This window comes from Opisthocomus hoazin, chromosome 27 (assembly GCF_030867145.1).
Source record: "Opisthocomus hoazin isolate bOpiHoa1 chromosome 27, bOpiHoa1.hap1, whole genome shotgun sequence".
Taxonomy (NCBI): Eukaryota; Metazoa; Chordata; class Aves; order Opisthocomiformes; family Opisthocomidae; genus Opisthocomus; species Opisthocomus hoazin.
This window is the reverse complement of record NC_134440.1, coordinates 1428522-1703394: the sequence shown is the minus strand read 5'-3', so window position 1 is coordinate 1703394 and position 274873 is coordinate 1428522. Positions and strand designations below refer to the sequence as shown.

The 274873-nt window shown below is 52.1% G+C and overlaps 16 protein-coding genes across 43 annotated transcripts in view; 6 read left to right on the top strand and 10 right to left on the bottom strand.

The window, feature by feature from the left end:
- Window positions 1–16547, bottom strand: part of LOC104335040 (scaffold attachment factor B1-like) — a 17622-nt gene extending 1075 nt beyond the window's left edge. The window contains exons 1-18 of one of the 3 annotated variants that reach the window (XR_012766277.1): window positions 16236–16547; window positions 15255–15342; window positions 13485–13549; window positions 13118–13396; window positions 11849–11911; window positions 11010–11037; window positions 9521–10019; window positions 9045–9094; window positions 8180–8280; window positions 6821–6970; window positions 6622–6722; window positions 5488–5633; window positions 4623–4711; window positions 3942–4078; window positions 3040–3333; window positions 2367–2504; window positions 1564–1603; window positions 685–797 (exon numbers count right to left, since the gene is read on the bottom strand). Coding sequence is in view for 2 of the 3 variants with exons in the window: in XM_009940724.2 (XP_009939026.2) it covers window positions 685–797; window positions 1564–1603; window positions 2367–2504; window positions 3040–3333; window positions 3942–4078; window positions 4623–4711; window positions 5488–5633; window positions 6622–6722; window positions 6821–6970; window positions 8180–8280; window positions 9045–9094; window positions 9521–10019; window positions 11010–11037; window positions 11849–11911; window positions 13118–13396; window positions 13485–13549; window positions 15255–15342; window positions 16236–16427 (2573 nt within the window). In the remaining variant the exon portion in view is untranslated. The remainder of the gene's footprint in view (window positions 1–684; window positions 798–1563; window positions 1604–2366; window positions 2505–3039; window positions 3334–3941; window positions 4079–4622; window positions 4712–5487; window positions 5634–6621; window positions 6723–6820; window positions 6971–8179; window positions 8281–9044; window positions 9095–9520; window positions 10020–11009; window positions 11038–11848; window positions 11912–13117; window positions 13397–13484; window positions 13550–15254; window positions 15343–16235) is intronic. The other 2 variants (XM_009940724.2, XM_075443969.1) reach the window with 2 other exon arrangements.
- A 309-nt stretch (window positions 16548–16856) lies between these two features.
- On the top strand, window positions 16857–38167 carry LOC104335031 (scaffold attachment factor B1-like). The gene is made up of 21 exons (XM_009940715.2): window positions 16857–17185; window positions 20017–20104; window positions 21418–21482; window positions 21568–21774; window positions 23102–23164; window positions 23734–23761; window positions 24666–25164; window positions 25597–25646; window positions 28684–28784; window positions 30557–30706; window positions 30802–30878; window positions 31822–31961; window positions 32311–32402; window positions 32798–32904; window positions 34084–34377; window positions 34740–34877; window positions 35383–35425; window positions 36522–36643; window positions 37387–37499; window positions 37625–37676; window positions 37800–38167. The coding sequence occupies exons 1-21, from the start codon at window positions 16997–16999 to the stop codon at window positions 37927–37929; spliced, it is 2748 nt and encodes a 915-aa protein (XP_009939017.2). The 5' UTR covers window positions 16857–16996; the 3' UTR covers window positions 37930–38167.
- Window positions 38168–45217: 7050 nt separating this feature from the next.
- MICOS13 (mitochondrial contact site and cristae organizing system subunit 13) lies at window positions 45218–50048 on the bottom strand. Of its 3 annotated transcripts, none has more exons than XM_075444455.1 (4): window positions 49806–50048; window positions 47888–48044; window positions 47048–47099; window positions 45218–45438 (listed from the first exon to the last, which is right to left on the bottom strand). In XM_075444455.1, the coding sequence occupies exons 1-4, from the start codon at window positions 49832–49834 to the stop codon at window positions 45341–45343; spliced, it is 336 nt and encodes a 111-aa protein (XP_075300570.1). In that variant the 5' UTR covers window positions 49835–50048; the 3' UTR covers window positions 45218–45340. The 3 variants fall into 3 exon arrangements, with proteins under 3 accessions (XP_075300570.1, XP_075300569.1, XP_075300571.1); XM_075444454.1 differs by lacking the exon at window positions 49806–50048 and adding an exon at window positions 49282–49441; XM_075444456.1 differs by lacking the exon at window positions 49806–50048 and adding an exon at window positions 49024–49047.
- A 578-nt stretch (window positions 50049–50626) lies between these two features.
- Window positions 50627–61324, top strand: LOC104335037 (hydroxysteroid 11-beta-dehydrogenase 1-like protein). The gene is given in 10 exon segments (XM_075444099.1): window positions 50627–50710; window positions 52183–52239; window positions 53086–53177; window positions 54379–54472; window positions 55320–55485; window positions 55785–55967; window positions 58958–59072; window positions 59513–59586; window positions 60791–60892; window positions 61099–61324. Coding segments are annotated over 9 exon segments (1107 nt in total). The 5' UTR covers window positions 50627–50710; window positions 52183–52184.
- CELF5 (CUGBP Elav-like family member 5) lies at window positions 58205–100374 on the bottom strand. 4 transcript variants are annotated; one of them, XM_075444448.1, is made up of 13 exons: window positions 100095–100374; window positions 92554–92636; window positions 79180–79231; window positions 71704–71832; window positions 71026–71105; window positions 69877–70023; window positions 64556–64700; window positions 63746–63892; window positions 63477–63539; window positions 63306–63389; window positions 61678–61821; window positions 61402–61566; window positions 58205–60345 (listed from the first exon to the last, which is right to left on the bottom strand). In XM_075444448.1, the coding sequence occupies exons 1-12, from the start codon at window positions 100372–100374 to the stop codon at window positions 61439–61441; spliced, it is 1482 nt and encodes a 493-aa protein (XP_075300563.1). In that variant the 3' UTR covers window positions 58205–60345; window positions 61402–61438. The 4 variants fall into 4 exon arrangements, with proteins under 4 accessions (XP_075300563.1, XP_075300564.1, XP_075300565.1 ...); XM_075444449.1 differs by having other exon boundaries at window positions 58205–59855; XM_075444450.1 differs by having other exon boundaries at window positions 79183–79231.
- Window positions 100375–106476: 6102 nt separating this feature from the next.
- LOC104335036 (activated RNA polymerase II transcriptional coactivator p15-like) lies at window positions 106477–109987 on the bottom strand. 2 transcript variants are annotated; one of them, XR_012766309.1, is made up of 6 exons: window positions 109913–109987; window positions 109743–109809; window positions 109340–109456; window positions 109014–109122; window positions 108274–108476; window positions 107081–107150 (listed from the first exon to the last, which is right to left on the bottom strand). XR_012766309.1 is itself a non-coding variant. In XM_075444453.1 (4 exons), the coding sequence occupies exons 1-4, from the start codon at window positions 109806–109808 to the stop codon at window positions 107071–107073; spliced, it is 372 nt and encodes a 123-aa protein (XP_075300568.1). In that variant the 5' UTR covers window positions 109809–109960; the 3' UTR covers window positions 106477–107070. The 2 variants fall into 2 exon arrangements, 1 of the variants encoding a protein (XP_075300568.1); XM_075444453.1 differs by lacking the exon at window positions 108274–108476 and having other exon boundaries at window positions 106477–107150; window positions 109743–109960.
- A 693-nt stretch (window positions 109988–110680) lies between these two features.
- On the bottom strand, window positions 110681–125124 carry NCLN (nicalin). Of its 3 annotated transcripts, none has more exons than XM_075444447.1 (16): window positions 124891–125124; window positions 121518–121708; window positions 121153–121297; window positions 120474–120568; window positions 119874–119954; window positions 119580–119683; window positions 119092–119180; window positions 118775–118914; window positions 118163–118341; window positions 117881–117968; window positions 117745–117783; window positions 117464–117627; window positions 116803–116856; window positions 116634–116712; window positions 115396–115495; window positions 110681–114399 (listed from the first exon to the last, which is right to left on the bottom strand). In XM_075444447.1, the coding sequence occupies exons 1-15, from the start codon at window positions 125069–125071 to the stop codon at window positions 115436–115438; spliced, it is 1689 nt and encodes a 562-aa protein (XP_075300562.1). In that variant the 5' UTR covers window positions 125072–125124; the 3' UTR covers window positions 110681–114399; window positions 115396–115435. The 3 variants fall into 3 exon arrangements, with proteins under 3 accessions (XP_075300562.1, XP_075300561.1, XP_075300560.1); XM_075444446.1 differs by having other exon boundaries at window positions 110681–112064; XM_075444445.1 differs by having other exon boundaries at window positions 110681–115495.
- A 2358-nt stretch (window positions 125125–127482) lies between these two features.
- On the bottom strand, window positions 127483–129272 carry S1PR4 (sphingosine-1-phosphate receptor 4). Its single transcript, XM_009940711.2, has one exon. It carries the CDS (start codon window positions 129117–129119, stop codon window positions 127893–127895), a length of 1227 nt encoding a protein of 408 aa, XP_009939013.1. The 5' UTR covers window positions 129120–129272; the 3' UTR covers window positions 127483–127892.
- A 7274-nt stretch (window positions 129273–136546) lies between these two features.
- LOC104335035 (mast cell protease 1A-like) lies at window positions 136547–138744 on the top strand. The gene is made up of 5 exons (XM_075444186.1): window positions 136547–136640; window positions 136738–136882; window positions 137075–137210; window positions 137531–137782; window positions 138139–138744. The coding sequence occupies exons 1-5, from the start codon at window positions 136571–136573 to the stop codon at window positions 138271–138273; spliced, it is 738 nt and encodes a 245-aa protein (XP_075300301.1). The 5' UTR covers window positions 136547–136570; the 3' UTR covers window positions 138274–138744.
- A 2941-nt stretch (window positions 138745–141685) lies between these two features.
- Window positions 141686–144890, top strand: LOC104335026 (granzyme E). The gene is made up of 5 exons (XM_009940710.2): window positions 141686–141769; window positions 141876–142023; window positions 143132–143273; window positions 143421–143654; window positions 144317–144890. The coding sequence occupies exons 1-5, from the start codon at window positions 141703–141705 to the stop codon at window positions 144452–144454; spliced, it is 729 nt and encodes a 242-aa protein (XP_009939012.2). The 5' UTR covers window positions 141686–141702; the 3' UTR covers window positions 144455–144890.
- A 7210-nt stretch (window positions 144891–152100) lies between these two features.
- Window positions 152101–168117, bottom strand: GNA11 (G protein subunit alpha 11). The gene is made up of 7 exons (XM_075443984.1): window positions 167959–168117; window positions 163422–163606; window positions 161572–161726; window positions 160430–160558; window positions 158889–159018; window positions 157975–158128; window positions 152101–156315 (listed from the first exon to the last, which is right to left on the bottom strand). Exons 1-7 carry the CDS (start codon window positions 168092–168094, stop codon window positions 156125–156127), a joined length of 1080 nt encoding a protein of 359 aa, XP_075300099.1. The 5' UTR covers window positions 168095–168117; the 3' UTR covers window positions 152101–156124.
- Window positions 168118–185782: 17665 nt separating this feature from the next.
- TLE5 (TLE family member 5, transcriptional modulator) lies at window positions 185783–196698 on the top strand. 2 transcript variants are annotated; one of them, XM_075444415.1, is made up of 7 exons: window positions 185783–185901; window positions 186271–186368; window positions 187831–187894; window positions 190504–190548; window positions 192054–192116; window positions 194335–194409; window positions 195437–196698. In XM_075444415.1, the coding sequence occupies exons 1-7, from the start codon at window positions 185875–185877 to the stop codon at window positions 195653–195655; spliced, it is 591 nt and encodes a 196-aa protein (XP_075300530.1). In that variant the 5' UTR covers window positions 185783–185874; the 3' UTR covers window positions 195656–196698. The 2 variants fall into 2 exon arrangements, with proteins under 2 accessions (XP_075300530.1, XP_075300529.1); XM_075444414.1 differs by having other exon boundaries at window positions 185784–185901; window positions 195434–196698.
- Window positions 196699–205064: 8366 nt separating this feature from the next.
- Window positions 205065–225124, top strand: TLE2 (TLE family member 2, transcriptional corepressor). 10 transcript variants are annotated; one of them, XM_075444408.1, is made up of 20 exons: window positions 205065–205207; window positions 205299–205396; window positions 205981–206044; window positions 208324–208368; window positions 210252–210314; window positions 211087–211161; window positions 211644–211833; window positions 214076–214092; window positions 217616–217717; window positions 218015–218059; window positions 219260–219400; window positions 220792–220933; window positions 222442–222602; window positions 223012–223088; window positions 223420–223669; window positions 223857–224104; window positions 224209–224356; window positions 224437–224587; window positions 224750–224826; window positions 224931–225124. In XM_075444408.1, exons 1-20 carry the CDS (start codon window positions 205184–205186, stop codon window positions 225036–225038), a joined length of 2226 nt encoding a protein of 741 aa, XP_075300523.1. In that variant the 5' UTR covers window positions 205065–205183; the 3' UTR covers window positions 225039–225124. The 10 variants fall into 10 exon arrangements, 6 of the variants coding, with proteins under 6 accessions (XP_075300523.1, XP_075300522.1, XP_075300526.1 ...); XM_075444407.1 differs by having other exon boundaries at window positions 211641–211833; XM_075444411.1 differs by having other exon boundaries at window positions 211641–211833; window positions 224437–224591; window positions 224931–225017.
- A 1151-nt stretch (window positions 225125–226275) lies between these two features.
- On the bottom strand, window positions 226276–240893 carry LOC104335033 (transducin-like enhancer protein 1). 6 transcript variants are annotated; one of them, XM_075444034.1, is made up of 20 exons: window positions 240792–240893; window positions 240312–240434; window positions 239555–239703; window positions 238794–238857; window positions 238263–238307; window positions 233722–233784; window positions 233445–233519; window positions 232608–232797; window positions 232139–232155; window positions 231672–231776; window positions 231477–231521; window positions 230604–230759; window positions 229902–230303; window positions 229754–229830; window positions 229233–229482; window positions 227806–228053; window positions 227554–227701; window positions 227323–227473; window positions 226865–226941; window positions 226276–226650 (listed from the first exon to the last, which is right to left on the bottom strand). In XM_075444034.1, the coding sequence occupies exons 2-20, from the start codon at window positions 240333–240335 to the stop codon at window positions 226543–226545; spliced, it is 2394 nt and encodes a 797-aa protein (XP_075300149.1). In that variant the 5' UTR covers window positions 240336–240434; window positions 240792–240893; the 3' UTR covers window positions 226276–226542. The 6 variants fall into 6 exon arrangements, with proteins under 6 accessions (XP_075300149.1, XP_075300147.1, XP_075300148.1 ...); XM_075444032.1 differs by lacking the exon at window positions 240792–240893 and having other exon boundaries at window positions 229902–230086; window positions 230174–230303; window positions 240312–240415; XM_075444033.1 differs by lacking the exon at window positions 240792–240893 and having other exon boundaries at window positions 229902–230086; window positions 230174–230303; window positions 233478–233519; window positions 240312–240415.
- Window positions 240894–248648: 7755 nt separating this feature from the next.
- PLPP2 (phospholipid phosphatase 2) lies at window positions 248649–253190 on the bottom strand. Its single transcript, XM_075444393.1, has 6 exons — window positions 253043–253190; window positions 251095–251246; window positions 250469–250746; window positions 250209–250266; window positions 249889–250065; window positions 248649–249783 (listed from the first exon to the last, which is right to left on the bottom strand). Exons 1-6 carry the CDS (start codon window positions 253092–253094, stop codon window positions 249646–249648), a joined length of 855 nt encoding a protein of 284 aa, XP_075300508.1. The 5' UTR covers window positions 253095–253190; the 3' UTR covers window positions 248649–249645.
- Window positions 253191–256950: 3760 nt separating this feature from the next.
- Window positions 256951–274451, bottom strand: MIER2 (MIER family member 2). 3 transcript variants are annotated; one of them, XM_075444013.1, is made up of 13 exons: window positions 274400–274451; window positions 269792–269879; window positions 269082–269233; window positions 268416–268541; window positions 267610–267733; window positions 266245–266354; window positions 265495–265564; window positions 263714–263865; window positions 262877–262958; window positions 262687–262781; window positions 261760–261887; window positions 260602–260738; window positions 256951–259759 (listed from the first exon to the last, which is right to left on the bottom strand). In XM_075444013.1, exons 1-13 carry the CDS (start codon window positions 274406–274408, stop codon window positions 259284–259286), a joined length of 1749 nt encoding a protein of 582 aa, XP_075300128.1. In that variant the 5' UTR covers window positions 274409–274451; the 3' UTR covers window positions 256951–259283. The 3 variants fall into 3 exon arrangements, with proteins under 3 accessions (XP_075300128.1, XP_075300130.1, XP_075300129.1); XM_075444015.1 differs by having other exon boundaries at window positions 256951–259648; XM_075444014.1 differs by having other exon boundaries at window positions 261784–261887.
- Window positions 274452–274873: the final 422 nt, after the last annotated feature.

Here is a 274873-nt window from a genome sequence, read left to right as displayed (position 1 = left end):
TCAAATTGTTAATCAAGCTGTATCTATAGCCACCCAATCATTGCAATAAAAACTGGTCAAAGAGAAATGACAAGAAACTTGCTGAACAAGCTGCGTCCTTCGCACAACAAAGCTCGTCTTTTTCCGATGTACAGAGAAGTAAGTAGTATCGCAATGAACCAAAATACTTACACATAGAACAATTCACTGACCACCATTCCTCTGTCTAGTGTATTTATGCAGAACTGAACTTTATGCATCTGGAATATGCCTAGCTCAACTAGCTGATTTAAAGAGAAACTGCTAGAATTTCAGATGAGTCTCAGTTCTCCACCCTATCTCTCTCCATCGGAGATTCTGATTCCATTTCCTTAAAACCTGACCCTAGCCACAAGTGAGGCATTACTGGAGCATCCGGTACAGGACTGAATCTCATCTGTAGGAAAGAAAGTTATTTACAAGAGAAACACAGTTATGAGCTGAGCTAACTGAGCAGTACTTCTCTACTCACTACAACGCTCCATTCTCTTGATGCACGGGGGAGCTACATGTGTGACTTCCTTGCTTCTCCAGATGCTCGAAGAAAGTATCTGGAGAGAGGATTCACACTTGTCAAACTGCTTCCGCTGTCACCCTTCAAGGGTTCACCCAGCACTAAAATTTTAAGAACCAACAACTCACTTCCCTTATTTCATATGCACTAACCGGGTTTGTGGAGGTATCCCTCTCCCTTCACTCATTCTTCTGTCAGACCCATAGCCACCCCAACTATCCCGGGAGTGACGATCAGGCCCTCCGTGGCGTTCATCTGGGTAATGCTGGAAGGCAAAGGGTACAGAGTTATGCTAAGAATCAATACAGGTTTTCATTCATCTCCTCAGAAGCTGCATTTCTGTAAGCTGTCAGAAAATAAAAGTGGCTCTTGTTGTTTACTGGTTCCATTGTTGCTAACTCTGCACAGTTCACTCTAGGCATTTATTTTGTTTCGCAGCAGAGATTCCACTCCACCTGTTGGTGGGAGAAGGCCTTTTTCGTTTGGTAGAGTGTTTTTAAGGCTTACATTCTGGCTACAAATTTTTAATTTTTACATAGAGTATCTGTCTATTTCCTACCTCTCTTCAAAAATCAAAGGTTTTTGTATACCATTCTGGTACTGGTTTTCACACCTGTCCTTTTACAGTCATCTGCCTTGTTTCATTATGACACCATTTAGACAAACATCAGAGAAGGGATCCCTCACCAGCTAAGGATAAGACACTACAGTAACTACTTCTTAACGCAATACAGACATCTAAGATGGTTAACCAGAAAACTTTTATTGCCACGTATCAGCCTGAAAAAATGCCGTACTGCAGCTCCCATCGCTTGTGTTTCCGCACGCCCCAATCTACCACCTTAGTGAGCGGTAACTTAATAAGTTCCACACATTAACATGCAAAAATCAGTTGCTGCTTGAACATCTGCTCAGTTTAAACCCAGCAATGGTTGCATTTCAGAGCTAGGTACATGCGCACTGTGTTCTTTCTGCTTTGGGGTCAGTTTGCTCGGCTTTTTAACTGAAGCGGTTATTCAGGTATAACCCACCTGCCCATCTCGATCTGGTATTCCTCTTGAACCATCTCTTCTGGAAGGAAAAAAGAGAAGCTTCAGTTGAATCAGCACAGTAATCATAATTCTGATGTCTGTATGAAATAGTGCACAAAAATTTATCTTCGTTAGGCTGTAAATATGAACGCCAATGTTGGTTCAGTGCTAAGATACTCAAATGAGTTCTTGTTTCACACCATAGAAGGAGATCAAAGTCACATCTATTACTGTAATATGGGTAAGCAAGGCATTACTGAGGCATGGTCAGGTACTCCGTGGTAGCAAGGGAGAATAATGAGTGAACCTACCAGTATCAGAAATGAGTTAAAGCAAAAGCAGAGCAGTATGGTTTTTGCCAAAGATCCTTTGAGGGCAAGACAGCAGTCTCAACAGCACTATGGAGAAAGTATTTTTGCATTCTGTGGAACTAAAAATCTGCATTAGCTGGGCTGCAAAGATGAAAGTACAGAGAGTTTTAAAGTAAAAGGAAACGGCCAGAACTTAGGGTAATGAACAGGGATTCGTGAACCAGATTTCCGTGCATCTCAAAAGAAGCTGTAGGATCTCCCTTGGCATCACGGCAGACTACATTATGACTTCACTCTTTATACAGCCTCTTTCCCGTACATCCATAAACGATGGAAACAGAGGACTGCAAGCACATATAAAATTAGATACAAGACACGCACAAAAGCGATTTGTTTTGCTCTTCTCTTTAGGTAATCTTCAAAGCATTAGTAAGCCACAGAGACACCTAATTTCCATAAAGGTATAGGAAGAAAAGATACCGCCTTGCTGACCTGTCCAAACAATGATCTTGGTATCGGCCACGATCCCTGTGGTCAAAGTCATGGAAGCGGTCTTGACGACTAAATTCAGAATGATACCTATCATCCATTGCCATTCGCTTTGCCTCTGGCCAGTACGGGTCATCTCGCCTGCAAAACAGGTCACAAATAGTAGTTATCTCAAAACAATCTTCCTTTCCTGCTCTCTTGGTATCAAACCTTATTTAATCCAACTATCCAAAGAATTATTTTTGATTTATAATTAAAACCCCTAGTGTTTTAAGCAGGCATCACATTTCTGTTCCAGAAGAACCTAAGTGTATGGACACTACACAAAAAGTTTAAGTCTCAGCATGTGCTGATGTGAGAAGAGAATGAGTATCTGTTCCTGCTAGCAATCCAGCTTTAGAGTCAATATGCAGAGTTTCTATTCTCGGTCACTCCTCTTTGGGAAATAAGAATTTTAAACCTGCTGTAATAAAATTATCCTTACAGGTATACAACTGACATTTGCTCCTTCTCAAGATTGATACTGAAGTGTTAAAAGCAACATGTAAATAGTCTTTCAGTTGTGAGCTCCCATGACTGCTTTAGCAAGAGTACTCACAATTAACATAGGCTTTAGAATGCTCTATCTGTAACGATGTGGCTGAAGCGTTCGGAATCTCATCGTGGTTATTGTTACCTGCCATCAGGATCATAAGGCCTTCTCATGGCAGATCGCCGTTCTTGTTCGTAGCGTAGCTGCTCCTGCTGACGTCGCAGCTCTTCCCTCTCTCGCTGGATTCGCTCCTGTTCTCGTCTCCTTTCCTGCTCTATGTGCATTCTCTCTCTCTCCAATCTCTCCCTCTCCAAGCGCTCTCTGTCAAGACGCTGCCTTTGAAATTCAAGTCGTTCTCGCTCTCTCTGGAGCCTCTGTCTTTCATCCCGCTCATGAATAGCTTGAAGACGTTGTTCTCGTTCTCGCCTCTCTCTCTCTCTAATTGAAAAAGAGGTATTTCATTTTCACTTGAGAATCTGAAGTCTAAGCTTTATTGCTTCTTTGTTTCAGGTGGGGTTTCTTGTTTGCTTTTTCTTTATTTTTTTAAGTTTCTATGTTCTTCCCACTACCTTCTTACATGTGAATGATCTCAACTAAATTGCAGCTGCTTAGTTGGGGGGGGGGGGGGGGGGGGGGGGGCGGGGGGCGGAAGTAACACGGGATCTACTCTAAGACAGCTCTGAAAAAGCTTTCATCGAGCACAGCACGTCCTAAGACTGAAGTCTGACAAGAAGTATTTACGAACTTTCAGGGAAAAATTAAGTATGGAAATTCAAATCTGATCGAATGGAATGCAAGACCTAAACGCACCTACATTTATTATTCAACAAGAGTCTCCCAAAAAGCACAGGCTTAGAAAGGATCGATTTCAGTAGTAAAAAGCTTCATAATTTGGCATTATGCCCTGTTCTATTAACAGATTAGTATCAATTTGATACTAGCATTGGAGGGTCAGCAGGACACCACTTTGCAGCCTGTTGAAAACACAGATAAGAGAAGTAAAACCAAATCCCACTCGAAGTTTAGAGTGGAACTGGGAAACTCACCGGCGTCTTTCTGTTTCCCTGATTTCTCGCTCCCTCTGTCTCTGACGTTCACGTTCTCGCTGTTCTTTGATCTTATCAAACGATAAAATATCTTGCTTTTCTTTGCTCTCGGATTTGCGATCCTGGCTTTTTGTACTCTGAATTAAATCAAAACACTACATTAGCTGAACACAGTGCATTTTTAGCTAAAATTCCCAGGCAAAAGGCCTACCTTATACCAACCTGAACAAAACAGACTATTGTACCCTCCCAGAGGTAAATAATACTGGAATTCCGTGGAAAAGTAGGTCAGGGAAAAGTACTCTGAATTTGGCTAGAACTTCTAAAGAATAATATATATAAATACAAGGGGTACACGATCTGACTTGCACCGATGGCAAACAACACACTGCTTTGAAGGCCACCCGTCACCACACTCCATGCTCAGGGAAACAGATAATCTTAACACCATTTTCATATTGCAACTCTACTTCTTCAACTAGAGAGCAGCAACAAAAACTGTAAAGAAGGTGAAGCATAACCACTTACCTTTGCAGCATCATTAACATCCTAATGCATTCACAAAGTGATAACAGGGTAACTGTTCCCAATATGTAAGGTGAAAAAAGCCTTCAAGTATATGCATATAAAGCTGTTTGACACCTATATTTACACAAAGGCTTCTCTGAAAGTTGTACTTACCCTCTCTTTTGATGTAGAAGTTTTCACACTTATAACTGGTTCTCCTTTAGATTTATCCATTACCACTGTCCTTTCAGTTCCTCGACTCGCTAGAGGACAAAATACATCCAAGAATAAGTACTATGCAAGACATTCAAAAATTCTTGTGAGATGTAAAACCATCGAGATACTAAGCAGTAAAAAGTTATTTTATTCAGGTTTTAAATAACTTATGGAAGAATACATTTATGATTTATATAGCTTACCAGTAACTGGCCAAGCTAGGGATGGGGGCAGTAAAGCCATTAAAAAATTATAGTAGTTTTCCAGCAGGGAAGACAGTTAAAAGAAAGCAAATTTCCTTCTTCTGTCTGCAAAACACATCCCTTTGCCACAGTTTAAAAAAAAAAAAAAGCATATAGAACCACACACCGTGTCAGGTCTAAACCCAGTGATAGTTCCATTAAATTCACAGTTTACCATTTTGAGTGTTTAAAGCCCAGTAACTATGAAAAAATTTGTTGCTAAGATACTAGTGTTCCAAGACAGAAAAAAAAGGTTTTCAAGATATTTTGTGGTGTTGTTTTTTGTTCACCAGAAAAAAACTCAGTATTACTAAGTATGCTTTATGGTCCTTTTTACTGAATTACGAATCACTTCTAGCAAGAACACTGAGGTTTGCAGAAGCTGAAGTCTTCTAATTGGTCACGACTCAAAATGTTCACACTTGTTCTTCCACTTCCTACTTAGCTGATAAAGGAAATTGTTCTGGGTGCCAAGAAGCAGCTTTGTCACAGCCGCTTATATTCTTTGTACCAATTTTTTTTAAAATCGTTTTTTAAAACAAGGATCCTTGAAAACATTTCTGAAAGGCAACTACAATTACCTGATTTGCTTGCCCTAGATCTATCAGAGGATCCGGTCTTTTGTTCATCTTTCTCTTTGCCTTCTTTTTCATCTTTTCCATCTTTTTCTGATTTCTTAGCATCATCTTTTTTGTCGGTCTTCTCCTCCTTCTTAATACCAACAGACCTACAGGTAAAATTTTCTTTAATACAAAACCTAACAAGAAGTGCTAGTCAATCACTCTGATCAAGCCAACTATGTGTAAAAAAAAAAAAAAAAAAAAAACACCAAAAAAAAAACCTCAAAACAAAACCCAAACCCCAGAAACAACTCAACACAAAGACCCTCCAAAAAATGTTCTCAAAAAACCCACTCCCAATACCTTCATGCTGCTGTGCTGAAGCCAATGCATACTTGTACGCACAATTAAGAATAGCAACCAATACTAAGCTAAAGCTGACCAAAAGTGAGAACCAACAGATAATCCTTCTGAATATTTGGAGACTTCGAGTGCTAGAAGTAAAGTCTTCTGTTCTGCCAACAAGTAAAGTTCATGCTTAGCACAGGGGGAAGAGCACCCATCCAGGCAGAGGTCAGGCTCCACCACAAGAGCTTTTGTAAACAAATATTTTACACACCCGATGCAAACATGTCAGCCTGCCAAAGCATCTCCTTTGCCAAATCTTCTACAATTTTATGAGAACAAAAAGCGGTAAAGTAGAATGCCTCTTTCAAAAGCAACAGACCATTTCAGAAACAAATATTGAAGTATCACTCGCTAAGCATTCAAACAGTCTATCAAAAACACAGACTAAACCCTGGAAATACCTGTCACTTAAAAGAGCAGACAAAGCCAGAGTCAGATCAGAGGATGAACAATTCTGATAAAAATAATGGTTTATCTAGAAATGAACCAATTTGGTATCTCCTGACATAACTGACAATTATTGATACTAAACCCTGAAGAGCTTCTCATTTCTGAACAGAGGGCCAATTAAGATGCGCTTACTGCTGTAGAACACAAATTTCAACTTTTCAAGTGTTCCGCCTATTTCAGATGCAGTATGAAGCAGCAAATCCAAATTTATTACAGTTACTGTTCACTTTGGTCACATAGCTGCATTTCAAATGACCGGCCTTTAAACATAGAAAAATACAAAAAAAAACACTTTACTTCTCAGACTTGGACTCTGTAGAATGGTGCTTGTCTTTCTCCTTCCTTGTTTCACCTTCCTTTTTGTCTGAAGGTTTTTTCCCAGATGGTTCATTTTTTGCCTAGAATTTTAGCCAGAGATATTTTCAGAATAAGAGACAGATATTAAACTTGCACAGTTTTATTTTCATTAGACTGTCATGGAATAGCTACCACTTGCCTTTTCCACAGAAATCATTTTCCCATGCAGCTCTGTTCTGTGGAGATGATTAATACACTTAGTGGCTTCTTCAGATGTTGCCATTGTAACAAAGCCGTAACAGCGAGCACCAGGACTGCGAGCATTTGTCACTACTTTTGCACCAACCACCTTCGGGGAAAAAAATTATTCCAGTTTGCAGACCAGTCACTGAATAAATTCTAACATAATCACCATTTGAGCTGCTGTCTACCAGTGCCACAGGATAGCACCTATTCACTGTTAACAGGGAGAAAAAATGTTCAGCACACAACATTCCACCAGCACTCTCAGAAGACAACATTGCTAGGCTCATTTGCCAGGCACGAAAGGCTATCGTTTTAACTTGACCTGTATACTGTTGGGCCACCTGTGTTCTAGGTCCTCATAAAAGACTACTTCACAGAATACGACGTGAACAGCATTTACACCCAAGTAAACAGCAACACAAATACAGCTGAAAAGGTTCAAATTTAAAATTATTCCACATGTGTTCTGAAAAAATTGTAAAACACACACAAAATTCTATGAAACAGATAAAGCTGATTGCGGAACAGACTGTTGATACAGCTGTGCTGAAGAAGAGATCACCATAATAAACAGCTCAGAAACCTGATCTTCAAGTTGCTGAGCAGCTCAATAACTTAAGGAAGACATATATATGCAGGGGAGAGTGGGGGTGCAATAATAAACAAAAGAAAGAAAGAAAAAACAAACCACAAAAACAACCTACCACCACTTTGTCTTTTCTTACAGGACACCTCTGCTAGTTTCTATCCACAGATGACAACCTCTGGATGACAGCGCAGAGGCACGCGCTTAGTGACACAAACATTTAATATTGCATTCAGAAATGTATTAGGAGGAAAGGGAGACGGTCACGGGAAGAGTCCCCTTCCACAACTTCTGTTCTCATATCCTAACTGGCACTGAAGAACAAATGGAAGCCTCCCCACAAAGACTAGATTTCTCAAAGGAATATCCCTTGAAATGGAACAGTTTAAAACAGCATTTACTATCACTGGACATCCAAGAGGCCTAAGTACACTATAGTGCAGTAGATGATGACCCACCAGTCTCTTCTGTCAAGAATCGCCTCATTTTTTACAGGTATCTGCACAGAGATTCTCTGAAACCTGGATTTCTGCCCACCCCTCCCGCTGCAGTTCAGATAATCTTCTTTACAAAGTATGCTACTTCCAAATACAGAGTTTCAAAAGAACACATGCACATTAGGTGCTTAGCCCACCCAGTTATTCATCAGGAAAAATAAGAACTAAATTTAATGTCATCCTTTCAAATTGATAAAATAGCTTGTTAATTTACATACCCACTACATACCTTTCCATACTTGCTGAAAAGATTCTTCAAGTCTGTAGCTCTAGTAGAGGACGAAAGCCCACTAACCCACAAATTTCTGCCAGAACCACTACCCGTACGGCCTAAAGTACAAAAAAGCCAAACATAAAAGACTACGTAGCAGAAGAACGTAACAGTGAAAAAGTTATCGCCCTATAAACCCCACTTAATTTCTTCATAGAACTCTTCAAATGCAATTTTACTTCTAACTCTTCTAATCCATCTTAAAATCCATAGACACATTGCAGCCTGCAAAAATAAACTTCTGAACTCCGTACCTGATGTGCATTTGAATAGTCTGAGTTTTCATCTACGCATTCTCTTCCTACACCTCAATCACTTTTATGAGAATTACAAAGTATTAGATATCAATCCACAAGAGACTTCTTTTTTAAAAAAACTAAACCAAACTTGGTTAATAAGGTTACAGAAGTTACATGAACTGAAATTTAAAATTCATGCTTTGAAGGCCTATGTTACAATTGCATTGGGGTTCGCTGAATTAACAGTCCTCAACAAAATTGCCACACAGAGTATAAACCTATAGATTTAGGCATCTGTTCACATTATTCAGACAAATTCTGGTCTTGCCGGTACCTATCACCACTCATGAAACTGGTGGGACTCCAATATAACTGTTACAGCGAATGGGAATTCGGAAGACACAAAATACGCAGTGTAGTAAGGGCACGTCAAAAAGCAAGTAGAACTACTACTCCGTTTGCTCCTTTGAATGTTTATTTAGTACTATTGACTCACAAGGCAAGGTTAGCTTTGACCTCGTAACATTTTTTTTTCCAAGTCATTTGTACATTTAAAAATAAAAAAAAAAAAACCAACAACATACCTTTCTCATCCTTTGAGATTATCTTTGTATCTCTCTCCTCCTCATCAGGGCTAAAGACAAAACACCACATTATTCAAGCGATCATATGCAAAAGAACATTAATTCTAGATTGTGCGCTAAAATTGGATACCTACCAGTAAATTAGTTCTGAAATAAACACTATCTTTGCAAATTTATAGAAGAGTGACAGGAGATACAGGATTTGCATCCTTAAATGGACAATTCTGTTTTGCAGATGACAGAAATACAAGTAATTTAAGAAAACAACCTTTGAAGGTTGAGGAAGGAAAGAAATCAAACCCTCTCTGTTTAGAAAAAAAAAAAAATCTGCACAAGGAGAAATAAAACAGACTCTTTAGGAATAGGCTACAATTTCATCAGTCTCGGTGGCCAATTGAAGGAAACAGCTTATTCGCATCACTTAATGACCAATGAAAAAAAGATAGCATCTGGTCTATAACGGAGAAAAAACAAACCTCTTTTTCTGATCACCGCCCTCACTGGTTGAGGACTCTTTAGTAGCAGGGGATTCCTCAGAATTAGCTTTGTCTTCTGCTTTCTTGGCATCTTCTGTGCTATCTTTGGCTTCGGCACCTGCGCCTTTTTCCGCTGTTTCCCCACTAGAGGCTTCCAGGCCTTGGGAGCGTTTGCTACTCTGATCGCTTAAGGTCTCTACTACTAAAGATTCAGAGTCCGGTTTCTCTTCCTCTATTGTCTGTTCACTTGTCTCCCCTTTTGCTACAACTAAACGCTTTGCTTCCTTCCTTGCCATAGCTTGTGCCGATTTGCTGTCCAAATCTAAAGCATCTTCCTCCAACTGAGCGGCAGCAAGAGCGTCCTCTTCTTCTGCTAGCCTCTTGCCTGGCACCACGTTACTTGCTTCCTGTGCATGTGGCCGCTCCGCTTCGGAAGTTTCTTCGTTAAGTAGTTCAGATTTACAAGTTTCCCCCAAAATGTCGAGTATTTTCTCATTTTCTACGGATTTAACAGGAATAGAATGGCACAAGATTTAATCACCAGGGAAATACAGCAATCACAAATGTGGAACTGGCATGGCTGCCACACTAACACCAAGAGAACTTCTAAGCTACACAGAGATTGGAAAACCCTAGTGTACACAGTGTTAAAAGTACTACGCTAACTGCTGTCTGACAAACTACCAAATCAGCCCTAAATGTTAACACGGAAGAAAAACGCCCCCACTGATTTAACAAAAACCTTCTGGCTGGTCCTTGATATTCTTCGTGAAATCGTTCAGCTCTGTTTCTTCTCTAGTTAGCTTCCAGAGTCCGAGACGCTTAACTGAACGTATCAAGGCACTGAGGGTTCCACTTCCAAGTTTCTGTGAAATTCTTTTAGCAGACAGTCCAACATGAGTACCAGGCATCTTCTGATGGCGCATGAGTGTGTTTGCAGTCCAGAAAGCGAATAGGATCTGTAGAAAATTCCTGTGATGTCAGTGTATTCCTTCTTCTGAAATCCAGTCACTCTTTAATTTCTGTTCTGTATCAAAGCTTTGTATTACCTACGCTCCTCTATTCATATTCATAGAACTACAATGCACTGTGATATCACAAGATCTGTTTTCAGAACCTTTACATCTTTAAGGCTCATTCCTTAATTCCACTGTAGGTAACAGCTCTATAGAACCATTTTATCACATTAAATACATGTTTTCAAAAAGCTATTATTCACAGATCTGGTGATATGACCGGTTTTCCAATCTCTATGACCCTGCATGACCTGGATTGTCCACCATAATAACGTACACTACAGTAATGCATTAAAAAAAAAAAAAAAAACAAACCAACAAAGTACCGGGGACACAAAAAGAATGAAGAATGAAACTGTTTCAATGTCCAGGACTTTTTTTTTTTTTTTAATTTAAGCAAACAAACAAACCCAGAAAACCAAACAAACAAACAAAAACCAACAAAAACACAAAACCAAAAAAAATACCAGTACCTGGCTCCAAAGGTAACTCTTCAAGCTCCTGCAGTGAAAAAGATAAAAAAGGAGAAATATCACTATCTCGTAAGAAGCCAAGATGTTACTCCAAATGACACCTCTAGACCCACCCCATCCCCCCCAAGACAGAAGAGAATTTAGGTAAAGAGTTAGTCTAATTTAGCCTACTTCAGCTTTGAAAATGTTGACTTTCAAATAAATTTCTCAAAAGAAGGTTTAACGTTACTTTTTAACGTCTTCAAATTTTATGAAATGTGTAAAAACTTCAGTATTTCTCAAATTCAGACACCTGTTGAATACACAGTACACATTCCCCTGGATAAATGCATCAAACAAATCCAAGCATCACAGAGCAGAGCTGATCTTCGTGTCACCCCTTCTCAAGTCTTACTTTATGAAGCTTGCTTTCTGAAAACAGGATCAACAGAGACATCAGCTTCACCTGAGGCTACAAGTGTCCTTAACCTACCATGAGTGATTTGCAAACAAGGCCGTTATTTCAGGAATAGATCAGTCTCAGCTTTCATGTTGATGTGGGATACGTACACTTTTAATGGAGGTTAAATGTCATATAAGGCACTGAGTTGGGTTACACAACGAATAAATAGAATCCAATCTACCACCCAGACTCAGTATGATAGATACATCACATATATCAGACCTGATGGGATGTATTTTTGTCCATATAATTAAATTTGAAAGATATTAGTTCCTATTCTTTGCAGAGTAAGAATGCACCCACTGTGTACTACCTGTACATTCACTATTTCAGCACACAGTTTATATGGCATATATTATGTCTTTTTGTTTGTAAAGAAATATTGGTTTCCATTTACCTTTATTACAGTTAAATCAGATGAAGAATCACCTAAACTGTTTCCAACATCTTCAACCTCTACCTTTAAAAAGTAAACAGAAGACATTTTGTTATCTATGAAAGAATGGTATTGTGAACAAAACCTGAATAAGAAATCGAAGATTTTATTTTCACTGACAACTGATATTAAGCAAATATAGCTAGCATCCAAACAACCAATATGGGTAAAAACTGACCAATGACCCCCCCACCTCTTCCCAATTCCCACTGACTGAATAAGCTTTCTCATTACCTCTTAAATACGTTGGTCAGCTCACAAAAATCTTTTAAGAACAGGGATTCCAACAGCAAACTTTCTCTGACTCTTTCTCTCTTGTTTACAGCAACAACACAGAGCCAGAAAGTCTATGGGACTCGATAACTGTTTTCTTTACTGGTAAAAGATGACCACAGGAGCTAACTTGGACGCTGGTAGTTCAGTCACTGAAAAAAACTACTTTCTGGGGATTTCTATTTGACTTGTGTAGGGCATGTATATGCTGGGGGATAGGGCATTAAGCTTATTTCTGCAACTTTCAGACTTGGGGGGGGGGGGGGGGGGGGGAGACCTCACCCAACTTTAGAATCTTGTAGTCCAGACTGATGACACTATGTGCACACAGAACAGAGCGCTATACTTTCTATTAGACGGGGCAGAAGTAGCTTTCTTCAAATGCTTTGTTGTACATTTCAGGAGATAAACACTTGACTTTGTGGAAAAAAAATTATCTTCTAGCCCAGATGGACAATGTCACATACACAGTGCAACAGCCAGACGAACACAGAAACCCAACATAAAAATACATTCAACAACTGAGTAACTGTGAGACCCAATCTTAATAGAAAACAAATCTAGAATATAGTTCCCAGAATGTTGCTGTTCAGCTGAAGTAAATAAGGCTACAGCATTTGTATGCCTCACACGTCCTCCTAAATAAAGATATGAAAATGGGAATGTAAACATAAGGCAAAGCAGAGAGTCCAACGCACAAGTAAAACAAACGCTTTCTAGATTACTATTAATTTGTACAGTCATATGTGTACAAACAACATCTAAGCATTTTAAAATCAAGAATGCTATTTCCACAAATACGTAAAAGAAGAAAAAGCAATGACCATGAGAACTGGTAGAGCACTAAACTGTTTCAAATACTCTTTAGCTACTGTTTTGCTACTTTATTTATATTTTAAAAAATTAAAAAAAAAAGGAAAAAAATAATCTGATTCCACACACATAAGAGATCCATACCATCACTACTGGTATTTCTCTTGATTCTTCTTTAATTTCTGAAAATTGTGGGGATGCCTCCAAGTTACCTACAGCATATTCTGTAGGCTGATCTGGAAGTTCTTTCACTTCTGCATCAGCATTCTCTTTACTATCAGACAGTGTGTCAAGAATATGATCAGCACTGTAATCCTCTCCGCAATCTACTGCATTGCCATTATCTATTTCAGCTTCATCTAACACACTAATATCCATCATGTCAATATCCTGCAAGTTATCCAAACTTGCTTCAATATCCTCCTGTAAAAAGAAAAAAAGTATATATAATAGTCATTGTAATTTGAAAGCAATGCTGTCACTACTTTGCTTTAAACATAGCCTCACATACCTGTCCATCTCCCGAATCCTCTTCCAAGCCATTATCTTCTACTCCCTCTTCATCTGGTCTACGTCCTAACAACATTACGATTGTTAGAATGAAAAGAAGGTAACGATATGTATCCTTCAAGTTCTATTTTTTCATCAGAGTTGGTATGCCATTCATTTTAGTTATCTGCTTCTTCCTTATTTTCCACAACTGAGTGTTCATGTACCATCCCAGTTCAGTAACTGACAAACATGCTACAGTCCGAAGTCTGTCATGAGTTCAAGCAGCACTGCTGTGCACTCCCCAGAACGTCTGGCTCTGCTACACCAGCTAAGATTGCAGTAATTTATTATCTCAACCTATCATTTCTTTACAAACATTTACTAGAAGGAAAAAAGAAAAAAAGCAACCAAACGAAAAACCCAACATCAAAGAACAAGAAAAACACTCTACATGTAAGCATTACTGTAGTGCTCCATTCGCCAGCTGGACACATCATATTGGAACTGACATTACTGAAAACCGTACGCCAGTTTCAGCACCAAATAAAAACTCCTTAAACTCAGAGCTAAGTAGTCGTTTCATCTTTCATGAATTCTATTTTCCTCAAAAACTACCAACACATCACAATAAAAAGCAGAAAGATGTTTTTATACCCAAGAGGAACATCTCATTTATTTCCATCCCAACAACAGAAGTGCTATAACAGACATTAGGTGTTTTTCTGACACTTGAAACTGGATGTGATTACCAAAGATCTCTCTCCTTTTACCCACTGTTCACACTTATTTTGCAAGCAAATACATCACCCCTCCAAATTGGACATAACGACAAAAATCTGGGTGAAACAAATTAGTTGGCAAAACATTTGAGCTGCATCTCACAAATTTACATTGTGTGTAAATTAAAATTACTAATTTAAATCCATCATCTAAACTAGTTATTCTACTCAGCTCTAACACAAAAGTACATTTCAACATTGATTATAAAATAAGATCAAACCATGCTAATTAACTAATTCTAGAAAGAGAGATTATTTTTGAAAAACATGGATTATGTAAGACTCTCACCATTATAAAAATAATGCATAGAGAAAGCCTTAAAACATATCAAATTTCAGATATTGATTAAAAACTAGTCTTCTGGGGAGAAAAAAAAGAGACAGCTACTAGTCACGAAGCATAAGCATAAGACACTACAGAGGTTATTTTCAATCTTCTAGAAACTCTGCATATCTATCTCAAAAAAATCCCTTGTATTTCTCAAAAGTAAAGGTACAGTCACGTAGAAAAACAATTACCTATTTTAAAAACACTGACCCTGCTTCGGTGTCATTTAGTAATTCCTGCTACAAATTTCACGGAACTCTCAGAACAAACCGACAGATCCTTCAAGTGGACCGATTCCTGCCTTATTAAATCACATCAAGTTTTCTGAATAAACGAACAGTAAATTTAATACCATACTAACCATACCTAGAAACCTGAGCACAAATGTGGGAAAGAGTAGCAGTAACGTACGGCATTAAAGGTCAGACCCACGGAACAGGAGATTCTAGTGCGCTTAATTTCTTCCAGAGAACCAGTTTTACCCAAATCTGGCTAAGGCAAGTACTGTTAGCTATTAACTTTGGGACTGCAACACATTCAGCAACAGTGCCAAAATTAAACCAAACACTTTCTCCCAAAACGAAGAGCAGATTTCAGAAAAAAAGATTAGCAAAGTTCCATTTCACAAGTTGCTAGAAAACCCAAGGGGATGGGGTGGAGATCCTGTCTAACTGCCCTGTACCTTTGCTGCTTCTTTTTGGAGTTTTCTTCATGATATTTTCTGAAACCACAGGAATTTCATCAGGATTCCCCCCTTCCTCCTCAATAGCCTATTAAGGGGAAAAGATAAAGACAGATATCAAGACAGACATAAAAATTCATTTGTGAATTTCTGTTAAGAGCTGGACACCAGAGGCAGAAAAATCCCGAAACAAGAATCTAGTGCTTTGAAATGGACAGCAGCAACTTGGATATGCAAAGCAAAGACCACCAGATCAAAGCAACGAGCACACAGGAAACATTAACACATTGGTGTAAAGTTTCTGGTAAGCAGAGAGCAGCATAACCTATAGACAAAGATCATTCCTACAGCATTTGAAATAGTGCATAGATACCCGGGGCGTTGCAACAGAATAAGAACCTCGGCTCTACAAGATAGTAAGCATCAGTTCATTGAAGACAGGCCGCATGCTACAAACATACCAAACATTCTAGTAAGGATACAGTGTACAGGCTACCAGCTAGAAAGCCAGGAAAAAATCAGTACACAGCAAAAAGCCCAGTAGACAGCGTATAGAACTGTAAATTCAGGACCTCAACGCATGGCAGAAAACCCAGTGATGCATACGGCTAGAAACACTTGGGCCGAGTGCCACGGCAGACACGCTGAGCTGTGTAAGTCTAGGAAATAGGAGGGGGGCTCGCTGCGTAGGCGGAAACGTCAGACTCACGCACGTACACCCCACCGCTACTATACGAGACGGGCGGTCTCAGGAGCGAGCCCGGGACGGCCAAGTACGGGGCCACGCTCACCACGCACGGAACGCTCACGTTGGGCCTCGCAGGCTCCACGGAACCACCCCATGAGCCCGCCGCACGCCCCCTGCTCCCCGCAGCCCCATTCCCTCCACTCTATGACTGTTTGGCGCCATTTTCCTCAGCAGCGCCTGGCGGGTTAGCGTCATCTCCCCCTCAGGCAGCCCTGGGGCGTCTCCCTGCTCACCTTCCTGAGTCGCTCCATGAGGACGCTCTTGTTTCCACCGCTGTCCAAATTGCGGCGCTTGAGTTCAGCCCGCAAGTCTATCACGCGCAGCTCGCTCAGCCGCCGCCGGTGTTCAAATTCCGAAATGGAGATTCCAGACACACCTAGGGACGCGGATTCTCCCTGCCCGGCCGCTGACTGACTCTCCGCCATGAGGCCGTTGTTTCGATTCGCACGCACGAGCAAGACACGATAAAAACAACGGCCAAAAGCCGCAGTTGCAGCACAAAATGGTGGCAAAAGCGAGACGCACTGACGAGAAAGGGGGAGGGAAGGAAAAGAACTCCAAGGCCGCACGCGCGTTGACCCGAAGACCCGGGCGGCCTGCGCGCATGCGCAGAGGAGCCTCCCCGCGCTGGAGCGTGGTTGCAAGTGCGCATGCGCACTAGTTCTTTTAGCCACCTCACCGCAGTAAGGCGCAACCGCAGCCTCTATCGGCCCTCAGACGCATGCGCGAGAGCTGGCGAGCTGTTCTTAGACGCGGGTAATGCCGTTTGCGCCTGTGCAAGAGTTGTCGTTCAAGTTTTCTTCCAGGCCCCGCCTTTCCCCCTCCCCCATGCTCATCGTCCTCTCCGAGCCTGCGCGTAGCGGGCTCTTTCCCCCTCCCCTCGGTGCGTCTTGGCCTCCCCACCATTTTGTGCTGTGATCGCAAGGTTAGCTGCTTGGTTGTGCTGTATTCTCCCGTGCGTTCGGGCTTGAGGCGGAATATCGAAGGGGCCTTGATGGCGGAGAGTCAATCAGCGGCCGGGCTGGGGGACTTCACATCCCTTGGTGGGGCCGCGGCTCTCGGTTCAGAACCCGAAACCCGGCGGCTGAGCGAGCTGCGAGTCATCGACCTGCGGGCTGAGCTCAAACGCCGTAACTTAGACAGCGGCGGCAACAAGAGCGTTCTCATGGAGCGGCTGCGGAAGGTGAGGCACGAGCCCGGCGGGGGAGGGGGAGGTGTCATCCGGGTTCTTTGTCCAAGGCCCGAGGGCGCGTGGCGCATGCGCACTCGGGGTCTAGCCCAGAGTCGTGAGCCGACGTGCTGAGGAGCACCCTGAGGGCGGTGCGTCTCTTCGGTGCTTCCGAGCGCTGGTCCCGGGGAGCTGCGGGGTGTCCTTTAGCACCAGCGTGTTCGTTTCCTCGGGCCGGTGTAGAGCCGTTGCCCTTGTGGGGACCGCCAGCAGCCCCGCCGCTGCGCTGCTTCTTGCCACCGCCCCGAATCCCCTAGCGGAGACCTGCGCCGCCCGCCCGCGCTTCAGCCGTTCATTTGGAGTGCTCTTCTGATTTCACTCTGCCATGGCGCCGGTCTTTCCCCTATTCCCTTCACCTTATGTACACGCGTGCTTCCCCGACTTCCTTTCCCGTTCCGCCAGCATGTACACACGCTCCCCTTTCCCGTATCTCTTCTCTTGCTTCCTTTACACTCTTCACCTGACTCCACCTCTCCCACCTCTCCAGAATGTATTTTCGCAGACTTCTATGAGGCCAGAGCAGCGTAGTCGGTCCTGACCCTTTTATCGATTCTGGTAGGCCTGCACATTGAGAAAAAAATACTGTTGGATGCACTTGAGTTCCTATGGTCATCACTCTCGGCTTCATATGGTTAAAGCGCTGATCTGATGAGCAGGGAGCCTTTTTTACAGACGAGAGGAACTTTTCTCTTCAATCATAGCTTGATTTGGCTGTGGGGCTGTGTTACAATACCTTAGTATTCAGCGTTTGTAACAGCCGGTGTGGCTGCCTGGCAGTATGACTTGGACTAGAGAGAGACACTAATGTTTCCATCTGACAAATCCTTAAAAATGATGTCATCGTTTAACCCTAGTGGGCAGCTAAGCACCACATGGCTGCTCACTCGCCCCTGTTGCTCCAGCAGTGTGGGAGGGAGAATTGGAAGGGTAGAAGTGAGAGAAAACTTGTGACTTGAGATAAAGATGGTGTAATAATTTTTAAAAATGGAAGCGCAAAAAAACCAACAAGAGGAAATAGAAAAAATGACCCAAGGAAAGCAAGTGCTGTAAAAGAAAACAATTGCTCACTGTCAACCAACCGATGCCAAGCCACTCCCCAGATAACTGACAACCCCACCAACTTCCACCCTGTCCTGGTTTTGGCTGGGGTAGCATTAATTTTCTTTCTGGTAGCTGGTGTAGTGCTGTGTTTTGGATTTGAGATGAAAATAATGTTGATAACAGACTGATGGTTGTAGTTGTTGCTAGGCTGTCAGGGATTTCTCAGCTTCTCACGCTGGCCTGGCCTGTCAGGTGCATGAGAAGCTGGGAGGGGACACAGCTAGGACAGCTAACCAAACTGCCAAAGGGGTATTCTGTACCATATAATGTCATGCACAGTATATAAGCTGGGGGAGTTCGCTGCGGGGAAGAGGGCAGTGATCACTCACTGCTCAGGGACAGACTGGGTATCATTCATTGAGTGGTGAGCAGTTGCATTTGTGTGTCACCTGTTTTGTATATATATTCTTATTAGTATTGTTATCTTTGCCTTCCTGTTAAACTGTCTTTATCTCAACCAATGAGTTTTTACTTTTTCCCATTCTTCTCTCCATCTGACGGGGTGGGGAGAGTGAACAAGTGGCTGTCTGGTGCTCAGTTGCTGGCTGGGGTTAAACCATGACACACCCCCACCAGTTTTATTGCTGAGCACAGCATCATATGGCATGTAATATCCCTTTGGTCAGTTGGGGTGAGCTGTCTCAGCTGTATCCACTCCCAACTTAGAATCATAGAATCATTAAGGTTGGAAAAGGCCTCGATCATCAAGTCCAACTGTCAACCCAACACCACGATACCTACTAAACCATGTCCCAAAGTGCAATATCTACATGTTTTTTGAGCACCTCCAGGGATGGTGACTCTACCGCTTCCCTGGGCAGCCTACTGCAATGCCTGACCGCGCTTTCAGTAAAGAAATTTTTCCTAATATCCAATCTAAACCTCCACTGATACAGCTTGAGGCCATTTCCTCTCATCGCTAGTTACTTGGGAGAAGAGACCGACACCCACCTCACTATAACCTCCTTTCAAGTAGTTGTAGAGAGCGATAAGGTCCCCCCTCAGCCTCTTTTTCTCCAGACTACACAGCCTCAATTCCCTCAGCCGCTCCTCACAAGACTTGTTCTTCAGACCCTTCACAAGCCTCATTGCTCTTCTCTGGACACGCTCCAGCAACTCAGGGCCCTTCTTGTAGTGAGGGGCCCAAAACAGAACACAGTACTCAAGGTGCGGCCGCCTCACCAGTGCTGAGTACAGGGGCACGATCACTTCCCTAGTCCTGCTAGCCACACTGTTCCTGATACAAGCCAGGATGTTGTTGGTCTTCTCGGCCACCTGGGCACACTGCTGGCTCATGTTCAGCCAGCTGTTGACCAACACCCCCAGGTTCTTTGCCACCGGGCAGCTCTCCAGCCACTCCTCCCCAAGCCTGTAGCGTTGCATGGGGTTGTTGTGACCAAAGCACAGGACCCGGCACTTGGCCTTGTTGAATCTCATATAATTGTGCACCCCCAGTCTGCTCGTGGGTGGGATGGGGTGAGGAGCAGAAAAGGCCTTGACGCTATGTGGGCACTGCTCAGCAATAATTAAAACATTCCTGTATTACTAACACTGTTCTCAGCACAAATCCAAAACATAGCCCCATACAAGCTACTGTGAAGAAATTTAACTCTGTCCTATCCAAAACCGGTATGAATGAACACCAACAAAAAAGACAATGAATGTCATGCTGCTGTCCCCAATAGGCTATTGAGGATGAAGGAGGAGATCCTGATGAAGTTCCTGTGGCCTCAGAACTGACCAGCAAGAGAATGCCAAAAAGAACTAGCAAAGGTACGGAGTCTAGACAAATACAGTTCCTTTGTTTCCATGTAGTTAGAACTTGGCATATGATGTTGTTTTCTTCTATTTCATTAGCTTAATTTTTTTTTAAAAAAGTGCTTTTTACCATATGGAAAACAGTAAAACTCTGTTGCATTAGTGAATAAGAACATATTTAAATGATAATATGACACCTAACTGTACTTCCGTTAGCAAGTCTTGAAACCTGTAGGTGAGACCATAAGTTGCAGGTATTTCTGTACTTGTGACCATGAGTGTAGAATTGTGTCAGATACAGAGCAAGCAGCTGCAGCATAAGCTACTGTGGAAAGCTCTGCCAATGTATATTAAGGTGGCTCCACAGCACCCCAGCTACTAATTTCCTTGCCATAACTATATACATTTTCATTTTTTTGTAGAAGCCCTCAAACCTCCGTTGTCATTGGGATACATTTTTAGATGTGAGAAATTACAGTGGGAATAATTAGAACCATTGTTGCACAAACAAACGTTACTTTTATTAGTGTCATATTTGACTTTACAACTGTCTGTTGTTTTGAAAATAAATTGTTCTGAAGTAGCTCATTAGTGGCTTAAGTGTATTTTGCTTCAAAAACATTAAATGTTGTGTGGACCATGTTATGAGTGGTTTATTTGAATTGCTCATAGCCAGTCCTTGAAAGTTACAGTCTGAAATCACAGAATCACAGAATGGTAGGGGTTGGAAGGGACCTCTGTGGGTCGTCTAGTCCAACCCCCCTGCAGGGTCGCCTACAATAGGCTGCACAGGACCTTGTCCAGGTGGGTAAAAAAAGCTGCTTCTAAGCTGCTGCTTTTAAGATAATGAGGTAAAATAAAGAACAAGCAGTTGTTCTTGAATAGCGATACGTGTTTGCCGGTGATAGATGTGCCTAAATGTGGTGTGTGTCCAAGATCTTAAAAGTGAAGGCTAATTCTGCGTTAGTGTAATTATTTATATTGTAAGAGGGAGTATTTTTGTGACAATGATAGGGTGTTCCTTTTAAATGGAAAAATTAAAAAATTTAAATAAATTTAAATTCTTTTTGGGTATTGGAGTGTTGTGGAATGAGAGGAGTGTAGCTGTTGAAAAATGTAGCTGTGGTACTTCTGGGTCATGCTCATGCTGTTTGCTTGTATCAGGTGGCAAGTCATCCTTCATTAAATCCAGACAGACCTGGACTGCTGAGTCAGGGTCTTAATGATTATGTGTTGAAACAAACTCAGTGTCGAGTAGATAATTCAGCAGCGAATAGGTGTGTTATGATATTCAGTGCAGTATCTCACTTCAGTGATACTATTTTCAGGAAGAAAATCAGAAGAAGAAGGTGTTGAAGACAATGGACTAGAAGAAAACTCTAGAGATGGGCAGGTAAGTGAAATCAGGATTGCTGTTACTAAGAATATTCATCATTTAATCCGCTATAAATGCACATCTACCCTTTTTCTTTCTGTAGGAGGATATTGAAGCAAGTCTGGATACTTTGCAAGATATTGACATGATGGATATTAGTGTGTTAGATGAAGCTGAAATAGATAATGGCAGTGCTGTAGACTGTGGAGAAGACTATAGTCCTGATAATATTCTCGATTCTCTGTCCGATAATAAAGACAATGTCGAAGCAGAAATGAAAGAACTTCCAGATCAGCTAACAGAAAATGAGGTGAGTAGAGGTCTTTGTATATTTTCAGAAGGCATTTAATAAGTATATGGGCACACGAACGAGTTATTTCGGTGTAACGGAATATAGGACATGAATGTCATATGGATACTATTTCACATTAGCACCTCCCATGTCCTACCCTTTAAGCGGTAAATGTTCTTGGACCTATCAGAGGCTTGAAATGTTCACAGTAGACGGGTCACAACCTTCTTTGCCTTAGAGTAACATCTTTGCTTGCCATGAAAGAAGCCTGGAATTGAAAGTAATGTATTTGTTTCCGTGTTCCCTCTGCATTTATATGTATTTAAGTGTATATATGCATATACCCAGTCATCTATGTGTTTAAATATATGAGGGGAGAGAGAGAGAGAAATACGTTTTCAACTCACAGATAGTTTGGAAATATTTTCTGCAGAAATAACGCTGTGGCTTAAAGAAGTTATGTTGCACAGTTTTCTCATAAAGTTTTTCTTGTTTTATTAATCTCTATGTATTGTGTATTGCCCTGTTCTGACATTGCCGGGCTTTTGACTTAGTTTTGAGACCAACTTGCAGTGTCTTTTACAGACAGCACAGTTTCCTGCTACTGAGTGCACAGAGTAATCTATACGTTACGTTCACTCCCCAAATACTACCGTTCCTTGGATCCTTGTGGGTTGCTTTATTTTAGGCTGTTTGCTCCCCAAACTCTACGTATTATCCTTCCTTCCCTTCTTACAGTTTTGGGGTTCTTTTATTTTAGACCTGGGGTGTCTGTCTCAATTTTTTATCATTTGCCTTCTGAAAACAGAGTCATTGTGACAACATCCAGTTAACATGAAAGGCAAATTTCTGGTGTTCTGTAAGTTAGAGCTCTTGTGAATCATGTAACCGATGAGCTTTGGTTGAGTCTTACCATCAGCTCTTAAGGAAGGGAGAGTTTGGGGATGTGTTTAGTTTTCAGAAAAGTAGAAACCTAAGTCAGCTTAATTTCTAACTTCTTTATTCCAGTTAGAAACTAAAGAAGTAAAAAAAATGGAAAAGTCTAAAAACGTGTTACGTACAGTAACCACAGAAATGTGAAATAAATTTCATCTCTAAATAAGAGGAACTTTGAAGTAGACAATGTCATGTTGAAATTAAAATGAAAAGTAACTGGAGAAAGGTATTTAATCATCAAGAGTATTTATATGTTGCTTCTAATTCTTGGGTCACAATCTGAAGTAGCAATTGAGATCTGGCAAATACTGGAAAATACTCCTCCTAAAAATTGAATACAGCAGTATTTTTCCATAAGCTAACATTAGTTTTTGTAAGAAATGCTGTAATTAATTTTTTACTCTTTCAGGAAGATTATGAGGAAATTGAAAACGATTTAGAGGCCTGTTCTTCTGGCTTAATTGATATAAAGGTAAATTGAAAATGTAGCTGTATTTCAAGTTGTTGTTATCACCATTCACTCTGTGCTTATACTGAAAAAAAGAAAACATGACCATAATATGAAATTGTAACAGAATCCAAGACATACGTGATCTTGCTCCAAATATAGTCTGTAAAATGAGAGCACCCTCTGTTTTATCCCTACTTTTCAGTCGGCTATGAATACTTTCGCCACTTTTGTGGCAAATAAAAATGGTCTCGTACTGTTTATTTGTTCTTTCTCCTGCTGATTATATCAAGTAGTAGCTAGGTAAGTTCTTCACTCTGCAGTTGATGTGTTACATAAAGGTACTTCGTTGGTCTCTTTAACGTTCCAAGTTAGATATGAGAACACAGTTGTGGCTTATCTTTTGATATGCCTTTACTGTGCCAGAAAAATGACCTATATAAAGTAATCTGTTCCAATGGATGGCGAAAAACGTGCTAAATGTAGTAGGTGATTTTGCATAGTTTTCAGTCTTTGAGTACGGGGTTGCTATTATTCTGTGTTACAAAATACATTTTATAAAATCCTCATTCTGTGTTTATTTTCCCAAACAGAAAATGGAGAAGCTACACTTGGAGCCAGGTACTGTTAAAGAAAAACATATTCCTGTCTTTTCAACTAATACTTTTTAAACCATTAACTATTAAAAAAAAACAAGCAAGCAAACATAATTTGCGTTATTTTTATGATGGACAATCCAGATCATGCAGGGTCATAGAGATTGGAAACCCAATCATATCCCCAGATCTGTGAAGTGATGCTTGTCATCTTTGAAATATTTCCAGTGAAATGAAATGGTTTAAAAACCTGTTAAACTACATAAATGGATTTAGAGAAGTTAATCACAGTTTAAAAGCTAATGATTCTACTTTTAAACAGATCTTGTGATATCGCACACACCTTAACTCTGTTACTAAGTAGAGAGCAGTGAAAGGAGTAAAAAGATATTGTAGGGCATTAAAATGTAAAGATTAGTTACTGGATACAGAAGAAAGAAGAGAGTTTCTTCATGGAAATTTCACACAGATACTTTTCACTTTCTGGACTGCAAACACACTCATGCACCATCAGAAGATGCCCAGTTCTCATGTTGGACTGTCTGCTAAAAGAATTTCACAGAAATTTAAAAATTGAACCCTCAGTGCCTTGATACGTTCAGTTAAGCGTCTCGGACTCTGGAAGCTAACTAGAGAAGAAACAGAGCTGAACGATTTCACGAAGAATATCAAGGACCAGCCAGAAGGTTTTTGTTAAATCAGTGGGGGCGTTTTTCTTCCGTGTTAACATTTAGGGCTGATTTGGTAGTTTGTCAGACAGCAGTTAGCGTAGTACTTTTAACACTGTGTACACTAGGGTTTTCCAATCTCTGTGTAGCTTAGAAGTTCTCTTGGTGTTAGTGTGGCAGCCATGCCAGTTCCACATTTGTGATTGCTGTATTTCCCTGGTGATTAAATCTTGTGCCATTCTATTCCTGTTAAATCCGTAGAAAATGAGAAAATACTCGACATTTTGGGGGAAACTTGTAAATCTGAACTACTTAACGAAGAAACTTCCGAAGCGGAGCGGCCACATGCACAGGAAGCAAGTAACGTGGTGCCAGGCAAGAGGCTAGCAGAAGAAGAGGACGCTCTTGCTGCCGCTCAGTTGGAGGAAGATGCTTTAGATTTGGACAGCAAATCGGCACAAGCTATGGCAAGGAAGGAAGCAAAGCGTTTAGTTGTAGCAAAAGGGGAGACAAGTGAACAGACAATAGAGGAAGAGAAACCGGACTCTGAATCTTTAGTAGTAGAGACCTTAAGCGATCAGAGTAGCAAACGCTCCCAAGGCCTGGAAGCCTCTAGTGGGGAAACAGCGGAAAAAGGCGCAGGTGCCGAAGCCAAAGATAGCACAGAAGATGCCAAGAAAGCAGAAGACAAAGCTAATTCTGAGGAATCCCCTGCTACTAAAGAGTCCTCAACCAGTGAGGGTGGTGATCAGAAAAAGAGGTTTGTTTTTTCTCCGTTATAGACCAGATGCTATCTTTTTTTCATTGGTCGTTAAGTGATGCGAATAAGCTGTTTCCTTCAATTGGCCACCGAGACTGATGAAATTGTAGCCTATTCCTAAAGAGTCTGTTTTATTTCTCCTTGTGCAGATTTTTTTTTTTTTTCCTAAACAGAGAGGGTTTGATTTCTTTCCTTCCTCAACCTTCAAAGGTTGTTTTCTTAAATTACTCTTATTTGTAAACATCTTCTTAATATAAGTCTGTTTAAGAATCTGACTTCAGTATTTCGTGTCAGATTTCTTAAATCAAGTATACAAAGGTGTGTTTATGTTTACAACGTATTTTCTGGTAGGTATTTAATTTTAGCATTTTTCACTATTTATAGTTAGTAATTTTTTTTTCCGACTTGAATAATGTGGTGTTTTGTCTTTAGCCCCGATGAGGAGGACAGAGATACAAAGATAATCTCAAAGGATGAGAAAGGTATGTTTCTTTTCAGCAATCGATCTGTAGTAATTGCTTGGAGAAACTGTTTTTGTTTTGGATGGGCTATTTCAGCAGAAAAGCATTGGAATCTGTGCCGTTGTTCAGTATCGTAAATTATTTACCTCTTTCTGAATTTTTAAAAATCTGTTTATGCCAAAAAAACTATTTGCTTTTTATGCATTTTCTAAGGATATCCTTGTTGCACCCTTTTGCTTGTACCTTGATCTTCAAAGGTAGATGTTAATACGTGGCAAATATGTCCTTCATGGCACTGAAGATGCTTACCAACAGCTGTTAGTGAGTCAAGAGCCTTTCGCAGTTGTGTTTGCTTTACTATATGCTTGTGATTCTTTATACCATCTTCTGTTTTGGTGAAAGAATTTGGAATCTAGTATTCATTTATTTAAATGCCACAGAAACTTAACAGTTTAATGTTGTCTTCAAATTAGATTGACGTTATTAAATCTTTGTCCATGCAGATCCTATTTACGGTGCAAATATTCATTATAAGGAAGATGAAAATTTCTTGATCAACAGTGTCACGTGCCTGCTCCTTCTTTTCATTATGCTTCCTCCTTTTAATACATCAGGCTGCTGAGTCTTTGCAGCTCACCCCACCTCTCTTTTGTCCTACCTGAGCAGGGCAGAAAATTTAGAACTGAATGTTAACATTCTTCTCTCCTGCTGCAGGCAGGTAGTTCAGCACTTAGCATGGAAGTTCCAGCAATTCATATGATAAGCAAGAAACTCGTTAGGAGGACAGGAAGAATTTGTTTGGCTTTAATAGGGTTTTAATAGGGTTTTACAACACAGACTGAACTCGTCAGCTGCTTTTTCCAAGATCCTGTCTGTGCAAGCTACTGGACCTCACCGTCAGCTTCATTAGAGTCTGTTTACCACTTGCTTACAGTCTGTAATGTTGTGTTCTCTTATTTCAGAATATTTAAAGGAGTGTTTTCGTGCATGCTGTCATTTACCCAAGGACTTAAGTGTATTTTTTTGTGGACTGGGAAAACTCTTCTTGAGGTTTGCATTCAAAACAGCCTTCAGGAACTTGGGTGTCTTGATAACAACCTTGCCTCTGTATACCTTTCTCCAAAGGATGTGCTGTGTTCCATAACATTTGTCTAAATAATTTTCTGGCTTAGTAAACAGCACTGGGGAGAGTTAGCTACTTGATGATGTAACTCTTTGCATGCAGGGCAAAGAGATTGAGCCAGAAGAAAGGTACAGAGCTATATACAAGTCAGTTCTGATACATATGTTGCTAATTCTACATCTGTATGAAAGGATTTTATCTAAGGTGAGGAGTTTTCCATGTTCCATGCATTTATTATGAGACCTGTATTAATAAGACCGTAGAAAAATAAATTTAGGAGTTCGTAAGTGTGGTGGATTTGGCAGTCAATGTACACATATCTGAAAGATGTCTCCAGGGTTGAAGGTTGGCTCCCAATACCTATGTTGTTGTAGTTCCTAAGTTAGAGAAGATTTTATAGTTCCAGTCTTTCTTTGTCTTGGAAGTGCAGTACCATTGCAGGAGCACCTCTTTAATTCTTATGGGAGGGCAAAAACTGAAGATGTTAAGACTGATCGAAGCTTATTCAAAAAGGACATTAAAGGAGTTTAAATAATCTAAAAAATTGTCAGTAAAATAGAAGAAGGAAGAAAGTGCTTATTTTTCTCTTTCTCCAGGATGCCGGTGCCAGGGTAACTGCAGGTGGCTGTCTTAAAATTCTAGAGGAAGCGTGTGGAGTGAAAGTATCAAAGCCTACTGCTGAGCTTTTTGAAACACTAAGACAGTGTATCTCCCATGTGTTTGCACTCATGACACACCTGTGTCCGTGTGGTTCTTGAGACTAGAAGATGACAGGTGTAGACTTAGACTCCTTTATACAAAAGACCTCTTTTTTCAAAGAGATTGGCACAAATGATGGCATGCTTCTGTAGGCAACTTGTGTAAATATTAACAACAGTGTTCTCAGTGCTAAGCTCATGTTTGACACAATGACAAAAATTGTCAGGAAGTAAGAGATGGAGGGACACACAAATAAAATAGCATTTTTAGAAAGGTTCTGCAAGAAATGTCTCTCCTCAATGAAAGCAGTTTTGAGAAATTCCATGTATCGCACACAAAAAAAAAAAAGGCAGATGGTGTGTAAGTAGTTGGACTGAAACCTGCTTCACTCCATTGATTGAAGCCTTGGAACTGAAAGCTACCAAGACATAAAAGAACAGTAAAGACATCTCAAAGGAGACTGGAAACTGTATCCCTGCATAAGTGCTTCACACTGAAATGCAAATGCTAAAACTTGGAGTTCAGCTTGAACACGTTTTAATCACTAGATACTGGGTTTTCAGACTTTACAAGTACGTAAGTATTTGTAAAATTATCTGTCTAGTTTAGATGCCAAATTGGACGGGTGTTCCTGTAGTTCTTCCATAGTTAAAAAAAGCTAGGTCTTTTGTGACTACTGTAACTGAAGTCACAGGCTTCATACCCCCACTGTGGAATCTGTGTGGGCAAAAATAGGAGAGAAATTTTCTTGCTTGCTTTATGGTGAATGTCCTTCCTGGAGAGGTAAGGTATCCCATCGTCATTCCTTTTGAGTTGACATAAGGAGAGCAAGACATGAGTATACATGGGTACTAACACAGTTCCTGCAACTCTGGCAGGTGGTCTGTCTTTTCCTGTGAGTGCAGAGTTACTGGGATCTATCCAGGCATGCTCTGAAGAGCCACAGTGACTTCAGAGATGCCTTAGTCCAGCTTCTTTCTTGAAGAATGACGTGACACACTTCTGTTGCATGTATCAAAGCTTGTAGTTCAATCCTAAAGTTTTTGGACTTGTGATACTACTTGCAGTAAGGAATGTGAATCATGGGGAGATAATATTAGGTGTTGCATTTCATTTGCTCTGTGATTTTAAAATAAATAAAAGATTTGTGGAACTGCTCCATTTTAATTCAGAAGTAGTTGCTGAAATAATGAGGATTTGGGGTATGTTTTTGGTTTTGTTTGTTTTTCTATTTAGGTCGCACTGCTAGCAGTTCTGGTAGAAACTTTTGGGTGAGTGGACTGGCTTCCACTACCAGAGCTACAGATTTGAAGAACCTCTTTAGCAAATATGGGAAGGTAAGGGTTTTTTTGGTTTGGTTTCATTTGGTTTTTTTTGTTCACTTGAAACTGTCTTACTAAGACTCTTAAGCTCCTGTCACTGAAAATACTAGTGAAAGGAATCAAATTATCAAAAATACTGTGGGAAATCAAGGAAAAAATTGCTGAAGTGCACGCTGAATGACTGCTTTTTTAGTTTGTCGCTCACTTCCAAACAAATACAAAATTCCATTTATGGTGCTTTATTTGAAACAGTCAATGACTGTTTATGTATACTTCTGTCTCCTGTGCTGTAGTATAGTACCTTCACCCATTGGAAACTCAGTCAACAGTGAAGTTAACATTGCTTATTAAAGACTTCCTTAGGGCTAAGTGAAACAGGCAGTAAGTGTTGAAACATAATTATTGAGGAATATCTTAAGAATTGTCCGGGTACCTGTTTTTTCTTTTTGTCTAGAGTTGCCAGTTGCTTTAAAAAGCACTTGTTTGGGTAGTTGGCGGGGGGGGGGGGTGGGGGGGGTGGTTTGATTTGTTTTGGGGGGCTGGGGTGTCCTGCAGTTGTTACTACTGATAGACAAAATGGCAAGTTAAATCTCTTTGCCAGTCGAGAAATGGAAAGAGCTAGTTTAATAGAAGACTGATATTAGAGACACCAGTAAGGATTTTTGTTAAACCTTTGAAGCTTATTTAAAGATGTCTGTCAGCAGATTGTAGTAAAAGCAAACTGTGTGTGCTAGCAATGTGCCATTGAACATTCAACAAGTGAAAATACTCTAGAACTTCAATGTGGCTTGACAATAGATATAAAAATGGATGAAGTGTAACATGGCTTTGAGTTTCAGAAAGTCATGAGACTAGTAAAACCTTTTTAACGTTACTTGTAGTGATAAAAGTGCAATACTGTCCTTCCATTTTTTGTTCAGAATTCCATCTGGTAACTTAGAATATTAATCATAGAGACATACCACAAAATTGTAAATGTAATTAAAAACTGTGCGACAGCCAGCCCAGTATTTGGCTCTGCTTAGATGCCATGGTAACATTTAGTTTTGTAAATAAAAGTACTGTGATTTTCTTCGGAGTATTAGCAGAGGCAGACCTTCCTAGAAGTAGATGTACATCCGCAATAAATCAAATGCTCAAAAGTATGTTCTTTATTCAGCTGTACTTTAAAATATGATACCTCTGTGGAATCCTGATTTCTGTAATATTAAAGTGAGCTGTATTGAATGTATGGGCATAAGTATGCACCATTTATGAAAACAGGTGTTTTATGTGGGCTTTTTCAAGTTACACTTTTTGAGGAACCTTCCTGTTTCTTAAATAAGATTGTAGGTAGCGTGGGTCTGCCTCTCAGCAGTGACATGAAAACATTTTTCGAGGGGAGATGCGACTTAGCGGTTGAGCTAGCATTAGCATGTGCATGGAAATTGGCTTACAAATTTTGACTCCTTTATACTTAAGCAAAATGATGATGTTGATATAAAGGGTAAAGTTAGCTTTTTTTCCTTTTTTTTTTTTTCCCCTAAACGGGCTTTCTTCAGAAGAAAATTCAGTCTTTGGCTCCCGTCTATTGATTCAGCTTTTGCAGCATTGCATTGGCAACAGAAGCATGATTGACTCCAAGCAGTGCTCCTTTTGTACTTTTGTGTTTGCTAATCTCTTAAAAAAGAGAAGTTTCCTGAATGATCATGGACAGGAATAAAACAGTGAAAATGGAGCTTGTACTGTTTGATGTTAAATGACAAGCACTTGTAAGTGAGTGTGTAATACCTCTTTGTTTTGGAAAGGTGGTGGGTGCAAAAGTGGTCACCAATGCTCGCAGTCCTGGTGCTCGCTGTTACGGCTTTGTTACGATGTCTACAGCTGAGGAAGCAACAACGTGTATTACGCACCTCCACAAAACAGAGTTACATGGGAAGATAATTTCAGTAGAAAAAGTGAGTAGTGATCCTCAAAGATAACCCGTTACTATCAGATTGTACAAATGATCAAGACCACATTCTCAGCTGATGATGTGCAATATAAATTTCAGGCAAAAAATGAACCTGCTGGGAAGAAGCCAAGTGAAAAGAAAGAAAATGAAGCAAAGAAAGAAACAGTCAGTGACAGGTACTGTTTTAAATATTGTCTGTCCAAAGGTATTTTGCTGTTCCTCAGTCTATGTTGATTTGTCAGGAAAAACAAAGTTACAGGAAGAATTTCTGTGGGAAATGGTCAAGAAGAGCGATAGGTGTGTTTTTCCAGCTTTTACTACAAGATAAATGTCTGTTGATGTTCAGTGCCTAACTTAACACATTTCTGCTAGGTGCTTTAAGATAGGCATTGAAAAATTGTATTTTCAAGCATACCTTTTAATGTAGCTGTATTTGGTTTTTAGTAAAGATTGTGGTACTTTCATGTCATAAATGTACAGAAAAGGCCATCTGAGAATTTTGATTGGTATGTCACTGTTTCTTTGTTAAATTTTTCTCTCATTGGAATAGGGCTTTCTCATGTGGTTTGGGATCACAAGCAGTTGAAGATCGGTTGTCCAAGATCCGGTTTCCAGAACATGGTCCTCTTCAGCACTTTTTTCTCTCTAGCGTTATTCAAAGTAGCTGAAAAGGACACTAAGAGGGTGAATAGGACACGAAGTCCTTTGCTGTAATTATCTTCTTGAGGCATAACTCCTATTAAATGCTATTTGCTGAGCAGTTTTTGCCTTTATTTCACCTAGTTGCCCAACAACTAGGTTCACATTGGTGTTTCATAGTTGTCATGTTGCATAAGAAACTTTGTGGGCATTAAGCACATGGTTGGGTGAATTTTTCCTTTTGCCTCCAGTTCATATACCTGAATCATGGCCAAGGTTTTATGACAAGTGCACAGCATGGTCTGATTGTCTTATTTTATGGTGTAGGAACTTGCAGAAGTAAATATTTAGAAATCTAATTATGACTGTTTTACCACATCAGAATTCTACTTTGTTGCTGTGTTGCTAGCATTCTCCTTTAATTTTCCTTTCTTTTTCTTACTCTCTATTAGTCTAATCTATACCAATATCTATCTATAGACCTGGCAGTGTTAAAAGGGATGAGAAATCTGACGAAAAAGATGATCCTAAAAAGACAGAAGACAAAGACGAAAAGGAAAAAAAAGATAAAGATGAAATGAAGTCTAGTTCATCAGATCAACCTAAAACTATGAAGTCAGGTAATTTGGCTATTCTTTTCTTCATAGAGTAAAAGATATGGTGAAGTATGAATAACTAATTGTTGGTACTTCTATCCAGACAACTGCCAATACTCTAGAATTATAATGTCCAGTTCTTAGTTGGAAATCCAGAAGGTATAAAGAAGCCAAGGGGAGGGTGTTTGACATTGTGTCATCCATAACAGAACCACCTGCAATAGGTATAGTGAAAAAAAAGATTTTTGAAGAGTGTTAAATGCCCATTTTCACATTTTAGAGAATATAACTTATGGCATAGCAATGAGTGGTCTAGGTTATGTAGTTTGATTTGTTTTTCCATCTCTTTCCCCTCAACCTCTGATTTATTTAGGAAGTAAAGGAACAGAAAGAACGGTAGTAATGGATAAATCCAAAGGAGAACCTGTTATTAGTGTGAAAACATCAACTGCATCAAAAGACAGAGTAAGTAATGTTTCTGCATGGGAAACACTATGCATCAGTTTTCCTCGGAAACAAATACTGAATCCTGCCAAAATACCTGTAGCTTACGCTTGTCTGTCCAATTAGAGTTTCTAAAACGTGGGTTTAGATCTTAATTAGTAAAATACATTTCATATGGCTGGTACCATATTCAGCAATGAAATCCTGCCAAACAAATGTGAGGAGGTAAGTATTATTGTGATAATATAATGTGTGTCTGTAGTGTTGAAAATCCAACAGCTTTTTTTAAAAATGCAGGGACCAAGCTTTGAGACATGATATGTATGAATGGAAACAGAGTTTAGAATATCGTCTGGGATATTTGGCCTTTAATAAATGTACTGCATTAAGTTTCTCTATTTCAATATTAAATACAGAGCATTAAGAGCCAGGATCGCAAATCAGAGAGCAGAGAGAGACAAGGCATTGTGCCATTTGACAAAATTAAAGCACAGCGAAAGATGAGAGAGGCAGAGCAGCGCCGGTAAGACCAACAGTGAAATTGTTTGAATTTTTTTTTTTTCTAGAATTAATATGATATTTTTTTTAATTAAAATGGCTAAGAGGTAAAGAGAGGTTTGATTTATTTTTTACTTGTGTTTTTTTATATATTTGTGCGTCACATATCTATTGGAATAGGGAAAGCTCCAATTATTGACTCTGTTAAGTTTGAAATTGTTTTTTGGGGGAAAAAAATGCAATTTGTTTTTTGTTCTTTTTCCACTTTATAGATTTTGTGGTTTAGATTGATTTAAGTATGCTGCTCTCGTTAGCTGAGCATGCATTAAAGTTGAGGTGAAATGATAATTCTAAACTCGCTACACTCAAATATACAGGGAAAGACCAGGAGAAAAGTTGTCTTTCTCAGAATCAGACCTTGTCATTCTTGTAACAGCATTCGGTCTCCATAGTACTTGAAATAAAACTAGATTAATATTTTTGTATTTAAATACATTGTGCCTATAGAGAAACTGGGGGGTTTTTCAGCAAGCCTTCAAAGTTGCCACATTGTATCTTTTTAGTTAAGAACCTAATTCAGGTATTTCATTTTTTTTGGTGGGGTTTTATTTCTGTATTCGTGATACAGGATAAAGGTGGTAATGGTCATCCTTCGCATTCCTTGCTAAAACTGTTCCCTGAATTCCATGTTAAAACATTTTCCACTCATTAGAAAACTTCATTAATAACTGGAATTAAGTTGAATTGGACAGGCAGAAAATGCTTTCATCATTCTTACTGTAGGGGAAAAAGTTTCTCTCTCTTAGGTAGATTTCTTAGCCTTAGTGGAGTCGTATTATGTAGCATACCATTCTGGCTTCTTAAGAGTTGGATATTTTATTTGAGTAGACAGAATGAGCTTGGGGCATTTGGATTCAAATTCTTCGGACCATATAGGATTATTTGACCCCACAGGTGGGTTTTGTGGAAGTAGTACAATAAATCTCTAAATACGAGTAATTCACGTGTACGCTGAGTGTCTTCCCTCTGTGTCCTCCCTCCCACCTCCACCCCCAGGTATAATTTCAAGGATCTGACACAAGTTTGCAGTCACTGTGGTTTTGGTTTTTAATTCTTCTTTTTTCTTTTTTTTCTTTTTGCCTTTTTAACTTCCTTTATTTGTTGAAATATTAGATCTGTAACTTTTTTATTTCTGTTAAAATAGCACACGTGAGCGTCGGGAGAGACAGCAGCACCTGCAGACTATCCGGGAACGAGAAGAAAGGGAGAGGCTTGAGATTGCTCGTGAGAGACTGGAAATTGAAAGGCAGCGTCTTGAACGCGAGCGGATGGAAAGAGAAAGACTGGAAAGAGAACGAATGCACATAGAGCATGAAAGGAGAAGAGAACAAGATCGCATTCAGCGAGAAAGAGAAGAGCTGCGACGCCAGCATGAGCAACTGCGCTATGAACAGGAACGTCGGTCTGCAATGAGAAGACCGTATGACATAGATGGCAGGTAAAGCCAGCAAGTACAAATGATACAAGTGGAAAACGCTGCCAGGTTCTGTCTCATCAGCCTGTGCTATAAAAAGCTATCCGTATGCTCTCGGCTTCCATTAATCAGCAGTTGTTGATTGCGTTGAGATCATCATGTTTAACAGCCCCAGTCAAACTATCCTCTCTAAAGTTTTTCAGCTCCCTCTGAACATTCTTCTCATACCAAATCCAAAACACAGCAGCTACTGGGAAGAAAATTAACTCTATCCCAGCTGAAACCAGGAAACTTAATTACCCTTCTTCTGGTTTGCACAGTTTGGAAGGAGGGAACAATATCGAAAGCCGTTATCTTGACTAAAATGAAAATTTTCTTTTGTTCAGGAGAGATGATCCATACTGGCCAGAGGCAAAACGAATGGCAATGAATGATAGGTACCATTCAGATTTCAGTCGCCAGGATCGCTTCCATGACTTTGATCACAGGGATCGTGGCCGTTATCAAGACCATTCAATAGACAGGTTGGTGTCTTACCTCCACTATGTTGGCTGAAATCAAAAGACAAAAATGTATTTAATGTCACATTTTGCTGCCTTTACTGTGTTGTGTTTGGTTTGCATTTTAAACCACATGTAAGGGTAGCTTAGTGGCTGTGGACTTTTTCTTACATAACCATGAAGAGACCTGTACTATACTGTGAGTTAAGCCTTCTGGCAGGCTTCTTCAGAGTGTTCTGCTTGCAATACTGTTTTGCATATTTGTAGGATTCTGAAAAGTTACTAAATAATATTGTAGGCACCTAGCATATTAACAAGAATATTCTGGTTTATACCTTAGGACTAACTCGGTTTTCCAGGAATCCAGAATGTGTCATGGTTTCCATAAGTTCCAGCTGTTTGTGCCTTTGTAGATAATATTGGCACTGCATGGAAGCAGGATTTTTCATCTGTGTTGCTACATAGATGGAATTTTATAGACTGCTGTATGTTTTATTACCACAATCTGATTTTAATTGTCTGTTTGTAGGAGAGATGGATCAAGGACAATGATGGGAGATAGGGATGGACAAGTAAGTTGCTTTATAAAGCTACAGAAACATCTTAACTTCTTATAACCTGATTTTCTACAGTGTGTGTCAGATTAAATTTCAGTAGTTAAGTGATATCTCCCAAAATATATATCAATAACCAGATTGTCTTGTTTTCTTTAATGAGATGAAAATTATTTCAGAATCCTCAAACGCTTTTTACGGATAGCTAAGCTGTGAGACTCAGAGGGACATGGATAGGCTCAAGAGTTGGGCAGAGGGGAATATCCTTAAGTTCAACAACAGGAAATGCCAAGTCCTGCTCCTGGGGAGGAATAACCCTGTGCAGCAGTACATGCTTGGGACCAACCGGATGAAAAGCAGTTTTGCAGAGAAGGACCTTGGAGTTGTGGTGCACAATAAGCTGACCATGAGTCAGCATTGCACCCTCCTGGCAAAGAAGGTCAATAGCATCCTGGGCTGCATGAGAAAGAGTGTTGCCAGAAGGCTAAGAGGGGTGATCCTTCTTTACTCGGCACCCATCTGGTGCACTGTGTCCGGTGCTGGGCTCCCCAGTACAAGAAAGATGAGAGCTTACTGGAGTAAATGCAGCCCAGCACCACAAATGATGAAGGGCGTGGAGCTGCTTTTGCCTGAGGAGAGGCTGACAGAGCTGGGACTATTCAGCCTGGAGAAGAGAAGGCTCAGGAGTTATCAGTATGCATTAATACCTCACAGGAGGGAGGGTATGGAGAAGATGGACCCAGCTTCTACTCAGTAGTGGCCACTGACAGGACAAAAGTCAATGAGCACAAACTGAAACATTAAATTCCATCTGAAGGCAGAACAAATGACTTTTTTTTCTTCTTTTTAAACTGTGAAGGTGGTCAAACACTGGAACAGGTTGCATGGGGAAGCTGTGAAGTCTCTAGCTGTGAGGATACTCAAAATCTGATGGGAGACTGTTCTGGACAGCCTGCCCTGCCTGACCCTGTTATAGCAGTGGGGTTGAACGAGATGATCTCAGGAGGTCCCTTCCAACCTAAATGATTCTGAGATTGAGTAACTACAGCTGGGCAGCTTTAAACAATTAAAGAGTCTGTTTCTGGTACTCCTGTGAGTGTTCTTTGCCTTTTAGCATTATCCAGATGAGCGCCATGGAGGACCAGACCGTCATTCACGAGACTCTCGGGAAAGTTGGGGTAGCTATGGATCTGACAGAAGAATGAGTGAAAGTAGAGGGATACCCCCCCAGTCACGGTTAGTATGCTTAACTGAAAATAGTTTTTAAGGAGTATATCTAAGGAATATTTCTGTATGTGAAAGTGGGACTCAGTTTTTGGAAGTATGATTCTTTTTTTCCAACTTTCATCCAAGTATGTGGTCTGTTGGATGGACTACAAATGATTAGCTCTTTCAGCTTGCCTTGTGCATCAAAGCATGCATCTTGGCATGATGGTTTGTTTTTGTTAAATAACTTCACATCCAAAAGTCTTCATGTTTTCAATAAATTTTACTTAACATTACTATCAGAGCTTGATATTTTCAGGGTGGTGGTTCTTCCCTGGTTTGTAGTTGTTGGAAGCACCATCCGGTCAGCCCTTTGAAAGGAAAACAAGTTAATAAAATGTTTACAGATTGGGGGCGGTGGTGTTTTGAGGTTGTGTCGTGTTTTTAGTAAGTCCTGTGAGTAAGCCATCCTACAGAAAACACTGAAAATAAATTGACTGGTCAAAACAACAAGCTAGGATGTCCGGAGTAAACTGGGACATCACTGTGGCATAACCCAGATTAAGAAAATCTTACTTTTTTATTCGTCGTATTAGTTGGATTGAACAGAAGGCTTATTACTGAGACTTGATTTAACAGATAGCAATATAAATGCAAGATTTGCATGTACCTTGGTAAAGTATTTGAGTAAGCTTGTGACTTAGTTGTTTTACCTGAATCTGTTTTGTGTGATCTGGATAATGTGAGAAGGTACAAATTTCATACTTTTGCAGGGATGGACGTGACTGGGGTGATCATGGTCGAAAGTTTGAAGGACATCAAGATCGTTCATGGCAGAGCAGCGTGGATGGAGGAATGATAGGACGGGATCATGAGAGATGGCAAGGTATGCTTCTTGCACAACGGCTCATTAGTTGTGCTACATAAAGCAGAAAATACAAGCATTATTATCCTTGGAGATAAAGTAAAACCATTACTGTGGATATAAAGGAAGCATTTAAACTTTTTTAGGTGGAGGTAGAGGCAGACCTGGCCATGTGATGCATCGTGGAGGCATGTCAGGGTAAGAACTGTAAAAAGAGCAAAGAACGAAAAATCACACAAAATGTTTTAAAAGAACATCCATTATATAAACCTGACTATCAGAGTCACAAGAAAAAATTAAAATGTCTGAATCACTTTATAGGCGTGGAGGTTTCATGCAAGGTGGCAACCAAAGTCAGATGATGCATGGAGGAGGAATGCAAGGAGAAGGATTTGCTGGTCAGGACAGAGCAAACAGACCTAATGATCCTCGTTTCAGCCGTCGCTACTGAATGTGTTTTAATTTTTAATGCAAGGTGGCAACTGAAATGAATCTGTTACCCAGGGTTACCATTAATTGTAACTTATGGGCTACTGTAAGTGTAATTTGTTTTTTTAAGCTGCTGCCATATTATGTCACTCAATCCAATGTGAACTCATTTGTTTTGTAACGTGTTGTTCATATCCCATTTAAAATGTTTGTTAATGAAGCATTCCATTTTCCATAAATAAAAGCCAGTTTACAGTTAATTGCTTTGTTTCAGCAGTCCCTGAAAAACTAATTTATGCAGCTATATGTTAAACCATGTAACTTTCTTTCAAAGATGAAGTATCAAAATGCCTTACACATGTCCCTTTGCACTTTTAGTAGCATACAGCTCCCAGAAATACACTGAAATATTGTGTTACTTTGGACGTGTCAGAATTAACTAGCAAATGGGCCAGCATGAGAGAATGTTAGTAGATTGCAGCTGTCAAAGTTTGAACACCCTGCCGCTGCAAAATTGACTTAGAGTCCTCTACAAGTGGTGAAGAATTTTTTTCATCTTGTCTCATGTTGGTAGGTACTGTGCAACACAATACTCTTCACTTTCTGAAAAAGGCTACATGCTGACTTACCACCAGTTTCTGTAAGAGCAAATGCACAGGTAGTTGTGAAAGTAATGACTTCCAAGTGCAAGTCAGAATAATTTTTGTTTAGCTTCTGATAGGTTGGCCTCACCAATTTCAGAACAGTAATTTTACCTATAAATCCATAATTTCCTTGAAGAAGTAGATTAGAAACAGCCATTGACTGTGCTTTGGCATAATCTTAAGAATGTGTTGAGAACTAACGTGCTCAAGATTGGTGCAAATGATCTGTCACTTTGTGATATCCAAAAGGGGTTGTAAGATTTCCCCGCCGGCCAGGGAAGGCTCTATTTACAGACCACACATTTGTAAGCATGAGGAACGCCACCCTCTCCTGGCCTACTATTTAAGGAGTTTGGAGAGGTCAAAAAAGTCATGCCTATGGCCCAGACCATTGCATCAACAACCTATGTAGAGGTTGATGCCAAAGGGATATCATCTTATCATTTGGGGAGACAATTCTAATAAAAGAACGTTTTTGACCACCATGGGGGGGGAGGGGGGAGGGACAGGACAACAAACAGCCAATCAAACTGGACCCTCTTATCTCATTATGGTGTTTACTGCATCTGAAAATCATACTTCAGGATGAAGACTCTTTTCCCACCAGGATTTTAACCGAGCTGCATTTCTCTCTAATTCTGCCAGATGGCCGTGCTGACTGCACGCATGTTTCTGACATGGTGGCAGCTGATCACTCAAACCTTGGCACCTGGGCAGTGGCTATGATACCTGTCCAGTCTTTATTAAATCCAGTGCACAGAAATGATGGGACAGATTCTGGTTTTGGGGTTGGTTTTGGGGTTGGGTTTTGCCCAGTGCAAAGATTTCTATGGGCTATCAAAAAAAAAAAAACAACCACGCATGGCATCACAGAATCACTAAGGTTGGAAAAGACCTCTAAGATCATCGAGTCCAACCATCAGCCCATCACCACCATGCCTACATCGCTGAGACAAAGCTAAACAGCTGCCTTCTATTTCCCAATTCCAAATAAACTCAGAGACAATGTGACCCTACTGTAGCAGACCCTCAGAATGTCTACTACTGGTGTGCCCTGGGTTCGGCTGGGATACGGTTGATTTCCATAAGAAGCCAGGAAGAGACACAGCTGGGACAGCTTACCCAAATTGGCCACACAGAGCAGGTATTCAATACCATGTGATGTCATGCTCGGTTCTGAGCAGTGGGGCTGGCCCCGGGCAGGGAGGTTAATTGCTGCTGGGGAGCACGCTGGGCATTGGTCGGCGAGAGAGTTGCTCTGTGTATTCCCTTGTTCTCATCAGTACTGTTGTTACTGTTCGCTTCCTTTGCTGTCTGTTAAGCTGTCCTTATGCCAACTCATGAGTTACGCCTTTTTCTTCTGACTCTCCTCCCCACCCCGCTGCAGAGAGGGACAATAGAGCAGCCACGTGGTTCTTTGTTGCTGGCCAGGGCTAAACCACGACATCGTGTAAGCAGGTTGCGTCTCTCCAGTTAATTACTGCTGTAATCAACTGCTGTAATATGTGAAGCACACAGTAAAACATACACTGAATAACTCAGGTTTGCATAGGACAGAGATTGGGTTTGCATAGGGCATTTTTTTTCCAAACAGTAAATGTGAGTTCCCTGATTTTAAGAAATCCTCATTCATTGAACCTTTGCACGCTGGAGTCCCCAAGATAGTTCTAATGAATGTTACCAAAATCATTCATGTGTTTAAAAAAAAAAAAAAGTCTGTTAAATGAATCAAAACCAAAGTGATTTTAATACTGCTGTACTCATTAAGCTTACTGACTCTGCAAACCTGTTGGGAGTCTCAGCAATGCAAAGACAACTTCCAGTCCCAACCTTTCTGGTCCTTAAAAAGAAACCAAGTGAAGCATGCAAGCTTCAAAGGAGGTGGAATAATCCTACTGGCTGAGAAGCAAAAGCCAGCTGTCTTTTAGCATACAAGGCACTATGGCCAACGGTAATCTCCCAGCAACTTCTAGCTCACACATGAAACCTATACCTGGCCTGCAGATGGAGAATGTTTGATGCTAACAATGCTGATGCTTAAGTCACTGGGTCAGTGTCTCTGTCTGAGAAATGCCTTGTGCAGTTGCTTTTTCTCAAAAACCATTCCCTGGAGGTTGCAGCTTCCTCTCAGCAACACCTGTTCAAAAAGAACCCCCTGACTTCTCAGATACTAATTACTGTAACTGTAGTGTGTAATACCTAATTCATTTGTGTTGAAAATAGTTCCAGTCAGCACCTGTTCTGCAAGCACGGTTTTCAAACCTTAGGGGGAACTCTGCCAAGAGAAGATAGATTGGGCCTTTGAGAACACCAACTGGTCAAGTTGAAGTACTCTGCACCAGCTCCCAAGGCCAATTATCCTTTCTGCAGCATGGAGAAACAAATCTGGTTAAATAAGGTTAGTAAAAGCTGCTTGAGCTTTCTTCTTCTTCTCCCCCCCACCCTTTACAGCCCCCTTTCCTTCCCCCTGCCTCCTCTTTCCCCTATGTGTAGCTGGAGATACTAAGATATCAGTAAGTTTGGAGGTGGGATGGGAGCATCCCATAATCCTGCTTAGTGCCACAATGCTGGCAGATGTAAACTTTTTGTCTTTCTGTAGGACAGGTCCACTAGAGACAGCCAGAGTGCTTGATAACTGATGATAGAAAAAGGTAGCCTGTGAAAGTCACTACTACAGAACATCTGAGGCAAAAAGCTAAAAACGGGAAAGGAGGACTGGGTATTTATGCAAAAATAGAGTACACAACTATGAAATGCACTGGGCAATTTTTAGACCTATGTGCTAATGCCAACTCTTTGTGAGGAAAATATGCCAGAACTGTTTGGTATAGTGGTGCCAGGCCATTTTGGCAGTACCCAGTGTCACTGTGTTCAGAAAGAGCAAAGATGTTGGGGTGAGCTGAACAAAAGACAACACTTTTTTTACTGTGAGGGCAGTCAAACATTGGTATAGGTTGTCCAGAGAGGTTGTGGAGTCTGCATCTGTTGAGATGTTCAAAACCTGGCTGGACATGGTCCTGGGAACCTGGTCTAGTTAACCTTGCTTGAGCACGGAGGTTGAACAAGATTATCTTGACAGGTCCCTTCCAAGCTCAATAATTCTGTGAGTTGCAGCACAGGTATTATTTTAACAAGTCAATTTCTACACTGTCACTTTTTCTGCTCAGCAAAGGAATCTGATTAGCACCCGGTCTTACCTACAGTTTCTACACAAACTAGACTTGGCAAAACATTTGACTTAAATCCAGAAATTGTATGAAAGGATCAGTCCCTTATTGAATGTACACACTGTCATCGAGATGTAATAAGAGTAGAACAGATGTACTGGGTCAGATGAAAAAGTCCTTCCAATTCAGTATTCTTTCTCTTTTAGAGACAGGTGCATAAAGAAAAATATGTTGGAACAGGGTGCATGCAGAGCAATACTTCATCAGGTGATAAACTCCCAGTGTTTGGCACTCCAAGGTTTACTGAGCTGTAGCATCCATCTAGACCATTAGGCTTAAGGGCCACTGATGGGCGCATCCTCCAGGAATTAAGTGCTTTTTAAAACTATTTATACCTCAGCCAAATCCACTGAAATCTCTTGGCCATAAGTTTCATCATACAACTACTTGTTTAAGAAAGGAAACAAAGCTCCTGCAAATCCTTCTTCTTGTGTTTTAAAGGTCCCTTCCAACCCCTACTATTCTGTGATTCTGTGATTCTGTGAAATCTGCTTCCTAATCTGAGTACGCATTCATCCTACTCTCCCTGCCTATTTGCCGTCCTGTAGCTGTGTCTTGGCTCCTGTAACTAGCACAGACTGGAACAACGCGACCATATCAACACATCAGTGTGGGAGAAATGCCATCTCTGCTGCTAGCAGCCAGGACAATCTCTGTCCCTAGTTTTGGAAGGATGAGCAGCAGCTCTGGGACAAACAGAGACCTGAGGACAAAGAGGTTACAAGCTGTGTATTTGTAACAGCCCATCCAATACATGCACAGATGTTTCCTGTGAAGAGGGAACAGATTCCTACTGGTGCTATGCCATATCATAATGAATTCAGCAACCTCATGACACAATCCCATTGCAAAGGGTTAAAAATATAGAATAAATCTGTAACTCCATCTTACAATACTGATGCTCTCTAGGCCATCAGTGCTCCTTATATATGCCTTGGTTGTGACTGAAAACTGACCTTGGGAAGTTTTCATCAACATTAAAGTTAAAATATGCAAAGTCCACAAACTGGAGCATATTGCAAGCTAGCAAAATGTTTCATGCAGATACACTTTTTTCAGTACTCTCCCTGGGTTCATATGATTGTCCTAGGCCTTGCATGCACACATACCAGGCCACCCATTTCTCTACTGGCATGTTACTACAATGTGACAGAGTTCCTGCCAACACCAGCTTCCTCATGCAGAAGTAAGACTGCCTGCTGTGAAAAGTTTCACATCTGCCAGCATGTGGATGAAGATGGACTCAGAGCAAGTGTGAGCAACTCCATTTTAGACCTTACTGAGTTGGGTCACTCAGTAAGGTCTAAAATGGAGGTCTTCACTTTGCAGGTGAGCATCAGTGAAGGATTCGGCTTCTCCACCTCAGACCAGCTTCAAAAGTGCCAGCAGGAAGGAGAGACTAAAGCACAGTGAAGGTGCTGAGATTCACAACTTCTTGTATACAATGCTGCTGCTGAACTGCATGAGTCTGGCAAACCACCTCTCTATTTGGTATAATTCCTCTTGCTTAAACTTATTAGATACCTAATCATCCAGATGTGTTCCACCATCAGTGGGAATGCACAAAAGGACAGCTCCAATGGTCTATGATAAAGTATGCATCACTTCAAAGGCATTTGATTATCCTTGTTCTCCATCCCTAGAAACACCACTTTGATAAAACATCTCTTTAGCTTTTACAGCAACCCTCATCCCTGCTTGCATGTGCCCACTAGTATTTCCACTATGAGAACAAAATGTTAGTACCTAACCCATCAAGATATGGACATTTTGCTCAAATGAAAAAAAAAATCCTCAGAAAACTGATGGCAGCAATGATGTGCCAGGAATCCACTTTCTGCCCAGGTCTTAACTGTACGTTGCACACGTCTGTTTTACCAAAACAGTTTTGCCTGCCTCTTCTAAGAGGTCTACCACCAACAAACAATTTTCTCCATGTTAACTCTGGTTCTTCTCCATACGTTCCTGATACACGGTTACATGTCCACGACAGTCCCTCCCAGAGTGAAATTTACCCTGTTTCTCATGTTGATTTGATGGCTAGTTGTTACTTCCAGCATTTTCTGGACCTACTTATATTTTGGCAGGGAACTGAGAAGTGCACTGCAATCTTTGGTCCTCCTCATCCTCTTCAGAGGAGCTATCCGTCTCCTGTGGAAGAAGAGATGGATAGGAAGAGAATAATCTCGCTTTCTGGGAACCTCCCTTCCTGTCTCCCATATTGTATTGCTTATCAGCAAACAAGGTTTCTGTTTGGTTTTTGTTGTTGTGTTTGGTTGGTTTTTTTTAAATCACATTTCTGGTTTTATTCATGCAAAAACTAGGAGAAAGTCTGGTAAGAAAACACAGCTTGAAGTCTCTAGACATTCAAAATATAAAGAAATGAAAAAATGTCCATGCAGATTGCAGAGTTATTCAGTGGCCAGCTCCGAGTTTAGTTCGTGTTCACGTATTTCTTCATAGCGAAGCTGCAGAATAGCATTGTTTCTTTGAAAAAAAAACTTAGAATACACAAAACCATAGTTGCAGTCAATGGGCTCTGTTATTGAGGTACCTCTGCCTAATTCTTCATGGCGGCACTAGATTTAGATGAAGTAGGAAATCCCTCAGCCTCATTCTCCCTTCCATGGGGACTCCGCTATGATTGGAGATCCTTCCCATTTTCTCTCTTGCTCTGTTGCCAAAAAGCTTTTCACACAGAGCTGCGAGTATCTTAAAGGTACTTCCCGCTCTATTTTACAGGCATTTAAAGCCAGCAGACCGAATACTTGACAAGTCAAGAGACAAAAAGAAACCACTCAGTTTCAGCCAACCATTGGTAAAATTTAAAATTTAAACCCTTGCCTCTAAATAACCTATGACGTGGAACTCAGAATTCAGATACAGGTGTAAATTTGACAGTGCTACTGGTCATTGACTATGCATCCAAGGGCATATTTGGATCAGTTGCTGGAAAAGTTACAGGTAAATGGTACTGAGATTTCGCTGTTCAAGCTCAGGTACGAGGAACACTGGCAATGCCCACAGGCAGAATAGACTGGGCAGGTCTATGACTTGCTAGAGTTTTGCATCACAGACTTATAAACTCCCTTCTATTGCACACTGTCATCAAGTATTGCAACTAGTACTGGCTAGTCCGAGCTGTGTGACAAGTCACAGACCATCTGGAAACAGCTTTCACATCAATAACATGCCCTTTGTCTGACAGAGGCACTCCTTCCTCAGCCAGCTTGAAGACAAGTGCTTTGTCTTCAAACAATCAGCCTCAGAATAATCTGTTTAGTTAGCAAGCTTGGAAGCTTTAGAACAGGGGCTATACCTCAGCATATGACCATCACTTCATTACAATTGATCCATGATCTCTGCTGAAGCCTCTGACCGCTGGTAAGACAGAAAGCAATTATTGCCATCTATATGCTAAAAGCAACCCAAATACAAGTGGAAGTTCAAAAGTCTTTTATTGTAGCCCTTGCATGGCTGAGCTGCCCTCCAGAGGGATGGACTGTGCATCATCCCAAAGACAACAGAGCATGGAAAGAATCGTGAACCCTGGAGAACTTGTTCATTTGACAAGATCCTTCACATACTTCCAGCCTTCCACAGTGTATTCACAGGCCCTGGTGGGAGCTACAGACAAGGCAGACATGACTGTCTGTACTCCTGCAAGGAAAGCAGACAAGAATTATCCCAAGAAAAGCATCATTCAAGCCAAATTTCCTAATGTTATTACAGCATTGTAGATCTCTTCAAACACAGAGAAAAAAAAAAAACCAGCTATATCCCAGAAGCTTTCAAACACACTGAAGCCTGAATGATCCCTGGTTCAAGTACAGCTTTATTGTCTCAGTAGCGTTTGTGACAAAGAAATTCCAACTGCATGACCAGTATAAGGAACAGACAATTACAAGATTGAAACAAAGAACTGAGCTAAGTTCCATTTTATTTCTGGTCTTGCCACAGACTCCGTGGGTGATGCTGGACATGTCACAGTATTTGTGGACTGTGTTTCCCCACAATGACATGAAGACTTTTTGCTTCACCATAAAAACTATAAATTAACTTACGAGGTATTTATAACATGCCTTGGCCTTCAAAGAGGATCTCTAAAATTCTACCAATAATGGGAATACTCAACACTTCTGAAAAGTCAGAGACTGAGTTCAGACATATTAGCATCTGAAAAGTTTATAAACTCTCAGGGAGGTGATTGTGCCACTGTACTCGGTACTGGTGAGGCCGCGAGTACTGTGTTCAGTTTTGGGCCCCTCACTAGAAGACAGACATTGAGTTGCTGGAGCGTGTCCAGAGAAGGGCAACGAGGCTGGTGAGGGGTCTGGAGAACAAGTCTTACGAGGAGCGGCTGAGGGAGCTGGGGCTGTTTAGTCTGGAGAAGAGGAGGCTGAGGGGGGACCTTATCGTTCTCTACAACTACCTGAAAGGAGGTTGTAGTGAGGCAGGTCTTGGTCTTCACCCAACTAATTAGAGATAGGACGAGAGGAAATGGCCTCAAGTTGCATCAGGGGAGGTTTACATTAGATATTAGGAAAAATTTCTTTACTGAAAGAGTGATCAGGCATTGGAATAGACTGCCCAGGGAGGTGGTTAAGTCACCATCCCTGGAGGTGTTCAAAAAACGTGTAAATGTGGCACTTCGGGATATTGTTTAGTAGGCATCAATGGTGTTGGGTTAATGGTTGGACTTGATTATCTTGGAGGTCTCTTCCAACCTATGATTCTTCAATCTTTAAACAAAGGTTCACCTTTCTAAAGAATAAGTCATCATTTATTTTTATGCTCTAGTTTCCCTGATCACTACCAGTGCTGATGAACTCACTGGTGCATAACCTCTGTTTATTGTGGAGGCCACAGGCCTCCCCAGACACTCCACTGAAATGTTCAGTCTTAGATTCTAGGATAGCATAGGCATGCCTGTCTTGGGGCACAGGTGGGCAGCAAGCTTTGTAGGTAAAAGAAACATCAGGTCCTCTGGTTAGAAAAGGCAGGCAGGTTTATGGGCACATATCCTCCTCCTTATTTCACAGTTGGAACAATAACAAATCAAGTCCAAAGTCATTCAGTGAGCTAGTAGTAAAACTAGATAATATACTTCCTTTGTCCCAGTCCCGATGCTCCTTCCACCAGACTGTAACATCTACCATTTCCTTCTCCATCATTCAATTTAGGAGGACAGTATTTAAACAAGACTGATATAAGCTACATCACTCTTGGCCTCTTGCTTCTTTCACAGTTTGGTGAGAAGCTATTTTACCTTTATTCCAAGAATCAGAGGGGGAAAAGTCAAATTTTGGAGTGGGTGGGAGCTAGAAAGCAAAAGAGAGACAAAATATCAGCACTTGAGGGGTTTCACTTGTAACAGGATTCACATCACCTTGGAGAAGCCTCTTGACCTCAGATCTCAAAGATATTTAGGTGCCTACTCTCCATAAGTCTCAAAAGGGACCAGACAGGAGGCTTAACACCTGGACTTTGGTCTTTCCCTCAGTATAAAGTAGGGGCAGAAGGCAGTACGTATCATTCAGGTGCTCCTGAAAAATCAACTCCAAAGCAGTCTCCTTACAGTTATCTATTAGTTTAGAACAATCTCTAATACGAAAAATGCTTTTCAAACTTTTAGCAAGGCTTCTCCTGATCTGAGGATTTTAGAAACTAAGAATTACTCAAAGAGAAGGGCCTCTTCAGGCAATTTAAATTCAACTTCACAAACTGTTAGCAACTTGAGAAATTGGAAGGAGAATCTTTTCATTAGTTTCTTATAAGCATGTAGGATCCTTCAAAAGAAGCTTAGAAATACCACTACATAGTGAAATATCTCCCAGAGTATGCTTGCAATCCCCTCCTTGACCCTACATAGGCTAGTTACCCCTTCTTCCTTGAAATAACATCTGTGAGCAATGTCTCTCCCCTAAATTTAAAATTTTATCTAACTTCCATTTCAATCCTCTTCAAAATGTTCTCAGTGTGAAACCCAGTTTCAACAGCAAAACTCCTACCAGCATCACTGGAACCAGAATATTACCCAAATGTTTTCTCCTCCTCATTCAGAATATGTGTTTGTTTTGCTGACTGTGTTCATCTGCACGGTCCTTACCTCCCAGCCTATGTAACTCGTCCACTCTTGGACAGCTGGAGGCAGTGCTGCTTGAGCTTTTTTGAGGGCTTCAGCACCTTGTGTGCCACTGCCCAGCAGCCCCTGATCATATGCCACATATACAGCAGCTCCAGCCAGGCTTCCTTTGATGACAAACCTGAAAGAAACAAAAGCAGCAACAGTTCATATTATGACTATCAATGCACCTCTCTCCATAGGCTGTGACTGTCAAATTGATAAAGAAATATGAGGGTCACAAATACTCACAGAATCATGGAATGGTTTGGGCTGAAAGGGACCTTAGAGATCAACATCCCTGCCATGGGCAGGGACACCTTCCACTAGCCCAGGTTGCTCAAAGCCCCGTCCAACCTGGCCTTGAACACTTCCAGGGAGGGAACATCCACAACTTCTCTGGGCAACCTGTGCCAGTGCCTCACCACCCTCAGAGTGAAGAATTTCTTCCTTTTCTGTAATCTAAATCTCCCCTCTTTCAGTCTAAAGCCATTATCCCTTGTCCTACCACTCCAGCCCTTGTAAAAAGTCCCTCTCCAGCTTTCTTGTAGGCCCCTTCAGGTACTGGAAGGCTGCTCTAAGGTCTCCCCAGCACCTTCTCCTCTCCAGGCTAAACAGCCCCAACGCTCTCAGCCTGTCTTCACAGGAAAAGTGCTTCAGCCCTCTGATCATCTCTGTGGCCCTCATCTGGCCCCACTGCAACAGGTCCATGTCCTCCTCTTTTTTTTTTTTTTCACTCTACTGTAAAATTTACTCTACTGTTATTTTTTTTTACCCTACTGTGATGTCTTATTACCGACAAAAAGCAGCAGAAAAATATCTAGCTACCTTCCTTTTCTTCCTAGGCCAACTATTCCCTGTCAGCCCCTTGAAACCATACCCATCCACATTTTATCAGTGACAGAAGAAATGATTAAAGTGTCAAAACACTTCAGAGTATGTGCTGCTTTTTAAAGTCAGAGAATCACTGGCATACACCTTCGATAAAAGGAACTGAAGGATTTTGCAGTGGGTAAGACATCCATCTTAATGATGTGGTTCTTGCTGTTTTGTTAATACGTAATCTGATTAATCTGACAGACACCAATACATTATTGAGCTCATTTCAGTCCAGTCCACACCTGGCCATGCCTGTTCCTGCATTGCCTAGGCTTTCAAAGCTTCCCGGTAGACCACATGGTGTGCAAACACTAGTTTTACAGCCACAGTGGCAATCTGCAAAATGGAAGACAGGAACAGAATATTTGACCTGTATTGACTTTTTCATTACAGATAAGAGATCTTGAGAGACAGACTTTTTCAAATTCACAGGGCAGAGAGTTGTTTCCCCTTTAAAAAAAACACAAAGCTACTACACACCTAGGAAAAAAACAACTAACCAAAAACTTGCCAGACAGCAGTACTGCAGTAGTAGAACATATGATAGATACATCCGTTGAGAAGCAAGAGAGAATCAATATTTAAATCCACGTATTCACGAGCATTTTGGGGAAAAGGGATTTTTCTGTTAATTTACTACTTGTTCCCAAAAGCACGCTTCCACACCTTCTCCCTTCGAGTGGGCTGTATGTCCAGATCTGAAAGTGTTCCCTCAGCAAAGGAAGAGCCGTTGGGCAGCATTCCCCGGTTTTATTTTACGTATTCAAGCTCGCCACGAGCAAACCGCCAGACTTCTGCCAGGCATTCGGAGACACGAAAGGAAGCCGCCGGATGGAGGCCTGAGGGGGTCAAGGGCGCAGCGCTCAAGGCCAGGCGCCGGCAGGCCCGGCCGGGGTCCTGGAAACAAGCCCAGGAGAGCCGGCAGGAACCCTCGGCGCGGGGAGGCACGGGCCGGGCGGTGCCTGCGGGGGCGAAAGCGAGCCCTCGGGCCGAGCTGTCCGGGCCGCGGAGCGCGGGGACTCACTTGACAGCGGGGAACAGCCTGGCGGCCATGGCTGCAGCGGGGCCCGCGCGCCGCGGCGACCTTCGGGAGCCGGTCACGTGGCCAAGGGAGCGCGGCAGCGCCGGCTACCCCCGCCTCCTGCTTGGCGCGGAGCGGCGAGCACGGGAAGGCGCGGCCGCCACGACGGTCGCCGCGGCAGCCGGGCCGGAGACGGCTCAGTGTGGCAGTGCCGCCCCGCCTCCGCCGCCGCGGTGCGCTAGGGCCAGCCGCGCGCACGAGTCGGGCGGGGCCTGGGCGGCCGGACCAGCAGGGGGCGGGCCGGGCCGCGCTGTAGCCCGCGCTCATGGCAGCCGCGCGCATGCGCGTGATGCGGTGCCCGGTGCCAGAGCCGCGCTGCGGTCCTGTGGGCACCTCTGGCTGCCGTTCGTGGTAACCGGCACCAGCGCTGCGGGCTGTGTCGTGACGTGCCCGGTGAACGATATCTTGCTCTCTTCGCATCTCGACGGAAGCTTGGCCAGGGCTTCAGCCCCGTTGCGCATCGCAGTGCTCCGTGCTAGCAGCTCTGTCTGCTGCTTTGTTGCTGTGGTGTTGCCGGAAAACAACCGAAGATCGGTGAGGAGGATTGTAAACACGCTGAAGTGACTTGCAGCTGGGATGGAGAAAAACACAAATATCATACTAATCGGCGTTTAGTCTCGAGTGCTTGACAAGTAGAACATCTGTGTTCCGCTAACCTGGTGGTGGCCTCAGAGGCACCCTGTTGAATATGCTTGAGGTTCTTGCCCTGCTGTGGGACAGATCCCTGACAAATGGGTAAAAGCAGCAGGTGTGGTAATTCTCTAGCAAGGACCAACCTCTGTGGTGCATCTGTCCACACTTGTGTGCCTCTGCCCGGGTGCTGCTTCGGAGATCCCTCTACTTGCGAGGTAATGAAAATAAATTTACTCTTTGCGTTTCATCCATGATTTTGTGGTTGTTCCTGTGTGCTGCCCATGTCGGCTAACATAGTTGTGCAGTAAGAAGTGCCAGTTATCCTGACATACAGCTTTTTGTGGTTAATGTTATCAGCTATGCGCATAATAAATCTGTAATGAATTAAACGTTCTGTAAGATTAGACATAAGGTTTTTTCTGCTGAAGACTAGGGAGAAATAATGTTATACAGAGGCTGAGTTCAGAGAGCAGTGGGAATTGCTAGTGAAAGATTTTTTCTTAGAATCAGATGTATTCTCTTTGTCTCTTTTATTTTTTTTTCCTGGTTAATAGAGCTGCTAACCTTTTGGTCTTTGTACATGCTTATCTAAAATTTAGTGAAAACAAGGCCAGCTCTTGCTGTGAGTGCCTGTTGTGTTCAGAAACCATCACAATTCTCAGTGCAAGCATCTGTTTCTCACTTTTTTATTAATCCTAAGAAAATCCAGACCCATTCAAAACAGAACATATTGGTGGTCATGGCACCAAGCCACGTCAGAGTTTAAGGAGCATCTGGACAATGCTTAGTCATAGGGTTTAGTTTTAAGTAGTCCTGCAAGGAGCAGAGAATTGGACTTGATGATCCTTATGGGTCTCTTCCAACTAGAGATATTCTGTGATTCTATGAACGACAATTCCTGTGCAATATTGTGCAGCTTTTCAGAGTCCAAACAGTTCTATTTGTAGCTGTTTTGTTAAAGACTTAAACCATTTTGTAGGTTAAATAATTTTTGACCAGCTCAAACAGATGAGACTCCTTTATCTGTAGTTTCTAAAACGGGACAATATTTAGAGAAGGTATCTCTTAAGCTGTGGGGATAGGTGACTTGCAAGGAAAGTTCTTGACTATGATATGGTGCAAAAGGAGAGTTGGGGACAGTGAGCGTAAGAATAGTTCCTAGAGCCTGGAAGGCATTATTTCAGCAAATAGCTCAGCTGCGTGTCATTACTGGGTACCTTTACATCCTCAAAATAGCAAAGGAACTATGAAAGATTAACACCGCTAAAGCCTTACCAAGTATTTTGGAACAAAAAGAAGAACTTAAGCATAACCCTTATTCCAGAAGAGTTCTCCTGAAGAAGACTGTCTTTTTTTGCGCGAATCTTGATTCTTTCCAAGGTAGATTGAATCTGCATCCTGCTAAGAGTCACCTCTATTTAACTGTCTGGTTAAACAAAACCTGGATGGAAAATGAACTCTCCGTGGGCTGAATTGCGGTAGATTTAAAATTAAAGTGTGTCTTTGTCCAGAATTGACTCTCACTGACTGGTATACGAGGAAAAAACAGTGCCTTACAGTGCCCTTACTTCTTTCTATTCTATTCCCTCCAGTCCATATTGTTTAATCTTTGAGTGGGTGTTCTTTTTCAAGGTGGTGGAGAAATGCCTGACACTTGGAGCAAAGAAAATATTTTATATCCCTACAGATATGCCTTCTCCTGCAGAGCCTGAAAAGGTGGATCAGTTTGCTATCCAAAAGCTGGGTAAGCATCTTGAGCATCTCTTTGGCTTTCAGGTATACAGACAGTTCTCATTCCAGCAGGAGCGTCCTGCTTCAGCTTCCCCGTGTTCCTCTCTGAGGGGTATGTTTAGGACAGGAGGCTGTGGGGTTTGTAAATGCCAGTCTGGATGTGGCCATCTTTTTAGCTGCCTTTCATGGGGAGGGCATGTGTTTTGCTAGAGGAGAAAAGTATGCAGAAAGTACTTACTTGCAGTGCTTCATTAAAACCACACCTTGTAGCAACAGCTGCAGTACTTCACCTGTAACAGGGTACCACATGGACACGCATTTGCCATATGTGAGCAGGTGCCTGCTGCACACACCCAACCCTGAACATAGTGCCTTGTGTTGAGAGAGACAGAAGCTGGGAGGTCTGAAAGCAGTGACCTGTCCCTGTAGCAAAGCTCAGTCCAAGACTGTATAGAAGGGGAAGGTGGTCATCAGTTCATACCTTTCTTTTCAACCTTCTGCCATTTCTGCTGATGCATTCCCATACCAATCATAATTTCTCTGTTTACAAACTTGTATTCTTATAACCTTGAAAACAGAGTGTACCACCAGAACTAAGTTCCAAGTCTGCATTAACGTGAAACATAATTCGGAGCGCTGCTATCAAAGCAGAACAGCTTTCCTTCCAATTCTACCCCCAAGAAGCAGGCAGAGCTGCCTCCCAATGGACATATTTAATGTATCTTCATGGTAAAGCACTTTCTAACCTTCTGAGGGAGCAGCTGGTTGGTTCAGCCCTCCTGCTGGCATTTCTGAGTTCCTTGGTTACCGGTTAGGGGATATAGCCCCTTGGTTTGATTGCTTTTTCTCCTGTCCACAGGGGAACTGGATTACCTGGTATTGAACCACATTGGCATGACCCGTTTCCAGATGTGAGCTGGAGAGGTAGAATACATGCGCTGGCTCATGCAGGTGAGGTTTCCTAGCAGGAAGAGCTCACCTGGAATTGTGTGAGTCTGGCTTCTCCTGGGAGAGCTTTGGGAAGCTCAAAGGCAAATTGAAGTCTATGGCAATGGTTGAGAACAAACCTTTTATTTAATTAATGTTTCAAGTCAAATGGCTTGGAGGCTTTCTTACTAGACAGGTATTTTGCTCAGTTGTTGTATATGTGTGCAGAGGAATGTCTGGGAGGAACTTAACTTCTCTCCTTCCTTCTATCCTTCTTATTTCCCATTAGCCCCAGGACTGTTAGGGATTGATGGGTAGTTACAGGCAATTGTGCAGTGTATGTCTAGTTTAGGAGCACCAACGGGTGAGGAGCAAGCGCTTCCTACTAATCCGTAGCAAGTGCACATGTCATTGCAGAACACAATGCATTTGTTTGAAATGGTGTTTGCCATTTGAGTCTCTGCTTACAAATTCAGAGTTTTCCTATACCATCCCTGGAAGTGTTCAAAAAACCTGTAGATATTGCACTTCGGGATGTGGTTTAGCAGGCGTGGTAGTGTTAGGTTGATGGTTGGAATTGATGATCTTAGAGGTCTTTTCCAACCTTGATGATTCTATGGAATCACCTTGGTACCAGGTTTTGGGACCATGGAGATGAAGAGCTGTTTTCTTGATTCAGTCTTCTTAGGTCAGGTGGGTCATATTAGTTCTATTTCATGTTGGAAGGAGCCTGTTTGCTGGAGAGTACAGAACTTGTGATCACAGGTAAGAAATTTCTTGCAAGCTAGAGAACAGTTAAGCTCAGAAAAGATGCTGAATTTGAGGTTTCGTTGTAGTCTGAGCTCAGCCAAGAGAAACTTAAAATGGGAGCAAATTGAGAGACAGTACTGGTGTCCTTCTTGCTGGATAGAGATTGCAGAGTAAAGAATGGCATATAGAGAAATCGGGGACAGCTAATTGTCTCTTGTAAAGCAATCTGTATGTTAAAGCCCAGTAATAACCTTTGCTCTGACTCTTTTCCATTGCTTTTTCTGGAATCTGAAAGACGCATGGATGCAGTGTTTGTCCCCATCTTCGCAGAGATGATTCTTTTTGCTTGATGTTTGAAAAAGCAAATCCAAGCCATGCTGCTTTCCATTTCTGACCACTGTATTGGCTTTCTGTCTCATGCTGACCTTCCCTCCAAACCATCTTGCTTCTTCCATGTCTACTTTTATCATTCCAGGTGAATTTATTCAGTTATGTGGCACTCACAACAGCACCTTTTCCCACCCTGGAGAAGAGTAAAGGCTCTCTGGTGGTTGTTTCTTCCCTCACAGGTTAGTGTCTTTAACTGACATAAGTGTTGGTCTTGTGGAACCAGTAGTTCCCAGCACATCGTGTTTCTCTGTGTCCTTCAACCCCTCAACGCATTTTCAAGCTGTGCATTTTATACTAGCAAGCACGATGGTGGCTGGCTGGCCTTCTTGTTTTCTGGAAGACGTTCTTTGTGTTGCACCATTTTGCATTCCTTTGGAACTTTGCTCTTCACTCACCATGTGCCCAGATCTGCTTGTTCGGCTCCTGTCCCTCACAGTCAGGCCCATCTCTCCTGCATTTCTGACACAGCATTAAGACCATCCTGCTGGCTTTGGCCAGCCTGAATGACAGGCTGCTGAGTAGCTGAACCTACTGTGCGGGATGGAAAGGCAGAAGAAAGTCTTCAGTGTGTGCTCAAGGGAGCTGCATCACCATACACAAGTTCACACTATGGCTCATCCCTGCCTTGTGACGTAATGTGCCTTGGTGTCAAGGAAATGTCATAGCCAGATGCACCAGCGTGTGACTCAGTACGTGTGTTTGCATGTGACCGGGGAGGGGAAGGCTGCATGTAGAGCACCACACTGGGCTTTTTAGCCCACTATGTGACCTGGTTACTGTGTGAGTTAAATTTGCTCCCCTTATCCACATATGTGGTGGCGCTCATGCTGGGATGTGTTGACACAAAGTGGTATAATTTTCTAAGTGCCTGCATGTGACTAGAAATAGAGGGAAACTCACCTGAACAGAATATGGTTTGATGCAGGATGGCAAAGCCTCTGTCATTGCCCAGATTCCCTCTTTGTGGCACCACGCTCCTTACAGCCACTTCCCTGGTGTTTTCCATTCTCTCCTTTTCCTTGCCAGAGAAGATACCAACTCTCTTCACCACTTCTTAATCTGCCACCAAGTTTGCACTGGATGGATTCTTCAGCTCCCTGTGCCATGAACTCATCATGCAGAAGAGAAACATCTGTATCACACTGTGCATCCTGGGCCTGATTGATACTGATACGGCATTAGAGAATATCAGGTGTGTATTTGGAGGAGGATGTAGGAGTCTGGGAGGGAGTGTGTCTGCAGGAACATGTCGCTTCTTGAAAGCATGCAAAAAATGCACAACAACTGTGTTTAAAATGCCGTGCACATCTGTTTGGATGTGCAAGAAAACTAATGGGAAGAGTGCATCTGCTTGGTACATCATGGAGGGTGTGTACGTCCACCTCACTATGGAACATGAGCATGCAGAACCCTGTGGTAGTCAGTCTGCACAGTTAAAACCACACCAAGGATAGACTGGCTTTGAGTGATCCTCTCACTGTTTCCTTCCAGGGGCAAAGTGCATCTAACTGCTTCTCCTCCTCCTGAAGCTGCACTCGCCATCATCCAGGGGGGTGCTACACAGGTGCAGGAGGTTTTCTACCTGTGGTGGCTGCAGTACATGTGCCACCCCTGGGTTTTGTTCCCCAGTGACCAGGACCAGGTTTTACAGAGTTACTAGAACTACAGCAGTCTGTAAGGGATGCCCAGTCTCCTCTCCCATTCTACATCCCTTATAATCACATTCTCCCTGTCCCACTAAGCATCCCCTTTATCCTTTGGTGTCAAGCAGGAGCAGGGCAGCAGTGGTGGCAAAGCAACCTTAGCTCTTTTCATCAGATGCTGATTGGTGTCTCTCTCTCTCTCTCATCCTGCTTCAGCACAGTTCTGCTATTTCTAGCCATCAGTCAGAGATCTTGCCCACTCTTCACTCTCTTAGCCTTCCACCCATCTCCTCTCCTTCAGCCTCACCTGTCTCCTTTTACTGCCTCCAGTCTTCTCTCAGCTCCAGCTTTAACCTCTGTCAGTACAGAATGTCCTGGAATGTGTGTGCATTCCTGGCAAATCCTGCTCCACTGCTTCATTGTTTTATGGATTCTGTGGACCTTCTTGCTTCCTATAAATAGAATTTTAATCTCTATTTTAATTAGACTGGGGGGTGTTTATGTGATGGTGTTACATGTTGATGCTTCCTCTGTGAAGGAAGGCTGGTGACCTGGCTTTTGGTGCGCACAGACCTGTTGGTAGACGTTTGCTGACTGCATAGGACCTGTTAAATCAGCTCTTCCTTGCTGTAAACGCCAAGTTGATGATTCCTGCACTGAACAGGAGAAAGAATTTAGAGGGAATTCTTCCCTAACACATTATTTCTATGGATATGTGTCATGGCTTTTAAGGTGTAGCAGCTAAGAAAAAGCAGTCTGCTTGAATCCTTCTGGGCTGGGGATGGACAAAAGGTCCTATATGGGCTCCCTTGGTGTCTGAAAGGATGGTTATTTTGTGTGTTGTTGCCCTCTGCAATGCATGACTCCTGAAGGAATTTTTAAGTAGCTTTGAAAGCAGAACATTTTTTAGAAACTGGTTAACTGGTTTGGAATTTATTGGAACAACCAAGTATTGCTTAAAAACCATGCTTGTCTAGGGAATATAGAACTAAAATGGCATGTGCAGAGCCTTGCCAGTCACGATCTTTCTTCAGTCATAGCTGGTCTTCTCCAAGGAGAAAAAAAGCATGTTGAGAGGTGCATTCTAGCTGGTGAGAGGTGGCTTCCTGGGAAAGGATCACTGCATGCCCCCCGCCTTCTTTGCTCTGTTGACAGCTAGGTGCTAGACTAAGTGCACTCTTGTTCTGAGCTAAATATAAAAAACTTGTGCGCCTGCAAGAGATGTCACTGAAGCTTGAGTTCTTACTCTTGTTACTGGGAATGGTGTGTGGCACTTCTAGTCATAAGTGCGTTTTATTCACATCATAGGAACAGGCACCAGCTGAGTGTTTTCCTCCCTCTCCCCTTGCCATTGACTGGACTTTGACATGACAAAGCTTTCTTCCAAGCTGTGTGGAAATAAGAACTCACTGCAACTCACAAATTCTGGAGTTTGAATTCACCTCTTTTAAAACACACACCTGCTTGCTTCTCAGAACAGATTGCAGTATACTCCTTGTCTCAGTCACTGCAGAATTGTTGTCAAAAATTGTGGTAGTCCTAGATTTCATTCTCTGCTCGCATTCTGCTTTTCTCCAGCACTAGTAAATAGCGGTTTCAAAGCATAAGAAAGTTTCAGGGAAGTGGTGCTTTTATAGAAGGGGGGAGCTGAACCATGGGCATGGCAAATGGAGTTGGTTCTCTACCCGTGCCAAGTGTGTTCCTCGCCTGCACGGCAGAGATGAGGAGTCTGTGCGTTTGCTTTCCCTTTTCTTGGTTCTGTGCATAGCACCAGATGGGCTAGGTTTTGGTTCTTGTTTGATTGATTTCCATCAAGGTGCTGTTGAGAGAACCAGTTTTGTTCTCTCAGGTGAGAGCAGAGTATACAGGAGCTCTTAAAAGATGTCTGGTATCTGCATACAAGAGCTGTGACTGCTTTGTGTTTAGTTCTGCTAGAGCTTGGCTGCTGAATTCATTCATTGCAAGTGGGCTAATACAACAAACTTTAATTTTGGGGATCATATGCTGAAGACTGGAATAAAAATCCAGAGACAGCTTTCTTAAGGACACAGGGACACTGTGGTGTTCAGATTAAGGCAGGGTTGTATTCTGTAGGACTCAGGCTCTGTCATCCATCTCCCTGTGAAATGCTTTTTAACTGACTGCACAGATGATTTGCTGAATGGAAGCCGATTTTCCTCATCCCAGGCCTTTAGTGATTGTCTTCAAGTGTAAACATTATATGAAAGCAGGTACAACTAACACATAAAGTAAAACCCCAGTTTACTTAGCAAGTAAAACTTTTATTAAATAAATTTAAGGTTTTTTTTGACCAGAGTGAGGAATTTGACATTGACAAAGCTTGTATCGCACCTGTAACATTGTACAGTCACATCAGTAACTGTGATGGAAGAAACTGTAAATCCTTGTTTTAAACCAGCTTGATGTAGAATTTCCAAAGTCCTTTTCTTTCGCATTTTGCATTTGTTGGTCTGGTTTTTGTGTTTTGTTCTGGTTTTTTTTTTTTTTTTTTTGTTCAAAATTAGATTAAGTTTAAAGTTCATGAAATTACTTGTAGCAGAAATAAAGTACATTATACAAATCACATACATAATAGATGTTAAGTATAAAAATGGTATTTACAATAAGTAAACATGGACTATAGAAACACACAACTCACACACCTTCATCCATCTCTCATAAACGCTCAGCATCAGATACAGAGGGCTGGTTGAGGAGATGTGAAGGTACTTAAAGAACTGTGCCACAAACATCTGAACAAAAGGAAAGTGGAAGAGGATGAGAATTGGCTCAGGTTCTCTGAAATCCCCATTATCTCGCTTCAGTATAAATTCCATCAACCTTTCTTCACCAACCCTCTGTTCATGTTTGAATGCAGACACACGCACACAGACACGCACGCACACAGACACACACATATATGCACGCAAATGTTCTTGGTACCTTATCAAATGCTGGAATATTGAAACTAATCATTCAGAAGGTTTGTGGTGTTTTGTTTTTCTTTCCTTATTTTGGCAGAAACTTAGAGATTGTTTCAAGTTGTCAAAGGGATATGCCTTGTCAGTATGGCACAACCCACACCCCCAGAGGATCTTTGTTAAATCAAGCTTTGAACTATGTTCTGTGCTTAAGTGTATGTGCATATAGCTGTATCTATATATATGCTGCATAATGTATAATCTGTCCCTTGGAGTGGGGTGGTGGAGAAAAAAACAGCATGGTAACCCTCTTTCATCACACTATCCTTGTGTCTGCTTGGGAGAGCTTTGCAGAGGGTGTAAGAGGTGAGTCCCCTTGCTAAATTCAGATGGAGAAAATGTCCTGTTTTGTCTGGGAATCGTAACTGCCCGCTAACCGTTAGGTTAATTCTGACAAGGGGAGGCAGTGTGTAGCCCCTGGGAGGCTTCTGTCACTGGTTTGGAGACTGCATCTGTTCAGACTCTCTCATCTTCTCTTGCCTTGATCAAGAAAATGCTCCGTTACCATGGAGAGCCATGAAATACGAATCTGTGCCATGTGTAGGGAGGAAGTACAGTTCCTGTAGGTAAAGGGACTGGTTTCCTCTGCTTTCAGCCTAATCGAGGAGTGCTCAGATTAGGCTTTGGCACCAAATTCCAGGAGCTTTGTCTGCAGAAGCCCTTGGAAAGGTAAGCTCTTGAGATCCGTAACCAGGCTGGTGCTAAGGTTGGTGGATGAGTGACTCGAGCTGAGCAGCTGGCTGTGCCCTAATCCTGGAGGTATGTAGTTCTCTTTCTTCTTGCTAATGTTGAGCAGAGATGCGCTCACTCGCTCTCTTGCTCTCTGTCCATCCAAGCGTCCTCTCAAAATGTTCAGGCCTATCTGCAGTGCTTGCTGAGAAGACACTGTTGCAAAGGTAAACCCTTAACTTCCACTCCCTCTTGCAAGGAGTCAGTCTCTGAATGGAAAAATTTGGTCCTGTGAGCCACTTTAAAAAAAAATAGAGACTGTATATATATATATATATATTTATATTTGTCTATGAAAGGGCCAGGAGACGGGCAGGAAGGAGGGATGGGTGGAGCTAAGTTTCCATACATCACTGCAGTAACCTAGAGACACACCAGTGGGTTTTCTTGGTCCATGTACTCCAGGCATACCCCAACAGGAAGAGCTTTGGGTCCCCAGGGGCTGCTGGTTTTCTGGTCCCTTTGCTATGCACATTAGCAGCAAATATGCGAGTCCGTTGTGGCAAGAATCTTCCTGCTGGGCGGATACTGAGCCTTCTCTTTAATTGTATGCTTTTGGGAGGAGGGCAGAAGGAGGATGGGGTAGGTAGGTGGGGAGCAGAGGAAGGAAAGGGGTGGTGTCAAAAGAGTTGATAAATTTACTGGCCTCTCTGTAAATCAACCTGAAGCAGAAATTCTTCCTCTGGACTTTCCCTTCACCTGAATAGAAAGGGAGGAGGGAGGGAGTTGGGAGATTAGAAGGACATCTATGCAAACCTCAGGCTTTCAGTTGCTGTTGCTTAAATGTGGACGAAGACGACCCCAATTAGCAGGGACCAAGATCAGCCCTCCCTTGCTCCCAGTCTGTTGACTGGTAGGAGCTAGCTCTTTGACAGCCAGCTCTCATGTCAGGCAGCCCTTCTGTGGCCTTCAGGGTCTCACCTTCTCTCTGCTTTTCTGGGATCCTTGTGAATCATGGGATTGTCCCTTCTTACCCTGGAAGGCATTCTCTGCAGACTAATTTTGGGGCACATGTAACAACTGAAAACAGAACTTGGGTTTTAAAACCTTTTCAGGAAGATGTTTTTTGGGAGCAGACAGAAAGTAGACTGAAAGCTTGCTTAGACCACAGGCAGGTAATCTGAACCACCCATCTACCCGTCAGGGCCCTGAGTACACTAACGGGCCTTAATGGCCCTGACCAGCCTCGCCTGCACCTTCTGTCACACCCTCTGCGCATGTGCCTGGGAGTCTCATTACACCTCAGGCCTGTGCCTTCAGTCCTTGTCTGATCTACATTGCAGAAATGTCAGTCTCCACCTGTCCATGGACTTGTCCTGTCCATGGATCTTCTTATCTGGTCTCCAACCCTTGCATTGTCTTTCCATCTTGATGTCAGAGCTGTTTATTATTCTCATTATAGATCTGCTTGGCAATCACTGGACTATGTCTGACCCCGTTTACCTTCACCAGACCTGATCCTGATCTTGACCTACAGATTGACTCTCTGGCTTGGCCTTGGGCCTGCCTCATTGCCCCAAACTTGCCTGATGATCTAGACTCCTGGTTGAACCTGACCCATCATCTCCAGGCCTGCCTTGGTCACCTTGCTCAGGTGCTGGGGCTGGACCCTGGCAGGCAAGGCCTCTGCCTTGCTAGCTGTGTTACTGCATTCAGCTCCTGGCTTCCCACCCTGTAGGGAGCAGCCAGACCTTGCTGCCCCCTGGCACTGGCCAGCACTGTGTAGGAACTGTGCATTGATGGTGCCAGCTTTACCTGTGCTGCAGAAGTGACTCCTGCTTGCTTGCTGCTGTCAGTAGGGATGATTAGCATCCTTGGGTCGTTTTAACTGGACCTTCAAACGTTTCATGCCAATCTGGAAGCCATTCATGGCCTGGATAGCAGTCTGTGCACTGGATGGGTTGTCAAAGCTTACAAAACCTGAAGGACAGGACAGACATGGATAATAATGGCACTGTTGGTGCCATGCCCAATGCATGAGTGTCCTCATTATCCATCATGCTTCCCTTGCCTGCTGGCATCAGCACTCACCAAAACACTTGCTCTGGTTGGTGGCACGATCCATGAATACCTTGGAGGAAATTATATTGCCAAAGGGCAGGAACATCTGCATCAACTCATTGTCTCCAAACTCCTGAGGGAGATGGTAGATGAAGAGATTGCAGCCTTCAGGACCTGCAGGCATGGGGACAATGGGGAGGGACAAAACAGAGAGCCCCCAAAGGGAAGGGGAAGAAAAACAGGCTCAACTCAGAGCACAGCACTGGAGGAGAACCCCAGCACTGCCTCCTTCTTTCTGGAGCTCCCCTTGCTTCTCTCTCTCAGTCACTGGTCCACAAAGGGTTCTGAGGACTCTCTAAGAGCAGCTGGGAGGCAATACGCAGAGCTAGAGTTTCTGGAGAGCAGATTCACTTTCACAGCTTGCCCAGTTCCCATGTGGTGTGCTGGACACAACAACTCTGTGAGTGGGTGCTGTTTTGCTGGAAGGAAATTAGCCGACACTGCTATGTGAAAGCTGCTGCTCTAGTGTTCCTTGCCCACAGCTATGCAGTGGTTGCCCTCAGCCCACAAGCCACAGCCCCATCTGGAAATCTCCTGGATTGCCACACATCCAATTTACAGGCTGACCTGGTCCTGCCCACTCCTTCACTTGCTCCCTGTTGGTCTGATGAGCACAAGGCGCTGTTCCCTCACTGACACCTGCTGTACAAAGCAGGAGCAAACAGAGAATGCCTTTGCCTCCAAATTCTGTCTAGACCAGTTTCAAAACAAGCTGAAAAACAAACTCATGAAACTAGGAAAGCTGAAGAGAGAGGACAGTAGTTTGGAGAGGCTGGTTTGACTGGTACCAGTGTGGTTCTGGCATCAGTAAAGATGGCGAGGAAGTGCTTTTTTACCCCCTGCCTGCATAGGGAAGGTGCTGACTATACTCTTTGATGTCAAGGCTTGGAGTTCTAATGCTTGCTGACCCCTTTGTACTTGGCAGCATCTGGCCAAGGATGAGCTCAGAAAGTCTGCATGACAAGCATCCTCTGAACTCTTCAGTCTACTCACTGCAGAGACATGGTTGGTTCCATAACCCCGCTCCAATATTAAAGATTAGAGTGGACAAAGATTAGTACTGTCTCCTCTCCATTGTTCTGTGGTCCAGAAGACAAGCTACACAAAAATGACCAGAGGGATGGAACACCTCTCCTGTGAAGAAAGGCTGAGAGAGTTGGGGTTGAGAGCTGGGGAGAGAAGGCTCTGCGGAGACTTTAGTGCAGCCTTTCAGTACTTAACGGGAGCTTATAAGAAAGATGGGGACAAACTTTTTAGCAGGGCTTGTTGCGATAGGATAAGGGGTAATGGTTTTAAACTAAAAGAGGGTAGATTTAGACTAGATGTAAGGAAGAAATTTTTTAGAGTGAGGGTGGTGAAACACTGGAACAGGTTGCCCAGAGAGGTTGGAGATGCCCCATCCCTAGAAACATTCAAGGTCAGGTTGGACGGAGGTCAGAGCAACCTGATCTAGTTGAAAATGTCCGCTCTCATGGCGGGGGGGGTGAGGGTGGTGATGCTGGACTAGACGACCTTTAAAGGTCCCTTCCAACCCAAACAATCCCACACAATCCCCTCCCCCCGCCACTGGACACACACATTCCCACCCTGATCCTCACCTTCTCGTTGCTGCTGCTGCAGGATGGGAGGTGGCTGAGGGATGCTCTGAGCAATGGGGGTGATGGTGTTGTTTGGATACACCGCTGTATTCCAAGAAGACGGAACAAACTGTTTACCTGAGGATCTGGTCAGCCACACAAGGGCCTGAGGGAGACAAGGGAAGCTGGTACCTGCATACTGCTGAACTCCTGTGAAGGCTGGGTGCAAAGTCTCTGCTACTGAAGGATTCTGGGCTGCAGAAAAGAACATAATCAGAAGCACGCCAAATGGAATCACTCGTGTTCTCTCTCTCTCTCTCCCCCCACCCCCCTGCTAAGTGAGTCCCAGTGCCTGGCTGGTAGGGAGCTAGAAAAAGTGTTTTGTGGGGGGAACTCAAAAAAGAGGAGCTAACTGCAGTTCCTGAGGTCTCTCGATGTTTTTTTTTTCCTATTCTCCATACCTGAGTATGGCACAAGGCCATTGGTGTAAACTGTTTCCAAGGCTGGATGCCCATTTGGGAATGGTATCACTCCAGTGAATCCATTTGAAATGGGTGCCACCAGTCCTGGCATGGCTGCTGTTCCCAGGAGAGGCGGTGAATGTAGCCCTGTAGAGCAAGAAGAGAGGACATCTCATGAAAGTTGAGGTCATGCAAGGCCCACGCTCCCTCCTACCATCTGCCTGGCAAGACTGCCATGTATGAACCTATTCTCTCTTCCTAGTTGGCATGTGAAGGTGACAGACACTAGTGCTGGAGCCTTCACAAAATTAGAGGCAGCGCTAGTGAGAAGAGCATGCACAGCATTGCTAGGCCTGCCTGCTGTCAGAGCTTTGGGATGGAACATTTTTAATTCAGGTTTGTACAGCACGTAGCATGATACAGCCCTGTTCTTGACAGGTGTTCAAACCCAATATGCATTATTGCTGATATTATTACTGTGGGATGGTGATAATGAATAATAGCACTACTGTACTTGGAGTGAGGTGCAATCCTGGGAACCTGGTCTTTACTACATCAAAGGGGAAAACTGCAGCAGAGAGGAACAGCAGTAGGGCAACAGAATGTGTGTTCAACGGGTAAGGGTGTCAAGGATGTTGCTGAAATTTGCGCAGAACTAGGGCCTGCTGTCCTCAGAGGCTGCACGGTTAGAAAAGAGTGGCCTAATCCTGATGCCGTGCCCAGAGGGAACTGTTTTACCTGTATGGGCACCGTGCTGAGTGCTGGGGTAGTGAAGGACTTGCTGCATCCTGGCCCACACCAGGCCCTCACCTGATGTTGGTGCAATAGGAGTGGCTGGCAGCCCGTTGAGACTGACGGCACCGATCTGTTGGATGTGGCAAGGGGAAAAGGCGACGCCTGGGCTCAGGTAGCTGCCGTGGGAGGTTGAGAGAACCGTCGTCTGCTGCTGCATCAGCTGCAAGGCAGGACCATGCAGTCAGGGCCCCATGCTGCCCAGGGCTTCGTGCCACCTGGGGGCTTGCGCTGCCCAGGAGGTCTCACTCCACTCAGGGCCTCGCAGTGCTGGGGGCCTTCGGCCATCAGGGCCCCACCGCAGCCGCGGGCAGAGCTCCGGGAGGCCGCGCAGGCCAGCTCGGCCTCCACCTTCCCCCGCCGCTGCCTGTGGCCGGGGACGGGCTGGAGCTGCGGCCTCGCCCTCTCCCGCAGCCGCCACGGGGGGTCGCCGGGCTCTCGCTGCCCGCCCCAGAGCTTCCCGCGACTCGGCGGGACCTGCCGGGGCGGGCGGCCTCGACGGGGGCCTCTGAAGCCCCGCGCCCGGGGGCCCCCGAGGTGGACCTGGAGCTCCCTGTGGTCACATCCTCACGCAGGGGCTGCCCCCGCCGAGGCAGGTCGGCGGCCTGGACCAAGCCATGCGTGGAAGCCATTAGCTGAGCACAGCTTCCTGCCCCGTAGCCGTGGCACACGGCTAGGCGGGTGTGCTCTGCAAAGCCAGGGCCATAGGCGGGCAGCCCTCCGCCCACCCTCACCGTCTCTGCATGCCACCAGCCTTGAGGGGTCTTCACTCACCCAGTCATGTGCCAGGCCATCGGGATGGGCCCTTCCTGCTCAGAGAGCTGCTGCAGCTGGGGAAGGCGGGGGGGAGCAGGGAAAGGGGTGTGCTCCTGGCACCCAGCAGCATCACTACAGGCCCCACAGCTCCATCCGGCACACCAACCACGTCTCCTCCCAGCCACAGCCCCTTCTCTGAGCACCGCCACTAATCTTGGGACAGTGGCAGGTATTCCATAACACAGCTTTGCCTTGAGGAATGGGGTCCAAATCCCTCTCCTTTTGCCCTGCCTGAACAAGCAGACTGTAATGCTGGGAGACATGTGGAGCTCGTTCTGGCACATGCACCCTGCCATACAACCAGGTGTTCATCCAGGCGCAGCTCTCATGGCATGCTTTGCTGCCTGATGTCTGCCCCACCACCCACCGAGCTCAGTCCTTCCTTTGGCAGAGGCCTGTGCCCTGGGGTTCAGAGAATCACAGAATCACAGAATAGTAGGGGTTGGAAGGGACCTCTGTGTGTCATCTAGTCCAACCCTCCTGCTGAAGCAGGGTCACCTACAGCAGGCTGCACAGGACCTTGTCCAGGCGGGTCATGAATATCTCCAGAGAAGGAGACTCCACAACCTCCCTGGGCAGCCTGGGCCAGGGCTCCGTCACCCTCAGAGGGAAGAAGTTCTTCCTCATGTTCAGATGGAACTTCCTGTGCCTCAGTTTGTGCCCATTGCCCCTTGTCCTGTCACTGGGCACCACTGAAAAGAGTTGGGCGATAGCAACTCCTTGTGATCCTGTAACACACCTGACTAGGCAGAGATGCACAATGAAAGAAGAAGAGGGGGGTGAGGAAGTGCAGGACACTGGGAGGAGGGTTAGGAGGAAGAACAAAAAAAAAATCCTTCTAGTCCTGTTTGGCCATCAGTTGGTGCTCTGGAGCATAAGATTAAATCCGACTGCACTCTGAGTGCAGTGGCAACAAAGACTTAGTTCTGGATGCAAAATTATCTAACCCCTTCATAAGCCTTGTCTCCACCGTCAAAGCAAGAAGAGCAGAGTAGGCACAGGCACAGCTCTCTGCAAACTGTACAGTTCCACAGGAGGAGACGGGGGGTGGCACATGGCAAAACCCAAGAAAAACACAAATCCTTACATTAACTACAACCGTATCCCACTGTCTGCTCTGCAGCACAAATACACACCACTCAAGTAACCTGCCTTGTACACAAATGGCTGAGTCAGTAAGCCAGTTTGGCCCAGGTCTCAGCTGGAGAATCTGAGAACTCTGAAAAGTTCATGCCTAGCTAAACCTTCTCTTAGTTTTCTCCACAAAAAAGCTGATTATTGCTGTTGCATAAAAGAGGAATTGCCTAATTTCATGGCATTCCTGGTCCTGTCTTCACCCTGTCCCCATTTAAAGATGCAGGAACCAATGCATTTCTTTACTAAGTGAATATTGATTTTCTTTTTTCTCATTAATACCTGTTCTGTGCCAGGCTCTGGCTGGAACAAGGCCTGCATCCGGCTGCACATGCACCAAACTAGCATTCTGAAATTGTTTTAATTACTTAAATAAAATTAACATAATGAACCGTAAGAGCAGAAAGAAAGGGGGGGGGCAGTGAACAAACTATGTTCTATGTTTAGAACTAACTGGTTTATGAAATACAAGAAATATTCAAGCAATATAAGTGGTTAGTAAATTGCACTGGCTGCTTTTTTTAAGCCTTGAGGCCTCTTCTGTATTGATAAATTTTTTTTTTCAGCTCCCAATCAGTTCCCTGATTCCATCTGAACCAATCACTGAATTCAACTATTCAGCTGAATAAGCTGAAATGAAGCAAAAACTCACTTTTCACTTGCAGAAGAGGCACTTGGGATCAAAACCTGGTTTAAGCACTGAAATAAACTGCTTCTAGATGCTTATCCAGTCATATTTCCTAGCTAAGTATGAGAATTTTTCTTACAAACTGTATCAGCTAACATGTACTATTTGACTATTTTTAATATCTTATTTTGTATATTTGAACAGATCAGAGTAACTTTAGACCTAACATAGTTTGTGATTATTTCATGTTTAATTTGAGATAGTTTTTAAAGGAAAATGCAACTAATATAAATTTAAAATATCCAACTGGGAAAAAAAAAAAACACAAACCCAAACAACCCAGGCTCCAAACTTCTTCTTCCTAGGCCATGGACTGCTTTGACTTGGTGAGGCAACAAATCCCATGGGGACAGGGAGAGAAAGTTTTTGGCATGTTAAATTGTGAATGTAAGAGACAATGTCTACGATGCACCAGTTCACCCCAGCAGCACTCGCTCTTCTCAGTCTGATTCAACCACATACATAATTGTTAGCTGCATCTCCTGGGCCTGCGAGTGACCTTGGATGCAGCATCTACTACTACGAGCCCCACACCATCAAGCGTGAACTATGTTGGAGTTCCCTTGAGCCCTGGCTTACCAGAGGTCCCAGCTCCCAAGAGCTGCCCATGGCATGACATTTGAAGGTGCTGTAAGGAGATTCAGCAGGGAAATCCCTCCCTTCTGTCCGCACTTCCAGAGATACTAGATGGCATTTCAAAGGGCTGATACCCTCTCCCTCCGATGGGGACACTGTATGTATAGAAGAACTGGCTAGGATCTCTCCACCAGGAGAAGGGAGTCCAAAGACTGGGATGACACAAGGTAAGAAACAATCAGGGTGAGGTCAGTGCCTCAGAAAGAAGGAGGAGAGAGAACCAAAACCAGTGGAAAGGAAAAGGAGGAAAAAAGCTAAAAGAGTGGGAGACAAACTGAGTCTTGAGTCAAGGGGAAAGCCAAAATAAAGTCACAGAGCAGGAAGGCCAGGGCAGAATCAGAGACAAAGCAACAAATATACAGACACAACTGAGGAGAAAGAAGATGCAGATAAGCAAGAAGCACAGCCTAGGCCTGACGGGTTCTTGTCATCAGCAGGAGTTTCTGAAGATTGGAGGGCACTTAAAGACCGAGTCTAGAAGGTCTCGCTGCTCTCCTTCCTTACATATCCTGGACCATAAGCTAATAAAGTACTTTCTGCCATCATAACCTCACTGTGTGGCCCATTCCTGCCTCCTTCACCATCACACTGTGCCCAAGTTAGTGCCACCTCCATGACAGCAGAAGATACACCAGAATGACCATCTCATAGCTGATCCATAGCTGAGCTAAGCTACTACAACCACAGACATCAGGTCTAGCTGCCTTGTGGATTACACAGCTGGATAGAAAAGATTGGTCCTGGCAAGAGATACTGGTGTCTGGTCAGAAAGGGTTTCCCCCTCTAAACTGTTCTGCTGGAAGCCTTGGTGCTTGGAATGGTATAGCTGTCCACAGCCTCATTACATGAGAAGGATCAAATAACCTGTACTGAACAAATTCTACATTTGGTTCTCAAAATTCCCCAACGGTATGGAGCCTCGTATGTATCACCTCTTTTCATTTGCTACTCCATGCTCTTGCCACACACTTAAATGGCATTTGGCAGTTTCTGGGGATTCTTTTGAGAGGAAACAGTCAACAGCTGAGAAACAGTTCCTTCTCTGTCATGTAGCTGGGAGACAGACATACCAAGTACCCACTAAAGCCAGAGGTGAAAGAGGTGTCCACATATATCATAAGAACAGGTTGGTTTGCACTCTGCCCCCCCCACCCCCCCCCCACAGCAAAATTACTTTCAGTAACAGTATCTATTTTTTAGTTCTTAGACACAAGCATCTCTCATGCCTTGAGCAATTTCTGAGCCTCCTTCCATGGGCTTTATACTTGGTAGTAGAGACCCGAAAGTGACAGGCACCAAGAAGACTCAAAAGATTCTCCACCACAGCTGATCAGGGACTTGCTGAGTTTGGGACCTACCTGAAACATCAGTGGCAATCACCACCATCGCTCCAAGGCAATGAGGTTCTCTCACTAAGATTCAAGGCACAGCCAGTCTTGCCAGAGGAGGCCAGACTGCTGAAACACCTCTGACCCTCTGCTACCCACTGCTCTCTCTCCAGCATCCTACATACCCCATAGCCACACTAGCCAAGAGAGAAAACCCTGGAAACCAAGGACAGCACTGGAGGTATTAGGGCTCTCCTGAGAATTTCAGCAGAGGGATAAACACATGAAGCTGGGCCCAGGGGTCTCATGGTGCTCCATGAACAAAGAGAGACACACATTTGTGCTACAGACCCAGAAGAAGAGTTCACAAGTTGGCAGACTGCCATGTCTGGCAGACATCAACCAGGAATCATAGCTCTGAGCTGTCCTCAAGACAGAAAGACACTGGGTCGTGCTTGACCTGTTCCCAGACACCTCCGCCAGTCTACACCACATCAGAGAAACCCAGACTCACTTTGAGAAAGTCCCAGCTCTCTCCTGTCACCCCCTCCAGGAGAGAAATGCACAAAGACTAGGCTGCTGACTGGAGAAACTGAAGCTAGAACAGCTCCCAGGTGCCGGGAAGCTTTCATGCATTTGTCACAGAGACCTGTTTGTGGTCTCCTAGCCCAGGTACGGTGTTGCCCCATAGCCAAGAGGGCAGTCTTTCCCCCCCCCCACACACGCGTGATACTCACAGCCTGCGCATATGCGCTGTATGGGCTGAACGGCAAGGTGAGAGATGGAGTGAATATCCCCAGCTGCCCCACCATTTGCTGCATACGACGGAGGGTCCTCTCCTTATCTGTGTCAGCAAACTTCACCACTAGACTGGAGGAGGCACCCTAGGCACAGAGAGAGGAGACAGAGAGAGGAGGCAGGGGGAGAAGAGGCCGCGGGACAGCCGGAGAGTCAGCAGTCAGGCAAGGTGGGATGGGGCAGAAGAGGCAGCAGAGAGGAGTGGAAGAGGAGCAGAAGAGCAAATATTGGCATGAAAGTGCGTGGGAGCTGCCTGGAACCTGGGCTGAGCCCTTCCCCACCCATCCGTGCATCCAACCCGTCCCTATCCCACCCTTCCCCTCGCACCCTGGGCCTTGCACAGCTGCACAATTGGGTGCACACATCCCTGCTGCATTCACCAGGTGATGGTACAGCCAGGAACACCAAGGACATTGTTAGCCACAAGCACCATCTTTCCACCACTATGAGCTTGGCTGGATAGGCAGAGCAGTTCCCAGCAGCTGGCAATAGCCCTGCTGCAGCACTCCACTCGCCGGCCCACAAGGTGCCCCAATCCAGATTAGAGGCTGTGAGAGACAAGATCACAACTGCAGCTCCACTTGCACAAGAAGGCACAGCTGCAGCTAGACAACCCCACACAATGCACAAAGCGTTCCCATCCACACCCAGTCTGCCCCAGAAACCTCCTCTGCTGCCTAAATAACAGAAGGTGGGGAGTGTGCTCAGACATTGGAGTCCTGACTGCTCATGCTGCTGAATTGTTAGCTTGCACCCCAATCAGTTTTGAACTACTCCAGGTAGCTGTCTCCAAGACAAATTCATGGCCTGGTTCTTGGCTCTCTCTTATTTAGCCTTTATAGCTGTAAGTGCTGTCACTACCAGTCTGGACAAACATAGATACACGCACCAACCCGGGAGACAGGGTGATTCCTAAAGACAAGAGCACAGATGTGCAGACACATACACCAACCCCCTCCCCCCACAACCACACCAGCTGGAAACTGGAGTTGAACCTGTCATAGTTTTGGACAGTGAGGGGAGGTTCCTGCAACAGGGTGATGGGAAGAGGATTAGGAAGAGAGTAGGTACCCTGGCCTCATACTCACGGGCATTGTCTGGCTGCCATGGAGCGCGTGGATTGCTGCCTGAGCCTCTGTATGAGATGAGAACTTTACAAAAGCACAGCCTGGAAAGGGACAGAAAGAGCACAGGAGACTGCAGTGACAGGACTGCTGTGAAAGTGCCCCTTGCATCATCATGCAAGAGACACTATCCGGATTTCAGCAAAGGCAAAGGAAAGCCACCCCAAGAAAGCAGGGAACAAAAAGGATGACTCATCCCATGTCCCCTATCCTGGAAAAAAACAAGAAGGGTCTCAAATTGTTAGTTCAATGATATACTCTATAGATGATGTCACCATCTCCACCCTTGCCCCTAATTACCTCTTCCCCAAATTCTCTGTGCACTCCTAGTTGTGGGTACAAACAATTCAAAGTGCAGATCCAGACTGAGCCAGCAGGCTCACTAGTGATGCTGGGAACTCAGCTACTCATCGTGCTCTGCTTCTGCTCTTTTCACCTTGGTCTCTGTCCATCTTCCCCAATCTTTCCTTGCAGCAGGCAACTCTTCCTGCCCTGCTCCCTATGCCTGGATGTGATATGAGTTCCCACAAAGATGGGGTGCGGGAGTAAGTGCCCCAGAGGAAAGGAGACACAGGTGAAGAGGCAGGTGAGCGCTACCTGAAGAGCAAGGAGAAAGGGCATGACAGACAGAGGGGTTCACACCTTTGCTGTTACCATCAGGTCCACGGAGCACCGTACATTCATCAATGACCCCAAATGGTTCAAAGAGCCGGAGCACGTCATCCTCAGACTGCTGCTTATTTAACATGCCCACAAAGAGCTTCCTGTCCCCTAAGAGCAAACACAGAAACATCAAACTTCTATGAGGCTTACAGTCCAAAGCAGGATGATAGGAACACTTAAGCACAAAACAGCCTAGAGTTGAAAATATGCCTAGTGTGGAAATTATTTGCTGTTGGCTTAAATGCTTCCAGGGGTGAGTATGTATGCAACATCCTCCCAAGCTCCTCACACCTGCAAAGGTTTCTGTTGGCTTCCCCTGTCCTATCATCCCCAAAGGAAAACAAAAAATTAATAATTCCCTTCTGTTCATTAGCCCTCTCCTTTGAATGATCCAACACTAATGGAATAAGAAAAACTGCCTCGGCAATTATATCCTTACTGAACAATACGTGAAATCCAAGAGGTACCTTACGAAATATAGCAGACCAGGCCAGGCAGGGTGAATAAATTGCAGGACCCTTGGCTTCTGTTTCCTTTTCCTTCTCTCTAAGATCACTGTTTCCACAGCTGCTATGTAACCAAGCATCTTAGCTTCAGTTTGTTCTTCCCTACCCCAGTTTAAGCAGTACATCTACCAAGCTGTCCTCTAAGGCCTGGAATAAACCCTGGCATCCTGGGTCCCAATTTGCCTCACCATAGGATCAGTCAAATGCAAGACAGTTGGGTGAGGGCCAACAAACAGCTCCATGGTCCCCACTCCCCCCTCTCCAAGGGCATTTTGTACCCATGTCACACTGGCAGGGGGCTGGAAAGCTGGCCAAAACATCCAGGACTTTGAGCTCAGAGTCCTTCCGGGTTCCTCCATCAAAAGTGAGAAGTAAGGGTTATGGTTTTGTAGGGATGGCCAAGTGTGGAGGTGGTAAGAAAGGTGCACAGTGCTTTCTCCCCCTGTCTACTCCCATCAGTATACACAGGGGCCCATCACACAGCCAGATGCCATCCAGTTAAGCACAAATACAGCAGTGGTTGGGCAACATCCTCCACAGATTGCTGTGAACAGCTGTTAAAATAGCACAACATTAAGATCCCAGCCTAAATGCCAGCCCAATCTCCATTTTTCCAAAGAGATAGCTGTGCCAACTACAGTTAATCCTCCCCCACTGCCCCAAAAGTGCATGGGGAGACATGACCCATAGGAGCAAATGTGTCAGGATACGGCTTGGGAAGAGCAGCGAGAGAAGATTCCTTATTGTTAGTGACAGAATGAGAGGGGCTGGCTTCAAACAAAACCCATGTAATGTGACACAAGTCAGGGAAAATAGCAAGGAAGCTGCTATCTGTTTGAGAGTGCAGTGACCTGAAAAACAACAGGTCTTGGAGCTACAGCAGCAGAGCAGGCTGCAGGGGTGGTGGTGTGTATGTATGGCAGGAATGGACGACACATTATACATTCACACTGTTGGCAAAGCCCCCCTCTCCCAGCCTCTTCCTTGCTCCCCTTGGCTCAGAGAATGGTTCCCACCCAGGTAAGTAAGCAAGCTGCCTCCCCCCCACTGCTCTGTCACATACAGACACACTTGGGAACACATGCAGGAAGTATCTACACGTGTCATTGGTCCCCTGCAGAAAAGCAGATGCACACACACATTAATGGACAAGCACACAGGCTCATGCATGCCTATGCAGGAACACACTTGCACATTGACCCAGCGCCAGCAAGTGCCTTCAGAAACAAACTTCCTCAGAGAGCAAGAGCGATGCGCAGACAGATGCACCCTTCTGCCATGCTGACTCCACAGGGAGCCACTTTGTATGGCTGCACCACCCCACAGAGCCCAAGCACAAGATCATGCACGCACAGCTCGCCACTAGGCACTACATGCACATGCAACACAGATGCAACACTTTTAACCCTTCATCTGTGGTGGATCAAAGTGTTGCATCTAAGGCTCTTACCCAGTCCCAAACAGATATTCCTGATTTATATCACTGGAAGCAGCTGAAATACATGGCCTTGTGTATTTTTGAAAGGCCAAATTTCCCGGCTTCCCCATGTTCATGATTCCCTGGAAAACTAAACCTGTGGGAATTTCATCCCCTTCCATTTTCTTTGTGATTCTTTCCACATTTCTCCCTACACCTGCATGACAATGGTTTCATTTTGGAAATACTATCTCAGCTGACTGAGTCCATCCAAAATTTAGTGCTCTGACAACGCCAAATAATCCCCAGCCAAGGCACAGAAGCTGTACAGCTTCCTTCTTAGCAGCACCCAAGGGCCAGCTCAGAAATGCTGGTGGGCAAACCAGCTGAAAAATAGCACATAGCAAAGGTGAAAAATCTCACTGGAAGGTGAGTGAAAAAAAGTGGGACTGGTTGGGAACATATTTATTGGCAGGTGGAGAAGAGAATGGAAATTAAAGGAGCAGCAGCTCTGTGCTCCCGTTAACATCACCTGGTGCCATACGTGATCCCAGTTTGGCTATGGGAGGAACGCTTGAGCTCTGCAGTGCTCCCTGGTCCTCTACCCTGAATCTATATTGCAGCTGCAGCCAGGCCTTTCAGATATGTGCACCATGCTGCAGCCCTTGGATCACAAACACGGCAGGAGTTCCACAAAAAACACATCAACAAAGGGGAGAAACACACCAGGAAATCTTTGTACTGACTTTAGATGCTGTAAAATAATCCTCTGTTCTTTGAACTAACAAGCAAATAGTTGTGGACTAAGACTTAAGAGCCAGAAAGGCACTTGATGGTCTTGCCTTGCTCTTTAAGGTCCCCAGCAGGCTGTCTGGGCCAGGGTGGCAAGCGGAGTGTCAACAACTGTGAAAGTCAGTTATAGTAGACATTAAAAAAGCTGGAACTCTAGGTGGGGGGAACACACAGCTACACAGATGCAATGTTACTTTTATAACATTGACCTTTTGCTTTTGGATCTGATTTTGTGTAAACTGAGGTTTTCACAGAAGAATAGTGGGTAACCAGCGGTGAGTTAGCTAAGTGGTTCCAGTTTTGTCTGCTAACTAATTCAGTGCAAAGACTTGATGGTTACTACAGCCAGCCAAAGCTTGTCTCTGCCAAGCAACAGTCTAAGGGATGCAAGAGGCCACAACTTTGCAATGGAGGCACTGAACAAAAAGGAACCTTGTCAACTTGCAATCAAATCAACATTAAACTATGAGTTACTAGTTGTTGTCTGCTTGAGAGGGCTCTGAAATTTCCTGGATAATGCTTGTGGTTTCATCCTCATACCATTCCTGTTGGATGAAAAGCATTTTTCTTTACCTTGCACTTTGGGAAATGTGAATTGAAACAGTGAATGCTAGTTACCATTGCTGCAGCTTTACTGCAGGTCTGTGGTCTGACAGGGCTCACTAATGGAACATTTTGTAAGTCCTGTGTTTATGTGGGAATTTTGGCTTTTCTTTTCTGAATTTGGATGAAAACAATGCCAATCTTCCTGGCTATGCACAACAGATTAAAACTGTGCTATCTTAGGGACTCCAGCTGTAAAGGCAAATATAAAGAAATGCTCCAATTGGTTTTGAATCTTTTCTGAATGCCCAGAATGGCCATATTAGAAGGGGGTTAAGTCACTGACAGCATTAGAGAAAGATTTTTTCACAGTTATTTTCATTTCATACCGCCCAGTTCCCAAGATTGCATACAGGAAAAGGATCCAGGCTTCTTGCCCTAGGATGCCTCTTTGCAGCAACTGGGGACCTTTGAAAGGGCTCCTCTGCTGCTGACATCTCTCCCTCTCCATGTGTTGGAGCCCTTCCAAATAAGGGCATTCCCCTACCAACAACCAAACTGCCTCATCTCTCCACAACCGAGACAAATCCCTGCAAGCCCTTTCACCTGATGTCTGCTGTCACCACTCTTAAAGTGGTCAATCTCAAATCAGCTGGCATTCCCGAGCCACTGCTGCGGGTCACAGGCTCCTCCGGCTCCCGAGCAGGGACTCCTGCAGTGCTGGAAGATCTTCTCTCCCCAACTTGTAACAGCACACTCTCCTCATGCCATTTTTCCTTCATTTTCTCTCCAGCGCTTGTTTTTCACTTTCTGATTGGCGATTTCCCATGCTGTCCAGCAACCAGGAAAATTGTCTCTGATCTCTGACTGTGGAGTTCCCATGGAAACATGCTCTGGGCACAGCTGGTCACCCAGGCAGCAGGACGAGGGCAGTGCAGAGCAGGTCACTTATGAAGATATCACGGGAACAAGCAAGGGGTTAAGGCTGAATGCTTCTGCCACAAGAGAGAGCAGAGAACACATAAGCACTGGACACTGCTCCTCTTTAAACCCAGTGGATTTAGGTTATCTGGCCAACAGCTCTCAGCAGCAAGGATCAGGGAGAAGGAGGAAGCCCGGTCAAGCAGTTGGCTATGGATGGGACACAGCAAACCTCTTTGGGTGTGCAGAGCTTCCTTGTCTCTAAGGCAGTGCTAATGGACTTGGGCTAGCTGTCATATCACACCAGTGCACCAGAGTGCTCCAGGTCTCACAAGAAGCATAGACAAGCTCCTCTGCCTCCTCACTCCATCTCCTTCTGGCACTCCTAGGCTCACATCAGAGACATGAGGGAAAGAAGGAAATAGCTGACAAAGCCTGTGCCGGAACTACAGGTCCCCCTCCTGAACTACTACTGCAGGCAGTACCTTCTCAGTAATGAATTCCTCCTGCAGGGTGCAGTAACGCTGAGCATCCAGATATCCCCATACAGCCCCTGCAGGGCTTGGCCCAAACTGCCCCTTTGGTACAAAAAACCAGCATCTTTTAGACCAGGAGACAAATCGTGATGCTCTAACTTCATGTACTTAATTCAGGGTGCTTAACTTGAGAGATGTCATTCCCTGAAGGGGAGAAAAGAGGTTCGCTTCAAGGATAATGCAGAGTGGAGCTTCACTGATGCATGCAGCTGTTCCCTTGACAAATTCCTAGTCCAAGCAGTTCTGACCTGCCCCAAATCTTTCTTTTACCTCCTGCCAGTGTGGGGCTGTTGCTGTAGGGATAACCCCATGGACTTCCTCCATGAGAAACAGAGCTGATGCCCCGACATTTGCAGTCATTAGAGATTGTGGCAATTTTCATAAACTTCGAGATTACAGTCCGGTGCCTTGACCAAAAGCTTGCCTCCAAATCAACATCCTGTTTTTGAACCTGTTGGCCTATTTCAGCTTGATTTGACAGAGGATCTGAGGCATCAGAGATGTTAAGTCCCAACACATTTTGTGATACCAGGTGGCTGTGTATCAGACAAGAGGGCCCCACCAGCAAAAAAAAAAAAGACTGCAGAAATGACCTCAGCCTAGTATTAGACACCAGAGATTCGAGTGGCACTCATCAGAGAGACACAAATTGTTAAGAAAACAAAGCTGCAGTGGTCGGTCTGTTCACAGCCTGAATTGTCTGTTTGGTCTGGTTTTATTGCTGTTGTGTGAGGTTAATGCAGGGGTGTCAGCTGCACGTGAGTGGTATGAACGCGTGTGTCAAGTGGGCACATGTATGTATGTGCAAAGCAGTGCACGCATGGGGCATCCATCTGCAGGTACATCTGCTTGTGTCTCTGTGCTGGCTGTGAGGATTGCTAAGCAGCTATGTCTTACAGGTTGAGAGTGCATGTGATCTGCTAGTGTGTACATGTAATGGTTTTGGGATGTTGAGTTATTGGTACAACTGACAAAGGCTTTCCTAGTCTCCTATGCTGCCTTTTTTTTTTTTTTTTTTTTTTTTTGAGAGACCCGTTAGGAATAACCTCAGATACAATTACACAATTTCTGAATTAAATAGAAATCTGGGGTGCAAATTTTTAAAATCAGCGTGGTGGGAGAATGATTGACCGCCTAATGGTTGTATCTAGAGGCGATATGAGGTGTCAGTGAGCAGTCAGTTTCCTCTATCCCCACTGCAGGCATCTCTAAAGGACAGCTCATCCACTCCTAATTTCAGTCTCGAGAGTGAATCACCCTGAAGGCACTGGTCTCTTTTTACTGTCTATAGCATGGACAAGGACCTTAAACTCAACCCTGAACCCAGGGACTGAAGAAAGGTGAGATGAATCCAGTTCTATGTGTTTTAGGCATGCTAGTTTCTTTGGAGGCTTAAGCCACAGTCCTTTTCAAAAGGAGCATGTCTATAGGTGGCATGTCTGGGATTCTCAGTATAGCCCAAGGGAATAAAAATGTCCAGACTTCAGTAAAAGTCAGTTGTCTTATCCATCAAGTAAATAACAAAAAGGCACAGATTCTATCTGGAAAAATGATCTGACTTAAACACATAAACTTTTTTTTTTTTAAGGAGGCTCATACAACCATAAATGCACACATTCATATAAAATATTATAAAATGTATCTCATGTTCCTGCCAGTGCAATAATTGAAAGTCACTACAAACTGCTTGGAAGTGACCCCTTAAAATTCAAAACAAAAGCCAAATCTAAACACAGCATGCAGGATATGCTGCCCTACAGGACAAACTGTCTCACACAAATTCTCCCCTCCCCATTACTAAATTGCTTTCAGAGGCAGCACCAACAGCACAAGGCATGGAGAGGCAGATGCAGGAATGAGAAGAGGAAAAGAAATGTATCGGTAAGACAAGAAAAAGCAGCAAAACAAGTTCATAAATTTGGAAAGGGATGGAATTGCAAACCTTCTCCACCTGGAGGAGGCATCTGAGCTGCTGTGAGCTCCCCATTAAATCAACAGATTGTCCTGTTCCCAGTCTTCCAGCTCTGAACTACTCACTATATGCTGCTCTAACCAAGCTGGTCCCCTGCAGGCTGACAGCACTTCTATCTCAGGCCTAAACTCAGGATCCTTTCCCTTCAGACACTATTTCCCCATTGCATGCCATTTTCTGCAACAGCACTTGGACCCTGACTGTGTGATGGGGGCTGCTGCAGGACTGAGAGTAGAGAGGGTGAGACAGTCCAACAGTGATGGGGGAGACAGAGGAGTGACCTGCAGACAGGAGAATCAGCTACAGAGCAGCGAGCTGAACAGGTTAAAAAGCCAGTGCTGCTGCAGGGAGCTGGCTTTTATTGGGCTGATCAGGTAAAAGAATGACGAATAAACCTTTTCCCAGCTGCTCACACCCTCCAGGACCCCTGGTGCCATACACCAAAGTGCATGCCTGCTTCAGTAACCTCCTGGGGCAGACACTGTCAGTCTAATAGTACCCTCAAAGGGCTGGGAAAGAGAGTGGAGTGTGCAGCCACGTAATTACCCTTAGGACTTGGGGTGCTCTCAGCTGCCTGCTGTGCCAAGCTGAAGGCTCCCCATCAAAGTCTATCTCTAGACTCTCCTCCTGACCCCGAAATCCCTGCCACATGCAAACACCCCTTCATATAGACTGCAGATAGAGGAAGGCCAGGTCAGGACCCTGTCTCTGCTTGGACCCCCCCACAAACCCAAAGCCGCCAAAGGGGAAACAAGGAGAGATGACAACTACCTCCACGGCTCTCGCTGTCCGCAGGTTTCACTTGAATCGGGCGCGCCATCTGCAATGAAAAGAGAAATGCAGAGGGTTAGAGCTTGGCCCATCTGCCTGGCACACAGTGCTGATGGCAGTGGCACCAGGGTGCCCCTTTCAGCCTGCTGTGCAGAGTAAAAGAATGGCAGAAGAGAACCAAGACATCATGATCACAACCAGAATCCTTGGAGAAGGGACCATATGGATTTCAAACATCTCAAAAGGAAACCTGACACTTTTCCCTGCTCAGCTACTTGCCTGCAGATTAAAGCTCTCCTGTAAATGCCCACCATGCATAAACCTCAGCCTTCTCAGATACAGCAAGTGGCAAAGAAAGGACTCCAAGGAAGCAGCTCATCACCATCAGACTGGAGCCTGAACAGAGGTCAGGGTGGCCTAAGTTGAGACTACGCCTGGAAGCTCTTCATGTGCCCGCCCTGACTCAGCACAGGCATGGTCACCTCACCTAACTAAGCCCCTTACTTTCCTTGCAGGAGGGAGGAAAGACTGCCTCTGAACTTGGCTAGGAGCAGTACTGAAAGCAGGCACGTTACGTTTCCCCTTCCCCAGCCCTTACACAGTCAGAGCTCTGTGCACTAGAGTGGCTCTGAAGAAGGGCAGTGCTGCTCTCCAGCAACATCTCCTGTCTGCAAGGGGAATGCTCAGGTTGGAAGTGACAAAACTCCTCTCTCTCGGTGGTGGTGAAGAGCCATTTATCTCTCTTGCACCTGTGAGCATCAGCAGCAGTAATCAACCACAAGCAACAAGCCTGAGTGGTAGCTTAGCCTACATGATACGCAGACTCCCCAGGTAAGACAGAAGAACACTTCTACCCAGGAGCAGCTGCATTAAGTAACCCACACCTTTAACTGTCTCATTTGCAAAGCAGGGCAAAACTCTTATCTGCTGGAAGATGTGTGTGTCCTGTGCTGCCCAGAAAAGCAATTGGCAAGCTGTGGCCTCCTTCCCAGGCTAGCAGGATCCAGCTGAGCCAGAATCTCCTCCAACGAATGGTGTACAATGCAGATCTCCACATTCACAGCACACCTCACTCCATGCCTCAGCATCATTCACAGAAGCTGACAGTGACTTGAAACAGTGACATTCATGATAAAAAGCAATCAGAATGTTGCAGGTAAGAGCTGCACACAAGTTGCAAGTCCAGGCGTAGTCTGCCCCCTCTCTTAGGAAACATCACAGAATCACAGAATCACAGAATAGTAGGGGTTGGAAGGGACCTCTGTGGGTCATCTAGTCCAACCCTCCTGCCGAAGCAGGGTCACCTACAGCAGGCTGCACAGGATCTTGTCCAGGCGGGGCTGGAATATCTCCAGAGAAGGAGACTCCACCACCTCCCTGGGCAGCCTGGGCCAGGGCTCCGTCACCCTCAGAGGGAAGAAGTTCTTCCTCATGTTCAGACGGAACTTCCTGTGCCTCAGTTTGTGCCCATTGCCCCTTGTCCTGTCACTGGGTACCACTGAAAAGAGCTTGGCCCCATCCTCCTGACACCCACCCTGCAGATATTTGTAAGCATTTATTAGGTCCCCTTGCAGCCTTCTCTTCTTCAGGCTGAACAAGCCCAGCTCCCTCAGCCTCTCCTCGTAGGGGAGATGTTCCAGTCCCCTCATCATCCTCGTAGCCCTCCGCTGGACTCTCTCCAGTAGCTCGTCATCTTTCTTGAACTGGGGAGCCCAGAACTGGACACAGTACTCCAGATGAGGCCTCACCAGGGCAGTGTAGAGGGGAAGGAGAACCTCCCTCGTCCTGCTGGCCACACTCTTCTTGATGCACCCCAGGATCCCATTGGCTTTCTTGGCAGCCAGGGCACGCTGCTGGCTCACGGTTAACCTGTTGTCCACCAGGACACCCAGGTCCCTCTCCGCAGAGCTGCTCTCCAGCAGGTCCACCCCAAGCCTGTACTGGTGCATGGGGTTGTTCCTCCCCAGGTGCAGGACCCTGCATTTGCCTTTGTTGAACCTCATCAGGTTCCTCTCTGCCCAACTTTCCAGCCTATCCAGGTCACGCTGAATGGCAGCACAGCCTTCCGGTGTGTCTACCACTCCTCCCAGTTTGGTGTCATCAGCAAACTTGCTGAGGGTACATTCTAACATCCTCAGGAAAAACAGCAGCAACAACAAAAGAGAAAATGAAATCAAGCCATAAAAGTCACCAAATGAAATGTGTTTAGAAGCATGCAAAACATGGACTGCTGTCAGTCTCCAAGTGATGCCTGAGCCAGACTGGCCAGAATCCAGAGGCAGAGCCCACATTCACAACAGCTGGAGGAAACCTGTGAGGTAACTTTGCAGCTCACAGGACAGAGATGCCAACCAGAAGATGACAGGCTGCTGTGGCATGGCACACCACTGCTGAAGCCTGACCGCTGGGCATGGGAGAGCGCTTGTGGCAGCTGGGGGCTTCCACTGACTGGTGGGTCTCAGGCAAGATGAGCAGAAGCTGGGACCAGCCCCAAGTGATACCATCCCTGCCTCAAGGAGCGATACAACGCTGCTCGGCAGGGCCAGACACTGGCTGGCAGATCGCCAAAGGAAGGCCAAGCTGCTGTCATGCTGCACCTTGGTAGGCAGCAGGGCCAACTCCAACTCCATCTCCCAGGACCTGCTGTGACATTTGGGTGAGAGGAAAAGGTCGAGGGGTCCCTCTCCCGCTCTCGATCAGCTGCATGGATTTGAAGAGCTCCTAACATCCCACTGTGTTGCCACATGGCCCCAGCATCTGCAGCACTGGCACTTGCCAGCATCTGGGCTGCTGCTCCCCCCAGGAGCTGCCAAGGACTGGGCATCTCTCTCAGTCCATGAGCTGAGTGGGGTGTGGGGCAGGGGTTCAGAAGGAAGTGGTCAGACATTGCTCCAGAAAGCCTCAGATTTCCTCACTGAGAGGCAGTAACTCCTATTGGTGCTCACAGCTTCTGGCAGCATGTCTGTGCAAGCCAAGGCTGGGAAAATTTCGGCAGCAGGCTGGGTGGGAGAGGGCAAGCAGGCCAGATGTGTGCTCAGAACAGAGGGCTTGGTGCAGAGCTAAGAGGGGCAGCTGGGCACCTCACTCCCCACTGCTCCCACAGCACTGAGAAATAGCTTTGTTTCTACCCAGGATGCAAAACCAGGATTAAGCTAAACAGATGGGGAGGGAGATGGAGGGACAGACTCGGATCTCAGCTTCTATGAGGAGCAAATCCATCTGGGGGAAGGGAGGGAGGAAGGGATGCCGCAGAAGCCAAGAGCATCACACCCCCACGTGAGCACGGACCCACCCAAGGGATGCTGCAACTGAGGGCTTGGGGCAAGGAGTTGCAACGGATGGGGGGAGGTGAGGGAGAGGGTTAAGTACCTGGGGACATCTCCCTGTCCCCTCCCCCGACAGGGCTGTCACTCCAGCTCCCAGCACCTAGGGTAAAGGAGGTGTTGTCATGGAAACGGTTATTCACCACATGGAACCTGACATTTGTGGTTGCCATGGAAACCAGCTCTTGGGGGCATTCCTTCTGCTTTGCACAAAAGAGACATTTTGATATGATCTCTGGGGAGGGGGGCCTTCTACCCATCTGTCCACCCCTTTCCTTCCCCCCATCCCAGGGAACGCTATGCAGCTGATGGTGCACTGCAGGGCCTGCCCCTGGGACAGTGAGCCATGGCTGCCCTACCGACCCTGCCTGCCATGGGGAAGTGCAGCCCACAGGGTCACACATCCACAGCGGGTTGACATGCCCACAGCAGGGCCATGGCACGACGCCTGCAAGACAGCACTGCCAGTAGAGATGCCAGCACTGATGTCAGCACAGTGACGTGGCTTAGCACTGGTGCAAGTCTGGAAGCCACGTCTGGCTGCAGTGACAAGAGGAAGCCAGGCTGCCTAGGGTGACATCAAGCATGTGGGCTGCTCTGCACCCCACAGCTGTGGCCACAGCTTCTTTCTTGCCTACTTGACACAGCACCTCAGTAGGGCACAGGAAGACTCACCCTCTGCCAGTGTCAGGCCAAGCCCTTGGTCAAGGGCTACTCATTTTCAGAGACCTTGCAAGCTCCAATGACTTTGAGAGCCACCCACTGAACTGAGGTCTAGTGTCTGGGCTGGTCTCCATCTGTTCTGGAACATGTGGGTAAAGAGGAGAATACAAGACACGAGAAATTTGTCCAGAAGCTGAGGCTTGGAGAAGAGCAGCAGGATTCTCTGCCTGCTGCTTCCTGAAATGGGAGGTCTCCCAAATGAGGCAGAGGCAGGTACGGTCCTCCTTGCAGAGAACTGGACACCCCGAGGCTTCCACAAACAGGACAACACCACTTTAACCCTTTCAAGTCCCATGTTGCCATTAAAGATGAACAAAATATCAAAGGTCTCTCAAGCAGACCTGTGAGCCTACAAATGCAAACAGAGTCCACAGCTGCTTTAACTCAACAACACAGGTCACAAGACCTGAACTTTGTATACAGGTCTCGGACAACAAGCTCTGTCCCCTGCAAGAACCCAACGCATAGAAAGGAGGGTCAAGCTTTACCCATTCAATCTGAGGGAGAAAGAGGGTAAGAGGACAGCAGGGAGGACATGCTTCTGGCTTGTGCAGCAGACTCTGGAAGTACAAACTCTTTTGGCCTTCAGTCATCATCTCAAGCTGCACAGTAATCAGAGAATACACTTCACTCTAAGAAAGTCATATTTGTACATGTCCAGCTGGGCCCACAATCCAACAGAGGCAGGATGTGCCTGCCTTAAATTCCAAGTGCCAAGTAGATGCACATGCACAGACTTGCATGTCTTTACCACACAAACATATGCGAACACACATGTGGCACGGAGAACTTCAGCAAATGATTTATGAGCCTGTCCCTGCCTCACTAGCTGAGCTTTATTTTTCTCATTACATTATTCAGCTGAGCATTACAATTCCTCTTCTCTGAAGAATACCATGTTAACATTAGTGCATGCTGTCAGGCCACCACAGGCCAAATGTCCCCCACTCCATGTCCCTCACACCTGCACTTCATGGTCCTTCCTACTGTCTGCTAATGACAGGCTAAGAGCTATCAGCTCCACGACCCACTGGACTCAAGAAACCTTCTGGAGCTATATGCATCAATGGATGCCAGATGGGCAGCACACGGGAGGGGGCAAAGCTCCCACTGACCCCCTTCAGCTTCTCCCTCGCATTTGTCCTCCTGGCTGGATGCACATCTTCCCCTTCCAAACACAACCATGCTTATCCTCCGCTGCCCACCGCTCTCACTGACAACGTTTCTCTGTCTGCATCGCTCTCCCTTTCACACGCAGCCTTTGTTAGCTTGCTTCTTTGGGGTTACTGGTGGGAAGCAACCAGCCAACCTGACGAGGGCACAAAGCTGTACTGACCATCGGTGCACTACACGCTTCAAAGCACAGCAGCCACATTTCCTGCATAGCCCTCAGGGAGCAGGGAGGAGACACTCGGTGGTAAGAGAGTCACCACTGCCCAGAGGAGCCTAGAGGTTTCTGCGGAAGAGGAAGGGGTGAGGGGCTTTGCTGGCGAGTGTCTAGATTACATCCCACCCCACCCCCAGCATTTGGGCAGCATATAAAAATGGGGAACTGTGCTCTGTTTGTATGCTCACCACTGTAGCACTCTTGGGATCAAGTATCTAAGTAAAATTCCTGGCCTTGCTAAAGTCAGAGGAAGCTTTGCTATTGGTTTCACCAAGGCCAAAATGCACCATTCCTCTCACCATGACCCCTGGCTCTCACTTCCTCCGCTTTCAAACTGCAAAAGATGGATAGAGGGAGGAAGCCCCCTGGGACAGCAGGGCAAGCCTCTCTATTAATTAGGAGTAAGTGATGTAAAATAGCCCCTCAGGTGCAATGCAGGGGAACCTCATAGTGTTAAGTGGGTCAGACACAGACAGCATGAAACACACAATGCAGACGGGCTCCTCTGGGACATCAGGAACCAAAAGGCATCCAAGGCCATTGGCAGAATTAGGTCCTGGGCTCTTCTGCTTTGCAAATTGTGTGCTGGTCCTCTCCTGGCCAGTTAAAAATGCACTTCTAGCTGTTCAGAGTACGTATATCTAAATGCCGATTTGCTCATTGGGATTCTGTTTCTGGTCGGGAATGCAAGTAGTGATGGATTGGTGCCAGTCTCAGTGCTTGAGTCTCCTTGCTTGCATCTTTCCACTGATGCCTTGGCATACCTCGGTCCTATGTAGAAGAACCATTCTTCCCTGAGAAAGGGGAGTTGTCTCACGCAGAAACATGAGCAATATTAGCACCAAGCACCATTCCAGCATAGCTCTAGAGGCTGCTTACGAATTCACCCCATCCAATCCCATTATAAAGGAGACAAGGATAATTATGAGTATTCTGTTGCAGGTCGAGGAATCGAGGCACGTGACAACGAAGGTCACGCAGTAAGCCTGTGGCAGAAGCAGAATGTGAAGTCCAGAGCCCAAACCACACAGCTCCTTCCTGCATGGATAAGGCCGCCTCTTTTTGCATGACCAAGGAAGATTGTTGAAGGATTTCACCCAACTGCTTTGTGTCACCAAGAAGAGGACTCAAACGCCAACTCCTCTCACAAGTTTCTTTGGGAGGTATTTTCCCTACACCCAGCACAGAGGGCAAATCAGGCTGAGCAGGAAAGTTATCCCCCATTCCCCACCAAAGCTGAGCGCATGCAGGAATCAACAAGCAGATGTCCGAGCAGGGTGCAGGCTACAACACACATGGACTGGCTGCTTTGCCTCTTGGATTCTCTGCTGCGCTGTGTTCCTTCTCCCTTAAGATGGTCAGACATCCTTGTCCCCACTATAGCTAGTGCTGCTCTGTGAGGAAGGCAAGCAACTTATTGCCATGACTCAGAAAGCCTTTGGATCTCCCTGGTATCTCTATGGAAGTGACAGCACCATTATAGTGCGGGGAGGCCAGTCCAACACAGCAATTACGGCCCCTATCACATAGGTGACTGGCAGACACATTGAAGTGCAACCTCTCAGGACTCCATGGTCAGTCTGTCCTCACAGGGCTCCTTCCTTGATGTTTCAGTGCACCGTATAGCACTGCATCAAGGAGGACATTAGATGATCTCCCCTGTTGCCCTGATCTCTTCTTGTCACTTGTAATTAGTGCCACTGAAGGTCAAAGGAGCTTTTAGGGGAGAAGAGGAAAGTGCCACCTTTCTCAAATCATTTTCTACAAGTGCTAGGACAACAAGTTTCTCCCAGAGTCAACAGGAAGAAAAATCCTGGGCCAAAACCAGGTGAGTACATTTCTGGTTTCAAGGGGTATTTTCAGCAGTGCAAAGAGCAGCAGTATCTGGCCCCAAACTTCCTCCCGCTCCTCCCCACTCTTGCAAGTCAGGGCTGAAGGAACCAAAAACCCCAAAAGCTCCTCTAGCACATTCGTCAAGACCACAAGAGATCATTCTGGCCACCAGAAACCCATAGGCCTGAGGACCCACGCAGAGCTTGGGGCCATAGTCTTGTGTCAGCTGCAGGATCTTGCTTTAGCAGAGACAGGGTCTTACTGTCCCCAGCCTGCCCAAGGAGGGCCTAATCACAGAAGCCACTCCCAGCTCAAAGTAAGGCGGAAAGTGCTTAGCAGACCTACAGAAAGCACAAGTAAGATGCTATGAGATAGGTCATGAACTTACTCTGAGCAAGTGCAAGAAAGCTGCAGAGGGGAAAGACGAAAGCACTGCCACACTCACCTAGCTTTCATCTTTCTGTCAGACCATTTGGAGAAGAAATTCAACACCCATCTTTCCCTGCTCCACTGGGCACCTGGTCCAGTGAACATGCTCAGGTGCTTCTCCATGCACAAGTGGGAGCCCCCAGGGACCTCAGCAAACTGGAAAAGTGCAGAGTGAGAGACCACACAGAGCCGGAGCCGACAGACACAGCCAGGTCTGCAGAGCTTGCACAGGCTGCTCATGGATGTGCTGAAAGGTTAACACACTACAGTTGATCTGGGCCTGACAGCAGGCAATAAAAGCTTGCACGTGTGCATTTGGTCAGCATGTGGGAGTGGCTGCTGGTCTTTAATTCCATTATCCTTCCAATTCTGTAGGCAGCAGGAGCCAATGTTTACCTTGGCAGCTTGCTCTTCCCCCTGTCTCTTCAGGGTATGTGCTTCACAGGGCCACTGCCTTGACTCACTGCTAGTTCTCAGCCCCTTAAGCCAAACCCCCACCAGCAAAAGCATTTGCAATTCTCTCTGCAGTGAATAGGCACTTCGGTTGCTCCTTGCCCAGGGGCTGCTTTAGCTCAGTACCTTCATGTCCTAGTGCTGCTATTTCAATGAGACAGTCTCCACATGCTCTCTGTATCACTACCTTCTGCTGATAATGTTGCATAGCTCTCACGAATTTGCTGATATTGTCTATCAAACCTGCAGGATGGACACAGCAAAAACTTCTTCACCCTACCCTGACCAAAGGTTCAAACTGCTCAACGATTAACAACCAGAGTCCAGCTTCAGCCCCCAACCAAACATTCAGGTCCCCTACTCCACTCCTCAGCATGCCTCCCAGCTTTGCCAGCTGCAATATCCTGTAGTGTTCACACAAAGAAACTTTCAGAAATACTGGTCCAGGCTGGCTTCACACCAGCACTTGTACAAAAGAGAGTGGAAGGGAGAATGAGATGCTTTGACCTCCGTACCAAAACCCCTTCAGTCACTCGTGTTCCCTTATATCATTACGGGCTGAGGATCCTCACAGACAGCCCACACCAAGCCCGTGCTCCTGGCAGCAAAGGAGACAACCTGCCCACAGCGGTGCCCTGTGCTCAAGCTCTGCTGTGTCTCTGTATTAATCCTTGTGCCCAACTATCTGAGTTAGTGCTGCAGCATCTCAACCCCTGGTGCATTCCCAGCATCTCTCTCTGCCCTAATGCTGCTGTACTCGCTGTAATTTTCCATTCCTGTGTCCCTGCATTCCCAGTCCATCATTGCATCCAGGGGATCTCCCCCTGATGTAGTCACATTTCTGCTCTTAAACTGTCCATATTCCCAGCTTGGATCAATACCAATTTCTGCCACTTACTTGCCTACCTTTCAGCAAGCCCTTCTTTGTCCTGCATAGACATAAAACTGTAACCGTACCTTGCTAGAAGAATTATTTTTTTAAACCTCCCCCCCTCCACTTCCTCCCTCTATTCTTCTTCCCCTTCTTCTTCAGGAGTAATTTTATGTAATTTGCAACTGTCTGGCTGCAAATGAAAAGAGACACAAAGCGTTTCTGCGAAATATTGAAAAGCTAGCTGCTTTTCCCTCAAATTTCACTTAGCGAGAGGCTTTAACTTGGTATGTGATCACTGCATGTCATTAATAACCACTCCAATTCCTTTCAGAACTCAGCAAAGTGAAGGCACAATCACGATTCAAAGGCATGGGTTATTGAGATATAATATTGTTTCACGAGCCAGGGAGAAGTGTGCTAGGGAGTGAGGAGAAGGTGAAACACTGCACTGCTAGGCTGGCTGGCAGCTGAAGAGGACACTAGATTTAGGAAGAAGCTTGATTCCCTCTCTGCTTTTCAGACCCAAAGATTTTGCCTCTGTTCAACCTCCATGGGTTGTGCGTCTTTCCCCAAGCCCTGAGGACTCAGGCCGCAAAGGGAGCTGATTTCTGTTTTGTTCCTCAGCAGATCTGTCTCCATCTCTGTTGAGTCTTTGGAGCCCATCAAACTGCTTGCTTGGACGGAGTCAGATTTCACTGTGCAGTTCCCCAGCCTGTTGTCAGCGAGCAAAATTGGGCAACATGAAACAGGGTCTTTGCCCATGCAGGAAGCAGAAAGTACTGTGAAGGGCCGGGAGCAGGAGTGCATCAGGCTGGCTAGGAAGCGGTGCTGGGCACAAGTCGCTGTGAGCAAGATGTGACGTGCTACCTGCTTGTCACGTGTACTGACCAGCACGACGGGCAAACCTGTCTCGCTGCCTGCCAGCCCTTTGGCTGTGCTGAGATTCACAGGTTGCTGTCCAGACCCGAGGGCCCATATCGCAGTGTGTGGAAGCAGGTTCCCTGCCCGCACAGCCACAAGGCAGGGCATTCCTCCTGCCTACCCCAGCTGACAGCAAGGGCATAGACACCTGGCATCATTTCACACTCCTTAGCAAGCCTGGGTGATCAGATACTTCTGCTAATTCACCAAGGATGCACTTTACCTCTCTGTTCCAAGAAGCTCCATCCTTCCTTCCCCAACAAAAGTTTCACACATTTGTTACTTCCAGACTGCACGGATAGCAATTCACCAGCTCTGAAGGCAACACAGGTGTTTTAGATAATACAATATATATATAAGCTGACAGTCTTCTTGCTTTACATCCTGAGCACACTAGCCCTTACAAAAGGGGGTGAAAGCAAAAAATCTGTCTACCTTCGGAAAACTATGCTAAGCTTTATTGTAAAAAAATATGCTTTTATTAGTTTAAATTCTATTTAGCTACCATACATCCACCAGCCCTCAATTTGAAAAGAAGAATTTTGATCTCCAAAAAGAAGAACCTGCCAGAAACGCCACCAAAGCAAGTAGAGACCATGGTGATTCCTAATGACTTATGAGGAAAACCTACAACACAAATATAAAACCTCAGGAAAGCTACACTGCAGCTATAGCCCTGCAGGAACAACGTGGCAGCATTCTTAGATGGGCTGACATAGTTGGCATCAGACCCAGAGGGCCTAAGCAATACCTCTGTGGGCACAGGCCTAGTCAGTGACAGACTTCGAAGAAAACCCAGAAGTCCTGCTCCAGCTGCCTGATCACAGCCTAAAGACCTATCATAAACCATATCAAAGCATTTCCATAAGTCTGTCTTACCAAATCCCCAGTCTAGACTAAGAAAGCCACTTGCCTCTGATCAGGCTCATGAACTGTTGAGATCAACCACTGGTCTCTCCATTGAGACCAATAAAGGAAGGTACTTGGGTACTTTTGGCATCTATGGTTACTTTGCAATACAGTGGCAAGTGCAGGATTACCAGCAAGATCCTTTCTATGCCAGTTTGATCCCTTGCTGTCTTTAAACGTGCTGATGCATTCAGATGACAGTTTGTGTCACCCTACGCTGATGTCACACTCTTAAACTTTCTTCCTGCTATTGCTATGTGCAATAAAGAGATAGTAAGTGGGTAAAATGAACAAGAACTTGCTTGTTTACCAGCCTATGACCCATTTATTGAAACCGCAGCAGTGTGGTCCAGTACGTTCTGTTCTCTGTCCTATGCTAGGGTCGTCACTGTATTTCTGTTGAGAGGCTTTGCCACAGAGTTCATCAGATGATGATCTAGATGTGAACGTACAGAGACGACATTTCACAGTCCTGTTCCCAAAATAGGGAAACAATCAGTTACCTAGCACTCCTGCCTGGGACTCATTTCCAGAGTATTCTCTGTGATCAGTTGGAGGGATGGGTGATACTATACAGACATAAGCAAACCAGACTAATAAAACAGGGTTGAAAGCCACCTCAGGTCACACAGCCCATGTCCATGCCAAGACCAACTCTGTGGACACGAGGATGGAGGTCTGTTCTGTTCTGATAGTGAGTATCTCTAAGTGACCACTAAAATGACCACAGAATCCCTCCTTCTTGGTCATTGAGGTACTTTCCAAAAGATAAACTAAATGTGCTGAAGCAGTACACTGCCAGCCTGACAACTGACAGCTCAAACTACAGCACAGCTCATCTTCATCTTGATCCTGAAGCTTAATTACACCACATGGCTCATTAACTGTCTCCAGACAAACATATTTTAAAGTACTCAGCTAGCATAGACTTCTTACTATTCCCAAGCAGTTTCTTACATCTCCCTTAACACAAAAAGCCTTTAGAACACCACATCACAGATAAATTGCTCCTTTAAACACTACTCCATGCAGCACTCTAACCACTAAGAGCACAAACAGTAGAGGTACTAGGTATAGATATGTCTGTCTTCTCCACTGTGTTACAGCACTGTACCATGACTCACCATGATTGCTCCTCCATCCTTTAACTTGTTCTTACAGACTCTGCCTATTCTGCCCTGGACCAACACACACAGAAGATTACATTGCTTTAGCCTGAAAGGCTGATCTTTTCCCCTCACACAAAACAGTACTTGAGCACCTGGTTATCTGCACTCTTCCCTCTTGCTGCCCTGAGATAACCTGAAACAGTGAAGATCCTATTCAGTGGTAATTAAGTTACATGCATTTTCCAGCGCTCAAATGCCAACACAGGCCCATGCAAAAAGGGAGCACGGGTAACCAAATGTGGAAAAGGATGTGTGCATGTGGAGATCCTAAGGGGAGCTGGGAGAGGTGAGGGAAGCTATTTGGACCTGTATGGGTTAAAGAGGAAATGTTATGGTTCAGCATTCCTAAACCCTCTCAAGAGACCCGTTTTACATTAATTATTCTGTTGCCTTGAGCACTCAGGGCCTCTTGTGAGCTTCTGTCTACAGCTTCTGTCTCTAAGTACCCAATTCCTCTGGCTACTCACCTCCAGATGAATCCTTCCAATATGCTCGATCAACTCCCTCAGCACAGCCAGGGAACTTCCCAGTGAAGCTCTCAAGTCATACCAAAATGGAAACAGCAACAATTCAGAACTCGTTTCAGCTCATCAGCAGGTGCCAGGGAGGCAGAGAACTTTCCTGCGAGAAGGGACCTGTTCCACAGTGCCTGATCTCCTGCAATCCCTACTGCACTTTGCTCCCACCACCAGCTGTGGAATGAGCAGGACCCAGGAACAGACCACAGCTAGTTCAGCAGTCTTGGTCTCATCTATATAACCTATTTCTCTTCCAGACAATGGGATGTGGAAAGTGTATTTTTTTTTTTCCTCTGAGAAGCTGATCCAACTCTGCCAGTGCACCAGAAGTCATTTTGTGTCCTGCACAGAGCCACCCAAAAAATTGTCCAGGCATCCTGGAGGGCAATGGCAGACTAGGAGCGGATGCACCAAGAAATTCTGCACACCTGGAGGAAAAGGGTCTGGCACCTTCTCTTGTCTCCTGTCAGCTTTCAGCATGCCCACTGTGCAGGCTGGGGCCATGCACTTCACTCCAAAGCCAGAGCTCCCTAGTGACAGTGATAGATAGCTGAAGATGTCATGTCTCACCACAGAGACCAGAGCAGCACAGAAACAGGCTTGGCTGGAGTTACATGTGGCAGCCTTGGCAAGTTGGAGAAAAGAGCAGCAGATCTGTGCAGGGCAGCACTGTGCTTTGGCTCCCATAACCATGTTCTAACCCCCAAACCACACTTCTCTTTCACAAGTAGGACAATTAATCTAAGCCACTTCTTGCCCTCACTCCCTCCCCTGACATTCCCCATTCACCTGCCCATGGCATGAGCTCCAGGCACAATTCACTAGGACTTACCCCTGGCAAAGTCTTTTGTTCATGCAGTGCTGTCTGGGCTTTGATGGCAGAGTCTCTGGCACAGTATGTGAGGAACGCACAACCTGCAGTGGATACAGCAAGTGTCAAGTTAGATATGCAATTGCAGATGCACATTGACACAACGTTCCTCTTTGGCAACAGCAGGCGACTGAAGTACAAGAACTACAGATGCTGGCCAGTTCCCGTAGACCTCTGTCCCAATGTTTCTGCTCAGGTACAGAGGAAGTGCCTAGCACGGTCCTTGAGCAAGACCTGACTTTTTTATGGCGGGGGAGAGGCTTGCTAATTAAAGGTGCAAATGTTACGGAATTTGGATGTGTCAAAGACTCTAGGGAAAGACAATGAAACGACATTAAAGGACTTGCAGGCCCCATCCAAGATCTGTTGACATCATGGAAAAGGGTCCCAGTGAATCAACTAGGTTTGAAACAGGTATTGAACAAGGTGAGAAACAACAGGAGAGTAAAACACAAGCTAACGTTGCCTGTGAGAAAAACACCCCAAAACACAAGGATCAGAGGGGATACAAGGACCAGTACGATTATCGATTAAAAAAAAAAAAAAAAAAAAAACAGGCAAGGAAAGAGGTAAAGAGCCTGGGATTTTAGGCTCATATGAAAGCTCCATGACCTAGATTCATGGAATCCTGGGAAGCTACAGAAGGAGACGCCTGGCTTTCTGTGCCATACATACACGGATACCACGTGCACAAACACTTACAAATATATATATGCATGACAAGGGAAATACAGAGAACTGCAAAGCATAATGCCTTCTGCAAGGGCTAACTGAAGAAGCAAGATGAAAAGCACACAGAAAAGGACAGATCCTGACATTCTTACTCAAGATTTGACTCAACATCTTAGCCTGACACTGGAGCTAAGGGAGGAGGGGACAAATTGTAGCCCCACCAGGAAGAAGAGGAATCATCTTTGGTTGCTCTGATGCTAAGAATAATCAAATGAAACTAAGCAAAGGAAAAAGTTGGCTGGTTATCAAGAAACATTTCCTAGCAGAGAAAGATTTATTAGACTGTGGAATGATCTCCCCAGGGAAGTGCCTGGAGCTCTGTCATTTGAGTTGTTTCAGATAAGGATGGGCAAAGCACTGGAGAATAGACTCAAACGCTAGAATGCATCTGATTCCATCACTCATCTCCCTCCAATTCACAGTGGCATTTCACATCCTAAGCAAAGGCAGGACATGTCCCGTCAGCTTGTTGATAAATGTCCAAGTCTATATTGTGCTGGGACTGCAGATGCATTGTTATGGCCCAAACAGAGATGTCTGTTCTTTTGCCCCCACCTTCCTGTGTCTGGCTTGGGGTACTCCAAAACCGCTTCAGCTCTCAATGGATCCAAAGGTGGATGCAGAACAGGGGCTGTCTGGATCCCCTTTGGCCCAGAGCGACTCCATGGTACACAACACTTTAAGGCCATGCGGAAGCCAGCTGCTCAGGACAGCTCCAACCTACAGCAACAAGATTATGCTGTTCTTCCATTCCAACTCCAATACATTGCTGCAGCTAAGCAAGTCACATCTGTCCTTGCAGCTCTTGCTATGGAAAAAACCCCTCCATAAACAGCACACAAGTATTAGATATCCCTAACAGGTAAAGTTCCTTATTTCCCACGTTTTGAACCAAGAATGCTGCACCAAGGCCAGACATGGGACCACTGGATAATTTAACAAATGCAGTGAGGCCAGGAAGCATGCAGGTAACCATTTCTCATGGCAAAGGCAGCTAGCTCTATTGTGGGAGGGAAGTACCCCTTTGCTTTCCCTCTTCCCTCGCAGACTGCTATGATGTCAAGCATCAGGAAAAGTCTTAAAAGCATCTGTATAACCAGAGACCCCAAACTCTATTTCTAACAGAGCTGAAGGCCTAGTTACCAAAGTCCCAAATACAGATGTTTCTCTGATTCCACCTGCTGCTCCAGTCTGCTATTTTGCAAGTCACACAAGACCCATTCTAAGATAATCAGAGTCCGGTTTAGCACTCAAAACTCTGAAGTCAGGATTGGGAATAATCAATTTATTCCACTGAGAGCTTCAGTGCATTGGTACCATGTCCACATGCATCCTTGCCTCAGGAAAATCAGCCACCAAACCTAAGAAAACTAAGGACAGGAGAGGAATAAGTCTACATGAAGCTACCTGCTGAGTTAAGCACTCAAACCCAGTGCCCGAGTCCCAATTCCAGTGCTTTGGAACATCAAAACTGAGGTAATGCACATCGGCGGGCTCAAAAATCTCAGCCCATGGGAGAACAAGGATAAAGTGAGGACTGGACAAAGGTGCACCATTCAGTGGGGATAAAAGAGAGACACTTCTCACACAGGGATAGAGAGTTATTTTGCAAGGTACTGTCATCATGCCAGATGAGGAATTTGTAAAACTCAGCAACACCTACATCCAAAAAGCCCCAATCCAAAAAAGTGCCATGAATCCCCTCCCTAGAAACCTCCGGTCCTTCTCTTCCCTACATCAAAGGCTGCCTAAAATAGCGTTCATCTCTTAGGTGCTCAGGTATCTGTACCAAGAGGTAGCAGCATCTGGAGACAGAAGCATCATGCAGCTACGGAGCCTGAAGATGCCTCACTTAAACCTCCTGCTTCACACCCAGGGCAATCCTTGCTGCTGCTCTGCTTTTCAAGGATGTAGATATTTGCTCAACAGGAAGCAGCTCCCACCCTTCACTCAAGCATGAAACAGCACTCGGGCAGCCTCTAACAACAGGCTGTGTCTTGGGCTGGACTGGGACAAACAAACCTACGGCCACAGGACAGCCCTGTCCACTGCTCTGCCCCTGAGCTCTCCGCGTCTCTAACCTTTCAGGACATTCAGCTCATTCATTTCATCTCATTCCTGCTCCCCAAATGGCAAGAATCTGGGAGGCTGTGCTGGCTGTGGAAAGGAGGGAGCTAAAGAGGTCAGCTACGTCCTTTGGAAAACATAATTACTGTCCTCCACAGGAAGATGTTTTGGAGGTAGGATGCAGGAGTCAATTCTATTCTGTCTGCAAAGTCCTTGTCAGAAATACAGAAAGAGGTTTTGCAGAAACACTACTCTCTAAGCCTAATCAGGTAAACAGATAATTGGTAAAAAGAATCTTCCTTCCTGAAGAGACATTATCCCCTGCAAACTAACTCTTCAGCTGCTCCTTAGGATGCAGCAAGTAAGTGAAGCACCAGGTATTTTCCACAACTTCCCCTTGTCCCCTGCCTTTGCCCAGGTGCCTGAAGCTTACAGAATTACGAGGCTGAAGGAAAGCCACATTTTCCCAGCTCGCAAGAGTCTCCATTCTGTGACCATGTCTTTCATGGGTTCTTCATGCTCCTAAAACTTTGAGCCTGACAGAGTTACCCAGGGATCCACTCAACAGCAAGATGTCCACAGAGGTGCAAAGGGGCCCATCACTCTCACCAGGTTTTTTCACTTCCACATTTCCTGCTTTCATTGACAGCAAGCTCAAGTTGACAGACTTACACCCCTTTGGGCACTTCGAACACCAAGTCATCTAAGTCTGTTGGGACATGGTGTTAAACAGTGCTCAGGGTGTTAAAAAGTGCTGGCCTTGAAGGCCCCAGGCCAGCCAGGTGGTGGTGATGATCCAGTCACAGAACAGGGAAGCATAACAGCACCCAGAGCACTGTCCACAAAATCAAGCCATTACAAGTCCTAAACAGGGGAACTTGGACCAGAGCTGCTGCTGGACAGTGAGAGCCGTGACCCCCGGGGACCAGGGACACCCCACCATCATATGCTTCCTCCGACGACTGAGTGACTTGTCTTCTTCTATGTGATTTTTGAGTCTAGATTATGATTGTTATATTGATAGAGTAAACCACGTATTAAAATCTGACCCGATCTGCAGGGGGTCCAGGTGATTAGACATCATACTTTGTGTTACAAATTCTGTATTACAGAATTTACAGTACATGTACATTGTACTATAGTGATTCTGCTTGTAGAAATCCTGTGCCATTCTAATAACAAAATCTGTGCTGTACTTATCATAAAAATCTGTTAAGAAAATAAAGCTTTAACTATGACACAGTGCCACCATCATTCTGCCAAGGATCCCTAAAAGAACCTGTATGTCCCCTTAGTGTTGGGTGACACCACCCTCCTCCCACTGGCTCCAGGAGGATTACCAGCTCCCTACGAGCAGAACCCAGCCTACTTCCACTTACAAGAGACTGCAGCAGTGCCTGGTCCTCCCTACAAACCACACATTGACCCTGGGATTTCAGTCCCTTTAGATCCTACACTTTCTCCATACAGCAGTTTAAAACCTTGAGCAAGAAAAGGCTGTCAGTCTGCAGAAGAGAGGGGTCTCCAAATTCAGCTTATCATTAGAAATCACATCAAATACTTCAGCAGCGGAAGCATGGAGTCAACGGGTAGCTTATCTACAAGCCTGCAGAAGCTGAGTCAAAACTCAGAAGCCAGTGAAGCAAGTTAGGCTGAGGTTGTTATCGCCTCCTTGCCCTTTGGAAAAGCCACCCATGTGTCTACACACTGTATGCTTCTCCACACACCCTGCAACAGAGCTGCTCCTGTCCCTGCCATTCCCATGCAGTTTAGTTTTGTATCTCACACTCCAGAATCTCTCCACTTTCCCTACCACTGGCACTGCTAGGAAACCCATCCAGGGGAGCACAGTTGACACTCATGGAGAAACTACCTTCTACCCAATCCTGGAACACAAGGCCAAAAAATTCCACTTGATTCTCCCTGCTCAGCCTCCTCTGACCCATTCCAAAAGCCTGTTCAAATGCCTCCCTGCTCTTCCCATGAAAATATTAGCTTTAAGACAAATGCTGCCATTAACATGCAAATGTATCTGTGATTAACATAAATAAACTGCCTCATGAATAATTTTAGGAGGCTGGAACAGTCTCAGCTACCAGTAGTCAGGTTGCTAGGACATGAATATTCAGGCACTAACAAAACCACTTAATAACAGTGCTCATGTTTCTAGCAGGCCTGTAGGAACCTACTCTGCCTCCAATGAACTGATCAGTTCTCAGCACCTGTACAGGACAGTCCTAGCTAGCTCTTGGGCTCCCAGACCCTGCAGCCCAATTCACATCCTCCTGCCCCTGGCAGGCCTTTTCCACCCTTCCTTCCTCCCTGGGGGCAGAGGCAGCTGCTTAGCTCCGTAGCAAGCTGTAAGGGATTGCAAGAGGAGCTGCTGGGCTTTACCAGCAATGCTTGCTTCTCACAAAACTGCTTCTCCCTATTTAGGGAAAGAAAGGGAAAAAGCAGATGGAAGCCACATGTGAGCTGTCAATTGGATCTCGCTGCAAATTAGGGAACATGGGGAGAGAAAACTGAATCTGCTGTTATAACTGCCTCAGAAAGATTATGGCTTCTGCATGGCACAGGAATGAGTGCGTAGTTATCCAGATTTGCCAAAGCCTTCCCCTGCTCAGAGGCTGTGAAGCCCTGGCCAGCTCCTGTGATGGTGCTTCAGGCTGCTGCTGGGTCAGGTCTGGCACCCTCCAGGCCTACTGATGTTAACGGGAGCAGCAGCTCCTCACCAGGTTGGCCTTCCTGCATGAAGCCTAAGCCAATGCAGCCAGACCTGAAAAGATGGGAGGGCAAGGCTGGGGTCAGACTTGGCTGGATCGTCAGTCTAATTTCTTCGCTGCATGCTAACCCCCCCACATCCTTGTGGAGGAACGACTTCTCTAGAGAGGTTTATTGCCTATTCCCAAACGAGGTTGAGGTTCTGCATGGAAACCCTTGCCACCAGGAAAGGAATCCCAACCTTTTACTTTGTACTAAACAGGGGGGAAGGACAGGACACGGGGACGCAGAGCAAACTGAAGGTGTGTGGAAATGACTGTATAATAGCCACCAGAAGAACCTACACATCCCAACAGCCTTTTCTTGACAGAACAGAGCACCAACAACCCCTGACCAATACCTGCATCCGCTCAAAAATGTCAAAATCAAAGGAATATATTTATTTTGCTGCAGGAATCCTGCATTTAGCAGCAAGTTAATGTCACACAGATCTGACTAATACCAGTGCTGCCTCCTCCAATTTCCGTATCTAAGTGGCAGATCCCTAGAATCTGTCTCCTGCCTGGAACCTGACCTCAGACCACACAGTCTATATTTAATATGTCAACTGAAATGAAATGTGCAATTGCCTCTTGCCTCGGGCCCATTCTCCTCCTCATTGGGTTTGAAACCTGGCAACTCACTGTCAGATGGTAGCAGGTGTGGACTCAGTCCGTTGCACACATAGACACACAAGCACATGGCATTTTGGTTCTGAAGTCCCAACCAGATATACTTCTTCAGCTAAATTCAAGCCAGCCCAGTTCCCATAGACTTCAATAAGGAAGTGTTTTCCGTTTGTGTTGGGGTTAGATTTGGCCTTTTGTTGGAAAATAAGTTTATTTTTCCTTTGCCCCTTTCCTTCTCTGTTCAGTCTAGAACAGTTTGAGTTGCCGTGGCACTTGCAGTTTTCTCAACCTTTCCTCCTAAATCCAAAACCAGAGGCACGAGGACCAAATACAACTCACACTCCCTCCAGCGTGCGCCAAAAAATGACCTCATCACAAACGGTTGTAGGGTACGGAGGCCCAGGCTGAGCACCGACAGCTTTCAAGGCACTTACTGTAGGTTCCCTGCAGGCTTGCTCTACCCGTGCCAGGGAGCGGTGCTGCGATCACTCGCTCGGATCGCACCGCAAACGGGCTCCGCCAATTCCCGTTCATGGCTGGAGCTGCGGCGATCACCAGATCCCGAACACCTGCTGGGGGTGGGCTAGAACTGCTCCCCAGAAGGGAGTCGACATACTGAACGCGACAGCTTTTCAAAATACAGCTTTCAGATACAACAATAAGTGCAGCTAAACAAGGCTCCTCAAACTTTTTAGCACCCGCTAAAGGTCTTTCAGCGAAGAAAGACCCCTCATTTATCCCAATCTCTCATCAAGAAGGCCCCTCATCTACCGCAAACGCCACTGGCAACAGCAGACCCGCGGCCGATGTTCTTTGTCACGCGGATTTTAAAACCGTAGCCCTGCCTGGGAGGAGGTCTGAGACCACCGGGATGACAGCTGGCCGCCCACCGAGGGCTCCCGTTTCAGCCCCAGCTGCCGCGACCCGCAGCAGCCTCAGTCGGCCCCCGCTCTGCACATCGGCACCTTTGTCACAACACCCCACACACCGGCGCCAGGCCCCGGGCTACCGGCGGGGTGCTGGCACCGGGGCAGCAGGGCTGCACGGGCACGGCCGGGCTCCGCGGGGCGCCGGCGCAGAGACCGACCCCCCCCCCCCCCCCAGGGCCGCGGTGCCGCCGCCCGCCCGCCCGCGGGTGTCGGGGATGGAGACCCCCTCCCGGGCAGCGGATCAAGGGGCGCGAGCTCCCGCCGGGGAGGCGGCGGCGGCCGCACGTCGCGGTGCCTCGCGCGTGGACCGACCCGAGGGCGGGCGGGGGCCGGAGGGACGCGCCGCCCTTTGTGCGCGCCCCGGGCGGCGCGGGGCCAGGCTCACCCTTGTGCATGCCGGTGTAGCGGTCCTTGAGCACGGTGAGCTCGTAGATCTTGCCGAACTGCTCGAAGAGCGGCTTGAGGTCCTTCTCCTCCAGATTGCGCGGGATCTGCCCCACGAAGAGCTTGATGGCATCCAGGTCCTTCATGCTGTCGGGCTGCGCGGGGGGCTCCGCGCCGCCGCCGCTGCTGCTGCTCATGGGGGAGGCTCGGCGCGGCGGCTGCGGCGCTGGCGGGAGCGGCGGCGGCTGCCTCCTCGCCTCGCCCGCGGTGAGTCTGGCCATGCCCCGCGCCCGGCGCTGCGGGCGGGGGAGGCAGCACGCCCGGGAACGGCCCCGCCGCCGGCGCCGCCGCCGCCGCCACAAAGAGCCGCGCCGCAGCGCCCCCTGCGGGCCCGCCGGCGGCTGCGCGGGGCCGAGGCGGGGCCCCCAGAAGAGGGGCGCAGGCACGGGGGGCGCCGAGGGAGGCCCGGCTCGGCGAGGAGAGCCGGGGAAGCGCTTGCAGGCGTGGACGAGGAGGCAAGGCAGCTTTGGCTGCATCCTGAGGGCCGAGGAGGAGACACAACGCCTGTCCTTTTCAGGCAAAAGAAGAGGCACATTTTGAGGGCCTAAGTTCTGGAAACGTTGAGGCCCTGGGAGGAAGGGGGAGAGCTCTAAGCACCCACGAATAGGCCTTGTGTGCTCAGCAGGGGCAGGAGGTATTATTTGTAGGACCTGGTACTTATCTCAGAAGGACAAATTGTCATCAGCTGTCAGGAAATTAGGCATTAGAGCTTCTTCCAAAATAAGAGCTTGCTCTTGTACTGCTAACAAAAGACAAGGCAGAGTGCCCTTCCACATCCGTATCAAATCAGTGTTTGGCCCCTTTTTCTGAGTGTTTCAGCACCAGGGTCTGGAGGAAAAGAAAATCTTTAAAGCAGAAAAGTCTCTAACACAACCCTCCCCCAAAGTGGAGTGAGCACAGCCACACGCACGGGTCCTGGAGGGGGCTTAGCTGCAATGGGGAGCGATACGTGGCCCCACATCTACAACTCTAGCCAGGGGTCTCTGCCTCAGGCCCCTGTGGGCAAAGGCCCCTGTTGAGAAGCTCAGCTCCCTCCTGACTGTGGCTTGGCAGAGGCATTTCCAGCTAGGTCCTATTAAGACTGTGCCAGACAGTCAGAAGCTGGTCATACATCCACGTCGAAGCAGCCATTATTGCTACCAGGGTCACATCTGACTCCTGATATGAGGATGTCGATTGCTCTCCCACTAGCTTCTCCAGTTCCGACAGACGGCGTGAGGCAGCGGGGGATGTCAGTGCTCTGAGCAGCACAGTCCTGGTGGCCCAGGCTGTCTCATCTCTCTGCTCCATCGCTGTCATGCCAGGGTGATGCTGAGCCACAGCACACTCAAAGCTCAGACTCCACAAGGAGCAGCTGCCCTCGGCAGTGCAGCTGCAGGGATGCAGCCCAACCCAGCTGTGCCGCCCACAGCCACGCATCGCCCACATATCCCACAGGGCATTTCCTCAGCAGCATACACAGCTCTTGTCGTCATGCCATACATTTTAGCCTGTCATCCTGCCCCAGTGTCCCTGAGGATGAATGGACTTCTGCACCTTAGTGCTGGGAGGAGTGAGGGGGGGTGTTCGCTGGATTGTTTGCAGAGAGAGCTTTGGCAAAGCCAGGTACTCAGCTCTGCTGAGCATGCCAGGCCTGAGGCTTTACAAAGCACTGCGGTGCAGGTAGGACCTGCCCTCTCTTGCCCTTGCTTAGTCTCTCTGCTAGGAGCTTTCTGCCATCTCCCACTACTATTGCCCTGGATCCTGCAGACAGATGGAGGCAGTGAGTGGAGGAGGAGACCCTGCTATTCAGCACACATACCCAATGCAACAACAGCTCCACGCTCCCACACAGCAGCCCAGTTCAGCACACTGCCCTCTTGCCTGCTCCCCAAGCCCCATCCTCTTTCACAGAATCACAGCATAGTAGGGGTTGGAAGGGACCTCTGTGGGTCATCTAGTCCAACCCCCCTGCTGAAGCAGGGTCACCCACAGCAGGCTGCACAGGACCTTGTCCAGGCGGGTCGTGAATATCTCCAGAGAAGGAGACTCCACAACCTCCCTGGGCAGCCTGGGCCAGGGCTCCGTCACCCTCAGAGGGAAGAAGTTCTTCCTCATGTTCAGACGGAACTTCCTGTGCCTCAATTTGTGCCCATTGCCCCTTGTCCTGTCACTGGGCACCACTGAAAAGAGCTTGGCCCCATCCTCCTGACACCCACCCTGCAGATATTTGTAGGCATTTATAAGGTCCCCTCGCAGCCTTCTCTTCTTCAGGCTGAACAAGCCCAGTTCCCTCAACCTCTACCTCGTAGGGGAGATGCTCCAGTCCCCTCACCATCCTTGTAGCCCTCCGCTGGACTCTCTCCAGTAGCTCTTCATCTTTCTTGAACTGGGGAGCCCAGAACTGGACACAGTACTCCAGATGAGGCCTCACCAGGGCAGTGTAGAGGGGAAGGAGAACCTCCCTCGTCCTGCTGGCCACACTCTTCTTGATGCACCCCAGGATCCCATTGGCTTTCTTGGCAGCCAGGGCACACTGCTGGCTCATGGTTAACCTGTCGTCCACCAGGACACCCAGGTCCCTCTCCACAGAGCTGCTCTCCAGCAGGTCCACCCCAAGCCTGTACTTCCTCCCTCTCCCCACTGCCCCACATACTAGCTCACACAGCTCACCTCCCAGAGCACTGGCTCAAATACTACACAGATCTGTTATGCTTGATTTTACCCAAAAAGGTAGAGGGCTGACTCTAGGCCTCTGCAACAGGAAATACTTGCAGCAGGTTTCAGTGCCGATATCTCTGCAGGAAAGGTTAGGGAAAAGGGGGTGGATTATCAGAGAAAGAAGAGGGGTCCCAATCCTAGGAAGCAGAAATAGGAACTGAGAGTACTGTTCACTGTTCAGGTATGAGCACCCACCTGGCTCCCAGGCTGAAGTCATGGCTAGAATGACAGATGCCTCTGCAGAGGCACATGCTGGCCCTCAGTAGGAAAGCACTGTGGATTCATTTCTCTCCTCTTGTGCTCAGCAGAGAACCTCAACTCTTCTCCAAGCTACAGTTCTGTACCCTTCTTTCTCCAACCCTGGCAATTGTCCCCACCTGTGTGCGGAGCTGCCAGAACACTTATTCAGGGCCAGCAGGTGCAAAAGCCTGGAATTTGCATCCAGGCTTTTCACTGAAATGGACTCCAAAGCCCTCAGCTTTTTGCAGCCTGGCCTGAACCCAGGGGCCATTGCAAGGTGTATCAAGACTCTTGCTGTAGAGCTGCCTAGTGTTTGAGGGTGGTACCACTCCTAAAATTCACCCTAAAAAAAAAAAAAAGAAAAAAAAAAAACAGAACTCCCCACACTGGTCAAACTTTCTGTTTACATCTCTTGCAGAAGCTGCCAGGGTTCTGCCAACTATTCAGAAGCCACAGATGCATCAGCCAGGAAGCCTATGACAAGTCAAACTGTTCTCATTTTTAACTGCAAACAGACAAGACAATCTTAAAAACAGAAGACCTTTATCACAACTGCAGCAAACCTCACCTCAGATGAATCGTGGCTAAGCAAGTAATATTTTCAAGCACCTTTCTATGCCCAGCCTGCTTTTTCATGTCAGCTGCTGCAGCACAATCTACTCTAGGCTTATGTTACAGCTTGAGGGACCCAGTGCCTCAGGCAGAAAATGCCTATTTAGAAGGAAAGCTATATCCAGAATCTTTTGGAGTCCATGAATGGACATATTATAATCACCCTGACTGCAGTAGAGAAAAACAGACATGAAAATACTGCTAGTAAATGAAAAACAGAACGGCTGTCAATCAGCACCTGGAAAGAGTTTACAGAGCCAGAGAATTATATACCACAGTAACAGGATTAAGGGGTAGTTAGAAGACAGTCATAGCACCAAGAGAGTAAAAAAGGGAAAGGACAGGTCATCTGCACAGATGAAGGAGAAGCATGTTGCATCTGTCACTGAGGAGGCTGTGAGAGTTAGAAGGGGCACAGCAGAGCTCAGGTGCACGATTCCCAGAGGATGAAGGAACAGGTTCTGCCCAAACCTCAGACACTGCTTCAAAAAGTAAGTGTTAAAAAGAAAGCCACATTGTGTGCCCAAGAAGTTTCTCTTCTGCATAGAGACATTTGCTAGTGGAAAAAACCGAGGTGTTTGTCTTCAAACACATCTATACTTTCCTGGTTTCTTGTGACATAGAAGTGTTTGGATTTAGACAGGGGCAGCTTAAGATAAAAGGTGAAGAGATCCAGTCGCCCAAATTTGAGAAAGGCTCAAACAAAGGACACAGGAACACCAAGGCACACTTTGCATTATGAGTGCCTGCCTTTTCGTTCCAGCTCCTAAAGGCAGCAAGGAATGGACAAAATACAAGCTGGAGCTCTGAATTTCCACATCACCTAGGAGACAGCACTTGAGGCAGGAAATGCTCACAACAGCCCAGAAAAAAGGGGAAGGAGGGAGGATCTTTCAAGGATCCTTCAAAACAATCTGCTTTCCCTTACCTATTTGCTCCCCAGGTAGAAAAGCCAAAACACTAGTTAAGACAGTCCTGGCAGAAAATATCCAAGCAACAATATAATGTCTCAAGAAGATAAAAGTACATTCCTGTAATGTGATTGTTTCTGATCTGGAGCAAAAGGTTTTCTACAAAGAAAACTGCTCCTAAACAGCCAGATTAACAGTTTAAGCCAGATCACAGTTCAGTAAAAGAGTATAAATTGCTATTAGCTTTCATCCTCTCTTGTTTACCAAGACTCTGCTGCTTACCTTTCATTGGATATCTGTAATCCTAACCAATTTAAGATCAGGTTTTTTTAATATTTTAACTTTGCAACAAATCAAAAATTAACTAAGTTTTAATGCTTGTTGATTTTATGACCAGAAGTTGTCTGTAACAGTGGGTAGATTGGAAATGAACATCAAAGATTCAGATATCTTTCTGATCAACAGCAGCTGTTCTTTGAGGATTAAAAAAGAAAAAAAAAACCCGCCTTGTTGTCTGTTACACAAAAAGCTTGGGTTGTTTTCAAACTGTTTTTTCCAACACTTGAAAGAAAGCTAGTCAGAAAAACAATGGAACATGGCCCTCCTTTCCCAATTAAGGGGAGGCCACTCATCAGCTCTAGAACCATGCAATATTCAATTGAGCTGATCAAGTTCAGTTTGGACCTGTTTTTAATCAGCAAAGAGTATGTCATGCACAGAGATAGCTGCTTCTGTCACGTGCTTTAGCCTGGGTACCCCAGAGCTGGGTCAAAACAAAGACTGAGCGTCCCTAGCATCTTGGGTACATACCTACACCATCTGCTTCTCTTTCATATCTTTGTTTTTTGTGAAGTTCTTTATCTTCCCATTACCTTTGGTGTGTGAACACTGTATTAAGACATTATGTTATAAATATTCCCCGGGAATAAGCTTATAGCATGAGCAACCTGGCTTCAGGACATAGTCTAGTACCCTCATGCTCTCTCTCACTTGAAAGAAATGTAACACTAAAATAGAGAACAGCTGAACAGAGGATTAGAGGCAAATGCCTCAGTCATCAAGCCTATCCATCTCCACCCCTGCTACAAGCAGCTACAGCACTGAGCCCTTCGAAATTTTTTTCAGGGACAGTTTTATGAAGATTTTTTTATTTTCCTCTTGCTATGCCTAGCAAAAGATTAATCCAGCAGTTATAAATTCGGCATTTAGGAAAGCCTAGTTTCAGTTCACTGCTCCACCCCACATCTTCCACACAACCCTGAGCTGTTACAGCCCCAGCACCTCTACAGAGCAAGGGCCTTAGTACCTCCTACTTCACCAAGGTGCTGCAAGTGTCAGATATATTTAAAAGCATGAAACATTCAGATACTATGGAAACCAGGGCAAGAGAAAAACCAAAAATAGATGGAAGACACAAGCTGTTGAAAAGTCTGGATAAGGCTTGTTAAGGAAGGCTGTGCTTGCTGCAGCTGATCCCAGAGTAGGATCCATTTAGAGCTCAAGCATAAAATATCCTCTCTCCACTCTTTCAATAGCTTGTCATTTTTCTCTGCCACAGGGAAAGGAATATTCTTTTTCCTCCTCAGGCCTTTAATTTTCCCTCTATTTAATAAGCCTCCTAATTACCAGTTTCTTTGACTGATTCACATTCTAGCTTGCCCTTCCCATGACCTGGAGTAGACCACTGTCTGACTGCTTCTGTATAGCAGCATTATTGGGAACATATAATGAGAATAAACACTACAGAGCACTCTCCTCCTGAAAGGGAAATCCAACAGCAACCTACAAAGAAGGGTGCCTGAAACAAAGAGTTCAGGTGCCAGCCTGTGAAACACTATGCCTCTCCTTTTTATAATGCAAACACATTTATTGTGCATATTCACCCTCTACAGACAAACCAGTTGCTCAAGTATAATCATCTCTTTCTTCACAAAAAAAAAAACACAAACAAACAAAAAAAAAAAAAAGAAAACCACTCAAAACCCACCAAACAACCCTCACCAACACACAAAGCACTTGAAACAGCCATAATGCCATGTGGGAGAAACACAGATGATACCAACATGAGGTATACAAACCATCTTACTCAGCAGTCAACAAGTGGAAGACAGTAACAGATGCAGAGCAGTTCAAGCACTCCACAAGGTAGACTGAAGCCATCCACCCCTGGAAAGCCAGGCTGGCATCACGTCCCTCACCAGCACAGACCTCAAGTCTGCTTGAGACCAGAGGTGCTGAAGTCTCACTTCACAGCACTGGCTCTGGTTCCAGGTGCTCATTACAAGCTACTCCTTGAAAACAGAAGAGTCTCTGGTCTTTTCAGCATGACCACCATCTCAGTGAGGAAACCCCAGCAAGGTGAGGAGAAGGCTCCAGATGAGAATCCTTGGCTTTATTGTTGTCAGTGCACTTGAGGGAAAGGAAACAGACTGAAGATGTCCAAGATACTCCATCTTACAATTTCTTGACTGCAGCATCGATCTCAGAAATTATCTCCTTCAGTTCATTCCACTGTTCTGCAGCCAGGGCAATCCCTAGAAACAGCAGAGGGAGAGGTTTCAGAGGAGGCAAGGGGTAAGCATCAAGCAGTACACCAGATTGGCTCCTTCAGACTAGCTACACAAGGGAAAGTTGGAAACTGAGGCAGAGGCACAGACCAGAAACAGAGGCAGCCTTCTAATCACAGCAGTTGTGCCAGCACTTCAGCATCCACATCAAGAAGTACTCAATGCTATCATATTCTCGCATGGTGCTTCCGTAAGCTAAAATTGCCTTTCAAGAGTCCCATAGCCCCTTCCAGCCTGTTTCCTAGTACAAACTCCCACCCACACAAGCTGGGAAGAAATTCTAGGAGAATCATACTCCACGTAGCAGTTAGGACATCATCCTTTCAACTACCCAAAGGAAATAATGCCAACCCTAGCTCTATTTAAAAAAAACCTGCAGCTAACTAGAAATCACTAGTGTGGCTTAAACACTAGAGAAGAACTGGCTTCTTTTAGATCCAGCAGAGACAGTCTTGATGTCCTGTCCCTCTCCCTTAAAAAACATACACAGTAGTGGAATTGCTGTGTGGATTCCAGCCAGAAGTTGTCAACTTGTTCCTTTGGGCTTTGTTAAGAATCACATTAAAGAACTAGGGCTCAAGCTTTATTAAATTTTCTAGACAAAGACCAGAATCCAAGAACTCTTGAGAACAACAGCAGAGGCAGTATATAAATGAAAAAATATTTCCTCATGATCTCTGTTTTAACTGACAGATCTTTTGTCTTACATTGTGGGTGTGCTTTTCCCAGCCTGGAAGGAGTCCAAAATGTTCCTTTCCCTCTCTGCCTCCAATGGCCCAGAGAAGCTTGAGGGCTTTGCTTCCCATTTCCATTACAGGGTACACAGTTCCCTCTGAGTAATCTATACTTGTAACTTCTCTGAAGGAAATTAATTTCCGGAAGGAAAATCATGCTTAGTGGTTATGAAGCAAACCCAGCTGAAACAAATTAATCTACCCTGACAGAAAAACCTGTAATAAGGACCAAAAGGTTCCTCGAGAAACCTCACACTAACCGAGTCTTTGGATGGAGTCCAGGGCCTGTGAAGGATGAGGCAAGCTGGCAAGTCACTGTCAAAGTCCCAAAGCAAAAGGCCTGAGTGTTGACTCACCAGTTTAAGAGATCTAGAGAAAGAAATGTGTCTTCCCTTGTCCATCTGCCTTTGCTTGCATCACCTGTTCAGGTAGTGCTGCTGTGCTGGGCCACTCAAGTTGTGCCACTATCACATCATCCTTGCCAAAAGAATAAGGAATGCCAGCAGCACTGGAGTGTCTTGGTAGGGATCCAGAAGGGTCTTAACCTTCCCGTCAACACCTATATAGGGAAGGACGGATTTACCTCTGGGAGGCTCTCCCAGCCAAGCACAGCTCCACCATTACAGACAGGGGCAAATACACAAAATGCCACCTATTTGCCCTAGGCATCATCAGTATCAAAACACCAGTTTGTCAGCTAGCAGTAGGACATAAGGAAGCAACACCAGAGCCAGTGTTTTCAGCCTCGCCTCCTCCACCTTGAAGCTCTGCCCCTGCCAACAGCCAGAGAAAGGACTAGTGATCAGAGGTGGAAACAGAGTCCTACACAGCAGGCTCCTGCACTGCTTCTCAGAGTGGTCCTGCCAAGCTCCAGATCTCACTGGAGGCTCACACTCACTCATTCTTTGTGCTTTTCTTCAGTTGTTGCCACCCGTGCTGAGAAAACGCTAAACCCTCCCATGTGGTTTGCTCAGCTCCCCAGTCCCTTAGTGTGGCATGCAAAGGTCTCTCAACCACCGAGGGAGGCGGGCTAAGCCAGAGCTGGAGAGCCAACAGCCAAGGCGGAGGGGCTGGCACCTAGTGAATGCAGTTGTACCTTTCCTCCCTGGTTTCATGCTGCCCTCCTTGTCAGTGTAGAACTCCCTGGTGTCCACGAGGACCCTCCCCTTGAAGCAGGACACTCTGACGTAACGCATCTTCCCAATCTGCGGCGACACAGAGCCTGCATTAAACCCAGCCCTGCAACAAGCTGCTCCTCAGCCCGTAGGGCCCATGGGGTCACTCTGCATGCCAGAGGACTAGTGAAGGGACAGCAGGCACCCCAGGCAGTCAGCTCAGCTACAAGTAGAGGAGGTAGAAGGCAGGTCTATAGCAAGGGAAGGAGAAAGATGTGTTCCTAGAGCATATCCCTGCCCTCCATACCTGGAACACGCCCTCCTCTTCACTGCCTTTTCCCAGAGATCTTTCAGTCACCTTTGAAGGTTTGGCCTCTGCCTTCAGCCTTTTCTCTGACTTAGAAGACATTTCTTTCTTTCTTTTCTAGGAAGAGAGATCACCAGTTTGAGCAGCCTGGTCTGGGGAGCCACAGCCCTTCTCCTGGGCCATACCCGAGCCGCCGCAGTCCAGGAACGAGGCACTCCTGCTACCGGCCGCACTGCGACTGCCGGGTGCCTCTGCTGCCGGTGCGGGGGGGAAGCGGCGCCGCCGGGCCCCCACCCTGCCTGCCCCCCGGAGCGGGCGGGAACGCCGCGTCACCTGCTCTCGGGACCCAGACCCGACCGGGAGCTCTGCTGGCGGCTCTCGCTCCTCCCCGGGGCGGCAGTACCTTCCCCTCCTCCTCCGGGCCGCTCTCCGAGCTGCTCGTTCCCGCCAGCTCCTCGGCCTTGAGCATCCTACGGGAAAAGCCGCGCCGGTCAGCCCAGGAGCGGACGGGGAGCGCCACAACCGCCGGGCCCGCGCGACGGGGAGGGGGAGAGCGCGGGCCCAAACCCGCACCTGACCGACCGCGGCGCGGGCAGCGAGCAGCCTTCCCGCGGCCTTGTCCAGGAGCCAAGGCCCGCCCCGTCGCCGCTCCACCAATCCCGCGGCTCCCTGCTCTCCCCGCCCCGTGCCAGCGCCCCCGCTACCCGACCAATCGCTGCGGCGCAGCCCGCGCGCCCCGCCTGGCGCCGCAGGCAGCCCTGGCGCGGTCCGAGTACGCAAACGCGCCGCTCCGCGTCCCCGCGCTGAGCCGGGCCGGGAGCCTGGAGGCCGGCGCGGCCCCGGAGGGCAGACAGCAGCCGCCGGGCCGAGCCACAGCGGGCAGGAGCCGGCCAGGCCCGGGCAGGTGCGGCTCCGCTGCCGGCGGGCACCAGAACGTGCTCCAGCCGCCCCGCGACCAGCCCGGCAGCGGGCGGGGCTCCCCCGGCCTGCCCCGAATCACGGCCGGGGAAACACCGGGGGCGCGGCAGAGAACGGCATTCCCGGGGCCTGGCAAGTGCCCCCCGTGGGTCCAGGGCCCCAGCAGCAGAAGGCCTGGCTGCCTTCAGCCAAACACCCCGGCTGGGCAGGGCGTGCACCGAGATGTGACTTTGCACATCCCTACAACGCAGGTGGGAAGGGGATGCTTGAAAGAGAGGTCTTACCAAGGAGAACTCCTTAGATACTCAGCCATTATGAGGAGGCAGAAAGAAAGTCCTCTGTCTTTCCTCTGCTGTTGTGTTTCCCACTCTACAATTCTGACCGCTGCGATTTTAAGACTCATGTACAGGGAACAGATCTCTTGCAATGTTTGTAATTTGAATAAACAGTTTATAAGTGTTCACAGAAAGTCATCGGATCATCACAGAGGCACAACAATCTACCACTAGCATACACTGTGGGGGCCTCTCAGGTCGCCAGTGTTTCACAGCATTGAACCTGTCTTGCATAGAAACCTTTAATTGCTTCAAATTAGCATGAACCCTTCAAATTTGCTCACCTCAAGGTGCTGCAATCTTGCTCAGGGTCTGTAAACGTTTTCTGTCATACTATTTTACTTCTGACTATATAGAAGGGATGATATAAGCTCTTAAATACAAGTATTTTCTCCCTTTTTGCAGGGGGTCTATTCCTTCAAATAATGCAAGGACATTCCAGTTTTTTGAGCTTCCAGCAGCAAACAGTTCTCCAAATCTGTTCATCAAACCTACTCACTCGGTTTATTTTTCCAAGGGGAAAAGGGACAAACAAATACGGAAATTAAAAATGTTAAAATACTTAAATATTATTACATTTATAGTCAGAAAAAAATATGTAAATCAACGGCATGGAATTTTCTATTACCTTTTAAATATTCACCTCAATATACATTTGTTCTTTAGGACACACAAGAGATAAATAATTGAGTTAACATTGCTAGATAAATCAACTCTTTTTCCTGAGCTGCAAACATTCCAGATTATAACCTTGAAGTTGTTATCCAATAACTACAAATGGAAACTAAACAGATCAAAGTGAGCAAGCAGGAGCCCACACTTGAGTACCCAGAGGCCCAGTTTACTGAGACATATAGGAGTACTCCCATCATTTCAGACTGGTAAGTCAAGACTGAATGGCTCTTAAGTGTAAAACCCAGCTTGGCTACAAGATGCAGGATAAGCTCGGTATTTCGGCTTGTGCTATAAACAATATGACAGTGCACGATTTAAAACAAACAAACAAACAAACATCCTCCAAAACCAAGCCCCACAATTGTGGGTATCTGTGGCTTTAAACATCTAAATAGATTGGGTGACTCCTCCAGCCACTGATGGTGGGGTACTTAGCTCCGTTTTGGCTTCAGGGTCTTTCCTCTTAGCACTGAGTACAAGTAGTGCTTATTTCATAACAATGAACCAACTTTTCTTATTTGGGAGATCAACTACAATAGTGCAAATTACTCGAACATAATCCCCATTAGTGCCTGTGTGGGTGGGAGCGGACAGAAGGAATAAAGAGCTTCAGTGCTTAAATCCTGTTGGAAACCCAGGTTCTTGTGAGTTGCAGACTTTGACAGCACCAGGACAACAGGTAAAATCGACAGCTAGCAAAGAAAATTGTTTTACGGCTAGAAGCACCAACTGCTAGCCACTTATGTGTACGTGGAGATAGGCTTTCCATGCTTCTTCCTTCCAGGCCAGGCAAACTCCTGATAAAAAGGATAGGTAAAAATAGGGGTAACAAGAATCAGCTACACGGAGCTCTTCTGCAATGCTGTGGAGAACTCTTATTTTACCAGAACAGCTGTTGCATTTCTGCCTTTGCATGTTATGTTGGTGACAGAACTGTTCACATATGCTGCAGTACGGACCAGCAAAATTTTTCTTGATTTTTTTTCAAAACATAGCAGAATAGCAGGGTCTATTGACAAGCTTCTCTGTCAACTTCTCAAAGGTAACAGCAACGAGAGAACTAAGTTCACTCCCAGGATGGGCGCTCTGTTCCAGCTATGAGAAAGCTGGAATTTAACTTGTCTCAAATTTGAGTATATAATGTTTCAGTGCACATGCACTTTGATCAAAAGCATAAACACTTTTCTGTCGTAAAAACTACTTTCTATGGCAGGCAGCTGTAGATACACAAAATGCATCCAATCAGATTATAGGGCAATTTCCCCTCGTGTGGGAGAGCGCGATGTACTATCCCAACTGCCCTTCAGGTTTATGAACTCTCCTCATTTACCTCTATCCACCTTTCTTTTAGATAGCTGCCACTGGCTTCTGGCACTGCATTTAGAAGCATTAGCAGTTTATCGTGGAGACCATAAGGAACTAAAGTGTTTGCTTTAATGCCACAACCACACTGCGTTGCCTTGGTGAAGTTTTTGACTCTGGACTTTGAGCTTCTCATCTGGAAGACCAAAGGCTGACAGTCTCCACTGCAAGGAAGAATGCTCTGAGCCTGTTCTGTTCTCTCTTGCCCACTACTTGCAAATTTTATATGCATCAAGTCAAGCTGCAGCAGAATTGCTAATAATTTAGGTTTTTTCTATTTTTCTCAGTGAAGTAACAGAGTTTCATTAAGCCTGGTTAAGTAATCTGCCAGATTAGAAGCAACAGCCCCTCTCGAAGTGTTAACATAGTAGAAATATATGATGCAGCTGGAAGCCTCTAAAACTACTTCCACATATTGAGAACCTACAGAGAACTTCTTCAGATAGCCACTGTACTGTGCATATTCCGAACCTGCACAGTCCAGAGCATGCACCCTCCCACAGCACAACATATGTAGTCTCTACAGGAAGTGCATAAAAGCCAGTGGAAAACAATCAAGGCTCGTCTTCCAGCCACTACAGCAATTTCTATGGCATTATAAATTCATTTGGCAGAGGAGTGTCACAAACACTTCATGCATGCAGACAGGTGTATTTCAAATAAGCACTCAAAAGATCAGAAAAAGGCAAGTTTCCCTATAGGGTTAATATTTTAGGAGTGCTTGGTATCATGCCACCTGCTGATATTAGTGAGCCACTGACATCAGCATGCTCTCCTGGAAAAGAAAAAACCCTTTAAAGAACAAGTTACTACACATTTAAAGTAGCAGAAAGCACACATCACGGCCTAAGGGTACTCCAAGAAGGAGACTACAGTGAAACAAAGATGGATAGAAATCAGTACTTTGGTCCCCCTCCAAAGGACAAGGACTCACAACTCCTTTCTCCTTTTCTAACAAGTGCACGCACAGCAGCTATGGAACAGTCAAGGATGCACAGCCTAAATTTTCCTTGCATACAAAAAAAAAAAAAGTTACACCTTCATTCAAACCCACAAGATCTTTTCAGCCTCTGTAAAAGATGCTATTTTAAATACAAGTAGTCATTTAAAAAAAAAAAAAAGTAGTCACCGTGGCCTGTGAAGAGACCTCATGTGCATAGAACAAACCACAGAAAAGACTCAAACATTGCTGAGTGGCAGGACAGCAGTACTCAATCAGGACGTCTTCTAGAATTACAACCAGCCTAGGACTCAGTCAGTATCTTGATATATTTTCCCGAAGAACTTGAGGGTAAACAAAGTGCAATACTGCCCAGAAAGGGCATTCAGCTCTCACCAGAAAGTGGTGACAAGTATCCTGCTTACCTTGGATGGTGGAGTTCAGGAAAGACTTAAAGTTAAGATGATCACAATGCTTGAGCAACTGGTTACCTGGCCCTCCTGATCTTTGCACAGCACTGGCAACTATTTTGGGCAACTACATAGCGCTCTCAATCCAGAAGCACAGGCAAAACAAAAATAAGGCTTGCTCAAGGATAAAAGTAGCAGAGAACATGTGTTCCACGATACACTCTTAGGTACAGTTCCAGTAACAGCCATGTTTAAAATGACATTCATAAAACTTCACTTGTTTTGTTTTGCTTTTTAATGGCTAAGTGACCTGCCTCCCTTCGTACATACTGGGGGCAGCACATGAAAGGACAGCAACAAGCACTTCGGGGACTTGCTCGTACGGGCAGGCCAGGAACAGTGTTTCCAGAAATAATAGAGCTGAAAAATGTGAAGTGAGACCCTGAGATGCAAATGAACACGGGAAAACATGCCAAAATCCAGAACCCATCTGGAAGTGAAAACTGAGGAATGAAGATTCAAGGGACTACAGACCAGAGCTCAGCAGGAGCTAGGCTGTTCTTGCTATTAACATAGCCAGCTTATTTAAATACACGGAACAGCACAGAACACAATCCTGCAGCAGCTAGGACTGTAGAACACCCCTTAAAAACCCAGCAAGGGTTTAGCACCGAGTGGTGACAGCCGTGAACTGTTCAAGGACCATAAACTTTAAGAGAAAACACATACACAGCAAAATGCACCCTCCAATAGGAGAGAACCTGTTCTGGTAAGAACCCTAATGCAAGGAACCCATTTTAACAATCTTTCCTCATTCTGTCAATAACAGTCAAGGTAGTTTACAGTGCACCTCCTAAAAGCAAATGAGTTATTGCACAGTCTAAACAACACGCAAGAAGATGCTTGCTGCAGACACTGCTTGCTCACCACACCTTCCTAAAGCCAGGCAGTGAACTTAAGGAAAGGGTGCCATAGCAAAATGTGCTAATAGTATTATCTTTAATATGCATCTGCAGGTGTTTTTTTTAAACAACTGCTCTGAGTTCTTGTTTGCTGGGCAGAGATAACATGTCACTCTAGTCTATAGTTTCAGTTTTCAAGTTGGCTGTATAGCACATGTGCCCATGAAGGTGCTGGACTTGGTTTTACACTCCAAGCTGCTCAGAATCAGCCGTTCAGTGTTTAAACAACCTGCAAGAATTACTGAAGTCTCTGAGCCTCTCCCTTGCCAAAAAGCAAAGGAAAACAGACATGGTGCAAGTCAGGTGAAGGTGAAGAAAAGCACTTAAAAGTTGCACAAGAGTTAAAATTTCATGTTCTTTCTGCCTTCCTCTCCTCTGTAAAGTAGCAAAGAGGAGACAGAGGAAGAGAAACAGTAGGATTCAATAGAAGGCAGAAGGTTCCTGATGGGCTCACCGGTGGCTCAGTGCTGCTGTATGGGTGATGACTCGTTGCTTCACTGCTGCTTGGTTTTAAGGGATAATCTCTGTATCATCTTGTATAGGAGACCAAAGTGCTGGAAACAGAAGGAAAATAATTAACCATGAGTCCTTACAAATTCTAATAAAATAACTGTGTTCTACACAGAGAGAAAACTTACTAGAAGTATTAAAACAATACTGATGTGCAAATCCAACACCTTGTTTACATCATCCACTAGCTCTCTCATCCTCAAGTCAGAGCGGAACTTGCTGAATTAGGAGGAATAGTGAAGCCAGTTACTTGTCACTGTACAGAAAGTGATGGCTTACACTGCTGCTAGCAGCTTCAGGAATGTGAAAATGAACCAGGCAAACACAGAGATTCCCAGCAGTTCACAATCCTTTAAATGGATCTTCCCTTTCATCATTTCATCCGTGACTTAGACATTAACTTAATTCCTGTTTTGATTCTGCTTTGATTAATTACATTTTGATTCAGTAACAACTACTTCAGATGTTTGACAGATACAACAAGATCCAGGCTTCAAATAATTTGTAATAACAAATGTAATGAAGATCGCTGACAGAAATCAAAGCATATGCTTTCCCTCCTGTTTACGTTGTTACATCAGATTTTAAAATGCTCGTTGTTTCCCCAAACAAATAATAAACACAAATACAAGGAAAAGATCAAAATTTAGATTGACCTTAAACACTTCCCTTTCATTCATGTTCTTCAGAGAACCCAGCCAGGACCAGAAGCCTAGCTCACAGTGGCTTTGTTAACACTTAAACAAAAACGCTAAATTTAAGCTGGCTGCTGCATCCCAAGTTCAGATCCAAGATCTCCTAATGCCCCTAACTTACTACAAGATGCAAATGTTTAACATTACAACGGATTTCAGTTACCTGGAGAAGTTTCAGTCTGAAGCTGTTACATAGCCAAAATTAGCTTAACAAGCGAGTTGAGCATGTCCTTGATCAAGAGACAGAGCTCTATAAAATAGTTTTGCACTAGAACGGCAAGAGATTGCCTTCAGCACAGCCAGCTGAGATACTAAAAAATATTCACAACAAAACAGCCAGCCATTTTGGATTATTAATTTTAGAGTGGGGTAGTATTATTATCCCAACTTTGGTGCCGGCACTGCAAGTAGCAGTTACTATAGCCAACGTGATTTAGGAGGGGGGGGAAAAAAAAAAAAAAAAGTATCTGTCTCGTGCTTCTCTTACCTGCACTGCAATATAGGCAACACCAAGGTAGGCTGCAATACAGACAGCCAGAAGCAGGTCAAAGATTGCTGGTTTGACCCTGCAATGAAGAAAGAACACATGAAATTGCTACAGCAGGAACTGCCACAGAGTGAGACAACAGCCGAACATGCCCAAGGTAATTCCATACCTGTATGCGTTCATCACCTGTTTTAGCTGGTCATAGAAAACAAATTCAGGATCCCTGTGAAAAGAAGAAAATCTTCAGGTTGTATTACACTTCTTGACATTGCAGTAAGGAGAGCCCAGACCTCTGTTCCAAAGGAGGTAAGCATGACCACCCTGCATACCAGTTTTGAACTGATTTTAGTCGTCTTTTTTTTCCCACAATCGGAAGCCTAAAGACAAAAACACATTCTGTCCAGCCGTCTCAGAAGAAGCATATGGAAGATGCCTCACTGGGTTCATTAAACTACTTCAACCCAAGCAGGTTAGATGGGATGTAAGCTGCCTTTTTGCAATTAAAGAAAGCTTTCTAGAGAACTAAGACTATGGTCTTTTCCTTCACAGAGAAGCAGCACTCAGAGTGGGAAGGGTGGAACCAAAACGTGAAAAACAAGCTCTTCAGACAGAGGGAGCTGCTGGGACTCCTTACTGTGCTGTGAAGAAAGATAAAGTGCTTTCTCTGGGAGAACAGACAGCACAAATCAAAACTGACAGGAATGCAGAAAAGAGCAATCACTTCCAGCTACATGCCAAGAAGCAAGAAAAGCTGCAGCTCAGAGACAAATTTCATTGGAGGTGGAAGCCAGTTTGCATGCCCTAGCTGCTTCTTTCATCTCTTTTCTTACCGTTTGTCTGCCTTTACATGATGCTGTTTGACATCCTTCAGGTAGCGACCCATATAATATTCTAAGGTGTTGAGGAAGGTGCTGTCTTTATCAATCAGCTGGGCAGCCCTGGGCTGACTGCTCAGCCAGTCCATCACAGACTCCAGTTGCTCCTGCTGGACCTGCTGCAGTAAAATAACACCACAGAAAAGGGACTCAACCACACATATGCTGAGACCAGACCTCTCCCCCAGACTCTTGATTCCTTCTTCCCACAGGTTACAAAAATGCACTGTGCTCACCATCTGATCCGTGAAGATCTGCAGATCTGCAGGTGCTCCCTGCAAGGATAAAAAAAAAAAACCCAGGCTACTGGCGAGAGCAAGCTTGGTTGGGCAGGACAAATCTGGCTAGCACTGTACAACTGGCAGCTCTTACCTTGTCTGTTAGGTTGTAGATGACCCTTGTCAAAGCCTCAGCAATGATCCTAGTATTCCTGGTTAGTGCCTTAGTGTCTATTCGTGCCCTAAAGCAAAAGAGTGGATCAGCTTCCTCTAGAAACCACCCTTTTTCACCATATCAGACACGACCCTGAATCCAGAGCCCAACTCCCAGTGTTTTTTCACTGGTCCTTTGACCATCAGAACAGCACAAGCAGTCATGATGCCAATTTGTGTTTATGGACTGGATTTCAGCTGCATCTTCCCTAAGGCCTCTAACCTCCTATCCATGATGCTGTTGCGCAGGCTGTCCCGGTGGCTCTCCAGATGGGAGATGGTGAATGCTGGCAAGCGCCGGATTGCAAAACGCTCATGTTCCCACGCCAGCATGTCCTCAGCCAAATTTATCTTCTTGTGCACCATGGAAAACTTCACCTCTGGGAACTGGCTGGCAACAACCTAAGGGAAAGGACAAGCCATCCAGGGTGTCAGGCTGCCTGCTGCATAGTCCCATCTTGCACTGCCCAGTCCACCTAGACCAAATTTTATTTGTGTTCCAGAAGGTAAATGCACTTCCACCTGTAAGGTGCAGTTACTGCCACTAAAAAGCTGTTTTAATGTCAAAACCACTGTTTTCATGTCACTACAGGGTAGCTTTTGCAACCAACAAGCCATAAGCAGTGCAGTGGAAAATGCAGCAGATCTAGTCTGCTTCATTTGGGACTGTGGCATGAGGATTTGCCTGCATATCAAACCAAGTGACCGTAAACAATGCATGAAATATTTCCATGGCACATCCTTTCTTCACGTCTTCCTACCTTCCTCTCTTGTAAAGCTGCAGCTCCCCTTAGTAATTCCCAAGTTCCCATCTACCTAAAATGCTTTTCATTACCATCTCCAGTTCTCTCAGAAATGCATGCTGCAAGGTCCCCTCCTTGGGCGGCTTTGAGACATGGAGATGAAGGCTATTGCCTCGGCCCAGAGTATCCAGGCAGAGAACAAATGCTACGTTGTCCTGCAGCAGGCTGGAATCTGGAACACAAAAATCCAAACCTTTATTGTTATGTTTTGTGCCGGGATTTCCAACCCAAAAAAGCAAGGCCCACACAAGGAGATCCTCACAGGAGGGCTGACATACTAGATACTTAACACCGTCATATTAACAGAGGCCTTGCCACAGAACATGCTGGAATGCAGCCCCCTACTCACCAGTGTGGTCCAAATTATCTTCCAGCCACCGCTTTGTTCCTTGATAATTAAACTTGCCACCTCCAGATGCAAAGAACAGCAAGTTATACCTGCCCATCAAAGAAGACAGAATAGTGTAAGCATGCTGCATTCCATGGCTGCAGAACTCCTTTACGCATCCTTGGAGGTGTGGTGAAATCACAACAGCTAGCACCCAACAGTCAAGGCAAACTGTCCATTAACAAACACTTCCTACATGCCACATACTAAGGTAAGGCAGGACGGGGTAAAAGGGTGGAGTTCCCAGTGCCTGAGGATGGAATCTGTTTTCCACATCAGCAAAGAAACCACAGGAAGGACCCTGACCGTTAACAGCAGCTGTACTCGGAGAAAAACATAACAGAGCAAAGGAAGTGAAGGACTGCTTGTAACACTCTACAGGTCTGAAGCAAAAATCCTTATCTGATCTCAGCTACACACATTCAACCAAGAACAGGGCAGTTTCTTACCCAGCATGGGTACGTCTGTAGGTGTAGAGCCGGGAAAACAGCCTGGCTAGTTCCAGTAGCACTGAGATACCACTGCCATTGGAGTCAGCACCATGTGACAGCCACTGCAGGATGAAGTGGGACAAAGTGACAACCCTACATTTATTCTCACCTACCACAACAGCCTTCACGACAGCACACCACCATGCTCCACTTCTAACTGCCCCCCACCTTTCACGCCAAGAAAAAACATAGGGGCAGAAGCCACATGAGAAAAAAGACAAGAAGAGATCTTCAGGAAGAAAGAATACTCACCGGAGCCACTCCAAAAGAATCATAGTGGGCAACTATCACAACAGTGGGCAGATCATCTCCACCCAGCCCCGTTAGCCTTCCCTGCAGAAGAAACAGATCAGTGTCACTCAGCATCGCCTCTTGTGTGCCTGTACAAACACAGCCTGACTTCTACATAGAATCACAGAATAGTAGGGGTTGGAAGGGACCTCTGTGGGTCACCCAGTCCAACCCCCCTGCCCAAGCAGGGTCACCTACAGCAGGCTGCACAGGACCTTGTCCAGGCGGGTCCTGAATATCTCCAGAGAAGGAGACTCCACAACCTCCCTGGGCAGCCTGGGCCAGGGCTCCGTCACCCTCAGAGGGAAGAAGTTCTTCCTCATGTTCAGACGGAACTTCCTGTGCCTTAGTTTGTGCCCATTGCCCCTTGTCCTGTCACTGGGCACCACTGAAAAGAGCTTCCCCCATGCCTGTTGAGTCTGCAGCAGCCTCAGTTCTGAGGACTTCAGACACCTGGCTGAGACTCCCCTGACTTCCCCTATCAGTCCAAGTGTCTGATGAAGTCCCAATAAAAGAAAGCATCCCACCAATGTTGCCAGTTTGAATACATATGCAACTCACCTCCACGCTGGGTATGAGCCAGTCATTGATAGCTTTACTTTGAGCCCCGCTGGTCACCATCTGGAAGCCATTGGCAGTCGCTGTGTGCAGCAGAACTAGAACACAAAAAAAAGTACACCTGGGGAAGTTTCATCCCTTCATTTCTCTTGCTAACTGAGCTTTGCAGAGACCTGCTTTAAACCATTTAAACCCGCTCACTCGTTGCGTGTGTTTATGCATTAACACAGAATCCTGGTGACCTGGCTAAACCAAAACTTTTCTCCAGCCGTGTCCTAAAGTTAATCGTGAGCAGCAGGTCAGTAAGACAGTGAAGTTATTTACAGGGGAATACATGGAAGCACTGAGCTGACTTGTGGTCACACAAAAAGCTTCAGCTTCTACCAATACACTGTAGTCACTTAACATCTTCAATGTTGTTTTTAACGTGACTTTTGCTTTCTATCTTACTTGCAACAGCATGAAGCTGAGAACTCAGCCCCATGCAACTGTACTTCCAAATATAGTCAAGTAATACTCATACTGTGTTTTTCTTCCATTAAATCTCACTGCACTTTAACAAAGAATAAACATGCAGGCAACAGAACACTGGTTCATGGTGCATATGACACAGCAGACTGCTCCCAGAGGTGGGATCAGGACTGTGTTCCTCTAAACCTTTCCCCGACTTGTTAGAACTCACCTTCTGCAGCTGAGGCAGAACCCTGCGATGCAGAAGCAGCCCGTGTTTGTTCATAGATAGACAGCAGCTCTTCATCTTCCACTGCAAAGTAGACTGGCACAATGGTTTCCATAGCAAGCATTTCTGGCTCTATCTCCATGAATTGCTGAGGATTTAAGCGAGACACATACTTAGCATCTGCTAAACATGCAAGAGGGCAGAAAAAAATTAAACCAAAGCAGAGAGAGAAAAGTAAGTTTTAAAATTAGAATACAATCTGTTGTGCATTACAACAGGAGCTTTCAGTCCTGCAGCAACCTAAGCCTCTCTCCCTCTCAAATACATCTCCCACCAGAGGACAACGTGAAAGATTTTTTTTTTTTTACCCTTACAACATCCTGTGGGACAGAAGAGATAGATCGCGGCAAGATGATCACCACAGCACCAGCTGACTGGCGGAGAGCCTTCTGGTACTGCTCATAGGAGAAATCCACCAGCCTCATCATGATGCAGCGGCGGCTCAGGACATCCGCTTCTACAGTGCGGGCTTCTGTGTTAAGCACTGCACTTCTGGTGCCTGTGACAAGAGAACAGCAAGAGGTTTTGTAAGTGATTTCATCATATCCCCTTTGCGTGAGCCTAGCTCCTTCTCAGAACAGTCTTGGTGACAATCTGATGAACTTCAGAGCAGCCAGGACCTGCAGAAAGCTAAGTTCATCTCTTCCCCCTTACCCAAGAAGGTACAGAGATCTGTGGTTTTTCCTGGCATCCATGAGAGCAACATCTGTGTAGCCATGCCCTGCCAGGCTCCCCTTACTCCAGTGCTACACAGCCTTATCACCTTCCAGACTTCCTCCCAACCACAACCATGCAGGCTAGCTGTTTGCTCGCCTGCACCTAATACCTGCAGACAGCAATAGATCTGGAGAAAGCCTGGCCTGTTGCTATGCAGCCTACTACATCCTCCAGCTGTAGGATCATGTCTGTGAGCAGAGGATGAGAGCTGTGCAGAACCACTTCGTGAAAGGACACAAGGCTACCCCATGTCCATCCAAAGGGCTGTTCTAGCTCACCCACTGGGATATTTCTGTGGCTCAGAAAATTACAAATGAGCAAGCTACTTCTAACCACTTGCTCTCTCCTTCTCTCAGTTTCAGCATATGAAATCCCTCACATGAAAATGCAGTCCTTTGGGAGAACAGCAGTCTGGAGGCTTGCCAGCAGCTTCAGCATTTTCCAACAGAGGACCACAAAGACATCTTGTATAAACAGAGATGTTCAAATCTACCCTACAATTTGTAACGCTGCAAATCCAGCTACTTCTTGTATAACTTCAGCACCTACATTGAAGAATTCATCACACTGGGTCCCCATGCAGCCATGGAAGGAGCAAGGTGCTCCAGAAGGCATCTCAGTCTATGCCAAACAGGAGTGTTGCTACAGGTTAGATTTGAACCTGGCTTAACTTAACTGTAACATTAGCTTGGTCTCGTCAAAGGCCAAATCATCTAAACAAGAAAAATTTGTACTTCCACTGCATAGTATCAGTGAGGGCCGTACATCCAGAAATGGAGTTAAGGCACGATCTAAATTCTCCACATAAGAGCTCCCACACTGTACAACAAATAAATACTAACAGCAGCATGCCCCCCCCCCGCCCCGGATCAGAGAAAACCAATCCATAATGAGGATAATGCCTCCACCATTCCCAAAACAATGATGTGTAAACATGGCAAAGTGTGGATCCAGAGTCCTGCTCCCAGTGTAAACCTCTGACAGCTAAGCAGGGCAGACTCAACAATGCTTTCTGACAGCACTGCAAGATAAGTTGATTGTCTGTAGTTTCTCTACAGGCAACTGTTTAATAATCATTCATTTACAATCTAAAGCACTCTGTTCTTTCTTTTGGAAGTCCAAGTTTGTTCTTAAATTGCTCGATGACGGATGTTGACAAAAAACTCTTCTGCCCCCTGCAAGAAAAGGCTCAGCAGCAATCTCCACTTGGTCTTTTTGGAAAAGAATATGAGACTGGACTTTTTACAAGGGCATGTAGCAATAGGACAAGGGGTAATGGCTTCAAGCTGAATGAGTGTAGATTTAAGTTAGATATAAGGAAGAAATTCTTCACTCTGAGGGTGATGAGGCACTGGCACAGGTTGCCCAGAGAAGCTGTGGATGCCCCCTCCCTGGCAGTGCTCAAGGCCAGACTGGATGGGGCTTTGAGCAACCTTGGCTAATGGCAGGTGTCCCTGCCCATGGCAGGGCGTTGGAACGAGTTAATCTTTAAGGTCCCTTCCAACCCAAACCATTCCATGACTCCATGAATCTGGAACAACAAATAGCTTTTATCATGAAGGACATCTATCCTCAGAACACACACGGAACAGGAACATCAGCTACCCAAAGGGGCTGGCAAGGAAAAAACAATCCACCAAGCTAAAAGGCTACAGAAAAAAGAAACAGCATAAAAACTTAACTGCAAGCATCTTAAAAAATAATGTGTAGTTTTTTTGAGAGTTCACAAAATATTCCAAAATATGTTGTGAGCACTTCGCTAGAGAGAACACTCAGGCAACTAAAGTCAAAACCAACTGAAACACATGCCTGTTGCCCCCATTAAGCCTGCCAGCAAAGATTAACCAGCATGAGAAGAGATAGCTTAATACCCCCATGAGAGAGGCTATCTCAGATCTAGTGAGGTTCTCAACAACAGAGGTCTCAAGATGTGGACACATTTTGACAAACTGTGATGGAAGAACCCAGAAATCATTTCAGGTATTCAGAAGCCACCAGTACTGTCTGTAGTGCTTACAAAGCGTGCAGGCATAGCTGGCATTTCATGACTTCTACTGACGTTTGACCTTATGCAGATGTGAAAGATTTAGAGACTGAGTCTCATGGACAGTACAAAATAAATACGGTGTTGTAATGACAGACTGTTAACATAAATCTGAAACTTGGGCCACAAAACATACAGCATGAAGAGTCACTCATGGACAGAACACATGCCCTGATCTGGAATAAAAATATCTACGGATGACTCAGAAACAAGTGTTGTGAGTATGGGGGGTGGAGGCTGAAGGTTACAACACTTCAATGAGTTGCAGAACAGGTTGTGTTTCTGACTCAAAGAAAGGTATTGCACAATCGGCAGCCTGGAAGCAACAGAACAGAAGAACTGGAGGTCAATCGGAACATAAAAGAAGAACTGTAAAAGAAAGGACTCTCAAATGAGGAGACACTGTAGCAACAGACACTGCTAACTGAGACTGAAGAAGAGGCTGAAGAGCCAAGAAGAATCAACCTGTCAATAGAGGAGTCAAAGACAAGAGAACAAAACTGAGCTCACAACCAAGCTCCCCAGTATGAAAAAGGGCTGCAGCTGCAGTAACCGAAGCACCGGGAGCTCAGCCCTGACAGAAGCCTGCAAGGACACAGCAGGGTTCTCGGCCACCATGTGGATGCTCTCTGCACCCTCCTGCTCGTGCTGAGACTGGGCAGTAAAACTCGGCTAGACAGGGCCCGCCTGCGGCCTCCCCTGCCTTGGCCCGGCTGCAGCCTCCCAGGGCCCTCCGAGTTCTCCTGCAGCCTCCCCTGGGCGACCCGGCCCACCCTGGGCTCCTCCCTGGGGTCGGGGCTCTTCCCCGTGCCCCATCGGCCCCCAAGGAGGCCGCTACCGGGATTCGCCCTTCCGGAGGGCCGAAGTCTGGCGCAGGCCGGTTGCCGAACCGCGCCCGGCCGGGCCGTGCAGTCTCTCACCGTAGGGCTGCCCGCCCAGCTCGTACTGCTGCATGCGGTAGACCGTGAACTCGTGCGCGGCCTCGGCGGCGGGCGGCGGGCCCAGGAGCAGCAGCACGGCAGGCACGAAGAGCAGGAAGCTGAGCGGCAGGCATGAGGCCTTCAGCACCGACTCCAGCACCTCGCCCGCCTCCTCCAGCATCGCCGCGGTCCCGACCCCGCCGCTGCGGCCTGCTCCCCCGGCACGCACGGCACGCCCGACGCGGCGCCGCACGCGCGACGCGGCACGCACCGCCCGCGGCCTGCCGGGAGCTGTAGTTCGTGCGTGGCCGCGAGGGGCGCTGGGAGCTGCGGCCGCGGGAGCTGTGGCGCAAGCGCGCGGAGCCACGTGACGCGCGTCGCCGAGCGCGCGAGCGCGCCGCGCGTGCGGGGACAGCGGCGCGCCTGCGCGGCCGCCGGCGGTGCCGCCGCGGGAACGGGACGGAGCGGAACCGCAGGGGGTGGGACGGCAGGCTCCGGGCCCGGGCCCGCAGGGGTGTCTGCGCGCTCCTGCACGCACGCTCGGGCACGGCGGGGCCCTGCGCCGGGCGGCCGCTGGATCCCGGCCGAGGGGGCGCGCCGAGCAGGCAGCCTGGCCCGGCCCCAGCCCGCAGCGCTCTCCCGTACCGGCCACCTCAGCGCGTCCCTTCCGGGACCAGCCGCCGGGTACCGACCTGCAGGAAGACGAAATCAAGCAGAGGCTTTGTCATCATCTCGATTTATTGGAAAAACAAGCGGGCTGGACGCTCAGCACCTCCTGCTGAGGGGCTGGGCCAGGAGGTTTTGAGTCATCAGGAGCTTCTCCTCCCCAGTGCTTGCGTGGCTTTGGCCTCCTTGCGTGGTGAGAGGAGGCGTTTGGGTGCTGCTCCGATTTTTCACTTTTTCACTTGTTGGGGAATAGAAGAGCAGGAATCTGAGGCACAAGCTGGCAGTGCCTTCTGGACCCCACTGATAGAGACCTGGGCGGGAAGGGGACTGTTCCGGAGCCAGCCACTCTCCATAGCACAGAACGGTCCTCTCACTAGCAGGGACGAGGCCTGGCCCCAATGAACTTCTGCAGCCTGGAGGCCTGGCATGTGGGTGTCGTCGTGTCCCCCGTCTCCCTTTCCGTGTGACAGCTGGCATTCTGCATGTTCCATTGGCTGCTCGAGAGCTGCCCCCTGTCACAGCCCCAGCCCTCCTGCAAAAGCCTCCAAGCCTTGCAAAAGCCGCTGCTGGCCCCAGTCAGCCTTGGCCCAGGAGCAGTTCCCCCACCAACCTCATGCAGCACAGCTGTCTGCCCACAGTAACATCCATTTCTGCTGCTAGCTGGGCTGTGTCCATGCACAACTTGGCAGCCTCTTGAGCTTCCTGCCCGTGATGTTGCAGCAACCTGGGGTCTCTCCTGCTACTTCAGAGATACCAGCCAGCAAACTGATGGCCAGAAGCTGCAGCCAGGCAGTTACTGGCCTGCAAGCTCAGGGGAGAGACGGCATGGCATTCATAGCAGCCGGGGCAGCAGTGCTCAGCCCTGGGGCAGCAGGGAGAATCCATATGTGACTGCTGTGAGACTGGGCTGCTGGGGTCCTTAGGAACAATCTCTGCTGTTGATGCTGCCCAGCTCACAGGGAGGTGGAGACCCTCAGAACATTTCCCTGGCAGAACATGGACAACGCCACTCTCCAAATGGAGTAGCATTTAGAGCAAACATGCTAGGATCAGACGCCTCCACTCCTTTCCCCAGTTGTGCTGAACTTCAGAAGGGCTTGGGGCAGGCTCCACCCCACTGTTGCCTCCAGGTGATGACTCTGTTCCAGGCTGTCAAAGTGATTCGTGCAAATCTGTTCTGCTGCAAACACTGTTTTTGGAAAGGTTTCTGGAAGGATGCAGGCTTTTTGGCCCAAAAAAAAGAAGAGGAAACAATTCCTGCTGCTTCTGTTCAGGTGTGAGCCAAACCCCACCAGAGACAATAGAATGCAAAGCCATCTAGAAGCTGATGCTCAGCCTTCCAGTGCCCACAACAGTGGGCACCTCCCCTTGTGTGGGGACCTTAGAACTTGGCAGATTTGCTGGAGCATGACCCACCTCTCTGGGAGGCCACAGCACTGTGAACCCTCTGCTGTACAGGTGTGTGTTATCCGAGAGGTTCAGCCAGCTGGGAGCAGGTGGCTCTGCTGTGCAGGATGGCACCAGACTCCCCCGTCACTGTGGGTACCTCCTTTGGCCGTGGTGGTGCCAGGGCTGTCACTGCAGGTGCAGCTCCGTGCCCAGAGGCATGGCAGTGCTCTTACTTCTTGCTGCCAGGCTGTAAGCACTGTCACAGCATTGCCCAGGCACAGTGCCCTGCACTCCGGTGAGGGACTGGGGTGTTGCTGCAGCCTCTGCCATCCTGTGGCTGGTTTGTGCTGCACTGCAGGTGGGCACCTGGTTCCTGGCCAGGGCCCTCTGACCTGTCCCACAGCTGCACACAGTTGCACTTGCAAACCCAGTTGTTCTTGACTTCCTGGCAAGACATCAGGCATCCTTTCCCAGCAGCTGTGCCCATCACAGCAGTTCCAGAAGGCTGTAAACTGCAGAAGACTCAAGTATTGCCTCCAGCACCACATGACATGCAGTGGCAGCACTGCCAGCCAAGCCTCATCCCAAGGGGTTGGGGTGCAGTCTGGTTGGGGATACCCGCCGTATTTGTCACTATGCCCTGGGGCAAAAATCCCTTATCTGGGCATGTACAGCACCTATATATGTGCACACACAGAGCAGGGTCCAGTTACAACCTAGGCACAGCAGTTGTCTCAGCAGACCATCAATCCCAAAATGAGCCCATATCCTTCACTCCCATCCTAGGAGCAATGAAAGGACTGGATAGCCTGACCACAGTTAACAACTGGGGTGGGGCTGCACGTGGTCAGCCTGAGCTGCATGTAGGTTACAGTTCTGCCAGGCTGGGACCAACAGCACAAGGTTCTGGTGGGCTGTCTGGCATCTCTTGCTCTCCCCTTGGCCTCTCAGAGGCTGGGGAGATTGCTCATCATGCTGGAGTTGCTGGAGAGAGGTGCTCTGGGACGAGCGTTCAGTGCTACAGAGCTGCGGAAGCTCTCCCGGTAGCGCAGGGAGCTCTCTGTGGATGAGCCAGAGTTGATGTCTGTGATGACCAAGCAGCTCCCAGGCTTGCAAAGCCCAACCCTGACACAGCAGCAGCACAGCAGGCTCCCCACAGCGCTGCGCACCTCCACGCTTCGGAGGGAGTAAATGATGGGGTTAACACCTGAGTTAAGCATGGCCAGAGCCAAAGTCCAGTCCAGGCTGTGGAGGTGTGTGCAGGACTGGGTCTCACAGAAGACATCAAAGAGCAACAGGACAAAGAGGGGGCTCCAGCAGATGATGAAGGCACCCAGGATCATCAGCACCGTCTTGAGCAAGCGCAGGGACCGTTTGCGGCTGTGCCGAGAACTGGTTTGCTTAGAACTGGCCTGGACCAGCTGGAAGATGGAGATGTAGAGGCCAATGATCCCCAGGAGGATGATGCTGAACATGACTACGGAGAAAAGGATGTAGTTCTTGGAGTAGAGAGGCAGGAGGACAGAACAGGCATTGAAGTCACACAGACAGTTCCAGCCTAGCAGCGGAAGCAATCCAATGACGAAGGCCAGCAGCCAGCAGGAAATGATCAGGCTGCGTAAGCGCAGGGTCTTGCTGGCTTCATTCTCAGCAATTGGCCTTACCATGGCACTGTAGCGCTCAATAGCAGTCACAAGCAAGCTGAAGGTGGAGGCAGCCAGTGCAATGAAGAGGATGCCTTCCCGCAGAAACCAGAGCTGAGGTGAAAGCTGGAAGGTCTTCTTGCCAGAGAGGCAGAGATTAGAAAGGTAGGCAATTCCTGCAAGCAGGTCACTCACGGTGATGCTGGCAATGCAGGAGTACACCCAGCGGCGGGCTCGCAGACACCGCAGGATGGCCAGCAGCACAAGCAGGTTCTCCAGGATGATGATGCAGCTGATGATGGCAAAGGTTGTGTGGATGAGACCCATGCCCTCCTCCCCAGACTGCCGGTTGGCCAGCTTGCCTGTGAAGTTGTAGTGCTGCAGGATGATGTTCACATTCCTCATGGCAGCCAGCTGCAAGCAGGAACTTTTCCAGTCAAGCAGGTCAAGTCTGAGCTCAGGATATTGAGCAGAGCCCAGTGGAAGGGGAAGAGAGCGATTCACCAGCCAGCTCAGCTCTGGACCATCCATCTTCTGAGCTTAGGTCAGCAGCCAAGGGATGCACAATGGAGCAAGGGTTGAGGTGGGGTTTGGAGCAGAGCAGACTCTCTGAAGGCTGGAGAGAGCTGTGAGACTCCACCACACAGGAGCAGCTCTGATCCCAGCAGCCCAACCCAGCGTAGAGATGAGAGTTAGAGCTGTGTCTGCCAGCCCCGTAGCGCTGAAAGAGCAAGAGGAGAGGAGGGTGAGGTGTTTTGTAAGTCCATGCACAAGCATGGGCTTCCTGTTGTTTAATAAAGTTTCCTGTTGTGAGCTAGAGTATTGACATCATTTCTAACAGCTGTCATCATTTCTCTGCAAGGGTCTGGCTATTCTCAGCTTTGCTGTGGTTGTGAAGGTGAGACATGAATGGAATAATGTGTCAGGCCCCCCTTTGAGCCAGGGCAGCTGGGTCAAATAGGGTAACACCTCTCACCTGGATGGGTAGGGTCTGTCGGGCTGAACAAAGCCAAGTGCTAGTAAGAGCACCTAGACAGCCTGAGACACCAAGTGCTTTGCCTTTTGTGGCATTAAATTTACCCCTGAGCCTGGCAGAGAGCAACTGCCTCTTCATCAACTGCCCTGTGTACCACCCATGTCCAGATACATCCTGCTCCAGGAGGAAGCTCCATGCTCTCACCCCTCTGGACTCCTCTGTGGGCCCAGCTCCTGCCAGTGTCTCCGGACACGTCCATCGAAGTCCTGCCCTGTCAGTGCAGCAATTCAGACATACCTGTGTGTCTGAAGCTAGGACTCAGCTCCACCCAGTTCAAAGGAAACCAGCTGGTCAGAGCGCTGCACGTGCCCTGACACTGCACCCTCCACCTTCAGCTCTCCAAGCACCTGCTAAGAGATGGTTCAGGATCTTCCCATTTTCTAGGTCACAGACAGGGAAACCGAGACAGAAAGCTGCTGCCTCTTGCCTGGCATTGCGGAAGGCGCAAGAGGCTGCACTGACACCAGAACCCAGGAGTCCTGACATGATTGTAATGTTTATGGCTGTCATTGACCTGTCTTGCAAAGTGCTGTTCCCAACTGCAGCTGTTGAATTTGCCTTATGACTCACCTGTCATGACTGGCCGAAGGCTCTCGCTGCCAGAGGGAGGTTCAGCAGCTAGCAGTGCTCTCCAGCTTCTCGTCTGAGGCCAAGCACAGAGTAGGTAGTTGGGAGGCCTCCTTGTGCAAAATAAGTGAGACTTCTACCTACCAAAGTGGAAAAAGGGAAGTTACAACATCAACCACATTTCTGTGCAGGATGGACCCCACCCAAAACAGCTGCAAAGAGGCGTAGAGAAAAGAAAGACCAAGCACCTTTTAACCCAGGATCACAGCAGAAGCTGTGCCCTGCTTTCTGCTTTCACTTGTGCTCTTGGTCCAGACTGACGCAAAGCCATGGGGAGGTCCCCAGGTTGAGAGCAAAGAGCAGTGATTTCTTCCATCAGCATGGCAAGCAAGGAGCTGTCCTGGGAGTCCATCCACTGCTTGATGAGTGGAGAGATCCTAGCCTGGATCGCAGCATAGACAAGCAGAAAAAGCAAAGGAGGTTCCTGCTGCAGGAAGTCATGTGCAAGCCAGAGTGGTTCTCATCAAAAGCTGAGGGCTCACCCCCCACATTCACCCTTTCAGCTGGTGTTGTGGGCTTTTCTATCAGCAGCATGGAAAGAAACTAATCCTGATAAAGTCAGCAGATGACCCCAAGATTGAAGGACCGGAAATCAGCAGGAAGGCTGGGCCATGAGTGCAGTGCAATCCGGAGAAGAGGAGTGCAAGGTTGCACATTCAGCATGCTCCCATATGGGCTGGGCAGATGTCCCCAGAATAGCACTGGAATCAAAAGGGTCAATGTGGGTCTTGCACATCACCCTTGCTTTATTTTATTTATAAGTCTGAGCTTCCAGCTAATGTGTCTGCTCAGGGCAGAACTGGTGGGGCATCCCAAAAAGACCAGTGGATGAAGAAACTTGCCTTATCAGGGGCCCTAAGTAGCTTCTCAAATAGCTGGCAGCATATGAGCAGTCTCAGGAAAGAGATCTGACAGGAACGAGCTCTTTGTCAGGGAGATCTGCAGAGCATGTGGGGCAGGTGGGAAGCAAATGCTTTTGATGGCAGGAGGGCTTGAGGCAGATAAGCAGCTGGGACAGCTCAACACACTCACCCATGGGGTGCCAGGTCCTCTGGACCAGCAACATATCGTAGGCTCTTCCTAATGCCCCTTCCACAAGCACAGCAGGTGCTGCCTAAAAGGCTGGACTGATTATTTTGTCAGGAGCTGTTCCAGTGAGACAAAACCTTGTTCCTTGCTCTATCTTATGACCTGTCTTGTTTGGCCTTTCCATAGTGGAGGGGACCAGGTAGCTGTAAGGCACCATGCAGTTTCACTGCACCTCACGAGGTGGACTGGCTCAGGGAAGCTGCCTGGGCCATGTCCCAGCCCTTGCTGCTGCCCTTCCAGCACCCTCTCACTTGCTGCCACCCAACAGCCTGCCGACCTCCCTGCCTCCTGGCAAGTCAGCACACACCTCAAACACTGCTCCCATCTCACAGCAAGTGAGGGCACAGTCCCATAGCCTGGGGGACTTGGGTCCCCTCCACTCCATGCAATCAGCTCAGCAGAGCGGGGCCTCTCTGGCTGGCACAAGTCCAGTCCCCCACCCACATCCCCCCCGAGCTCTTGCTACCAGATCCGAGGCAGGGAGTCCCCAGCTCCATGGCTGGGAGCAAACGAGGCTCCCCTCAGCTGGGCGCCCGCACGAGGGAGAGTTCCTGTTGTTCTGCAGTGGCTGCCCATTGCTATCTGCACAGACACAGGCTGAGCTTTATCTTGGTACTTCTCCTTTGCTGCCGTTTCAGTTCAGATGTTCTTTCTCTGAAATGAAGGGAGGCGGGGGAGGGACACCCCATCCTGCAATGTTTCTCATCTCTTTCCTTCAAATCAAGACCACAATCTACTTGAACAGCCTGATAGCTGCTGAGTGCAGGGCTTGGAAGGAGCAGGGGAGGTATGTGAGCCAGCTGCAGCCCCCTCACCCCCTGCCAGAGCCGTGGCCATGGCAGGTGTTCATGGATGCTGAGATGAGATGCCTTAGCAGCAGAAGCTCTGGAACCCTCCACAGCCTGCTCCTACTGAGGCCAACAGGAAGACAAAAGCATCTCCCCACCAAGCTCTGCAGTTTGTCTGCAGAGAGGGATGCCCGGAGAGGAGCAGGGCAGCAGCAGCCTGGAGCCGGTCTCCCTGGGCTTGTAGCCAGTGGCATGCCCCGTCACTCCTGCCTTGACACAACTTGTTCCCGGGAAGGTGTCCAGCTCCAGATCGTGGGGGACCACGAGCAGCTGCAGGGGAAAGACAGCAAGCTACAAATGCAAGATAAAATATCAGTGATTTCTGTTGAGGTTTTCCTGCTGTGCTGCTGCACAGTTCTGATTAAAACTTGTATTTTTAGACATTCTGATTAAAAAAATCCCTGGGTGAAGCTCTGTGGAGAGCTCTGCCTGCTGGGCGTAGCCAGGCAACTCCCAGGCTGGCCCACAGACAGCTAGCATCCCCATCTCTGTCCCACAAGGCTTGCTCCCCACCTGCCCACCCACCCACCCACCCATCCTGTCCCTGCTGTGTGGCCCCAGCACAGCCCAACATCAGCCAAAGCATCTATTTGCCCGCAGGTGTTTTTCTGGTCCAGGAAGGGTGGTGTTGTGCGGGTATAGAAATGATCGCTCCTGGCAGTTGGTTGGTTGCATTTCCTAGCTTTGGTGTCTTCTGCTGTGTGGCAGCAGGCTGTCATCTTTCCAGTGGCACATCCTAGTCTTTCCAGTGGCATGTCCCAGCCCAAACATGGCAGGATGCTTCTGGCCCCAGAGGAGCTGGGAAGAGCCAGCAAGGCCTCTCTGACTTGGGCTGACACCAAACCCTGGAGACCTGGCACTTCACAGTGCTCAAAAAATTGTCCTAGACACAGTAGTTGTGGCTGGACATCAGTTCATTGAAATTGGGTGGTGATGGCGGGTCTCTGTAGGAAAAGAGTGTCTGCAGCGCATCTCTGGATTTGAAGGAAAACAAGAACATGAAACAGAAAGTTTTAGGATCATCTCCTTTAGACCATATTAATGACCTTATGTGGCAAAGTTTTATCTGATTTTTCTTTAGAAACTTGTATTTCCTTGACACAAAAACATTAAACAGAAAGCAAACAGCTGCATAAAATTTCCCCCCCCCAAAAAAAAAATTACTTGGAAGTCATCCCAATAAAACACATTATCAGTGGGCCAGCCCAGACATTGTCTCCCATGGTGTTGCACCTTTCCATCCTTTGCAACAGGTTTGAGATTTTGACCCTTTAGCTGATCTGCAGTGAAAGTCACTGAGCATTTCCAGTGCTCAGTGCGTGTAGGATGGGAGCTTTAGAGGCACTCATCCCTCCAGAGTGAGTATGCCACAAATAGAAACTCCTGAGTCTTGCTTCTTCTTTACAGTGTGGCATTTCATGCAGCTCCTGACAGCCACTGGCAATTGCCAGAGAAGCAATCCCTCCTCACCCTGAGGCTGGATTTTGGCCTGGGTAGCTCAGAGGGGCTGGAGAAGCTGGACCAGCTCAGTGCCTGGTCTCCAAACACCACGTCCAGCACCGGCTCTCTTGCTGTGCCTGGGACAAGCTCAGCTTTCCCTAGCATCTTCTGCCCTGTAACCATGTCTCCAGTGAGCAGACACGTCCCCAGGAGGGAGGGAGCTGTACAGCGCTCCTGCTATCCCCACTCAGTGTGGCATGGCCAGCCATGGTCAGCGTGGCACGACCAAGGCCATGAGGCTGCTCCACAGACCTGGCTGGAGCCTCCGGCCTAGGGTCCCCTGCGCTGGACAGAAAATCCCTCATGTGAGCTCATCAACGCTCCTTTGCACCCTCTGGGGTAGGGCCTAGCTCAAATGCCAGACTTGTCGCCACGGGCTCACAGCTGAGAGCTGTTTCTCCCCATGTTCATGCAGGGATGGCAGGGAGGAACCGGTCCTAACCCAGCAAACGGGCCAGGGAGGGCTCAGCATAAACAGCACGGTGATGGCTGCACAAGGGCTAGGCTGGCAGGGTGTGGTGCCAAGCACCATGCAGAGGAAATCGGGCTGGTTTGAAATCTAACCTGAGCACTGTAGAGGAAGGACAAGCCACACACCTCCCTGCGGTTAGTGCTGCCTGCCTGGGGTGGGGGCAATGTGTTTACTGGCAGCAGGGCTGGTGCTGCTGCACTGTGTCTGGAGAGCATAAATTTATCCCAAGCTCTGCTGCTTACCATCCTCTGCATCACTTCCTTCTCCTGCTGTTTCTCCTCCCTGCTTGCTATACATAAGAATACTGAGCAGTTTGGGGCAGAGAACTGCTGTCTCGTTTCTGCTCTCTGTGGCGTAGCCTGGCCCTGGTACTGGCTGTTACAGAGCAATAAGTAAACTCAAGTGGCCACAAGCATCTGAGCTTGGAGCTTTCAGCTCTGCACCACTGGAATCAAGGAGAAAGCAAGAGCTTTGCACAAGTGTACTGCAGGATACAGACTCATGGAGAGAGCTGCTGCTCACAGAGAGAAACTAGGGATCAGAGCACAGTGGGAGCCCTATGTTTGGGAGTTTAATCAAACAAAAGCCCTGACGCCTAAGGATTAGCATGCAGGATAGCCCATGCTCCCAGGCCGCTCTGCCCTAGTTAGTACAGCCTTACCATGAGCCCAGTGGCTCTTCTGATGTGTTGGCAACTGCTCTGGCCAGTAAGAGAGGGATACATTTATCTGTTGTCTTGTTTATACCTACACACATACTCTGATTTTATTTCCAGGAACTGTTTCAGGGGTTCTCCTTTCTCATACCGCAGCTCTCCCTCAAATGCCCTCCTTCCTTCCAGCAATGCAGACTAACTGCTTCCCTGGTGCCCTCCTGGGACGCTTGCCCTGTCAGCCTGCTTGAGTGCATGAGCATCGGTACCCTGCTCTCAGCTGGCCCAGAGTCCCACACTTCCAGCCCTGGCTGGGAATGATGAGGACTGGCCCAAGCAGACAGGTGAGGAAGCGCTGGGAGAGACGAGTATTGTGCCTCTCTGACCTGTGGGTCAGGGCATTGGAGAGCATCTTATCTGAGATGGCAAAATCAACCCAGCATCAGCTCGCTGGGCACACTATGGGCAGAAGCAATGACAGCACCTAAGCGCTGTGCTTGCACCAGGCCTGGCACCACTGCCCTTGCAGGGCACGTCTGCCACAAATCAGCAACCTTACTGTGTGCCAAAGGGGTTTTTAGGACAGGTCTTCCTCCTGATCCACTCTCATTTGCTGGGAAGCTTGGAGCTGTACGTGGTTTTTAACCTGAAATCACACTCAGCAGGAAACAAAGCTGGTATCATGTCTTGGGCAGGCACAGCTGAGTTTAAACCCCTTCTCACAGACCTACATTAGGACTGGTAACCAGAGACTGCTTCAGAGGTGGAGATTTAGTATTAAAGCAAGCCTCGTTTTCTTCAAATGACCTGCAGGCCCCTGAGGACTGTTGGCAGAAAGTGTCCCAGGGAATGGGCACACAAATAGGGTCTTTGCATAGAAAAAACTCCCATAGCAGGACCAAGGATTCAGGAGAGGGGGTGGAGGGGAAGGAGGTGGCATTAAAGCCTCAGAGTGCTAATTGTTCTATTGCTTTTGTCTGTTTTGTTTTTTCATCAGTTCCTGGCTGCAGCTACAAGCCCAAAACCAGATGCCTGCAGAGAATCTGTGGTGACCTCAGCCAGAGCCTTTGAGAGGATTCCTGCCTAGGTGAACCAGATTGAATGTACTCCAGGGATTAAAAGGAGGCATTACGCCCTATGTCCCCAGCTCTCCCCACCCTTTCGATAGCAAGTTGTTAATCTGCACAGTAGAGAAAGCTGGTTTGGAGTAGCTGCTTTGCTTAAGAATGGTTAGAAGCTGCCCACAGCTTCACTGGGCATGAAAGGAGAGCACTGCTCCAGCTTTAGCAACTAGCATGCTGGCTAGAGACCTGGCTGCTCTAACTTGCAAGCGCTCACACAAGCCAGTGGCACTTCCACGCTCTCAGGCTCTGTCCCTCTTAGAGGGCTCTACGTTCCCTCTCTGCGGCACTGCAGGAGAAATGCTAAATCACACCTCAAAAATAACCGAGGGCATCTCTCCTGGACAGCACCCCTGAGGCTTTGGGGCAGTGGCATGCCATGCTCTCTCTGCCCTGGCCTTTCTGTCCTGCTCTATCACTCATCAATCAGAGCCTCAAGGCATGTTGGCACGTGAGCAGAGGAGATGCAGATAGACCTGCAGGGATGCTGCACTGCTCTGATTAGCACAATCAAGCCATCGCACATGGTTTCCTGGCTGCTGGGTAGAGCTGGCCCCAGGGTATAAAACCAGCCCTTGGGCACTAGGAGACTCAGACTTCCACATATCTTGGAAACAGTATCCAGCTGTGGGAAGAGATGTGCCAGCCCTGGCCCCAGCCTTTGCTAGCCCTGCTGCTCCTGCTTTCCTGCCCATGGGGCAATATCAGTAAGCTGGAGTGCCACAAGCTGCTGCAAGTGAGGCTGCTGGTCTGGGCTCTGACCTCAGCAGCCACCGGCTCATCCTGTGGTGGGGTGTCTTGCAGGTGCTCTACGAGATCAGATTGTGGGGGGCCATGAGGCTCAGCCCCACTCCCACCCTTACATGGCATTCCTGAAAGTAGGGAAGTTCACCTGCGGAGGCTTCCTGGTGGCCCCTGACTGGGTGATGACAGCTGCACACTGCATGGGGTAAGTACTTCATACAGGGGCTTTATTCCCTTCTTCCTCCCCTAACCTGTGAGGTCCATCACTGGAGTAATTTTGGAGTAGGTTCCTCTTCCTCCTGCGCTGAGCAGCTCTCTCCACCTGCCTGCAAAAGGGGAGGGACATGGTGAGACCCAATCTCTTTTCCCTGCTTCTCCTCTCTGCTGCCATGGCCAGGAATGCCACAGTCATCCTGGGGGCTCACAACGTCCACGAACCAGAAACAACCCAGCAGATCCGAGGAGTTCTCAGATACCACCAGCACCCTGAATATGACCCCAACACCGTGTCTAACGACATCATGCTGCTCAAGGCAAGGGACTCCGGCAGCAGGCAGTGGGTCGGAGGGTAGAGTGGGGCTGTGGGTCTAGCAGGGTCTGGGCAGAGCACTTTCTTGCCGTTAGCTTCCTCTGCAAACCATGAGCTGCTTCTGCCCATGAGTGCTGGAGGCAGGCAGGAATGGGAGGGACCTGGGAGGGAACATCAGGGCTTGGAGCCACATGCCCAATTTGCAGCGGCTCAGCAGAGCTTGCAGTGCTGTATGTCCTGCTAGACCTCCCCTACCTCTGCACACTAAGTGTCCTTCAGCTGCTCTGCTCATAGCCCTCGCCAAAAACCCTTGCTTTCTCCCAGCTGACAGTGAAGGCCACTCTCAATGACTACGTCAAGACCATTCCACTGCCCAAAACCAGCAGCGACCTTCCCACGGGCACCAAGTGCAGCATAGCCGGGTGGGGCCTGATTGATGACAACCAGGCAACCAACAAGCTCTTTGAAACCAAAGTCTCCATCTACAGCCGCAGGAAATGCATCCGCTTCTATCCGCATCTCAGCACTGGCATGGTCTGTGCTGGCAGCTTCCACGAGCTCAGGGATTCCAGCCAGGTATGGGCTGCAGGTTTGGCTGCAGGGCAGATGGGCTCTCTGATAGCAGGGGCTACTGCTGGCACGGACTTAGCTGGTTCCCAGCAGAGGTGACAAGCATTTGATTTGTAGGTCCCATGTGGACTGGCTCTCTGGATGCCCTGACACCGCTGTCCGTGCGCAGTCCCAGGGGTAGACCCCAACTCGCCTACTCCAGACAGCTCCTCCAGCTCGGTGGGCATGTGGGGCAGGAGAAGAGCCGCAGAGCCAGAGCTGGGACACAGCCCCACTGGCAGTACCTGGGCAGGGAGGGACAGGGGTGAAACCTGTTCCGCCAGGGAAGAGGCCTCTAAAACCAGTCTCTCATCTGTCCCCAGGGAGATTCTGGTGGGCCCCTAGTATGCAATAAGGTGGCACAAGGCATTGTCTCCTTCGGGTACAACACCCCACCCGGGGTCTACACCCGCATCTCCAACTACCTGCCCTGGATCAAAAAAACCCTGAAGAAGTAGCAGCAGCTGCACTCGGTCCAGCATTGGTGCAGCCCTGAAGACTGCACTGGTTTCCTTCCTGCTCCTGCTGAAGGCTTGACTCCCTCCTCTCTTCTTGGAAACCCGAGTGACCTGATTGGTACACAAAAGGCCTTCCTTTTTGTTCTGAGTCTGCTGGCTGTCCCATTCCCTGCCCATCTCAGGCAGCCAGTTCAGGGCCACGTTAAATCACCCTGGCAGAAGCAGGGATCATCCCAGATGGTACCAGAAAGAGGTCATGCTATAACAGACCCCGTTTTCTTCAGAGATAACCTTCAACCTTTCTGCTTAAAACAGCCACAGTAAACTCAGAGCTGCATTTCCCAGTGTACGTCTTCTTTCTTGTACCTTGCCCCTGGGTGAAGGGAAGAATGGTCTAGCTGGTGAAAGTGAGAGGTCAGGCTGTTGGGACAGAGGCAGTCATAGCTCCGCATCCACTGAATTACTGGCAGATTTGGAGGACAAGATCTACAGTTGCCCTTCCTGGAGTTATGTGGGTAAGTGTGTTGCAGGAAGAGAAACTGCCCAGGTAGAAATGGACTGGGAAAAGTGATGTGCACATACTCCATTCACCAACTTCAGTAACGTCATCACCTGCCTGGGAGCAGCTGACAGCCAGGATGTGGTGTGTCAACAGGTACCAGGGGTCAAAAGCTGCCATTCCCTGCAAAGTAATAACTGTCCCCTCTGCAAGGACCTTGTGCCTGGGTGATGTTGCACCCCAGGACATAGGGCAGCCAAGACAGCGGGCTGGGTCACAGGGTAAACCAAGCTAATCTTTTCATCTGTCTTAGCTGTAAGAGGCTGCAGCAGGTGAAGGGAGCTGGACTTGTTGTGGACTGTGCTGTTTCTGCCCACCCCTTGGGCATAGGGCAGGTGGCAGCTGAGATCCCAGGGACAGGATTTTAGGATCCCAGAGACAAGACAACTAGCTGTTGCATACCAGTGCTTTCAGTCTTTGCCATCCTCCAGCAGCCACAGTCTTCCATCTCCTGAACAGCAGCGTGATGTCCTGGGTAGAGACATTGATACAGTCTCTGAAAGGATTGTACTGAAAGGGTTGATAAAGGACCTGGGTTCACAAAAGTGCCTGACCCCATGCCACTTCCTCCTTTCCTCCCATGCCAACTACAGCAGGAAAGCCCGACTCTTTCCCTGGGGAAGGCAAGGGCAAGCCCTAGCCTTGGAGCTTGTGGGCATGTTTCCGTCCCTCTCAGGAAGGCGAGCCCAGCCTCAGCAGTACAGCACAAGCAGAAACTTCTTGCAGTAGCACAAAACCAAAAGGGCTTACGACTCTCCCCTCAGCCAGGTGATGCTCAGAGGCAACTTCTCCTCCCCACAAAGGATGCTGCAGCACCATTTTCAGCCAGACCCTGCAGTAGAATCTGAATAACTTGCACCAGCCCTTCCTTCCATGGCCTGCAGTGGATGTAAAGCAACCTGACGAAACTCTGAGCCTTTATATAATATAGGCCCTAGTCACCTTTATTCCAGCTAGTTTCTGATGACATCTTTCATATACAGATAGGAGAGTGCTAGACACTTTCCTGGAGAAGAAGACAAGGGGCAGAGAGAGTGCATTGGTAAATAACAGAGCTGTAGAACTCCCTGGTGCAGAATGATAGCTGTCTGTGCAAGCTCAAGAGGAGACCAGACTGGTTTGCAGCGGGGAAACCCAGTGGGGAATTTTAACCATATAGAAACCGCATGTAATTCAAGGGAACGGGATGCTTGCCCTGTTCTCCTCATCTTACCGATGCTCCCACTAGCCATCTCTGTCAGTGGGAGGAGATGGCCAGCAGTCTGGCCCTGGATGTCTGCTCTTATGTTCTCCCTGTTCTTCTCTGGGACAAAGTGAAGCTGTGTCACCTATGCCTTCAGCACCCATTACACCCTGAGGAAACAGAGAAGGGTCCATGGTTTGGGCTTCTGCTAACAGCTGCTATCAGCTAGGAAATCTGCAAGTGGAAAGGCTGCAACTGCTTATCTGTGCAGTACAAATCTTTTGTCACGTCAGGGTTTTCCTCGAAGCTCCAGCTGCTGCAGCCTTTGCACGAGAATGGCAGCTTTTAGCTTAAGAATGGGGTTTGCCCTGTGGCACTGGGGGCAGATAGGAAAGCATATTTACCGCAGTCAGTGAGGGCAGCAAGGACGTAGCAGCCCCATGTCGTCACAGCCAAAGGAAGGAACCACTTCCTGGGGCAAGTCCACAGACTTGCCCATCTCCCATCTCTCACTGGATCCTGTGTACTGGTGCCAGTGGGGAGGCAAGGGGGCATCCTGAGGGGAGCGTGTTCAGTGATTTGCCACCAGTCTTTCCTCCAGCACGGTCCCTCTCACCACAGGCTGGAGGAGGAGGAGGTGCAGCTGCCACAGGGCCTGGGCCAGGGAAGACAGATCACTGCCATGCACTGCAGAAAGGCACCTGACACCTGTTGGCATTTAAAAATCACTGCCTGCCAAGGCAGGGGCAGCACTCACTGTCACAAGCTCAGACATGACCCTTACCAGAGGAACAAGACCAACTCCAGAGAGGTGTCATCGCGTTATCTCTTGCCAGTGAAGGGGCAGAATCACAAACCTGCATCCCTGTGTCCATCCACCCTCAATGCATCACAGGGAAAGTGAGCCTTTGACCCAGGGTCAAGGAAGTGTCCTAGCTTCTCTCACACTGTCTGGTAAGGTACAACAAACTCCCCAATTTAATGATGAACAATTACATCTGTAAGGAAACACTTAAAATGGTGTCTTTTGCTGTACAAAGCAGAGCTCTAAGTCAGCAGCCAGTGCAAAACAGAGATCTCATGGCAACAGCAGCAGTCATGCTGCTCATGAAGCTGCCGTAACAACCTCTTGCCCTCACATAGCCATGACCAGTCTGGTGTTATAAATGTACTCACACCAATTTTGCTCTATTAGCCAGGACCACATCTACTGAGAAAGAACAGGAGGATCCTCAAACGCCACTGCATGGTCTTTGGAACTGGTACATCGAGTGAAAGAAATCTTGTTCTTGCAGGGCTCATGATAAAAATCATGAGAGTTTGCAAGTGCATAACAACAAATATGAGCTGCAAGAGAAGGGCACACTGGCAGGCAAAGTGATGAGGGTAGGTATGCTCCCTGTAGCTTCCAGCTCAAAGGCAATGGGTTAAAATGGGCTCTGGGTTTAGAAGACGTCAGATACCCCAGATCAGGCCCAAGATGAAGGTGGGTTGATGCCCAAGGCTAAGGCTGACTGAATTCCCCTCTCAGATCGCTGAGGCGTGCAATTTGCAGATAGATTAATCAGATGAGTCGTCTTCTGTGGTTTCCTGGAGTCTAGTGTCAGGCTATAAAACATTGCTGGGAGCAGGAAGAGACCCCAGCTGCAGCCTCACCTCCAAGGGATCCACTGAAGCTGAGGACGCTATGATGAAGCACCTGCAGAAAATCCTGCTCTCCCTCCTGCTGGTGACGTGCCAGCCCGCTAAAGCCAGTAAGTAGAGTGGCCTGGAGGCAAGGAGAGGGCTGGGGAAGGAAGAGTGCCAGACAGCGCGTCCTGTTTCCTCTGATCCCCTCATCCTCAGTCCTGCCCATTTCAGATTATTCCTGGAATCGTATGGAGGGAGGAGGTGAAGCCAAGACCCACTCCACACCCTACGTGGCCTATCTGCAAGGAAAGAACAACCATTTCTGCGGAGGCTTCCTAGTGGCCCCAAACTGGGTGATGACAGCGGCTCAGTGCTTCGTGTAAGTATTTGCTATGTTCATACAGCACCTGGCGCAATGAGATGGTTGCACTGCCATGATCTGGGTAACATCTCCTAGAAGAAGGTCTGACAGTTAGAGTCACTTCCTTCACGGCTGTGGCCAAGCTCTTTCCCCAGCAGGGAGTGCAGGCTGCGCTGCTGGGACAGGGCAAGGCTGTGGGGGCTAGCACTGCAAGAGCAGCGATATCTGTAGCTCTCCCTCGAGCCATCCTTCCCCATGTCTCTCCCCAGCCCATGTTCAGATACTTACTTTTATTTTTTATTCCCCCTCCATGACTCATTCTATTCTTCCCAGCCGTCAACAATGAGAAGTCACACTGGCTTCTTCCCTCGCTGTCACTGACCTGCTGGCATTGCAGGGATTGCTGGTGTCAGGCTTTGCCCTTTCTGCCAAAGATCTCCAAGACTGTTATCAGAATTAATAATCTCATGAGCAAGCTGCTTGCCCAGCTCTCTTCCATCCCTCCAGCTGGAGAAATAGGGGCATGGACAGTCAAGAGGGCTTTTCTAGATGTGCATGACTCTGGGTGTAGCTACTACACTCCTCAGGGCTGACAGCTCTGCCTTGGTGCCCGTAACCCAGGCTCAGGGCCAGTCCCCCCATCTGGAGGGGAAAGGAGGATCAGCAGGACCTAGGAGTCCAGATGCCCACGTCTCAGCTGCTAGATTGAGAGAGACTCCTACCCATACCCAGAGTCCCTCCTGATTTTCCTAAGGCAGCCAGTAAAGGTACATTGGCCCAGAGCAGGGTTCCGATTTAGAAATCCCTCCTTGGTGCCATGGACTTTAATGGGCCTATGAAACTTGGACCAGCAGTCCACATATCTTAGCACATAGCAGCAGCATTGGACCAAATCAACTCAGCTCAAGATCCAGAGGTAAAGTAACCCTTGCAGGGCTCCGGTCTGTCAGATGGGAACTTGCTGTGCCTCTTAGCTGGGCAGATTTACTGGCAGAGCTCCTTGCTCCCACCATTCTTCCTTAAAGCCCAGTCAGTCTCTCCTGGCCATGCCCCTGAGAGATGTGCCTCAGTGTACCAGGGAAGACAGGAGAAAGCTAATGACATACACTGTGCTTGATTTTACCAGGCACAAACCTCTGACTGTCATCCTTGGAGCCCGCACAATTCAGAGGAGAGAGGAAAGCTGGCAAACTTTCGAAGTCCAAGAGTATCACTGCCATCCAGACTTCATCAGTCCTAAGAAGGGAAATGACATCCTCTTGCTGAAGGTAACTACCTGCCCGGAGCACCTGCAAGGTCCTGTCTGCCCGACGTGCAGGGCTGAGCTGTAACCTTGGAGCAGGAGGGGACAGTCTTTGTCACAGAGCATTTACAGACCAAGAACTTATTTCTGTATTTTCTATCCCCTTACCCAGCTGAAAGGCAATGCCACCAGCAACAGCTATGTTAGGACCATTTCTTTTGAAAAATCAAAAGTCCCTGGTGGGACTGCGTGCAGCATAGCTGGCTGGGGTTACAAAACATCTGCTGCCACGTTACGTGAAGCCACCGTCACCATCATCAAACAAAGGGACTGCCTCAGCCACTACCCTGGACTTGCTGACAACTTGATTTGTGGCCGCAGTGGATCTACTGGGATGCCTGAAAAGGTCAGTAGAGTAGAAGGCTGCAGGGGAGGTTTCAGCCAGGTGCTGAACATGATCTGGGCTAGAAAACTTCACTGAAAAGGTACTGTCTAAAATTGCTTATTGTTGTCCCCTCGCTCTCCCTCTCCCTGCCCCGATCAGTCCATGCTTCCTCACCAGCATCCCCCTCTCTTGCTGTCCTGGGTCTTGGTCTCCAAGGATCAGACCCTCAGAGGGTCAGCAGCATTCCTGCTGACTGCAGGCATCATGCTTGTGCTCAGCCCTGGGCCAAACAGAAGGGACAAGGGGATCCTTGTCTTCTCACAGCAGAGGACTTGGGAGTCTGCAACAGCACAACAGGACAACCGCCTGGCCAAAGTGGGGTTTGCCCTAAATCTCATAGCTGCTCTGAGCACGTTTTGTAGTGCTCTGCAGCCAGCAGAAGTGCAGAAATGAAGCAATACTTTACTCTTCAGTGTTTGCCCAGATGTAGTTGTACTGGGTCCCAGACAAAACTGCCAGTAGGCCATTTTGGATCCAGAGCCATCCACATCCATTGCGAGTCCAAGCTTCTCCTCAGTAAGCTCTGTCCTGATACTTGCAGCCTCCCTGTTCTTTGCAAATGCTCCCTTTTCCTGGGGATCTCACATAAATCAGTATTGATCTCTCTCCTCCCCTTTTTACAGGGTGATGCTGGGGACCCACTTGTCTGCAACAACAAAGCCTACGGCGTCTTCTCCTATAGGCATAACAATTGGCCCGGTTTCTACACACACATTGCTCCCTACCTTCCCTGGGTCAACAGTGTCATGAAGTCAGCGTGACCCTACTCTCCCCTCAGCTGCTGCCCAGGAAATCTCACTCTTCAGGGCCCCATGCTCAACTGCTTTTCCTTCCTTTCTCCCTTGGAAATGTCTTCCACTGCTCCTTATGGACATGGCAAGGAGTTCGCTCTGGCAAAGCCAAATTATGGCGGGGGGGGGGGCTTGGCACAGAGATCACACCTTGACTGCTTTTGTTCCCTGTGCAAGCTAGGGAGTGCCCATTTAGACAGTGCATGCTCCCACACTTTGCTGCTCTGATTTACCCCTTTGTCAAGCTGCTTGTGGCTACAGCTCTAGAAAGGAAGCAGCAGGACAGCCCTGAGTGAGCTGACAGCAGCCGTTGGAACGTTTGCTGCCCTTTGGGGAAGGCAGGACAGTTAGATCGGGGGATCCAGAGAGCAGCCTCCTCCCTGCCCCTTGCAGTTGTGACACTGGATGACTGGGTCTCCTTTGCCCAAATGCTGGGGTTAGAGGGTTGTCCCCAGCTCCAAGGAGGACACTTTCAGCTCCTGCTTCACTACTGCTACTGCTGTCCCCTACCTCTGAAACCTGCTGCCTCCTCTCTCCCCTCTTGCTGTAGCTCTGGTGTTGTAAGAATACATAAAAACAATAAATTGCATCTACATTTGAGAGCATTTTTCCTTTTATGATTTGGATTTCTCTCGGCCGCTGGGTTTCAGTCCTGAAGAGGTCAGAAGAAAGCCACTACTCAAACAGCTGAATCCCAAGCTGGAAGTTTCTACCCTAATCCGTGGCCTCCATTTTCTCTCCCACCTAAACACACAGAATAGGTGTCAAGGTTTTCAGGGCAGGGGAAGCTTCTTGGCCTCCTCTCCCCAGTGTGGAGTGTGTCAGGAAAGAAATCACACCCAAAGATTCAAGAGATTTTTGTGCCTGGTTGTACTGGGAAAAAAAAGTGAAAGATGTAGGCATTAGCTCACTGGTGACCCATAAAATTGGAGACGTTTCAGTGCTGCGTATTACAGTAATGGCCAAAGGCCCTGGTGACAATGATCCTCCCGTGCAAGGTGCTGTATGTGTGTGCAGTAGAATCAGTCCTCACTCTGAAGATGTTAAAGAAACACAGCTAAAGGCAACACAGGCGTGGACTTGCTCAAGGCTGAACAATGGCGAAGCTGGAAGAACCAACCTCAGCATCCAGCGCAGCCAGTGCATCTCCTCACATGCAGTCAGCCACATGTGCTCCCCCAGGTCCTTCCAGCGGGCACTATGGGGGACTTCATCCCTCTATTACATCTGCTACCCCGTGGCCCCTCTCAATTCTCCACCATCCCACCACTGCCTAGTTGTCATTTCCGTCAGGTGCTTAGGATTTCACTGACAAAAATAAGAGACAAGGAAAAAGTGCTCTGTCAGGTCCCACTGTGTTTTCAAGTTAACAACAGTTCCTCCAGAAAAACAATTTCAGCATGTCCCTCGCCACAGCTCTGCCCAGTGTGACAGAAGTGCCGACCGAGTCCAAGTTACAAAAACGGCTAAGCATGCCAGGCTGTGCTTTCCCCTGCCCTGCACAACCTCTCATCCACAAGTCACACAGGGAAAAACCTCATGTTCTGAGAAACACCACATCCTTCCCTGTCCCGGGTGGAGGAATTCACAGTCGATAGAGATGAACAGTGAACCCCACCCCCAGCTCAGAAAGGACCTTAAGAAAAAAACAGCTCCTTGCTTCCTCACCTGACACCTCTCACACTACCACCTCTGCCCGGAGGAAGGGAGGGAAATGGAATCTGACATCCACAGATTCAGGCTCTTAAAAACAGAGCCACGCAGCCCAAGAGGTAAGGAAGCTCCTCTGCATCGCTGTGATCCAGCACTTTCAGTTCCCCCACGCATGCCAAGGCCGGCTGCCATGAGAGGGATTACTCGCCTGAGAGAACCAGGCAGCACAGAAACCCTGCTGCTCACTGCACAGAGCAAGGAACAGATCATCACAGGCGCTCAGGGTTAACCTGCTGCTCACTGCCGTACCCTGAACTACATCAGTCTGATTGAATTAATCTGAACCGGTGAGGGCATCTGCACACCAGCAAAGCAGATGATCTGAAAGAGCACGCTCTTGTCCACCAGCTGTAAGTACAGGGCATACAATCCAGGTTTAGTGCCCATCAGCCAGCTTCTGCATTCGTATGATGGGAGCGAAACACAGGCGAGTACAAGTGAATGCAGAGAACCTTGTCCTCTCCTGAATTTTGAAAGCCAGAAACAAAGCCAGAAACTTTTTGAGTGAAAACTTCAGCTCACAGAAGCGTAGACCCTTCCTACCAGTAAAATGTGACAGTAAACCTCTTCTGTTCTCTACAGATTTTCAGGGGAAAAAGCAAGGGGAAATAGCCAGAGGAAAGCTTTTTTTGAGAGGGCTTTTCCCCAGACAGAGCACACACGCACAACGCAACCACACTGAAGGGAGAACGAAGGAGGAGTCTGTACAATCTGTGTTGGCCACGTGGACATCTTTCACAAGGCAACTGAAGGAGCGTGATTGACAGTGAAATGCTGAACACATTCTGTTTCACACAAATGGAATTCCAAGACCTATAATTTTAAGGCTTGTCTTCAAACAAGTATGAAAACACTAACTCCATTCACTTTTTCTCCCCATGCGGATTTCCAAATGTACCAGTTTTGACTGGGATTGCAGGAGAGACACTGGCAAAATTTCATAGCAGGGCAGGGAGGAGAGGAGGAGTTTTATAATAATATTCTATTTATACGGATTTCCTCTGCTGTAAGCAGGCCCAGCTTCTCTCCTCTTTTTGCTGCAGTAACCACCCCCACCAAACCACTGGAGGTTCAGGACCTCAGAGCTGTGAGGCACAGGAGCCCTGCTGAGTGTCCTGCTGCAATGACACCTCCAGACCGAAGCACTCAGGAGAAAGCCTGAGCCTGCACCAGCAGCACAGACATCTCACTCTCCTTGATGCCACATTTGCTCCGGCCTTAACTGTCACCACACACCTGAGGGTTTACAGCTTGGGAGCAAGAGATCCAGCTCCCAGAAAAAGAACAACAGAACTTGAGTCTTCAGAAATGAGAGAGATTTGACAGGAATCTGCCCAGTTGAGGTGTGGAGCTTGATTCATACCCAAGCAGTGGGGATGTGCCAGTAACAGAAAAAGCAGTCAGACAGCTGGAGACATTTAAGCAACCATTGGAGAAAAATGAGATATAATCTGACTCTATATTATATGAGCTACCCAGGTAGTTTTGTAGCACATAGAGATTTTGAACTTGACAGTATTTGTGTTCTTCTGACCACGGGGGGGGGCGCAGATCTGTTTAAAGCGCAGGAATCCAACATATTTCTTGAGATTAGAACAGAGAAATGAAATTCTAAAGTCAAGGACAAGGGGACAAAGTTTACAAAACTACTGATAAGAACATCTGTCTTTTTTAATCCAAACTTGTTTTTTGATCTGGAGGTTTTGATCAAGCCGATTTCACCAACCAGCTCCTGTTCTTAAACCATTTTAAGCCTATCAGAACACCTCCGTTTGCAGGTCACAAGAAAAGTTTCCTGACTATAGTAACACAATCTCCAAAGTTTTTGAAAAGCAGCAGTCAGATTGAGGTTTTTATGTTAAAATAAAACCCCCAACAGGTTTTGTTTTTCAAGATGTACTCCTGGGGAGTGCTTGCCTTTCCTTATGCTCACCTAGGGGTAACCTGCCAGAGCCCATACAGTACCTGCAGCAATGATGGATCCAAAACACTAGGCCAAAGATTTTACGATTCCAAGTACTCTCCAGACTTAAAGCCCCCCGGGTCATTTACGTGACTAAGAAAGGCTATAACTGAACAAAGTCCTCAGCGATCCTTGCTGGCCCGAGGACGATGCGCAAGGAGAGCACCGTGCGTCTCACGCGCGCACAGCGCCCTCTTTGGGTCCGCAACAGCAAGTGTCATTCACGGTTCTGTCTCCAAAGAACCTCTGAACTGATCCAAAACACTTACCTCTAAAAAACCTTTTTCAAAAAAGCGTAAGATAAAAGTTTGGAAGTAAATTCGTGGCTATGCTGAGAAAGGCAACTCACAGAATCACAGAATAGTAGGGGTTGGCAGGGACCTCTGTGGGTCATCTAGTCCAACCCCCCTGCTGAAGCAGGGTCACCTACAGCAGGCTGCACAGGACCTTGTCCAGGCGGGTCTTGAATATCTCCAGAGAAGGAGACTCCACAACCTCCCTGGGCAGCCTGTTCCAGTGCTCCGTCACCCTCAGAGGGAAGAAGTTCTTCCTCATGTTCAGACGGAAAACTCTTTCCCCTACGGTTCTTTACAACGTTTGACCTGTTCTGAATCGAGTGTTGCAAAGCTGACATGAAGCTGAGACTCCTTTTCTAATCAGGCTGCCAAATCCTTTCCAGAAGAATTCCAAGGATGTTCTCATCCTACGTAGCCTCTACCTTGCAGAGAGCCTCACTGAAGTTATCAGCTGTTTGCGATATTAGACATTGAAGGTCTGAGCCACTGGGAGGGAGCGTATGAACCAGCACAGCAGGAAAGACCTGCCTTTTGGATGCTTCACAGAAACACCATTAATTTCCATGGCCAGGAGCTATAGATACACACCTGAGATGAAGGGAGGAGCAATTCTGGAAACAGTGCATAGGAGCAGCCAGTGACAACAGGTAATAGCACCTGACTGGGCACGCAGAACAGCCCTCAGGCTGCATCTGTAGTCGCTGCTGAGCCACATCTGCTCCCACCTGAGGAATTAGGTTATCCAGAAGCTTTCACACAGCTCATATGCTGAGTCTTGTCAGACAGTCTAGTATGGGAGCCAAAAAAAAAAAAAAAAAAAAATCTTTGGAAGCCATGAGTTCTCAACCCAAGGTGATACAGATGTTACAAAAATTGCTTGTAGAGGCTTAAATTCCTGATCAGATTGCATAACAGAAGATAAAATAGCTCAACGGCAACTGTACTGAACTGGTACCCTTGAGGACAGTACACAGACAAGAGTTTGTTTTAGAAATTGTGGTGCTAGCTTTTGCTGGGAAGCTACTCAGATATCATGGACAGGAAACCACACATACAAATTATCTTCAACTAGTTTCACAAAGCAAAGGAAAAGAAGGAAGATTTTGTCCAAGGTAGTTTCTGGAAAACTTCATTTCCATCCTGACTATTTCCCATCAGCTCTTATTGCTTTTCTTTGCAGGGACACATACATTACGAAAGCTTTTCTTTTTTCTTTAAAAAAAAAAAAAAAAAAAAGCCATGCTTTTCTCCACCTGCATTCCAAAGCACTACCTTCAGAAACAGGTAGTTACAGTATTTATTAAAATGCCTTCACGCCAGAAGAGATTAGCTTCTGGAATGGAGAAGCTCATGATTTCCATGTCCTATCCTTGAGCTATCTGGAGCTTACCACAGTGATGGCTAGATATGATAAAAGCAGGCAATGAAACGGGAAGAAGGATCCAGCAGCCTTCAGAGGACAGATGTGCAGCACAGGAAAACAAAAACATAAATTAGAGGCCAAGAGTGATGGATGGATGCCTCTTGCTGAGCCTGGGGTCCAGGAAGTCACTGCTCCTGAGAGAAAGGTTGCATCAACAAACAGCTGCCGTTCAAACAAGCCAAGCTGCTACCATGCCTCTGACCTGCATGCCATAGATTGCAGAGTCCTGCACAAGGCAGCTTGGGGTCAGGCTAGACACGGGAGAGAAAGCTGAAGTAAAAGGAAGGAGGCATTATATTCCCGCTTTATAAATTTCATGTGACATTTTATTCTTCTCATGCTGGACAGATGCTCCCCTAACTTACCCAAGAAAGCAAATGTAATGCTCAAAGAGCTTTCTGCTGCTATGAGGATGACGGCTGTCTGAGGACAAGCTGAATTCCAAATTCTCTCTTCTTTGCCCTCTTCTGCATGGGACTTTTTTAATATGAAAAAGATAGAAATTGATTTCCTTAATGTCTGGGTCTGCCTACGCACGCCATCTCAAGGACCTGTTCTGATGTTGGCAGCGCTTACAAAACAGCAGTCCCTGGGCCAGCACACCACAGCTGCACACTCATGGGGCCCACAGCCCAGCTTGGACTGCCCGCTTTTCCCATGAGTCCCTTGAGAGCAGGCTGCAGGCGAAAGGAATTGTCCAGGCAGCAGCAGGCTGCTCCGTGCCACAGTCATTCCTGGGTTCCCCAGACTTCTCCTTGCAGGATGGGGCACCTCCTGCACAGGACAAAGGAGCTGAGGGCATCACCCCCAGCTGCCGAGGCAGAGGCTCGGAGCTCGTTACCTTGCTGGAAGTGGTTTACTCTACGTTTGAGGGGCCCTTGGGAAAGGCAGCAACTGTGAACAAGCTGCATGAATTGTTCTATCGACCGCTGCTCCCAGCTGCCTCTTTCCCTGGGCCACTCCAAGACAGGCAGGGACCCGACCTCCTGTGTATACGCTGAACAAGCTGCAATGCTTCAGAGACAGCACCCGTGCCACAGATCCGCACCAAGCGTGGGCACTTTGCATGTGTCATGGCTGGAAGTTGCAAAAAGTCAAAACACAGAGCTCTCTCACAGTCAGTTAGGAATACTGAGCATTAGTTTTAAGACTTCACCTTCTTCCTTGAAGAGTCTGAACCTGTCACTATGCTTTATTAAATGGAGCATGTTATACTCTCTTTGCCAAGAATGGCACAACACACGATCCACATGGAGCTGAAGGAGAAAAGCAACAAACCAAACACAGTTCTTTCAGCTATTTCATGCTTTCCAGCTGATGAGAACACGGGGCTACTGAGAAAAGCTATATACGCTCACGCTTAATTAGGAAACAGCAAGGACACAAATACCTTCCAGTATTATGGCCAACCAGATTAGAGCGATCTTCCTGGTTCAAGACGAAACACAGCGTCTCAGGCTGTCCAGTACCTGCAACCTCACCTGCGCATTAAACGACACAGAAAGGAGCAGAACATCCTTGGCTGCAGTTTCCTGAAAATACATGAAACTTTACACAGATCAAGTTAGACATCTCTACCCATTCCCAGCTGATGTAATCTGAAATTCCTGGAGAATGATCCTACGGAAGGAGAATTAAATTCTGGGAACTCTGTCCCAGGATACCCCTCTGTGAAAGCTTTTTCAATCCTGGACTCCTAAAGGGATAAATTTAAGCAGTGTTTTCATATTTCAGTCCATGTTGCTAACAAACTAGATTAGAAGCAGGTCTGGTCCTATCAACATTTCTGCTGCTGGCAATGTATAAAATGGGCTGACACTACAAGAGGCAGCAGCAAACACTGACAACTTCACTTAGCAGTTCTACTGCAAAATCCCATAGAATTTTAAGTCAAGGTGCCACCATTGCATCCCTACATCTTAGAAGTCTAGTCAACCACTGTTCACACTTGAGTTCAGAATCATTTGTACAGTATGTTATATACAGTTATTGTATATTATACCTTATATTTACCAAAACACACTTTATTTCTATGCCTCAGAGTCCTGATTTTCTCAGGGACAACATTGCTAGCTAGGAGGGCAAAGTGTGCTTCAATCAGACGCAAGTCCCACAGGGTACAGAAGTTGTTCAGCCAGCCAGAAGGAGGGAGAGAGGAGGGACAGGAGCGAAGAAATGCATGCATGACCACCACGGCTTTTAGGAACAAAATTTATTCCAATTTCAAACAGAGAATTTATTTCAGGAGAAAGATATGAAAATCAATTTCCATCAGATATTTCTGTAATAAGGGTTGTTGCCCAGCAGTCATAGTGGGATCATTCCAAGAAACAATCACACTCCTGGACTGGAATGAGACAGTTTGGAGCCTGAATAGATCCTGACACTGGGCATCTTATTCAGAAACTCCTTTACCCTACCCTCTGTCCCTCCCCCCACCCCAACACGCACAACAATACATGCATTGCAAATGACAAGGTTTAAAAACAGCATTTTATATAGTATCTTTTTTAAATAGGATAATGTTTAAATTGTCTTAAATCAGGATCCTATAATATACAAGTATAACCAAATAATTTCCACCACATTGGCACTTGTAAAGAGTCTCCGGCACTACTAAAGAAGGGCATTGGCACAAACCATACTCTTATAAGGGTGCTGCATAACACACTTTATTCTCTGCTGGACTCTAACCTCTGTACAGTACAATACAATGGTCAGCACACTCTGGAAGTACTTTTTAAAAAAAAACAAAACAATAAAACACATGAAGAAAAACCATAGCTGAATGCAAGGCCAACATTGCGAGGAAGCAACAACAAGAGACCAAAGAATCCAACTCCAGAAGAAGGGGAGACAGGCAGAAAGGGCAGGCACTATCTGACACGCTGAAGCAGGAAGGGGCTGTTGCTCAGCAGGTAGCCAATCCACACAGAAGGGTGCTAAGAAATGGGATGGTCCTCTCCTCACTGACTTCAAGTTTCAAACTGGTTCAAAATATGTTGGCTTCTTCAGCAGAACAAAGATAAAAAGTGCACAAGGAGCAGAGGTTAGCCAAGAGACCACTTCCTCGGACTCAAAACTCTAGATTCTCTACAAGAACCCAATTCCACCTCTTTTCTGAAGGTCAATCTGTTGTGTCAACCTGCAGAAAATTCTGACTGGCCTCATTTTCAGAAAAGATGATATAGGCAAATTTGGTTTAAGGTTTGGCACTTTTGCTAGGGCAGATATTTGCCAAAGGGCCAGCCAACAGAGACATGAACTAGTTCTGCGGGAATGCTTCACTGGCCAAGCTGGAGGCACACAAGCTACTGCTTGCTAAGAAAAGCACACATATCTTCTCACGTAATACAGTCCACAGACAACTCCAGATTATGTGTACAAGTCTGACCCATTCCTCCCCTAATTCAGAACGAGATTGCACGAGACAGCCATCGCACAACGTTCTCCCCTTCCCTTTGCAAGAATCATCACACCAAGTCAGCCACCAGGCCACCAGCTACACCAAGCAGTTGCTCAGCAAGGTACGGCACATGCCTAAATCCTTGTGCCCATAGCTTCCCACAGCTCCCCATGACAATGCAGATTCACTCCGCAGGAGCCAGAAGCCAAGATCCCTCCTCCTATGCCAGGGCAGCAGCTCTTGAAGGGGAGGATACAAAACAAAGCAAAGTTTCTGATTCAAGTGGAAGTACCACCATCATTCACCTTGGAAAAAAAACTTCTGGGAAGTTATTTCCAAGAACCTGTGTATCTCAGTGCCAGGTTGGTTGCTGGCAATAGTTGTAGTGCGAACCATTTACAAGAGGATCGCAAAAGCGGAAGAGGCTTGGTGCTGCCATCTGCTTCAGATGAACAGCAGTTAGAATACACGAAGATGATTATAAATTCCTCTTTATAGGACAGTTTCTACAAAATGGAACATTTTGGCATAAAGACAAAAAAAGCAGTAAAATTGATGCAAAGCTGTCTGACACAAAGGAATCCCTCTCATTCCTCACAAGTGTTAAATGCAGTCCAGAGCATGGCTAGTCTAAAGAGATGCTGTGTTTACCTCAGCATCACCACTCAGCCAGACTGGCTCTTCAACTGTTGGTCCCATGGCTACTTTTTCAGCTTGAGCTCTCTGATCACTCTTAGTAGAGCTTGCTTTCTTCTGTAGTGCTCCGACACATACAGAGGCTTCCCTCAGCTATTCTGGAAAACCAGAGGGACCTATAAACAGAATTACTCAAAATTATGTCCCACCATATTTTAGTGTTCTAGATCAAAGCATCTGAAGTATCTCAGACAGTTTACTCTTACATGTGGTGCAAAACACTGATATAGTGCTCTGTCTACAAAAGAGACAAAATATCAACAGCCCCCCTCAACACTGCAGCTCATTTAGTCTTTACTGGTAGCCTGCTAGCCTTCAAGGGGGCAATCTGATTGATTCAGAGAATTCAGACCCAATGCTACTTGTTGGAATTGAAACAGAAGCATTAGTGATGGCTAAATGACATATATCCAGAGGTGGGTCAGGTTTCCCTGTTTCCTACTCGCTCCTTGCCTTGCCACTGCAGTTATCCTCCAGGCCAGCAACAGGTCTTCAGCACATTTGTTCAGTTGCCTCAGCTCCTGGAAAAAGCTCCCTAATGTGCAAAGACTTCACATCCTTCTGCTTAGTGGAGTTTCATTTAGCATCTAGAATCCAGAACTACTTCCACTGTACCTTCCACCTGCACCAGCGAACTGTACTGTCTCTGCCTCTGCTCTCCTGCTAAACAAAAGTGCAACCACAGCAGGGCTTTCTGGATTCCATAGCAGCCACATGCTCCAGCCATGACTACTGTAACTTGATTATCACATGCACCCTGGAGCAAGTCTTCCAAAGAGGATCCATACTCCTCTAAAGAGAAACAAAGCAGCATGTGCCTCAGGGGAGTGCACAAACAGGAGAGGGTGTGAATTGCCACTCCCTCCAAGAGCTCTCCTCAATCTTTGCAAGTAAGAATCCTACCTATGTCCCAAAGTTTGTTGCCCACCAACTCTGGTCCTTTCTAAAAATCTGCAAGCTGGACAGGACCAAGGAATTCTTACAAAGTCATTCAAGACACTGGCACAAAATGCAATAAACAAGGCTTGTTTGCTACTAGCAGCAAGAAAAGAACTAGAGAGTGGCACAAGACTAAGATTTTCAATCCAGTCAAAGTCTGATGTTTAAATGCCACAATTACTCAGTGTGCTTTTGATATCTGCTGCATAGAGAAGTTGCTCACTTGATGTCATATACTCTATTCAACCAAACGTAGTTTCTCTCTGCAAATTGAGCCTTGTGTGCGCGCATGCGCTTGCGGGGGCGGGGGGAATGTGTGTATGTGTGTGAAAAAATAAAAACAAAATAAAATAAAAGAACAATTACAGTCAGGCACTTCCCCAGGCTCAGCAGCTATTGCTCCAAGAGCTTCCATCATTTGTAATCCATGAACAAAATACAGCAACATGTAGCAAACTATATAGAACATCAATAATTTAAAAAAAAAAAAAAAAATCACAGTCTCCATACCTTTTATAATTGATAAGAAAAAATAACTCGGAACTAGAACATATAAAGAATGGAAAAGTGATGGCTTTTTTTTGTTTGTTTTGCCTTTTTCTTTTTTTGCACAATAGTTGGAGAGCAATCGTTCCTCCCCAACATTTCATCACAGTGAACCATGGAGCATGTCCTGGGGAAGCGAAGGGAAAGAAACGGGGGGGAGGGGAAGCAAGCAGGATTAGCAAATTACACCAGAGGCACCCTATAGCACAAGGCAAAGGGACCAGTAGCATTCTGCACTCCCACAGTCCAGCAAATTCACAATCTCAGCTGGAAAGTTGATGGTTTCTTTTCTATATATACCATGGGAATGAAAAGGCGGGGGGGGGGGAGGTGCCTAAGCAACAAAGGAAAGCTCAAGATGAGACTGCCTTAGCTGTTTGGCAAAAATTAAGAAGTAAGCAAGGTGCTGAAGAAATGAGGCATATCCCCATTAACTGTGAAATAAAAGCAATTTGTTAAAAATATGAAATCAACTACTCTGTGGACAGAGACATGAGACTCCAGGATAACACTGAGCACTTGCCACTCCACAGATCAGACAATTTGCAATCATTACATCATCAGAAATTAAAACTTTTTTTCCTGTCATATTTAAAATTTCTTTTTTTGTCTTTTCTTCACAATGAAGCCTCTCTCAAGGGGCCAAGAGCAGAGCAGGTCAAACCAGGTTGTACTCCTTCAGGTTGAGCTGCAGGATGGTGTCCTTGACAGCTGCAAACACGAAACGGATGTTTTCTGTGTCTGTGGCACATGTGAAGTGAGAATAGATGATTTTATCGCTGTCTGGATTTAAATCCACAAACATCTTGAGAATGAACTCACGGGCTGCCTGTGCATCCCTCTGTGGGCCTGCAGCAAGAAAGAGAAACCAGTTAATGGATTTATGCTAAGCACATTCCCTGGTTTGATCCATCAGAATAATTGCTAGAGCTTTTTTTCTTACGGGTTACAGAGCTATGAAGAAATGAATATCATTTATTGCATAAAAGTCCCAGGAGCTGGTGTCTTATGCTTTTCAGTTATCTAACCAAAACCTACAAAAGGCATTTTTCCAAGGCTGAGTTTTGACAGACACCAAGGCATCATTTCAGACTGTGCTTTGAAATACAGCGTTCGGTATAACGCTGTACGTGCTGCGTTCACTTAATACCAGTGACAGATGCTGGGTGTACATAACACAATGCTCTCCTCTGGAGATGGGATGTGTATTTCTTCCTAATATATAGATGGATCTTATGCACTGAAGGACACAAGTGTATGCTTTGCAAACAAGGGTCATCTTCAGCCAATACTGCAGTCTGTCAACGCACAAGAGCTAAAACCTAGAGTTTTTGCCAGTATTTACTTCATATTGCTGACAACTCCTCAGAAAAACGTCACCTACTGATATTTCTTTCAGAGTACTGGTGGCAAGGACCATCTCTTGAGAGGCGGTCTGATGGGCTACCTCCCACTCATAAGCCATGCAGCATCCCTGGAGGAGCTACAGTACCTACTTATACAAAAAAAAAGAAAGTATATGACACTTGCTGATGTTGCAACCTTATCTCCAGCTGTTAAGTTATATTAGAAGTACACACTATTTGACCGATAAGCTCACCAGCCGTTCCCAGCCTGCTTTGAAAACGTGGTGTTTTCCAACACTGACAATTTCAGAGTGCTTGTGCTTTCAGACAGCAGGGGGCACGGAGCTCCAGAAGGGGGAGGACAACTAATACGGAGCAATTTCATTAGTCCTTTAGAAGAAAGCTATTTGCAAAATGGCAATTCTTCCTTTACCTTGTATTTTTAAAGCACATAATGACAGAGTTAATACATGAGAGCATGGTAAGAAGTGTGTTGCCTGGTCGTATGCTCCACTGCTTTTATTTATTCGCAGTCCTGTACAGATGTGTTACCAGCCAACTTTAAATACACTCAACTGAAGAGCTTGAAATGCTATTTTGGCTAAGGAATTTTGTTTCAGATGGGAATTTCTCTGTTTCACACAGATATTATTCTTCCACAGCTGCAGATGGCACACTAATAACAATTTCACACTACCTGAGATTTTTCAGCACCATCACTTGAACAACTTGGGTATTTGACCAGTCAGTTTCTCAAAACAAGGACTCAAGTCACCTCTTGACTAGAGGATTAAAATCCCCAGTATACCAGCGAACTGTCACACGTACAAGAAACCGGTTATATGCACAAGCATACAGGTAAGAAAGTTAGACTTGCATTACTTAATACTTCGAAGTGCATGGTGGGGGTGGGGGGGAGAGTTAATTCTTCATCTAGGAGAGATTCATTATTTGATCATTAGGTCAGATTCCAGTCATCTATATAGGATTAAGACATTTTTGTGAAATTTTCTCATTGTTGTAGGTATTCCTTCTCAAATTAACATTTTCACCATCTCTAGATCCGAGTTTTCTTTAGAAACAAACAAACCAAAAAAATCTAACCAAACCACCTCCACCCTTGCTTCTAGATATAAAGTGTTCCTCCTCAAAAACCACTCACCATCAAACTCTGGGAAATAGTCAACAAGGTGGGAATATAGGATCTTGTCTTCCAATAGATCTTTCTTGTTGAGAAAGAGGATGACAGAAGAGTTTTGGAACCATGGATAAGTGATAATTGTTCGAAAGAGAGCTTTACTCTCTTCCATCCGGTTCTGAAATAAGAAAAAGAAAGCCTGGTTTTCACAAACGAGCACTAAAATGCCTTTCTGCTACCTGCACACACACTCAGATCTGTATCGATACAGCATCTCAGATACTTTACACAGAATACTTTGGCCCCAGGAAGGTTCTGGCTCAAGCTGCGCCGGTAAAAGGAAAGGAAATGCAAAATCTGATGAACTCAAACTTCATTTAATTGGCAAGCCATTCATATCAAAAGGTCATTTTATGCTTTGACAGTCATGCAAGAGGACTCGCCATGATACTTTGTGAACATGTTTCATCTAGTGAAAAAGGAATAACTGATACTAACCTAATGGCATTTTGTCAATCTATTAGCAAATACAAAAATTCAGTATTGCACCTTCCAAGAGACCAGTCACTATCTAACAGGAGAGCAGTTACAGCCCTAAGTAATTCAGTGCGGAAAAGAGGAATGGGTGATTTCTAAGAGCATGCTGTCACATTGCACAGTACCTTCCAAGGCACACAGAACTCAGCAATTTCACAGTATTTCAGTGTCACTTGAGAAGTACAGATGATTTGAAACCACTGTGCATATTCCATTCTCAGGGACATCATGACCTATTAAGCTTCGTGTTCCCTTTGCAATAGGAAGAACTGAAGGCTAAAACCAACAATACTTGCTAATCCAACTTGGCACCAAGCACTTTGGTACCAACCTCCAAGAAGCTAGAAAGACATTCCTCCTTTCCTTCTACTGTCCTGCAGAGTTCCCATTCTTTGGCTTACCTCGTTATCAGATTCCACCAGAACTTGGTCATATTCACTAAGTGCTACTAAAAACATGATAGAAGTCACGTTTTCAAAGCAATGGATCCACTTCCTTCGCTCTGATCTTTGACCTCCAACATCCACCATTCTAAGGAAGAGAAATACATACAGTATCACAGAAGTCGCTGCAGTTCTCCATCTGAATGCAAAGTACCAGCATACAATGAGAACGAATGCGGCTCTTTACCACGCAGGTTAATCCAGCATGGGGATTTAATAACACGTACTTGCTAACAAAACCATCGAGTTTACAAAATATGCTGTTCCAGAAATACATCAAACTGAAGAGACGGCCACAGACAAGCGATACCAAATTCAAATCTCATATATCAGCACTACCATTTTCAGTTGCATTCTGCTCTGCTTTGCCAAATAGTAGTCCTGAAAAGACAAGTCCTTCAAAACTCAGCTCTGCCAAATGAGCAAAACCATTTTTACTTTTTATTATAGCATCTGCTTGCCTCAAAACTCCTCACACACAGAGAGCTTTCTTCAGTTATAAAACTTTTCTTAGAATGTGCTGTTTAACAGTTACGCACTTGAGCTCCTCAGTGTTAAGTCCCACCTGTACAGTACGCTAAAATTATTTTGTCACTCGCCTGAAGCACAACACACCCAGTCTACCTTTGCTAAAACCCTATACCTATTTCATAGGTCAGCAAACCAGAACTGGGAGAGTAACTTTCTGTGCATCCGTAACTGTAAGAGAGAAGATGCAGGCTTCTTTATTCCTCTCTTGTAATGTCATCACTGTGGTAGAGAAAGGCAGGCAGTAAGTACCAAAGAGCTAGGGAGACAACTGCTTTGCAATAGATAAGCATGTCATTGTGCCCTTTATGCCATGCTCGATTGCTGGCTTAAGCCTCCAAATACCATCTGCTGCTGTAGCAGCATAGACAGCAAGTTTTGGTGTCATCCTGAGAGCACAAGGTAGGCACAGAAAACCATCTCTGAAGGCAGATGCTAGGTATCACATACAGGGAAGTATTTCTGCACAAAAAGCAGTCTCTTTTTGAAGCAGAAATAAATGTCAAAGTTGCTTGAGCTAAGCATTCTTAAAGGGAAATACATTTAAAGCCAAGGACCACCCAGAGCAAGCTTCCCCCTCCTCCCCTTGGTGGCTTAAGCTTAGTTCACTCAGCTGCCTCACAAGCCACCACTTTAGCCTCAGATGCCAGCAATGCAATCCTTCCCAGGAAGGACACCAGTTCCTACGAGATGGTTAGCTGGACTTTGAGCATCATTGATTCAAAAGCATGTTCTTTTTCGTGACAGTCAGTGCTTCAGCTTGGAGTTTTCCCTTAATCAGAATAAAATATTACACCATCCCCACTACAGCAGCATCTGTCAGCAGACACTTCGTAACATCACAGCACATATATCCACTCAAGCCTCCCAACCAAGCACCTGCACACTCTAAAGCAATCCAGAACTCATCCTTCCTGAAACCATATCACTCCTCTCTCAGTTCAGCTGCAAGAAGAATACACCTCCAGTACCTGAAGATAATATTCTCTAGGTCAAAGGGGTACTCTATGATACCAGTTGTAGGAACTCTAACCCGTAGCACATCTTGCTGAGTCGGTAGATATCCTGGGGTAGCAATACGATCCACGTCGCTAAGATAGCTACAAGAAGCACAATGGAAAAAAAAAAAACACCTTAGGTTGCAGCACATAAATATACAGACTTAAACACTACTATGTTTAGTCTTTCCCTAGCGTAACAAGAAAGTCAGAAGTCACCTGAACTGTTTAAAATGTGATGTGGAAAAATAACAGGGTACATCTTTGGGGAACAGTAATTCACCAACCATCCACTTTGGAGGATAAACAGATACATTAAGGACAACTTTATCAACTCTGTATAGGAGTGTGGAAGACAATCTTTACTACAGAGAAAGTTTAAATACAGTGGATGCTTATGCTTCAGAATCAAGTCTCATCTTTTCTATTTATAAATGACCTATGTCACCAGACTTAGTTTTTATTAATAATAAATCCATTAAGCTACACATCCATGTACACCCGTAGGCCTAAGAACAAACCTGAAGACAAAGAGCAACACTTCTGCTGCCTAAGAGCCAGGACTAACAAAGATGGCATAAGGCAGAGATAGTAGCCTCAGGTATATCCAGAAGCAGATGTGTGAACAGCTGTCTTTATCACCCACCAGAACATCTCATACCCTCATGAAAAGTAGCAAATGGTAAGGAATTTCCAGATCTAAATCTCTCCCCACTTAAACATAGCTTCCTCCATCTCCAGCAAAGCTCTTTGCCTTTCTGGAGACAGATTCAAACAAGTTACCAGTTACCTGCTCCCACTGCTCTTTCATCTTAACTTTTTCTAAGGATACTTCTGGCCGATAGAGGCAAAGTGCCTCTCTCATATGCCTATGATTTTTATCCCAGTACACACAGCTAGCAGGGACTGTGCAGCTTGTCTAAAACACTAGTCAGACTTATTCCCCTTATTGAAAGACATAAAAGGTACTTTAAACAAACTATGTAGTGAAATCTACAGCAGTGTTCCTGCCCTTTGAAACAAACTCTAGACTTCATCAAAAAAAATGGACAGGTATTATTTGTTAGACCATCACTACCATCTAGCAGTGCATGCCAGTGATCATTTTTACTTACTATTTAGCTGAGTCAGAAAGCTGATATTCTCTTCTCCTGTCATAACACTCTTGTATTCCAGGATCGTTCCACAATGTTTTAATTGCACTTACATATGGCTGCTCAAATGTCATGACCTTTTCTACATCCACTTCCCGAATCAGCACTGCATTGGCCTGGAGATTGAAAAGTGGAGGAAAAAAAAACCAAACACCAACCACACACACACACACAGAAAAACAACGAAAAAAAAGAAAAGAAAAAGTGGAGGGGGTGGTCACGGGTCAGGAGTGGGAGGTATCAGTCGCAGGCAGGCAAAAAATTTTCAGATTAACTAAATCCTTACATTATGAAGACTTCAAGGATCCACATACTGGTTGTGGATCAGCTTGCTAAGATCTGAGGGACAATGGGTAAACTATACATCTAAGACATAGCAGACATCAGCAAAATTCCCTTGAAGCATCATATGCTCCTTGACAGAATAAGCTGTAAAACAGCAGCAGGTTTCATCTATCATGAGATTACCAGGTGTTTTGAAACACAGTGGTTCCCAAGGCAGATCATTCACTGTGGAGAACCACAGACTGCCCAACTTCTGAGGAGGTTCAACTGCAGTTGGACAACAAGTTGCTATGTCAGGTTTCTTACAAAAAAAAAAAATAAAAATTAAACTGCATTTTGAATATCAGTAGAGACATTGTTTCAGCATACTTCAATCATCCCTTTTGAGAGAGAAAATAAAAATGCCCACCCTACAATCTATAACCAAAGGAAGGACTACAGCCATTACAACAGCCTGCGGCATCTGTGAGGTTATTATCCACACCAAGCCGCTATCTGAAATCTTTGGTACACTTGCCACAGGAAGGGGCTTTTGCCTGTACCACCTACGCCAGGAAAAAAGAAAAACAAAGCCAAGTTCTGCACACATTATCATAAGTAAAAGTTGGCAGATTCTACCTATCAAAACACCTCCACAATGCCCCACGTAAAGCACAGGCAAGGCAAGCTTCCTCATACCCTGCCTAACCTTATCACCGAGATTGCGGAACCTCTCTAAAGGCAAAAAAGGTGTTCAAACTCAAGAACTCCTGGTGCACCATCCAGTCACTATAAGCAGTTATTAAAAATCAGCTCCAAGTTACTGTGTGACAGAACAGATAAAATACAATTTCACTTAAATATTAAGGCACTAAGCACTAAAGAAGCGAAACAAACTAAAAAAAAAAAAAAAAAAAATCTAAATTTCTAAAGTGCCCTCACCCTCCCTATCCTCCTCTAAAACAGTTAAAATAATTTAGACCAGATCTGGCTGAAAAAATTATTACTGGACCCAAAATCAGTAAGCCAGACTTCAGTTCAAATCACATTCCTGTGGTTGAGACCAAAACCCTTCAAGAAAGGTTTGTACCTTTGGTCAACACCTATCAGAAAAACTGACAGATTACAGTAACAGTGATAACTACCAGTAGAGGTGTCTTTTGGGTCCAGCATGTATTTTGTCAGCTTCAAGTGCTGATGTGAACAGTAACTCATGCAAGGAAAAGCCCAACGCATATAACATACTGAATCCTTGAAATGAGTAAAAAGAACACCTCTCCTATAGCCTATATCATATCCCAATCCCATGCTCCTACCACTCACTATGCAGACCAGTGCACAAACCATCCTGAGGCAGTTGCTCTATCCCTTAGCACAATCAAGTAAACAGAGTCAGATATCAGCAAAATGTCATAGAAAGCAGTCCTTAAGCACAAAACATTTATGGGAAAGAGTTCAGGAAGGTTGAGACTGCAAACAGTAACTTACAAATCAAACCCTAGAACCCCACTGCCTAAAAACACATGCAAAAATTGTGAGAAACTTACCTTGTTCTGTTCATATTTGTACAGAATCTTCAGGGTTTCCATGGCCCTGATCATAGACTGCATGGCAGTGAAGATGTTTTGGTACACCAGCTTGGTGAAGCCTTTTTTGTCCTCTTCAGAGTAGCCTGAGCCATGAATTATACGCATTTGCTTAATGAACGTACTTTTTCCACTCTCCCCAGTGCCTACAGAATGCAAGAGATAGAGTCAGGAGCCATCACAAGGAAGGTTTGCTACAGAAGAAAGCAAGCTAACATCAGTCACACCATACCCCAAAGCTCCTATTACTATACCCAAGCACATACTACTTCCAACCACTTTTTTTGCTGCATTCCAGAATATTAAAAGACAGTCTGGATGGTCCTGCTCATCCCTACTACAAACCTAACAGCATAGAAGGAAGACATCTTGTCCTTTACAGCAGCCTTCAAAAGCAGCTCTGATACTTATTCCAAATCTCACATTACAGCCACTCCCACATGGTTCTGCGTCAAAAGGCCCTTGTCCGTCACACCTGACCTATTCCCAGATACTCCAGCAAGATGCTACAGCCACAGCACCAGCCAGAGAGGGCCCGGATGCACTCGCAAGTTGGTAAGCACTGCAAATTGAGATGATAGTGAGTGGGCCGGGGGAAGCCTATTTGCACAGTAAAAAGTGAATTTTCTTTCGCTGTGATTTGGCACAAAATGCTCTTTATCTTACAGATTACGTGTCCCTTCATGGAAAAGAACTGAACACAACAGAAAAATCAACTATAAAGGAGAATGGAGCTCAAGAAACTACTCGCTTATCCATCCGACGTGAACAATCTGGTCAGTACATCTGCCTAGTGTCCCAAACTACTGTGCAAACACAACATTTGCTCTTAAGGACTGAAACGATAATCATCATTGTGGCAAGATACCTCTAATACTGTTTGCAGCCTTTGGATATTATAGAGTTAAAAATAGCGGCTGGCAGGGAGAACAGAGTAGGATGCTGCTCACAGCCCTAACAGGCAGCAGGCTGCTCAGCAAGGCTACCGGTTCCTTATTACACCGGTTTCCTGCCCCAGAGAAGCTGGGTCTTGGAGTAGATGGGAGGGCAAGACACACTCCCACCAATGCCAGCGCGTTAAGCAGTCCAGCCCTTTCAGCGCCTGCTTCCTGCACAGACAGTTGGGCAGGTCCTCCCACTCCTACATTTGTGTCCCCAGAAAAGTGTCATTTAACATGTGAAGGCCAACAGAAGATATAAAAAGGCGGTGGGAACTTTCTAATGTGGTAAGTACGAGAGAAAAACATCATCAGATAAAGTATCCATGCCATTACACAGCCTTGTTAAATTCATGATTCAGCTGGCATTATGGAAAGTACCCAGCACCTTCCATCCTGTATATACACAGTACCTTTTGTGGAGGGGACATACGGGTCAAGTCTCACCAGCACACCTCGACACTTCATCCCACAAGCAACAGCCTAAGCATACACCATTAATAATTCTGTTGAGTGCATTTGCTCAGTCTTCTAAAATCTGCTATCAATATGCAGCCTATATAAAGACGGCTCTTTTTAATACAGCGTCCCAGCTCTTTTGACTACTGAGAGCAAAAGCTAAAATGTATCTCGTAAGTGGCAAATCCGTTTGATCTGCAGTTACAAATAAGCATGCTGGCAGAGCCCTGGCTTTCATCACAGGAACCACCAGGTACTCGCCTCACGCTAAGGGACAGATATATGAAGACAGGATCTCACTCATCATAATACACAACTCCTACTCACATGTAGATTCCAAATTACTCATGTTTACAGTGCCAGGCTAAAAGGCAAACAAATAAATACGCTCAAATAAAAGCAGCAAGCACATAACTAGAAGCAGCATGTTTAAAATAAACAAACTCTTCCCTTCTCCAAGAACTGATACTATGTCAGCATAGTTAGAAATTAACGTTGTTAACACCATTAACATGCAGCAAACTATTTCCATCTTGAACAGAAAGCTACACCACAAATGGGGGGAAAAACTGGAAACTGAAATCTTTTGTGGTTTCTCTCACTGTGGTGAGAAATACTTCCTTGTCTTTTACCACAGCAACCAAAACTGAGGGGGGGGGGGTGGGAAAAGTGGTGCTTCAAGGCATTCCAACAACGACCTAAGAGAAACCTCAGCACTGGCCATTCACTTACTTCAGAACCAAACACAGATTCTTCCTGTCACTCCATTGTCACCTGGATTTTTGTTGGTTTGGGGTTTTTTTTGGTTGTTGGGTTTTTTTTAAAGGTGCCTCTTGCTTTTACTTAGGCCATCAACAATACAGAACAGCACTACATCAGAGCATTGCAAGCTCGGGTGGGTATGGTCTCCTATGTTTATAAGAGCACAATAACCTTTTTTAATATGACAATGTTGAGAAAAGGAGATAATCTAAATTTGCCATTTCTTCTGTCAACATGTGAAAGCAGCACAGTTTATAACAAGTTACTAACGACCCTCAAGTACCTGACAGGTAGTTGTAAATATATTAATCAACAGTATCCCATGCACAATCACAAGTAATTTTTGTATAAAATATTCTCCCACCTCCCCACCCAGTAAGACGACAAATGACTATCTGATACCAGAGGGCAATGTCCAATACTTTGAAATCAAATTTCTTATTACTAGGTTCATCATTGATTAGCACTGTTATTCTTCACTCCAATTTTCTGTCTTAGGCTTCAAACAACTAACTGTCACTAGATGTAGTGACAAGAAAAATTACCAGAGTTTCTACAAGGCAGAAACTCCCTCCACACATGCACTCTTTTCAAAAATGTGAAGATTTGGGAAAGCCCTCTCACTAATACGATACGATCACTAATATTTGTGAATGTAAGAACTGCACGTAACAGGAGCAAGACAGAAGCAATCCCTGCAAGCAGCAGTTATGTCAAGGAGAGAGAACACACATTACCTGCCACAACTTAGGGTGGGGAATGGGCTGTATCCAGTGAAAAGCATTCAGCAAATACATCCTAAAACTGGAAGCACCGCTTATGCAATATTAACCACTTCATAGAGATTTTTTTTTTTGTAAATCTGATGCTAAGTCTTACTTAACTTCTCTTTTAGAAAAGCAGAAAGTATTCTTGAGCAATGTGAATTATTTCTAAAGTGAAATCTTTATATCCAGTGGGATCTTCTTAACCCAGATCTATCCTATAGTGCCAACCTATTTTGAAACAGTTGCTTCTGTGGGACTGCTTTTGGGAAGCTGGAGAGCGAGAGACACATTCCCTAGCCTACAAGAAGACTTACAGAAACTGACACAGAATCTTCAATGAGCACAAATGTCAAGGCCTCGATTTTACCTTTCACCTGAAGAACGGCAACACGTTAACCGCTGAGGATTCATGGTGAGAAGGAAAGCCATTAGGGTTAACTTAATAATTATCACTGTGCAACAATGCCAGTATGGGAGACCTCCAAAGGAGTGGGCAGACACGGCCTCACTTCACTTGCGTAAAGTTTTACATTTGTTTTCACAAGGATCATCCTAATTCACCTGTACCATAACAGCTTGCCAACTCACAACAGACCCCAAGTGAACAAGCTCATTCCATCAGATCTGCTTCATACTTCAGCTTGAGATGATACAGCATTTAAGACACAAAGCAGGATACATACACAAGCAATGACAGACCACAGTACCCAAGAAAACTGTAACTTAAGTTTAATTTGGGGGCTACAAGGACGTGAACATCAAACTCGCTGCTGAGGAAGGATATGAACGCCTGAAATCTTAGCTGTCTGCTCTTGTAACTGATTACCCATCCGCATAAATCTTATCTAAACATGGAATAGTTATCCATTTGCACAACCACAGCACACTACTACGTTTCCATCTGAACACCTACATCCTTATCGCTGCACAAGTGATCTCTACCTCTGAAGGTAATGCTAAGCACCATAGCCATTTCTTCATCAGACACAGAACCTGTGCATCCTTACTGCTTTGTCTCCCTTAAGATTTGCTACACCAAGTTCCCAGCCCTGGCCCTCCCAGGACTGCACAAGGGGAACTCTGTGATTTAGGAGCTGGAGGCCAGTTTTTCCACAGATATTCACTCAAGTCCCAGAAGTTCACTGACAATACCAAAAATCATCAACCCCATCGGTGAATTTTCACACACTAATAAAGGCCAGCATGCTCTGGGAAGCATTTCCTCAAGACAATTTTCACGCGTGTGTGTGCGTGCCTGCATTCAGAACCAGTAATTTCAGCTTCATAGTTCCTGCTTATGTCAAAATCCATTTTGATAGAGAACGCATCACAAAAAACAAACAAAGGGCAGCCAATAGACGGCCAGCCCCGGCACCGATCGGAAGGCCACCCCGAGCGCAAGGCTCGGAGGCGGGGATCGCTCGTGGCTCCCGCCGCTTCCTCACCACGCCCGCTCCCCGCCGCAGCCCGGGCGCACCCGGACCTGTCAAGCCCCGCGGCCGAGCGGGCCGGCCAGGCCCCGCGGCGGGAGCAGCGGCCCCGCGGGCCGGGCCGGGCCCCGGCGCTCCTCACCCAGCAGCAGCAGCTTCAGCTCGCGGCGGGCGTCGCGCTTGTCCCTCCGCAGCTGCTTCTCGATCTCGGCGTTGATGCGCTTCGACTCCTTCACCTCGTCGCTCAGGCAACAGGCCATCATGGACTCCAGAGTCATGGTCGCGCCGCGGCCGGGACGCCCCCGCCCCACCCCCCCACCCCCCCAGCACCGACCACCGTCCTCCGCACGGCCGGGAGCCCGGCCAGGCCCGGCCCCGCGCCCCCTTCCCCCCCTCCCCACCCCACCCTCCCTCCCTCCCTCCCTCCCTCCGGCCGCGGCGCCGGCCCGGCCCAGCCCCGGCCCCGACTCCTGCGGCCGGGCCTAGCGCCGCCGCCGCCGCCGCCGCCGCCGCCGCCGCCGCCGCCGCCGCCGCCGCCCCTCTCAGCGCGCTGCCCTCGCCCGGCTGCGCCGCCCGCCGCTCCCTCCTCACACAGCCCCGCCGAGCCAGAGACGAGCCGGCGCAACCCAACCCGCTGCCGCCGAAAACAAGCGCTGACTGACAGCCGCCGGCACCAGTAGGAGAGCGCTGCGCGTTGCAGGGCGGGGCCGGGCCGGCGGGGCGGGGCGCCGCGACCCGCCGAAGCGCAAGTTTGGTTGGCCGGTCGGGGGGGAGGGCTTTCGGACGCGAGTTCCTAGAGCGGGGTGGGCCGCTGGGCATTGTGGGACGGTGGCGGACCGGGGCGCTCGTTGCGGGGCGGGGCGGGGCGGGGCGAGGGGGCGGCCAGTGCGGGGGCGGGCCGGGGCGGCGGGGCCTCGTCGCGGTCGAGCGCGGAGTTGGGGCGGCGCCGCGCTCCCGCTTGCCCGCGGCCTGGTCGCGCAGGGCCGTTAGGACCGCGGCACAGGGCGGGCCCTGGGCGTTGCGGCGCTGCCCGCGCCTCTCGGGGCCCACCCGCCGTCCGCGGGTGCCCTGCGCCGCCGCGGTGGAGCCAGCTGGGCCCGGCTCTGCTCGGGGGAGGGCCCCGCTCAGCCGTAGGCCCCGCAGACCCAGCCCGCCCGGCCCCCCTCTGCCGCCCACGGCTGCGGCAGTCCTCGGTGCAGAGGACAGAAGAACGCGGCGCGGAAGGGCCGGCCCCGCGCCCCGGGCTGCGGCTGCTGCCGCCTCCCGACCGCATCCCGCCAGAGCCGAGCCAGACGGGGACAGCGCCCGTCGGCCGAGCTCCGCGGGTGCCGCCGCTGCCGCTTCCTCCCGCCTCTGCGGACCGGGGTCTGGGAGCTGTCTTTACCCCGCTGCTTCTCGCTGGGCCCCTGTTGCGCTGGAACAGGCACCCCGGCCAGGCCGCAGCCGCGCGTTCACCCTTCCGCGGCCAGCGGAGCTGTGTCTCTGAGCAGCCCCGCCCTGCCCGCAGCAGCAGACGGCCGGCTGGACTCCTCTCACGCACACACCGCCTGCGAGCACCGTGGCCGCACGCCCAGCGCCCTGCCTTGCCTGGCTGCTTGGGTCCCCCCAGCTCTGCTCCTCCACCCGCAGAGTCAGGTCCCCAATCTCAGCTCGTCCCCAACCCCTCCAGAGGAGGGGCGGCAGCAGCTCGGGGGGCAGGGGGATGTCCAATCACACCAAACGAGCCCCATCCCGGTATCCCAGTCACCACAGGACCATTTTCCTTAGGTCAGGCATTAGCCACAGAGCAGTGATCAGTGCTAGGGTACCTCAGCCAGCCACATGCTCTCCCCACACACCTCCATACAGAAAGAATGCTGGAAATTCTGAAGATTCTCTTTTTCCATGGCCAAATCACACAGCAGCAGATGCTCCCAAAATCCATATGCTGCAGCTCCCACCTTGCGTTCAGATGGATGCCAAGGCTCCAGCTGTTACAAGCTGTACTGGGATGGTCACGTACCCTGATTCTGCAGGGCTCCCTCCATCCCAGTCCTATGGATTTGTAAGTGCTTTAGTACATGCCTCTCATTGCAGATCTCTCCTCCCAGAACGAGGGGAGTAGGCAAAGCAAGACCTCTGCATATTCCATGTGGCAAGGCAAACAGATGCACACTTAACTTTCCAAAGGAGAAGTCTCTTCCTACCTTCCTCTCCCCTTGCTTGTATTGGTTTCTCTTGCTCCATCTGATGTTGTTTCTTTGTCTCACTTTCAACTTCCCTATCTCCTCTGTTTACCCAGTCTCTCATTCTTCTTTCTGCAAGTGCTTCTGCTGGTGTTTTGGAATCCTTACTTGCACTCAGCTCCAACACTGCCCATTCTGTCTACTTGCAGTGTGTTCCCACACCTCCCGGGCTGGATCCACTCTTCTTTCCTAGTCTACTCTGCCTGGAGGACTGTATGTAACCTGTCTTTTTGAAGGCCCAAAAAAGTATCACAGAGCTCTTGCATACCTGTCTTCCTTGTTACCTGCCTGGCTTGTGCCATGGCTTGCCAGTCCCTACCTCATGGCAGTCTGGCTGAGACAGAAACATGAGATATTCACAAAAAACAGGTTCTGTTCTCCACTTCAATTCCACCTGGTCCTCTCTTCCACCTGTGCTATTCCCATCAGCTCTTGGCCTCAATTAAAAGAAGATTCTAACTTCTTTTTATATTCAGTGGTCTCTCCACAGTTTGGCCTTTCACAGCATCAATATCTCCCATTCTTATGTTCTCTTACTTCCTCTTCCAGATGCCCAACAGCTGAGACTTTTACTCTCTCATTACTGATCTCTGGTGAAGGAGGTGTAGTCATTCTGCTTTGGCAGCCAAAAATTATTCTACAGAGGTGCTTAGGACATCCAGAATCAAAGTCACAGTGGGCTGCTCAGTGGGACCTTCTGCCCTTTGGAACTCTATCTATGGATGGTGCTTAAGGAAGCAAGACGACTTATGTTCCTATAACCCCTGCAACACTGCTTTGACTTCAGGCAAGTCACTTAACCTCTTTGCATGTCCTGAGGCTGCCAGTGTAAGATAGATACTGTGTCTCAGCAGCATGCTAAAGAGTTGTCTAGTTAGGATCGCTAGGCTGCTTTGAACCAGAAGGTGCTATATGCTAGAGGCTCTTGTTTTGGTTACCCTGCCCTGGGCATGATCCAAATCTAAAGGCAAGAAGATACTGAAAAAAAACTTTCACAGCTTGCCGAAAGAAAAGGTGTAATAAAATTTTCATCCATCCTCTGGACCACTTGCTTGGTTCCTGCCCACAGACATCACTTCTGATGAATCCTGATCAAACTATCAGTCTAAGAATGTGTCCTAGTTTCAGCTCAGGCAGAGTTAATTTTCTTCCTAGCAGCTGGTATAGTGCTGTGTTTTGGATTTAGTATGAGAATAATGTTGATAACACACTGATGTTTTAGTTGTTGCTAAGTAGTGCTTATACTAAGTCAAGGACTTTTCAGCTTCCTGTGCTCTGCCAGCAAGGAGGTACACAAGAAGCTGGGCGGGAGCACAGCCAGGACAGCAGGCCCAAACTGGCCAAAGGGATATTCCATGACATATGACATCATGCTCAGCAAAAAAACTGGGGGGAGTTAGTCAGGGCACTGCAATCACTGCTCAGGGATGGGCTAGGCATTGGTCAGTGGGTAGTGAGCAATTGCACTGTTCATCACTTGTACATTCTTATTATTTTCTCTTCCTTTGCTGTCCTATGAAACTATCTCAACCCACAAGTTCTACTTTTATGGTCTGATTCTCCTCCCCATCCCACCAGGAGTGCGTGCATATGAGTGAGCAGCTGCGTGGAGCTTAGTTGCCAGCTGGGGTAAAACCACAACAGAATGACAGAACTGCTAGTCTCCAAGCAACAACAGTCTGTCCACTCCTTCCCTTTCTACCCTAATGGAAAAGCTGAGGTGCTTGGAGGGCTCACCTAGAAAACAGGAGACCTGGGATTTCCCTCAGCTTTGTCACCAGTGTGCTGTGCTATTCCCTAAGCCCCAGTCTCCATTTCTCTGCCCGACCTGGGTTGCTGGGTCTGTAGTCTCAGATGTTCCTCTCCTTACCTTGATCTCCGCTCACCTTTCCCTCTCTCTTCCCTCAAAGCCTCTCGCAACTGCTGCTGTCAGCAGATGTCACTGACTTCCAGGCATCCTCCCCAGTCCCCTACTGCTGCATGCTCTCCGACAGCATTTGCTCTGATCAGCAGCTGCTTCGTGAAGCAGAGGAGCTGCTGCAAATCTGTCTAGCCTCACCTCTTCTTTTTCCCAACAGGCTGACAAGGGGCAGGCGGAGGTTCGTTGTGTTTTTTTGTGGCTTCCCAAGTTCTGCATGAAGGACTCAATAAGCAGCATTTCCCAGAAAGCTTATCCTGAACGTGTCAGGCCACTTCAAAGCAACTACTTTCACAGCCCACATTTGCAGAGGTTAATACTAAGCACAGAGATGACCCCTATGCATTTATAGAAAGGAAAAAATCCCAGCCCTTGTAAAGGGTGCTGGGTCACTGGGCCCATCAGGATGCAAACACACCTTACTAGATAGCATGGCAGACATTTCAAAGTCCCTTTCCCTTTCTCCATTCTGGCCTCATTTCTTAGGTGCTTTTGAGTTCCAGATGCTTGAGAGCAGAGGGGAGCAGGGACAGCCCAGCTGCATTTTGCTACAGCTGCTTGATCAGCTTAATTGAGGAAAATTTTAATTGCTTTAAAAAAAAGCAGCTTACAACCAGGCAATGAGAACAGCTCCCATCTTAATGAAGGAACCAGGTGCTCTGAGCACAGGATCCCCAGTTCAGCTGCACACACACACAGAGGGATATTCTGGAAGCCAAGCACATGCCCCTTTCAGCATATGCTTTGCTGAATCAGGACCCTGATGACATCTTCTGCTTCGCGACTACTTTGTAAGTTGAACCACCATTTCCTTCAGCTGTTGGAAGGAACTAGTTACTACAATTCACCTCTCAGGTGAGCTTTTAGCAGCAGAGGTGGTGCAGGGTTACAGATCCCCCTCACGAATTTGGGGTGACATTTTCTGTCAGCTGGAAGCACCCCGCTGCCCATCAACGTGTTAGAAAAATGCAGCGTAGGGTTTCACTCCGTGGTGTCTCTCCAGGAACTGACAATCCCGCAGAGCTGGGCTAGAAGAACCGCATTTCCCAGGTTCGGAGGTGTCAGCGTGCGATGGCTGCCCCTTCCCAAGAAGCGGGGTGGGGGGGATCACGAGCTGGCACTGGCGGCTGTCTCCTCGCAGTCTGGAGGAACGGAGAGCGGCTCGGAGAACGCAGCAAACGGGGGAAACGCCACCAGGGAGAAGGGGGGAGGAAGAGAAAGCAGAGAGGTGGTCTGCAAGAGGCGAGAAAGAGACGGCGCAGACAGCTGCTGCGTTACGGCCACGAAGCCTTTGCCAGGGGCAGAGGGGCGGCAGCGGACGGGCGCCGGGCCGGCAGCGCAGCCGCTGCTCCCCAGGCCCCGCCGGGACAGGCCCCGCCGGGACAGGCCCCGCCGGCCGCTGCCTTTCGCCGCCGCGCCTCGCGTCCCCCACGGGGGCCGGGGCCGTCGCGCAGCGCGGCGGGGCCCGGGCCCCCACGGCCGTGCCCGCGGGGCCGCTCCCACGGGCGGCCGGGCCCGGCCGCTGAGCGAGGCGCGGGGCGGGGACGGCGCCGCCGGGCCCCGGGGCCGCGCTCGGCAGAGGGCAGCAGCGGAGCGGGCGCGGCTCCCCGGAGGGGCCCCGCGAGAGCCGGCCCCAGCGCCGCGCACCCCCCCACCCCCCGCACACGCCGCTGGCCAGAGCCCGAGGCCGCGCGCCCATCGCCCCGGGACCCCCGGCTCTGCGCCTCCCCCCGCACTCGGCTGCCCGACCGCTGCTCAGAGCGGGGGTGGCAGCAGCTGGGGGCGCGGGGAGATCCAGTCAGACCACTCCCCAGTCACCCCGAGAGCCGCTTCCCTTGGGTCAGGCATCACCCGCTCTGTGGGTGCTGACAGCGAGTGGGGACCCCCTCCCGGGGCGCCCCAGCCAGCCGCGTGCTCTCGCCATAGCCCCCCATGCCGCGCTCCAGAGTCAGCACCCAGCTCAGCGCTCCCCCAGACCCAGCTTCAGGCAGCAGAGCTCCATGAGCTGCCCCCAGCCCCGTGCCGCAGGTTGGGGAGGCAACAGGCCTGCTGCGTGCACAGCAGAGCGGTGCTGCTGGGCCCATGGTGGGATGCAGGCCCTCGTTAAAGCCGGGCAGTGGGAGGGACAGGACAGGACAGGACAGGACAGGACAGGACAGGACACAACACTCCCCTCTTCATCTAGGCCTCATGATGCTCACTATTTTCCATTTAAAAAACACTTTAAAGCCCCTCCCGAGTGTTTCTGTGGCCTCACACCCGCTCCTCTTCTTTTTCATCCCTTTCAAGGTTTCCTGCCTACACCTGCAACAGCAACATTTCCCTCACAGTGTCTTGTGAAGGGGGGGGGGCATCAATTAGACACCGCCCTGAGCTCTCATCAGCGCTAATGAGTGGCCAGGACCACTGGGATGGCTGAAGCAGTCTCTGGAACAGAGCAAGGAGAAGAGATTGCAGCAGCCCTGGGAGCATCCCTCGTGCACGCAGCAGAGCTGTGCTACCAGCCAGCGAATGCAGGCAGGCGGGTCGGCCCCACAAGGCCAGGCAGACCGGCCACCAAGCCACCTGGTGAGGGCTGTGCAGGGACAGTTGAGTTCCTGGTGCATACAGGTGCTTAAGCAACAACACAAGGTGAAACAGCTACTGCCCAGGTGCTTGAGAGGACACTTGAGCTATTTCTCATCTGTGTGTTTTTAAAATGAGCTCACAATTAAGGGCTAGAGCGTGCTTTCCATCCAGCCTGGAGAACCATTGACCACAAACTGTAGGCTCAGGGGTAATGGGGTCACCTACAGCATTTCTGTTACTGGGTGGGACTTTTTTTTTTAAAGTCAAGCCCATTCCCTCCTCAGCTGTAAACACTGGGCCTGTGACTCCCCCTGAGTGCTTCTCAGAGAGGTTTGCCACTGCTCCTTGCTCTTCCCGTCTCCTTTGCCTGCTTTTGCTATCCACCCTGGCTCCTGTTTGGCCTGTCTGCCCTTCACCCTCATCCCCTGCCAGCACTCTGGGAGCTGCCCAAGTCCTTGAAGGAGCAATGGCAAGTTCCCACTGTTGAGGGACAGGAGTTCCTCCAGCGTTCAGCCCTTCCCTTTGGGCAGACTGAAGCAGCATGATGTGCAACCTTGCTGTGCCAAACACCCTCCCTACTTAACCTGCAATGGCATTCAAAGCACATGGAAAGGCAAGCACATCCCTTCCTCCCCAAACTCTCCACCATCACTACCTTGAATGGAGACACAGGTTCCCTCTGGGACAGAGCTGCACGCCCAGTGCTTGCTGCGGGGCAGGCCACAAGAAGGCTGTGCTAGAAAATACCAGGGCCTTTGCATCACATCTGTGGTGCTGAAGATCTGTTCACACCTTGGTGGCACATTGTGTTTGTGCCAGCAGAACTGGGATTCCTGAGAGCACAACCCAGGTACTGAGAGGGATTTCTGATCCAAGAAGAGAAAGACAGAGGCAGAGAAGCAGGAGAAGCCAGGGGCCAACAGAAAACAGGGCATGCTTTCCAACAGGGAAGAGGACACGGTCACTGGGACCTGCAGCCAGAGGGTAGTCCAGCAGTGCCTACCAAGAGCCGAGGACAAACTGGGTCAGTTCAGCCCACGCGAGACACCCGCTTGTGCCAGCAGGTCACAGTTAGGCTTGTCACAGCACCTCGTCCTGAGCACACCCCTTCGCCCATGGCACCCTTACCTCAGTATTCCCCGCACCGCTCCCAGCCCCGGGGTGCAACCACCTCCGTCCAGAGCTGTCGGCCCCGGAGCCATGGGTCCTGGAGCCATGGGTCCCAGAGCCACGGGCCCAGCCCACCTCGCTTCCTGCAGGAGGGCACCAGCAAGCCGCAGCCTCACAGAGATGCTGCCAGCCTGCCTCCAGCCAGCTCCACACTTTAACACCTCCTTCCTCCCCTGACCCAGGCTTTTCAAGTCAAGATCGGGCCCCTGGCACTCTTTAACACCCTCCTGCCCAGTGCATGGCCAGCAGTTCCCATTACATGCCAGCACAGCTCTAATAGTAAGGAAAAGGAAAGCAATGTATCATTTGATAAATAAAAGCACCTTTATACCAGGAAAATCATGACGGTAGTGCTAACCTTGCATAAGCTGGGACTCCCCCCCACCAGGCCCTTCACCTCCTTCCCTGGGCTGCAGGTCCCACTCTGTAAATGCTGCCCAGGAGGCCACAAAATGGCACTTAATAAGTACCTGCAAGGTGTGTAAAGTCTCTTCCTAAAGCCTGAGCATGCCAGGCGTTATTACTGCAGTGCAGGTGTCGAATGTTTCAGCCTCCCCAAAAGTTATTTTTACAACCTCTTCAATTGCCTGTCACCGGAAGATGCCACAAGGAGACTTGAGTTCTCTGAAAAGAGGGGGAAAGGCACCCAGATCAAACACGCCGACAAACGCAGCCTGTGACAGCAATTGCCGGATTACAGTTTTTTTCAACCTTACGTTTCGCATTTGGTTTGTCGTGGCTGTTGTAGGTGGGCTCGCTGCACGGTAAGTCAGGATAACAAACCTACATTTACCGTGATCCTTTCATCCCCTAGGATCCCAAAGCACATCATTTAATTGCGCTCAACCTGCACATAGATTTCATAAATAAAGGAATGATGAATTAGCACAGCTGCTGCAGCATTCACACGAGTTACTAAGACACAATCTCCTTGTGCAATCAATCCAGCCTCATGCTTCAGTGTTTTGTCATAAATTGAGGTCAGGAAGAAATGTTCTCCTTACCTGGCACGCAGTGCTGCTAAACTAGCTGAGTACAGGAAGACACTTAAGTAGTAGTAATCTGTCTTACCTGTGCAAATCTCAGAAATCATTGCAAATATTCATCTGACGGAGCTCCCATGCAGTAGATGAGCACTGGTCCTGTGCAGGGGCAGGAGGAATGTGATATAGGGTCACCAGGAGAGATTATCTACCTCACATTAGGCAGGAGGAAAGCCTGGATGATCTCTTTGACCTTGAAATTGGTTTCTCATTACTCTCTTTGTCCAGCAAAGGAAACAGAGAAGGAGAGAGGTGACAGTCCTTGTCACGCCCATCACACACAGCGAGCCTGGTCTAGAAGCCCTCCCTTTGCCTATTCCAGCCCCTGTTGACCACTTGCTCCATCAGTTCAGTCTCTGTTTCGTATGCAGAGGGATTCAGATGCTGCTTCTGGAAACTAATCAGCCCAGGAGCCTTCTCGTGGTCAAAGGGTCAGTGGATTCCTCTGAACCTCCTGACTGTGTTAGAGGTTCAGACTGCCTATTTATCTCCCACCAGATGCCTCAGAGACACCACCCAGAACTCAGCCCTTCTCTGGAGCTTGATGCTGTCCCAGCCCTGGCCCGGGATCAGGCAATTTCAGGCATCCTTGCCATGTGCTTCCTCATCACGCCTCAGCTGCAAAATCCCTTTCCTGCTTCCTGCAAGGACTGTGAACTGTTCCTTGCACTTTGTCTGGTAAAAAGGATGATAATTACCCCTAATCAGTCTGCAGCAAAACCACAGGCCACAGCAGAAGCGGGGGCAACCACCATGAGGAATGGAACCCAATTATTCCATGTCACTGATAAAATGGGATCAAAGAGGGTGGAAATGTTTTACCAGCTGTAAAAAGCCCGCCCAGACCAAGGCTCTTCTGTGGAGAAAGGCCCTTTCTGCCCACAGGCCATCCCTGGCTGGGACCTGTGCACATCCATGGGCCAGTTTCTCATTTTTCTTCTTGGTATAGGCAGGGAATTTGGGATGGAGTTCGTTTTTGCTTCTGAGGGCAAGCAGCAAGACTGTCCCCAGGAAAAAAGCGTAGGGATGTGGATGTGTGGTGCAGAGCAAGTGCTTGTCTACTGCCCTGTACAGGAGCTGAGCTGCTGGGACTCTGCTGTGCTCCACCATGAGTAACTGGGTGTCCCAGGGGACAGAGCAGTCAGGGCTGGGGGGGGGTGGCCAGGGACAGCACTGCAGAATGGCATCTGGCGGGTGCACTGCCAAGGCCGCTGTCGCAGGGCAGCCGGTGCCACGCTGCCATAGTTCTTCCTTTATGGTCTGCTCCATGGCTGCAGGGACACAGCCTGCCCCACCATGGTCTGCTCCATGGCCTCCGCTCCGGCGCCGGGAGCACCTCCTGCCCTCCTCCTGCACTGACCGTGGGCTCCGCAGAGTTGTTTCTCTCACACATTCTCACTCCTCTATCCTGCTGCAGGTTCCCTTGCAGTTTTTTTCCCCCTTCTTTAACATGTTATCCCAAAGGCACTACCACCATCGCTGATGGGTTCGGCCTCGGCCAGCGGCGGGTCTGTCTTGGAGACGGCTGGCATTGGCTCTGTCGGACGTGGGGGAAGCTTCTGGCAGCTTCTCACAGAAGCCACCCCTGTAGCCCCACTGCTACCAAAACCTTGCCATGCAAACCCAATACCCGAAGGCCCTGTGGCCAGCAGCCCAAGAGGCGAGCAAGACAGCTGCTGGCTGTGGCATGGGGGACCCATCATCCATGGGGCAGCCCCATGGCTCATTCCAGCCCTTTGGTGCAGCAGGGAGGTTTGCATCGCTAATAACAGCAGTAGTGGGGAGAGTTGGGAGGTGGTGAAGGAGATAAGGAAACAGCCCATGTGCGAAAGAGAGACAGATTGCTTATAAATCACTCCCTGGCCTGCCAAGACCTTGCCAGGCATCTGGTAGATTGCGTTATACTATCTGGAGAAAGTTTAATATAAAAAGCTAATAATTCCTGTGATAAGAGGGGTGATAAGGGACAGCGTGGCCTTGGGTCCCACAGGAGCTGGCCTGGAGGTGGCAGGGAGCTGGGGCCCAGTGCCCAGCCTCCCCCATCGTTGCCAGCACCGTGACTGCCCCAGCACCTCTCGTGCCCTGGGCAAAGCTGATGGCCGGGCAGGGAGCTGAGGCAGGGGGCTGTGGCACTGGCCCAGTCACGGTGCTGCCGGGTGGCTGGGCAGCAGCGGCTCCTGCAAGGGGGACAGGTCAGGGGCAGGCAAGGGGTTGTCGCACAGCTTAGCAACGTGGGAACACGGTGGCCAGACGCCAGCCCCCTGCCAGCCTCTGCTCTGGCCCTCGGGGATGCCAACGGGGTCCTGAGGTCCCTGCGGGGTCCTGACCCAAGTCACAGGCAACAAGTCTGTGTGCAGCCCATGACAGTGGTGTGTGGAGAAGGGAGAAAGTGGCCTTTGCTCTGGGACAGCAGGGCTGCATCACGGGGTGTGTGGGAATGGCCCACATGCAACCCACCCAAGGGATCCTGGCCAAGACATGCTCCATGAAAATGCCTCCCTAGTCCCAAGCACCTCTCCTTGTGCCCCAAGAGATGCTGCCCCTTCCCACATGCAGTCCCTGCAACTGCTGATGGCAAGGTGCAAGAACAGCAGAAAGGAAAACCTGAATGTAGTCCTGAGATGCTGAAGTAAAACACAGAATTAACCCCTCCAGCTTTAAAGCACTGGAAACCACGTGGTTCCACACTAAAGTCAGCAGGGAAACTTTGCACAAGGGTTTTGCTGCTGTGTGCAAGCCATCGAGGTCCGGCATGTGCCAGGCAGGGCTGCCAGGGAGCAGAAGCGGGCAGCTCCTCTGCCCGGCCCCAGCCAGAGCCAAGCTGCAGGGCTGGGTGCAGCAGGAGCCAGCCCCGCTGCCTTGCTGCCGGCGAGGATGGGCTGGGAAAATGGGGAGAGTGGAAGGGGAGAAGCCTGTGAGCACCAGCAGCGTGGCACGGGGCAGGCTGTGGCGGAAAGCCTGCAAGCTGCCAACCGCTGTGCCGTGTAAAATGCCTCACACAAGTCCGAATATGGGGTAGCAGTGGGGGATGGGACTCTGCAAAGCCAGGCTTTACATCCTGGGGTGGGACTGGGGTTTGTTAGCAGCTGCTGTACAGATGGCAGCTGAAGTTTAATGAGCTTGGTGCGTCTCAGCCCCGCTTCTGCTGAAAGAGTCCACAGCATTCAAACCACAACCAAGAATCAAAGGAGGAGCCACTGGCTGAACCACCCACCTCCAGTGAGGTCCTGTCCACACCGTGCTGAGGCGTGTGGTGACCAGCGAGGCCCAAATTGCTCAGACTCGATCCTGCAAAGCACCTGTGTGTGCAGTCAGCTTTAGATGTTGGGACTCAAGAGAGGTTCTGAAGTGGAGGGGGGAAGGAAAAAACCTTCCTTGTCTCAGGGCCTGAATTGCTGGTGTGCCTTTTTTATTTCTTCCTCTTTAACTCCAGGCAAAAGAGACAGTACTCTCAGGGTAAAAGCGGGATCTTAGAGCCCAGATTTCCATTCCAATGACCTCATGACTTTCACCTTGTGTCCAGATCTTCAGAGAAGAAAGTGTCTGTGCAGCCTCTCTCCTTGAACCAGTGCTGGAGTGGGATAAAATATCTGAATAATTTACAAAAGCTCTTCATTAAACAGATTTATTTTTGGCAGCTTTGTTAGACTGCTCCTTTTAGGAACGAATAGGAAGTTGCTCTGGTCTCATTAGGACATCCCCGTACGAACCCTTCCTGCTGGGGCCGGGGACTGGGACAGCCTATTGCTCCATTAGCAATGCTAAATATAAACTCCTGGTCCCCAGGTAACCAGGGTCCAGCATCACTGGCCAGACAACCTGGCCAGCGAGGACGCCCCTAGACCCGCACGTCACGGGAAGTGGGAGCGATGGCAGGATATTCCCTCCAGCCTCTGCAGGCAGGAGACCAGCATGGAGGCACAGGAGAGGTCCAGTCCTGCGCCGGCTCTGAGTAGAAGACTGCTCCTGCTCTCCAGCCAGACAAGCTCACAGGCTTGGGCAAGCTCAGGGCGTGAGGAAAGGCAAAGCTCAGTGCGGACGCAGTGTGGTACAACCCAAGGGCACACGGCTGGGGGCTGACACGAGGCCAACAGGCATGCCATGAGATCGAGATCATCGTGTGTACCTCAGCACCTTACAGCAATGCTAAAGGCAGGCACGGCACCCTCCTCCCCAAAAGGCTGATGCCGAGCAGGGTGCCGTGGGAGAGGTGGCAGTGGCTCCTTCAGCCCCTGTGTCCTGGTCACCCCAGCCTGGAGAACCCTTTGCCAGCCTCCCACACCAAGCCTCGTGCAGTGTCAGGCCCTCGGCCAAGCTGTCAACACCGGCAGCCAAGGCCCCGGCTGCCGTCTGTGGCCCCTCCAAAGGGCGGCCCGGCTTCCCTCGGAGCAGACACACTCCCTGGAAACCCACCTGCAAGCAAGCGCAGCCCAACCACCACCCACCCCTGGGCTCAGCGAGGGCCTGGCATGACCCTGCTCCTGGCTGGGGTGTTGGGGGGGCGGTGGGATGCGTCTGCTTCAGCTGCAGCTTTCCAACATTGCCATAAAACAGTCCTGTAGCAGACAAATGTTGGTTCTTGGAGAGGTCCTACACATGTGCTCAGAGCTCCCTTCCTGTGCTGGAAAAACCCTCATTTCCTGGGTCTGAGGTGGGCTGTGGGAATCCCCTCCTTTTGCCACGGTTTAAGGCAGGCTCCTCCATGCGCCGTTTCGCTGCCATGCCCAGGCCACACTCATCCCTGCTGACACACATAGGCCCACCGCTTGGGCAAGGTTATAATTTCCCACTCTTCAGATGCAGATACGTTGCCTGGCTGGAGACAGACCCATTAAAGAGTCATTTACTAGGCACAAGCGAGTTTGTGTTGCCCTGGATTGGGATTTGCCAAGATTATACTGTAAATTAGTGTGTGTCCCGGAAGAAAGTAAGGAGGGAAAAAAAAAAGATAAAATGGAACATTCTGCAGCCAACACAAAAGCCAATAAAGGAACATTTCATTTCCCGCTTGGAAGGTAGTGACTGCCGGTTGTTGCAAATAGAGGGGAAGGCAGCCCAGGGCAGCGTGAGCAGGGCTCCTGCGCTTTCACCACGACCAAGGGAAGGCTTGAGACGTACATTCCTGTTGCCCCCCCACTGCTGGAGAGCCCAGTTTGGGCCCAAGCCAAAGCAAGCTGGCAGTGTGGCTGCCCAGCCGTCCCCTGCCCTGTGCCTTGGAGCGGCACAGCGAGCCCTTTCCGGAGGCCGGGCTCTGGGCTGGGGGCTGAGTGGCAGAGCCGTGGAGGGTGCGCATTGCTGAGCCGAGGGAAGCTTCGTCACAGCAGCCCCGGGGCCAGGAAGAGTGCCTCTGCCTGGCCTTCTGGAGAGTTCAATCCACTCTTGTAATTATTATTGTTGTTTCAAGAAGTCCATCAACCACAGGAAGAGTCCGGTCCTGTTTCTGTCAAGGACAAATGCTTCACAGCTTTGGCAGTACCATCATTAGGAATACCCATCGTTTCAGGTTGCTATGTGGCAACTTTGCTGCTTTATCTCAATCAGAAAAAAAAATCATTCAAGTTAAAGAAGAAATTATGATATCTAGATGAGCAATGAAGGGGTGAGCTGGAAAAGGAGAGCAGAGGTGCTACCTGGCTTGGCAGGCAGGCAGACACTCCTGAGTGTCTCATAAAAGTGTGTACACAGCTGTGCTAAAAGGCAGCCATCACTGGGTAAAGAACGCGCCCTCGGCACCCACTGCCTGCCTCATCTTACCTGAAGGGACTAAGGCAAGACATCCACGCTGGAGATCTCATCTCAAAGTTTGTCCTGCTCTGCGTCGTGATCAACGCCTGCAATATCCTGGATGGGAAGATATTAAGGGCCAGCAACCGCTCTGCAGGCACGGCACATCAGATCATCCTTCAGCACCTCTCACGTGGGCAAAGCCTGTAAAATGGGAGAAACAACCTGCCGTGGGTTTGGGGCCATCTCTTCGTATGTGCACGTACAACATGTTGCACAGGGCAGCTGGTATTGTGGTTTAGGCCTTCAGCTGCTGCAGAAATACACATATTCTGTTCTTCCAAACTAGCAGCAAACGTGAGCCTCCCAACCCACACATATGCTCAAAGGGGTTTTTTAACTAAAAAGAGTAATTTCTTAGAACAACACGGAAGCCCTTCTGCAAATGAAGCAGGAGCGGTTTGGGCAGTGCAAACCCCACAGGCAGCAGCTGTGCAAGAGCATCCCAAGCTCCGGTGCTCCCCTCGGGATGAGCTGGCCCAGCCCAGAAGCTTCCCAGTGGCCACACGTATGGGCTCACAGTGACAGACCTGGCCCCAGCACTCCCACTGCAGAGCGCAGCAGAGAGCCCACAGCCCCTGATTTCGAACACACGGTTTAACGTACAGCATTTGCATGCTGCCCATTTCTTCTGCACTTAACATAATCATCTCTACAATAGATACCTAATTCCTGTAATGGAGGGGGGACTGTTACCTGCAAGGCCAGCCTGTTCTGTGCCGGGACCAGGGATGGTAAAGCTCTCAACCCAGGCACTGCATATCACAGAATCACAGAATCACAGAATCACAGAATAGTAGGGGTTGGAAGGGACCTCTGTGGGTCATCTAGTCCAACCCTCCTGCCGAAGCAGGGTCACCCAGAGCAGGCTGCACAGGATCTTGTCCAGGCGGGTCTTGAATATCCCCAGAGAAGGAGACTCCACAGCCTCCCTGGGCAGCCTGGGCCAGGGCTCCGTCACCCTCAGAGGGAAGAAGTTCTTCCTCATGTTCAGACGGAACTTCCTGTGCCTCAGTTTGTGCCCATTGCCCCTTGTCCTGTCACTGGGCACCACTGAAAAGAGCTTGGCCCCATCCTCCTGACACCCACCCTGCAGATATTTGTAGGCATTTATAAGGTCCCCTCGCAGCCTTCTCTTCTCCAGGCTGAACAAGCCCAGTTCCCTCAACCTCTCCTCGTAGGGGAGATGCTCCAGTCCCCTCACCATCCTTGTAGCCCTCCGCTGGACTCTCTCCAGTAGCTCTTCATCTTTCTTGAACTGGGGAGCCCAGAACTGGACACAGTACTCCAGATGAGGTACTCCAGATGAGGCAGATATCTGACTCATCGCTTAGCTGAGGGCCAAACCCTCCTGCATTCTATTGTCCCTTCCTTCACCCCGCATGGCAGCAAGCTGACAAGCCTGGCAGGGAGCACGAGGGATGCTCCAGACTTGCTCCAGTGCGTGCCATGGAAGGCAGAGCTCTCCGGAGGCAGGCCTTAGCTTTGCGAGCGGACCGCGGCGATCTAGTCTGGTGTCCTGCACAATTACAAACTGCATCTCACTGCCCTTGTACAAAGCCCAAGCTAGGGCAGCTCTGCATGTAAAAAGCAGACCAGGACGCTGACCCGCTCCAGGGAGTCTGTCTACCCTGTTTTCCAGCCCTTATTCTGCAGGGACATAAAGCCTGCTTGCACTATTAATAATTCTTGGCATGAAGCTGTCACAGTTTTCACTAATATGGAGATGTTGAAGTGAAAAAGCTACTGCACAATATGCAGGCGGTGTCACAATAACTCAGCTGCTGTATTGTTCTCTTTAAAAATAAATACCACAACAGCCCAGCCCACATGGCTGGAGTCATGACGTGTAGGGTTTTATTTTTAATCAGAAAATATACTGATTTTTAAAGATAGAGAGAGAGCAGCATCTGCAATTGATAAAAAGCTCCCTGTGCACTCACACAAGCCAGCCGTCTTCCTGCCTGTTATTCTCAGGCTGGCTTCCAAGGACCTGATCCCGCCTCGGCTCAGGCACTTCGGCGTGTGTGGCTTGCAAGAGGTCCCCTGGCAACAAAGTCCTTCCAGCTATAAAGTCTGTGGCCAAATTCCCCACCTCTCTGCGGGGATGCAATCGATCCCCCAGGACATGCACTGCAGGGTCTGCTCCTCAGACAGCAGGTTTAGGACCAAAGTTTGCATCCAGGGCAGAATTTTCCATTGTTTGGAGATGGGAGGTTTGTTTGGGGGCAGTGGCAGGTGAATTCCCTTGCCTTTGCTGAGCAGGAGGGAAGACAAAGGCAAGGGTGAAATAAAGCAAAACAACCCCCCTGTGTAAACAAACCCCGTTACCCGGCTTGGGGAAGGACGTGGAAACGAGCTGCGTGACGGCGGCGTTGCCTGCACCGCCAGCACGGCTCCGACCCTGCGGTGTCGCATCAGGCTTAAGAACCTGCAAGCAACCGGAGCAGCGGCTTCACTAACGGCAGCGCTTCCCCTTCCCTCCAGCCCCGTGTGACAACGACGCAGCTGCCCGCACCGGGCAGGCCGCGGCTCTCCCGGGCAAGAGCCGCGGGAGGGGAGCAGCCCCGCCACGCAACAAGGCCCGGGCTGTCCCGAGCTCCGCCACCCGGCGCCCGCCGCGCGGGTACGGCACCTCGCCCCGCAGAGCCGGGCCGGCCTCCCGCCCCGGGCCGCGGCCCCCGGAGAGCGGCCGCGGATGGGCCTCGGGTCCCGCCTCGGCCCCGGCGGCGCGCAGAGCCCGCGGCGAGGGGAGCGCAGCCGGCAGCCGCGGCACCGGGCGGGCGCGGGGGCCAGGCGCCTCGCGGGACTGCAGCGGCCCGGGCTGCGGGAGGGCGCGGGGCCCTCCGGAGGCGCCGGGACCAGGGCGCGGGGAGGAGGCGCCGGCGGGGGCAAGGCCTGGCCCGGCCCGCCCCGGCCCCGCCGCGCCCGGCAGCGGGGCGGGGGAGCCGGGCGGCCGCGCCTCGGCCCGGTCCGGGCTGCGGGGGCCGAGCGGGGGCCCCGGCCGGTGCCTTCGGCCGCCGGCGCCGCGCGGCGGGGGCGGGGACCGGCGGGGGCGGGAGCGGCCGTGGGCCCGCCCGGCCCGGGGAGGCGGCGGCGGCAGGTGGTGCCGAGCAGCCGCAGGACGGAGCCGGAGTCGCAGCCGCCATTAGACAATAGGCGCCGGCGGCGGGGCGGCGGGAGCGGCGCGGGGCGAGCAGCGCGGGCGGGGCGGGGCGGCCGCGGGGCCGGGGCGGCCGGGCCCGGCGCGGACAAAGGCGGCGGCGGCGGCAGCGCGGGGAGCCGCGGCGGGCGCGGGAGCGGGCGGCGGCACCGGGCCGCTCCGTGCGGGGGCCGAGCCGCAGCCTGACATGATGTTTCCACAAAGCCGGCACTCGGTACGGCGGGGCCGCGGGGCGGGGCCGGGCACCGGGGGGCGGCGGGGGCCGCGGGCCGGGCCGGGGGCCGCCCGGCCTCCCTGTGGCGGCCCCGGCGGGGCCGAGGTGACCGCGCGCCCTCCGCCGCCGGCAGCGAGCGGGCGGGGGTCGCCCCGCCCCACCCCGCGGCCGGCGCCGAGGGGCGGCGGGGCCGGGGGCAGCGCCCTGGGAAGGGGGCCCGGGCGGCCGCGGCCCCGCGGGTGACCTTGGGCGCGTCCCCGTCGCCGCCGGGCCCGGCCCGCCCTTGCCGGGGCTCGGCTGCCGGCGCGGGGCGCCGCGCGGGCGGGACGGGGCCTTGCCGGCGCCCAGCGCTGTCTCCTCTTGTCCAAGGGCTCCTCTCACCTGCCGCAGCAGCTGAAGTTCACGACCTCCGACTCCTGCGACCGCATCAAGGACGAGTTCCAGCTCCTGCAGGCCCAGTACCACAGGTACGTGCTCCTGGGTGCCACCGGGCCCGGCCGGGCTCTGCCCCGCAGCCGCCGCGGGGCTGGCAGGCAGCGGCACGGCGCGCAGGAGTCGCTCTGGTTCTTCTGCGTTGCTGCGCGGATGGGATGGGAATGCCGAGGAGCAGACCCGGTTGCGTAGCTTGGATCACCTTTGGCTAGAGGAGACCCAAGGTAGGGGATTAGTCGCATCCGCTTGGGAGCCCAGCAAGCAAAACCTGTATCTTCCGTCTCCAGCCGAGGTCTTTCCTCCGAGTGGTGCTCGGCCAGGACCGTGCGGAGGCTTGCCAGGCCTCCCGTGTCTTGCTGGGAGTTTTCCTCCTTTCTTCTCGCTGGCTGCTGTTCTTGGACGGTGAATGCTGCAGGGAGCACTTAAATCCAAAAGCTTCCACTTCTCTGTGCACGTACGTGGAAATACTTCTGCTGACCCGAAAGCTGGCTTGTGACAGCCTGCTGCTTGGTGTGTGTGCGTCCGAGATAAACGTGATACTCTTGGGTTAAATCGACTGGGTGATGCCCTCTGCTATGGCTGCAAGGTGCCGGTTGTGGCATGTGGCCTTGTGCCTCGGTGCCTTGCAGCTGCGGCTTCCCTGTTTGCCTTTCCCCGCCCTGGGCTCTGCCGGGCGGCCGGGTCGCAGCCTTGCAGTTGGCGTCATTCTGGCAGAAGCAGGCAGAAAAACCGCTGGGAAGCGGCTCTGTCTTGGTGTGCTGGTGTCTCTGGGCAGTGCCAGCGAGGGAGCAGGGGAGCCTAAGAAACATGCCCCCTGGAAGGGAGGCTAACCCCCCCCCCGCTCCACCCCCTCGCACTTAATGTGTTGGAGAAGCAGGTTTTGTGTAGGTGAAGCTGTTTCTTGTTTGAAACATAAAACCACGGCAGATGCAGGCTGCGGTTGCTTGGCTGGTGAGTTGGAGTCTCATAAAATACTGGGAGCAGCAGCCCTTTCTCTGAAGGGAGAGGAAAAAAAATCCTTTCCTCTGGAGGGATGTGCTGCGCTTGGGCCTCCCCCCCACCTTCCAGAAATGGATCTGGCTTTAGTTTTGGGGTTGGATTGGAACAACTCTGGAGTGCTGCAGACAGGCCCGAGCTAGAAGGCGTCCCCAGCTGAGAAAAGGCAAACACCTCCCTGGGCAGCCACTGCTGCTTCTGCCCAGCCTTCTGCTTCCCACGGAAATGATTTGCCTGGGGGAGGTCAGTGTCCAGCTGGTTGATAGCCTTGTGCTGCTCCTCCTGAGTGTGTGTTGGTGGGACTCCGGCTGGGAAGGTGGGAGCAGGCTCTGTTGCTGTGCCAGCACTGCGTGGCCCAGCTCTAGCCACCCCTTGGAGCCTGGATGGTGGTGTCTGAGAAACCAGCCTGGCCGGGATGGGGCCATGCAGGAAGCAGCTGCTCCGTGGTGATCAAGTCTCACCTCCTGTTTGTGGTTTTCTTACTGTTTTCTGGCTTTTCAGCTTGAAGTTGGAATGTGACAAACTAGCCAGTGAGAAATCGGAGATGCAGCGTCACTACGTCATGGTAAGGACCGGCCCCAGCAGCCGAGGGCAGGGGGGGGTCCAGCGGTGAGCAGGTGCCTGTGCCTGGGTCCTGCCCGGCGGGGAGCCTTCGCCCTGTGGAGGCAAAGCTGGCGCTGGCTTCTCTGAAAGCAGGGCTTTTCAGTATTTTGTGTTATCTGCATGAGGTGGATTGTTGGACATAGAAAACTGATGGACCCAGTGGCTGACTGCTTGGTGGGTGGCGATAGGGTCCTTGGCCTTGCCACTGACTGGCTGCTTGACCTGCTTCCCTGTGCCCTGGGGGAAGCAACAGCTCTTATGTACCCGAGAAGGAGCTGCAAGGTGCTGGCGTGGAGGTGTCTGGGGACTCTGGGAGAGTCATGGCCAGTGAAAGACAAAGCAGTCCTCTGAGAAGTCCTGAAGCTGGGAAACCCCGTAAGGCTGGGGCAGTTGGAAGCAGAAACCAGCTGCTGTGCGAGAGCTAAACCCTCTGCACCTTCTTCAGGACAAGGGGCAATGGGCACAAACTGAGGCACAGGAAGTTCCGTCTGAAGATGAGGAAGAACTTCTTCCCTCTGAGGGTGACGGAGCACTGGAACAGGCTGCCCAGGGAGGCTGTGGAGTCTCCTTCTCTGGAGATATTCCAGCCCCGCCTGGACAAGGTCCTGTGCAGCCTGCTCTGGGTGACCCTGCTTCAGCAGGAGGGTTGGACTAGATGACCCACAGAGGTCCCTTCTAACCCCTACTATTCTGTGTGATTCTGTGTGATTCTCGGGACCCCAACAGCCTTGTGCAGCCACAGTGCAAAGTGCTAGCACATCTCACCGAGGCGTGTGTCCCAGCACAAAGTGTGCAAATCCAGGGCAGTGCCTGGTGAAGGCATGAGACATGGTGGCACATTGCGGGCAGCAGGCTTAGCCACGGCTCTCTGAAGAGAAATCCGCCAGGAAACAGCCATGTTCTCATAGGCAGGGTGATGGTTTGCCTGCCGGGTAATGCCTGGCTTCCCACGTGTGGAAGAGGCCTCGTAGCAGCAGGGAGGGATGCCAGGCAAGGCTGTGGAGTTAACAAGAGGTTGAGATACTGTCCATAAAGACGGGCTGGTGCCTGCTTGCCAGCTGCTGCTCCTACCCTGGAAGGAAGAGACAAGATGAAGAAATTAATACAGCAGCTCTTCAGAGGAGAGTTAGGACTTTAGAAATGAGGGAGCTGGCCCCTCCATCCTCTGGTACTCCAGATGCAGAGGCTGTGGGGAGCAAGGCACGCTTGGGGCTGGGGACAAGGAGAAGAGGTCACAGCTTGCCTTGTATATCAAAGGAGAAGCCTGCCTGCCCGTTATCACTGAGAAGTGATTGCCTCCTGGGCCTTGCAGCCTGCATGGAGACTTTAATCTCCAGGTGTGGGTGAGATATACTTTTTTCCCTTAATGCTGACAGTCATCAGAATTGATTCAGGTTACCATCAGCGGGTCGGCAGCGGAAGGGAAGGGTTATTGCTCGTTGCGCAGCACTGGAGGCTTTGCAGGCGCAGCAGCTCCTGCCTCGTCTGTGTGGCTGAGCTGGAGCTGCGCAGAGCTGCTGTCGCTCCCCACCACAGCAAGTCACGGGAAGCGCAGAGGAGGGTTTCTGTGAATGTGCAAAGCTGCTACAGCTGCTCCGATTTTTGAATAAGTCACAATTAGCAGCTTGGGGGTCGGGTTCCTGCTTCCTGCTCAGTCTTCAGAATGCAAAGAACCCTCGAGAGCCAGCAGCAGTGTTAGAGCAGAGATCATGGCAATACCAAGCTGGGTGCTTCTCAGATTTGTGGTGTTGGTACCGAAGTGCCAGTGATCATTTTCTTGGATTAAAGGAGCGCAGATGTGGATATTTCTTTCCTTTCGGAAGAATCGGGACTGCAGCCTGCAAGCTGAGGGAAGACATTTCTAAATTCTCAAACATCAGCCTTAAAACAGCTTCTTCCAGGGATCAGGAATTAGCTTCTCCTGCCAGCAGATTGCTCTGTTGCTGCTGTGCAGGGGTTTTCTGGGTGGATTTTTTTTGTGGGGGTTTGTTTCGCACACCCCACCCCCCCAGCTTCTTCCCAAACAGCTGGAGCTGTGTGCAGCTGGATGTGTTACTCGCTAGATGAAGCCTGCTTGTGATTTCTTCCATTTGCTGCTGAAGCAGCCACGTGGGCTTTAGGATATGGGCCAGGCAAAGCTTGTAGTCAGGCTGCCTCTCTTTTGGCTGTGGATACTGAAGTCTGTGGAGCCCTGAGCCTTTTTCCAGTTTTGAAGCAGCATCAGTCACTCTCACCTTGATGCAGACTGCTGAAAGGTGTCTGTGAGGGATGTTGCATGGGGCCCAGTCGGCAGGTTCTCTGGTCTCTGTCTGCAGCAGTGAGAGGTTGTAGCAGGGTGGGCAGGAAGTGTGTGGGCTTGGTGCTTCTGCCTTAGACCTGGAGAGGGTCTCTGTCTGTGCCTGCCTCCTGCTGTCTTTGTTTCCTAGGGCTGGCCTCTTCTCTCCTTCCAGCTTTTGTAGAAGACCTTGCTAGGAAAGCAGTAGTAGTTCTCAGCACTGCTGTATGGAGCCTCTTTACTTGGTGGAGACTTGACTTACAATTTCTTTTGTTCTTTTCTCCTCCGCTCTACAGTATTACGAGATGTCCTACGGGCTGAATATTGAAATGCACAAACAGGTAGGGGGAAGGCATTTCCAAGTGATCTCATTCCTGGGGAGGGTGGGTTGTCTGCTGTGCTTTGCCCTCTGTCACCTCAGTGGTATTTCAGGAACTAGAAATGCCATGAGCCTGTAAAATGTCAGAGCTGCCTTCAAAATGCAGGGACACCCGCCCACCCCTCTCAGGATCACAGTGCTGGGCTGTGGGCACACCCTGGTTTGCCCCAGGGCTTGGACAGGTATTTAAGCACTGGACAAGGCAGCACAGACAGGGTGTGGAGCTGTGGCTCAGTCAGCAGGCTTGAGCCTGGGGTGCAGAGCGGGAGATAACCCTGAGTCCCTCTCAGGCCCTGGGTAGGTTCCTGGCCCTGCCCCACTGCCCAGGACGGCTCGTGGTCACCCCGACGTGGAAAACGCCTTTGCCACACCGGACTCTTGCTACAGTCAGGCCAGAGAGCACTCCTGGGCTGTGGTTGGGTAACGCGACTGCAGACCTTCCAAGAGAGCCTCCTTGTGATGGAGACTCTGGTGCAGCCTGGATAAGTCTGTTCATTACCCTCACTGGGGGTTAAGTTGTTAATTACCCCCAGTGGCTAATTACCTGTGCTGTTAACAACATGAGCCTCCTCTGAGCCTGACTCTGTCTGGCTTCCAGTCAGAAAGTCATCTGTGTGTTGTGGCTCAGTTATAAGCCTCTTAGCACAACTGTGCTCCCCACAAGGGCACCTGGGGCCTCCGATCCCATCACCCTCATTTGTAAGCCCATGAGACTGTCTTCACCGGGAAAACCTGCACCTTGGTAAAGGGTGTGAGCCACAAATCCTCGCTGCTGTCCCATGAATTGTCCCCCAGCCTAGTCCGCTCCCCTGTGGTGCTGGTGGGGCCCCCTTGGCAGGTTTTGGTGCATGCTTGGCTCTGTATTTCTTTTGACTCCGCTGGAGAGTGATCTGCAAAGGGCTGGTACCTTTCCTCTCTTCCAGGAGAAAAGCATTTAACACCCCAAAAATTGTCACCTGCTTGTCAGAGGCTAGTGAGGAACCTGCCCAGTCCCTGTGGTCTCCCTGCATAGCCTGGGTCCCGCAGCTTGGCTGCGGGGAGGCTGGCACCGGGCAAACCCTTCTCTGGGGAGGGGGGTCCGAGGAGGCTGAGCACAGCCCCCGGCACACAGCGGGGGTCCGTGTCTGCACGGTGAACATGATTCAACACATCCCCACCTGGGTCTGCAATGAGTTTCCTCTCTGGTTGCTCCTGACCTCGTTAAATGAATATTGGAGACACGGAGAGGGGAGAGAAGGTGGCAAACTTGCTCTTTGCAGTCCCTATGTAGGGAGGGGCCTTGGGGGCGAGGTGACCCCCCGTGGCACCGGGACACTGCCAGTGTCTTTCCGAGGGGAGTGTGTTTTCTGAGGGCTGTGTGGGGACCTGGGCGCTGCCTGCGGAAGGGGAAGGTGGGGCAGCCGGTGCTGAGGGTGGTCAGTCCCGAGCTGCCTGATACCTTTCCTCTCTGTTCTTCCCACCTTCTAGGCTGAAATCGTCAAGAGGCTAAATGGGATTTGTGCGCAGGTTCTGCCCTACCTTTCGCAAGAGGTGAGTCCCTTGGCTCTGGCTCAGGGGTGGGGTGGGGGGGTGGGGGGGTGCCGGTCCTGCTGCGGGGCAGCAAGGCACCATGGCCCTCCCGTGTGGGCAGCTCCTCACTGGGGTCTGGAAAACCTCCTCGGCTGGCTCAGCCCCTGTGTGGGGACGAGCCTTTCAAGCAGCCCCCCAGGTGCTGTGTGGTGGCTGGTGTGCCCATCTGCCCCCCTTTATTGGTGGCTGTGGACAAAGATGGGCTCTGTTCTCTCCCACCTGGGATTCCTGAATCATCAGCTACTTCTGCATGGACAGTGGGAGCTTTGTGCAGCTAATTGGGGGGTGGGGGATGTGTGTTTAAAAAAAGTACCTCCATAGGGCTCCTCCTCAAGATCTGGTTCCTCTGCCTCATTAATTAATGCAGCTGATGGGCTCCTCCCAGCCCCCTGAGAAGTTAATTGGGAGGGCTTGGGAGTTGCTGCCCAAGGCAGGAGGAAGATGAAGCACCTCTAGTGCCATATCTGTCCATCTTCCCACACCACCCTACAGAGGCTAAACTCCACGGCTGTTCCCATGGCTGGTTTTTGGTCAGGACTAGCTGTGGGGAGGCTGTGTTTCTTGGTCTGGGTTAGCTGTGAGGTTGGGGGACAGGCTGGGTTTTTCCCACCTGCCTGTTCTTGAGGAAGACACAGTGGCTTGCTGATCAGATCAGGGCTGTCTAACAACTAAGCCATCGTGAAACCTTTTGCATCTTAATGCAACCCCTTCCTCCTCGCCAACCCTGTCCTGCTGCCAGGATGGGAAGAAAAACCCACTTGCTGGAGTGCAGTGGACAGGCCTGGTGTTCAGAGATCTTGTGCTCTCAGAGGAGCAAGTACGTACAGTTGTCCTTTAGTTTTTCAAGTACGTGACAGAGCTGGTTTTCCTGCCTGTGTTTGGAGCAGCTGTGCTGGGCTCTTCCACAGCAGCATCTTCCAGCTGCTGCTGTTGGGACCCGGGCTGTGTCGCAAGGAGCGCGGAGCTTCCCAAGACCTTCTGTTTAGGGCTTGTCTTGTTTGTTAGCAAGTCTCGCTTTGTGTCAGGTCTGGGGAGGAGAGGCAGAGCGAGCAGCATTGCCCACCTTAGAGCCCTTCTGGTTGAGGATCGCTGGGATGCAGAGTGGGATGAACAACCCATGGGTTGGAACCCATGGGGAGGAACAACCCCATGCACCAGTACAGGCTTGGGGTGGACCTGCTGGAGAGCAGCTCTGCGGAGAGGGACCTGGGTGTCCTGGTGGACGACAGGTTAACCATGAGCCAGCAGTGTGCCCTGGCTGCCAAGAATGCCAATGGGATCCTGGGGTGCATCAAGAAGAGTGTGGCCAGCAGGACGAGGGAGGTTCTCCTTCCCCTCTACACTGCCCTGGTGAGGCCTCATCTGGAGTACTGTGTCCAGTTCTGGGCTCCCCAGTTCAAGAAAGATGAAGAGCTACTGGAGAGAGTCCAGCGCAGGGCTACGAGGATGATGAGGGGTCTGGAGCATCTCCCCTACGAGGAGAGGTTGAGGGAACTGGGCTTGTTCAGCCTGAAGAAGAGAAGGCTGCGAGGGGACCTTATAAATGCCTACAAATATCTGCAGGGTGGGTGTCAGGAGGATGGGGCCAAGCTCTTTTCAGTGGTGCCCAGTGACAGGACAAGGGGCAATGGGCACAAACTGAGGCACAGGAAGTTCCGTCTGAACATGAGGAAGAACTTCTTCCCTCTGAGGGTGACGGAGCACTGGAACAGGCTGCCCAGGGAGGCTGTGGAGTCTCCTTCTCTGGAGATATTCCAGCCCCGCCTGGACAAGGTCCTGTGCAGCCTGCTGTGGGTGACCCTGCTTCGGCAGGGGGGTTGGACTGGATGACCCACAGAGGTCCCTTCCAACCCCTGCTATTCTGTGATTCTGTGATTCTGAGGGCAGGAGTACAAGGGGACCTGCTTGACCCTGTGGTGAGGAACTGGAATGAGACAAGCGTGCCTCCTTACCTGTTCCTCGCTACTGTGGGCCTCGGTGCTGTAAGGTCACACATGAAGTGCATGCAGGTGTCTCCAGCTGTGGGGTCAGCCAGCCTGCCTCTGTGCCCTGACATCTCGGTGCTTGCAGCTGAGATAATGTATGTGTCTGTGTGTCAGACCCAGCAGGGCTGGGTCCCTCTTCTCCTTCCCTGCAATACTAAAAATGACTCTGAATTCCTCTTTTCCCTCCACACCAGCATCAGCAGCAAGTGCTGGGAGCCATTGAACGAGCCAAGCAGGTTACAGCGCCAGAACTGAACTCCATCATCCGTGTACGTGGTGCATGTTTAGTTTGGGTTCAGAGGGATGGGAATCTGTGCCTTCGTCCTTGAAGACAGAGCTGGGCAGGGGAGTCATGACCTGGGGATGTGTCCTGCATGCTGGGAGCAGTGCTGCAGCCCTGCTGGGACGAGACTGCGAGTGCTGGGCTGGCCCTGTGGCGTAGGGCTGGTTTTGTCCAGACTTGTTATGATGTGGGCATGGGTTTGCAGGGAGTGCAGATTCCTGCTCTGTCCCAGCAGGGTGCAGGGAGAGGAGCTTTGGTTTTGAGCAGGAACTGCAGCAGCTCCTTGACATGAAAACACCATCTGTTCTTGGCCAAGGTCGGGAGGGCTTTAACCACATCCTTGGAGCATGCCAGAGTCCGAGGCCAGATGTCCTGTGGGCTAGGGACTGTATGTCGTGCTGGGGACATGCTGTTGAGACTTCTTTTGAGGCTGTCACAAGTGGAAGACTCTAGAACCTCTTTTTTTTTTTTTTTTTTTTTCTCCTCTCTCGCTTCTCCCTGAGGCTGCGGTGCTCTCCAGGACCCTGCGAGGGGACCTTATAAATGCCTACAAATATCTGCAGGGTGGGTGTCAGGAGGATGGGGCCAAGCTCTTTTCAGTGGTGCCCAGTGACAGGACAAGGGGCAATGGGCACAAACTGAGGCACAGGAAGTTCCGTCTGAACATGAGGAAGAACTTCTTCCCTCTGAGGGTGACGGAGCACTGGAACAGGCTGCCCAGGGAGGTTGTGGAGTCTCCTTCTCTGGAGATATTCAAGACCCGCCTGGACAAGGTCCTGTGCAGCCTGCTGTAGGTGACCCTGCTTCGGCAGGGGGGTTGGACTAGATGACCCACAGGGGGTCCCTTCCAACCCCTATTATTCTGTGATTCTGTGATTCTGAGGTGTCCTTGGTTTAAGCTTGGCTGCTGGCACAATCTGGGCAGCCCAGGCCCTTGAGTGGGGGTCCAAGTGCCCTCAAAATGACAATATCCCTCTCCTGTCTTCCTGTCTGTCCATCGTTCTCTACAGCAGCAGCTTCAAGCTCACCAGCTGTCGCAGCTCCAAGCCCTTGCTCTGCCTCTGACTCCACTCCCTGTGGGCCTCCAGCCACCGTCCCTCCCTGCTGTCAGTGCTGGCACCGGGCTTCTCTCGCTCTCGGCCTTGGGCTCCCAGGCTCACCTCTCCAAGGAGGACAAGAACGGCCATGACGGGGATGCCCACCAAGATGACGACGGGGACAAATCGGATTAGAGTGAATGGGGGGCCGTGGGGAGGGGGCTGGGGCAGTCTCGGGAGGGGGGAGGGGGGCGGGTTAATGCAAGATGCAGTATCTCTTTCTAGTTGCTGCGAAGCAGAATCGTGGGGGCTTGTGCTTGGTGGTGGCTTGCCAGGCCTGTTCCCATGGGCAGCAGTGCCTGGGGATGCCCCCACCACCGTCCCAGCGGACGGGCTGCTCCGCAGCGATGCCAGCGCCGTAGCAGTAACCGTGTGGCCGATCGTGCTCTCCCTGTGCCCAGCCTGGCTTCCCTGTCCCTGCTCCCTTTCAGAGCTGAGCCCGGAGCCTGGCGCGGGCTGCTCTGGGGCCGCTTGCCCCTGGGTGTCCCAGCTTCTCGGTGCCACATGGCTCCCCTCTGCCCACCGCTCCCCCCTTGGTATTTAAAGATGCCCCTTAATCCTAACGGTTTCTGCACAACTCCCTGCTGGGATCCCTGCCCCGAAACCATCTCCTCCCTCCCCAAGCGCTCTTGATCTCGTCGTGTCGCCCCAGCCCTGTCCCCACGTTCCCCACGCCCCTGCTGCACTAATACCAGGCCGGCACCTTGCTGTTCTGCATGTATCTGTTCTTCACCAGTCCCGCAGCCACGCAACGTGCTTCGGCCGCCGGGCTTTCTGTGCGGCTGCTCCTTGGCCGTGGGGTCGAGGGGGAGCCTCTGCCACCTGCTCCCCTTCGGCATAGCACCCGGCTTCGGGGGGCTCGGGTGTCTGGGCAGAGGGGCAGGCAGACCGAGAGCCTTTCCTGGTCCTCCCCCTCCCTGCATCCCCTGCCCCCATGTAGAGGATACAGCAGCTTTCTCTGTTCTTATCTCCGTGCGCTAGCGTGTCTTCTAAAAAAACAAAAATGGAACAAAAAAAGAATAAATAATAATCTGGTGTTTGTATATAGTCCTTTAGAAAGATCTTGTTTTGCTTTTTGTGTTTAATCACTTGACCTATAATAAGAGGAACTGAAAATGCTGTATCAAGGACGTACAAGCTGTGCCTTTCAAATAAAGAAATAAGAAGGTTGGTTAAAACAGTGACTTGCTGCCTGATTTCTTGCTGCCTTTGAGATGACTTTAAAATACTTCCCTCCCTCTCCTGCCCCACCCAGACTGGGGAATCGGTGGGGGAGAACAGGTGGCTTTGCTGGCTGACTTTGGACTCTGACTTCGTTTCCCCACGTTGCTGTCGCTGCTTCCAGCGAGCTGCGGGAGGTGGCCAGAGGAGCTGCCCTCCCCCCGCTGCGCCCCAGGCCCGTCCCTGCCTTACCCAGTGCCTTGCGCTGCCCTTCCTGGGCTGAGGCCCCCTCGGGGGTTTCCCTGGGAGCCAGGAGGAGGGGGGTTGACGTTGACACCTCTGTTCTGGCTTCTCTCCCGCTCTTGTCTCCACAGCTGCTGGTCTTCGCTGCCTGCATCCTGCTCCAGCACGTGATCCCTCCTGGAGCTTTGCCTGGAGTCTACTGGAGCTGGCATAAGGAGGGTGCCCAGGCAAAGTCAAAACAAACTGAAGAGCAAGGCAAAAGCAGGTAGCAGTAAAAAGGCTCCCCAGTTCAAGAAAGATGAAGAGCTACTGGAGAGAGTCCAGCGGAGGGCTATGAGGATGATGAGGGGACTGGAGCATCTCCCCTACGAGGAGAGGCTGAGGGAGCTGGGCTTGTTCAGCTTGGAGAAGAGAAGGCTGTGAGGGGACCTTATAAATGCCTACAAATATCTGCAGGGTGGGTGTCAGGAGGATGGGGCCAAGCTCTTTTCAGTGGTGCCCAGCGACGGGGCAATGGGCACAAACTGAGGCACAGGAAGTTCCGTCTGAACATGAGGAAGAACTTCTTCCCTCTGAGGGTGACGGAGCACTGGCCCAGGCTGCCCAGGGAGGCTGTGGAGTCTCCTTCTCTGGAGATATTCCAGCCCCGCCTGGACAAGGTCCTGTGCAGCCTGCTCTGGGTGACCCTGCTTCAGCAGGAGGGTTGGACTAGATGACCCACAGAGGTCCCTTCCAACCCCTACTATTCTGTGATTCTGTGACCTGAGAGCTCTCTGGATGAAAAGCAAGGAGGGCTGGAGCAAAGTGCCACCGAGGGCTATCAGCTCCCCGCTGGAGCAGGAGCGGCGTGGGCTGCCGCAGGTCTGCTCTGCGTGTGCGTAATTCTGTTTTCCTGTGGGTGCAATGGATAAGCTGCTTCTGTAGCACTCGGCCCCTCTGGAAAATCTGGCCTGTGTTGCCCTCGGGCTGAGATTGCTGTAGTGGAATTGGCTCTCAATAATTGGAGCTGTCCTGTGGCTTCAGAGCCTGCTCTGCCCTGATAACATCTTCCCCTCTGTATCTCCCAGGCCAGCTGGAGTGGGAAGATTTCCTTCCCCTGGGAAGGAAGCCATGGGGGGGGGAGGAGGGAGGGGGGGGCATGTCCTGGTGCCCCTGGCTGCGCACCGAGCTCGGAGGACTGCAGCGGTGCAGACAGCCCTGGTGAAAGCCTGAAGGGGAGCAGCAGCCGCTGCGCCTCTGTCCTGCTGGCACTGGGCAAGGATCAGGCCAAATGCCCGAGCGTGGGATTTGGTGGGATTTGCTGAACCAGCTCAGGCATGGGAGCAGGTCTGGCTCCAGAGCAGTGGTGCTTTGGGCTGGGGCCAGGTCTGCTGCAGCAGGTCTGGGGTGGGAGAGGCTTGAGAAAAGGCGCCTGGTGCTGCAGAAATGCCCGCTGGGGCTGCAGCTTTGCTCGGCCCCTTCCTTGGCACTGCTGCTGACGGGTGTCTGCGGGCACGGACCAGCCTGCTGCAAGGAGAGGACAGAGGGACTGGTGTGCGGCTTGGCCCCGTGCCCCGCTGTCCCGGCCAGGCCTGGCACAGCCATGCTGCGGCTTTGGATGGGTTACAGAGCCTGTGGGCAGCGTGAGGGCTTGACAATGCTCCTGTTATCTGTCTGCGACACCTCGCCAGCATGAACTGGAAGATGGCTGGGGCAGGGCTCCCAGCATAGGCTTGCAAGGGAGTGTGGGGGGGACACGGTCTGCAGCAGAGCGTGGCTCCGGTGATGGTCGTTGGACTCCAGCTGCTGGCTGGGACCTTGCGGGGCTGCTTGGGGGTCTCAGCCCTGTCCCCTGCCAAACTGGGTGCCCCATGCAGGGCCCGATGCTCTCCTGATGCAGCCATCGCCTGTGCTGTGGGAAGTCACCATTGCCGCTTGGCTGCCGCAGGGCAGGTCCAGAGCACAGAGCCCATGGCAAGAGCAGAGCTGCTGCTGCGTGGCAGGGGCCGGCCTGGCCTCGGCACCCCCGGGGGGCTGCAGCTCCAGGCAGACAGGTCCAACGCCTGCCCCCCCCCCACTGCGCAGCAGCTCCCGCTCAGGAGGCGGCTGAAACGCTGCCGATAGCCGCAGCCTGACCCCACGGTCTTGCAGCTGCTCCGAGGGCCTCGTTGGTGCTGAGCGGGCAGGATTCTGACGTGAAAGGCCGACACAGCTTCGGGCCCAGGCTGCTGCGACGCGACAGTTGCTAAAATAATCTCTACTCTGTAAGCGCTGCTGAAAACCCCGCTGGGAGCGTGCTGGCTGCGGGGAGGGCTGGAGCTTTTCAAGCGCTTTCACCTTGAGGTCACTGGTTCAAACTCAGCCTGGGGGTAGGGAGCACGGTAAGTGGATGTTATTCCTGATGGATGCGCAAAGGAGGAGGATTTAGGAGAAATTGGTCTGGGGTGTTTTCAGGCTGGTGATTTCAGAGGAACAGACGTCCCTGTTAGAGCTAATTAGCAGCCTCACTTCGGTGGGCAAGGGGTCGAACGAACCACGAGGCTGCTGGCTGAGCATCCTTGGCTGCCAGCAGGCTGGGGCTGGGGAGCCGCTCCTGACGGGGCTGTGGATATCTGCTTGCTCCCTGCAGGAGACCAACCCACTGTAAAGACAGGACTTTTGGGCTCTCCAGATCTCCTGTACCTCTCAGCAGATGCTGAGCTGAACCTCGTGCTCCACTCCTGCGTCCCCCCAGTGACCCATTCCTGAAGCGAGCTGGCTTCACACCCAAAGTGTTTCTCTGGGTGGGGGGAGGCACTCCAATACCCTGTCCTGCAGACAAGCAGCTCTGCAGTTCCCTGTGCTTCCAGCCTGCCTCTGTTTGCAACCACCACATTTGCTTCCTGCTCTCCAAAGGGAATAATTTCATAAGGCCCCTTAGCAGATCTGAGCGCAAACCTAACTGCATACCAACAGCTGCAAATCTAACCCATACCAGCAGCAAAAAATGGGTTAAGAACACCTCCCTCGGGAGTGTCCCAGTGGCTGCCGACTTGAGGAAACAGCTTCTCTCCTTCCAAACAGGCTGTTCCGCCTTGTAACCTCTCTGATAACTGGAGCCAGGAGCCCCTCTCCCGCCCTGGCAGAAGAGGCTCGATGCTTGTGCGAAGTGGGTGACCTGGGGCCTCCAAAGCTCTGCTGATCAGGGATGGTTTAAGACTGGTTTCTGGCAGAGAAACCTCTTCCTTTGTGCGTGAGAGGTCGTGGTACAAGAGTGGGAGAGGGACACAGGCAGATGGGCTGAGAACCAGCTCTCCAGGCACGGGGATCCTTGGAAAAGCTCAGCAAAGCCCTGGCTCATTAAGGGGGGATAGAGAGCAACCTACTGCCAACCACCATCCCGCTGTCCAGAGGGCTTTCAGCTACAGCGGATGGAGAGGCAGCAGAGTCCGGAGGGCAGGACCCGGACCCTGTCCGTCAGTGCCCCATGCCCTGCCCACTCAGCAGCGCAGCGTTTAGCCTAGGTTTGACATCGATTCCTGCTTGCAGCTGCCAGGGGCTTGGCAAAACTCTGCTGTGTCACATCTCTTCCCCACCTCCACCTGCCTGTCACTTGGAGGGGGAGTCGTAAAGCGGCATCTTTCCTCCTCGATGAGGTGAGCGGATGCCATTTTTTCACTGGGTGAATGAGGTTTCCACACCTGTTTGCCTCTTGGTCCATCCCCTTCAGCTTTTTCCCATAGGACAGATCCCTGTCGCCTCTGTGGCAGCAGCGGGAATCGCCTCCACCACATCCCCCTTCCGCTCCCACCCTCCTCATTTTTCAGCCCAGCTTTGCTTGAAACAATGGCACAGTCTGCAAGCCAGGAATGCTTTGCAGCGTGCTGGAGCAGGGCCTCCTTCCCGGTTCATCACTAATGCAGGGACGCCAAGCCCTTCCTGGCTGCAGCGAGCACGAGATAAAAGCTAAAAGAGGCATCAATAATTAAAAACCACTCAAAGCTGGTAAGTGCAAACAGGAGCCAACATACAGATCGAAGGCAGCGCCAGAGACAAGAGTCTGTCAGCTGCTGGGCTGCTCTAGGGGCTCCCACATCTCTTTTTGTGGGCGGCCCTCTGGCCTGCAGCCCTGGGGTGATGGGGTGCCCCCGGCACCGTGGGAGTGCAGCAGCGCAGGGGCTGTGGACGGGAGCACTTTGGCTCTGCAGGATGCCAGGGGGCCCTCCCCAGGCATGGCAGGAGAGCCCCCCCCCCCCGCAGGTGGTTTGCCTTGCAGAGCTCTGGGTTCACGTGGCGTTAAAGAGCAGGTGACAGCAGTGGGGGCCCGGGGATGGGGACTTGTGGTTTGGTCCCAGGAGCGTGGCTCAGCGCACTGCAGAACCGTGATTTCCAGTACAGCTTTGACTCAGCTCTCGCAGACTTCCTGCCAGTCCCTTCCCTCAGTTCCCCTTCTCATCTTCTGTCCATTCCAGGACAGACTCCAGCTAGCATGAGGCCCCTGTTTGTGCCAGCTGCTGGTATAAATGCCCAGGGAAGTTCAGGTTGTCTGAGGGTGTCAGGAACTCGGCTCCGCTGAGTTCAAGGATCCTCATTCAACTACACAAGTGAGGAGCTGAAAATGGGATGGTTTGGGAACACCATGGGCACCTTTGCTCCCTCCTTCCACAGGGCAAACTGCTTGATTCAGTCCCGCTAAGGAAAATCCGAATCGTCTAAATCTGGTGACCCTGGCTTTGCTCCCCCACCCCGTAACAGCCCTCTCAACCCAAAAACCCTGCGTGCAAACCCACTGCCGTGCAGCTGCTGAAAAGCCCACCCAGGGCTGAGCTTGCCCCATGTGCTTAAACCCAGTGGGCCCTGAACACGCGTGGGCCCGAGGCCGCAGCGATGCAGCCCGGAAAGAACGGGGCATCCCCAGCCGCAGTGCTGGGTCCCAGCCGTGCCCCTGCGCCCGGCCCGTCCCCAGCAGCCTCCTGCCAGGCCGGTGGGCACCTGCAACACCGGGCACGCAGCGGCTTGGTGCTGTGAGAGCAGCCCCCTTGGGTGGGAGGGCTGCCCATGGCTCTTCACCGGTGGCCAGCCCAGTGCCCGTGTTTGGAGGGGATGGAGGGAAGCGGAGCTGAGCAGAACGGTGGGAGAAGGGGGTACCCGGGGGGCTGGGGTTTCACACCGAGGGCTGGAGCAGGGACTGAGCGTGTGCAGGCCTGAGAGTGGTGAGCCCTGGCCGCCCATCGGCATCGCCAAGGGATGCGGTGGTCTCTGCCCTTGACCCTCCGCTCTGAAGACGCACCGGGTGTGGGAGGCTGCACAAGGAGGTGCGAGGGGAGAGGAACGGCTCGACCCAGAGCACGGAGCCGGGGCTGCACTTCCCGGAAGAACTCCTACTTACGGCACTCGCCTCTCGATCCCGGAGTGGATTTCAAACACCCTCGTCCCTTGGGGCTCTGCCAGGCACAAGTGCGTGGCTGCTGCGGGCAGCGGCCGGGCCCAGGGGCCTGAGCACCCTGGGGCAGCCGGAGCTCAGCCCCGTGCTCTGCCCTGCGCCTGCACCCCGAGCCCAAGGGAGGAGCGGGAGCAGCTCCCTTTGCTGACGCATCCAGAGGGCTCGGGGTGCAAAGGGTTAACCACAGCTGTTTTCTCCCCAGTCCAAGCACATGCTGAAGCAAATTAATCTCTGGGTTACAGGCTGTCCTGCTCCAGGGCCCACGTCAATCAGTGATGGAGGGTGATGAAGACACGTGTGACATCCATCATTCTGGAGCTGCCTGTTCCTGGTTTACCTGTGTCACTCTCCAAGACAGGAGAGCAGAGAAACTGCCTAAGGAAAACTGGCAATTTTTGGTAAGGAGTTTTGAAAAATGCTGCAAAACATCCTCTCAGTTTCTCCTTCCCTTGAAACATGATCTGAATTGTTTCCAGCTTTTGAAAAAAAGTTTCTTTAAATAAAAAAACCAACCCTCCCCCAATAAGACAAGCAAACCAAAAATAAATTATCTTAAAACTTTACATTGGATTAAAGTCTGTATATTCATATGTGCGGGCAGATGATCTACACACAGAGGGGTACATGCGTACACGAAAGGGTTTTTCCAAGGGCTCTGGAGCAGAGGTGGGGGGCTTGCAGCCCACCCTGCCTGCGGCGCTGGGTCTGCCCGGTGAACGCCCGCGGCCAGGGAAGGCGAAGGCGCAGAGGCTGGATGCTGGCGCGGGGACCCGCTGGGCTGGAGGGGCCCGATCCCAGCCGGGCCGTCCCTGCTGCGGGGGTGGGCGGCGGCTGCCGACGGGGCAGGGGAGGGAGCCCCTGGTGCCCACCGTCTCGCCCCCGCCCTGGCCGCCGCCAGCACGCAGCGAGTAAATAACACGATTAATAAAAGATAAGGGTGAAACGTGAGGCATTAAACACGCAACCCCGTGCCTGCCCGTGCAGCGCCCAGGCACAGCCGGTCCCCGCACCGCCCGCGGGCCGCTCCTCGCCCTCCCGCCAGCGCCCGGCAGCGGGGGGCAAGCGGGCACCGGGCAGGGCCCCCGGCCGGGAGAGCCGCCCCGCTGCGCTGGGGCCCGGGCCCGGCGCGGCGCCCGGCGCGGGGCCGCTGCCCGGGCGGGGGCTGCCCACGGGGCGCGATCGCCCCCGGCTCGGCCCGCCCCGGGTTAACGGTCCAGCGCCCGCTGCCGCCGCTCTCCAAGAGCCACCGGGACCCCCGCGGCGCAGCCAAGAGCCCCAGGGCCAGGCGGGGACCTCCCTCCTCCCGCGGCACCGGGGCTCCCGCCACCTGCTCCAGGCCCGCAGAGGCTCAGACCGAGGCTGAGCCCGGGTTAACGGCCCCGAGCCCACCCAGGCCCCGGCCCCGGCGCCCCCGCGCACCGCCCTGGCCCCCGCCGCCCCACGTTACTTTGAGTGGCAGCCGGCCGCCGCCGCAAGGCCTTGTGGGCCGCGTAGTCCGCCCGTCCAGGCCGCCTGCGGCGGGAACCCCGGGCGCCCCGGAGGCTGTGAGCCGGACCCGCCGAGAGGGACGGGCCCCGACTTCCCGGGCCTCAGCGGGCAGCGGCCAGGCCAGGCCGGCACCGGACGGCAGCCGCCGCGCTCGGCACAGAGAGCGTCGAACTACAACTCCCAGCGTGCCCCGCGCCTCCGCTGCTGGGGGTCTCGCGGCCTTCTCATTGGCCTTCCCGGGACGTGGCGTCACGAACCCATGTGGGAACGGGACAGGGCGATTGGCTGGCGGTCCCGCGGCGGCAGCCAATGGCAGGTGCGGCCACCGTCGCTGCGGTCTGTGAGGCTGGTTAAGGTGGAGCGGGGTCGCCGTGGCCGCCGCGCGCTGGGAAGCGCGCTCCCGGTGGGGCTGCGCGGCCCCGCGGCCTCTCCCGCCCGCCCTCTCTCCTTCCCCAGCCCCCCGCCGCTCCCCGCAGCCCCGGGCGGGCGAGAGGTCGGAACCGCCGCAGCCCCGCGCCCGGCCCCCGCTGGGCGAGCACGGCCGCAGCGAGGCGGCCCGGCCCCGCGCACCGGGGTCCCGCAGCCTCGCTGTCCCCGGCTCGGCCGGGTGCTGCCAGGCCGCCTCCGTCTGTGCTTTCGGTGCCCCCGCGCTGCCCCGCCGGCCGGTGCCGCGTCCGCCCGGGGTGACGGCGGCTGCGGCGGGCTGCGCTCCCGGCGTGTCGGCGCGGCTCCGGGGCACGGCCTCGCGGAGCCGCCGCGCATGCGAGTGGGGCCGGGGGGGGATGGGGGGTCCCGGGGAGGCGAGCGGGGCTCCGGCGAGTGCGGGGGGCTGGGGCGGCGGTGTCAGCAGACGCCTCCCGGCGGGCTCCGTACCGCCCCGTAGCAGCGGCTCCAGCGCCGGCCGCTCCCCGGGGCCCCCTCGGTCTCCGGCATCGCCGCGGGCACGGGGCTGGCGGGCCGGGAGCCGCGGTGCTGCCCGGTGGAGCGGCTGCCCCCCGCGCCCTGCCGGGCCGCGCCACCTTAAGCGGGCGCCGGCGGACGGGGCGGCGGGGCCGGGCGGCAGCTCCCCCAGCCGGGGACCGCCGGCCCCCCCCGGCCCCATGGGGCGCGAGCGGAGTCCGCGCGCCCGCCGGGCCGCCCCGCGCGCCCCCCCGCCCGCCGGCTGCCGCCTCCGCCCCGCCTGAGCCGCGCGGCGCCCCCGCCGCCCCCCCGCCCCGGCGCGGCCCCGCCGCCCGCCCGCTGCCGGCGCCGCGGTCAGGGACCCCCGCGGAGCCCCGGGGCGCGGGGGGGGGAGCTCCCCCGCCGGGGGCGGGGAGACGGGCGGGGAGCGCGGGAACGGGAGGGCCGGGGCGGGGGCCCGGGCCCTCAGGATGTTCCCGCAGGGACGGCACCCGGTAAGTGCGGGGGCGGCGGGGCCCGGCGGGCCGGGCCGGGGGAGGGCAGCGCGGCGGAGCCGCAGCCTCCCGCCGGGCCGTCTCTCCCCAGACCCCCCTCCAGCCCGGGCAGCCCTTCAAGTTCTCGGTCCTGGAAATCTGCGACCGCATCAAGGAGGAGTTCCAGTTCCTGCAGGCTCAGTACCACAGGTGCGCGGCGGGCGGGGGGGGACCCCCGTTTCGGTGGGGGGCGGGGGGGGAGCTGCGGGCAGAGGGGAGCGTGCGGGGGAGCGGAGTGCGGGCACGGGGAGTGCGGGGTGCAGACCCGGGGGTGAGCTGGGGCAGGAGAAGATGGAGGAAAGGGTCCCGGTGAAAAGAGCGCTTGGGGAAGAAGGGGAGAGGGGTCTAAGCTGAGGGGCAGCAGGAAGCCCCTGAACTGGGGCACCGGATCCTGAGTGGGGGTCCCAGGAGGGAGACCGCCCGTGCTGTGTTTCCCCCCGGCTGAGCTGGGTCTGGGGTGATGCGGGGGGTTCGGCAGCGGTGCTGCGGCAGCAGGGCACCGGGTGGGTGCGACAGCCCGTCCAGGGGGGCTGCAGAGGCCACAGGGGTTCGGGTCCCCCAGGGATGGCAACCCCAGTTAGAGTGGGCGTGTGACACCCCCATGGCCCCGTGAGGCTGGGGGGGGGGGAGGCCAGCGATGTGCCGAGCTCGCTGAGCTCGTGGGGTGGAAAGCTGGAACTGGGGGGACGGGGCAGATGTGGGTCGTGAGTGAAAACCCTGGATCCTCTTCGCAGCCTGAAGCTGGAATGCGAGAAGCTGGTGAGCGAGAAGACGGAGATGCAGAGACATTATGTCATGGTGAGCTGCCCTGTCCCCGTCCCTGTCCCCCCTGCCTCCCCCAAACCACCCCTGACTGCCACCTCCGGTGGGGTCTCGGGCCGGAGCTCCGCTCAGCCACACGCCCACCCCTGCCCGGGGATGCCTGGCGTGGGGCTGGGGGGTGCGTGGGTTAGGAAGGGGTTAATCGCTATTCCTAGCAACGGCCGGCTCTGCTGCTGATGTCTGCTGCCGCTCCAGGAATCATGCCATAGGTTTTGTCTCTTTTATTTGCTTTTTTCCCTTTTTCTGTTTGGCGTTTTAAGAGATCTCCCTCCCCGCCTTCTTGTCTCTTTCCGAAGGTGGGGGGTTTCTTGAAAGTGGTGCCCCAAATCTGGTGTTCTGGGTGGAAGGGGAAGCTGCCTTTAGAAGGAGCAGGGCAGGAACCCTCCACAGGTGCCAGTGCAGGGTTAACAGCCCCCCGACACCGACCCACCCCGGGCACCAGCCAGATCCAGGCCTTCAGCTGGCAGCCCTGGCAGGAGCAGGGGTAGCTGCTGGAAGGAAGGGCAGAGGATGGGAATTGCAGAACCAGAGCAGCATTTCCTCTCCTTCAGCATCTGACATTACCAACCCCTCTAGGGAACGGGGGAATCCAAATTGTGCCATCCAAAAGGCAAACAGACCTAAACTTGGGCAACCCCCGTTCCCTGGGTGATGACGGCCACGTCTGTGAGGCCAGGGGCGTACGAGGCTTTATCAGCATCGCAAGGCGTGTTCCTGTCGCCCACCAGCTGGGATCCCTTCCCACATGCAAGGGGCTCAGGGGTTCCCAGAGGTGGGGTGCCACCTTTGAAATGGGCTTTGGCGAAGCCAAATGTACCCTCAGCAAGTTTGCTGATGACACCAAACTGGGAGGTGTGGTAGATACACCAGAAGGCTGTGCTGCCATTCAGCGTGACCTGGATAGGCTGGAAAGCTGGGCAGAGAGGAACCTGATGAGGTTCAACAAGGGCAAGTGCAGGGTCCTGCACCTGGGGAGGAACAACCTCATGCACCAGTACAGGCTTGGGGTGGACCTGCTGGAGAGCAGCTCTGTGGAGAGGGACCTGGGTGTCCTGGTGGACGACAGGGTGACCATGAGCCAGCAGTGTGCCCTGGCTGCCAAGAAAGCCAATGGGATCCTGGGGTGCATCAAGAAGAGTGTGGCCAGCAGGACGAGGGAGGTTCTCCTTCCCCTCTACACTGCCCTGGTGAGGCCTCATCTGGAGTACTGTGTCCAGTTCTGGGCTCCCCAGTTCAAGAAAGATGAAGAGCTACTGGAGAGAGTCCAGCGGAGGGCTACAAGGATGGTGAGGGGACTGGAGCATCTCCCCTACGAGGAGAGGTTGAGGGAACTGGGCTTGTTCAGCCTGGAGAAGAGAAGGCTGCGAGGGGACCTTATAAATGCCTACAAATATCTGCAGGGTGGGTGTCAGGAGGATGGGGCCAAGCTCTTTTCAGTGGTGCCCAGTGACAGGACAAGGGGCAATGGGCACAAACTGAGGCACAGGAAGTTCCGTCTGAACATGAGGAAGAACTTCTTCCCTCTGAGGGTGACGGAGCCCTGGCCCAGGCTGCCCAGGGAGGCTGTGGAGTCTCCTTCTCTGGAGATATTCAAGACCCGCCTGGACAAGGTCCTGTGCAGCCTGCTGTAGGTGACCCTGCTTCAGCAGGGGGGTTGGACTAGATGACCCACAGAGGTCCCTTCCAACCCCTACTATTCTGTGATTCTGTGATTCTGTGAAGGAAGGCAGGTCTTCTGGTGCCCCCTTCTCCCCGTCCTCGGGGGCGAGGGCACGGGGTCTGCTGCTGTCACCACTGCCCGAGTCGCTGGTGACTGGTGGAGGGCATAACCCGATGCCATCTCTGCTTTTGCGCAGGCGTGCCCACCCCTGTGGCTGGATGTGCGGCTGCATGGGGGAGTGGGTCTGGGTTAGGAGTGGGAAGCGACAGGCTGGGACGGGAGGGGATGGGGGGGCAACGGGGCTGGCTTAGGCTGGCTTAAACTGGTGCGGAAACTGCAGTGTAATCATCACAGGTGTTAACGAGCCACCGCTGTGGCTGCTGCCTGCCTTGTCCCAGGCTCCTGGCGTGGGTCTCGGCCCAAGGCGTGCCGGACAGCTGTTTCTCACAGGCTGGGGGGAGCAGGGACCCCCAGCAGCAGCGATGGGTTTTGGCTGGGGGGGGCAGGGACAGGCTGGCTGCCAAGCCCCCGGCTGGTGAGGGGCCAGTTGTTCCGGGCAGCTCCTAACCAGGCTGTGTTGTGATTTTGCTCTCAGTACTATGAGATGTCCTACGGGCTGAACATTGAAATGCACAAGCAGGTAAGTGGGGTGGGGTCCGTGCCGGCAGCGGGGGGGTGGCGGGGAAGAGGCCGAGGATGGCGACGTTGGAAAACGATCTCCCTCGTCCCCGTGTAGCTGTAATGGCATGGGAGACGTAGTGTGGCTCTGTCGAAGGGGCTGGCCTGCAGAGGGGTTCAGCAGTGGTCAGGACGTGTGGCACAGTTCTGGTAGGTGCTTGGGGCAGGGCCTTTTCCCTGTGTCCCAGAGCACCTCGTGGAGCCTGGCCGTGAGCCATGCCGACCGTTCCCCGGGGCCCAGACACAGGAGGGAGGTGGAGGAAACAGCAGGATCTGGAGCCCAGAGGCAAATGGATTGTCTTTCTTTTTTTTTTTCAATCCTCTTTTCCTTTCCTGAAGCCAGAGGAGTGTTTTCACCCTTCCCTGGTTCCCCTTTTGTTCCAGCGTTAATTTGCTTTCCCTCTTCAGATTTATCAATCTAGTCATCACGGGCTCTCTGCCAGGGAAATTAGTTTGGACCAATGCCTGACAAAGTGGCAAGTCAACTGCCATATTCCTCCAGCTGGCTCAGCCCCTCTGAGTTTGCTCCTTTTGTTAGCAGGGAGCCAGTAGAGCCTGTGAGCACATCCCTGCCATCCCCACGTGCTCTGAGCTCTGGTGGGACTGGGACCCCAGGGGTGGCTGAGGCAATGGTCACACGGCTGGGGAGAGGCACCCCTGGCCCACCCGGGTCCGGCTCCTGGCTCTGCATGGGCAGGAGAGGTCTGGAGGAGGGGGGGGGTCTGGGGTGGGTGTTGGGGCGGCGGCTGGGCAGCCGGGACTTGGGGGTGATCGGGGTGCTGGTGGGCACGGGCGCGCTGCCGGCGTGCAGGCAGCCTCTGAGCACAGCAGGTGAATGTTCCCTTTGTTCTTTGCCGGCTTTGTGCGTGGTTTGACCTCTCCGCAATGCTGTCGGGGATTGTCGGAAACCTGAGATGAGAAAACCCTTCAGAGCAGCCAATCCCCCCGCCAGTGCCAGGATGGATTTGCAGTGGGTGTAGAGGATCAGGTTTTCCCAGGGAGATGTGGGTTTTCTTTTGGAGAGGCTGGGCTGGAAGCCACAGGCCCTTCCTGTGGGAAATGCGGCTCGCCCGGGTGAGGACGCGGCTGAGCTGTGGGTCTGGCTGTAACCACAGGCTGAGGGCAGGACCGCCAGGTCCTCTGCATTTCCTCGCTGCCTTGTGCTGGGGCAGGGACGGGTATGGGGGTGCTCAGCATCTCTGCTCCCCCCGGGGAGGAGCTGGGAGAGCTGCCGGCTGGCAGCGGGGGCCCCTGCTCTGGCCGGGGACGGTACCACCATGGGTGCCTTGCAGGGCTTTGCTGGCGCGATGCGGAGGGGGTTGAACTCTTCCGTGTGAATTTTGTGTCCCCCTTGCTCTCCCACTGGCTTCGAGTGCGATGTTCAGGGAGGGAGCAAGCGGCACGCCGATGGCCTGCTGCCAGCGCGTGCAGCTCGGTCTCCTCCCGTGCCAGCCTGCCCGCTGGCTGTGAGCGCGGCAGCCACAAAGCCGAGATGGGTTTGGGCTGAGCGGAGCCAGCTGGGCTGCGAAAGGACTGACAGCCCGGAGCTCGGCTTGGCCTGGGTCCATGGAGGGATCTGGGAGATGGGTTCCCTCCTGTGTGCCTGGGGAGGTCTGATGGCTGGGGGGGGTCCCGCAGCCCTGGGCGGACGCCTCCCGTGGCAGCAGCTTGGGAAATCCCAGCAGGGACGCGGAGGCAGCAGGGTTTACGCTGAGTGGGTGCAGGTGGGGATGGTTTAACTCCTTGGCAGAGGCTGCAGGATGCTCAGCTGCGCTCCTCTCCGCTGGAGGGGACAGCTCGGGGTTCAGAGCCCCCCACTCTGGTGATACCTGCTTCCTCTTTCAGGCGGAGATTGTCAAGAGACTGAGTGCCATCTGTGCCCAGATCATACCCTTTCTGACGCAGGAGGTAAGCGGGGAGGCACGGGATGTGCACCAGACTGCTTGGGCTTCTCTCGAGGCCCTCGGGAAGGGGCGAACCTGAGTCCATCCTGAACAACAGGAGGTTCAGGGGGGGGAAACACTGCCCTGGTGAGGCCTCATCTGGAGTACTGTGTCCAGTGCTGGGCTCCCCAGTTCAAGAAAGATGAAGAGCTACTGGAGAGAGTCCAGCGGAGGGCTACAAGGATGGTGAGGGGACTGGAGCATCTCCCCTACGAGGAGAGGTTGAGGGAACTGGGCTTGTTCAGCCTGGAGAAGAGAAGGCTGCGAGGGGACCTTATAAATGCCTACAAATATCTGCAGGGTGGGTGTCAGGAGGATGGGGCCAAGCTCTTTTCAGTGGTGCCCAGCGACAGGACAAGGGGTAATGGGCACAAACTGAGGCACAGGAAGTTCCGTCTGAACATGAGGAAGAACTTCTTCCCTCTGAGGGTGACGGAGCCCTGGCCCAGGCTGCCCAGGGAGGTTGTGGAGTCTCCTCTGGAGATATTCCAGACCCGCCTGGACAAGGTCCTGTGCAGCCTGCTGTAGGTGACCCTGCTTCGGCAGGGGGGTTGGACTAGATGACCCACAGAGGTCCCTTCCAACCCCTACTATTCTGTGATTCTGTGAAACCTCTGTGCCTGGGCTGGAGGGAGGGGAGAGCGGGCTGTGCAGCCCCGGGTGGCTAGGGCGATGCTGGGCCCTGTGTTCCCTCGGCCAGGAGCACAGTGTGACCTCGCTATGCTCTTCCTTCCCAGCACCAGCAGCAGGTCCTGCAGGCCGTGGAGCGGGCCAAGCAGGTGACCATGGGGGAGCTGAACAGCATCGTTGGGGTGAGTCCTGCTGCCTGGCCGCGGGCAAGGGCTCTTTCCCAGTCGGGGGTTCAGACTGTGCGGTGCCGTGAGGGGGGAAGCCAGGGTCTTTACTACTGCGATAAGCCCAGGGCCGGTCCCCTGTGGCGAGAGGGTTTGAGAGGGTTTGCCACCGTGTCCCAAAGGTGGTGGATGGCCTCTGGGATCCTCCCTGGCTGCCCGGAGCAGAGCAGGGCAGAGCCACGGCTTGGGCTCGTCTGCAGCGTGTCGGGATTGTGTCTGCAGCAGGGGAGGTACTCGAGGTGCCCTGGGTGGAGGGGCCGGTGACGTGACCTGGACTGTGCAGCCACGACAGCTCTGCTCCTGTCCTTGTCCTCGCGTTGTGTCTCACCGCATCGCGCTTCGCGTCACAGTTCCTGCGGGAAGCCGAGGGGTGCCGGGCATGGCTGGCTGCGGCCGTCTCCTCCTGGATCGAGGACCATTTGCTCTTTGTCTTTCAGCAGCAGCAGCTTCAGCACCTCTCCCACCACGCATCCCCCATCCCGCTGGCACCCCACCCCTCCAGCATGCAGCCTTCTAGCCTGAGCGGGGCCAGCAGCACCTCGGGGCTCCTGGCCCTCTCGGGAGCACTGATGGCACAGTCCCAGCTGGCTGCCAAGGAGGACAGAGTGGCCCAGGATGGGGAGAACAGAGGTAAGGGGAAGAAGCACAGCTGGATTAACCCTTTGAAGGCTGGCTGAGTCCATGCTGAGCAGACATCACAGAGGTGCACGGGCAGTGCTGGGGGGAACCCTGCTGCCTGCTCTGCTTGTTTCCCAGGGCTCCTTGGTGCCTGGCAGCTGCTCCCTGGGGCTGGGGAGAGTGGCAAGCACTCCAAATGACAGATCCAGCTAATTAAATATCTGCAGCCCCGGGAGGCTGGCTCTGTTTCTGACTGGGGGAACAGCTGCCGTGCAGTGACGGCGTGCGGCAGCGGTGGGGGATGTGGCTGTGTGTGCACCGGAGATGCTGGGGAGCAGGGCTCTGGGCCACGTGTGTGTGCACATATGGGTCTTCCTGCGGCCCTGGGCATTTCCAGTGTGTGAGGGTCCCCCCTCCACGAGGCAGCTGGGAGGGCGTGAGATCCCCGACACAGAGAAGCCCTCTCTCTTAACTCCAAGGTTTACACCAGGTAAGGATCAGCCCAAAGCCAAGACTTTAAGGGAAAATACTGTTGCAAGCCACTGGCAGAAACTGTGGGAGCCATGGGTCTGTGGCAAGGAATTTAGAAAGCAGAGCCTTATTGCGTGTGTGGTGCCTTATAAATAGCAGTAATTCCTCATCCTTACGGGTGCCTCCTCCTATCAGGATCACAAAGTGCTTTACAAACATCATCAATATTTAATCATTGTTAAATCAGTGCTCTGAATGCTACTGGCGGGCCTGGGCCAAATTAATATCACCACCCAGTTTTGCTGGTGGCTTGTTGCTGTTGAAGTGCTGCACGAAGGAGAAGCTGCTCTGAGCTCAAGTCACCTTCTGCAGAGCGCAGGCATCGTGGTTTTTTGCTGACAGGAAGACTGAGGCATGGACAGAGGTCTTTGGGCAGCGGGGCAGCTCTATGGACTAGAAACAGGCAGTAAAATTTAGCAGCCATAGTGATGTTCCTCTGCAAACTCCTCTGGAGAAGCTGCTGGCTGCTCCCAGTGTTCCTGATTTGGGGCTTGGAAATGCTGCTGGGACAGGACCCAGCGGTAAAAGGAAAACTGGGCAGTGGTTTGTTGCATTGTCCTAATGATCTGGTTTTGCTTGTAAGATTTCAAGGTGGTGAAAACAGCAGCAGGAAATTGTTTGTGCCCCTGTACGCAGGTGTCTGCGGTTTTAATTCTGTCAGTGTTTCTTTAAGGATGGCCTTCCCCCGAGGGAGAAAAACAAACTCCAGAAAGAGGATAAAAGCAGGCTGGACTGTGCCTGCCTTAACCCTTCAAGACCCAGGCAGCCTGTGCTTCCAGCGGCCGTGCACAGCCCAGAGCTGCTCCTCGGCAGGGCATCCAGCTGTGGCACAGGGTGCAAGGACACCCAGAATAATTCCTTAAAAAAAAAAACAGTGAAGTGCTACATGTGGCTTGGGTTAATCCCCAATGCTCTGCCATAGTTAGCTTGATTCACACCAGCTCCAGCTGAGCCAGGGCTGAAGCACTGATGGCAGGCACCCCGTCCCACTCCCTCGCCTTTCCCCAGCTTCGTGCTGACCGCAGCCTTGGAGCAGCCATGCACGTGGAGAGTCCCTCAATTCCTGACACCCGCCTGCCTCCTCTTGCCGGCAGAGACTGGGATGAGCTCATTCTCTCTAAATGCTGATCTGATCTCTAGGAGTGAAAATCGACCAGGGAGGGTGGCTGGACCCCAGCCCATAACCCCATGCTTAGATTTGCAGCAAATGCCTGGCGCTTCTTCCCTGAGCTCAGGGAGGTGGCCCTGTTTCGTTGTGCGTGTAAAAGAGCCACAGAGGGTTTCCAAGCAGGGCACTTCAGCATGGCATCCTAAGGAAACAGGATGGGTGTGATTCAGGAGGTCTCAGCTGGCTGGCTGGCTTGTCCCACCCTGGCAGCCTTGGACCTGTCACCGTGTCCAGCGAAGAGATTCCAAAACTGGAGTGAATTTCTTGAGAGTAGGTGGGTGCATAGAGCAATTCCTCCTGCTTCTCTGGGAAGACCAACATGCTCACCACCTATTAGATATCAGAGAATCCGTGTTGCAGATGGGCAAAATGGGAAATCGGGTGTGATTTTTCAGCCCACGTCCCGCTGTCTCCTTGCACGTTGCCCTGCAGAGCCCCCCTCTCCTCCCTACCCGGGTACCGGGGGGCACAGCCGCCTCATTAACAGCCTCTTCCTCTCCTCCCCGCTGCCTCGGGCCTGCCCGGACGCTCTCCCTGCCGCTGCCTGGGCTCCAGAGCGCACGCCGAGCCGGGTAAGTTGTGCCGGCACGCCTGGCTCTGGCCGGGCCGGTGGCGTGGACGCGTGGCCAGGCTTTCCCTCCGCAGGACCCTGCCCGGCAGCCTGCCAGCTCCAGAGTCGCTTCCAGCGTGCTCCAGGCAGGAGGCAGGGCTGGGGGTGCTGGGGGAGCCCAGCTGCGGGGAGAGAGCTTGGCTGGGGGGCAGCCGGTGCTCGGAGCTGGGGCTGGCAGCGCGGGCAGGCGCAGGGGCAGCGGGGTCCCTTGGGAAGTGCTCGCAGCAGGGTTTCCAGGAGTGCTTTGGTTCCCGAGCGTTCCAAAGCCAGCAGCTGGCCTTGGTCTGGTGGCAGCCCTCGAGGCCGAGCTCCAGCGCGAGGGGAGGCAGCGGCAGGGACTGGGGGTTCGTTCGTGTGGGGCCGGGCTGGGGTTGCGGTTGCGGGGGGCTGCTTGGCGAGGGGGAGGCAGCTCTGTGGGCAGAGCAGGTCCACGTTGTCCCCTTGCAGCCACTGCCCAAGCACCCTGCTCCCCTTCTGCTGCAGGCTCCAGGCCTCCCATTCATTTCTCCTGATGTGTGGGGTCCTCTTTCCCCCCCTCCTCAGCTTGGTGGATAAGGGCAGGGGACATCTTCCCCTGCCGCTGTGAGTCACCTTCCAAGGCTGGCTGTGTTTGCACACAAGGTGACTAAGGTGACAGGCTCCCAGGACTGGCCTGCTGCTGGGCACTGAGTTTGCAAGGGCTCAGCATAGCCAGAGGGTGAGGGCAACCCACGGAGCTGGGAGCAGGTGGGGAAGAGGGGCGTGGGGCAGCTCTGCCCTCTCCCACAGGCAGCGCAGGGGTCCTCACAAGGCTGGGCCAAGTCTCTGGATTTGAGGAATTTTGGGGTCATCCCTGTTTCTTAGCGGAGCTGATTTCCCCAAGGCTCAGCCTAACGAAGGGGGCCCTGACCCACGTTCAGCTGTGCATCCACCCCCGTTCATCCAGGGCAAAGCGTCCAGCCCTTCTGCTGTCGCTTCTGAGCAGGGCCCAGTACTTCAGCCCTGCTTCCTGCGTCAGCCCAGTCCCTGGGGAACAGCACTGCTCGTGCAAACCCAGCTTGAGTCCCAAGGGTGAGAATGCACGGGCCCCAGACCTGCTCCTGCACCGGAGCCGGTGTCTGCTCCACCGGCGCGTGCGTGGTGGAGGCAGCTCTGAAATGCAGCCGTGTCTAGGGTGGAACAGAGCCGTGTTTGAACCCCAAGGTGCTGCAGGCTGGAGAGTAAATCCAGCTGCAGTGTGGAGGGTGGGAGCAGCCAAGTGGCAAATGTGTTTGCATAGGGATGTAGGGGAGTCCAGGAGAGCATCTGAGCGGTGAATATAAGACAGAGGGGCTCCACTTATTGTAACCCCCGTTCACTTTGCTTTGCTGGCTTGGATGGGAGGTTTGCTGCCCAGGGAGGTTGTGGAGTCTCCTTCTCTGGAGATATTCCAGACCCGCCTGGACAAGGTCCTGTGCAGCCTGCTGTAGGTGACCCTGCTTCGGCAGGAGGGTTGGACTGGGTGACCCACAGAGGTCCCTTCCAACCCCTACTATTCTGTGATTCTGTGTTGGCATCGGGGTTTTGTAGCTGGAGGTTCTGGGCCACATCAGTTCAGTCTTTGCTGATGTGAGGATCTAAAGATCGAGGGCTGCTCCCAAAATAACCAACTCTGTCCTTTTCAAGGAGTTTCCAGTTTAAGAAATGGGCTGAACAGGTCTCCATACCTAAGCCCAGTGCTGCCAGCCCCCCTGCAACCCTTGGCTGCACGGTCCCTCTTAGCATCCCCCCTCCCCCACCCCGGCCCAGCCTGTCATGAGTCCCAGGTCTGTGACTCGCTTCCCAGCCTCTGTGGCTGCAGTAAGGCAGAGCTCCAGCTCCTGGCAGAGGCAGGGGAAGGAAGGGTTAATGAGCCCCTCCATTGGGGAGCAACTGGCATTGATCTTCATAGGCTTGCAGTCGGGTGGGAGAGGAGGAGGGAGAGATGGGCGTGATGTTGTGCAGGATGGATCGCCCCTGTGATCTCGTAGTACGTGGGCACCTCCTCTGGAGATCACCCAGGGGACAGGGAGCATCCTTTCTGCTCTGTGGTTGAGGCTCTTAATCCTGCCGTGCTGGAAAAAATCGACTGTGGGAGCCGTAGGATGGGGCATTTTCTCCCCAACCCCCAGCTCAAACAGCTCTGCAGAGCAGTCCTGGGAGGGTCGAGGAGCTGTGCCCCAGAAACTGCCCTGGCACAAGCATGCTGGCTGCTCCGGGCAGCCTCTCTGGTAGCCGCTGTCAGCCTGGAGTTCCTCTGGCTCGCGGGGGGCTGCGGGTGGGCAGGCACCGCTTGACTGCAATGTTGTCTTCCGAGCAGCGGGCGTGAGGGGAGGGAGGGGATCCGAGACACCCCTGCGGCTGCTGGCAGCATCTCGGGAAGGGGCGTTTGTCCTGCTCAGCCCCATCCTTCATCCCACCTGCCAGCTTCTGCAGTGGCCGGGTTAAGGCGAAGTAAACACGGCTCCGATGGGGATTTTCCGCTCTGCCATGCCTTGTTGTCTCCCAAAGAGGTGGATCTGCTCTCCAGCCGCGCTGGGGATGCTGCCTCGCTCAGCTCCAGGCTTCACGCAGCCCTGCGTGCCAGCGGCCGGACCGGGGCACGGCTGCGACTCCTCATCCTCCCCCGTCCCCGTCACAGCAGCACTCATCTGCTGGCTGGGGCTGTTGCCCTGTTGCCTACCCCTCAGCTCTGGCAAGGAAGGGGAGCCGGTGGCTTTGGGGTTGTGAGCAGGGGTTTGTTGTCTCCCTCTCCTCCTGCCCGCCAGGTAGGGAGATGCTTCACCAGGGTGGAGGGGGTGATGGACCGGCCGGCCATGCTCTCCCTGGGGAGGGGCTGGGGCCTGGCCAGGCTTGAGACGTGAGAAGTGGGCAGGGGAAGAGGTGAGGGCAGCTCACTTTGGAGTTATCCTGGGGCCACGTTGGGAAAGGGAGGTGATGGCTTGTTGGGGCTGCATGTAGGTGAGTCTCTGAGCACCCTAAAAATGCACCCACACCTGGAGGCGGTGGGCAGCCAACCCCCAGGGATGGGACAGTCCCCATCTTGCTTCCCATTTCTCTGTCCTGTCAGAGCTGAGTTGGATGAATTTGGGCTACAACCCAGAGATCTGGAAACGTCTTTCCCAGCCTTGCTTAAAGCAGCAGGCTAAACCCCACCTTCGTCCCCGGGTACATTTGGATCTTAGAGGACTCTTGGCCAAGGGTGCACGAGGTGCCAGTAAGGGGATGCCACAGGTATCTGCGCAGAGGGGGAGAGTAGTGCCTCCCCCTTAGCCCTGATGCCTGCTTGGTGGGAGAAGAGGACCCCTGCCCCCCAGCCAGCCATGCACAGGATGCACAGATAGCTGTCTGGGTGCTGGGCACCGGCTGAGTGCAGCCAGCGGCACTGGGAGGTCTCTTGCAGAGAGGGAACGCGGCTGACAGGGCTTGGGGGGGCTGTCTGCCCCTCCTGTCGGCTCACACCCCTGCCTCTCCCCTCTCTGGCTCAGAGCGTTTCTGCTTCCCCTCCCGAGAGCCCGCAGGACGAGGAGCAGACGGGAGGCACGGGGCTGAAACGGAAGCGGGAGGAGAAGGACCTGCCTGGGCATTACGTGAGTGGCACCAAAGAGCGTGGCTGCAGGAGATGGGGCCGGGGAGCTCTGCGCCTGCTCCGGTGCAGAGGGATTTAGTCCTGCGAGAAGACAGGAACAAAATGCAGAGCCCTGGGGAGGCCCTTCGGCCAGAGGTTGAGTCACTGCCTGCAGGGCATGGTGTTGGTTCATGAGGAGGGATGTGCGGGAGAAAATGGGGTCTCTGTGCTGGCTGAAGTCCTGTGGGACAGAGCCTAGAGCTTGGTCCAGCCTCTCTCGCTCCTGAGTGAGCCTTTCTGGGTTTGTCACCCCTTGCAGGACAGCGATGGGGACAAGAGTGACTACAACCTCGTGGTGGATGAGGTAAGCCCACACCCTTAAGGGCACGCTGGAGCTTTGCAGGGTATCCAGCTCCAGCTGTAGCCATCAGGTTTAGGACTCTGGTTCCTGAGCTTTGGGGTCCATTAGGCTCCGGGTCATTGCTGCTGGGCAGGAGCAGCCACCCAGGACGCGTGCCAGCCCTGCTCAGGTATGTTCATGCCAGCCAAGACTGATTCCAGTTCGCAGTTCTCCGGGTTGAAGGTGCTGCCAGCCAGGGCTCAGCTTTGCCAGCCATGGACTTGGTGCAGCTTCACCATCCCGTTTCAGCCCCTCTGCTGTAGCATCCCGTGCGGGGCGGCTGATGGGCTGGGATGAGAGTCCCAGGGAGCTGGGCTTGCTGCTGGCAGCAATGGAGGTGGCAGGAGCAGGCGAGCGAGCTCGCAGCACACCCCCAGCCTTAGAGCAGCCCCGGCCTTAACACACTGAGCCCGTGTCCCTGTCTCAGTACGCTGAATTTCACTCTGTTGCAACCAAACTGCCAGGCACTTCTGGTACAAACTTCGCCGACCACCAAGGCAGATACTTTATCCCAGCCCCAGCTATTCTTGGCAGAGATGATGTTTTTGGGGACATCCCTTTTCCTCCCCTGCAAGACTCGGGGGAGGGACAAAACACATGATTTTTATTTTTTTTTCCCTCCTGCCACTTCCCAAGAAAATACGAGCCCTGAAAGAAACATCGGCAGGGATTTCTGCAGAAAATGATGCTTATAAAACCTGCTCGTTGGTGTAATTATGGTGATAAAAATCACAGCCCTAATTGAATGGTTATAGGAGTGCAAGAGCTGATGGGTGATCTTGCCTTTGAAATGCTGCCGAGGGGCTGCCAGGAAGCTCTTTCTCGGCTTCTTGGGTGTGCTGGTCACCATCCCTCCTTGTGAAGGCATCTGTGGCCACCAGTGTCCTCTGAATCCGCTGTCACTTCTCATTTTGTTCAAAGAGAAAAATCAAGGAGATTTCTCATCCAGGGGACTGTGGAGCAGAGCTGAGGGCTCAAAGCGGGTGCTCCCCGTTAATGCCACTCAGGCAGACGGGGCCGTGAGCAGCCAGAGGAGCATCTCGCTCGCAGCTGGAGGGGAGCGGATGGGGACAGATGGGGGTGGCTCTCTGGGGCTCCTGCCGTGCCTGCCCGCCTGTGCAGAGGGACAGGCTTCCACTCCCCAGAGATCTCCTCTTCCCCCAGGACCCCCCTTCGGAGCCTGGCAGCCCTGGCCGAGCGGCCAGCAGCCGGCTCCTGCCAGCCCGCCGGGAGATGCCGGAGAGCCCTGCCTCCATCACCTCGAGCCGGAGCACAACGCCGCTCAAGCCGAAGGACCAGAGCCTGGTAGGGAGCAGCCCGGGCTGTGGGTGGGCAGTGGGGCCAGGGACGTGGCCCTAAATTCTCTGTGGCCTGTCTGCTGCAGCCCAAAGGCGGGCGAGGAGGTGCCAGCGCTGAGTGCAGGGTACCAGCGCCCGACTCCCAGCGCTGGGATCGGAGGTCTGTACCCTGGGAGGGAGGCTGATCATCTGCTGGGCTGAGGCCTGGCTCTGCAGGTATTTTCCATCTGGCTGCCTGCAGGATTACCCAGAGCTGCTCATAGCAATCGATTATTTTTTTTTTTTCCCCTCCCTTCCTGCTTGCCAAGCACCAGCCAAGTGCTCAGATTGAAACATCAGCGTGCGGGAAGGGGGAGGGAGCGTTCTGCGCTCCCCGCCGCAGGGGACCAGAGCGATGCGTCCCCGCCGTCCCAGGGTCAGGAGCCGGCTGGGGGCTGTGGGGAGCAGCGAGCGGTGGCTCCCTGGCACAATCGGATTAGAGCAGACAAAGCGCCCGGAGCAATCTGCCAGCACAGCACGTAGCTTTTCTGTGTTATTAATTTTTTTTTCCTTTGCTGGTGTCGACAAAATCCCCAGGCAGAAAAAGAGGAGGAAATAGGAGAGACAAGAAAAAAGAAAGGAATGAAATAGCTGCGTGGGGATTGAAGAGGCTGGTTCATTCCGGGCACCCTCCTGGTCCTGCTGCTTGCAGGCTGGGGACTGGAGTTCCTCCCCAGACACGGGGGATTTCACAGCAGGGAGCAGCAAATCTCTGTGTAATGGCCCCGTGCGCTGGTGGCAGGGTGCTGTGGGGGTGCAGAATTGCCTGAGTCTGGGGGGCTTGCCCTGGGCCTTTGCAGCTGGGAGGGGAGCGGGAACATGGGACTCCTGACTCGCCGTGAGAAGGGCAAGGGGCAGAGGAGGGTGGGAGCGGGGCTTGGGTCCGGGATGGCCGAGTCCCCGTCCAGCTCTGCCTGGGTGGCTGGAGGCTGCGGCGCGGGGCATTGCTCCCCCGGCCGTGCTCCCACGCTGACCCTTCATAAGGGGACCTTATAAATACTTACAAATATCTGCAGGGTGGGGGTCAGGAGGATGGGGCCAAGCTCTTTTCAGTGGTGCCCAGTGACAGGACAAGGGGCAATGGGCACAAACTGAGGCACAGGAAGCTCCAGCTGAACCCGAGGAAGGAAGAACTTCTTCCCTCTGAGGGTGACGGAGCCCTGGAACAGGCTGCCCAGGGAGGTTGTGGAGTCTCCTTCTCTGGAGATATTCCAGCCCCGCCTGGACAAGGTCCTGTGCAGCCTGCTGTGGGTGACCCTGCTTGGGAAGGGGGTTGGACTGGGTGACCCACAGAGGTCCCTTCCAACCCCGACCATTCTGTGATTCTGTGACCCTTCTCTCCCTCCCTCTGCCATGCAGGCCGACCCTCCCGCCGGCACAGCCGCCTCCAAGCCCTCCATCGCCTCGCCGCCCCGCCACTCCCTCACGCCCGGCCCCGGGCCCAGCTCGGCCGCCCTGCTCCGGCAGCCCCCGGCCAAGGCGCCGGCCACGGACACCATCGGTGAGTGCGCGGGGACGGGGGCTCAGCTCCGCTGCGTGGGGACGGGGGCTCAGCTCCACTGCACGGGGACGGGGGCTCAGCTCCACTGCACGGGGACAGGGGCTCAGCTCCGCTGCAGATGGGGACGGGGGCTCAGCTCCGCTGCGCGGGGTCGGGGGCTCAGCTCCGCTGCGCGGGGACGGGGGCTCAGCTCCGCTGCGCGGGGACGGGGGCTCAGCTCCACTGCGCGGGGATGGGGGCTCAGCTCCGCTGTGCGGGGACGGGGGCTCAGCTCCACTGCGTGGGGACGGGGGCTCAGCTCCGCTGCGGACGGGGACAGGGGCTCAGCTCCGCTGCGCGGGGACGGGGGCTCAGCTCCGCTGCGTGGGGACGGGGGCTCAGCTCCGCTGCGTGGGGATGGGGGCTCAGCTCCACTGCGTGGGGACGGGGGCTCAGCTCCGCTGCATGGGGACGGGGGCTCAGCTCCACTGCAGATGGGGACGGGGGCTCAGCTCCGCTGCGCGGGGACGGGGGGCTGGGGGGTTGAGGGGAGAGGACACGCTCGCCTGTCAGCAGCGCTGGGGCAGCCATTTTGCTGCACATACTCAAACATGTCGAGCGCGGCCAACGTGTGCAGCAACGTGCAGTTAGCACGCACCCGACTGCCGCTGCTCTCCTGGCAGGCTCAGACCTGCTGGGGTGGTGTGTCGATGTGGGGAGCTCTTCACTATGGGTGTTGGGGGGGGGGGGGGGGGGGCAGGTGTTTTGTCTGGAGATGGCCATTTTTCTGTGACAAGTTGTCATTTTGCTGTTGCTACGTGAAGCCATGTGCTTCAGGGCTTGGCTGCAGGGGTACGAGGGGTGGCCAAGGGCCACCAGTAGCACACGGGGATGCAGGAGGCCAGGATGTGGCCGGTCTCCCTGTGCAGCTGAGGATCTCTGCAGGGGTGAGGGTCTGCATGTGCTGGGTGCTGCGGAGACCCTGGGCAAGATCCAGCTGACTCAGGAGCCCCTGTCAATGGCTGCCACCTTCTGAAAGCACAGGGGAGAGGGGTGAGCGCTCATCAGTGGCCTCTGTGGTGGTTAAGCAAAAATTAAATTGGAATCGATTTCAATAAACCATCGATACCCTGGAGGCAGAGCCGTTTAGCCATCAACCACAAGTAATTTGGCCTGGCCAAGACTGCAGAGGTGCTGGCGGCAGAGATGAGGGCTGCTGTGGGTCAGCGGCTGGTTCACGGTGCATCCTTTGGCAGGATGGAGCCATTTAATCTCTCATGCTGGCTCTGCATCCCAGGTCCCTGACTGATGGGATTCAGGGGCTGCCCCTCTCTGTTGGTCTTTGGCTCCCAGTCTGTAACTTGCTTGCCCTCCTCCTGATCTGCTGGTTCGTGCCAGCCTTCACCGGGTCTGGTGCAGAGGTAACGCTGCCTCTTGCTGCCTGGCTTCTGCCAGATGCCCTTTTCCCTCGGGTGGTGCTTGCACGCACCCGTTGGCCAGGGCCAGTGAGCGGGTCTCTCCTCGTGCAGCTCTCCGCAGCCCGCTGAGCGTGTCCAGCCCCTACACGTCCTCCTTTGGGATGGTGCCACACGCCACCCTCAACGGGGAGCTCCCAGCCCCCAGCATGTACATGGGCATCCACCTCTCGCCGCAGGTCAGCAGCGCCGTGATGTACGGCCGGTCCCCGATGGTAAGTCACTGGGGGACAGGCTCAAGCTGCCGGCACCGCTTTGGCTCTGCCGCCTGTCCCATGCTGTCCTGGGGTGCACGGTCCCTGACGTGCAGGATCTGCACTGCTGCAGTGAGCTCCGGCTAGGGGGTGAAGCCATAGGAAGGGCTTCTTTCTGGAGGTGGCTGGGTTGTGGGGCCGACGGGGGCTGCAGAGCTCTCGTAGAAGCCCCCATTGGTTCCCCTGTGTGTAGCTGTGTCTGTGGAGCCCACTTTGGCCTTTGGCCTGTGGAGGAAGCAGCGAGGAGGAACCTTGCGCAGAGCCAGGCTGGCCCTGTCCCAGGGCGTGCGGGGAAGGGCACAAGCCCAGCCTTTGTGTCAGCTCCTGGGGGTTTGGCACTTGCTCATCACGTGCCCTTTGCCTTCTGCAGGTGGCTTTTGAGTCACACCCTCACCTGAGGGCTTCCACCATCTCATCTTCACTTTCCACCATCCCCGGAGGGAAACCGTAAGTGTGGCCGCACCAGGGGCTGCAGGGAGGGTGGGCAGCAAGGGACCGACCTGGGCAGCGTGGGGGGTGGGGGGGGTGTCTCCTTCCCCACGGCTCATTGCTACACCACCAACTGCAGGACAGGGCATGGCCTGGCTGGAGTTTCTCTCCACTTCTGAGTCCAGCGCTGTCATTTCATTGCAGGCAGCTGGTGGTAACGAGGAGTGGATTAATCATATCCCTCATTAGCCACAGCACAGCGTACACCTTCCACCCGGCTCCGGCGTGGCTAATGGGAGAGGTCGGCTCCTGCACTCGGGCATCAGGCCGCTTTTCTGCTCCCTTCCAGTGCCTACTCCTTCCACGTCAGCGCCGACGGGCAGATGCAGCCGGTGCCCTTCCCACCCGACGCCCTCATCGGCTCTGGCATCCCCCGGCACGCACGGCAGCTCCACACCCTGACCCACGGCGAGGTGGTCTGTGCCGTCACCATCAGCGGCTCCACGCAGCACGTCTACACCGGGGGCAAGGGCTGTGTGAAGGTGTGGGATGTGGGGCAGCCGGGCACCAAGACGGCCGTGGCGCAGCTGGACTGCTTGGTAAGGAGGAGGAACAGAAAGGCACTTTGTAGGGGGTTGGCAAGGGGAATGTGTCCCTCTTACACTGGAGGGGGACAGAGGGTCCTTTCATGTTTGTGATGAGGAAAGGAGATCCCTCTCCCCCCACCCTCCCCTGCACTGATCAGTTCCTTCTTCACTTGCCCTGTTTGCTGTTATCCCAATTGAGAACCGCGACAACTACATCCGCTCCTGCAAGCTGCTCCCCGATGGCCGGAGCCTGATCGTGGGGGGGGAGGCCAGCACCCTCTCCATCTGGGACCTGGCAGCCCCCACGCCCCGCATCAAGGCCGAGCTCACCTCCTCTGCGCCCGCCTGCTACGCCCTGGCCATCAGCCCTGACGCCAAAGTCTGCTTCTCCTGCTGCAGTGACGGCAACATCGTGGTGTGGGACCTGCAGAACCAGACCCTGGTGAGGTGAGCGCGGGGCAGGGGGCTGGTGGCACAGGGCAGCAATGTGGAGGGGGGTGCTGGCAGCCCTGATGGCCGGGTCCTCGCCCTCTCCGTCCCCTCTTTCCCAGGCAGTTTCAAGGCCACACGGATGGTGCCAGCTGCATCGACATCTCCAATGATGGCACCAAGCTGTGGACAGGGGGGCTGGACAACACGGTGCGGTGCTGGGACCTGCGGGAAGGGCGTCAGCTGCAGCAGCATGACTTCAGCTCCCAGGTGGGGACTGGGGGTGGCTGGGAGCACCCTGGGGATGGCTGGGACCTCTTGTGCCGCTGCCTGACCCCGTCTCCCCCCAGATCTTCTCCCTGGGGTACTGCCCGACAGGAGAGTGGCTGGCGGTGGGGATGGAGAGCAGCAACGTGGAGATCCTGCACGTGACCAAACCTGAGAAGTACCAGCTGCACCTCCACGAGAGCTGCGTCCTCTCCCTCAAATTCGCCTCCTGCGGTAGGCAAGCGCTGTGGTTTTTGCTTTGGCTGTGTTGGCTTTGGGGCGGGGGTGGCTCCATAGAGTCCCAGATGTGTCCTTTTCGTTCCACCCACATGCTCAGCCCCCCTGGATCAAGTCCCAAATGCTGACACCCCCCCCTCCCTTTGTCTCCTGCCCCAGGGAAGTGGTTTGTGAGCACAGGGAAGGACAACCTGCTCAACGCCTGGCGGACGCCCTACGGAGCCAGCATCTTCCAGGTGCGGGGGAGGCATTTGGATGGGGGGGTGATGGGGGGGGGTTGGAATGATGGCAGCTTCAGCCCCCCCCCATGCTGCCCTCACCACCCACCTCTCACCTTCAGTCTAAAGAGTCCTCATCGGTGCTGAGCTGTGACATCGCAGTCAACGACAAATTCATCGTTACGGGCTCTGGTGACAAGAAGGCCACAGTGTACGAGGTGGTCTACTGAGGCCCCACCCGGCACCGTCCCTTGTCCGTCAGGGAAGGGGCCAGGCCCTGTCCAAAGCTGCTGGGGCTTGTGGAGACCTCCCATGCTGGGCCAGCTCTGCCACAGCCCCGCTCTCCCTCTTCCTCCTCCTCCTCCTCGCCTTTCAGCAGCCAAACCAAGGCCAGGGCCCCGGCCCTCCTCCCCTACCCTGGTTCCTGCCCCACGCAGGGCCGAGGTGAAGGGGAGAGCTGGGGGCGAGCGCTCGTGGCCAGCGTCCCCCAGGCTGGGGCTGTCTGTCTGTGCGTGGGGCTGGGGGGACAGGGAGCGAGGGGGACTTGGGGACGGGGGGGAGAGGATGCCAAGAGGGACTGCGAGAGTGTTGCTCCTGAAATGTGGCTGCTGATTGAACGGCGTCCGCCTCCTGCTGCAGAAACAGCTGTGAAGTATCAGTAAAAAAAAAAAAAAAAAAGTATTTAACTGTGTTTTCAATTCCTTGCCAATAAACAGGCCCGAAGCAGCGGCGGGCCGGGGGCTGAGGTCGCTGCCGGACCGGGCGCTGACTGCATGGCCGGGGGTCCCCGCGGCTGCAGCCCCCCGCCAGCCCCGCCCCGCTCCCCGCGGCCCCGCCCCGCTCCCCCGGCCCCGCCCCGCTCCCCCGGCCCCGCCCCGCTCCCGCGGCCCCGCTCCCCCGGCCCCGCCCCGCTCCCCCGGCCCCGCCCCCGAGGCCCCGCCCCGCTCCCCGCGGCCCCGCCCCTCTCCCCCGGCCCCGCTCCCGCGGCCCCGCCCCGCTGCCCCGGCCCCGCCCCGCTGCCGCGGCGAGCCCGCAGCCGGCGGCCCCGCTCCGTCTCCCGCCGCAGCTCGGGCCGGCGGCCAGGCCGCTCCGCCAGCACCGGCCCCGGGGCAGGGCTGGGGGCGCGGGGGGGGGCCCGCCGCGAACCGGCCCCGTGCCCGGAGGGAGCAGCGAGCGCAGCCGCCGAAGGGACCCGGTGCTCCGGCCCCGAACCTCCCCCCCCGGCTCCATCCCACCGCCCCGCGGCCGGGGACGAGGCACGGCTCACCGTTTTTGCCTGGTTTTATTATTAAATACTCCCTGGGAGGGAGGTGAGGACAGAGCCCATCCTCCCCAGAGCCTTAACAAAAATAAAAATAAAAAAAAAAACCCCAAACACAACAAAAAGTTTAAAAAGAGAAAAAAATAAACCCAAACAAAATAAAACCCCTAACACTGCCCGACCCTCCCCCCCCCCCCAACTCCCCCAGTCCAGCTTCAGAAACAAACCAACAAAATAAAGAGCAAAACAAGGAGAAAGTCCCCAGGACATTCACTGCGAGCAGCAGCCGCCAGCTCCCAGCCCAGCGGGACCGCTGGCCGCGGGCCCGGGGCCCCCGCCGCCCCTCTGCTCCGGCCACGGGCTGCGCGTTCCTCGGGGAGTCAGCAGCGGGGCAGGCAGAGTCCGTCCGTCCGTCCCTGTGGACACTGTCCACGCGGCACGGGCCCTCCCCGCAGTTGGCACCTCTCTTGCTCTCAGTAAATGACCTCGTACACCGTAGCTTTCTTGTCCCCCGAGCCAGTCACAATGAACTGGTCATCCGTGGAGACGTCGCAGCTGAGGACAGAGGAGGTTTCCTTCGACTGGAGAGAGGAGGGCAGGGGGTAAGCACAACAAGCAGCCTCAGAGTGAGGTCCTGGTCCTACCCCCTTGGGACACGGGGCCCCGGGGTGCGCCCAGGACAAGTTTGTTTATGGTGCACATTTACAGCTGGGTTGTACTGGGCAGTCCCAGCTCCAGGCAACCTCACCCCAGTAAACATCTGCCCCCACCCCAAGGGCTGCGCACGCCCCGTACCTGGAAGATGCTGGCTCCGTAGGGCGTCCGCCAGGCGTTGAGCAGGTTGTCCTTCCCTGTGCTCACAAACCACTTCCCTGTGGGAGGGACAGCAGGGACAAAGAGCATCCTGTCACCGAACCAGGCCCGCCCGCGGGATTGCGGCAGCAAACCGTGCCTGGGCTGTGCGACGCAAGGTGGGGACTGCAAGGCGATGTCTCTGCCACTCATGTAGCCACGGGGACGTTTTAGGGAACAGTAAGGGAAGCCCTGGGACAGCAGAGCTGAGAGGGCAGCGGCAACTGTTCCTTCAGGAGGGACAGACGGTGCTTCTCTGAGGTACCACTAGCATCCACCCAGGACCAGGGCTGGCTCCTGCAGCCAGTGCTTGTCCCCAGTACAACGAGCCCTGCGACACGCAGCCCAGAGAGGAAACCCACGACCCTTGCGAGCGAGGGGGCCGGGACAGGCGTGCCTACCGCAGGAGGCAAATTTGAGGGAGAGGACGCAGCTCTCGTGGAGGTGCAGCTGGTACTTGTCCGGTTTGGTCACGTGCAGGATCTCCACGTTGCTGCTCTCCATCCCCACCGCCAGCCACTCTCCTGTCGGGCAGTACCCCAGGGAGAAGATCTGGGGGGAGACGGGGTCAGGCAGCGGCACAAGAGGTCCCAGCCATCCCCGGGGTGCTCCCAGCCACCCCCAGTCCCCACCTGGGAGCTGAAGTCATGCTGCTGCAGCTGACGCCCTTCCCGCAGGTCCCAGCACCGCACCGTGTTGTCCAGCCCCCCTGTCCACAGCTTGGTGCCATCATTGGAGATGTCGATGCAGCTGGCACCATCCGTGTGGCCTTGAAACTGCCTGGGAAAGAGGGGACGGAGAGGGCGAGGACCCGGCCATCAGGGCTGCCAGCATCCCCCTCCACATTGCTGCCCTGTGCCACCAGCCCCCTGCCCCGCGCTCACCTCACCAGGGTCTGGTTCTGCAGGTCCCACACCACGATGTTGCCGTCACTGCAGCAGGAGAAGCAGACTTTGGCGTCAGGGCTGATGGCCAGGGCGTAGCAGGCGGGCGCAGAGGAGGTGAGCTCGGCCTTGATGCGGGGCGTGGGGGCTGCCAGGTCCCAGATGGAGAGGGTGCTGGCCTCCCCCCCCACGATCAGGCTCCGGCCATCGGGGAGCAGCTTGCAGGAGCGGATGTAGTTGTCGCGGTTCTGGGGTGCAGGAGGGAGGACCCCATTAACCCCTTCCCCTCCAGCCCTTCTGCACCCATCCCAGACTGAGCACCCAAAGGCTCATCCCGAGGGCTGGAGCAGCAGCAGCGGGGCAGACCCACAGCCGCCCTCCTTGGACAGCAATGCTGGGGCAGGGGCAGCCGTGCAGCCCCCCGTTCCACGCCCAGAGCGGTAGCCCTGGCCAGCCCCCCAGGAGCTCCTCCGTTTGCACTAGGAACGGCCTTGAGCACGCCCTCGCCCACCATGTCCCTGCCAGCAGCTGCCCCACGGACACGGCCAGTGCCCGAGGAGATGAGGGACAGCCGTGGAGGCAGCTCCAACAAGGCTGCAACAACCCACGGCTCTGAGCACTAAAACATCATCTCCCACCCCTCCCAAATTTCTGATGCAGCTTGAAATTATCAGGACTCAGTCATTTCCTTGTTTCTGCATCTGCATCTTCAAGGTCAGCACTGTCCAGGAATAATATTTGTCAGGCTGCCCAGGCCTCAAGGCCAACTAGTTCAGGAGAGGACTTTAGTTTGAGCTGTTCAAAGCAGCCACAGGGACTCCGATTCCAGCAGCTCATTTAAAAAAAAAAACCTCAAAGAACACAGGTTAAAAAGACTCTCAGGTGATGGCTGTGCCTCCAGCTTGGCTCTGGTAGAGGTGCTGTGGTCAGACAGTCCATTTCATTTATATTTAAAAGAAATAGTTCTCCCTTCAGCCAGAGTCACACAAGCAAAAAGCAGAAACAGGGACAGAGCTGAATCCCAGTGATGCTTCAGCCAACGCGATTCTGGACCGTATGAAGCATCTGGCGGGCGGATTGACACTGGCAAAAGCTTGTCTTAGGGCAGGCACTCAGACGAAGCAGTGCCAAGGAGGGGGTGGGGTGGGGTGTAAAAGCCCCCGATGGCTTGGGACTCTCAGAACAGACCGGGCGGCGCAGGGGAGCACACGGGCAGCACGGAGCCACCATCCCTCCCCAGCAGTCCACCCCGCCCCAGTCGGGAACACGCATGGAGACACTTGGGGCACACCACTGCTTCCAGACCCTCCTCGCACCCCCAAGGTCCCCAACGGGGACCCCAGACCCCATCTTCACCACAGCACATGGCACAGTACAGGGAAACAGGGAAATAAGCCGTGCCAGAGCAGCAGCGCGCCCGTCCTTACCAAGCAGTCCAGCTGAGCCACGGCCGTCTTGGTGCCCGGCTGCCCCACATCCCACACCTTCACACAGCCCTTGCCCCCGGTGTAGACGTGTCGCGTCGAGTTGCTGATGGTGACGGCACAGACCACCTCGCCGTGGGTCAGGGTGTGGAGCTGCCGTGCGTGCCGGGGGATGCCAGAGCCGATGAGGGCGTCGGGTGGGAAGGGCACCGGCTGCATCTGCCCGTCGGCACTGACGTGGAAGGAGTAGGCACTGGAAGAGGACAGAGCAATGAGAACCAACCAAGGCTCCTGCGTGGAGACCGGCCAGTGCCGCACTGGACCCAGCGTGCCCGACACAGGCAGCACGGCTGGGAGGCAGAGCCGTGAGCAGCGCGGTGCCCGGCGAAGCCTGGCCCGGCACAGGATGGGTGTCGCTGCTCAGAACGGGTGCTCCCCATCCCCACTGGCCCTGCGCCCCCCTCACCTCCCAGCTTAAGCCTTGCTGGACCCCCCAACCCCCACCCCAGCACAGCCCCACTTACGGCTTCCCCGAAGTCCCCGCTTGCATGCCGGCTGCCAGCCCCGGGACGCGCATGTGGGGGTGGGGGTCGTAGCCCACCTGGAGGGGACAGCGGGTGAGAGCCGCTCGCGCCCCGTGGCCCCGCACCCCGCAGCAAGAGGCTCACGCACCAGGGGCGAGCGCCCGTAGCTGCCAGCTCCCACGGCGGCCGCAGCCCCGTTGAGCTGCGGGGACACAAGGTGGAGGCTGGCGTAGGCGCCGGTGCCGGCCATGTCCCCGTTAACGGCAGGGTGGGCCATGCCGAAGGCGGCTGAGTAGGGGGTCTGCACTCCCAGCGGGTTCCTCAGGCCCAGGGCTGCCGGGGAGAGGTGGCATGAGGGGCTGGGGGCCGGTGGGACCACCCCCCGGAGCCAGCCCCGTGCCCCGGTGCGGCCCAGCTCACCCAGGGGGTCCAGGGGGGCCTTGGCGGGGGTGGGGCGGAACTGCGGGGCAGCGCTGGCGCCCGGGGCCGCGGCGTCACCCTGGGACGTGGGCGTGCTGGACTTCAGGCTGGGCGTCCCGGCCTTCTCCACCTGCCAGGAACAGAGGGCGAGGTCTGGCAGCCGCCCGCCCGCGCTGCCGGGGGTCTCCGCAGGGCCCCCGCAGTGAGCTGGTCCCTGCTCCACAGCCCTGGCAGCAGCCCAGCCCAGCCGGGGCTGCAGGGCATCGGACAGACCCGGAGTCCCCCCGTCCCTCCAGCACCCCCTGTGCCCCCATGGGCTTGGAGGGAGGTGGACCCACGTCTGGCAGCTCTGCCAGCCGAGCCCGGGCAGGGGGCACGCGAGCACAGCCCCCGAGCGAAGTGCCTCGGCTGCCCCACGCAGCTCACGTACCGTGGGCGCATCCTTGCTCTGAGAAGGGGACGTGCTGCTCGAGGACGCCATGGAGGTTGGGCTGAGTGGTACGGGCTCCTTCCTCCCCAGCGGGACCTTCTCCACGCCATTCTCCCGGGATGAGTAGGAGTGGACGCTGTGCGGGGAAGAGGGGTCCTGGGGGGGAGGGAGATGGACTGGAACATCTCCCCTACGAGGAGAGGCTGAGGGAGCTGGGCTTGTTCAGCCTGGAGAAGAGAAGGCTGAGAGGGGACCTAATAAATGCTTATAAATATCTGCAGGGTGGGTGTCACGAGGATGGGGCCAAGCTCTTTTCAGTGGTGCCCAGCGACAGGACAAGGGGCAACGGGCACAAACTGAGGCACAGGAAGTTCCGTCTGAACCCGAGGAAGAACTTCTTCCCTCTGAGGGTGACGGAGCCCTGGCCCAGGCTGCCCAGGGAGGCTGTGGAGTCTCCTTCTCTGGAGATATTCCAGCCCCACCTGGACAAGGTCCTGTGCAGCCTGCTCTGGGTGACCCTGCTTGGGCAGGAGGGTTGGGCTGGATGACCCACAGAGGTCCCTTCCAGCCCCTACTACTCTGTGATTCTGTGAGATCAGCAGGCAGCAGAGCAGGCAGGAGTGCGGGGACATTCCAGGCCACGGCAAGCTGGTGGCTCGAGTGAGGGCCAGGCTGGGAGCCTGGATCCTGGGGCTCACGGTCCCTTCCAACCCCTAGTATTCTGTGATTCTGTGATTCTGTGATTCTAAGGCTGGTGAGCACGACCGGGATCCCACCACCACCTCCCGTCACAGCCTGTTAGCCCCCAACTCGGGCAGAAGAACAGGCAGCGCACACCCACCCCAGCCCCCTCGCAGCCCCCAGCACACTGACCTCATCCACCACCAAGTTGTCCTCGCTCTTGTCTGCATCGCTACCCTGAAACGCAGAGGATGGCTGGAGCCAAAGGGGCTGAGGCTGCCCTCGCTGCCACCCGGGAAGCGCCGGAGGTGCAGGCAGCTCTGCTCATCTCCCTACAAGGCAATGGAGATGCCCCAAGCCCCCCAGTCCCCCTTCCCCGGGGCTCACGTAGTCCGTTATGAAGTCCTTCTCCTCCACCTTCCTCTTCTTGCTGCTGCTCAGGTACTCGGAGATGGCCCGTGCCCGCTCCCCGTTGGGCAGCACCAGGGAGCTCTGGGGTGGGGGGACGCGGCGTCAGGGGCTGCGAGCTGCCGTGCCCGGCTCCCAGGACACGCAGCACCAACGTGGGGGTGCAGCCGGCTCCCCCAGGCACGGAGGGCCCCGGTGCAGCCCCTCATGCCACCACCTCGGGCTTCAGCTCCTGCCGAAGGAGCGAGGAGGGGGACGCCGCGCGGGGGGACGGCGTGGTTTGCCCACGCAACACGAGGAAGGGGTCCCAGTGGGGGGGGAGCACCCATCTGCTCTCCTCGCGCAGCCGTGCCGGGTGCGGGGCCCGAGGGCGAGCCCCCCACTCCCAGCGCCCGGCCGCAGCCTGCGCAGCCGGAAAAGGCACACGAGAAGCAAAAGCCACTTACGGGGCCGGGGTCCCGCTCTGTCACCGCAGCAACGCGGAGGGGCAGCAGGAGAAGGAGGGAAGGAGGGACACGCTGTGCCACTGCCCAGAGCCCCCCAGCCAAGCCCCCCACCCCTCCCGCAGCTGCCAGGGTGCGCGCGGCAGGGCCGGGCCCCAGGTGGTCCCGAGACCCCCACCAGGGATGTCACCCCCCCCAGCCCACCCCACCGCCCTCCCAGGAGGTGCTGCTCAGCGTGGGGTGTTCCCCACCCAAACCCTTCGTGGCCAGCCAGCCCCCACCCCACCACCACAGTCAGGAGTCCCAAGGCACGGACAAGCCCCCCCCCCTCCAGGCCTGGTTCCCCCCCAGGGAAGTGCCCAGGTGGGAAGGGCATGGGGAGCAGAGGTAGCCCTGGGGCCCAGCACCCCCCTTCCCCGGGTTTGCCCGCTGCCAGAAGGGTCACAGCAGACACCCCCCCCCCCCCGCTCACCCCTGGGCTCGGCGTCGTGAACTCCTCGGTCGTCCTTGGCCAGGAGCTGGGCCCCCAGCGCTCCCGAGAGTGCCAGCAGCCCCGAGGCACTGCCGATGCCTGCGAGGCCGGTGGGCTGCATCCCGGAGGGGTGGGGGGTCAGTGGGATGGGGGGAGCGTGGTGCGAGAGGTGCTGGGTCTGCAGCTGGTGCTGGAGAGGAGCAGGAGGAGAGAGCAGAGCCGAAGGGCTGTGTCAGGACAGCAGCCGGGCAGGGGGGGACGAGGCTGCTGCTCCCCCCCAGCCAGGGGACGGGGAGCTGGGTGTGGAGGGGGGGGGGCATGCTCACAGGTGCCCCTGGCCAAGCTGGGGGGCCACCACGTCCCTCCTGCCACCTCCTCCCACTCTGCGACAGGAGCTACCGGGACAGATGGGGGACCCTCCTCATACCCACATGGATGGGGGACCCTACTTGTACCCATACCACTGCGGTCTGGAGGGAATAACCGAGGCGTGGGGGCAGTGGTGACCCCCACCTCCGCCCGGGCCACGGGGCATCGGGACACCACGACACACGAGCCATCGCCCCCCACACCCTGCTCTGACACCGCTGCAGCAGCATCTCCTCCACCCTGGGTACTGCTGGCAGCCCCCCAAACCAGCCCGGCTTGCCCCCCTCATTCCCCCCCACCTCAGCCACGGGTGGGAGAAGGCAATAGGGGCAGGGGGCTGCAGCCGATCCCGGCGTGCTTGGGGCAGGACGGGTCTCCAGCCCAGGCGCCGGATCGAGCACGGGAGGTGCAGAAGCCCCGTGCCCCGGCCGGGGCTGGTGGGAAGGGGTGGGCAGAGGGTTGACGTACCCCGATCGCCGCGTTCAGGTCGGTCATAGTCACCTGCTTCGCACGCTCCACGGCCTGGACCACCTGCTGCTGGTGCTGCGGGGCAGAAGAGCGCATCGGCCCCGGGCGATGGCCCTGCGGCCAGCCGGGCTGCGGCAGGCTCCTTTCTTCAGGGGACGGGGCAAAGCCAGCCCCCCCCAGCCCAGCCGAACGCACGGGGCACGAGACCCCGAGCAGGAACGCTCGCTGCGCCCCGAAGCAGCTCTGCACGCCCGGCCGGGGCCGCGGGTTCACCCACCTCCTGGGACAGGAACGGGATGAGCTGGGCGCAGATCACGTTGAGCCGCTTTGCGATCTCCGTCTGGCAGCGGAAGAGAGGCAGCGGCTGTCAGGGCGAGGGGCAGAGCTGCCCCCCGCCGCCGGAGACCCCTGGTCCCCAGGCAGGCAGTTGTCCTCTCCCCATCGCCGCACACGCAGCTGCAGGGTGCTGGTGCTTGGCCCCAGGAGCTGCTGCTCAGCACCAAGGAGCGGAAACACCCCGGGGGGGGGGACACCAGGAAATCTCTCCGTCCTAACGCCACCCCCTCCAAAAACATGAGTCCAGCATCCTCCACCCCCTCCTGAGACGGCTCCTGCCTCCTCCCTGCCAGGGACACAGAGCCCCACACCACCGAGGGCCACCCCCAAGCAAGCCCCCAGGACCCCAACAGAGGCCTCAGGACCCCAACGGAGGCCCCAGGACCCCAACGGAGGCCCCAGGACCCCAACAGAGGCCCCAGGACCCCAACAGAGCCCCCAGGACCTCAACGGAGGCCCCAGGACCCCAACGGAGGCCCCAGGACCCCAACGGAGCCCCCAGGACCCCAACAGAGCCCTCAGGACCCCAACAGAGCCCCCAGGACCCCAATGGAGGCCCCAGGACCCCAGCAAAGCCCTCAGGACCCCAACGGAGCACCCAGGACCCCAACGGAGCCCCCAGGACCCCAGCAAATCCCCCAGGACCCCAACAGAGCCCCCAGGACCCCAACAGAGCCCTCAGGACCCCAACAGAGCCCCCAGGACCCCAGCGAAGCCCTCAGGACCCCAACAGAGCCCCCAGGACCCCAACAGAGCCCCCAGGACCCCAATGGAGGCCCCAGGACCCCAACAGAGCCCTCAGGACCCCAACAGAGCCCCCAGGACCCCAACAGAGGCCCCAGGACCCCAACAGAGCCCCCAGGACCCCAATGGAGGCCCCAGGACCCCAGCAAAGCCCTCAGGACCCCAACAGAGCCCCCAGGACCCCAGCGGAGCCCTGGCCGGTTCCCCTCCACACCCCGCCGAGCCCCCTGCGGCCCCACGGCTGCTCGCTGCCGCGCGTCCGGCTGGTGGGAAGCCTTGGAGAGGTGCTCTCCTGTCAGCTGCTGCTCTTCTGCTACACTCGAGTGCCAGGGGCAATCAGCAGCGCCGAGCGCGGGAGCACGCGGGGAGGGAGAGCCACGACGTTCCGTGCTGTGCCGCCTGCTCACTGCACCCCACAGCCAGGGCAGGGCCCCGCCAGCCCCACGCTGCACATCCCGGGCTGGGGGCGAGCACGGACACGAAGCCATTCCACGCCACACACGTGGCTGGGGAGAAGCCCCAGCGGCTGCGGGGTCAGGCGCCTGCCCAAGCACCGGTGGGTGACAGCCGGGAGAGCAGACGCCCACGCTGCTCCTCATCCTGCAGAGCCAGGGACCCCACCCCACACGGGAGAGGGGATGGAGATCGGCCACTTTGCCTGCACCCAGGTGTCCTGCACCCCTGGACCGGCCGGGGTTGCCCTGGACACGGGGGCTGCAGGCAAGTGCTGTCCGAAGCACCGCTCCCTGCCCACCCTGGTGGGACAGATGACAGCATTACAGAGCCAGCACGGGGCTGAGAGGAGGGGGTCAAACCCAGACCCTCTTGTCAGCCCCGGGAGGAGACCAGAGGCGGCAGGGCCCCAGCAGCCAGGGACGGAGCTGGCCCCCGGATCTCCCCACCGGGACCTCGGGCACATCTCCCGTGCTGCCTGGCCGGCGTAGGGACACCGATCCCGGGACACCTCGTGCCGCCCTCCAGAGCGGCCAGCGGCCACCGATCTGCTTTTGCCAGACCCACAGAGAGCAGAAACAATCCAGCACCCGCCCTTGCTTCCCCTTCCGAAGGAGGAAAAAAAAGAGAAAGAAAAGAAAGAAGGGGGGGGGAGGAGATTTGGCAGCCGGCAGTTCTGGGAAGGATTTAGCTGTCTCCCGGGGCCGGCAGTGATGGATTCTCTTCCCTAATGCACTGATGGGCAGCAGCTCCTTGGGGAGAGCTGCCTCCAATTCACTCACACTCGTTAATGTGCAATTTACTGGCACTTTAACGCTCTCAGCATGAAAAATGATCACGCTGTTTGCAGCCCCCCCAGCCACCAGCACCGTCACCTCCCCTCTGGCTCGTGGTGAGCAAGTCCAAGGCCAGGCAGATCCAGGGAGGTGGTTTTATAAAAAGCTGCAGGCCCCTTCCATGCCAAAACCAAAACAATAAAAAAAAAATCAACGTCTCCTGCTCGTTTCTGTCTCGAGCCTCCCCTGCCGAGCCTGCGGCTGCCTGGGGGGCTGCACCACCACCGCCAGCCCCCAGCCCCATTTCCCTCCAAACAAACCCAGGGCAAAACTGCCCCGTGCCTCGGCCCTTGCCAACGCCAGCACCACGGGCACCTCTCGCGATGCTGGGCTGGACGCAGCGAGGCCGGAGCAGCACCGCACCAGGACACGACCCTGCCTTCACCAGCAGCAACGGGGCGGGTGCTTCCCCAGGGGTCCCGGGGCAACCGAGAGCGCTCAGGACCCCCAGCTATGCCCCTACGGCGTGCTGGATCAGGGGGAAGGGGAGGAGAGACCCAGCCTCCCGCAGCGGCGATAACCGGCGGCTCCTGGCAGGCAGTTCCCATTTTTCACACAATGGCCGCTGGCTGTCAGAGCAGACTTAGGGGGCCTTGTTAAACGTGCAGACAGCTCGCTGGCGGGCAGCCAGCGGCACCTGGGACGGGCAGAAAACACGAGCCCGCACGGGCCGGGGGAGAACCGGCAGCCAGAGAGGAGCACGCAGCCCCCAGGGAGGGGGGCCCCGGGCTGGGCAGACCCTGGCATGGCCCTCGCCAAGGGTGGTTTCACGCCTCTTCTCGGCCGGCTTGGTGCAGCGAGGATGGCAGCGCAGGCAGGGCACGCCACGGGGGACGACGAGAGCGGCGGAAACACCCGGCTGGCGGGCACGAAGCTGGCAAGAGCGGCCAGCAGCCATCCCTGAGATGGGGCCTGCAGCCCTGCGCTGCCCACCGCAGCCCCACGCAGCCCTGCAGCCCCACGCAGCCCTGCAGCCCCACACCAGGGCCTGCCACAGCCCCGCACCGCAGCCCCACAGCCCCGCAGCCCCACGCAGCCCCGCAGCCCCACACCAGGGCCCACCGCAGCCCTGCATCACAGCCACACAGCCCCACACAGCCCTGCAGCCCCACACCAGGGCCCGCCGCAGCCCTGCACCGCAGCCACGCAGCCCCATGCAGCCCCACACCAGGGCCCGCCGCAGCCCTGCACCACAGCCACGCAGCCCCACGCAGCCCCATGCAGCCCCGCAGCCCCACACCAGGGCCCACTGCAGCCACGCAGCCCCACGCAGCCCTGCAGCCCCACACCAGGGCCCACCGCCCGCCGCAGCCCTGAACCACAGCCCCGCAGCCCCACGCAGCCCCACGCAGCCCTGCAGCCCCATGTCAGGGCCCGCCACACGCCACAACCCTGCACCGCAGCTCCACACCAGGGCCCACCGCCCTCCACAGCCCCGCAGCCCCACACCAGGGCCCGCCGCAGCCCTGCACCGCAGCCCCGCAGCCCCACGCAGCCCCATGTCAGGGCCCACCGCAGCCCTGCACCGCAGCCCTGCACCGCAGCCATGCAGCCCCACGCAGCCCCATGCAGCCCTGCAGCCCCACACCAGGGCCCACCGCCCGCCGCAGCCCTGAACCACAGCCCCGCAGCCCCACACAGCCCCACGCAGCCCCACGCCAGGGCCCGCCGCAGCCGGCTCCCGCGCAACAGTTGGCGGCGGCGGGCGCAGGGCGGGCGGGAAGGAGGCCGTGGCTGCGGCACGCCTCACCAGGCTCCTCCGCAGCCTCTTTAAAAATAGATGAGAAGAAACCTCCTGTCTCAGAGCAGCTGGTGACCCGGAGCACGGCGCAGCGGGAGGAAGGGAGGGATGGGGAGGCAGCCAGGGGGGATGTGCAGCCCCGAGTCCTCGAGGAGCCCACGCCGCACCACGCACCCACGCCCCAGCCCCCTCCTTCCCACCTCGCGACGCTGCTGGGCCCCGGCCCCGAGGCGAGCTGTCCCCAGGGCCAGCTGGCACCGGACAGTTGCAAAGGCGTCGAGCCAGAGCCCATCACCCTGCCATGACGCTGCAGCACCCCTTGCCCACGGAAGCCAGTCTCCTCCACAACAGTCCCCAAGCAGCCACCCACACGAGCAGCCATGCAAGGACAAGTCCTCCACCGCTGCGCTCTCCCCACCGCAACAAGAGCATTGCGACCCAGCCGGGAACACGCTCCCTGAAGCCAGGGAGCAAACGGCAGCTCACGCTGGAGCACACACACGTGTGCAGAGAGCTGAGGAGCCAGGCCAAGGCCATGCTCTCCCAAAGCACAGAGAAGGGAGCACGTCCCTCACAGCACAACCCTCCCTGGACCACGGCAGGGAGCGACCTCCCACACTCTCCATAGGAAGGGACAACCCCCAAGGGTCTGGACGGTGAGGTGGGGACAGGGGAGCCGGGACAACGCTCCCATCCCACCAGACTCACCTGTTTGTGCATCTCGATGTTCAGGCCATAGGACATCTCGTAGTACTGCAAGGGAGAACAGGCAGCGTCAGCACGGCTGGGGCGCACAGGGGGGACTCGCAACCGCAAAGTCCTCTCTGGCACTGGCACGCGGTGTCAGCCCGGCCACGGACATCCGTGCTGTGGCCAGGCCAGGAGGAGAACACAGTCCCCAGCTCCTGTCCCGGGAGGAGAGGTCTGTCCAGCACGCGGCCACAGCCCACAGAACGGACACGGTCCTCCTGGGGCTCCCACTCGCTGCCCACGGGAAAGGAGACAGCCCGCACGGGAGCGGCTTTGCCACCACGAGCTGTGGCAGCAAGCCCTGCTCAAACACCATGGCTCATTCCAGTGGAACACCAGACAAAGCAGCCACAGCAACAAGATCTCCAGACCTGGCCACACAACCCAAACGCAAGGGGAAGCCAAAGCGTCCCAGGGCTGCTTGTTCTTTGATAGTTCAGAGGAGACACCCCCCCACAGCCCTTCTCCTTTCAGGTGGAGCTCACTAACCATGACATAATGACGCTGGATTTCTGTTTTTTCTGTTGCCAGCTTTTCACATTCTAACTTCAAGCTGTAAAAATAAAGAGAAGAAAGAGAGAAGGAGGGAGGGAGGGAGAGACCCCCTGGTCCCCTCACAAACAAGCTCTCCCGGGCTGGACAGAGCTCAAGCCCTCCCAGTGCACCGTGTGCTTCAGCCTCCTGCTCTCAGATTCAACCCTGTCTGCCAGCAGGAGCCAAGAAAACCACCTGAAAGAGGCTGGGAAGGGGCTGACAAAGAAGAGATGGACAGCAAAGGGATCCAGGCATCACGGAGCAATCTGCACGGAGTTTTAACCCCCTCCCCAGCATCTGCTTCCCAAATGGAGTGAGCTGCAAAGCCAAGCTGCGTTTCAAACCTTGCTCTGCCCAGCACCACGCGGGGAAGGGGAGGTGATCCTGGCCAGCAGCAGGGGGGATCAGAGGGACTCCAGGTCTGCTAAGTGACAGCTCCAGCTCGGCCCAGAAGCTGGGCTCTGGAAGCCAGCACCCCCACCCCAGGGTTTTTGGCAGGAGGCAGCCAAGTTTCCCCCTCAAACAGCGTCATTCCCAGCTACCAGGGCGGTGCCTGGCACAGCCGCCCTCCGGATGGAGCAGTGCCCGCGGCAGCGTGGGACCGCGCTTCCCGCCAGCCCGCACCGGTGCCCGGCGCCGAGGGGGAGCCTGCCTCTTGCCAGCGCCGGTCAAGTGCCCAGCGCCTTGCTGGCACACGAGCTCAGGCAGCTTCTCACCTGTGGTATTGGTTCTGCAGGAACTGGAATTCCTCCTTGATGCGGTCCAAGGTCTCCGGGTAAGTCAGCTTGAGGGACTGAGGCGTGCTGGGGATGGCGCTGGCAGCAACAGCAGCTCCCGAGGCAGCGGAGGGTGCCTGGAGATGGGCCTAGGCAGAGGAGGGGACCCCGGGGTCACTGCTGCTGGCCCAGCGAGGCTCCTGAGTCCCCCGGGGGTCTCCCGCACCGGGGAAAAGGCCACGGGCACAGCCGGGAGAGCGGCACGTGGAGGCGGCGGTGGTGGCAAGCGTTACGGCAGAGGGAACTGGTCACAGCCTGGCACCGAGGGCGATCGTTCTCCACCTTCCCAGCGTCGGTTCAGGCACTGAGCCAGCCGAGGAGCGTTACCAAGCACGGGCAGCACCGAGCGCGCAGCCCCCGGCCCTCCCGCCCAGCCCCGGGGGTCCGTCCCATGCCACTCGACAGAGCTGCCCGGTCCCACCGTCGTGACCCGACTGCGACCCAGCTTCCAGCGCCCCGCAAAGCCCCGCAGCGCTGGGGCTCGGCATCGCCGCGGGCAGAGCCAGACCCCCCCCTCCCGGGCGCCTCGCACGCCGGCGGCACAACTGCCCGGGCCGATGCCCGCAGACCCCGCGGGGCCAGGCCGGTGCGGGGCCGGGTGAGGGCGCGGGCCCCGCCAAGGGCCAGGCCGGGCCGGCAGCCGCAGCCCCGCGCCTGCCCGTGGCCAGGAGGGGACGAGGCCGAGCCGCGGGCTCACCGGGGTCCGGTTCTGCGGGAACATCGCTGGCACCGCACAGGCCCCGGATCCCTCTCGCCGCCCGGGGCCCCGCCGCAGGCCCAGGACGGGGCCCGGGGACGTTTTCCGGCTCCGGATCAGGCCCTGGGAGAGAGACGGGGCGTCACGCCCGGCGCTGCCCCCGCACCCGCGCCCCGGCTGAGCCGCCCCGCACCCCGCCGCGACCGGGGGGCTCCGGGGCTCCCTGCGGGCCCCGCCCGCCGCAGGACCCCCCGCCCGCTCCGCCGCCCCGGCCCGCGCCCCCCCGCGCCGCGCAGACAATGGCCCCGCCGCCGCCCGCAGCAGCTTCGGCCTCGGGGAGGGACCGGCCTCGCCGCCGGCCCAGCCCCGAGCGGGCCGGACCCCGCCGGGCGGGACTCCCGGAGCGGGCCCGGACCGGCGCGGCCGGCACCGAACCGGACCCGGACGGGACGGGACAGGACGGGACGGGACGGGACTCACCGCACTGCCGGCCCCGGGTGCGGGTCCCTGGTGCGGGCCGGGCCGGGCCAGGCCGGGCCGGGCCGAGCCGAGCCGAGTCAGGACGAGCCGAGCCGAACCCGGCCGAGCCGCCCCCGCCCCGCCGCGCTGCGGACGCGATCAATGAACGAGCGCCAGCGCCAGCTCCACGTGGGGCCTGGCCCGTGCGGGCAGTCTCCCCGGCCGCCAGCCAATGGCAGCGCCGCGGGAGCGGCACGCCCCCACGTGGGGCGCGCCGAGCTGACTTCCCATTGGCCAGTCGGGCAGGCCGCCGAGGAAGGTGTCAATCTGGGGAGGCCGAGCAGGAGGGGGGGAGGCGGGAGCGGCGTTAACCCGTGCGGTGCCGGGCTGCCCCGGGCCACCCCCGCGGGACCCCGGCCCCTCCCCGCCCCCCGCGGGGCCGTCCCGCACCGCGACGTTCGCAACGCGGGGCCCGCGCCCCCCGCCCGCCATCCCGGGCAGGCAGCGCCCCGGTGTTTCGGGCTCCTTCCTGGTGAACGCTGAGCACAAGGAGTCGGTGGGGCCCCCCCCCCCCCCGTTTTTTTTTAATGAAGAAAAGAAAAGAGCGGAAAACCGAACGCCTCCCGCGGGGCTGCGGGCCGCGGCCGTGCGGGTCTCGCTGCGCCGTGCGATGGGGGGAGCGGCAGCACCCCTCTCCCCCGCGGCCCGGGGCGCCGGCCTCTCCCGCGGCCCCGGGACCCCCCTGCCCGCCAGCCGAGGGGTCTGCCCGCACCCCGGGAAAACTCGAGCACGGGTGGATCCCCGAGCTGGGGAAGGGCCCCCACGCCGCCAGCCCACTCACCCCACGCCAGCCCCAGTGCCCCGGCCCGGCTGTCCACTCTCCTCCCCAGGGCCCCCCGTGTCTCCAGCCAGCAGGCTGGGGTCCGTACAGCCCCCTGGGTTTTTCGGGGGGGGTTCTGGTGTTTTTCTCCTTTCAGGGAGACCGTTTGTTGTTCGACATTTTCTGCTGCCTGCAGGTCAATCCGGGCTTACGCTGAGCAGGAAATAAAACATTTGAAGAGCATCAGCTGCGAGGGGTCAGCTTCTCCCGTTCAACCTCAATCCACGAACAGGCCCAGCCCCTTCCCCCCCCCCCCCCCCCCCCCCCAGCTCTGTCCTCGGGGTCCCGTCACCGGCGGGGAAGGCAGCGATGCCATCGGCCCCTGGGACGGGCCCTGCCCTGACGTGGGTTTCCCAGGATGCTGGGAGCGACGACTCCGAGCAGAAAGCAAAGTGAACCCAGACACTTCCCCAGCCCCTTTTCCTTTGCCCAGATGGCGTTTCTCCAGAGAGACATCAGCTCTGGGCATCCTGCAGAGTTAAAATTTGCTGTTCAGTGCACCCCTGAAATTACCTGAGCGTGGCATCTGCACAGCCTTCCCGCACCAGAGGGTGAGCGCGTTTCAGGGCTCACATCTGCAAATCGCCCAGGGTGGGGACACCGCTGGGCTCTGCATTTACAATAGGAGGGAAAAAGCAGCAGAAAGAGAATTACCCCAACACGTGTACACACGCAGCCGCACACGTAAACGCACGCATGCACAAGTCAGGAAACAAACAGGGCGACGGGGAGGAAAAGCAACAACCAAAATGTCCAAGTTTGATCTGATCTTCACGTTTGTTTTACGTTGCAGCCGTTCTGCATCTCTGGGACAGCCCTGTGATCCCAGAGTGCCTCTGGCTGAAACGGGGCTGGGGGGGTGGGTTTGCGCTTGCCTTTGCCTCTGCTCCCCATCAGCATCGCACCAGAGCGTGCGGCTGCTCGCGCCGTGGGGCAGCGCTGGCGGGGTACGCAGCAGGGGAAGGAGAGCCTGTCCTCGGGGATGACAACTCGCCTCCCAGCCCTGGCAGAAAACAATAATAATAATAATAACCTCAACAAAACCACTGAAATAGAGCATGACCACGCAAAGGCCACCCTGCACATGCCCGGAGGGCTCGGGAGCCCCAGGGGCGATGGGCTGCGCTGTCCCCTGGGGCTGTGAGCAGGGTTTTCCAGCTGCGAACCAGGTCCTGCTGGCTTTACAGAGCCAGGGACCACCCCCACCCGGCCCGTGGAAGACCCACCTATCCCCCAGCAGTCCCAGCATTTTCTGAGAGCAGTTGTGGTCTCCCACGACCCAGCTCTGCCGAGGGGAGCCAGGCAGGGAACCCCCCCTCCCCGGAGATGGAAAGGGCTGGGAATGCCCCTGCCTTTGCCGCACCGGCCCTTGGCCCCGCACCAGCGACCTGTGGGGTTTGTGCTCTGTGGAGGGGGAAATGGCTGGGGAGGGAGAGCAACAGAAGAGCGGTGTCCCAGCCCTTATTTTATTTTAAAATGTAATAACAGCACAATGTCTATTTTCGTAGACAGGAACAGATCATTTCTGGAAGAGGGCCATAAATCTCAGAGGGAGGGGAAATAATTTGGCCAAGGTCATGTTGAGGCAGCAAGAGTGTAAAAGGGAAAAATACTAAAATAACAACAAAAAAGCAGTTGAGAGCTGGACTGACACAGAATCTCCACCCCAAGCTGCCTCCCCAGCCTGGGAACTCCATCCCCTCTGCCCTGCCGGTCCCTGCCCTGCTGCCCTGCCACTTCCCAGTGTCACCCCATGGGGCTGAGACGGGGGCGAGGGGCTGCCTGGGCGAGAGAGGCCAAGGGAGCAGAGGAGAACAGAGACCCCAATGAGCGGACCCTGGCAGGACCCTGGTGCACTCGCTCTCAGGGGGTCCCTTGCAGCCCCCTCGGGGCCCTCTCCCTTGGCTGCAGCAGACCCTTCATGCTGTGCTGTGCTCAGGGGGCCCTCAGGCGTGCTGGGGTGTGGGACTGGGGACAGGCTCGTGCCCCTGCGTGCTGGGGGGGACGGTGGCACTGGGCTCACCCCTCTCCACACCATTCCCCGATGTGAGGGCACAACAGCAGCAGAGCTGGGCTAACGCCATTGCAGCACTGCTGAGGAAGGCAACCAAGCCGCGGGCGGATGCCCCTGCCCTGCTGCGGTCTCGCGTCCTCTCCTGCTCCCAGCCGGGCGGCAGCAGCCCCTCTGCCCCATCCCGGGCCCGGGTGCTGGGACTCTGGCAGCACCGTCCACGGCACGGGCAGAGCGTTGGAGGGGGCAGCTGGGGGTAAGAAGATGCTGAGGTAGGGGCTGAGCTTTTGTCCAAGGCTTTGGAGTGGGTCATTTCTTGTCCAGTGGCCAGTTCTCCTGCAGCAGCTCGGAGAGGCAGAGACAGGCTGGCAGCGGGGTAATCCTTACTGTGGCAGAGAGGGACCTGCAGCCCCTGGCACCCACAGGCACCCTGCTCCCAGTGCCCTCGCAGGGCAGCTCCAGTTTGGTGGGAACATCATGGCAGGAGCAGGAAAGGAAAGGACCCCCAGGAACACCGACCGCATCTGCCATCGCGTGGGTCAGGCCTTCCCCTGAGCCAGGGCCGGGGCCGGTGGGGAAAGGCCGGCAATCCCAGGGCACGGCTGGCACTTGGCAGCCCCGCGCTTCCAGAGAGCACGTCCCTGGCAGCGCTGCCTCTCCGCGTGGCTCCTGGCAAGTGGTGGAAAACAAACTGCTGCTCGTACCCTCTGGCTGCTGCTCCCGGCTCGGCTGCCAGCTCCTCTGTGCCAGAGCGGCTCTAGCAGGCCTGGGGCTGTGCGGCGGGGGGGTCCCGGGGGTGCCTGCCGCCCCAGCCGCTCGCTCTGCCCAGGGGCACCCGCATCCAGCTCCGGCCCCCGCCGTGCCAGAGCCAAGCGCAGGGTGACCCTGCGTGCCCCAGCGGGACGGGGCAGCAGCTTGGGCCGGGCTCTCGGCTGGCTGCTCGAAGGAAGAAGAGCCATCATTTGCCAGCCTCCCATGGGAGGGCTTTCCCCTCCTCCTTTCCTCCTGCTTTTGCTATTTAATCTCTTCTCTAGCCCTCTCCTCCCTTCTCTCCGCGAGATCAAAGGAGTCTTTGTGGCACCGGGCACGTTTCATAGGAAGCGTCGATTGAGGGGTGTGGGGGGAGGCAGCACCGGTGGGATCGGAGGAGGAGGAGGAGAAGGAGGAGAAGGAAGAGGAATAAGAGGAGGAGGAGGAGGGGAGCGGCCGGAGGGAGCCCGAGCTCCGGCAGCGTGCGGACACCGGGCCGGGGGCTCCTCCGGCCGCGCCCTCGGGGGCCCGACAGCCCCGGCCCCCCCGCCCCGGCGGAGCCCGCGCCAGCGGAGAGCCCGGGAGCGGCCCCGGCAGCGGGCACCGGCGGCTGCGGGGAGGCTGGGGCGGCCCCGGGGCGGCGGAGCGCGGCTCCGCCGGGTGCCTGCTGCCCTCTGCCGCCGGCCGCCGCTGGGCACGGCCGCGCCCGCTGCCCCCGGTGCTCCCGGTGCTCCCGGTGCGCCGGTCGCGCCCGCTGCTGCCGCTGCTCCCGCTGCCCCCGGTGCTCCCGGTGCGCCGGCCGCGCCCGCTGCTGCCGCTGCTCCCGCTGCCCCCGGTGCTCCCGGTGCTCCCGCTGCCCCCGCTGCTCCCGGTGCGGCGGCCGCGCCCGCTGCTGCCGCTGCTCCCGCTGCCTTCCCGTGCTCCCGGTGCTCCCGGTGCTGCCGGCCACACGCGGCGCTCCCGGTCGCACAGGGGGACGGTGCTGGGTCCCCGCTGGCCGCTGATGCCAGGGGCAGGGGTCGCGCAGGGAGCCCAGTGTGGCCCCCACAGCCCCCGCCGGGCAGCTCCGCCGCCTCCCGAGGCTGTGGCCGGGGGTCCCAGCCCCCCGCGCTGTGCCCTCCCCACGCCGAGGAGAAGGGGCCCACGCAGCGGTGCGGAAAAAAAAGCGGACCACGCTGTGAGCCGCGAACATCCCCGCTTGGAGGTGCGACCTGTCCCACCCGCGGGCACCGGCCCCGCTCCCTGCTGCCCCGAGCACCCCGCACCCCCCGCCGCACGCTCGTCCGCGGCTGCCGGCCAGGGAAGGGGATGTTTAGGGGATGAGTAACATCCTTCCTGGCAAGGTCTCTGCCGGCTCCTGGAAGCGCGCTGTGGGCACCGGGAAGCTCAGCCCCTTCGCCTGCCTCTCGCCCCAGTCAGCTGGGGAAAGCAGCCAAGAGCAGGAAGAAGCCTGGGGATGGAGCCAGGGCGAACGAGCCCAGTCACAGCCCGCTGAATCGGCAGGAGGGGTCCCAGGTGCCAGCAAGAGGGAGGGAGGACACTGCATGGCAAGGCAGGAGGCACAGGTTGGGGGAGGCAGCCCGGGGCCCCCTCCAGAGCGGGGCTGGAAGCCAGAGCCTGGCCGAGTGCTGCCAGAAGCAGCTTGTTTTGGGAAGGAGGTGTCTTGGCGGAGCACTTGGTGCGTGGAGCTGCTGACGCTGGGGAACAGGACAGCTCTCAGAGAGCAGGTCCCAGCCATACCTCGTGGGCCAACGCTGCTTGGCTTCAGCCCGGGGCTGAATCTGCCCCAGCGCAACCAGGACTGGATCCCGAACTCCCGAGTCGCCCGCTGCAGAGGGGTTTGGACACCCCTGTCACGAGCCGGCACAACGCCCAGGGCCACGACTCACCGGAACGCGAGAGGAGGTGCCCGGGATCCACCAAGCCCAATGCGCAGGGCTCTCGCCAGCTCTGACCCACGGGGCTTGGTACAAAATCAAGCCTCGAACAGGGAAGCGGAGGCACACGAGCTGGTGGGGGGCACTTCCCCACCACCAGACCCTGCTCCCCCCCCTCAGCTCCCAAGAGCAGTATCAGCCCTGCGATGCCAGCAGTGCAGCAAGCCTGGCCCAGACCCTGCCGGTGCTGGGACGTGGGGACTCGAGGCAGCCCCTCGCTGGCAGCGGGGCCCGGCCCGGAGCTGGAGCAGCGCTGGCGGCACGGCACAGCACCCAGCCACGGCCAGGGCTCGCGGAGGCAGAGGGACTGCAGACTTTGCAGAAGAAACCGGACCTGCTTCGCCCTCACCAGCGCCCTGCTGATGCCCACGGGGCTGAGGAGCCAGCGCACAGGCAGCTCCCTCTCAGCATTCCCCGTCCTTCTGGTGAGGGGCCGGGGACCACGCGTGGGGCAGGGGCTGGCTGCAGCTCACAGCCCCCTCGCTGTGTCCAGACACGGCTCCGGAGCTCCCTCCAACTGCAGGTTACTCATGGCTTGGCAGGCCATGAATCGGGTCGGGTCTCAGCCCCTGTCCTGCCCAGGGGCACGGCTGGGAAGGGGCTGGAGCCTCGTCCGCCTGGGGACGGAGCAGCCAAGCTCCCGCCGCGCACCGGGCTGCCCTGCCCTTCGGAGCCGCACACTGCGGCATTGTGGCCCAGCTGGTTTTTCCAGAGATGCATCCAAGGGGCGAAATCAGATCTCAAGGGAAGGGAGCAGGCACGTTCCTGGCTGCGCAGAGGAGCTGTCGAGGCAATGCCAGGCACTGGGGCAGCTGCTGGGCCCCACAGCCCGGCCAGAGGAAAAGCGAGCAGACAAGCTCCCGAACCTGGGCTGCACCTCACTGCCCCGGATTCCAGGAGCTGCTGCTGCTGCTGCTTTACAGACGTTTGTTTGCAAACCCTGTGGAAGAGACGCCCTGCTCTGGCACTGCCCCCCAGCTTTGTTTTGCACCACCAGATCTTTAACGACCAGACCAGAGGGCTGGGACAGGGGGGAAGGACCCTGCTGGGGGACCAGGAAAGGGCCTGTGGGAAGCGACGTCTCAAGGAAAACAGCAAAGCAGCGTGTGGCGAGGCAGCTCCCTCCGCACAGGGACGGTATTTTTGGTCAGGGCTTGTCTAGACTGGAGCAACCCACACTGTGTAAGCACATCAACACCACGCAGCAAGCCCGGGGCGCGCAGGGCTCCTGCTGCTCCCTGCCAGGGCAGACCGGGCTGCGCTGACCGAGGGCCGCCGAGCGACTCTGGAGGCAGAGCCCACCCCGGGACTGGCCATCCCACCCCCTCGTGGGGCTGGGGTGACCCCGAGTGCTCCTGGACCCTGTCCCCCAGGCTGTGGTACCCTGCAGAGCCCAGGACGTGCCCGGGTGGAGGGAGCCTACAGGAGCTGGGACCCTGGGGGTGCAGCCAGGGTTCCCTGTGCCTCGTCGGCAGCTCTGCCCACCTCCAGCAAGCTGCAGGCAGGACCCACGTGGCCCCGAGCACCGTGGGCAGAGCTGAGATGCCCCTGCCTTGACCCGGACCCCAGAACGGGGCAGGGCTGTTGCCGACAGCGTGGGTGACGCAGCGCAGCAGACAGAGCCCCCCGGCTGACCCTCCAGCCTGGTCCAGCCCAGTCGTGCCGGGGTGCTGCCTCCCAGAGCCCCCTCATCGCTGCCCCTCAGGGCCCCGGGCCCCCGCCCATCCCCCCGCCGTGCGAGGAACACAGGCTGCCCGTGCCAAGGCTCCCTCGCTGCCCTGCCTTCCCTCGGCTCTGGCTGCCAGAGCCGCCAAGGGAGCTGCAGGCATGAAACGTCACTTTTTCCGAGAGCTTCTCCCCGCCTTCCCTTCCCCCTCACAGAGGCCGGCCGCGGTGCTGGGGTGCACAGGAGGCTCCCAGGGTCAGGGCAAAGGCAGCGCCAAGATGGGACCCAGCCAGGGCCCTGCACCGGCCACGGCTCTTCTCCGCTCTCGAAGGCATTTCCCAGGCAGCGTGGGCGAGGAGCGCCCGGCCAGCACCACCTCTGCCAGGGCTCCCTCCCACGGGAAGACGCTGCTCCTATCGGCCCCTCACCATCCCATCAGCCCTGGTCAAGCCCAGCTTTCCCAACACAACTGGGCGCGGGGCTCAGCAGCCCTGACAGCCCCCACCAACCACCGAACCTCCCTGCTAGCAAGGCGCTTCAGACCCCTTTCCCTGGGAAAAGGAAACCCTCAACACTTAAGCCCATCCACTCCAAGGCCAGGAGCATCCATGGAGTAACAGGCCTGACACAGACATTCTTTAAGGATGATCTAATTTAAAAAACACATTTTTATAAAAACACATCATAATGAAAATGCATGTAGTTTAAAAAGAGGCCCACAGTGCTCCAGTGCCGGAGGCAGCTGCATGTTGGTGATGGGACTGCTCCACGGCCCATTCCTCACCTTCCCAGGGCGTTCGGAGTCCGGTGTCCAGCTCCACGCCCCCATTTACGTTCCTTTACCACAGAAAGCTTCTCCCCTTCCCCCTACCCCCCACACCCCCTAAAGCATCAGCTGAAGCTGCAGGAGAGACAAAGGCTTGAGCATCCCCCTCACCCCAAGGCAGGCGCGAAGCAGGCAGGGTGCGAGAAGCCCTCCCTTCCAGCACTGCGGCATCAGGGACCCCCAGAGAAAAGCCTGCCCGTGCACCCCACACTCACACCAGCTGCTGGCAGCCAGGACTGCTTTTAAAGGTAATCATGGAACAGAGAAGAGCTCTGGATTGCTTTAATCCTTTCCAAAAAAGTATTGCTAGCCCAGCAGCTGTCCTCCTCCCCTGCGTTCGTGAGGATTTGTACTCGTAAGGCTGGATAATTTGACAGGGACAACACACACTCAGCACAGGCAACCTCAGACTTCCCGACGAGTTTGCTCTTCGCTCAGCAGCCGTTTGCCAGCCCGATAAATCCACCCCCACGTGCCACCCTCCCCTCCCTCCCTTCACGTGGAGGGCTGGGACAGCAGCCGTGGAGCGTGACTCAGACGCCCAGGGGACCGAGGACCTTCCCTCCCCGCGGGCAGGGTGCCGGGATCGCCAGGCACCAGCAAGCCCAGAGGCACCGCAAGCGCCGGGAGCCGAAGCCGCGGGAGCAGGGACGGGCAGGGTGGTCCCGCAGGTACCTGCGGCAGCGAGCGGCACCGGAGCTGCGGAGCCAACGGTTCACGAAGAGCCGGCGCCCCGTCCCCCCGCGCCAGGAGGGGTGCGGGGCGCGGCGAGGGGCAGGTCTGCAGTGCGTGGCCCGCGCGCGGCTCACTGGGCGCCCCGGTAGCTGTAGTGATTGCGGTCAGGGTCGCTCATGGTGAGCGGCAGGCTGGGCTTGCGCTCCGGGTCCTTCTCGTCACACTGCTGCGGGGGACGGTGCTTGAAGAAGTCGGAGACATAGCGGACCTGGAAAAGATCAACAGAAAACAAGGGTTTGGGGACCCCTCCTGCAGGCTGAGCCGCAGCCAGCAGCAACCCGGCAGAGCACTGGGTCGCACAGGGGACACTCACGATGAGGACGGCAATGAGAGCCCCTTGGAGCAGCCCTGCCAGCACATCACTCCAGTGGTGCTTGTAGTCGGACACTCTGGTGTAGCCCACGTAGATGGCGAAGGCGATGAGGAAGAACTGGATGGTGGGGCGCAGCAGCCGGGCCCACTTCCCCACCAGCCGGGCTTGCACGTAGAGCTGGGCAGGGAAGGGGGGGGCAGCGATCACCCAGTGCAGGGGGCACAAGGTGGGGTGCTCGGGGCACCAGTCTGCCCGGGGCTGGGACCCACGGGGGCTCACCGCCTTCCTGCAGCACAGCACGCCCGGAGCACGGCACTTACCGCCAGGAACATCATGCAGTACATCCCGAAGGAGGAGTGCCCAGAGTAGAAGGACAGTCTGCGGGGCAAAAGCCACAGGTCAGGCCATGAGAGCGAGCCCCCAGCACCCAGCTGGCCTCCCACAAGCCCCCCCACCCGCTCTGCAGGCTCTGCCCTGCAGCAGGAGAGCATCGATACCCATCTGGGGCTGCCACCAGACTGCAGGAGCCCGGCACTGCCAGGTGGGAGGAGGGGACGTGTCCTGCGGCCCCACAGCTCACCTGGACTCTGTGATGTTCCTGCTCTCCCCCTGGCAGACGTTCTCCAGCTGCACGTAGACGGAGCAGTTCACCTTGGACCAGTCGGGATTGCAGACAGCCAGGAAGTTCGGCCGGAGACGACCGATCATGTACTTGGCCAGGTCAGTCAGGGACTGGCTGATGGCCGCCCCGAAGAGGAAGGTCCCCACCACCTTGTAGAGGGCAGCCAGGTAGTTGTTGAACTCTGACTTGGAGTAGAGGCGCTCCGTGTAGACCAGATATGCCTCCCCCGACGAGATCTGCAGGGGCCAAGGGGGTGAAGGGTGAGGGTCTTGTAGCTACCGAGCAGCCCCAGCACCAGGGGTACGGGGTGCCCCAGCTCCCGGCGTCTGCAGCAGAGGAGCCCTGGGACCCGCTGGCCACAGGAGCCCACGGGGCCTCTCCCCGTCCCTGCAGGGAACCAGCCCCAGGGAACGTGGGTTTCACCACCCCAGAGCGAGCTTCCGACCCCCAGCAGAGCAGGGCTCGACCCGAGGGTCCTGTTGCGCTGCCAGGGGTCTGGAGGTGGGCTGTGCTGGGACCCAGCTCCTGGATGGCCCGTGCCAGGATGTCCCTGCCCTGGAGGGAAGGGGTTGGTGCTTCCTTACAAGGACAACGGTGCAGGTGATGGTGACCCCAGCCATGAGGCCATGGGTGATGGTGTCCGCCTTATAGGGGTAGCGGATGGAGTCGTCGGTGCAGTAGAAGCCCCGCTTGTACGGAGAGTTCACCAGCGTCAAGACGATGAAGGGCAGAGACGCTGCAAGGCAGAGAGAAGGTGGGGACCGAGGACACCCGCTCGCAGCCTCCACGCAGGCACCCAGCACCACACGATCTCCCCATCCCTCGACCCCAGGGCTCCACTCCCCGCTGCTGGGGAGGGATTCCCTCTGGGGACACGGTCCCAAGACACTGGCACCCAGGGCAGGAGGACTCACCCCCCCCCAGCACACCGGCCTGACACCGATAGGGCCCTATCACAGCTCCCAGCTGCCTGCAGCGCCCAGATACCACGCGAGACAGCCACGACCAGGCACCTGCAGAGCCCCCACGGCTGCCCGCTCCTCCCCAGGCGCAGCCACCGCAGGGCCTCGCGCAGGAGACCGGGGCTGATCCTGTGCCCTCTGCTCCCACTCCCCAGGGTCTTTCGGCCTAGGAGGATGGAGCTCATTAGAATTAATGAGCACAGGCATCTCGGAAACCTGTTTTAGAGCAGGGAAGGGCTCCCAGGGCCCAGATGGTCCCAGCAGCACCCTTACACCAGCTCCAGGAGCCCAGAGACGCTGGTGGGTGATCCAGCCCGGGCACGGCTGGACGTGAGTGCGCTTGGCTCCCCACCCTCGCCCTCTCGCAGCCCTTGCTGCTGCCAGCGGCTCCTCCGCCCCGGCTCCCGGCAGGGCTCTGGAAGGATGCTGCGGCGGCTGGATTAGTCCGGGCGTGGAGGCTTTTCCACCCAGCGTGCCCCGGCCCCGGGCACCGAGAGCTTGGCCCTGGCGGGACCGTCCCCAGGATCAAACGGGGCTTCGGAGGCCTCCACCCCGCGCAGCAGCCGCAAATCCCCCGCTGCAAGGGGACCCCCCCGCCCCCGGGGCCGCGGGCGGGGAGCGCCGGGGCCGGGACAGCCCGGGAGCGCGGCCCTGCCCGGCCCGCGGTCCACCTTAACCCGGGCTCCGCTCCCGGTTCCGCCCTTCCCGCCGGTTTCCGCCTCCCGGGAACGCGCACCTTTGTCCCCCCGCACCCCCCCCCGGCGCCAACCGACCCCCCCGCCGGGGCTCGCCCCCCCGCCCCCCCGAGCCGGGGGTCCCCCCCGACCCCAGCCGGGGGGTCCCCCCGCGCCGCGCCCCCCGCAGCCGGGCCGCCCCCCCCCGCTCCCGCCCCGCGCAGCTCCAGCGTCAACCGCAGCTCCCGTTCGACACCGCCTTTCTCTCGGGTAACCGCACCCCCCAAAAGGCTCCCTCAAAATAAAGCGCCGAGGCACGCGAGAGGCAAGAGCGGCCCCGGCACAAACAGGAACCGGCCCCGAGAGCCGCTCCCGGCCCGGGAGGCTCGGCCACAATTACGTCCTGGGCCTTTATTTTCAGTCCGTCTTAATTAGGCGCTTGGCAGCGTCGGTTTCGGAGCCGGGCGTTCGCCCGCCGCGGGGGGGGGGGGGGGTGGGGTGTCTGGGAGGGGGCTCCCCGGGCCCCACCGCGCCGGGCTGCGCAGACTCCGTCCCCGCGGCACAGGGAAGCGGTCCCCCCGCCCCCCCCCCGGAGCCCCGCGCCGGGCGCGCCCCCGGGGACCCCCCCAAGGCGCCCGGGCAACGGCGCGGCCCGAGGCCGGGGCAGCAGCTCCGCGGCGGGAGCCGGTGCCCGCCCGGCTCCGCCCCCCCCCACCGAGCCCCCCGCGGACCCCCGGGGCAGGGGCCGGGCAGGCCCCGCAGCACCAGCAACGGCTCGACCCGGGCGGTGGCAGCCCGGACCCCCGGTACCGGGCACGGCCCCGTCGCAGGGATCAGGGCCCGCCGGAGCCGCCCGGGGCGGGGGGTCCGCGGCCGCGCCGGTACCGAGCCCTCACCGACGGCCAGGCAGAGCACGTCGAGCACCACGAAGATCTTCCTGCGCTCCATCCCGCTGCCGTGGCGGCCCCGCGGCCCGGCCCGCGGCTCACATGGCCCGGCACGGCGCGGCCCCGGCCGGGAGGTAAAGTCCGGGCGGACGGGACGGGGCGGGGCGGGCCGGGACAGGGCGGCCCCCGCAGCCGGTGCCCCCGCCCGGGGCCGGGGCGGGGCGTGGGGCGGGCAGCGGGGCCGGGGCAGGTGCGGGGGGCGGCGGAGGGCAGCGGGTCCCCGGCCCGACCTCCCCCTCGCCCCCAGCCGCTTTCCCGGCCCCCGCTGCAGCGTCCCGGGCTTCAGCCCCCCCGGCCCCCCGGCTCCGCCCGGCTTGGCCCCCCCGGCTGCGGCGAGGGGAAGGGGCAGGAGGAGGGGGCGAGGCCGCGTGCGGGAGCCGCCTGCGTCCCGCCGGGCTCGGGCCGCTTCCCGCAGGAAAAAAAAAAAGGCGGAAAGAAAAAAAGAAAACCCCGCGAGCGGAGGAACGCGGCCGCAGCAGTGTCGGTGCGGTGCGGGCGATGGCGGTGCGGACGCGGGGCTGGCTCAGTCGCGATGGCAGTTGCTGGGGGAAAGGGGGGGTCCCCGGGAGCCTCGGGACCCGGCGGGGAGCCCGGCGGGACCCCAGCAGCCGGGTTTAAACACAGGTGGAGGCGCGGGGCTGCATTGAGCGGTGATTTAACCGCCGGAACGCAGCGCGGTGCGTTCCCGCGCCTCAGACTCCGTCGGGGCGGGACAGGCTCCCGGTGCGGCCCCGGGGGGCGGGGGTCGGCTGCTCGCTCCGGGCCCGGCGCTTCGTCAGGAGCAGAAGGAAACGTAAATAATACAGAAACCGCCCGAATGATGGCTGCCGGGCGGCTCCAAGTGCCGCGAGTGGCCCGTGGAGAACGGCCAGGCTGCTGCGGGAAGCCAGCAGAGCTGGAAGCGCTCTCGGGCTGCCCTGGGGCTCAAGGAGCGGGGCAGAGCCGCCTGCCAGCTCCCCCCTGCTGCGACCCAGCCTGGCGCGACCTCCCCCTGCCCGCGGGGCCCGGGCGCAGGGTTTGCCCCGCACGCGCAGGCCCCGCATCCTGGGCAGCGGCCCCAAGCAGGGGCTGGGGGGTTGCTGGGGGGGGGGGGGGGGGGCTGCCTGGCGCCCGTGGGGTGCAGCCCCTCCCGCCGCTGATGCGTTTCTCCTCCTCCCCACGGCCCCCGGCAGCCCTCGGCCGTGCTGAGCCACCCCCGCGGCTGCCGCGGACGCGTTGCGGGCTGGGCCGTCGTGGGGACGCCGATGCGGCGGTGCGGGGCTCGGCGAGGGCAGGGCGCGGCGGTGCGGGGCGCGGTGCGGGGACTTTGCCCCGCGCGGGGCCGCGGCCGTCGGACGGTGCCGGGCTGGCGGGAGCCGCCCAGAGCAGCCGAGCCCGGCCGGCCCGGCGGCTCCCGGCTCGGCCCGGCGCTCGGGGCTCTCGCCGGGACTGAGAGCGGTGCCTGCCCCCGGCTCGGCCCGCACCGTTGGCTCGGCCTGGGCAGAGGGGCTCGGCCTCCCCCCCTCGAAGGGCCTTGCAGGGCCGTGGGGGGCCGGGGACGCAGCCCCGGCTGGCGGGGGGGTCGGGGGGATGCCCGGGGGGGGTCCCTTCCACGGGCCCCGGTGGAGCGGGGGCTGTGGGGGGCGGCCAAGCCCCCACCCCGGGTCGCTGCAGCCGCGGAGGGAGCGGCCGTGGGAGCCGAGTTCCCGCCGCGCCGTGGCGAAGCAGCGGCCACAGGTCCGGGACCCCCGGGCGCTGGGACCCCCCGGCGCTAGGACCCCCGGGCACTGGGACCCCCGAGCTCTGGGACCCTCCGGGCGCGGCGCGGGGCTGCGGCCCCCTTTGCCGTCCGGTCCCCGCGCCTGCAGCCGCCGCCGCCCGACCTCGCCGGGGCCCCGGGCGCCTCGGTGCGCCCTGGCAGCAGAGGGACCCCCCCCGACCACCCCCTCCCGACGTCTGGGGGTCGCAGAGCCCTCGGAGGGTCACAGAGCCCGCGGCAATGTCACTCGGGTCACGCAGAGCCAGAAAAGGCATTTCACAGGACACGACGAGACGAGGGACAGGGATCTCGCCCAAGGGCTTCGAGCACACCCACCATGCCCGTTGCTCCTTGTGGGTCTCGAAGAAAGCCGGGATCCCACTCCTGTCCCTCGTGCCTTGGGCCGCACCCACCATCACCCCTGGCCTCAGCTGGAGGAGCCGGGGGCTGCGCGGCCAAAACCCCACGCAACAGCAGCACCGGCCCCCCCTTTCCTGAGCCCCAGCCCCGCTCCGGGCCCTGGCAGCTGGGCCGTGCTGCCTTACGGCCGAGCTGCTCCCGCTCCCACCCGTGCCGCATGGACAGCAGCCGCAGGGACGGCAGCCGGGATGCTCTGCCCACTCCCAGCCGCGCCAGCACCGCAGCCCCGCGCTCTGCCGGGCCGGCGTTCGCCCTGCCCCGCTCCCCGACAGAGGGTCATGGTGCCCCTTCCCACTGGTTTTCTGTGTGGTGTTTTCCAGCTGTGAGCGAGGGAGACGGGACCCCCCATGCCACCCCAAGGCCCTGGGGCAGAAGGCGAGAGCCAGACAAGAGCTGGGGAACAGAAGTTAAGGGGTTTCTGACAAAACAGAGGGGCTTTGTGGTGAGGAAGGAGGGTTCTTGCGAAAACAGGTAACAGTCGCAGCAGGAACGTTTCTCTCACCTCCAGAGCGTTATTTCTGGCTGAAGCCAGCGAGACATGCCGCCTGCCACGGGCTCTCCAAAGGCTGCCAGGGTGTCAGAGGACTCAGGGCACCTGTAAGAGCAACCAACACCTCCTCCCCTCCACCTGGCTGATGGTAAATTCAGCCAAGGAAGCCAGGCCTCCTCCCAGCTTCCGATGGCATTGCTGGTACAAAGCACGGGGAGGTGGGCAGGGCCAGGAACAGAGAGGGGGACCCCGAGAACCATCCCCAGCCCCTCGGGACAGCTCATGTGTGCTCCGGCCTGGGGAGCGCCAGCACCACGGCCCCAGCCCTGGCAGAGCAGGCTGGAGGCACGAGCTCGTCGCCCATCCCAGATGAAGATGCTCCTCGCCACGCAGCAGCAGCTGCGCTCAAGAGCAGGTGGAGTTCAGGGCTGTTCTGACAGGCAGCTGCAGCATCCGAGAGAGTCCAGCGCAGGGCTACGAGGATGAGGAGGGGACTGGAACATCTCTGCTACGAGGAGAGGCTGAGGGAGCTGGGCTTATTCAGCCTGGAGAAGAGAAGGCTGCGAGGGGACCTAATAAATGCTTATAAATATCTGCAGGGTGGGTGTCAGGAGGATGGGGCCAAGCTCTTTTCAGTGGTGCCCAGCGACAGGACAAGGGGCAACGGGCACAAACTGAAGCAGAGGAAGCTCCAGCTGAACCCGAGGAAGAACTTCTTCCCTCTGAGGGTGACGGAGCCCTGGAACAGGCTGCCCAGGGAGGCTGTGGAGTCTCCTTCTCTGGAGATATTCCAGCCCCGCCTGGACAAGGTCCTGTGCAGCCTGCTCTGGGTGACCCTGCTTCAGCAGGAGGGTTGGACTAGATGACCCACAGAGGTCCCTTCCAACCCCTACTATTCTGTGATTCTGTGATGGGGAGGGTGCAACCCCCCAGGGCCGTTGCCTGGCCCACCACTCCCCCGAGGGCAGACCCCCTGTCAGCATTCAGCCACGTGCCCTGACCTGGGTGCCCTCGCTCTTGGGTACCACCACCGTCTGCCGCCGACAGCCTCCCGAGCGCGGCGCTGGGCATCCCGCCCTGCCCACGGAGCGCTCGCCCGGGGTAGCAGAGGATCAGACAGAAGAGGCAAGGACCACTCTTCTTGCTTCTGCCATCACGATGCGCAGGACTGCGACACCTCCGTCTCCAAAAACAGGACAGGCTTCTGCCTCACTTTCAAATTAGGTTTTTAATTAAATAAATAACGGCGAGGGGTCTTCAAGGCAGTATCACTTCACAGTGTAGGGCTCGGGGGGGGGGGGGGGGAGGGGGAGAGTCCAGCATTGGGAGCAGCTCAAAGTGAATGTGCTTTGTAAGAAGGAAAAAGAAAACCCCAACAAAAAAACAAAACCAAACCTCCTCCCCAAGTGACTTCCCCTCCCTGTCCCTGCCCTTTCCACTCCTCTCCCTTAAAGTTATGTGGAAAAAGCGCCGCACTCATGTTGAAAGACCCCATGCGAATCTGTAAACAACACTGAAGAACATAAATAAGAGAGATTTCTGCCTCCCTCAGCCTCCCCTCTGCTTTCATTAGGGCTTGAAACAAACCAAACAAAAAATGGTTTCAGGAAAACTAAGAATGTTCTTGGCTGATGGAGAGGAGGTGCCAAGGCCTGGACATCCCTGGGAGGGCTGCCTGTGCTCTCACCCTGCCTCCTCCTCTCCTCTCAGCCAAGGAGCTTCCTCTCTCCCCCAGAAACGGGGAATCACAGCCTGGGCAGTTCCACTGTGGAGCGCCCACTCGTATTTGCTTTCTGTTTCCAGCAGCTGGGAGCAGCCGGAGGGGGAACCTCCCGTTACGACGTCTGGCTGACAAAGGGATGCCTGGTCAAGGCAGCCTTGCATGTCTGGAGCTCGGCACCTCTCAGCACAGCTGGCCAGGGACCAAACAGACGAGAGGCAAGGTCTGATCCTGTCATCCTGCAAAGCTGCCCGACACCGTCTCTGTGCTCCCACTGCAGGGCTGAGCACGACTTCACAGGGCCGGGTAGAAGGAGAATCCAGGCTGATGGTGTTACTCATCTAAAATCCACTGGCAGCAGAACCAACTGCAGGATCACGGCCTGAAGGCCTCTTACCAAAACGAGCAAAAAACCCTCAGCCCAAACCCCTTCCCAAACGCAGAAAACGGCTGGAGGAAGGGAACACCTGCACCACAGCCCTGCCCAGCAGGCTGCACGGGAAAACGGGGAGTGAGAGCACGTCGATCAAAGCCAGTGGCAAACCCCAGACCTGGCACACGCTCGGGAAGCGAGGCAGCTCTGGACTCCAGCACACCCACAACATGCTGCTGTGGCTCTCCGTAAGCCGACCACCTCGCTGCCACACGGGGCCACCCTTGTCACCTCCTCGAAACATCACTAATGGCAGTAAAGATATACTTTCCTCTCAGAAAACAGAGAGCTTTCTCTGTGATGAAGAACGCGGCAGGGATGCCCAGGGACTGGTGTGCTCTCCTGCCTGGGACTCTGTGCTAGCACCGGTGTCCTAGACTCGGTGCCCTGGGAGCTGAGCAGCCGCCTCCTCCCACAGCTGACAGATTGTTTGAACGAGCCAGGAAGTCACAGAGGTTTTCATCTGCATTTTACCCTCTTGTACTGCAGCAGCCAGCAAGGATCAAGTAATTCAGTGCCAGTGACAGAACCAGCAGCACTGCACCACGCCGGGGCCAAGGTCGCTTTGCAGTTCTGGAAACTCCCTCTACTCCCAGAACAAGTTCTCCACAGCTCAGCACTGCCAGTGGAGGTGAGGACTTAGGTGCACACAGTGCTGCTGCACCACGCAGTATCCCTTTCCAAGGCCTGACGCTTCTGCCTGAGGGCTGGACCAGGCCACGTCCCGCCTGCAGCTGGCGAGAGCGGGCAGACGCGCAGGAGAGGCCCGAGAAGAGCAGCGCACGTCCCTGCCGTGACTCGCAGCGCGGGACAGCTGTGGGGAGGGGAACGAGGAGAACGACAGCTATTGCACCACACTCTCTGTGGGTGAAGGGCCAAGACTCCTCACCTTCCTTTGGCATCGCCATGCCCGTCTCTGCAGGGAAACCGCCCCGCAGCCTGGGTGGACTGTGCTCCCTGCGGATTTCCTAAGCTCTCGCACCTCCAGACTGCATCCTCCATCCCAGCCCCTGAAGCAATACAGCCCTGCTCTCAAAGCATCTCTGCACTCAGTGTCCCACCAGGGCCAAGGGACATTTCCCCTGTGCTGAGGACAGGGACTCTCCAAACAGCCTGGAATTACCTGGGGTGACACACAGTCAACAGAACAGGGGGTGACAGACCTCCCCCCCTCACTAAAGCCAGCCACCAGCTTTGTGTGGTTGTGTCAGAAGACACTGGAGCAGAAAGGTGTTTGGTTTCTCGGTAGCCTTGGATCAAGGAGGATGAAAAGACGGATTCTGACCAACGGCTCCAAACTGTCCCTATGGAACAGTGGAAGTTCCAGGATTTCACTCAGTCAGGTCAAAGTCCTTGCTGGGTCCGTGACAAGTTTGTGACTGGAGACTCTCACTGCGACAAAGGCTCTGACCGAGCCACAGGTGCTGGACAAGCCTGGTGAGCAGTCAGAAAACTATTTACATCTCCGATGCCAATGAAGCCAAAATCTGTGACCGATAAGGACACTTGCGCAGGGGCCACCACTGCCTCTGGGTCTCTGTCCAAATCCACAGGGCCAGCAACTAAAGGCAAACCCTCGTTAATGTCTGCAGGGAGAGTGAAGTCCATGGTTATCGTTTCACCAGAGCTCTGCAGTGTCTCCTGCTTCTCTGCTAGTCCTGCTCCTGCCGGCGGCAAAGCATAGAGCCCCGATTCCGAGGGGTTGACAGGGTGGCGCGTGCAGGAAGCCGAGATGGCACCCGAGGATGTCTCCTCTGTGGGGTCAAAGGAACAATTCGTCTCCGAAGGAGTACTGCACTCATAGCCCTGCCCCGATTCACTCATGCTGCCCAGGCTGCAGGCTGTGCTCTCCACGCTCAGGGGCTCTGCACACCACAAAGGAGGGAAACGCGGGAGATGGACAGACAGAGAGGAAAAAAGGGTGGGGGACAGCAAGGGAAAGAAAGCCAGAGTCAGTCCACAACATACAATAAACCAGAATCCATTTCAATCCCACCTAACCACAACACTATTTGTTTGATGGCACAAATGTTTCTTTATTATAGCAACCAAGATCCCTGCCAGCATGTACCGAAGAAAGGCAAGAAGCAGACAGCAGATGGGAGGCCATCAGTGTTTCTATGGAAATTAAAGGAAATCTCACAGAGACACTACAAGATAAGCCAAATCCTGAGTCCTGTCCCCTCAGGCCGACAGCCCCTGGCAGGTGCCTATACAAAGCCCTCATCTGCAGTAGGACAGTGAGGGCAGGAACCCATCTCGGGCTCTCTGTGAGTCTTCTCATAGCCAGCTCTCTCTGAAAGTAGTCTGCAGGCACAGCCTGACTTCTGGTGCCTTAAATCAGCCTCTGGAGGAGCTGCCTGTGTCTGGTGCATCTGTGTGTTAGTGCATTGGAAGCACCTAACTCAAGTGCCCAAAGTTAGTGCAAACCCTTTGGCTCTGAGAAGGACTCAGGCCACTCCTGCAAGCCTGACGCAGGAACAACTCCTTTCAAGTCACTACTGGTCCATGTAGAGACAGACGAGTCTCCTTTGCTCACACAGAATCTGCCCAGGGCTGGTATTTGACAGAGGACACAGTGAGCACGCTGGCAAGGTGTGGGGAGAAGAGCAACGGCTGGATAACGGCAACAGGAGAAAGGCAAAGGAGCGTCGCTGAGTGAGGGAGACGCGTTATCCCCATGGCAGACAGAAGAAAAGGAAGTTACCTGTGCTCTCTATTGCTAGCTGATCTTGACTGAAGTGAGAATCCAGGCAGCCAGTCGCAGAGGGAATTGGTGGGGAGCTCCGAGAACGACTGGTGTTTTCTACTTCCGCCCCATCCAAGTCGTTGTCGGTGTAATCCCTGTGGGGAAAGATAGATAGCACTGCCACCACCTGTTAAGCAGAGAGATGCAGGCAGGGAAAACGGTGCCTGGGATTACAACCCATCCACAAATAAAGCAATAGGACTGTAGAGACCTCACTAGAATGAACATCCATCCCTTCTTGGTCTGCAGAGCCCAGTTTAGACTCCGCACTGATGTGATCGCAGTCAGCTTACCATGGCTAAGACCAGCCCATGACAAACCAGAACGGGCTCTGTAGCTTTCCAAAACAAAGAGCTCTGCCCGCCAGCTCTGTGTGAGCCTCAGCCCCTTCCAAAGCTAAATAAACGGTCAAATGCTCTCCCCAGGGAACAGCCAGCTCCACGGAATGACCACAGTGGGTTGTGACAATGTTAGTGTGCCAGCAAAGAGCAAGTGATGAGAAAATATTTTCCCCACCCTAGGAGGATTTGAGATTTCAGGTATTTTATTGTCTTGCATCAGAATGAAAAAAAAAAGAAAAATCTAAAACCTCATCTAATATCTTAACCAGTTCAACTTAAATATTTGACCTTTTAAAAAATTTCAGTTTCAACCTTTTTGAAAAGTATTTTCTGTAATTAGCATACATTTCAAAGGGAAGAATTTGCCTCAAAAGGTGGCAGCAGGGAAAGAAATTAATTCAGGTTCCAAACCACCAGAAATAGTGTGGTTTTGAACTTTAAAATCTCCCTTCCCAAAACCTCATCGAGCTGAGTTATTTCCCAAGATCAGCCCTGAATCCCTGAGCCTAGCCTTAATTTTGGGGGATGCATCTGTCTGAAACAAAACAGTACTTTCTGACAGAAGAAAGTCCACATCCACACAAATAATTGCTTTATCTTCCCTCCCCACACTAACAATATTTACGTTCTGAGAATATCCAGTGCATCCCTCCATGCTCCCACCCCAGAAACCTTCTAAAGCAGAAAGCAGTCTCTTAGTCGGAGGTGCTTTGCAGCAGGAATCTTCACTGGGAGGTTAATATTACTAATTTTAGTGTGAGAATATTCCACGCACGTGGCTCCAGGGTGGAGGACGTACTTCTTCCTTCCTAAACGAGTCTGTTGAGTGAAGTAGTCATAGCGCTCTGATTTTTTCCACATGTAGTAATACTCCACACATTCGCCCACTGACCGGGTGCGGACCTGAGGAGAAACATCATCGTCAAAGCCATGCATCAAGATGCAGCTCATGGAGCAAGGACTATTCTCCCATTTAATCGGCACAGAAAATTAAGTGCATGACAGTAATTTATATTTCTATGGACACATCTACGCTGCAGAATGGAAGCACGTACTGAGATTTCCAAGGTGGTAATCGGCCAGAGAAAGAACTCCCCGCAGTGCACAACTGTTGTTGCAGACCCCAGTGTGGGTTCACACACAGTACATTCGTGCAGTACTTTCCTGCGCTTCCAGTAGCACACTCAACATCAAGAGAGCAAACCTGCATCCATTTTCACTGGCCAGCGTCAACATACCCACAATTAATCAGCAGTAGAACTGGACTCTCTGGTTCTGCCAACTCCCAGCACAGCAGCGTATGTCCTGGGGCCCAGCTCTCCCTACAACAGCATCTTTCGTTCTAGAGGACCCCAGGGGACTTTACGAAACATCCACATGCTCAACTCACTCATTCACAGACGTACTGCAAGGGCTGAGAGTTTGGAAAGAACTTTTGAGACTCCAGAAAGGGCTAATCAGTAATTAACTGACATCACTCATGCAGGTCAGTGTTGTTTGTGACTTCTCCCACCTGGAAAATAAGGCAGAGCAGGGCAGTGAACAGCCCATCACCTGCTAGCATGAGTCAACACAAAGCCTGGGATTGGAACTCAGCAGTCCTGAACTTCCTGCATTAGCCGAAGCTCAAAACACACCCCTGGTGAAATGCACATGCCTCCTTCCCTTTGCCTTAGTGGGATGCAGAGGTGAGCATCCTTACCTTGTTTGCTTGGATAAGATGAAAGTTTTTCCCATGGACCCTGAAGCCATGTTCAAAATTTCTACATTCTTCCTCACTCCAGGCGCAAAGCTCGTCTATACCAGAAAGAAAGAGGAATTGGTGCAGAATCTAGAAAGAGTTACATGTGCCTTGATGTTTGGTGTAGAACCCAAATATGGGAGGTTCTCACCTCTGATAACCTTCACATTGAACCGTAACCTCCGCAGTGCCTCTTCTGCATTGAAGTTGCATTTAACCAGTTCATACAAAGCCTGGGAAACAGGAGGAAATTACTGACAGCACATACCTGAGCAACACACCACAAACCAACCTGCTCATGACTCATGTTCGTTTTGTAAAACTTATTTTTCCCAGGAGCCACTTTGCCACTAACCCCAACTTGACCATCAGCACAGATTATTCCACTTTTCAAGGCACTGGATTACAAACCCCAGGATTGAAAAGATGCAGTTCTACCAGCAGCAATACAGATTACAGGTGTGCCTCGGTGCTCCTGGAGACTGACTGTGAGAATCTAACCTGACTAGCTTAGAGGAAACAACTGCTCTGAAATTTCTTAGCCAAATATTTGATCTTCTGCTGGCTTTAAAGAAGAATTAGGCAATGCTATAGAGGACAGATCCAGAAGGATGTTCCTGCTGCAAGCTCTGTTTCAGGGAGTTTGGGATACTGGGAGAATACAGTCAAAACAGTACCCATTCTTTGCTTGCCCAGTCTGTTACATGCTTCCACAAACACCTGTTTACTGTGTTGGAAGCCAGACAGGCCTGTGGGCTGATCCACTACAGCCTTTTTCGGTCTTCCCAACAGGGGGTGAACGGCCTCCTGAGACTGCAGCTGCGAAGCACACCCTCACTTGTCCACGAAGCAGGAGCAGAGGAGCACGGGAGTTGCGTCTCATTCTCTTTTCAGTGGGTCTCTCATTCAGGCTCTCCCCAGGACACGCTGCACTATTGTGCCAGCACCATTAGAGTGTCTGCAGGCTGCAAGCAGCCCCCACGCTTACCTGCTCGTTGTCTTTCACCATCTCTCCTTCGGGCAGGCTGCTGCTAGACAGCTCATCCCATCGCCGCTTCACTGCACGGTACAGGAACTCTTCAACCTCCCTCTCAGGGAGTATGTTTGGGTCCCAAAGCAGCTGATCTTCATTCTCATAGGCTAACAGAAAAAGTACTGAAATAAGCTAATTGAACAATTCTGCTGCTTTTGAGAAATGGTCTGCATGTACATGCATGGGAGAGACAGAAGGAGGAAGGAAATTTTTGCCTGGTACTCCGACCTGGCACTAGAGATGACAACCATCTCTGTGAAGGTACTGCATCTTCCCTCCCCATTTTGGAGGCAGATAAGCTTAATGCTCTTTGTACCCCTTTTACAATCCTAAGCACAGGCTTGGCTTGCTTCCACTTCCTCAGAAAGGCTGGTTGGTAAGGTTTTTGTTACCACATTCTCAAAAATAGTTGCTTTGATTCATTAATCCCAGCAACTAAAAAACCCTAGGTTCTAAGGTGTCTTTTCCAGCACACAGTAAACAAAGGGAGTGGGAGGCAAGGGCAGCTTTGAGCTACAACCCTGGCCTAGGCTCGAGACCCTCTCCCTGTTCTAGACACAAAACTAAGCAGCTGCAAGGCTGTCCCTTCCCTGTGACAGCTTGCAATGCTCCTCTGTGAGCTGCTCCACCCACACAGGACAGCAGGAGCACACTGCATCACCAAATGATTCTTGCCCCTTTCAGCTTTCAAGGCTCTCAGCCCATGAGAACACAGCACACAGCAATGCAGGGAGATGTTTAAGTAAAATAACAGCACAGATGAAAGCAAGGAAGACTCTGCAACAAAAATATCATCAGAAATATTGAGATTTTTCTATTCAGACAAAAACATTAGCATCCTCTGTACTTAACTCATTTCTACAGGCAAAGGAACCAACTCTTCTGCCCCGCAGAATCACTAAAATCAGGTCAGGGGCACTACAAACAGGGCATAGAAGAACCCAGTGGGATCTACTCTCAGTTTCTTTTTATTTCACACTGATCCAAACATACAGGTTATGGAAAACATGCACTAAATCTGTGGTCTTCACTACAGAAGGCTGAGAGCAATGATAAAGTAACAGTGAAAAGTTCCAAGAACTATATTGGGTAAATTTGAAATAGTACCTGCAAAATTGGTAACTTATCTCACAGAATCACAGAATAGTAGGGGTTGGAAGGGACCTCTGTGGGTCATCTAGTCCAACCTCTCCTTTAACTAATTTGCTCAGAGTCGCTAGGATAACAGAGGAAGTAAGTAATTTCTAAACATGTGGGTTTCTGTTAGCTACCTTGTTCAGAAACTCAACAAGCTGGTGCTAGTATTGCACTAGTTATTAGACACAATCTGCAAATCAAGGCACCTTCATCTACTCTGCAGACATCCTACCAAATTGGAAACTCCAGGGAGTATGGAATGAAAATAACGCTGGCTACTTTAGGAAGACGTCAGAGAAAAATAAATTAGAGTATCTCCAGAAGGATATTCTTTCTCTTTGGCTACAGCTGAGATCCCCTTCTCCAAACCTGTCACACCAACCCACTTTTCACTGAGCTGCTTCTCTTCTGTAGCTGTATTATTAGCCCTATTCAAACAGGCCAGTTCAAACCTAGCTCAAATGCAGCTGTAAATTTTGGTATTGATACTGAGAGGTGCCAAACTTAGAGACACAGAGAACTGGTGAACCAGGGCCCCATCGGATGCCCAGGCCAGCAGCCCTACATCCAAACAAGACACATCAAGCAGGCCGCCTTACCTTTTTCACCGTGCCTGTTTAAGTGGAGGATGGGAACAGTGGCTTGGTACTGAGGTCCAACCATGATCTCCTGAAATATCACCACAGAGAAGTGGGTAAATTGAAATGGAAAATGCTCCACTCCAAATAACCACTGAGGTGTACTTCATGATTTAGGGACTCTGACACGATGGGGCCGATTTATATGTCTGTAGTCCCCACTGTCACTATTACTCCTAGGGAACCCTGACTATTTTATAGGGTAACTAAAAAGATTTACTACCAACCAGATGATACTTTGGGGACCTTAGGCATTTACATAGTTTTAATGTTAAAGATATATGGCAAGCAGCTAAGGCTGGAGATAAAGAAACACAGAAGCTCTCCTGCAACCTTCACAACCAGGATGAATTTGGAAGTCTGCTCCTCTCTTTCATGTGATGGTTCCCCCTCAGTAAATCCTGCTGGGAATATTACACAGCATTTCACCTTTATAGGGCTACAGGCTGCAGTTTTAATTTACCAAGGCATAACAGCATTCTCCATATCTGAACCAGAAGATAATTTCAGATACAGATTTCAAGACTGTATTAAAAAACCTCTTGTAACCCGTATCTGCCGTCACCTTCCACAAAACGCAAGGCGCTGAGCAAAAGAAAATAAAAGAAAGTCAGTTTCTTGAGGAAATATCACAGTGCTTTGGTGTCATGCTTTCCTCAAACTCTGGCGTGTTGTATTAGCTCTCCTTCCAAATGCACTCACATCATTTACCTTCTTACAATCATTGGATGGGATGGAATCCTCCTCTGAATCCTCAGCCATTGAGGAAGCACATGGAGATGAACAGGGCTCTTTGTCTTCATCAGCAAGGAAGTTGTTCGCTTTGTGGGAAAGAAAAAGATCTGTAGTTATAAAACGTTGGGGGTTTTTTTTCCTGTTGCTCTACGTTCCTTCTCCTTCCCTTCATTTTCTGTTCTAAAATTACTTTCAGCATGCTCCTCAGTGACGACTTATCCATATTTTAATTTTCTCCTTTTAAATAAAAGAATTTGCACACTTGCCACACGGTTGGTGCCGACCAACCTGGGGAGCTCAGACTCCTTCGTTTTGCAGGCCAGCAGAAGGAATAAGATCACTTTATGCTGAACCTCTCTCACACACTTTGGCTTCCTGGCTATTCCGATATTTAGGAACTGCCCCAATGTATCACACCACTAGTACTACTGAATTTATTCACTTCTAGAGATGTCAGATCAGGTACTGATCTTTCAGACTGCAATTACAGCAGGCAGCAAAACAATTCTCACTTTCTCAATGTTACGAGCTTGTCCTGTTTTTGGCTGGGATAGTGTTAATTTTCTTCCTAGTAGCTGGTATAGCGCTGTGGTTTGGATTTAGTGTGAGAAGAACGCTGATAACACAGGGCTGTTATTGCTGAGCAGTGCTTACACAGAGTCAAGGCCTTTTCTGCTCCTCACCCCACCCCACTGGCGAGCAGGCTGGGGGTGCACAAGAAGCTGGGAGGGGACACAGCTGGGACAGCTACCCCAGCTGACCCAAGGGACATTCCATGCCATATGATGTCATGCTCAGCATATAGAGCTGGGGGAAGAAGAAGGAAGGGGAGGATGTTCAGAGTGATGGCATTTGTCTTCCCAAGTAACCATTACACGTGATGGAGCCCTGGTTTCCTGGAGGTGGCTGCACACCTGCCTGCCAATGGTAAGCACTGAACGAATTCCTTGTTTTGCTTTGCGTAGCACACAGCTTTTGCCTTACCTATTAGACTGTGTTTATCTCAACCCATGAGTTTTCTCACTTTTACCCTTCTGGTTCTCTCCCCCACCCCACTGCGGGGGAGTGAGTGAGCAGCTGTCTGATTTTTAGTTGCTGGCTGGGGTTAAACCGTGACAGAGTTACAGCTAAAGACAATTCTCACTGCTCATCTATGCTCTGTCATGTCCTAACTGACGCTCAGCAACACCACTGGCACTCAGGTTTATTCGCAGCCCCCAGAAGGAAAGCAGAAAAACTCATGTCAGGAAATTTAGTGACAAACTAAAGGAAAACATTCTTGCCCTATTCTGCACCTCAGGTCCAAGTAAAAAACAATTACTTAGAATTAGCGACACATACAGCCAGGCTGGTTTGGAAATAGGTCCGATGCATCGTGGGACGTGACAGATGGAGTCAGATCATCAGCTGAAGACTGTGTCTCCTCCTCTTCTTCCCCTGAAAGCAAATCCTTCGCTATTTGTTCCTTTTAACAACAACAAGAAAGTGAAAAATATTTTTAAATTAAAAAAAAAATATGGGGGGTGTGGTGTGTGTGAGGCCTAGAGTAAAGCATTTCTGGCCAAAGGTGGCCATGTCCACAGATCTCCTCACCCTCCCACAGCTTCTCCAAAGACAAATTCCCTCTTGCACTCCCCACCACCCCGAGATTATCCTCCCTGGAAGCACTTCTACAAGTGCCAAGAGTGGCTTGCTACGGAAGCCAGAGAGAGGACGAGCAAGTGGCCCTTTCTCTAGAGCTCCACCCAGAGCAAGTATCTCAAAGATCCTGGAAGGAAAAAAAAAGCTTTCTACAGACTTTGGCTAGTACAGGAGGAGCCATAGCTTCAGCTGGGAAGATACAGACGTCCCCTGCCTCTCCACAGGTCCACATGTATGTGTAAAGACTTGTAACCCAGGTTCCACAAAGAGTTTTTACAGTGTTCTTTTTAAAACAGTTATACTTTTTCCAGTCTCCTCTAAACTCTTTAAATTCAATGTCTGCACCTGGCATTCCTCACTGGGACACCAGAACCAGGCAGGCCCCTTCCCTTGGTATTACTCAAGCCCCACCTGAATAGAGCTACTAGACGTCTCACGCTCCAAGACAGTACAGTAACCAACAGCACAGGCTAATAGCACACACCCAAGCAGACAGCTGCTCTTACCTTATCTAGAGTCATATCTGGGAGATGTGGAGCAATGTCATTGCTCTCACTATCCTGCTCCGAGATGGGATCAGACGCCTCATAGCCATAAAGTGCAAGCAGCTCCTCAAATGGCATTTCACTGCTCTGAGCAAGAGGAGGACAAAGCTTCATCAGGAATGGAACACTCACCAAGTACAACACTAGCTGTAGTGAACACAGATACACAGAGGCAGGAAGGGAAGGAGCAAATCCCTGTATTAGTCTTGTGCCTGACATGAAGAGACAGTCTCTGTCACCAAGAACATGCTGTGTGTTCCACTGAGGCCTCTGTGGGAGCACCCACAGGAGGACCACATCACCTCATCTTTGTGGTTCCTCGGCTGTGAAGCAGACATACACCCAAGAGCCGATGGCTCTTCAGCAAGGTGAGTGAAGACCACCTCTTCACAGTGGTTACTGGGCAGAGGAAGACTCCAAAATTTATTGCTGTTACCTGCTGTCAAAACCATTCCATCCTATGCAAATGCAAACCTAAGACTCGTTGGTGCGTGGACCTAAACACAGCGCTTTGCCAGCTGAACAAGCAAGTCAGAGTTTCACATGAAGATCTTTGGTACCAGTACTGTAAAAGCAAACAAGAACATCTAGCAGGTAATTTCCCTTCCCCTCCCTTGCTGCCTTTACCTGAGAGGCACTGAAACTCTTCTCCAGCTCTTCTAAAGATTTCTGCTTCTCCTGAGCATCATCATCTTCTTCCTTTTCTTCCCGTACACCATAGTTCTGCGAAAGGATCTCTGCTAGGTTCAGTCGATGATCAGCTGAGCCCATTGACACAACTGCAGGGATTAGAAGAAGTTGGGATACGAGCACCACCCTGGACCAAATCTTCAGGTGCAAGAAAGCTCGGGATGACCCCCTCGTGTGTGTGCAGCCAAGATAAGCCAAAGGAAGAGGCAGAAAGGAGTGCGAGGGGCTGGGGAACACAACTGACAGAAGCCACTCCATGAGCCCTAAATTGCAAAGCCTGTTTCTCTGCACATCCAAGTCCCACAGCTGACTGAAAGCTGAATCTGAAGGTTTTCTGAGTACTTACGAGTCTCTCCTGACTGGATTCGCTAATGTCATGACATGTGAACGTGTGAGTGCACACTGCAGCCTTTCCTTCACCCAAGGCATTTTTAGGATAATTACCCCTCATTGCAAGAAGGGGCAAATGGACACATGTAGGAGCTCTGGCATCTTTAAGACTTTCCTCCTCTGACAAATGGCATGGGAATCAACCAACAGGTTTGGACGACGTTGGAAGGAGAAGGGAACAGACAGGCTGATCACAGGAGCCTTGTTTGCTCCAGAAACCAGACCAACAAACAGAAGTGTACTTAAACTGTAGCTACCTGCTGCACTCTGAAGGCCAGGCTCTCCAGGACACAGACTGTGGGCTGGGTACGGCACCACCCTCGGACTCTGCCTGCCAACCGAGGCCTTCAAGAAAAGAGAAGAATACAGCTGAGACATTTCTTCTTAAAAACGTGACACGCCTCCAGCCACTTAACCCCACCAGCAAATGCAATTGATTTCAAAGCAAAAGTTAACAAAACCACACAGGGCAGCATTAGAAACTGTGCTGTGCAAAGAGAGCTCTAGCTAAGTGTATTTAGCAGCTCTTCCAGGCCTCCTCTCTGGATTCATCACCTTCCCCTCAGTCTCCAACTGCATATGGCGGTGTTTCCCTTTTATCTTTTTTATCTTCAGCACTCCACTAATTATTTACCCTCTCACCAGTTTAAGACCTCAGATCCTTGTGGCTTACATTTTCACGTAAAAGAAGGATTTTGACCCTAACCCATTTTTCTAAGCACACACATCATGCTTCTTTGAACACAGCATTTTTATGAACTGACCCACACTTTGGAGCGGCAATCGGAAGCAGCTGGCCACAACACGCTAGCTTCTCCCTAATGCCTCGCTGCATCCAGAAGGCTCAGAGGGGTGAGCAAAGAAATACAGAGCTGAGCAGGCAGCGAAGGAGTCTGGTAGGACTGCGAGTGGCATAGGCGAGGTGGGAAAGGGTGAGACAGGCAGACACTGAGAAGAGGCACCTGCGTTCTGGCATTCAGTACTCGGTCAGAAGTTCAGCAGTGTGGGCTGAGGCCTGGAAAACAACCCAGAACATCTGCTGCTCCTTGGGCTGCTGTACATGGAAATGCTGTTCATCAAGTTCAGCCTAGGTAGGGAGCAAGCAGGTAATTAACCAATGCCTTTGGGTGACTGAGAGCATCCAACTACAGAAGAAAATCATAGCGTCAGTCCCCCAGTCACCAACGACATCTTTTTATGATCCTCAGCCATTACTAATCTGAGCCGTGCACCGCCACTCCTCGCTCGGTTGGAGCCAGGACATCGAGAATGCTTCGGTACGAGGCTCTTACAACTTATTTAAGAAAACATAGTACAGCTTCACATCAAAAATTATCCTCTAACAATCAAGTGAAGCATACACCAAAAGAATCACCCCAGACTTTGGGTTCTGAGTTAGTGCCTTCAAGTATTAACTCATATATTGCAAATTCCATAGCGACTAGAGAGGCAGCTATCCCCCAGGCAGAATTACCGCTAAGACAACGGTTGGCCTGGAAGGCAGCAGAAGGTATTGCCACATGAGAGAAGGACTGAGAGGGAGGAAGGGAAAGGATCTGTGAAGCAGTTGTGGAATTCTTGCTCCTTCATGTACCAGGACTGGTGAAAAGAGGATGCCTCTAGTCCAACCGGAGCGCACACCGTGCGCTGCAATTCACCATCCCCGAGCATCTGATTATCAGCAGCAAGATAACCCCACCGGAGACCGCTTCGGCTGGCTGCAGGCAGAGCCCGGTGATTGTGTGCACTAAAAGAAAAGGGAGGAGTTTATGGGATAATGAAAGGAGAAGGGGTCAGAAAGGATTCAGACAGCCTTCATTCTGGGGATGGTCATACCAGGAGACAGCTTTGTAACTCGGGAAAGTGTCAATGTCTCTTTGCTGGGCCTTGCTGGAACGTGACCAAGTATAAAACCCTCTTGGATAAATCCTTCCAAGCAAACAACCCCGGTTTCATGAAAGGATAAGAGTGAGGTCTACACTTACTCTCTCTAGTCTTGAGCGATCTGCAGAACTCTCTTTCCCAAGACAATGATCTATATATTGACTGCACCTCCTTCGCACGGGGAATCAATAAAGAGCTTGCATGCTAAGGATTTTGAAAGCAAAGACTGAAACTATTAGCAGCGGATGGGCTGGCTTGAAAAGATGTCAAGAATACTTCAGGAATTATGAGAACTTATATTAATGATCAGGTGCTGAAATGCAGAGTAACAGTCAGTACAACAGGATGACAATTCAGTAACTAACCACAAGTTTATTTCCCCAAAGCAGGAGCGTAGCATTAGAGCAACTGGGAACTGCTGTGAGCTGGAGTCATCATAAAATAACTAGCACTGCTGTGTTTGGGCTGAAAAAAGAAGAAACAAGTGATGGACAACGCAAATGGCTCATTCCACACCCAAATTTAAACATCAGTGGAACCAAATGACTCCTCAGATTATTTACAAATCTAGCAGACCATGGAAACAAGAGTCAAAGCCAAAGGAAAAGGGGGGAAAGGGAGGTCTGGCTTAAATGACGACAGAGAGAACGTTCCTGATTACACTAATTGCCGAGGTAGCTGTAGTCTGACGCTTCAAATCCAAATGGCACACAGGAGGCAGAAAATGCAACAGCATTACATGCATCAGAAAGACAGCAGCAACACCGAGGCACTGCCAGATACCTCCAGATCAAGAATGGTTCTTGCCCAAGGTGTGGATGATCCTATTGCTGGTGGCAGTTCTGGACACCATGGAAGGTCACAGTGGTGAACTCCATCTATTTCAGCAGTGCAGCACGATGCTGGCTCCTACATCCATGGGCCATTTAATTACAGGGGGAAAAAGGGAGATTAAATTCCTTTTATCTTGCTTTAACTTCTCCAAGCAGCTGCCTTCCTTCCACTAGTCTCTGCTTCTCAGGCGTGAGCATAACTTTCCTCCCAAAAGTTACACAGAAGTTGACCAATTACTCCCATGTTCGTATTTCTGGATGACTCCAGCACTCCCTCCTTGATTCCCGACTCGAGTTTTTGAGCACATGGAACAAACCAACAGCCATGTTTTAGAAACTGCAGGCAGAGAAGGAGCCTGAGCTTTTTGCACCGACAGAGCGGTTTTTGCAGTGCAAGGCAGACTGCTTGTCCAGGGAACTACTGGAGAAAACCCTTCCAGCTGAAACCACGCTTGCAAGAAAGTGAGGAACAAAAGGGAAGGTTTCCCTTTCCAGTGTTACTAATTTAATAACTAACGCGGTTTCCTGAGCTAGTTTAACACCTATTTCAGACTCGGTAAGAGAAGTGTTCCTTGTTCCTTTGCTCTGTCCACACCACTTGACATGGGTCTGTTTTCTGTGAACTCCAGCTGTAGCCAGAGGGAAGTGGTACAGACGGAAATGGATTCATCTTGTAAGCTACGGACCTGAAAGTGCAAAAAATGAACAGAGAACTCGACATACAGGTAATCTCCTGCACTCCTCAGGAAAATCAGTGCCCAAATCACACGCCACTGCAACGTCACAGCAGACGTACTCCTCAGTTCAAACCTCTTCTGCGAGACAGTGACAGCTCCTGGATTTCCCCGAGACCGCGACCTGCGGGCACAATGGCAACGTGGTGCAGCGTGCCAGGGCGGCACTTCAGCGCGTCACGTCAGCCCAACAACCTGCCGAAGTAACGCTTCGACAAAGACGAAGGCAGCACCCTTCACGCTCCACCAAAGGCGGCAGCGAAGACCAAACCATCCCGGCTGGGACGGCAGGCCAACCAGATGGCACCTTCCTCATGCAGAACGCTGAAACACCCTGAAAGCGAAGCCCTGCCGGCAAACAGAAGTTGTCTCGGCTAGCGGTGTTCTGAGATCCTGCGACAGAGCAGCCAGCTACCTCGACGTCTTCCCAGCGTCCTTTCCCCGTGTCGTGGTTACCACAAGGATCTTCTGATGGAAACGAAGCGCGGATGTGCCACAACCATAACAACAGGACGGGGACATTTCGAGAACGTGTCAAGACCAGACAGGGAATGGTGTCACCAACCGTAAGCGTGGGGCAGTGATGGCAGTAAGGTTTTCGGCACGATGCACGAACACTAGGCTACAGCACCACAGTGGAGATGCGGCAGGGGCATCCCAGCCCAGCACCAGAGCTCAAGCCCCCCTTGCCCGGGCAGTGCTCCTGGTCCCGACCACCCAGCCAAACTGTTCCCACCGCCGTCCCCTGTGCTCTGCCGTCCCCAGCTTCCCGACCCCCCCATCCTCCAGCTCAGGCCCCATCAGACCCCTCCAGCAGCTCCGCAGCCCCTGGCCCGGCTCCCCACCGACCCCAACGCTGCCGGACCCTGCCGTGCTGAGCCCGGGGGCTTTCGCTCCGCTCTCCACCACCGCGCCGCTCCGCCAGCCTCCGGCCCTGGTGCCCCGCGGCGGGAGCTCCCCTCGCCGGGCCACGAGTCCGGGCCCCGCTCCAACCCCCGCCGGCCCGCCCGCCCCGGCCCGGCCCCAGCCGCGCTGGCGGGTCCCCGGCCCAGCGCCCCTCCAAGCGCTTCTCCCGGGCCCCTCCGCCGCGGCCCCGCTGCTGCCTGTCCCGGCGCCGGCGGGAGGGCTAGGCCGGTGCCGCTCCCCGGGCTCGGGCGCGGCCGCCAGCTCCGCCGGGCCCCGCCCGGGCGCCCCTTCCCCTGGCCCGCCCGGGCCCAGGCCGCCCCCCACCGCGCTGCCTCGGCCCGAGCGCCCCCGCCCCGGCGGCCCGCGCCACCCGACCCGCCCCGCGGCCGCAGGACCCCGGCCCTCGGCGGTCCCGGGCTGCGGGCACTAGGGGACCACTGGGCGTCCCCGCCCGGCCGGGAGAGGCCCGAGGCCCGGCCCGCCGCGACCCCCGCGGCGGCTCGCTCACCTCCGCCATGGCCGAGCGCGAGCGGCGGGGGGGCGCAAGCCCCGGATGCGGCGGCGGCCGCTCATTGGCTGCGGTGCGGCGAGGGCGGGGGAGAGTTGGGGGCGCGGCGGGGCGGGCGGGGCGGGGCCGGGTTAGGGGGCGGGGTCAGAGGTCAGAGGGCGGTGGCGGGGTGCGGAGCGCGGCCTTTCCGCCGCGGGCGCCGGTAGCGGCCGCACGTGGGGGCCCGGGCGTCCTTCGGGCCGAGCGCCGCCGCCTCCCGGAGACGCCGCCGTGAACCGGCGTGGAGAAGGGAGCGGGGCCAGGCCGCGAGCCCGCCGGAGACCCGTCCCGGGGTCCTCGCGCTGAGGAGCCGCGCGGCGGCGGCGGGGGCAGGCCCGGGGCGGCGGGCACGGGCCGCCAGCGGCTCCGCCGAGCCCCGCGGGGTCGGTGCCGGAGCCCCGGCGCTGCCTGACCCACGGGCCGCGCCGCGGGCAG

What these genes read in the sequence shown, in the direction of transcription:
- TLE5 (XM_075444414.1), top strand. Translation starts at nt 185,875, where the DNA reads ATGATGTTTCCACAAAGCCGGCACTCG. An exon ending in CTGCAGGCCCAGTACCACAG is followed by an intron (nt 186,369 to 187,830) that starts GTACGTGCTCCT and finishes CTGGCTTTTCAG; the next exon opens with CTTGAAGTTGGAATGTGACA. An exon ending in AACTGAACTCCATCATCCGT is followed by an intron (nt 194,410 to 195,433) that starts GTACGTGGTGCA and finishes CGTTCTCTACAG; the next exon opens with CAGCAGCTTCAAGCTCACCA.
- LOC104335033 (XM_075444034.1), bottom strand. Translation starts at nt 240,335, where the DNA reads ATGTTCCCGCAGAACCGGACCCCG. An exon ending in AGGACTTCATAACGGACTAC is followed by an intron (nt 231,522 to 231,671) that starts GTGAGCCCCGGG and finishes TCTGCGTTTCAG; the next exon opens with GGTAGCGATGCAGACAAGAG. An exon ending in AGAGCAAGGATGCGCCCACG is followed by an intron (nt 230,304 to 230,603) that starts GTACGTGAGCTG and finishes TGTTCCTGGCAG; the next exon opens with GTGGAGAAGGCCGGGACGCC.
- MICOS13 (XM_075444454.1), bottom strand. Translation starts at nt 49,334, where the DNA reads ATGTATCTATCATATGTTCTACTACTGCAGTACTGCTGTCTGGCAAGT. An exon ending in TGCTGTCTGGCAAGTTTTTG is followed by an intron (nt 48,045 to 49,281) that starts GTTAGTTGTTTT and finishes TGTTTCTTTCAG; the next exon opens with GTTTGTCATCAAAGGAAGCC. An exon ending in CGAGTTACATAGGCTGGGAG is followed by an intron (nt 47,100 to 47,887) that starts GTAAGGACCGTG and finishes TTTGCTTTCTAG; the next exon opens with CTCCCACCCACTCCAAAATT.
- LOC104335036 (XM_075444453.1), bottom strand. Translation starts at nt 109,808, where the DNA reads ATGCTCAAGGCCGAGGAGCTGGCGGGAACGAGCAGCTCGGAGAGCGGC. An exon ending in AAGAGGAGGGCGTGTTCCAG is followed by an intron (nt 109,123 to 109,339) that starts GTATGGAGGGCA and finishes GTGTCGCCGCAG; the next exon opens with ATTGGGAAGATGCGTTACGT. An exon ending in CATGAAACCAGGGAGGAAAG is followed by an intron (nt 107,151 to 109,013) that starts GTACAACTGCAT and finishes TGCTGTTTCTAG; the next exon opens with GGATTGCCCTGGCTGCAGAA.
- LOC104335035 (XM_075444186.1), top strand. Translation starts at nt 136,571, where the DNA reads ATGTGCCAGCCCTGGCCCCAGCCTTTGCTAGCCCTGCTGCTCCTGCTT. An exon ending in ACGACATCATGCTGCTCAAG is followed by an intron (nt 137,211 to 137,530) that starts GCAAGGGACTCC and finishes GCTTTCTCCCAG; the next exon opens with CTGACAGTGAAGGCCACTCT. An exon ending in AGCTCAGGGATTCCAGCCAG is followed by an intron (nt 137,783 to 138,138) that starts GTATGGGCTGCA and finishes ATCTGTCCCCAG; the next exon opens with GGAGATTCTGGTGGGCCCCT.
- GNA11 (XM_075443984.1), bottom strand. Translation starts at nt 168,094, where the DNA reads ATGACTCTGGAGTCCATGATGGCCTGTTGCCTGAGCGACGAGGTGAAG. An exon ending in ACAAATATGAACAGAACAAG is followed by an intron (nt 161,727 to 163,421) that starts GTAAGTTTCTCA and finishes TTCAATCTCCAG; the next exon opens with GCCAATGCAGTGCTGATTCG. An exon ending in CTATTTCCCAGAGTTTGATG is followed by an intron (nt 156,316 to 157,974) that starts GTGAGTGGTTTT and finishes TTCTTGCTGCAG; the next exon opens with GCCCACAGAGGGATGCACAG.
- MIER2 (XM_075444013.1), bottom strand. An exon ending in AAACAGGCACGGTGAAAAAG is followed by an intron (nt 263,866 to 265,494) that starts GTAAGGCGGCCT and finishes TTTTTCTGTTAG; the next exon opens with CCTATGAGAATGAAGATCAG. An exon ending in TGGTGAAAGACAACGAGCAG is followed by an intron (nt 262,959 to 263,713) that starts GTAAGCGTGGGG and finishes CCTGTTTCCCAG; the next exon opens with GCTTTGTATGAACTGGTTAA.
- TLE2 (XM_075444407.1), top strand. Translation starts at nt 205,184, where the DNA reads ATGTTCCCGCAGGGACGGCACCCG. An exon ending in TGCAGAGACATTATGTCATG is followed by an intron (nt 206,045 to 208,323) that starts GTGAGCTGCCCT and finishes TTTTGCTCTCAG; the next exon opens with TACTATGAGATGTCCTACGG. An exon ending in AGCATGACTTCAGCTCCCAG is followed by an intron (nt 224,357 to 224,436) that starts GTGGGGACTGGG and finishes GTCTCCCCCCAG; the next exon opens with ATCTTCTCCCTGGGGTACTG.
- NCLN (XM_075444445.1), bottom strand. Translation starts at nt 125,071, where the DNA reads ATGCTGGAGGAGGCGGGCGAGGTGCTGGAGTCGGTGCTGAAGGCCTCA. An exon ending in TTCTGCCTCAGCTGCAGAAG is followed by an intron (nt 120,569 to 121,152) that starts GTGAGTTCTAAC and finishes TTTGTGTTCTAG; the next exon opens with TTCTGCTGCACACAGCGACT. An exon ending in AGATCTTCACGGATCAGATG is followed by an intron (nt 117,628 to 117,744) that starts GTGAGCACAGTG and finishes ATTTTACTGCAG; the next exon opens with CAGGTCCAGCAGGAGCAACT.
- PLPP2 (XM_075444393.1), bottom strand. Translation starts at nt 253,094, where the DNA reads ATGGAGCGCAGGAAGATCTTCGTGGTGCTCGACGTGCTCTGCCTGGCC. An exon ending in CGTGCTCTGCCTGGCCGTCG is followed by an intron (nt 251,247 to 253,042) that starts GTGAGGGCTCGG and finishes TCTGCCTTGCAG; the next exon opens with CGTCTCTGCCCTTCATCGTC. An exon ending in AGGAACATCACAGAGTCCAG is followed by an intron (nt 250,267 to 250,468) that starts GTGAGCTGTGGG and finishes TTTGCCCCGCAG; the next exon opens with ACTGTCCTTCTACTCTGGGC.
- LOC104335031 (XM_009940715.2), top strand. Translation starts at nt 16,997, where the DNA reads ATGGCGGAGAGTCAATCAGCGGCCGGGCTGGGGGACTTCACATCCCTT. An exon ending in AATCTCAAAGGATGAGAAAG is followed by an intron (nt 25,647 to 28,683) that starts GTATGTTTCTTT and finishes TTTTCTATTTAG; the next exon opens with GTCGCACTGCTAGCAGTTCT. An exon ending in AAAGAAACAGTCAGTGACAG is followed by an intron (nt 30,879 to 31,821) that starts GTACTGTTTTAA and finishes ATCTATCTATAG; the next exon opens with ACCTGGCAGTGTTAAAAGGG.
- CELF5 (XM_075444448.1), bottom strand. Translation starts at nt 100,374, where the DNA reads ATGGCCAGACTCACCGCGGGCGAGGCGAGGAGGCAGCCGCCGCCGCTC. An exon ending in AACAAAAGACTTTGCCAGGG is followed by an intron (nt 79,232 to 92,553) that starts GTAAGTCCTAGT and finishes TTTTCATTGCAG; the next exon opens with ATGGCGCGCCCGATTCAAGT. An exon ending in ACCTGATGGTAACAGCAAAG is followed by an intron (nt 71,106 to 71,703) that starts GTGTGAACCCCT and finishes GTCCCTTTCCAG; the next exon opens with GCTGTGCTTTTGTAAAGTTC.
- S1PR4 (XM_009940711.2), bottom strand. Translation starts at nt 129,119, where the DNA reads ATGGATGGTCCAGAGCTGAGCTGGCTGGTGAATCGCTCTCTTCCCCTT.
- LOC104335026 (XM_009940710.2), top strand. Translation starts at nt 141,703, where the DNA reads ATGATGAAGCACCTGCAGAAAATCCTGCTCTCCCTCCTGCTGGTGACG. An exon ending in ATGACATCCTCTTGCTGAAG is followed by an intron (nt 143,274 to 143,420) that starts GTAACTACCTGC and finishes CCCCTTACCCAG; the next exon opens with CTGAAAGGCAATGCCACCAG. An exon ending in CTACTGGGATGCCTGAAAAG is followed by an intron (nt 143,655 to 144,316) that starts GTCAGTAGAGTA and finishes CCCTTTTTACAG; the next exon opens with GGTGATGCTGGGGACCCACT.